A 247,644-nucleotide genomic window follows, 5' to 3' on the forward strand; every position below is an offset into this window, starting at 1 on the left:
ATTTTATGACCTTTAAATTAACTTTCATCTCTTCATCCAGGGATGGGGAATCTGCATCCTTGAGACCACATGTGGTCCTCTAGGTCCTTAAGTGTGGCCCTTTGACTTTAGCTTCAAAGCCACAGGTTCCCCATCCTGGTCTTAATCCATGATCCTATGAATTCTCTTTCCCTCATAGAGTAAGGGTGACTTTCTCATACACTGCTACAGGGAGACTCATGCCACTGTGGCTGGATTTATTCTCTACTTTTATGAATCCCACCCTCCTAGGCATCACCATCTTTTCTGCAGTTGACTGTCTTTGGTCTCCCCCACTTAGTTGTGAAAGGGTCAGAAGAGGGTCTCTTAGGGCAAAATGCAATCTCTCACTGCTGCAGGTAGATATTTAAGACTCTGAGTTGCTGAGGAGGTTCTAATTTGCATTCACAAAGTGTATATTTGGGGTATTTTCTATCAGAATTCCCAGTATAAAAGATCTGATCCTAAAAAACAAAATTCTTCTTGCCATTCAGAAGGGATTCCTAAGAGTCAAGAGTCACTCCCTGGGCATGATTCCTGTTATCCCTCTGGTCTTCCACTGATCGTGGCATAAGATGGAGCTGGGAATCTAGAGAAGGACTGATAAAATACCAAGGGAATCTGGGGACCTGCTCATTGAACCACCTGACTTTTCTCTTTATAGCTCCTTTGGAAAAGATGGGAATGCTGTTCAGAACCTCCTTGCATTCTCAAGACTGTGTCCTACTGGCTTAGATGGGGGTGGGGGAAGAGAGAGAGTGAAGAGAAAGAGACAGAAAGAAAGAGAAAGAGAGAAGAGAGAAAAGAGGAAGAGACAGAGAGAGAAGAGAAAGAAAGAGGGAGAGAAAAGAGAAAGAGACAGAAAGAAAGAAAGAGAAAAGAGACAGAAAGAAAAAGAAAGAAGAGAATTAGAGGAGAGAGAGAGAGAGAGAGAGAGAGAGAGAGAGAGAGAGAGAGAGAGAGAGAGAGAGAGAGAGAGAGAGAGATGGAGGATGGGAGATTAAAAGACATGCCACCCGTTTAATGCCCAAGGATCAGCTCCTGGGAGAAGTTCCCTTAGGATAATCATCTGCATTGTGCAGAGATCCATTTTGGGAATCACCGTTTTACACAATCTTATCCAAAACTCCGTCTTTATCCATTAAAATCAATGGCAGACAGAGGAGGCCGACTAGGTTGCTGTAGTCTTCCAGGCACTACAGTTGCTTCTGGGAATCAGGAACAGAAGAATAATGCGTTTCAATAAACAGCCTATCGACCAAATAGGAGTTAAGTGAACCTTTGGTGTTCTTCTGTAGTCTTTCTCCTTCCTCGCATTATTATTTGCTCCCCCTTCCTCAGCTGCTTTCAGAATCAATAGCTAGCAATGATTTCCTCAGACCAGTGTAAATTATCAACCGGGCAGAATGGAAGGGGAGCCCAGTGGTGATTGGTCAGCCAGTTCCCAGGCAATCTGTCCCTTAGGCACTTTCATTACTTGAACCCTCTTGGGGGCTGATAGGCTGGATTACCTGACCCCCAGAGCCTGGAAAATGGCAGCATTTGTGCTGGTTAACAGTGAGCCCAAGATGTTTTTCTTCAGTGTGATCTAAAGAATTCGGGTTACAACCATGAGGAAAAAAAAAGCCCGAGTTTATCAGCTGGCATACTCCCTAATGTATGGGAGAAGTCTAGAATTAGGGTTCCTTATTTGAAATTATCTTTATTTCCCTGATACACTCATGAGCTTTTCTTGATCATTTCCTTTTTATCTTTGGATGTCTGCTTTCTCTCTCATTTCTATCTTAAAAATATTTTATTAATGTTCATCGTCTTTACATCACAGTCTTTTCCTAATCTTCTAGATTAAATGTTCTCTTGTGCTCAAGGAAAAACAATTAAACAAAACCAATGAAACAAAAAAAAATCCTCGATACATAAACTTGTCTACTAATGTATCCAATATTCCATCCTAGTCTCTCCCCACCTTTCAGCTATGAGGGAAGAAGTGTTTCATTGGTTTTTCAATTTCTCAGAGTCCAGATTCCTTCGTGTGATCATTTAGCTACACTGTTGTTGTCATTACAAATATTTTCCTCTTGGTTCTGCTTAATTCATTATGCATTAGAGCATACTAATTTATGAAAGGCCAACTTGACATAGCAGATAAAGTGATGAATTGGAGTCTAAAAGATCTGAGTTCAAATCCTGCCTCAGACATTTACTATTTGTATGACCTTGGGCAAGTCACTTAACCTCTCTCAGCCTTAGTTTCCTTAGTTGTAAAATGGAAATAGGGTCATTGTGAAGAATCAAATGAAATAAAAATGAAAAGAACTTGGAAAGCTACGAAGGATCATATAAATATCAGCTATTGTTTCTTCCCATACTTGTCTTACGTCTTCATGTTCTTCATTTCTCATTGGGCAATAATATTCCACTGTGCAGTCATAGAACATAATTGTTTCAGCCATCAGCTCCATCAATGAGCATTTACTTTATTTCCAGTTCTCTGGCACCACAAAGAGTGCTATAATGATAATAATAGCTACCAGAGATAATTGTGGGTGAAATTCTTATTTTACCTTCTAATCACGGCTCAGCATTCTTTTTACCTTGTTTTTTTTCTGATGAAATTATCTATTTTCTATGATTTTTTTTGACCAAGATATTCTGTTGGATTACATTATTCAGTTCCCATTTAAGTTTGAATCCTTTCCTCAAATGCCTCTTTTGGACTATAATTTTTATTGTGTTGTGGTCATTAAAGAATATGTTTAATATTTTTACATTTGTCTATGAAGTTTTAGTGCCTTAGCACATCAGTTTTGTAATGGTGTAATATGTATAATTATTATAATTCCCTTTCAGTAATCATCAAAGTTCTCTCAACTTTTCTCTAATTCTTTTTAAAATTTTAAAATTTAAAATTTTAAAATTATTTCATTTGTTTTCAGTTTTCTACACTCACTTCCATATATCTTAGATTCTTCCCACCTTCTACTTCCCCTCCCTTGCCCTCCCTGCTCCCTGAGATGGCATGCAATCTTATATAGGTTCTACATATACTCTCTTATTCAATTCGTTTGCACCTTAGTCATGCTGCACAGAAGAATTAAAATGAATGAGAGAAACCATAAAACAAAGCAAAACATAACACAAGAGAAAATCGTCTGCTTCATTCTGCGATCCAATTCCATAGTTCTTTTTCTCCATGTGGAAGGCGTTTTGTCTCAAGAGTCCATTGGGAATTTTTTTTAGGTCCTTGCATTTCTGTGAAGGACTAAGTCTACCAGAAAAAATTCCTCACACACTGTGGTTGTTGCTGTGTACAAAGTTCTCCTGGTTCTGCTCCTTTCACTCAGCACCAGTTCATGTAAGTCCTTGCAGTCCTCTCTGTAGTCTTCCTATTCATCATTTTTTATAGCACAATAGTATTCCATCACATTCATATATCATAATTTACTCAGCCATTCCCCAACTGATGGACATCCCCTTGATTTCCAGTTTTTGGCCACCACAAAAAGAGCTGCTATAAATATTTTTGAACATGTGGGACCCTTTCCTATTTTTATGATCTCTTTGACATATGGTTCCAGAAGCAATATTGCTGGGTCAAAAGGTATGCATATTTTTGTAACCCTTTGGGCATAGTTCCAAATTACTCTACAGAATAATTGAATCATCTCACAGCTCCACCAACGAGTTAGTGTTCCAACTCTCCCACATCTTCTCCAACATTTATCATCTTTCTGTTTTGTCATGTTAGCCAATCTGATAGGTGTGATGTGGTACCTCAGAGTTGTTTTGATTTGCACCTCTCCAATTAATAGTAATTTAGAGCACTTTTTCATATGACTATAGAGAGCTTTAATTTCTTCCTCTGAAAGCTGCCTGTTCATATCCTTTGACCATTTGTCAATTGGGTAATGACTTGTATTCTTGTAAGTTTGATGCAGTTCTCTCTATATTTCAGAAATGAGGCATTTATCACAGACACTAGTTGCAAAAATTCTTTCCCAGTTATCTACTTCCCTCCTAATCTTGATTGTATGGGGTTTGTTTGTGCAAAAACTTTTCAATTTAATGTAATTGAAATTATCCATTTTGCACTTCATAATGTTCTCTGTCTCTTGTTTGGTCAAAAATTTCTCCATTCTCCATAAATCTGAAAAATACACTATTCCTTGCTACCCTAATTTGTTTATAGAATCAGTCTTTATACCTACATCATGTACCCATTTGGACTTTATTCTTGCGTATGGTGTCAGGCATTGGGCTATGCCTAGTTTCTGCCACACTGTTATCCAGTTTTCCCAGCAATTTTGGTCAAACCTTTTTTCTAATTCTTTACAAGTCCTTAACTCCTTTTTTTTTGTTTACCTTTAAGAAAAAACCCACCACATCATTTGTCTAGGTCAGAAAGGGATAATTGAGTATCCCAAGCAATTGTAGTTTTGTAGTCTATTTCTCTTATAATTTAATTAGATTTATTTTTAAGTAGTTAAATGCTATGCTGTGTATACTAAATAATGATGTTATTTCTTCATTTATAATGCTTCCCTTGGCTTGGATGCTGCTAGTTTTGGCATGGACTTTTATCACTGAATCTCTTTTGCTTTTTCAAGCACACAGATTTATTGCTGTCTCTAGGACTTATTCACCTAAGACCCTCTATGGTAGTCTTTTGTATGCCTTCTCATTTCTGGCTCAATGGTAAATGGCAGCTTTTATTCCCCCCAGACAAAGGATAGAGAGCAGTGAATACTGGTACACTCTAAAATTGACATGTGGGATTCCATGCATCAGGTGGATCACTCTGGACATGCTCCCAAGGTCTGAGCTCCCATTAGTTTATCATCTGTCACACCATATCTATGTATATGCTATATCTTTGAAGACTATAAGCTTCTTGAAAACAGGACCTGTCTCATTTCTGTCTTTATAGTCTTAGAACTGAGCATATATGTGCTTCACAAATGTTTGCTGAAGTGAATATAATTGAGTCTTGAGACAACAGAGCTGATGCCTGAGGGAATTAGTCTAGGTGTGTGAGAAGGCTGACCTCATAGAAGCAAAAATGTAGTAACTAGGGATAGTAAGAAAGGAAAGATGGGCTGAAAACTGAAGGTTTACCTTTATATTGCAATCCTCACAGGTCTTGGGCCATTTCAAAAGGAAGAGGAAGGCTAAAGGTCCAGGTGTTAGCTGGCCTAGTCCTTTTTCTCCCCACCTTCCCAATTCAATAACCTGGGTGATTTCTGCTCCCGTCTGTCCCACTGCTTGGGATTAAGGTCTTTGCCTATGATTATGTATTAGCTTTGGATGACACAGAAAAAGATGCTTCTACTGATGAGCAAACCACACAGGTTCTCCTACAAGGGCCCAGAAGCCCCTTGTGCATTTTCAAATCATAGCAAAGTGTTATTTGCACTCAAGCAAATGAGCATGTTAATTGACAGAGAGAGAGAGAGAGAGAGAGAGAGAGAGAGAGAGAGAGAGAGAGAGAGAGAGAGAGAGAGAGAGAGATGAAGTCTTCTTCTTTGATTTCTGCTGAACTGGGAAGCAGAGGCTGCACTTAACTAGCAGAATTCCCAAGGGGAGCTCTGGGAGAGTTTCGAGGGCGTGTAATTACTACCTGCTCTCCCCAGGCTCATCCCCAGGTTATCTGCACGTTCACCCTCCTCCCTGTTCTTCTGGATGGTTCATTTGGGAGTGGTGCCCTTGTCTTTGGCGAGATGACAGGCTAACAGAGCCTTGAACTTGGAGGTTAAGAGATCTGGGCTCTGCCCTCTGCTCTGCCAGTAAAGGGATTGTCTGATCTTGGACAAAGTCACTGTACCTCTCTAGGGGTCTTCCTCTGCAAAAGGAGGGGGCTGGGTTCATTCTATTGAGTACCTCCACATAGGTTCGTCATGGATTGCTAAAACGAGGGACTGTGTAATCCAGAGGTGTTAAACATGGAGCTTGCAGCTGCATGCAGCCCATGGAGTATAGCCGTAACCAGATTAAAATGTAACTGGGAACTTCTTAACAAAATAAATAAAAATACAGCATAGATGATGTTAATTTGTGGGTGACCTGCAGAAATCTATTTCCATTTGAGTTTGACGCCACGGGTGAAGTTCAACCCTTCCATTTTACTTCAGAAGAACAAACTGAGGCTGGGAGAACTGCAGTGATTTATCCAAGATCCCACATGGGATCATAGATCTAGAGGTCACCTAGTCCAGCCTCCCCATTTTACAGTCCGAGGCCCAGGGAAATGAAGGTACTTATCCAAGATCACAATAGGATCATAAATAATTATGCAGTCAGTTCTTGCTTAACATAAATGGACCATTCCATGGACCTTTCCCTCTCCTCTCTGGTCTCTGAGAGGTCCCACCCCTCAGCTGTTGTGTGCTGTCCTCTATCCTCCTACCTCCAGTTGGAGTGACTTCAGTGCCTAGAACCCCCAGCAGCTGAAACAGCCTTAGTGCTTAGAACCAGTGACCCCTGGCATGTGGCTCAATCAGCACTAGTGCCCGGGCATATGTGCCCCTGCAGACACCCACCAAGGAGAGTCAGTTTGCATTATGCAAAAAGCAAGAACAGTGTGTAATAGGCAGAATTTATAAGGTTTACATGGTGCTTTACGAATATCATTTCATTAATCCTCATGACAACCCTGTGAGGTAGGTGATATAATTATTCCCATTTTACAGATGAAGAAATGCCTGCTAAGAGAGGTTACGATTTTTCCACCATCTGCACAGCGAATGAATATTTGAATCAAGATTTGAATTTAAGTCTTCCTGACTCCAAATCCACCATTCTATCCACTGGACCACCTAGCTTCCCCTTGATCTAGAGTCAGAAGGGCCCTCTGACATCCAACCCCATGCCCCACTTTATTTTACAGACAAAGAAACTGAGGTCCAGAGTGACAAAGTGATTTACCCAAACTCACATGGGTAATAAACATGGGGAGGGGTGCATGAGGTTTGAACCTAGGCCTTCTAAATCCAGAGTCACTGCTCTATCCCCTGTACCACACTGTCTTCCTTGTTCCCTTCACTTTCGATTGTTTTATTCACTGATAGAATGTCACTATGAACTCTGCCCCTCCCTAGAGCCTAGCCTGATTTAATCTTTTCTTTCTCTGGTTTGGCAATCACGCTCACATCCCTCCTCTCATAGTTTTGTTTAGCTGGAAACAGGAGTATGTGTGTTTCTAGGGTGCATCAATGTGTGCACATATGAATTTTTAATGTGCTTGTGTCTGATCTCCTCTATTAAACCAAAGGCAGGAATCATTCCTCTTTCCATCAGTCTCTTTCAGCCCTCCTCCAGTGCTTCTGAATTTCTTGAAGCTCTCTCCAAATGCCTACAGCTCTGTACATAGGGGCTATTTAGAGCTAGGAGCAATGGAGAGGGATTAAAAGAGGAAAATCTTGGCTTGATGTCAAGGGAATATTTCCTAATAATTAGAGCTGTTCAAAGGTGCAATGGGCTGCCTTAAGAGGCAGTGGTCTCCTTGATAGGGTCATAGTTGTAATAGATCAAGACCTGAAAGTGTCCTCAAGGCTCGACATCTAACATGGAGCCCTTGCCCCTCATTGGAAGACTTTGAGCAGAGGATGGCTTTCAACCTTGTTGATGATATCATTGGTGGGACATCCTTGTCTAGGGACATGTCCCTTCCCACTCTGAGATTCTGTGATCTTATGCCTGAGTGGACTCTGAAGCTCCTTCCACTTCTAATTTTCTGTGACTCTATGACTGCCAGTTCTGTGTTCCATCACACTCGGCTGCCGGCATGTGCTGTGCATGTTCTGGTTTTATTAAAATAAAATCTGAACTGTTAAAATGAAAGGGAGGAAGAGAAGGATGAAGAGAAGGAAGAAGAAAAAGAAAAAGGAGGAGGAGGAGAAGAGAAGGAGAAGGAGAAGAAGAAGGAAAAGAAGCAGAAGGAGAAGAAGAGGCAGTGGGTGCTGGTAAATGTTTAACAATAAGCTTTTTGAATGGCAGACTTTTAAGTTTTACCTGCATTGTTAACATTTACATTATAAACATCATTAATATTCATTTTCTTTCTTAAGTCTAGACAATCAACAAAACCAGAACTCAAGCTCCGATTTATAGAGTTTGCTGATTTCTGAGATGTAAAGGCTCACCCTGAAAATTTAACAATTGTTTCTACTGCAATTTGGAGCTGGCTCTAGCACACCCCTGAGAAGAGGCCACTTAGGCATCCCAGAGAAGTCCTAGAGCCCCAAGTCTTTTGCTTGAGATGTGATTCTGATTATTTTCTTCATGGCTTATCCTTGTCTCTTTTTGATTCAATCCAATTCAATTCAAGACCATTTATTAAGCAGATGAACAAAGAGGTAGATACAAGAAAATCAGGGGAGGTAGAAGATACTCATCCATTGGGCAAGCTCTATGTAACCAAGTCCCATAACCTTCTTGGACCTCAGTTTCCTCATCTGTAAAATGAGGTGGTTGACCTAAGCAGCCTGTGGTATTCCTTCCACCTCTAGATTTGTGGTCCTAATTAGAATGTCATCAGCTATCTGTAACAGCAGAACTGATGCTAGATGTCATTGAACCTTTCTCTGTTGACTCAGAAGGTCTATCAGGACCCTTCTCAGGCACATCAGTTCTCATTGTGCCTTAAATATTGAAATGAGCTGTTTGGTAAACTTTGATTTAATGGAAAAATACCGTGGCAGAGAGGATGTGATTCAAGGGCATTGCCTCCTTTGCTTGAAAAATGTCCACCGTGTGTGTCTAACATATATGCAAATAAATGTAACACAAGAAGGAGGGAGCACGCGGTAATGATTTGGAGAAACAGGGAAGACTTCATGGAGAAAGTTGGCATTTGGACTGAGTTCTGAAGGAAGACAAAGACATTGAGAAGAAGAAAGCCATTCTTGGCATGAGGAACGACTTGCAATGACGATGTTAATAATAATTAATATTTCTACAGTATATTAAGATTTGCAAAACACTTTACATATGTTGTTTCATTAGACCCTCACAACTCTGGAAGGTAGGTACTATTATTCCCCCCATTTTACAGATGAGGAAACTGAGACTGATGGAGATCAAGTGACTTGCCAGAGGTCATATAACTATTAGGTATTTAAGTCAGGATGTGAACTCAGGTCTTCCTGAGTCCAGCACTCTATCCACTGTACCATCTAGCTGGCTAATGTATGGTGGAGAAAGATGGGATGTGTATACTTTAGGTGCTGAAGTAGGGAATACAGTGTTGCTCTCTCTGCAGAATCCCTGGACCCAGCTTATGGTGAGCTGGGAGGGGGTAGGGAATCAAAGGGAAGAATCAATCTATTCTGCCTAGGAGATGGACTCTTGTTTCAATGAGATGATATCCATTCTTGGAAAAGAAGTACCTCTGTGATGAAAACTTTTGCAAAGGAGCCATTAATTATGTGGTTGGCAGAGAGAAAGGGAGAGAGGCAATAGTAAATAACTCTGCTAAGTGCTCCATCACTCAATAGCTTTCCATGTCCTCTGCCTTACCTTCTTCTCTGCACAGAGGATCCCCTCTGAGCCAAGTCCTCTTCCCTTTGGGAAGCCTATTTATCCTCAGCCCCCCAGCTGGGGTAAGCAGATCCCTCTTGTGCTATCTACTTAACCTAAAATGGAACAAGAAGGACCCCATTTTCGGTCTGCAACACTGGACACTTTCCAAATGCAGTGTGTATAATCTCTTTGGTTCTGCCGCTCCTGCCAAGGGAGGGAATAATCATCGTTGCCTACTATTTGCTCCATAGCCTGTGCCCAGAGGAGAAATGAACAGTGTGGTTAGAATGTGTGGGGACCTGATTTCTCCCTTCTTTGTGGATTATTTCTTCTTCCCCACCCCACCCCCCACCTCCTGAGAAGCTGATTGAGTCAGAAAAGTAGGAATGATTCCATGAGTGGGAAAAATCAGCTAACCATTTAGATGCTTCTCTGACCTTAATTCCTCTGGCAGATCCCTTGGAAATTTATTAGACTAAAAATTGGCTCAATTTTACCAAGTGAAGAGCAGGAGGGTCAGTTTGATTTAATTCAATTGGATCAATAAGTATTTATTAAGCAACTCCTATTTGCCAGCCACTATTCTTGGAGCCAGGGTGTATAAGGATAAAACAAAAAACAAACTCCTCAGATCCTAGACCCTGCCTTCAATGAGTTTACATTTAAAAAAAATTTAAAAGATCATAGAGTTAGAAAAGACCTCCAGGACCATTTAATCTAACAACCTTTTTTCTTTTACAAACGATTAAACTGAATCTCCAAGAGGGTAAATAATAGAGCTAGAGCCACGAGGGACCTCAGAGACTGTCTAGTCTCGTCTTTTTTTTCATAATTGAAGAATCTGAGATAGAAGGAAATTCAGTGACTTGTCCAAGGTCACACAATGAGTAAGTGACCTAGTTTGGATGGGAAATCAATTTCTGTGACTCCATGTTCAATGCTACAAACCCCCTTGATGATGCCAGGTTTTGGAGAGAAGATCATGAGTTAAGTTTTGGACATACAGAGAATGTTGAATCAGAAGGGATTGTAGAGCTCACTCACTCTTGTTTAGTGACAGGACATCCAAGTAATCATAAGCTGTAAGCAGTTGGAAATATTGGATTAGCACCCATGGGAAAGCTTGGCTAGACATACTGATTTGGGGATCAGTTGCATGGAGGTGATAATTGAAACCATGAGAATAAGGGACATTGCCAGGGCACAGTTCTGGAAGAAGAAAGCCATGAGTGTCATCGTGGGGGACGCATAGGTTCTTTTTGCCAGTAACTTGGAGTTACCCTATTTAACTGTCCCATATTTCTGGTTCCTGGTTATCTTTGACTTGATTTGTTTAGCTGTTGACCCCGTCACAAAGACTAACTTTGTGACTTTGGGCAAGGACTGCACAAGGTTAAGGGTTCTCTCCCCTGGGCAACTTTTCTGAACTGCAATTTCCCAGCTACTGGCACCTTCCCTTCTGTATTTATCTTGTCAGTCAGTCAGTTGGTCAGTCAGTCAGTGGACAAGGATTTAGTAAGTGCCTCCTCTGTGCCAGGACATGGACTCAGCACTGATCAAACAAAGCAAAGTGAAGGTCTTGGCTCTTAAAGAGCTCACAGTCTAATGGAGGAGACTACATATAACCTATCATATACAAACATGTTATAGATAGAATAGATGACAGATGATCAACAAAGGGAATCCAGCACTAGGATTCAGAGGGATTGGCAAAGCCTTCCTAGACAAGGTGGGATTTTAGCTGGGATTTGAAAGAAGACAGGGAAGCTGGGGGTGGAGATGGGGAGAAAAATAAGGTGCAGAAGATGGCTAGTGAAAGTACCCCAAAGTCTAGAGAGCAACAACTTGTGTTTTTGTTCAGCACAGGGTCTGGTACATAGTAAGTGGTTAATAAATGCTCATTGATTATAGACTGATTGTAAACTGAAGAGTCCAGATCTGATATGGTGCAAGGGAAAGAGTTCTGGATTTGGAGTCAGAGAGTCTGGGTTCCAAGTCAAGCTCTACAGTTTAGAACCCATGTGGCCTGTCTTATAAGTCTCTAGGTCTCAATTTCCCTGAATGTAAAATGAGGAGGTTGGGCTGTATGACCTTTCATATGGCAATACCTGACGATGTACTTCGAGGCACACCCCATTTCACCTCTGTCTGCTTCTGTGCAAACTCAGCTGTTTCTAATACAGGAAGCCTTGGCAGTGGCTGGGAGCTGTCAGCAGCCCAACCTCAGGCCAAAGATCATTGGAGGAGGGGGTAGCCCTTTCAGAAGGACTTTCAAGAGGAGTTTCGTGGTCCCTGAGAGAAAAAAGTCAAATTGGGATGGATACCTTTGGGATGAGATCAGCTTAGTCTGATTTCTTCCGATGTTTTGCCTAAAATCCTTCTGTTGGATCCCAGTGCTCCTATGTGGTCAAACCTTGCCCTGGCCCCTTGCCTCTGCTCATTGTCCTTAGCTTTGGGTCACCCTGTCTGTGATTATGTCCTCCTCTTGCCTTTGAACCTCTCTCAGCGGCAGCACAACCACCCCCAACATTAAGAGGACTTAAGGATGCCACGAGATGCATCCGTCAAAACTCAACGTTACAAAGGCCACTTTATTCCTTAAAGACACCATTACAATAGGCAGCTTTATCCCTGAATGGTTCAGATTCAGAGCATAAATATTGAAATATTTTTTTTTCCTTGAGAGTCTATAGATTATATAATCTTTATCCTGGCAATACCAAGACACAGTTTTTCCTGCCTTAGCCCCAGAGGCCCAGGACTCTCTCACTTAGCAGATAGTGAGAGTGTTGAGTCTTTGAACATATTTTGTATTTATTTATCTGTGTACAAACATATAGAATCTCAGTAGAGTCAATCCATCAACAAACATGTGTTAAATATCTGCTGTGTGCCAGGCTCTGAGCTGGGTGCTGAGAGTATAACCATAAAGAACGAAACAAAGAAGGAAGCTCCTTGAGGACAGGGACACCTCTCTTTCTCTTCCTTCCTTCCTTTCTTTTTCTTCTTTCTCTTTCCTTCATTCCCCAGCACAATGCCTGGCACACAATAGGAACCTAATAAATGCTTGTTGAATTGAATTGAACCACGGAGAGGTGCCCTGCACAGAATCACAGAATTTGAGTATTGAACCAGACCTCAGCGTCCATCCAGCTCAACCCATCCCCGAATGAAATCCCACTGCAATGGAGCCAATACTTTCATAAAGCCTCTGCTTGAAGATCTCCAGGGAAAGGAAGCCACCCTCCTCACCCCCGCCCACTTCTCAGGCAGCCCATTATCCCATTCTAATTTTGGATGACTCTTATTGTTAGGACGTTTTTTCCCTACATTATATTTCCATTTGACAACTTCTACCCAGTGCTTCTGTTTCTGCCCTTTGGGGCTAAAGAGAATAGACCTGATCCCTCCTTATGACTGCTATTCACATACTAGAAGAGAGGATTCCCATCTCCCCAGAATCTTCTTTCCTCCAGGCTAATCAGGCACAGTCCCTTCACCAGTTTTCATGACATGGATTCAAGGCACTTCATCCTTTTTGCTTTCTGGACACTCCATACCTTATCAGGCAATAAACATTTATTAAGCACCTGTTATTTGCCAAGCTTTGTGCTAAGTCCTGGAGAAAAAAAGAAGGCAAAAGACGAGCCCTGCTTTCAAGTAACTTACAATCTCATGGGGGAGACAACATGCAAACAAATATCTAAAAGGCAAACTATACACAGGATAAATAGGAGATCATTAACAGAGGAAAGGCAATTGGGGAAGACTTTCAGTAAAAGATGGAGTTTTAGTTGAGACCTACAGGAAGTCACGGAGGTTGGTACTTAGAACAAAGGAGAGAGAGCTTTTCAGGTATGGAGGGAGCATCCTTCTTAAACTGTGGTAACAACTGAACCCAGTATCCAAATAAGGTCTGACCAGGATAGAAGTCAGTGGGACCATCACCTATCTATTTCTGGAAGCTTTTCCACTTAATACAGCCTGTGTTCACATCAGCTCTCCCCATCACTGTTCAGACCTACTGAGCTTACACGAAAACCATCTTAAAGTTTTCTAGAATAATTGCTGTCTGACCACCCCACCCCATTTTGGTCTTTGGAAGTTGACTTTTTGTACCCAAGTGTAAGATTTTACATCTGTCTCTATTTATTTCCTCTTATCCATTCCAAGCTCCAGCTTATCACATGCTCTTCTCTGTCCGTAATGAGATTGGGAGGCATGGGGCTGGAGACAGGGGGGCTATTCGTGGTGCAGGAAAAGCCTTAGACCCTCTCCTGTTCATACACTCCTTAGGTTCTCTCCAGAGAGCCCCTGGGAGGAGAGGGCAGCCACTGGCAGTTTCCCCCATATCCTGCTCTCCCCAGCACTGGTTTCTATGGAAACTGAAAGAGACAAGGGCTGGTCCTGGCAGAGTCAGCCAATCAAGCCGTGAGAGAGATGGACAGGCTCATGGTCATCACATCAGGTGGACACTCCCTGTTTCTGCCAAGACCAGCCCAGGCTAAAGTCCTAGGCTCTGAGTTCCAAACCCTGTTCTGTCACATACTACCGGTGTGACTTTGGATTAATCAGTTGCCCGCTTTGGCCCAAAGCTTCTTCCTCTATAAAAGAAAAATACTGAGTGAGGTGACCAAGAAGGTCCTGAGCTATAAATCTCTTATCCTTGGGTCTTATTTTTTGAATGGCCAGATAAATTAAAGACTCAGATGTTTCTTTTCTCCACAATTCAGCCGGCAAAAAGGATTCTCATGAAACAAATAATATAAAATTCCCTCTATAAATGATTTGTCTCCTCTCAGCTCTCCTAAAATGCATTAATCCTGAACTAAAATATAACATACCACCATTTATGAAATAGCACAGTACCAGATGTCAGGAGGCCTGGGTTCTAGCACTTCCGTAACTGTGGGCTCTGGGGCAAATCACTTGCCTTTTCTCTATTTCTCTCTTTATCTCTAAAATGAGGATAATAATGCTTGTCTTAATAATAGTGAATGTTTATATAGTGCCAGGTACTTTAAAATTATTATCTCATGTGATCCTCACAATATCCCTGGGAAATAGGTGCTATTATTACTGCCATTTTACAGAGGAGGAAACTGAGGCTGACAGCAGTTAATTGACAAGTTCAGGATCACAAACCTTCTAAGTATCTGAGGCTGGATTTGAATTTAGGTCTCCCTGAGTCCAGGCACAGCACTCTATCCACTGTTGTGCCACCTAGCTCCCCCTAACTACTGCCTTAACTACCTCACAGCTTGTCATAAGGATCAAACATTTGAAAAAGTCCTAGATGGCCGTCCCCCCAGCTAATGCTATTAACCAGTTTTGTGAAAATCCATTTCTAGGAACAAGCAGTTCCTTAGGATCAGTGTTAGGAAGGGGTGATAGACCATGCATGGTAGGCCAGTGGAGATTAATGACTTTATTGTAGATTTTGACTTTGTTCATTAATTACATTTTTTCAGAGTTTGGGACTTAAGGTCAAGTCAAGCCGGGAGCATGAGACCCAGCAGCTGAGTTCAAATTCTTAGTGGGGTGGACATGGTCAGAAAGTAAGGTCCTGGTGAAGTGCCATGAAGACAAAATAAGGCCAAAAACTTACCTAAAAGCCAGGTAACCTAGAAGTAAGGCATGTGTTGTCCTTGAGGGGGCAGCTAGGTGGTGCAGTGGATTGAATGCTGGGTCTGGAGTCAGGAAGACTCATCTTCCTGAATTCAAAACTGACTTCAGACACTTACTAGCTGGGTGACCCTGGAAAAATCACTTCATCCGGTTTGCCTCAGTTTCCTCATCTGTCAAATGACCTGGGGAAGGAAATGGCAAATGCCTCCAGTATCTTTGCCAAGAAAAATCCAAATGGGATCATGAAGTCAGACCCAACAGAAAAACAACTGAACAACAACGCAACATATGAGCCTTGAGAGGCAGCGTGATGCAGCAGTTAGGCCGACATGCCAGAAAGATGTACATTTGAATCCCTACCTTAGACACTCACTAGCTATGTGACCCTAAACCATTGCTGAGCTTTAGTTTCCTCATCTGTAAAATGGGGATAATAATGACACCTGTCTCCCAGGATTTGCTGTGAGATAACGCATTTAACTTGCCATGGAAATGTCAGCCACTTTGATTCTCTGGTCCATAATGCCAGCTACCACCATCATCTTCTTCTTCTTCATCATCATCATCATCATCATCATCATCATCATCATCATCATCATCATCATCATCTTCATCATCTTCATCATCATCATCATCATCATCATCATCATCTTCTTCTTCATCATCATCATCATCTTCATCATCATCTTCATCATCACCATCATCACTTAGTCCCTATGTTACCATCTTAGGGGGCTGGCAAAGACACCCCCAGGAAGAAGGGGGAGGCAGGGGGCCTGGGTGTTGTTCTCGGCTCCTTTGTTTCATCCCGACAGGTTTAAAGGGGGAAGCCTCCCCATCTCATCTTAGGAGGCACCTTTGGTAGAAATACAATTGGTATCTTAGTGTGTTTACCCCATTAGTATTCAATTATATTTCCCAGATAAACAGCTGGAGGCCATCTCTTTGGTGACAAATGCGTTTGATTTGACAATCACCACCACCAGGCACATCATTTACTAATGTTTGCTGCGGTTCTGTTGTACAATTTTAACAAGTGGGGTGACTCACCCTGGGATTGCTTGGAGGAGGACTGTGGGTCCTGAGAGGAGGGAGAGGGACTGTAAAGAGGCTGAGAGAGAAATGGGGAGAAAGGAGGAGGAGACAGGTAGGGAGCACTGAGCTGGGACACCTGCTCCATCCCGGAACGTCACAGTCAACACTCGCCCTAGACCCTGCCTAGTCTGTCTCCTTCATGTCTGCAGGAAGACACTGAGGCTCCCTAGACGGAGTAGTGGGTTTGCCCCGTGCCACGTGCAGAGTCGTGGCAAAAGGGGAATTTGAACCCAGGCCTTCTATCATTCTGACCCACTTTATATCACAAACTACTGTATGCCACAAACTTCCAGCACATAGCAACCAATGATCTAACATTTATCAAGTCCTTGCTATAGGCTTAACATTGTTCCAGGCCCTAGGGATGCAGATGAAATTGAAGTAACCCTGACCTCAGAAAGATTACTCTCTACTGGGGGAGCCTCCATGTACATACATGGTATATTCAGAATGGATGCAATAGATATTATATGCAACATGTATGCAGTATATGCAATTATATAGATTAATATAATTTGTTACATTTATGTATGATAAAATATATTTTGTGTAAATATAGATGCCTATACATATTTATGATTTATGATATATAATGAATATACTTTTATGCAAATATGTATATATGCACATACACACATATTTATACAATTATGTAGATTATAAATATACATTTATGTAAATATAGATGTATACACATATGTATATAATTTATAAATTATATGTAGATAACATACACTTATGTAAATATAGATGTGCACACGGATTTATATAATTGATAGATTATACATAGATTATAACATACATTTATATAAATATGGATGTATATATATATTTATAGATTATAATATGCATTCATGTAAATATAGATGTATATACAACACATGTATGTGTATTGTGTGTGTACATATGTGTGCAAATATACATATGTGTGTACCTACACATATATATGGGGGGAGAGAGTCATTCTGGGGTAGGGTTATTAACTAGCTGCCAGAGGGATCAGGAAGGTTCCATTAGGCATTTAGGTGGCATAGTGGGACTAAAGTTACAATCAGGAAGACCTGGTTTCAAAATCTGACTCAGACCCATAGTAACTGTGAGACCTTGGACAAGTTACTTAATCTCTAACAGCCTCAGTTTCCTCGCCTGTATAATGGGGGTAATAATAGCTAGTAGCTCATGGTATTGTTTTGAGCATCACACAAGACGGCGTATTCAAATGCTTTGCAAACCTTAAAGTGATACATAAATACTAGTTGGTGTTATTTACTATTTTTTGGAAAGTTGTCCTGGAGCTGAGCCTTGAAAGATAGTAGAGATTCTCAGAGGTTCTAGCAAACACCTTGTGCTTCTGAGCTCTCCACTGGCAATTCGTGAGCAAAGGTGGGAAGGGAAGAAAGAGAGTGGGAGGACATGGAGGAGTAGGATGTGTGTGCCTGTGGAGGGGTGTGTGTGTAGAAATCTTCTTAGGAGAGGGATGTGATGAACAGATGGCTGGCTAGGCAGACGGTGGGATGTGAGGAGGTAGGTGGTGGGGGGAGAGGAACTGGGGAGATGTATCCCTGTTGCTCAGGGCAGTTTGGTAGAAAGAGGACTGGATTTGGAGTCAGAAGACTGTTCAAGTGACCTTGGGAAAGCGGGCTCACTGTGTTGGGTCTCATTTTTCTGATCTGTAGATTTGAGGTTTGAACAGGTTGATTTCTAGGGTCTCTTTGTAAATTTTTATCCCAGGTCTATGATCTTGGCATGAGACTGGGTATGGGAAGTAGGTGAAATCACCTCAGTTGGGGTTCTTCCAGGAACAGGGCTGCAAAGCACTCAAGTAGAGCTTGGAGGAAACACTAACCACAAAAAAAGATTATGGGAAACAAACATTTGAAAGGCTTTCCATATTGAAGACTGGAACTCTGAGGATTTTCTTTTTCTCCACTCCCCTCCCCTCCCTTCCCCTCCCCTCGCCTCTTCTTCTCCCTTCCCTTCCCTTCCCTTGCCTTCCCTTCCCTTGCCTTCCCTTGCCTTCCCTTCCCTTGCCTTCCCTTCCCTTCCTTTCCCTTGCCTTCCCTTCCCTTCCCTTCCCTTCCCTTCCCTTCCCTTCCCTTGCCTTCCCTTGCCTTCCCTTCCCTTGCCTTGCCTTCCCTTCCCTTCCCTTCCCTTCCCTTCCCTTCCCTTCCCTTCCCTTCCCTTCCCTTCCCTTCCTTTCCCTTCCCTTCTCTTCCCTTCCCTTCCTTACCATAAACTGAAAATAGCTCAGCAAAAGGAGTCCTGGGGTTTGTAGTTCAGTTCAAGTCCTGGCAAGTCAGTTAGCTTTCCTGGATCTCAGTTTCCTCATCTGTGACATGAGAGGGTTGGACTATATGCGCTTTAAAGTCTTTTCCATTTCTAAATTGATAATCCCATGTCGTTAGCTCTTCCTGACTACCTGTCACATTTATTGTTGGTGAGGGAAGGGGAAGAGAATAAGTATTAATATACTGCCTAGTATATACCAGGAACTGTGCTAAGTGCTTTACAAATGTCTGATTTGATCTTCCCAACAACCCTGGGAGGGAGGTCATGTTATTATTCCCATTTTAGAGTTGAGGAAACTGAGGCAGAGAGAGGTTGAGTGACTTGACCAGGGTCACACAGCTAGAACTTGTCTGAGGCTGGATTTGAACTCAGATCTTCCTAACTCCAGGCCCAGAGCTTTATTCACTGCACCATCTAACTGCCTCCAAATTGTTTTAGCTGTTGTTTTTTACTCATTTTTTCAGTCATGCCCAACTCTTTGTGACCCTTTTGGGGTTTCTTGGCAGAGATACTAAAGTGGACAGATGAAGAAACTGAGGCAAATAGAGTGAAGTGACTTATCCAAGGTCGCACAACTAGTAAGTGTCTGAGGCCAGATTTGAACTCAAGTATTCCTAACTCCAGGCCTAGTGCTCTGTGTACTATGGTGCTCCTAAGCAGCCCAAATTGGGAGCATCAATCAATCATTTAACAAACATTTTATTAATCACTGCTCCTTGGGTACCAGATTTCTGGGAATACAAAGATATAAATGAAATAGTCCCTGTCCTCAAGAAATGTATAGAACATGTTACAAGAAGAAACAGAATGCCATCTAGGATAGAAGGCCCTACTGGGAGGCAGGAAGGCCTGGGTTCAAATCCTGCCTCCAACACTTCCTAGATCTGTGACCAGAGGTAAATCATTTCACTTCTGAGCCTCTTGGGCATCTTATAAGTCAGAGAAGGGTTGAGATCTGCCCCGGGTAGTTGTCGTCTTCATCATCATCATCATCATCGCCGCTGCTGCCATCATCATCGTCATCATCATCATCATCGTAGTCATCATCATAATTATCATCATAATTATTTTGATTAATGTGTTCAACATGTCATCAGATATTAGTTTAATTCCTTCTCCTGTGTGATGGTGGAGATTTGACCAGATCTCCTAAGATTTTCTTCACTTTATTCCTGACTCCATGACTCTGTGAGACAGGCCTCCCCCAGGGCTCCAGCCCCTATTCCTCTCTTCCTTCTGTGAACTCCTAAAACACTTAGTGTGTCTACTACTTACTGGACACTCAACTACAGACCATTTTCAACTTAGTTCAACAAATGTTCATTAAATCACCTACTATGGGCAAAATAACTTATTTGTTTCCATGGTTACAAAAGTAGCCAAGAGAAACAGTTCCCTAAGACTATGGCCCATCCCATATTTCAAGATCAGGTTTGATTGGAGTAATTTTACACCATTAAAGAAAGGTACATTTCCTGATGGGATGACCAGAGAATCATGGTTGCTAAGCTTAGCCTTTAAGGAAGAGAAATAGGGAGCCGCTGAAGATTTTAGGATATCTAGGTGGCACAGTAGATAGAATACAGTGCCTAGAGTCAGGAAGACCTGAATTCAAAACTGTCCTCAGATGCTTACTAGCTGTGTGACCCTGGGCATGTCACTTAATCCTGTTTGCTTCAGTTTCCTCATCTGCAAAATGAGTTGGAGAAGACAATGACAAACTCCTCCAGCATCTTTGCCAAGAAAACCCCAAATGGGGGCCACAAAGATTTGGGCACACCTGAAAATGACTGAACAAAAAACAAGGCTTTAAAGTAGGACAGTGCTATGGTCAGATCTGTGACTTAGAAAAATGATTTTCGTAGTTGATGATGTCAACATCCTCTCTCCAGAACAATCCGGTTGTCACAGGAACCCTATTTTTTCAGGCTGTTACCCTATGGATAGGTAATAAGTCGCACACTTTTCCCTCCCCATCTCCCAAGTGCTTTTGGAAAAGACAGATATATTTGCTAGCCAAACTGGATTCCTTGGAGAGTCTGGTCTGCTGGTTGCATATGGGGGCGAGCGATTGCCATTTCTTCCCTGGCCAGGAAGATAATATTTGTAAAATGCTTGACACAGTACCAGACACACAGTAGGTGTTTAATAAATGTTTGTTCTCTTACCTTCTCTCTTTGCATGGCTTGTTTTCTGGGGATTGTATCTCTTTTGGGCCCTACAATTCACCTCCACAATTTCTCAAGACTTAATTACTTGTCCTTTGTTACAACTCTCTTCTCACATCTTTCCTACTGGAGACAGCTCTGGGTTTTTGTAGTGTATACCCCTGGAGTATAGATTCTAGTAGGACCAATGAATCATCGATTTATAGCTAGAATGGCCCTTAGAGACCACTGAGTCACTCATTTTATTTATGAAGGACCTGAAGTCCAGAGTGATGAAGGAATATGTCAAAAGGTAAGTATCTAAAGTAGGATCTGAACTCATTTCTTTCTGATTTCAAATCCATCTCCCTATCCGACACACACACACACACACACACACACACACACACACACACACACTCCATGCTGCAATATTGAGATGGGACAATAGCGATTCTTTTTTAGTGCTTGAGAACTTGCCAGGCAAACTAACAGAGACACTCATAAGAAGCCATGTTGGCTTGATGAGAAAGAAAATCTTCAGTATTTTGTTTTCTTAAAGATTAAAACTTCTCCTAGAGGAATAGACTTGTCCACGACCCCTTTGCTTGTTATCTTTGCTCTCCTGAGTAATTCGTTTTGAGCTAAGGCCTGTAGAATTGAATTTGTCAGGCCATTTTGCAAGAGGAAAATCATGCTTTGAGGGAAATGTACCAACACAGGTATCTGTGTAGATGAGGTTGACATGAAGTCCTTGGATCCTGGACAGTATGTATTAGGCTCATCTATGCAGACCTGGAAGGGTCACTAGAGATTCACTTTCCAGAACTGATTGTTCAATTGTCACTGTGAGTTTATACCTTTGAAAAGAGCAAACGTTACAAATTAGGGCTAGAATAATTATTTTGTTGATTGTCTAAATGTGAGAAAGTGATGGAAAAACCATCAATTATGAAGATTAATTTAAAAATGTGTCTATCTTTTTTTCTTGGAGAGTGTTTAGTTAAATACTCACCAACAAGCTAAAAGCTTTGTAACTGGAAGGGACCTCAGAGGGCTCATGGTCCAGCTTCATCACTTTAGAGATGAGGAGACTGAAGCCTATGAAGTTGAGTGACTTGCCCAAGGTCACACAGGTGCTAAGTGAAATTCTTTAGGGGTTTTCTGGTTCATTTTGTAGGTGAAGGAATTAAATCTTGCTAAGGTCTCATAGGTAGTAAATAGGAGAATTGGTTTTGACTGAGTCTAGTATCTTCCTAGGATGCTAAGTGGCATTAAAAGCAGCCTGGATAAAAAGCATGGTAAAATAAGCAGGTTTGTTACTGGCAACATGATTTTGACTTCTTGAGATAAATCACAAAAGCATTGAACTGACATTTAGATAATGATTTTAAGTCCTCAAAATATTTTGCATAAGTAGTTTGTTATAAGCCTCATAACTAACTCATGAAGTAGGTACTAGAGATGTGATTAGTCCCATTTTACAGATGAGGAAACTGAAGCAGAGAGAAGTTAAGGTCCTGTAGCCACGTAGCTTACAAGGGTCAGCGACAGGGTTTGATCTAAGGTCTTCCTGAAGTTGAATCCAGCATTCCATCTACTCTGTGCTGTTCAAGGTTCCTTTTGATAAGGAAAGGGAGTATGGAAGTCCTCATATCTGACCCTCTTAAAGGAGGCTCAATTTGGCTCTGGATATCTGTAGTAGAGAAGAATAATAAACTATTATCCTTCTGTTAATGTTTCACTCCCCAAAGCTAATTGTTAGATTGGTAAGATCATGGTTCCCATTAGTAACACAAGGGAGTAGTGTTGATTAAGCCTGGGTCTCAGTTACAAAACACAAGATTTATGAAATCCAAGCATTCTTGTGAAATCCAAATGCTAAAGGGCTTAGAGTCAAGGTATAGATTCTTAACTAAACAAACAACTCTGAGTCAATAGGGGATCATGCATTATTTTCTTAACTGTTCTTAGCACTTACTTGCTAAATGCATAGAGTGCTGGACCTGGAATCAGGATGATCTGGTTTTAAAGTTTGCCTCAGACACTGTCTGTGAGACCTTGGCTAAATCTGTCCCCCCACTCCTCCAATATTTATTATTTATTTATTTAAGATGCTTTTTATTAAAAATTTTGAGTTCCAAATCCTCTCCCTTCCTCTAGTCCCTCCTGCATCCATTGAGAAGGCAAGCAATATATATTATAGAATATAATATCAATTATTATATAATATATATGAATATTATGTAATATGATATTTGCGTATTTGCATATTAGATGTGCCACAAAAAAACGAGAAAAATAAAAAGAGAAAAATTGTACTCTAATTTGCACTCAGAGCTCATCTGTTCTCTCTTTAGACATGGATAGAATTTTTCATCATGTATCCTTTCAAATTGTCTTGGATCATTGTATTGGTCAGAGAAGCTAAGTCTTTCACAGCAGATCATCATTACAGTACTGCTGTCACTGTGTACAGTGTTGTTCTGGTTCTGTTCACTTCACTTTGCATCAGCTCATGTTGGTCTTCTCAAGTTTTTCTGATACTATTCCCTTTGTATTTCATCAATCATGTACAACAACTTTTTCAGCCATTCCCCAATTAATGAACATTCCCTCAATTTCTAATTTTTTTGCCATGATAAATAGAACTGCTACAAATATTTTTGTACATATAGGTCCTTTTTCTTTTTCTTTGATCTCTTTGGGATATAGATCAAATAGTGATATCACTGGGTCAAAGGGTATGCAGTTTTAAAGCCCTTTGAGCATGATTCCAAATTGTCCTTCAAAATAGTTGAATCACTTCACAATTCCACCAATAGGTTATTAATGCACCTCTTTTTCCACATTCATTCTAGCATTTGTCGTAGAATTCTGTTAGGTATGAGGTGGTACTTCAAAGTTATTTTAATTTACATTTTTCTAATCAACAGAGATTTGGAGTATTTTTTTTCCATAGGACTATGGATAACTTTGCTTTTTTCTTCTGAAAACTGCTCTTTCATATCCTTTGACCATTTTATTAATAGGGGAATGGCTCTTATACACATAAACTTGATTCAATTCTCTATATGTTTGAGAAATGAGGCATTTTATCAGAGAGGCTTGTTATAAAATTTTTTTGATATTACTTGATTGTCTATGTTGCCTTTTAGCAAAATCTAGTTTTTCTGATCATCTTTTAAAATTAAATCTATTTTTGTTTTTGCTTTGTCTGAGATCATGATTCCTACCCTTGCTTTTTGTTTTCACTTCAACTGAAGAATATTAGATTCTGCTCTAGACCCTTATTTTAACCCCATATGTGTCTTTTTGTTTCAAATGTCTTCTGATAAGCAATCAATTCTTGAATTCTGGTTTCTAATCCATTCTGCTATCGGTTTCCATTTTACGGGTAAGTTCATCCCATTCACATACATGATTATGATTACTAACTGTTTTTCCTCTATTCTATTTTCTTCTGCTTCTCCTTCTCTCTCTCTCTTCTCTCTCTCTCTCTCTCTCTCTCTCTCTCTCTCTCTCTCTCTCTCTCTCTCTCTCTCTCTGTCTCCCTCCCATGTCTATTATTAAAAGTATCTTTTGTTTTTAACTACTGCCTCCCTTGATCAACCCTCCCTTTTATCACTGCCCCTACTGCTTTTCTCCCCTTCCCCTTCCTCTTCTACTTCCGTGTTGTGTAAGATAGATTTCTATACACAAGTAATGTGTGTATATATTTTGCCTTTTAAAAATCCTCTAATTTATTTATTTTTAGTTTTCAATATTCATTTTCACAAAATTTTGTGTTTCAGATTTTCTCCCCATCTCTCCCCTCTCCCCATGGCATGCATTCTGATTACTCCTTCCCCGAGTCTGTCCTCTATTTTGTCACCCCTTTCTCTTATCCCCTTCTCCCTTACTTTCTTGTAAGGCAATATAGATTTTTATACCTTATTTCCCAGTTGCGTATAAAAACAATTTTTAACATTTGATTTTAAAACTTTCAGTTTTACATTCTCTTCCTTCTTCCCCCATCCTCATTGAGAAGGCAAGCCATTCAACATAGATTATACATGTATGGTTATGCAAAACACTTCCATAATAGTCATGTTGTGAAAAACTAACTATATCTCCCTCCATCCTATCCCACTCCCCACTTATTCTATTTTCAACTTTGACATTGTCCCATTTCAAAAGTGTTTGCTTCTGACTACCCTTTCTTGAATCTGCCCTCCCTTCTATCATCCCCCTCCCCCATTTATCTCCTTCCTCCCTACTTTCCAATAGGGTAAGATACCTAATTGAGGGAGCCAAGGTGGTAGAGTAGAAGGGTGGACCTGTAGAAGCTTTTCCCATATAGTCCATAAAATACCTGTTTAAAAAATGACTCTAAACAAATTCTAGAGCAGCAGAAGCCACAAAATGTCAGAGTGAAAGAGATTTCCAGCCCAAGACAGCCTGAAAGGCTGACAGGAAAGGTCTATCACACCAGGCTCAGAGTGGGGCACAGCACAGCCTTGGCTGTGCTGCACAGCTTGGACAGGACTGGAGCAGGCTTCAGGGTGCAGAATTACAGGTAGCAGCTGCAGTTCTCAGATTTCTCAACCCACAAATGCCAAAGGCAGCTTCAAAAGTCAGTAAGAAAGTTTTCACTTGGGTGAGAGGGGAGCGTGATACCAGCCCAGCCCTGATGCCAGGGTGGCAGCAACCGCTCTTGCAGCAGCATCCATGTTTGGAGCCCTGGCCCTAAAGACTCTGGGGGTAATTGAGCAGCTGAACTGAGTCTCAGTTCTGAGTGGTGGCACTGGGGTGAGGAAGAGCGCTGGTTTGGTGGAGCTGGTGGTGACTGTGGAGAGAGAATCCTACTCACAGATCCTGGGCAAATAAGAATGCTTGTGGTTGCTCACAGAACAGAGCACAGGCCAGGACAGGAGTAAACTTCTCTTCCTTAATTGTGCCACCTCAGAGGAACTGAGAACTTACAGGTCCCTAGAATATACTCTCTACTTGACAAAGGACTCAAAAGTCAAGTAACTGGCTAGGAAAATGCCCCCCCAAAGGGAAAAAAAAACACGACTAGAGAATGTTACTTTCTTGGTGAACAGGTATTTTCTTCCATCCTCTCAGATGAGGAAGAACAAAGTATACCATCAGGGGAAGACATAAAACTCAAGGCTTCTACATCCAAAACCTCCAAAAAATATGCAATGATCACAGGCCATGGAAGAGCTCAAAAAGGATTTTGAAAATCATGTAAGAGAGGTGGAGGAAAAATTGGAAAGAAAAATAAGAGCAATGCAAGAAAATCATGAAAAGCAAGTCAACAGATTGCTAAAGGAGACCCAAAAAATGCTGAAGAAAATAACACCTTCAAAAATAGACTAATCCAAATGGCAAAAGAGGTCCAAAAAGCCAATGAGGAGAAGAATGATTCAAAAAGCAGCACTGGATACATGGAAAAGTAAGTTCAAAAGCTCACTGAAGAAAATAGCTCTTTAAAAATTAGAATGCAGCAGATGGAAGCTAATAACTTTATGAGAAACCAAGAAATTACAAAATAAAACCAAAATAATGAAAAAACAGAAGGCAATGTGAAATATCTCATTTGAAAAACAACTGACCTGGAAAATAGATCCAGGAGAGATAATTTAAAAATTATTAGTCTACCTGAAAACCATGATCAAAAAAAGATCCTAGACATCATCTTCCAAGAAATTATCCAAGAAAACTGCCTTAATATTGTAGTCCCAGAGGATATAATAGAAATGGAAAGAATTCACTGATCACCTCTTGAAAGAGATCCCAAAAGGAAAACTCTGAGGAATATTGTAGCCAAATTCCAGAATTTCCAAGTCAAGGAGAAAATATTACAAGCATCCAGAAAGAAACAATTCAAGTATTGTGGAAATACAATCAGGATAAAATAGGATTTGGCAACTTCTACACTAAGGGCTCAAAGGGCTTGGAATATGATATTCCAGAAGTCAAAAGAACTAGGACTAAAACCAAGAATCACCTACCCAGAAAAACTGAGTATAATACTTCAGGGGAAAAATGGAATTTCAATGAATAGAGGACTTCCAAACATTCTTGATGAAAAGACAAGAGCTGAATAGAAAATTTGCTTTTCAAATATAAGAATCAAGAGAAACATGCAAAGGTAAACAGGGAAGAGAAGTCTTAAGGAACTCATTAAAGTTGAACTGTTTACATTCCTACAGGAAAACTTGTAACTCATGAGACCTTTTTCAGTATTAGGGTACTTAGAGGGAATATATATATATATATATATATATATATATATATATATATATATATATATATATATACATACATATTTATAAGTGTGTATGGTTATGTATGTATGTGTATATGTAGATATGTGTGTGTGTGTATACATACACACACAGAAGGCACAGGGTGAGCTGAATATGAAGGGAGAATACTTAAAAAAATAAAATTTACTGTGGAATGGAATGTATTAGAAATAAGAGGAAGAATGTAGAATGTAGCAAATCATCTCAGAGGGAAAAAAGAATTTTTGCAATGGAGGGGAAGAGGGGGGAGATGAAAGGAAATAATTGAGCCTTACTCTCATGGAATTTGGATTAAGGAGGGAGTAACACACACTCAATTGGATATGGAAATCTACTTTACCCTACAAGAAGGCAAGGGGAAAGGGAATAGGAGAGGGAAGATAGTAGAAGGGATAGCAAATTGGAGGAAAGGGATAATCAGAAGCAAACACTATTGTGGGTGGACAGGTCAAGGGAGAGAATGAAGGGTAGGATAGGATAGAGGGAAATGTGGTTAGTCTTTTACAGCATAATTATTATGGAAGTGCTTTGAATTGTATGTCATTTATTGAATTATTTGTTTTCTCAATGAGGTGGGTGGGAGGGGAGGCAGGGAGAAAATATGGAACTCAAAGCTTTAAGAATGAATGTTAAAAATTGTGTTTACCATGTAACTGGAAATTAAGCTATACAGGCAATGGAGTATAGAAATCTATTTTGCTGTACAGGAAAATAGAGGGGAAGAAGGGTGGAAGAAGGATGAGTAATAGAAGGGAAGACAAACTGGAGGAATGGGTGAATGAGGTGCATACTGTCCTGGGGTGGGGGATGGGAAGAGACAGAGAAAATTTTGAATTCAAGTTCTTGTGGAAGTGAATGTTAAGAACTGATAAATAAATAAATTATATATTAACAAACAAAGATACCCAGTTGAGTGTGTATATTATTCCTTCCTTAAGCCAAATCTGATGAGAGTAAGGTTCACTCATTCCCTCTCACCTTTGTCCTCCATTGTGAAATCTTTTTCTTGCCTTTTTATGTGACATAATTTACCCCATTCTATCTCTCCCTTTCTCCTCCCAATATATTCCTCTCTCACCTCTTAATTTTGTTTTTTAGATATCATGCCTTCATATCCAATTCACTCTGTGCCGTCTATCTATCTATCTACCTATCTACCTACCTACCTACCTACCTATCTATCTATCTATCTATCTATCTATCTATCTATCTATCTATCTATCTATCTATCTATCTACCTACCTATCTATCATCTATCTATCTATCTATCTATCTATCTATCTATCTATCTATCTATCTATCTATCTATCTTTCCTCCAACTACTCCAATACTAACAAAAGTCTCATGAGTTAAAAATATCAACTTTCCATGTAGGAATGTAAGCAGTTCAGCTTTAAGAAGTCCCTTATGATTTCTCTTTCCTGTTTACTTTTTCATACTTCTCCTGATTCTTGTATCTGAAAGTCAAATTTTCTATTCAACTCTGGTCTTTTCAGCAAGAATGCTTGAAAGTCCTCTATTTCACTGAAATTCCATTTTTCCCCTGAAGTATTATACTCAGTTTTGCTGGGTGGGTGATTCTTGGTTTTAATCCCAGCTCCTCTGACCTCCAGAATATCATATTCCAAGTTCTCTGATCCCTGAATGTTTAAGCTGCTAAGATCTTGTGTTATCCTGATTGTATATCCACAATACTCCAATTGTTTCTTTCTGGCTCCTTGAAATATTTTCTCCTTAACTTGGGAACTCTGGAATTTGGCTGCAATATTCCTAGGAGATTTCCTTCTGGGATATCTTTCCAGAGGTGATCAGTGGATTCTTTCAATATTTATTTTACCCTCTGGTCCTACAATATCAGGACAGTTTTCCCTGATATTTTCCTGAAAGATGATATCCAGGTTCTTTTTCTGATCATGGCTTTCAGGTAGTTCAATAATTTTAAAGTAATCTCTCCTGGATTTTTTCCAGGTCTAGTGGTTTTTCGAATGATATATTTCATATTGTCTTCTATTTTTTCATCCTTTTGGAATTTCTTGATTTCTCCTAAAGTCATTAGCTTCCATTTGCTCCATTGTAATTTTGAAGGAATCATTTTCTTCAGTGACCTTTCAGAACTTCTTTTCCATTTGACCAATCCTGCTTTTTAAGGCATTCTTCTCCTCGTTAGGTTTTTGGACTTCTTTTGCCATTTGGGTTAGTTTATTTTTTAAGGTTTAATTTTCTTCAATATTTTTAGGGTCTCCTTTCGCAAGCTGTTGCCTTGTTTTTCATGATTTTCTTGCATCACTTTCATTTCTCTTCCCATTTTTTCCTTTACTTCTCTTACTTGATTTTCAAAATCCTTTTTGAATTCTTCCATGGTCTGTGACCAGTTCATTTTTTGGAGGCTTTTAATATAAGTGCTTTGACTTTATTGTCTTTTTTTCTGATTTGTGTTTGTGATCTTCTTTGTCAGCAAAGTAAGATTCTATAGTCTCAGATCTTTTTTACACTGTTTGTTTGTGTTCCCAGTCAGATACAAACCTCTTTGTCAAAGTAGGATTCTGTTTCCAGTGGGGGTGGGTGGTACTCTCTCAGGCTTCAGGGGTTTCTTATCAACTTCTTGTTCCCCTACAGTCTGTGGGCTCAGAGCTCCTGATGCATCACTGCTGCTGCTGCTGCTGCTGCTTCCACCCCTGTTGGCCCCCATTTTTTTCTCCATTCCAGGGCTAGGGCTAGACCAAGTCCCACAGAGTTTTCCCACTGACCTATACTGTCTTTGGCATTTGTGGGCTAAGATGTCTGAAAACTGCCACAACTGCCAGGGATTCAGTCCCCCGAATCCTGCTCCAATCCTATCTATGCTGGCATGGCCCACATTGGGCTGCATTCAATTCTGCTCCCAGACCAGTGCAATAGATGCTTCCTGTTGATCTACCAGGCTGTCTTGGGCCAGAGATTTGTTTCACTCTGTCATTTTGTGGGTTTTGCAGGTCTAGAATTTGTTTAGAGTCATTTTTTACAGGTATTTGGAGGGATTTGTGGGGAGAGCTCAAGGAAGTCCCTGCTTTTATTATGCCATCTTAGCTCCATCCACTATATTCTGCCTCTTTAAACCAATTCCAATGAACATGAAGGTCAAGCATGGACTTCCACCCCTTCCCTGTTTTCCCCTACACTGTAAAATCTTTTTCTTGTGTGCCACTTTGATGTGAGAGAATTTCCTCCATACTTCGTTCATCCTTCTCCCAGTGTATCTTGCTTTCTCACCCCTTTACTTTTATTTGAGATCATCCCAACATGACCTGTTAAAACACATGCCCTTGTCTATGTAGACTCCTTTTAACTACCTGAATAATGATAACATTCTTAAGAATTACATGTATCATCTTACTATATAGGAATATAAATAGTTTAATCTTATTGAGTCCATTATGATTTCTCTTTCATGTTTATCTTCTTGTGCTTGTCTTGAATCTTGTGTTTGAATATAAGATTTTCTATTCAACTCTGGTCTTTTCATCTGAATTGCTTGAAAGTACTCTATTTCACTTAATATCCATCTTCCCCCAAAGGATTATCCTCAGTTTTGCTGGGTAGATTATTCTTGATTGTAATCCTAGGTACTTTGCCTTCCAGAATATCATTCCAAGCTCTCCACTCCTTTAAGGTGGAAGCTGCTAAATTTTATGTGATCTTGACTGTGGCGCCATGATTTTTGAATTGTTTCTTTCTGGCAGCTTGCAATATTTTCTCTTCAACTTTGGAACCCTGGAATTTGCCTATACTATTCTGAGAAGTTTTCATTTTGGGATCTCTTTCAGGAGATGATTGGTAGATAGTCTCAATTTCTATTTTACTCTTTGGATCTAAGATCTTAAGGCAGTTTTCCTTGAATTTCTTGAAATATGATGTCTAAGATCTTTCTTTGATGATGAAATCATTATCCCAATCATTAACCCAATCATTCTTAAATTATCTCCTCATGATTTACTTTCCAGGTCAGTTGTTTTTCTAATGAGATAATTCACATTTTCTTCTATTTTTAATTCTTTAGACTTTGTTTTATTGTTTCTTGATATCCCATGGAATCCTTAGCTTCCACTTTCCCAATTCTAATTTGTAAGGAATTATTTTCTTCAATGAGCTTTTAAGTATCTTTTTCCATTTCACCATTTCTGCTTTTGAAAGACTTTTTCTTCAATGAATTTTTTTGCCTCTTTTACCATTTGGCCAATTTTGTTTTTGAAGGTATTATTTCCTTTTGTGTCTCTTTAACTTTTAATTATTGTTTCATAATTTTCTTGCATCACTTTCATTTCTTTCCCAATTTTTCCTCTACCACTCTTATCTCTTTCTTTAACTTTTCCATGAATTCTTGTTGGGCTTACATCCAATCAGCACTTATCTTTGAGGCTTTGCCTGTAGCTCTTTTCATACTGTTGTCTTCTTCTGAGTTTGTATTCTGATCTCCCCTCTCACAATTGTAGCCTTTTATGTTCAATGTTTTTTTTTTTGTTTGTTTGCTTACCTTCCAAATTTGACTTTAACCTTAAAGTTGGGCTCTGCTCACCTGGGAATGAGGAAGCATCATTCCAAACTTCAGGCTATTTTGTGCCATTGTTTTCAGAACTTGTTCTGAGGGTCTATAAGTTTTTGTGCTACCAAGGGGTGTGGCCACTGCTCTCCTGGCCTGCTCTCTGGTCTTTACCCAGGAAGAACCACTGCCCTCCTGCAGCTATAACCGTTAGAGCTCCTCTCAGCCATGGGACTATGACTAGGTCCCCTGTTCTTCTGCAGCTACAAGCACTAGAGATCCTCTGTGCTCTGGAATGTGACCCAGAAATGTGTATAGGCAATAGAGGGGCCAGCAAAAGTTCCTTCTCTGACTGAGAGCTCCTGAAACTACTGCTTTTGTCCATGGACTTCAATCCCTGGTGCTTTGGGTTGGGCTTTGGGCAAGTCTAGTCTTCTTCTTCCTCATTTCCCCGACTTCCTTTTCCTCATATATAAAATGAATGGGTTGGGCTTGAAAACCCCTAATATCCCTTCCATCTTTAGGTCTATCATCTTTTGGGCCTCAGTTTCCTCATCTGTGAAAGGCAGGTTGCATAAGATGGCCTCTGGGGTTCTTTTTAGATCTAAATCTATCATACTGTGACTGCTCCTGCTTTGGATAGTAACCATAATTTAATCTTCACCCAGGACACCTTTACCATATGTCTCTGTGGTTGTTGTGAAGACAGCTTACTTCAGAGCTGTATTTCTTTTAAACCACAATCCTCTTGATGTAGCTTTCTACACAGATTGCTAATTTGTAATGCCCCATATAAGGCAATATTCTTTTGATTCATATCAGCCTGGAGGCTTTGAAAGAAACTTGTAAGAATTGTTTTCTTTGGTCTTTTGCAGTTAATTCTTAGTGGAAAAGCAATGTTCTGGATTCAGTTTTTTCTCCTCTGTTAAAAGACACACATACAAGGCACATACATACAATCCTAGAATCAATAATGCCCCAACTCCCAAGAAGTGAAAATGACTGCTTTGTGTTTTTCTCTTTTTTTACATTTGGGGTTTCCCCCACCTTTGAGTAGCAACCCACAAATGGGGAGGAGGAGGAAGTTGGCATCAGATAATAGGGGAACTAGAATTTCAACAATAATGAGAAAAAACATTCCCGGCTACTTTAAAGGCAAAATGGAGCCGGCTCTCTGCTGGGGTGGGGGTCTCTTGCCTACAGGGAGCACCACGGGAGCACAATCTTCAAGTTGCTCAAGAGACACAGCCTCCCGAGCACTGCTGGCTCTAATGGGCCCCCCACAGGGAAGACCTCATGCTCTCAGCTTGAGAAAAATTAAGCAGGAACACTTTGCTGCAATTCAGAAGTGGAAATGTGTGGAGATGCCCATCTCTATCTCTCCATCTGTATTTGTATCTTTCTCATCCTCCTCTCTCTTCCCCTCCCCTTCCCCCTCCTTTCTCCTACCTCTTCCCTTTCCCCTCCTTTTCTTCTTCCCCTTCCTTTTCTCTTCTCCCTCCCTTTCTCCTTCCCCTCTTTCTCCCCCCTCCCTCTTCCCCTTTTTTGTCCCCTTCCCTTCCTTTCCCTCTCCACATATAGAGATAGCTAGGCTGCACCACGGAATGTTAGACTTGGGGTCAGTAAGCTCTGAGTCCAAATTCTGCCTCAGATACTTCCTAATTGTGTGGCTCTGGACAAGTCACTTCAAGCCAGAACTGTGCTAAGCATTTTATAAATATTATCTGATTTCATCCTCACAACAAACCTGGGAGGTAGGTGTTATTATTGTCCCCATTTTGTAGAGGAGGAAACTGAAGCAAACAGAGGAGAAGTAACTTGCCTAGGGTCACATGTCTGGTAAGTGTCTGAAGCTAGATTTGAACTCAGGTCTTCCTAACTCCAGGCCCGATGTTTTATTCTCTGCACCACCTAGCTGCCTGATAAAGCAACTCACAAGCTTAAAATGCTATATAAATGCTAATTATTGGTATTGCTGTTTTAACTATTATTATATAGCTAGGTGGGCATATATATGTGCATGCCTGCCTTAGGTATTTGAAAGGTTGTCACATGTCAGAAGCCTCAGCAGATTTGTGCTTGGCTTGAGGACAGGGTTGGGAAAAATGGAGAGACATTACAGAGGGTCTGATGGAAGTTTGACATCAAGGGTAGTTTCCTGACAATTAACATATGTTCGGAAGACTCCTGGCACTAGATTGGGAAGAGATCTTACCTAGAGGCTGTTGAGTCCTGTCCCTCTATTTTACAGATGAGGAAACTGAGTCCCAAGGAGGTTAACTGATTGGTGGAAGAATGAATGGAAATTCACCCAGGCAGCCCTGGACCATGAATCCTATGCCATGTAGCCATGCCAGGACATCATGGCATCTTGTTGTTTGTTCTATCTCTGCTCGAGTATCTTCCCCTTCCCATACCGCTCTCCTCTCAGCTCCTACAACTGTGTAATGTACTCAGACAGATGTGTACATACATGTATGTATATATACACTCACTCACATGTATATGACATACTGTATATGCTGTATGTAAGGCACATGTATATGTACATGCAGATGTATGTGCAGATGTTCACATAAAATATACACATAACTTAATTTTTCCATGATGGATTTCCTAACTTCCTCCTCTCCTGTCCAGATGACCCTCATTAGGTCTGATTCAAACAGTAAATAATCGTGGTCTGGATCAGTTCCACATTTATTGGCCTGGAGCTTGAGAGAGGGCTGGGCATGAATCAGTACTGTAGGGAAGACAAAGTAAAGAGACTCACACACCTTGGGGTACAATCAAGAGACCTTTTTTTACACTACTTTTAAAAAATAAATGCACATCCATCTTTTTTTAATGCCTGAACGTTTTGCCTTCTCTGGCCAGTGGGTATTTATTTTATGATGAGTCGAGTCACATATGTTGTGGTGGAGGCTTAAAGCCTCTTGTAGACAGCAGCCCACAGGGGTCATACTTACTTTTCAAATACAGGGGGATACAGCACTCACAGTTAGCCTAGGGCACATGAATGCCTTGGGCTGAGCTGTGCTCATTCTTAACACTTCCCCTCAGGTCTGTGATTCTGCTGTCTGCCTGGAGCTCTCGGCTCCAATATCTGGGACCAGAACATTTGGGGGACCTCCATCTATGAGGAGGCAAAGAGAAGATCCTTGGGGAAATTGTATGGTTTGGAGGTTACAGAGGCAGTTGGGTTTAGCAAAAACTCTTACATCTATCTGCCTCTTAGCAATTTTTATCTATATTACTGGGGGCAGCTAGGTGGTGCAGTGGATAGAGCACCAGTGCAGGAGTCAGGAGGACCTGAGTTCAAATCTCACCTCAGACACTTGACACTCACTAGCTGTGTGACCTTGGGCAAGTCACTTAACCCCAATTGCCTCATCCTGGGCCATCTCCAGTCATCCTGATGAATATCTGGTCACTAGATTTAGATGGCTCTGGAGGAGAAGTGAGGCTAGGGACCTGCACAGACCTTCTTCACTCAAAACAAAGTCAAGTACAAGTCATGTCATCATGTCTCTGATGGTGTGGTGTTCTTTGGTAATGAAGGACGAACACACACACCTGTATTACTGACCCTTCCTTCTTCCATCCACACCTAAGATGCCTGCCTTAAATCCTCAACCTTCAAACTCCATGTTCTCAGCTCCTTCACTACAGACTCAACTGGCATACTCTTGAGTTCCCTCCTCATCCTCACTGTCCTTTTCTGGAAGCCTTTCAACTTGGGACTCTCCTTCCTAAAGTAGAGCACCCAGAATTGATCACTGCACTCCAAGCACAGTCTGATCAGGGCAGAGGGCTATAAGATCATTACTTCTCATTGTGGACTCCATCCATGCTTCTAGGAGAGTGGTCTACTATGGTTTTATCTATGTTGGCCACCATATCACACTGTAGACTCATAGTGAGTCTGTAGTCCGACAAAACCCCGGGATATTTTTCTCATAAAGGCTATATCTCCCTCCCTTGTGTTGTGCTTGGGAAACTGACTTCTTGATTCCAAAATTGGAACTTGATCACATTTTATTTGAACCATTGGTCCAGTTCATCCCAGTTCTTTCTGAGTCTTGACTCTTATCCAAGGTGTTAACTTTTCTTCCCACTTTCATGCCATCATCAAACTTGCTACGCACATCATTTGTGCCTTTAATAAAATCATTGATTTTCAAGTGAAATGGTATTCAGCCAAGTACAAATGCCAGAGGTACTCCCCTAGAATCTTTTCTCCAGTTTGACTTCCCTGAACATTAAAATTCTCTCTGCTGAAAACATCAGGGCATTTGACATAGGCATGAATAGGGCACAGACCTGAGCACACCTAGCCTTGCAGCAGGGACTCTTTTTGACTTTGTATCCTTGGTTCTTATCAAAGATCCTGGCACATAGTTGGTGTTTAATACAGACTTATGGCTAACTGAGCGATGGCCCCTCGCGACCCTAGAATTCTAGAAGTCTGTACTTTATATATATCATGTACATTCATAATATATATATACATATGTGTATACACATGTATATACACACATACATATGTATATATATATATATATATATATATATATATATATATATATATACATATATTTCTATGAGCCTATAGTATTCTATACTTAGTTCAGATTCTGTATTGGCATACCTGACCATTGCCTTTACAAATAACTACCTGAGTTTGCCCCACATATATTCAGCTCTTCACCAATGATGTAAGAAGCATTAACCAGAGGAAAACATAAGTGGTCCAAGGGTTGTCAAGGAGATGACCTTAAAGAGCCTTCTGAGTTCTAAATTTGTGGCCCTAGGATCCTATGAACATGATGTGTGTGTATTTCTCTTTCAGTGACCACTGAATCACTAACTTGGCATTTTCTCCTCCCACTCTTCCTTCCAAACTTTCAGGTTTTCTTCGTGTAAGGTCATCTCTATGATGCTTTAGATAGGATGCAATGGAAAAATGAGAAATCCTGTGGCCTCGCATGTTTGAACTGGAAGGGTCTCTAGACTTCATTAGGCTGAAGTCATGTTGAGACATTAGAAAGAATGTGATGTTTCTAACCAGGGGCCAGAGGGTCACAGATTCACAGAGTTCGAGAAATCAAAAAGGGTCTCAGTGACTCACATTAGAAAAATAAATTTCACTACAACAGTTCCCAGTATCGGTCAATCCAGTTCCTTATTAAATAATCAATAAGCATTTACTAAGCGGCTACTATACATCAGGCATTGTGCTAGGCACTGGGGAAATGGAGACATTGAAAGGAATATCCCCAGATCTCAAAAAGCTTACATGTGGGAGACAAGTAAGCACAAATACATACAATAGATACAGAAAATGAATGAAGAGGAATAAATACAAAGTACTTGGTTATTGTCCTTTTTAATGAAAGAGGACCAAAATGACATCATTACATTTGAGAGGGAAGTTGATCTCCTGATGTTGGGGAGATCAGCAAAGACGTCACATAGAAGCTGGTAGGTCTTAAAGGAATCTCTTCTTTAAGAGATTCTATGAATTGGAGATGTGGAAGAAGCGTATTCTAGCAATTACAAAGATGGAGATGGGAGATGGAATGTTAGGATGAAGGTGAGAGAGAAAACTGAAGTGTGCCTAAATTGTAAAGTGTGGAAGGGAGTGGCTATATGATGAGGTTGGAAGGTTATGTTGGTGCTGGGGTCTTAAAGGCTAAATGGAGGCGTTTATGTGTATATCTATATCTATATATCTATATACACACATACACACATATATATGTATACACACACACATATATGTTCATGAGGAGGAAACTGAGGCCCATAGAATTGAAATGCTGCTTCTCAAAGACCTTCCTTGCCCTGAAGTCCTCCACTCCCTCCAGAGGACACCCATTCCACTTGAGGTCAACTCTAATTGTTAGGAATGGTGCCTCTGGGCAACTTTCACCTACTGGTCTTGTTCTGCCCTGTGGGCCCAAACAGAACAAATACAATCTATGTGATATCCTTGTAAATGTTTGAATGCAGAGATTATGAACCCTATGAGTTTTCTTATCTCTGGGATAAGCAGAGGCTTCCATCCTACTATGATACAGACTGAGAGTCCTTTGTCATCCTGAAGACTTTCTTCTGGACATTCTCTGGGTTACCAGTGTCCTTCTTAAAGCCTGGTGCCCAGAACTGCCCATGCCCGTCTGGCTGTGCTCTGACCAGGGCAGAGGGCAGGAGTCCTATCATCTGCCTAGTGCCAGAAGATGAGCTTTCCTTAACGTGCTCTAAGAGAGCACTCACTTTTCTGGCTTTACCTCAACTTGTTGAGTCATGCGCTGCAGCAGCCAAGAGAGTCAATTTGATTTGGGGCTATATTTACATGGTAATCTATGTATATCTCTGTGTTTAAAGTCATACACATGTATGCACAAACATGTTATCTATATAAATATAGAACATAAATCATGGGTATATGTGCATACATAAAATTAGACACACACCCACTTCTATGTTCCAGGTCTGCCACTTACTTCCCCTGTGACCTTGTATACACCCATCTGTAATACAAGGAGGCTGGACTGGGTTGTCTCTAAGATTGCCATCAACCTCTAAATTTGTGATCCCATGATCCTCACTGAGAATCAGTTTCCTCAAATGTAAAGTAAGGGATGAGATTAATTGGCCTTTAACCTCCATTCTAGCCATACATCTATGGACCAGTGAAGCCCTTCATTCCACAGAAGCTCCAAATGGTTCTCTGACTTGCCCAAGGTCACAGAAAATTCATGGCTCTAGAACCCAGTTCTGGGTTCAGCCAGACTGACCGCCACTCCTCTTTCTACTACATCACAATGCCTGAGTGCTCTTATCCTTCCCCAAATATGTCATTTACGTTGGATGAGGGCTTACAAATACTTCCGTGAAATAATTCCATGGAGGTGGGATCTCCAGGTTTGGGCTCTCCACCAGTGCATTACAGATTGCGACTCATCATGTATATGTGCTCCCATGACTCCTCCATATGGCCTAGAGTTAGAAGGGATCTGAGAGGCCAGCTGGTCTGACTCTTCATTTTACAGATAAAGAAACTGAGGCTCAGAGGGTTAAAATGACTTGCCCAAAGTCATGTGAGTAGCAAGTAGCAGGGGCAAGATTCCAATCCAAGTCCCCTGACCCCACATCCAGTGCTCTTTCACTGCTCCTCAATGACTCACCCAATAGGCTGGAGAACGTCTCCATGGTTTTTTAATATTCCCCAGGTGTCCATGCTGCACACAGACCACCCATCTGTTATTTCTCATTCTTGCCATGTGATCAGCTTGTCTCTCCTCTTCATCGTACAGTTCCTCAACGAACTCTTGGAGTGGGCAAGTCTTAAAATATACTGTCATTGTTCTGGCTGTGGGGAAAAAAGCAGCTTATCTCTCTAAATCAAATGGCTCAATTCTCACAGAAGGCTAAGTGTTTACAGCATCTCAGCACTTAAAACAAGTGCATCCTTGGTCAGACCATGAAAACACAATGACTTTGTAAAGCCTCTCAGAAGAAGCATTGGGCTTGAAGATGCATTATTCATATAGCACTTAGCTTATATTTTACTTACAAGTGGATGCATCTCCTGCGGCTGCCAGTGCTTGGGAGTCAGAGACCACATTATGCCTTTTGGATCTCTCTTTTCAAGTGCTTAGAATTGGGGCAGGTGCACACTAGGTGCTTAGTAAGCCTGGGTTGAGTAGACAACACTGTCTGGCTAAGCTGCTTTCTCCATCCAAGGTACCAGCGATCTCTTCATCACAAAGGTCCATGCGTTTTTTCTTTCATTTTCATTCTTTTTGATCTGATCCTGGTGGTGACTCTTCTCTCCTGGTATTTTCTTTTTTCTTGGGTTGCTGTGACACTATTCTCTCCAGTTTCTTCTCCTTCCCTCCTGGCTAATCCTCTTCCACCTTTTTTTCAGGGTGATCGCTCATGACCTACCCACTAAGTGCTCATGTGCTCCCGGGTGTCTATCCTGGGTCCTTTTCTTTGTATTCTGGTTTTTGGCAGCTACCATCCCACTTTCGTACTTTTAACCCAGTCCCAGTGTCTAGCAGAGTGCCTCGCACCTAGTAGGTACTTCATAAATGCTTATGGATTGCTTGGTGATTTCATCCAATTAACATCTCTATGCAGAGGACATATGTATTTATACCTGTATCTATACATGCAGCCCTTACCTCTCTGTGGAGCTGTACTTTGTCATTTCCACTTGCCTGTTGTATATTTCCATCTAAATGTCCCATAGGCATTTCAAATTCAACATGTCTAGGATGGAGTTAATTTTTCTTATTGTTGTTCATTCATTCCATCATATCAGACTCTTTATGACCCCATATGGGGTTTACTTGACAAAGATCCTAGAGTGGTTCTCTATTTCTTCTCCAGGAAATTAAGGCAAAGGGAGGTTAAGTGACTTGCCCAGGGTCACACAGCTAATAAGTATCTGAGGCTCGATTTGAACTCAGGTATTCCTGACTCCAGGCTCAGTGCTCTATCCATTCTCCTCCTAACTCTATATCTGCAAAGGGCATTCTATTTTTCTAGTTTCTCCGATCTGCAACCTCAACTTTTCACCCCCATTCATCCCCTATATCTGACCAGCTGCCAAATCTTGTCCAATAGACCTCTATGAAATCTGACCTCCTAATTGCCAAATTTCAAAGCCTTTTCTTAATTCTCATCTTTCTTGACCTTCTGGCAGATTTTTGACATTGTCAGTCACCTACTTTTTCCTGGTACACTTCTCTCTGGGTTATCATGACTCTGCTTTCTTTCCCTGTGCCTCTGGTGTGTGTGCATCCCCCAAGGCTATGTCCTGGGTCCTCTTCTTCCTCTATCCAGAGGAGTCAAACTCACAGCTCTCAGACCACCAACCTGTGACAAAACTCTCAAATGTGGCCTGAGCCAGATTGACACATAACTGTTAAATGTTTAATAAAATGAAAATGCAATACAGCATAGAGAATGTTCATTTGTGATTTTCTATATGTCTCAATTAGGAATCCCTTTTTATTTGAGTTTGATACCACTGTTTTATACAATTTCCTTTTGTGATCTCTTCAGCTTCCATGGATTCACTTATCACCTCTATGCAGATGATGTTGACTTCCATGGTGGCATCTCTAACTGCCTATTGAATATCTTGAACTGTATGTTTGTAGGGGGAAAGTAGGTGGTACAGTAGATAGAACACTGGGCTTGGAACCAGGAAGACTCATCTTCTAATCTGACCCCAGACATTCACTAGCTGTATGACCCTGGACAAGTCACTTTACCCTGTTTGCCTCAGTTTCCTCATCTGTAAAGTGAGCTGGAGAATGAAATGGCAAATCATTCCAGTATCTTTGCCAAGGAAATTCCAAATGAAGTCATGGAGAATCAGACATGACTGAACCAACTCAACAACAACAAAACATTTCTCCTGACCTTCATGATGGTATTTCCAAATATCTCCAGATGTCTATTGCATATCTTGAACTGTAGATTTTATAGATGTCTTAATTTCAACGTGTCCAAAACTAAGTTAATTATCTTCTCCTTTAAATCTTAACCTCTGTATTACTGTTGAGGATACCACCATCTTCTCAGTCTCCCAGGCTCACAATTAGTTTCCATCCTTGTCTCTTCACACTTTTTCGTCACCCCCTCCTCTATATCTAATTTGTTGCTAAGTCCTGTTGACTTTGCCTTCCCATCTCTCCTACGTGTCTCCTTTTCTCCTCTGACACTATAGCTCCCTCGGTGCAGGCTCTCCTCACCTGGATCCTGGAGCTGTCGTGGCTAGTTGATTGGTTTTCATTCCTTAAGCCTTCCAACTTCAGTTCATCCTTCATTCACCTGTCAAAGTGATTTTCCTGAAGCATGAGTCTGACCATGTCACTTGCCTATTTAATAAATGCCAGTGGTTCTCTATTGCCTGCAGGATCAAATATAAAATCCTGTCTTTCAAAGTCCTTCATAATTTGGATCCCCCCTACCCAGTCTTCTTACACCCTGCTCCTGGCTCCATGATACCATATGTGATAATAATCTCTAATCTGTTTCTCCAACAAGACAATCTCTGTGCATTTTCACTGGCTGTACCTCATGCTTGGAAATCTCTCTCTCTCTCTCTCTCTCTCTCTCTCTCTCTCTCTCTCTCTCTCTCTCTCTCTCTCTCTCCTTGTATCTGCCTCCTCCTTTTTTTGGCTTCCCTGAAATCTCAGCTCAAGTCCAGCACTTTGCAAGCTGTTATTTTCTCCTCCCTTTAATTCTAATGCCTCCTCTCTGAGATCACCTCTGATTTATCCTGTATATAGCTTGTTTTATGTGGTTTGAATGTTAACTAGATTGTAAGCTCCCTGAGAGTAGAGATTGTTCTTGCCTTTCTTCTTACTCTAAGCATTTAGCACAGTGCCTAGCACCTTCCAGACTCCTGGAAACTTAACTTTATAAATGCTTGTTGAATTTATATAACATCATTTCTCTGCTCTCTCCTTACAATAGAGTCACCCTAATTCAATTCCTTATCATTTTCCCTTGGACACTTGCTTTCTAATCGACCTTCCTTCCTCAAACCTCTCCACTCTCCAAATCATCCTTTAAGTAGCTGCTAAATTGTCATTCCTAAAGTACAAATCTGACCTGTCATTTCCTCCCTTGGGAGCCTTCAGTAGCCCCCTATTGCCTCTGATACTTACTGCTTGTATGACCTTGGGTAAGTCACTTAACTTTGCTGGGTCTCAGTTTCCTCATCTGTAGAAGACAACTTTACAGCTGTGATGCTCTAATTTATGGTACTTTACATTTGTACCTTTTCATGGCTGTCTGCTTGTGCCTGCAATGCCATCTATTCTCAGTTCTGTGTTGTACTTCCTCCTTGCCTCAATTTCCCCAATTCTTCAACCCCCCGAAATCACTTTGCATTTATTTTGAATTTACTTATCTGTGTATATATTGTTTTCCTCCAATAGAAGGCAAGCCCCTTTAGGGCAGAGGCAGTTTCATTTTTATTTTCCCATTGCCCAGCATGGTGCTTGACACATAATTGGGGTTTAGTAAATGATTCTTGAATTTAATATAATTGAACTGATGAATAAATGAATGAATGAATAGATGTGTCAGCATTGGTTGTTTTAGGGAGAGACTTGGAAAAAATGCTGAAGCTAAGACCCAAGGCAAAATGGAGTTGTAAACCTTTGAAAATTGGGGTTTATGATGGAGATGGAAACTGGTCATTAACTCTCCTGGCACTGCCTGGCTCCACTGTCATTCCTAGAACAGTGTCCTTATATGCTGGTGAGGTTTTATAAGGCTGTAAAATGCAATCTTTGCTCTTTTCCTTGAACTTTAGCATCTCACTGAAAGCTAATAACAACATCCTTGCTGATTTGAGGGCACAAAGTTCTTACCTCCCTGTATTTGTCCCTTCATTAGATACTCATGCAACAATTGGGAGTACAGAGCAGAGAACATAGGGCTAGAAGAGGTGCTGAGAAATTACCTGATTCATTTGTGGACAACCACCAACCCACTCCCAAATATGTACCGGAAGCAGCAAGGAGGCTAACTTTCATTGTCAGGAATGGAGCCATATAACTAGGGTGGAGCCACTGTGGCTTTGTCCCCGTGTGCTGACATCTGGAGTAGTGCATTTCCTCCCACTGGGTAGTCACTTTCCATCCCTGGTGGCCTTCCACGATCCTGGCATCAGGGTTGTTTTTTGTCTTCCTGCCCTCTCTCTGGTCCTTCCCAGAGCTGCTGCCATGCTCACTGTTTGACTATTGCCCCAATATTCTTTTACCACCCTCCTTATAAAAGGGTAGTATGACTCCCTAACCCAGACACACAGAAGGAAAAGGGTTGGAGCCATGTTTTAAAGATTCCTGACACCTCATCTAGCCCACTTTATCCCTGGAGCCCTTCCAGCTGCAAGGAAGCCAGTCATGTTTCTAAAGACCTCCATCGAAGGAGAATCCACATTGTCCTTTGGGAAAACCTTCTGTTCTTAACTACCTTCCTGAAGTCGATGGCTGTATCTGCACACAGAAAGCAAGCTGAGCAAACAAAGCAGTTAAATTCAATTAAATAGTGGATTATTTTCAAAATAAACCCCTCTGCAATCTGGCTTCCAGTCTACTGCTCACTTCGGTTATACTGAATGTTCCACACAATCTTGAAGCGGTTGAATTTCTTGACCCATCTTCAGTCCTCATTTTCCTTGACCTCTCTGAAGCTGTTTTCCTCACTGACCACCTCTTCTTTTTGAGTACTCTCTTCTCTGTTGATTTTTTACAACCCTGTGGTCTCCTGGATCTGCTTTTAAAACACTGATGGCTCTTCCTAATCCACCTGGGTGCAGATAACATAGAGGCTTGACAACAAAGGGCAGGACCCATGTGGATGGGTCTGGAATGCCCCGCTCCAGGCCTCACAAAAAATGGATCTCCACTTTTGTGGGGATTAGGATGACCAGGGCTGGGGGATCACATGCTTGTTCTATCATCAAGGGGAGTGTGGGGCTTGGCATCATCTCTATCACGTGTCATCTAGAGGTACAATTCTTTATTGTAGTTCAGGATAAAAGTCACTTGGCTCTAGGGAGGGAGTGGTTCTGTCTCAGTAACAGTTGGTTTAACTTCCTCTCCTCTCCCTTTGCCCCCATTCCCCATCTCTCCTTCCTTCTCTACATCTCTGTCCTACAAGTCTGTCAGCCACTCAGTGGTCATGTCTCTCTGTATGTCAAAGCTGTCCTTTTGCAGAGTGCCCAGCCTCCCTGTGGGTAGGCTATGTATAACATCACCCACATCTCACTTCCTGAGCATGAGTGTTTCTCAGATCTTTTGTTTGGAGCCTAGTTCCCTTTTTTCTACCATTCTATCCATTGTTGATCTCATTTATTCCCATGGGTTTGAAGATAAGCCCTACTACCAAATCTTCACCCCTAGCCCAGTTTCTCTCTGGAATTCCAGCTGGATAATGGACCAGTCTTGTATGTGAAATCAGCATCTCAGACTCAATATGTCCCAAATGGCATTCCGTCTTTTCCCCTAAGCCCATCCTTCTTCCAACTTTCCCCATTCCTATTGGCACCACAACTATATTGATGCCATTTTTATTAACACACAAGCTTTGTCAACTTGGAGTCATCTTTTACTCTTCCTCCTCCCTCATCACCCCATATTCCAACTGCCAAATCCTTTAATTCATCTTCCACAATTTTTCTGAAACCCGTCCCCCTTTCTCTACTTCCATGGCAACCACCTTAGATCAGTCCTTTGTCATATAAGAAGCAGCCCAGCATAGTTCATAGGGCACTGGACCTAAATTTAGGAAGACCTCGGTTCAAGTCCTTCCTCTGATACTTACTTGCTGTATAACCCTGGGCAAGCCACTTAACTTCTTTTTGCCTTCATTTCCTCATCTGTAAAATAAAGTGTTTGGAGTCAATGGTCTTTAGCTCCAAGCTTATGAATTTTTTGCTAGTTGTTGTTGTTTAGAAGTTTCAATCATGTCTGACTTTTGGCAACTTCATTTGGGGTTTTCTTGATAAAGATACTGGAGTGGTTTTCCATTGCCTTCTTCATTTCATTTCATAGATGAGGAAACTGAGGCAAACAAGGTTAAGTGACTTGCCCAGTGTCACACAGCCATTTAGTATCTGAGACGGGATTTGAACTTGGATTTGAAGGTAAGTCTTCCTGACTTCAGGCCCATCACACTATTCACTGCACCCCTAGCTGCCATATTTTGGTTAACCTAAAGTCTCTTAGCTTCCCTTCCCTCCCCTTTTCAGTCCATCCCCTATACAGCAGTCAAGACAATCTTCTTAAGGCACAGGAAGGACCAGATCTTGCTCAAAAACCATCAGTACTTCCTTGTTGCCTCAGCACATCTTTGAAGGCCCTTACAATACAGCTTCAAATGCCTTCCTAGTTCTCCTTCCTATTACTCCCCTTTAGCTACTCTGGGTTCCAGCCAAAATGACCTCTAGGTTGGTTCCCAAATTTCAGGTCTCCCTCCTTAGAAATTTCCCTTCTACCAAGAATACAAGGAGGAGAGAGGGGGAAAAATCATCAACCATTGCCTACCAGGTCCAAGCCCCATCAGGTGTACCAGAGAAGGTGTCATTGGCTTTCCTGTTTCTCTCCCCAACCATACTGCTGAAGTTGATGCAGTTTGATTGGTGGATCTATGGAGTGCATATCAGTAAAAGAAACTGGGGAAAAATTGGCTTAAATACCTGCTCCTTTCCTATGAGCTTTGGATGGAGCCCCCGGTCCATATGCTGCTCTGTCCCACCCTCAAGCCTGTTGTTAATTCATGCTGCGTCTGGAGTACAGAATGGGGGACCTGGGCCAAATTCCCTTCAATATTCCTTCCAGCTCTCACACTGGATGATTCGGTACTTCTATCACAGGGCTTGTTTGGTGAGGGTTTACACAAAGATAACACAGCTTTGGTAGGAAAACATATTTCACAGTTTGGAGAGCTGATTTCACAAGAGGTAGATTACTGAAGAATCTCCCCTCCTCCTACCTCCATAATACCTTCCCCTTTAAAGCCCAGGAGAGAAATCAAGGGGGAAAGAGGAATTCTAATGAGTCCCACTCCCACCATCCCTTTCTCCCCATTCATCCACATCCTACCTATTCTTGTTAATAACCTCTCTTTATTTATTTTAGGGCTTTTGCCATTAACATAACAAAAGTAAACATCAAAATAAGACCTGAAATCCCAGCTGCTTTGCATGACTTAGGGATACCAGCAGTTAGCATGCAACAATACCTGTGCCAGAATTCTCAGGAAGAGCTCCCTATCTCCCTTATCACCTTGTTTACACAATCTGTCAGGACATTGCCCTCTACTGGGAAGGGGCCAGTGGATCATGAAAGGGGACAATTAACTGGCCTCCAGTGAAAGCATCCAGCAGAGGAGGACAAGACAGGGCATCTTCCAGGAATTGAGTTGGAAAGCTAAACAGTGCTTTTGCTAGGTCAGACCCCCAGGGTGAGTCAGGGCTATAGGCTTCACCACACTGCCAGGACACAAGCAGCGTGCAGACCTCTTGGACTTTGATGATCTTACATCTCTAAAATTCGATTAATCTGAATGATTTCTGAAGAATGTTTGGGAAAGCAGGCAAACTCCTCAATGACACATGTATAATAGGTCACTATTTATTCTTCCTCCAAACATCTGTCTTAGAAATTGGATAAGGCTTTAAAAAACAGAGTCTTGTAGGTGTGTGTGAATTTAATAAGTCTCACAAAGTAGACTAGGAAAGACTAAAAAACTGACAAATTCATGAATGTTGCCTCCTGTTATGGAATTAAATTCAGATATAGTCCAGTTGACGAATGTCATTAGAACTGTATGCACTATCTTTAATAAATGACCTTAGAAGCTGTCTTGTCTAAAGCTTTCATTTTGCTATAAATTCTCAGAGTTAGAAGGGATCTTAGAAGCTGTCTTTTCCAATGACACCTGGGAACAGGAGTCCCCTCTACAATGTCATTGACAAGTGGGCATCCAACTTCCCCTCCAAGATCTCCAACAATGGGGAGCTCTTTGCCTCCTGGCATAGCTAACTCTATTTGGGGACAGCTTTAGTTTTTCCCAATATTAAGCCTAACCTGTTCTTTTGTCACTTTGTCCCTCTGCCCCTTGCTCTGCCCTCTGGGGCTAAGCCCTGAGCAAGGCTAATTCTCTCACCACAGAACAGCCCCACAAACCTAATTCTCTTGAATGTCAGAATCTCAAGCATGAATAGGGCATGTGTTAACCTTGACACAGACTATGGGTTCGAAGATATGCAATAGACACGTTCCTAGAAAACTGTGTAAGTCAATTTCAGACCACGCAGTGTGTAAATCAAGGACTTGTGTGGAATGAAATATCAGTTCATTTCAGGTTCATTTCAAAGACTATTTGGATCTGGTTTTTCTGTGGTTCGATAGTTTTTGAAAACATATAGATTTATTAGTTCCAGTTCGAACTGGCTCACTGGGTTGTTTTTTTTTCTTTTCTAAAACCTTTGTGGTTCAGTACAAGATAAAAAAATCATACCGGGTCTGGTTCAGTTTGGGTTGCAGCAAATTACCATGATTCATGCTGGTTTATGGTTCACTTGGTTTCAATTCTGGTAGAAACAGAGTCATATTTTAAATGGGAGATCTTGCTGTTTAAAGTAACCTTGTAGTGCAAAGATTTTGTTTTTTCAAAAGCAAAAAACTCAACCTGAAACATATATGTGCATACACATGCACATATATGTGTGTATATATTGTATGTATGTGGGTGTATACATACTATATTATTATGTATTATATATTGTATATATATATAATATGTATGTATATGGATACGTAGAATATATTCTATGTATGTGTATATATATGTGGGTATCATATGCATTATATAGCATATATTCTATGTATGTACGTACATATGTAAGGGGGTATATAAATGATGTGTCCTATGTATTATATATATTATATGTATTGTTATGCATTATATACAATATATTCTATGTATGTATATATATGTATGTTGGTATACATAAAATGTATCATATGTATTATATATAACATATGTATGTATGTGTATATATGTATACCCCCCCCATATATGTATATATTATATTTCTGGATAAGCAGGTTCTGTCCTGTCACCTGAAGTCCTGTTTTTGTGAGGTCAAACTTTCATGCATCAGATATTGTTAAATTGCCCACATACAGCTAGAATTGACTTTTATTACAGTCTAGGTTTCATATTCATCACCAAGTCCAGGACAATTAATTTCATCATATTAGGTGACGTCACAATTCTCCCTAATGGTTGGACATCTTGCATCCCTACATTCCTTCCCTATACTATTTCACAAACTGAGTCCCACCCAGAGTCCTTTCTTAGATAGACGGTCCCAGCATTATTAATGCTGTCTTCTGACTCCCATATTTCAGGCCATTCTGAGATGCCTGGGCTACAGGACTCCTCTCAATGAATCCACAGCTTTCTGTAGCAGGCTCTGGCCTGCTCAGACCCACCTGCTGGGTGCTTTGGGTAAGCCATTATTACATTCAAAGTGATAAATCACAGAGCTTTCCCCCTTCTTCTCCCCACCTTCCACCAAAAGGGGAGCTCATATAAAATCTATTTATGTGGAATGATTATTCAATTAAGTTTTTCATTACACTGGCTGGGGAGAATTGCTGTGGGGTCCAAAGGCGGTCTTGTGCTTTAGCATTCATGATGAGTGGAGAGAAAGACTTTCTGGGAGGAAGTGGGGAGGGGATCGCACCCCATCACAAGCATTTTGGAGGATCTTTCTCATAATTTAGAATTCTCTTCTTTACCTCTACTTCTCCAGATCTCCTTTCAGACTGAGTCTGAGATTATTTGTTGCTGTTGAGTAGTTTTCAGTTGTGTGTGACTCTTTGTGATGCCATTTGGGGTTTTCTTGGCAGAGATACTAGAGCGGTTTGCCATTTCTTTCTCCAGCTCATTTTACAGAGGAGGAAACTGAGGCAAACAGGGTTAAGTGATTTACTATGCTAAAGAAGAGGAATGCAAAAAAAGACATAAAACACAGTCTTTGTCTTCAAGAAGTCTGAAATCCAAAGAGGGGAGCCACATGCAAATGACCAGGTACAGAGAAAGTCTATGTAGAGTAGATGGAAGGTAATCTGAAAGAGGAAGGTACTTGCTGTTGGCGGGTTGGGAAAGGCTTCCTTAACAAGCAGGTGAGACTTGAAGGAAGCTGAGGAAGCTAAGGGGTGGAGCTGAAGTTCTAGGGATGGGGAGAGAGCCAGTGAGAAGAGATGGATGACGGATTGCCAGCCTCCACCTCAGCTTTCTGAAGGAAATCTTTCCCAGAGTTACTAGCTGCTGGTGTCTTCCCTTCTTGGCTCACCTTCCGAGTCCCTGCATGGATCTTGTGTTCACCCATTTACTTGAGGGTTTTCTGCCTCGCTAGAGCGTGCACTTGAGGACGGGGACTGTTTTTGCCTTTTCTTTGTGCACAACCCATAGTTCTGGGCACAGAGTAGGCGCTTAATTTATATTTTATTTCTTTTTTAATATTATTTTTCTTTTATTTTTAATTTATGAAATAAAACAAGCAGAACAAGAAAAGATGATTGCACATGAAACTGCAAATCTATTATGTACAACTTAATTTAAAAAAGGTCAACATCCCCCACTGCATCCAGGGGCATCTCCAGTCTTCCTGAGATGGAAGAGAAAGTGAGGCTGGTGACTTTGCACAGCCCTTCCTCACTTAAATCCAATTCATTTTCAAGTCATGGCGTCACCTCTCTGATGTCATGGTCCTCTTCGAGAAAGAAGGACAAACAGCAATTGAATGCTAGTGAAATTTCATGACCACCACTTTAGGTCAAAAGGGACCTAAAATGGGTAAGACAAATCGTATTCCATTTAAAATTTTATTGGCATCTTTTGTTTTGTATCATCTTTTTTTCTGAATATATTCATTGACTCTCCCTTATACAAGAAACCATTAGGGGTTATGTTGTTTCCGTGTTTGTCCTTCATTCTCAAAGAGGACCATGACATCAAGAGGATGACATGACTTGCAGGTGACTTTGACTTGAGTGAGGGAGGGCTGTGCAAGGACACCAGCCTCACTTTCTTCTCCTGAGCCATCTGGGTCCAGTGACCTGATATTCATCAGGATAGCTGGAGATGACTCAGGATGCACTGGGAGACCCTGGCCCTTTCAGGCCTAGGTCTTACAGAATTATGGCATTCTCACTTTGAGTGAGATGCACCCATTCAGTGAATAGGCTTCTTTAAATAGTTTCTTAAAGGATGGTCCCTTTAATAAAAAAAAAAATCAAACTGGGAGAGAAAGATCCTCAGGGTTCCTAAGTAAAAGAGAAAATAATTACTATTTAGGATTTACAAGAAGAGCCATTGAGTCCAATGTCTTTATTTTACAGATGAGGAAACTGAGTCTGGAGATTGACTTAATAAAAGGATCCCATAGCTGGAGTATGAATTCAGGTTCCCTAACTCCAAACCTAGTACACTTTCCATGGTCTGAGAGTATATGCAATACTCCACACCCATAGTTCTCTACCTTCTCCAGAGACAAGCTTTTTTGTTGTTGTGATTACAAGTAGGCCATTTGCTTTTTCATTTCTGTCTATATGTACTATATACAACTGATAAAATTCATACATAAGAATAAGGCAGCTTGGTATATATTGTGTAAAGATTTCTCAGAGGACTTGGGTCTGAATACTAGTTCTGCTGTTTAGTACCTTGGAAAAGTCTCTGTACTTCTTTGAAACTTAGCTTTCTTCTTTGACACATAAGGATGTTGGATTAGATCATCTTTAAGCCCTCTCTTCCTGTTTCAGTGGATAGAGTGCTGAGCCTGGAAGCAGGAAGACTCATCTTCCTGAGTTCAAATCTGGCCTCGGACATTTACACTGTGTGACCCTGGGCAAGTCATTTCAACCTGTTTGCTTCAGTGTCTTTACCTGTAAAATGATTTGGAAAAGGCAATGACAAACCAAGAAAACTCCAAATGGGGTGATAGAAGAGTGGAACATGACTGAAATGACTGAATAACAAGAGGAGGAAGTCACCATCTTAGTGTGTGGTCTCTGATGGACCCTTCCATTCCCTACCCCACCTCACTGTGGCTCCTAGCTCCTCCTGAGCATAGCCAAGGAGTGAAGGTGGTAGTGAGTTAGTTGTTCTAGGGTTTAGTGTCCAATGTGGGAATCTTATAACTAGAAGGTGGTTTGTGTCTTCTAGTCTCAGAGATGGACTCTCCTACTCACTGATCTCCTCACCAAAATATTCTTCTTGTCTTCCCTTTTTCACCATTTGTATCTCTTTTGTAATCCTTGATAGCATGGCACGTGGTTGAAAATAAAAAACCAACTTGGATTCAAATCCCAGCTCTGATCCATGTTACTTGTGTGATCCTGGACAAGTGATTGCCTTTCTCTCAACCTCAGTTTCTTTTCTATAAAATGAAAGGATTGAACTAGGTTATCTCTAAATCCCCTCCAGTTCTAAATCTATGATCCTGGGAACCTTGCGATCAAATGGAGTTGTCTTGGTGAAAGTTCTTTGCAAATATTCAAAAGCCCAATGGAAGTGTGAGCTATTATTATTGTAACTGATTTGAGTTGAAATTTGAGATTGGGAGCAAATACTGTCACGATCCTTTCTGTTTTATAGATTTATATCAATTAATCAGCAAGCAATTATTAAGCACCTACTACATGCTGGGCACTGGAGATACGAAAACTAAAATGAACCATTAACTCCCTTCAAAGAACTTATATTCTATCAGTCAATTACCCAACAAGCATTTATTTAGCACTTCCTTTTTTTTCTTTTCTTTTCTTCTTCTTTTTTTTGGTATCTTAAGCTGCTTACCCAAACTTCTGGGCACATAGTAAATGCTTAAAATTTGTTGTTGACTGACCTGCTATGTGCCAGATATAGTACTAGATGCTGGGAGGAAAAAGGAAAGGGAACAAGCACTTATTAAGGTCCTACTATGATCCAGTGCTTTACAAATATGATCTCATTTGAATGCCAAGACAAAAATTAAAATGTCCTAGCCCTCAATAAGCTTATGTTTTTTTAAGTCTCTCTTATTTTATTTTTCTCAAATACTAGTAAATTTTTTAAACATTTTATTTTTTAAAAAATTTTGAGTTCCAAATTCTCTGCCTCCTTCCCTTCCCTCATCCCTCCTTGAGAAGACAAGAAATTTGATATAGATTACACATATGAAATGATGTAAAACATGTTTCCATATCAGCCACAGTGCTGATGAAAACACAGACCACAAAACCCCAAGAAAAATAAAATAAAAAAAAAAACCTATGCTTCAATCTGCATTTAGACTTCATCAGTTTTTTCTCGGGGTTGAATAGCATTTTGCATCATAAGTTCTTCAGAATTGTCTTGGATCATCTTATTGCTGAGAAGAGCTAAGCCATTCATAGTTGATCACTGTACAATATTACTGTTACTATGGACAATGTTCTGGTTCTGCTTACTTTACTTTGTATCAGTTCATGTAAGACTTCTCAGGTTTTTCTGAAACTCTCCTGCTTGTTATTTTTTACAGTACATCAATATTCCATCATAATCATACACCACAACTTGTTTAATTATTCTCCAGTTAATGAGCATCCTCTAAATTTCCACTTCTTTGCCACCACAAAAAGAACTGCTCCAAATATTTTTGTACATAGAGATCCTTTCCCTTTTTCTGTGATTTCTTTGGGATATAGACCCAGTAGTGGTATTTCTGGGTTGAAGGGTCTGCTCAGTTTTATAGTCCTTTGGGCAGAGTTCCAAATTGTTCTCCAGAATGGTTGAGTCTGTTCACAACTCCACCAAGAGTGTATTAGTGCCCTAATTTTTCGACATCTCTTCCAACATTTGTCATTTTCCTTTTCTGTCATATTACCTAATCTGATAGATGTGAGGTCATACCTTGGAATTATTTTAGCTTTTCTCTAATCAATAGTGATTTAGAACACTTTAAAAATATGACTATAGATAGTTTTGATTTATTCTGCTGAAAACTACCTGTTCCATATCTCTTTCATCATTCATCATTTGAGAATGGCTCTTATTTTTATAAATTTGACTTATTTCTCTCCATACACTTGAGAAAGAGGCTTTTATCAGAGAAATTTGCTGTTAATTCCTTCCTCCCATTTTCCCTCCCCCCCATTTCCTGCTTTCCTTCTAATCTTGGCTGCATTGGTTTTATTTGTGCAAACATTTTTTCATTTAATCTAATCAAGTTTATCCATTTTATATCCCATAATGCTATCTCTTGCTTGGTCATAAATTCTTCCTTTATCCACAGTATGACAGGTAAAAATTTTCCATGCTCCACTAATTTGCTTATGATATCACCCTTTATGTCTAAATAATATGAAAATTTTGACCTTATCTTGGTATACAGTATAAGATGCTGGTCTACACCTAGATTTTGCCAACTGCTTTTCAGGTTTCCCACCCCTTTTTGTCAAATAGTGACTTGTACCAAAAGCTGCATCTTTGGTTTTATCAAACATTAGATTTATATGTTCATTTATTACTTTGTATTGCATACCTAATCTATTCCACTGATTCGTCACTCTCCTTCTTAGCCAGTATCAGATTGTTCTGATGATTTTCTCTTTGTAATACAATTTGAGATCTGGTACTGCTAGACTGCCTTCTTTTACATTCTTTTTCATAACCTACAAGTTTCTTTTCATAGTCTTGAACTTTTGTTCTTCCAAATGAATTTTGTTACTATTTTTTCCTAGTTCTATAAAAGAATTCTTCAGCAATTTGATTGGTATGGCACTGAATATGCAAATTAACTTCAGTGGAATTGTCATTTTTATTATTGTTTTTTCATCTTTCATTCTGAAAAGGACCAGCGACATCACAGAGTGCTGTCTTGACTTGCATGTGAATTGGATTTAAGTGCGGCAAAATTGTACAAAGTCCTCAACCTCACTTTCTCTTCCAGTCAGCCAAGTCCCCTGACAAGACAAAGGTCAGGATGACTGAGGGTGGCCTGAGTTTCAATGGATGACCTTGGCATCTTCAATGTCTGATCAAACTCTAAGCACTCCACAATACCTGCTTCATCCACTTTTATGATCGTTGGAAGAAATTGTTCTCATTCATCTATTCTGACAGTGGAAGTCTTCACATGCTTTTGGCAAACATCCCTCTAATTCACCAATGGGTTTGAGGCTCGATTACCTTCAGCCTGGTTTAGCCTGTCAAGATAGTTTACTGGCATGTGGCCACTGTGCATACTATAGCTTCTTGCAGCTACAGGTGAGAGTTTGATGAAAAGTGGACCCCCAAAGTGGATGAACAGCCCTGTTTTCCTCACTCTGGATGCTAGGTTTCCTCTTATAAATATATTTTCTTTTTTTAATTAATTATATTTATTTTCAATGTTCTACAATCATCACCATATAACTTAGATTTTTCCCCCTCCCTCCCCCTCCCCTCCCTGAGACGGGGTATAGTTTTACATAGGTTCTACACATACATTCCTATTAAATACATTTTCACTATAGTTATGCTGTGTAGAAGTTAAAATGAATGGGAGCAATCATATAACAAACCAAAACATAATACACACACAAAAATGATATGCTACATTCCGCGATTGAATTCCATAGCTCTTTCTCTGGATGTGGAAGGCATTTTGCCTTAAAAGACCACTGGGAATTAATATATTTTCTTAATACAAAAAAGCTACTCTGACTCTCCTTGTGAATGACCTCAGACACTTATTAGCTGTGTTACTCTGGGCAAGTGACTTAACTTTTGTCTGCCTCAGTTTCCTCAACTATAAAATGGGGATAAAAACAGCATCTACCTCCCAGTGTTATTGTGAGGATCAAATGAGAGAATAGGTATGAAGTGCTCAGCACAGTGCTTGGCACACAATAGGTGCTTAGTAAATGTTTATTTTCTTCCTTTCAGCTCTGAAAATCGGCATTTCTGTGAATTCAAGGGTTTGCTCTCAGAGAGCATGATGACAGAATTGGAAGGAGAAAAAAGTGTGGGATTCAATGAAAACATCTAAAGATTTAGAATGTTTTATTTTATAAAGTCTTCTCAGTCTTAGGAAGCAGTGTGGCATAGATGGAAAGGAGGAAGGGGCAATGGATAAAGCACTAGTTTTGGAGCCAGAGGACTTGGGTTCAAATCCTGTCTGTGATATATTATCTTGTGACCTTGAGCCTCAGCTGTAAAAAGAGGGTTGGACCAGATGGTCTTTGTGGTCCATTCCAGAGGTGTGTTCTACTCATCCTCTTTCCCACATGCTCCATGAAATGAAGGGTTTATAGTCAGGTAAGGCTATGGGGGTAGAAGAAAATAAAGAGAAGGAAATCCAAGTCCAAGGGTTGCTCACTCAGATTAAGGCAGGCTGATTAAAAGAAATACCTCTTCTCATCCATCACACATTATCAATTCAGGAATTTGCTGTAGCCAGCAGTCAGTGAACTGAATTAAAAGTCTGGGTTTTTTTTTCCTTTTCTTTAAAGGACCTGCAAAACTTTATAGCCAGGAATATGATAACATTTATAGTGCCCCACTAAAGCAAAGTTAAATAAATCTCCTGCCTGGGGACACACAATGATCAGCTGGCACTTTTATATGACTGGAAAGAAATTGTCTGCTCTCAGGTCCAGCTCCCTTATGAGCCTGGCTCACTTTAAACTAAGCATATGAGAACCAAGAGTCTGGGTCCCAGAGTTGACTCATCTCAACCTCCCCATGTAAAAGGTTGGATTTGGCCCCCCCAAACTCCCCCTTCCCTCTTGAAGATGAGGGAAAAAAAGAGCAGAGCTGGCCCTAGCAACACTGGGTGCTTACTTCCTCAATCTACTCAGCCCTCCAACTTCTAAAGCCTCAGATCTTGATGATGATCATTTATACTTCTAGACTTTCTTAAGGTTCACAAGGTTGTGAGAGAAATTTTGTCATGCCAATTTTCCCATTTTTCCACTTAATACTATTTATTTTTTCCAATTACATGCAAAGGTAGTTTTCAACATTTACTTTTACAAGATTTTGAGTTCCAAATTTTTTTCTCCCTCCCCTCCCCCCCCTCCCCAAAATGGCATGCAATCTGATAGAGGGTATACATGTACAATCAAATTAAACATATTTCCACGTTAGTCATGTTTTGAAAGAAGAATCATAACAGAAGGTAAAACCACGAGAAAGAAAAAAACAAAACAAACAAACAAAAAGAGAAAACAGTATGCTTCCATCTGCATTCGGACTCCATAGGTTTCTCTCTGGACATGGATAGCATTTTCCATCATGACTCTTTTGGAATTGTCTGAGATCATTGCATTGCTGAGAACTAAGTCTATTGAAGAATGTTGCTGTTACTATGTACGGTGTTCTCCTGGTTCTGCTTGCTTCACTCAGCATCAGTTCATGTAATTCTTTCCAGGCTTTTCTGAAATCCTCCTGCTCATCATTTCTTATAGAACAATAGTATTCCATTACATTCATATACCACAACTTGTTCAGTTAGTCCCCAGTTGATGGGCATCCCCTCAATTTCTATTTGTTTGCACCACAAAAAGAGCTGCTATAAATATCTTTGTACATATAGATCCTTTTCCCTTTTTAATGATCTCTTTGGGGTATAGACCTAGCAGTGGTATTGCTGGTTCTAAGGTTATACACAGTTTTATACTCCTTTGGGCATAGTTCCAAAATTCTCTCCAGAATGGTTGGATCAGTTTATAACTTCATCAACAATGCATCAGTGCTCCAATTTCTTCAGCATTTTTGTCTAACTCCTCCCTGGACAAAATTTGCCTTTATTACCATACTGTACAAGGAGCCATCCATGCAGCCTTTTTTGAGGTTCACCAGGAGGGGAAAATCCAGTATCCTCTGAGGCATACTTGTTTTTATAATTAGATAATTAATTGTTATGGCAGCTAGGTGGTGAAGTGGATAGAAAGTTGGGCATGTAGTTAGGAATTCTTCTCTTCCTGAGTTCTAACTCAGCCTCAGATCCTGTGTGACCCTGAGCAATTCACTTAACTCTATTTGCCTCAGTTTCCTCATCTGTCAAATGAGTAGGAGAAGGAAATGACAAACCACTCCAGTATCTTTCAAAGAAAACCCCAAAAGGATCACATAGAGTTGTCTATGACTAAAATGATTGAACAAAAACCACAAAAAATTTCCAATGAGATGTTTCACATTATCTTCTATTTTTTCAAACTTTTGGTTTTGTTTTCTAACTGCTTGGTTTATCTCATAGTCATTCATTTCCCTGAACTCCATTCTCTCTTTCAAAGAACTATTTTGTTCAGTGAGCTTTTGAACCTTCTCCTCCATTTGGCTAATTTCTCTTTTTAATGCCTCCTTCTCCTCATTGGCTTTTTGGCTTCCTTTTTCAAATTGAGTTAGCCTCTTTTTAAAGGTGTTATTTTCCTCAGCATTTTTGTGGTTCTCCTTTAGCAAGCTGCTAACTGCATTTCAAGCTCTTCTATTGCCTGACACTGGTTTAAGTTCACTTTCGAGGCCCTGGAGGCAGGGCTCTTAACTTCCTGTGACAATAAGCCTTGTTCTTCCTTATCCAAAAGGATGGGAGGAAACCCCTGTTCACCAAGAAAGTAACCTTCTATGGTCTTATTTTTTTCCTTTTTTGGGGGCATTTTCCCAGCCAGTTACTTGACTTCTGAATCCTTTGTCAATAGATTAGACTCAGCTACTCTGTTCCCCTGAGTGGGGGCGGGGCCATCACTCGGGGCTGGGGTTTAGATCAGCTGTTCCCTAATGCCAGAGGCTTTAAGCTGTGTTGCCTGAACAACATATCTAGGTTGCTTCCTGGCCTCTGTAGCTGCCTATAGTCTGCTGTGGTGGCCTCTGCCATCGCCTGGGGCTATTGCTGGAGAAACCTGTTCCCTCTCACCCAGCTGGGAAAGCCCTTTCCCACTGACCTTTGGAGCTTTCTTTGTCACTTGTGGGTTGAGGTATTTGAGACCTTCCCTGCTAGGAACTCTGCCCAGAGGTCTGTTCAGGTCCTGTTCCAGCCAGTGCTGCATGGCCAGGGCTGTGCTCTGCTCTGCTCAGCATCCTGTGAGATAGACCTTTCCTGTCAGCCTTCCGAGTTACCTTTAGCTGGAAACCTCTTTCGCTCTGTTGTTCTGTGACTTCTGCTGCTCGAGACTTTGTTGAGAGTCATTTTTTACAGGTATTTTGTGGGCTGTAGGGGAAACCCTAGAGTATATGTGTCTTTCTACTCTGCCATCTTGGCTCTGCCCCTATCAACCACAAAAAATTAATTGTTAGAAAATTCTTCCTAACATAAAGTTTAAATCTGCCTTTTTTCTTTTTTTCTGTCAACTGCAAACAAACAAACAAACAAAACCAACTCAGGTCATTTCCATAACTCCTATCTAGCCATAGCTCCCTCATCTTCTAACTGTGAAGTTTTTTTTTTAATCCTAGAGTATGACTTTATATTTATTTTTATTACAATTCCTCTTATTGGAGCCAGATGACAATTTTGGCCCACCCATATCTTTTTGGATCTGTAATCTATCACCCACTGGGTTGCCCATCCCTCTTAGTTTGGGTCATCTTCAGAGTCAACAGGCATGCCACCTAAGCTTTCACCAAGATGACTCTGGAGAAGAAAGTGAGGCTGGTGACTTTGCAGAGCCCTCCCTCACTTACATCCAATTTGCTCTCATTTCATGGCATCACCTTCCTGATGTCATGGTTCTCTTCAAGATGGAAGGACAGATAGAACTGTCAAATAGCACAGTGCCAAGCCCAGATACCTGGGGCATTTCTGTTGAAAACTCTTAAGTTTAAATAAACAACAGCCATAGCCGACATGTTTATTATGTGCACCTCCTTTTAGGTATGAATTAAACAGAAGGTCTTTAGAGAAAAAGACAAAAACTTTGAAATTAAAGAGGAAACCGTTCCAGATATAACAAACATATTCTACACTTTAGAAAAGGTGAATAGGACTAAGGCTTGAATGGCTCAATTACATATGAAGGTCCAGTAAAGACAATGAACTTGTATCAGGATACAGATTGCCTCCATACTTTTGTTTCCAGCTATGGGGATCCCAATGGAAATCTGGGAAGTGGAAATGGTAGATAATCATAAACAAGTTTGGGTGCATTGCTGAGCTAACTAGATATGAACCAAGAAGAAAATAGGAGAGACCAGATCTCTTCTGTTGCTCACCCGAAGGTGAGAGAGTTCAGAGTTGAGGCCCTGAGGGATTCAAAGAGGAGAGGCCAATGTCTTTGCTGAAAAGACAACCTGGACCAGTCTAGCTGAAATGAACACAGTAACCTAGAAGAAGCCAGAGGTGGTGGGCACTGATGCTGCTGTTGAAGAGGGATCCCAGAGAGTGCAGAAGAATGACTCATGTTGCAGAGATGCCACACATCTTGAGGAGTCCAGTGACTGAGAGGATCTCCATCAATTGAAGAATGTCTGAACAAGTTGTGGTATATAAATGTAATGGAATACTATTGTGCTATTAAAAAATGCAGAGCAGGAGGACTTCAGAAAAACCTGGAAAGAATTAAACCAACTGATGCTGAGTGAGGGGAGCAGAACCAGGAGAACATTGTACATAGTTACAGCCACATTGTGTGATGACCAACTTTGATAAACTTGACTCTTCTTAGCAATGCAAGGTTCTAAGACAACTCAAAAAGGCTCATGATAGAAAATGCATACATAGAATTACAGAGTCTGAATGCAGATCAAAGCCTGCTATTTGCTCTCTCTCCTTTTTGTTTTGTTTCTTCTTCCTTGTTATTCATTCCATTGGTTATAAGTCTTCTTTACAACATAATTAATGTGCTAATATGTTTGATATGAATGTATATGTAGAGCCTATATCAGATTGCACACTGTCTTGGGGAGGGGGCAGGCAAGTGAGTATGGGAAAATTTAAAACTCAAAAGCTTGTGGAACTGAATGTTCTAAACTAAAAATAAATTAATTTTAAAAAAATGTAAACTATTTCTACATGTAATTGGACAATATAAATACTATTTACAAAATAAAATAAAATAGTTGTATCTCACTCCAGGCTTTTTGAAGATTTGTTCTCACTTTCACTGATTGCTTTTTTTTTTTTTTATTTAGCTTTTAACATTCATTTTCACAAAATTTTGGGTTACAAATTTTCTCCCCTTTTCTCCCCTCCCCCCCCAAACGCCAAGCATTCTAATTGCCCCTCTGACCAATCTGCTCTCTCTTCTATCATCCCTCTCTGCCCTTGTCTCTGTCTTCTCTTTTGTCCTGTAGGGCCAGATAGCTTTCTATACCCCTTTACCTGTATTTCTTATTTCCTAGTGGTAAGAACATTACAGTTGATCCTAACACTTTGAGTTCCAACTTCTTTACCTCCCTCCCTCTCCACCCCTTCCCTTTGGAAGGCAAGCAATTCAATATAGGCCAAATCTGTGTAGTTTTGCAAATGACTTCCATAATAGTTGTGTTGTATAGGACTAACTATATTTCCCTCCATCCTATCCTGTCCCCCATTACTTCTATTCTCTTTTGATCCTATCCCTCCCCATGAGTGTTGACCTCAAATTGCACTCTCCTCCCCATGCCCTCGCTTCTATCATCCCCCCCCACTCTGCTTATCCCCTTATCCTCCACTTTCCTGTATTGTAAGATAGGTTTTCATACCAAAATGAGTAGGCATTTTATTCTTTCCTTTAGTGGAATGTGATGAGAGTAGACTTCATGTTTTTCTCTCACCTCCCCTCTTTATTCCTCCACTAAAAAGTCTTTTGCCTGCCTCTTTTATGAGAGATAATTTGCCCCATTCAATTCTCCCTTTCTCCTCCCAATATCTTTCTCTCTCACTGCTTGATTTCATTTTTTTTTAAGATATGATCCCATCCTCTTCAATTCACTCTGTGCACTCTGTCTCTATGTGTGTGTGCGTGTGTGCATGTGTGTGTGTGTAATCCCACCCAGTACCCAGATACTGAAATGTTTCAAGAGTTACAAATATTGTCTTTCCATGTAGGAATATAAACAGTTCAACTTTAGTAAGTCCCTTATGACTTCTCTTTGCTGTTCACCTTTTCATGGTTCTCTTCATTCTTGTGTTTGGAAGTCAAATTTTCTTTTCAGCTCTGGTCTTTTCATCAAGAATGCTTGAAAATCCTCTATTTCATTGAAAGACCAATTTTTCCCCTGAAGTATTATACTCAGTTTTGCTGGGTAGGTGATTCTTGGTTTTAGTCCTAGTTCCTTTGACTTCTGGAATATCCTATTCCATGCCCTTCGATCCCTTAATGTAGAAGCTGCTAGATCTTGTGTTATCCTGATTGTATTTCCACAATACTTGAATTGTTTCTTTCTAGCTGCTTGCAATATTTTCTCTTTCACCTGGGAGTTCTGGAATTTGGCCACAATGTTCCTAGGAGTTTCTCTTTTTGGATCTCTTTCATGCGGTGTTCTGTGGATTCCTTGAATATTTATTTTGCCCTCTGGTTCTAGAATCTCAGGGCAGTTTTCCGTGATAATTTCATGAAAGATGATGTCTAGGCTCTTTTTTTGATCCTGGCTTTCAGGTAGGCCCATAATTTTTAAATTGTCTCTCCTGGATCTATTTTCCAGGTCAGTTGTTTTTCCAATGAGATATTTCACATTATCTTCCATTTTTCTATTCTTCTCTCTTTGTTCTGTGATTTCTTGGCTTCTCATAAAGTCATTAGCCTCCATCTGTGCCATTCTAATTTTGAAAGAACTATTTTCTTCAGTGAGCTTTTGAATCTCCTTTTCCATTTGGCTAATTCTGCTTTTGAAAGCATTCTTCTCCTCATTGGCTTTTTGAACCTCTTTTGCCAATTGAGTTAGGCTAATTTTCAAGGTGTTATTTTCTTCAACATTTTTTTGGGTCTCCTTTAGCAGGGAGCTGATTTGCTGTTCATGCTTTGACTTCATGTCTCTCATTTCTCTTCTCAGCTTTTCCTCCACCTCTCTAACTTGATTTTCAAAATTCTTTTTGAGCTCTTCCATGGCCTGAGCCCATTGAGTGGGCTGAGACACAGAAGCCTTGATTTCTGTGTCTTTGCCTGATGGTAAGCATTGTTCTTACTCATCAGAAAGAAAGGGAGGAAATGCCTGTTCACCAAGAAAGTAACCTTCTATAGTCTTATTTCTTTTCCCTTTTCTGGGCATTTTCCCAGCCAGTGACTTGACCTCTGAATATTTTCCTCACACCCACCTCACCTCCTGATCCTCCCAGCCAGTGTTTGGGGTCTGAGATTCAAATGCTGCTTCCAGCCTCAGGGCTTTGGGCGGGGGCAGGGCTGCTATTCAGTGTGAGATTAATTCAGATGCTCAGGTGAGGGCAGGGCTGCCTCTCAGGCTCAGTTCCCTCAGGGAGTTTATGCACAGACCTTCAACAATGGATCCAGGCTCCTGCCTGCTTGGGGAGCCCTGGTCTGCTGCTGCCCCTCAGCTTCTGTCTCCCGAGGGGGCCCGAGCCATGGGGGCACCCCACTCCCTCCTCGACCCGCCAAAGGGACTCTCTCACCGACCCCCGTCACCTGTGGGTGGAGGTACTTGTGCAGCCGCTGGAGATCCCGTCCCTGAAGCCCGCTCGGATCTGTTCCTCTCGGTGCCGCGGCCACGGCAGGGCTGTACTCAGCTCCCAGTCCTGGCGCCCAGTCTGCAGCACGAAGGACCTTTTACGAGAGGTTTGCAGGTCTCTCCGGAACAGAAATCTCCCTCGCTCCAATGTTCTGTGGCCTCTGGGTGCAGAATTCGCCGTGAGTTACTTCTTTGTAGTTGTTCTATGGGTTGTGGGTTCGGAGCTATGTGTATGTGCGTCTTTCTACTACGCCATCTTGGCTCCGCCCCCCCCCAGTGACTGAGTGACTTGTCTGATTCAGGATGGCAGCAGCAGCATCTCAGTTGTGCAGTCTAATCTGGCAGCTTCCTTGCCACAGCAGAGCAGCAAACTGACCTGAGGCAGAAGGCCCTGGGAGGAGCAAGTCCCATTGAGTCACTTTTGCAGTGGAGAAACCACACTTGTAGGGAGCCAACCCAGGTCATCAGGGGGTGAGTCACACATCATGAACACTGATTTTCTACCCCATATGAACTTCATGAAGACTTTTTAAATGGGAAAAAAAATATCAAGATCCTTCTGTCTGAGAATTTTGAATTGCCTATATGTATAGCTCAATATAATTTCACTTTCAGATTGTGCTCATTCTTTCTAGACTATGATATGGATACAAACAATACCTTAAAGGTTAAAAACAATATTAAGGGTTGCTTTCCCAGTACTTTGAGAAGACCCTTCTGAGGATCTTGTAACTTGAGGGCATCTTAAGTTTCTTTCTCCCTTATCTTAAAATGCCATAAAACTTCTCCTTATCTTGTAAGGTCAAAAGAATATTTTTTTCTTCCTTATCCTGTGTCTCCCTGTTCTTATCCTGTCAACTACTTTCCTCATCCTATGTCATAAGATTCCTTATATTGTAAGCAACCTTCATCCTGTTTGGCCTTTCCTAATCTCCAACCCCCATAAGAAACCCTAAAATTATATCATCATTCTGAAACCTCTACATAAGCCTAGTTTCCCAAGTATTAGCCCTATGGTTTGTAAAAGGTTTGCATGTGTGCTTTTCAAGAAAACAAAAGCAACTCTTGACGGCTACAGAATAGTCTAAGTGAATTCTTTCACACCTGAACTGCTCTCCCAAATCTGACTTCAACCTCTGATCTCTGTGTCTTTGTGGAAGAAGGTGGCCCCAGTTTCTGAAGGAAATCCTTTGCTAAGTGGAATTGTAGATAGAGTTCTGGAGTCTGAAAGACTGGAATTCAGATTCTACCTCAAGATACCTACTAACTGTATGAACTTAAACAAAGCTTCAGTTTTCTCATCAGTAAAGTGGAGATAATAAAAATATCCACTCTACAGAGTTGTTTTGGGGATCAAATAAGATTACATATGTTGAATGTTTGTAAAACTTAAAGTAATATATCTATTAGGTATTAATGTTATTGTTGCTACTGCTACTGTTAATAATAATAATGATAACAATAAAATTCCATTTCCTCAGTTGACTTTTTTACTGATTGTTAAAGGGAATCACACTGGTGGGGGCTCATGAGTTATACTACTAGCAGCAGTTGCTCACAGGGTTGTCTCTGCTCTGGGAACACAGTCTCCCCATTCAGATTCAGTGTAAGCCTGGGAAATGAGCCCAGAAGGAGTGCTACATTATCATAGGTCATAGATTTAGAGCTAGAATGAAACTTAAAAATAATTGAGTGCTTTACATATGGAGAAACAGAGTCCCAGTCAGGTGAAATGAAAAGGATCATAAAATGATAATTGAGTGAGAGCTAGAAGGCAATGGAGATACAAAGAGTTGCAGTGATTTAAAAGCCACAAGAACATGTATTTAAAACCGGAAGGCACCTCAGAGGCCACCTAGTTCAACCCCCTCATTTTATAGATATGGAAACTGAGGCCCAGCGTATCGCAGAGATTTGCTGAAGGTCACATAGTAAATGGCAGAAAGAGGGCTTAAATTTCAGGTCCTGAGCTCACTGACTCCGTCATATTCTCATCTGAAAATGTAGAGAATGAGTGTTAAACCACTCACTGTAGAGTAACATCATCTGAGCTTTTTGAGAAAAAAATTGTAACCTGGATCCATGTAAATGGGAACCATTATCGTTACTCTTGGTAATGACTTCTTTCTGGTGCTAGTAGTGAATTCTATGAATTCTACCAGCTTCCTGTTTACAGGGGACTGAGTGAACAATGAATATTACTGGACCTTAAGCCACTGCGGGGCCTTTGGTTCCCTGATGGCTGTCTGAATAATGGAAGGGATATAGCTCAAGTCACTCTCCATGTTCTGTGCTTCAAGCATTCTGGTGAGGTGGTTGTGGTATAAAGAGTTCAGTGCATTCCATTTAATTTAATTTAGTTTCGTTTTTGTTCAGTCATTTCTGTTGTGTCCAACTCTTCATGATCCCATTTTCTTGGCAGAGATACTGGACTGGTTTTCTATTTCCTTCTCCAACTCATTTGACAGATGAAGAAACTGAGGCAAACAGGGTGAAGGGACTTACCCAGGGTCGCACAGATAGCAAGTGTCCAAGGTCACATTTGAGCTCAGGTCTTCTTGATTCCAGGTCCTAGAACCTTGATCCTTTGTACCACTTAGGTGCCCTAATTTAATTTACTTAGTTCAATTCAACTAACATTTCTTAATATTTACTATGTGCCAGGTCCTGTATCAGTAGGGATTACAAAGACAAAGGTGAAATAGTTCTTGTCCTCAAGGAACTTATGACCTATTGGGGGAATGGGGTGAATAGGACATATATTCACATAAATAAATGTAAAACAGTTCATGAATGGGAAAAAGTGCTCACTGCTGTACTGGGAAATAAGAGAAAGCTTCTCCTAGGAGGTGAGCTCTGTGCTGAGCCTTACAAGAAGCTAAGACTGCTGAGGTATGGTAAGGAAGGAGACCACGCTAGGTGGGGAGGATGGTGGGTTCAAATGCAGAGAAGAAAGAGATGAGATGTAGGGTTTGGGGAGCAGCTAGTTGGCCAGTTTGACTGGAATTGAGACCGGACAAAAGAGAGTTGGGAAAAAGAGGTTGGGAAGTTGGGTTGGAGACAGAGTGCAGCACCACAAATGCTAGGCTGCTGATATTTTATTTTGTTCTTGAGGTCATAAGGAACCCTAGCATGTTTTTGAGCAAGGGAGTGACAGGATCAGACTGGTGCCTTAAGAATATTATTTTGGCAGCCTTGTCTCTATGCAGGGCTTCTTAAACTTTTTTCCACTCATATCCCCTTCAGCATTTCTTAAACTGTGAGTGGGGATCCCATGGGGGTCCTTTGATGGGTGGGAAAAGGGAGAGACTGCAAATAGGAAAAGCAGTTGTGGGAGTGGGGTGAGAGGTGATAAGAGTCTGAACTAGGCTATTGGCTATGTGAGGGGAGAGAAGGAAGAAGAAATAAACTTGGAGGAAATAAGATGAATCTAAAGCAAGGCCCTTTACCTTTTTGATGTCATGGACCCCTTTGACATTCTAGAGAAGTCTTTTGCCTTTCTTCTCAGAATAGTACTTTTCGATCCATAAAACAAAATGCACAGATTGCAAAAGAACCCAATTATATTCAATTACAGTTATAAAAATATTTAAAAAAAATAAGTTCATGGATACTACATTAAGAAATTCTGATTTAAAGACACTAGCACACATTTAGGGCTGGAAGATAACTTAGAAATCATATAGTTCAATCTCATTTTACAGATGGAGAAACTGAGGCCCATGAGCTTAAATAATTTATCCAGAGGTATAAAGGGAATAAGTGACAGAGAGAGAATTTGAACCCAGGTCCAGTGTTTATTCTACTGCACCATACCACTTCCCCTTGCCTTTTGTAGGTAGGCCAGTGTTTTTTATACTTGTTAGGCTTTGGAACTTCCAAGCCGCTGTTCTTAATCATCATTCTTCACATTAATTACTTGCCCTGTGTGGTATTCACATTTGCTTCCAAGGATTTGTGTGTTTGTGTCTGTTCTCCTAACAGGCCCATGAGGCTGAACAAAAAATATGTCAATGGGTCTATGCAAATTGTGGAGAAGCCCTCTGTGTTTCTCTCTCAAACCCAATGTTTAATGATTTCTCTATGGGAAGATAGAAATGTGAGTCAAGGAAAGGAAAACAGAAGTCCAAAGCCCCTTTTGTTTTGACCCTGGGTTCTAACCACCCTTTGACCTGGGAGCTCAGTTTCCTCCAAGTTGAAATAGGGTGTGAAATTACTGACTTTGCCTTAATTTCCTAGTCAATTTCAATTCAGAAAATATGAGAAAGAGATTTAAAAAAGAAAAAAGAAAAAGAAGCCTTAACCGATGGTAGGTGATAGGGCCTGTGATGTTTTTGCAGAATCTTACAATATTATTTTTTTATGGATGGAATTCAGGGAAAGCTCAACAGATTGTATAAGTTTAAGGAGGATTGTTTTTTAGCGAGTGAAATGGCATGTTTGCATTATGGATTGGTATGCTAGTAATGGGCTCCGTCGCTTCAGAGTCAATGGAAAAGAAGAGGCCAGAATGAGAGGAATGGAAAATCAATTTATCTACTTTTCCAACCTAACATTTGTATGATAACACCAAGTGCAGATAGTTATCAGAGTCAAGTATCAGATGTACTTAGATACTGCAGCCAGCTCGACAGGAAGCCAACATTCCAATGCTCATTCCAACAGACTATTTTAAATCCCCATAGATGGCCATGTCTCCCCTCTGCTGCCCCACTCTGACTTTCTTTTTGATAGATGCCTTTTGTTTTCGTAGCACACTCATTTCTAACTACATTCTTCTGCCCATCCTACCCAGGAAGCTATCTCTTGTAAACAATTAAAAAAGAAAGAGGAAAAAAACTCAGTTTAACAATGAATTAAAATGATGGGTTGAGACTAGAAAGATGGCCCCTGAGGTTCCTTCCAACTCTTGATCTATGATAGTAACCACACACATCGTCCCCATTTATGCACCAAGGGGGCACCATGTGCATTTTCTCAACTCTCCTCTGGAGCCAAGCTTAGTCATTTTAATTAATTTGAATTCAATATTGCTTTGTTGTTCTTTGAGCTTTCATTGTTGTAGTCAATGTGTGTGTTGTTTTACTAATCAATTGACAACTACTTTGTTTCTAGTTCTTTGTTATCAGGAGAAGTGCTGCTATCAATATTTTGGTTGTATCTGGAACTTGTCTTCCCACTTACAATATCGGTCCTCTTTGTTCAAGAGTTTTCTACCAGAAATCAGTTCAAGAATTCTTATTAAGTTGCTAACACACAAGGACACTGAGGGCTGGGGTGAAAAGATGTGCAAAACTCAGTTCTCATCATCCTCTCAAGGAAAGAAGGAAACAAGTGTTTATTAAATGCCTACTAGGGACCAAGTACTGGGCTAAGCACTTAACAAATACAATCTCATTTGATACTTACCGTTATTCTGAGAGGTAAGTGAATGTTACGACCTCCATTTTATAATTGAAGAAATGGATGCAAATGGAGGTTAGGTGTGTTGCCTATGGTAACACAACTAGTTCAGAATGGATTTGAATTCACTTCTTTCAGACTCCAGACCCAGCATTTTATCTTTGGGGAAGGAAGCCTGTCTTTTAGTCATGTCTGATCTTTGTGACCCCATTTGGAGTTTTCTTGTCAAAGATACTGGAGTGGTTAGCCATTCCTTTTCCAACTCATTTTAGAGATGAGGAAACTGAAGTAAATGAGGTGAAGTGATTTGGTCAGAGTCACACAGCTAGCAAGTGTCTGAGACCAGATTTAAATTCAGAATGAATGCCTAAGAGAATCCTAGATGCCTAGGAGATAAGGAGAGGAGCTAAAGTAGCCCTCAAGGCAGAGATATAAGTGGATAGGGCACTGAATTTAGAATTATGAAGCTTTGGGTTCAAGTCTTATTTCAGATACCTACCAGCTGTGAGAGCTTAGGAAAATCACCCTCTAGGTCTCAGTTTTCCCTCTTGCTAAAATGAGGTGTAAGGGTTGGACTCAATGGCCTCTATGTTCCTTCCAGCCCTCAATCTATGCCCCTGTTCATCTGTGAATGCTTAAAGGAAAAGAAAGCCACCTAAAGCCGGCTCAGAAGGATGCTTAGGCCCAGCAGTGACTCACTTCTGCCAGTGAAGGTTATCTAACCCTTGTATAATCATAGCTTTCAGACAGAAGAGGCTGCTTTGGGCTGGGAGCAGTCAATCTCCCCACTTTCCGCTGAGGACCTTGATCATTTCCTGGGAAGAGAGGCTCAGGCAGCTGAGTCATCTTTCAAAAGGGCTGATTAACACTGATGAATCTGAATTATCAATTGGCATGCATTTGGACAGGGCCTGGTGGGAGAGAAACAGTGGCTTCCTTCCCCTTTCCCCTTTCATATAGCCATTTTGGCTAATTATACAGGAGATTCAATTTTGTGTTGATATATGTGGATTGAAAATTAAATTGCTGTTCTCTCCTCCCTCTCTTTCCCACCACCCCATCCCCCTGTGACCTACCTGCTTTTTCTAGGTAACAGGTAATTATCATTTTCCAGGAAGGAGCTGAATGCTCTTTAAAGCCTTTCAGAGCCTGTACATAAGTGCAGCAGTTTTATTTAAATGTCCACAATCATCCCTTCTGGTCTTTCCATGAGCTGCTCAGAGGTTAATGTAGTTAAAACTGCCTTTGGCAAAGTCTGCCCTTCATTATCTTTATCTTTAGAAGGCAGGTGCTCCCCCACCCCTCCCAAAAGACTTAATTTGATGAGGCAAATATTTTTATCTACACCCCTGTCTTCCTTTTTCATCCAGCTCCGAGTCTTTGGAACCCCTGTGTCAATCAATCAGTAAACATTTATCAAGCTTCTACTATGTGCCAGGCACTAGTCCCTGCCCTCAAGAAGCTTCCAGTCTCATGGAGGAGACATGATGCAAGCAAATACAGAGCAAGTTGTATGCAGGATAAGCAGGAAATAATAAACAGGAAAAGCCCTGTTTATAATAATAAATAAATAATAAACAGGGAAATTCAGAGGGGCTGGGGAAGTTTCCTGTAGCAGGTGGGATTGGAAACCAGGGAGGTCAGGAGTCAAAGCAGAAGAAGGAGAGCATTTCAGGTAGGCATGAGGGGCAAACAGAGAAAATGCTCAGAGCTGAAAGATGGAGGGTCTTGATCCATCACCACTGGATCAAAGAGTCCATGTTGGAGGAATAAAGTATAAGAAGCCTGGAAAGGTAGGAAGGGACCGGTCATCAAGGGCATTGAATGCCAAACATTTTGTATCTGATCCTGGAGGCAGTAGGGAACCACTGGAGTTTATTGACTAGGAGTGGGGGTGATTTGATCCCACTCTAGGAAAATCACTTTAGTGGCAGAATAGAGAATGGCCTGGAGTAGGGAGGGACATGGGGAGGGTAGACCCACCAACTGCTAATGCAATATAGTTCGGGTGGGAGGGGATAAGGGCCTGTACCAGGGTGGGGCCAGTGTCAGAAGAGAGAATGAGGAATATTCAAGAGATGTTACAAAGATGAGACTACTTCTGTTAAAATGCAATTTACCAAAGAATTAAACCCCCACCCCCCACCACATTCCAGACCCAAATTTAAGAACCTCTGACCCTGCCAAGCCAGCCTGCACACTCTTCCTCACACATCACATCCACTGATCATCTTTTTGCCTTTGTACAGGTTGCTCCTCATGCTGGGAACGTTCTCTCCACCTCCACCTTCCAAGTAGAAAGATGGAAATAAGAATGATTTCAGAAATGATTTCTTACCTTAATTTCTGACTGATTTTTTTTATTAGTAATCATTGTGGAGAAAATACTCAGCAATCCCAATTCTAGAGGTGGGGGAGGACATGGAGCTTTAGTACTTAATTGACTTGCTGATGGTCTCATAGACAGTAAGGGACTGATCCTTTGACTCCAATGGAGCTCATCCAGAGCACTCTTCAGTCTTCTGGACCAGAGAGTGTTGGATTAAGAGAAAGGGGACATGGGTTCCCATCCTGATTCTTCCATTTACCACCAGGGTGACCATGACTAAGTCAGCTGGCCTTTTGGGTCCTCAGTGACCTTATCTATAAAATATGTGCTTTGGACTAGAAAGCCTCTGAGCTCCCTAAATCAAAAATCTACTCGAGCCTATCTCTCAACTTGCATTTTTTTTCTTCTCTCTCCCTACCTACCCCACATAATCCCCCAGAATTTCACCTTTCAAGTTGCTGCTGATTTGTATATAAATGATCACATCCCATTTATGTTTTAAGGGAGATCTCAGTTGTTTTTTTTTTTTTTTAAACCAGAGGTGCATGCACCTGTCTATTCATGCCTAAAGAGTCAAGCATTCCCAAAGACACTATTGATTCCCAAATAAAGAAACCAACACCCAAGGCTCTAGCACCTGAGGAAAAAGCAATACGAAAACTGCTGAGCTCAAAAAGACCAAGGCCAGTTCATTCAATCATCCCCAGGCCTGATGGGAAAGGAGGAATGAGGGGGAAGGAACATGAAAGGATTACTTTCTTCAAAGATTTCAACAGGAGATGGGAACAAGCAACCTGGCATCTGTCACCAGGTTGGATGAAGTACTCATTTCTCATCACCTCCATTTCTATCACATCTTTGCTTTTGAATCTGTCACCACAGATTTAGAATTTGGAGCTACAGCAAGGAGACTAAGAGATAGTAGCTTAGCCTCTCCTTTCCCTCTTCGTTCACCATTTTACAGATGAGGAAACTGAGAACTTGCTCAGGGTCATCCAGATAGTGTCTGAGGCTGGATTTGAGCTCATGAAGATGCCTGTGCACTAGAGTGGCCCTCAAGCACTTGAGATACAAAGGAAGCAAATGGTCCCTGTTCTCAAGGAGTTGATGTTCTTGTAAAGAACTTGGGTTTTAACGGGAGATTAAGAGCCTTGCCAAAGTCACACAGAGGCGGGGTTTGAAATGTTCTTGTAGTTAAGTATTCTTTCTGCATTTTGTATCTAAGTGTCTAAGTTCTCTCCATCTCTCCTGTTAGAATATAGCTGCTTTGAGGTCAAGTTCTATATTGTCTTTGAATTCCCATTGTTTAGAACACAGTAAGTCCTCAAGAAATACTTGCTAATTGTTTGGTTGGTTGATTCAGCTTTGAAGACGGCATCTTTCTACCTTATCCCCGACGCTTTCCATTAGCAGTAGAGGCAGGATTTGAACCCAGGTCTGATGCTACTTAGCTGTGGCAACCTTGGACAGATCTCACCTCTTAGGATGTGAGCTCTCTAAGGGCAGAGACTATGTTTTCACCTTTCTTTGTATCTCATTACTTAGCTCAGCTCTTGGTACATAGTACATAGAAGCACAACTCCAATGAGCTGGCCATGTTGTTCAAATGCCAAAGTATACTTGCCTAAAAGTCTATTTTATGGAGAACTCATACAAGGCAAGGGGGGTCAGAAGGGTGGTCACAAGGTCTTTCTGAACAACACTGGAATTAGATTGCATGACATGGGAGATGCTGGCAAAGGACTGCCCAGCATGGCATGCCCGCATCAAAGAAGGCACTGTACTTTGTGAGCAAAGCAGAATTGAAGTAGCGCAAAAGAAATATGAAGTGTACAAATTTAGAGAATCTACCCCAAATGTTCACATGGACTATCTGTGCACAACCTGTGGTACAACATTCTGAGCTTGTACTAGTCTGAGCAGCCACAGTCGGACACACTGTAACTTGACTCTAACATAGTCATGTCATTTTGATCCTCTTTGAGAATGAAGGACCAACCAACCAATTTGTATGACTTTAGGCAATCACTTAACTCTCCCTAGGACTCAGTTTCTTCTTCTGTAAACTGAAGGTATTGAACCAGATGGTCTCTCATGCTCTTAGTTCTCACTATATGATCCTGAGTACCATACGGTTCAATAGGACAATCTCTTTAATTTTCTTCAAGACTTGAAGCAGTTATGACATACTCGTATAGTCCACTGATACTGCTTTCATATGAAGTTAAATCTCCCTCATCACACACTTGTTCCATTGACTTTTAGGTATCTGTATGCAAAATTTCATCTTTATTTCTATTACATTTCAGATTGATTTTGACCCACCATTCCAGCCTGCTGGCATTTTTATTTTTGAAATCTGGATTCTATCACTTGATATATTAGCTAGCTCTCTTAATTTGTCATCTCTCCTAACAGGTGTCACCACCAATTTGATAAACATCCCTTCTAAGCTTTTGTTCAAATTGTTGATGAAGTGAGATCAATTCATTCATTAGTTATTTTTAAGGCAGCTTGAAAGGCAAAGCCATTGCAAAGGTTCACAAAGGTATCAACATATATTTACAACTTCCCAGAGGAAAGTATACTGAAATACTGAATTAGAAGGAATACTGAATTTGGAGTCAGGAAAACTGGGTTAAGACCTTGATTCTGCCACTCATGGGCAAATTCTTTCCATCTGTGGCCGTGGTCTTCAATGTTTTTTGCTCCTCAAATCTTATTCAACCACCACCACCACAACACTGTGTTGCGTATCCTTCAGGGTAATTAATATAGTATTCTTACAATTATTTATTGCTTAAGATGTCATTAAAGAATTTTTACTTCGGACCTCTTGGACCCTCATTTAGAACCCTTAGGAGATTACAGAACTACTCAGTTAGCTCATCAAACATTTATTAAGCAAAGAGTAAATGCAAGTCATGAATGGATAGATGCAAATGGGTAGAAGGGTGAATGGATGAAAAAGCAACTATTAAGTGCTTACTGTGTGCAAGTACTTGGTGGAAATTCAAATATGAATGAACAGACATGCCCTTTTCTTAACAACCTCAACTTCTAAAAACATGAGATAATAAAAAGGAGTGTTTTGAGCTGGGAAATCACAGGGATACCAAGTAGAGTCACAGGAAATGAAACCCCCATGAGTCTGCAGTTTGTAGTCTGTTTTCCCTAAGAAGCCTTCAATGCCTCCTCTCTCCTTCTTCTCTTGCAATCAGTCTCCTCTTCTTTTTCCCCTTTCCTACCCTTCTTCTGCTGGATTTTTCCTAAGCTTCTTATATCTCAAATCAGTAGTGATCCCTCTTCACCAGTTTAAATAAAACTCAACAAACTCACAGGTATGACCCCTGGGGGCCCTATGTAATCTCCCATAGTCTTTAGTCTAAACAGTTAATCGATTATGATTTTAAAGGTTAGCATTCAACTCTACAAACAGTCACATGCAAAAGAGTCAATGGACCATAAAGACCCTGTAGCCATCATCATCATCACCATCTTAGTCAGTGCTTAGCTTTGAAACAGGTGCTCTCTGTGTATTGATTAGGGTGGAAGTTTCCTTTCAGTTTCTTTAAATGGTCTCTGTCCCCCATTGACATTGTGTGTGTGTATGTGTGTGTGTGTGTGTGTGTGAGTGACAGACAGAAACAGAAAGAGACAGAGACAGAGATTGAGAATGAATCTACATTTCTTCTCAGTCTGATTTTATCAATTTTTCTTACATAAACATTTCTTTTTCTGTCCCTTTTAGGAACCAAAATGTCTGTATGGGAAAGGGCGGTACCTTATGCATAAAATGAGAGATTTGGACCTTATAATCTCAGTAGTCACTTCCAACTCTAAATTTATGTTCTTATGATGTAGAGACAGATCAGCCACCAGGACCATCTAGTCAATCCAATGCTCTCATTTTCTTTATGGGAACACTGAGTCCCAGAGATGTTAAATAACTTTCCCAAAGGCACACAAGTAAGATCTTTGGATCATGGATCTAGAGAAAGAAGGTACCTCTGAGGCCATCTAGTCCAATTGTCTCAAGTGGATTAAGTGATTTACCCAAGGTCACACCACTCTGAGTGACATGGTCCCCTTTCTTTTAAGGTCTCCATAAAAGATGGTGAAAGTACAAATCAACTCACTGAGGCATCAAAAAGAGAAAGAGAATAGTTATGGTCACTGTTCTGATTTTCTCTTTTTCAACCTCCTCATCCAAGGGTTAAATATTTGGAGTGATATTGATTCGATTTATCTAGTGTTGCAATGTACCATTGGTTGCTAGGCAACACTGTTCTTTCTCCTCTGGATTCTGGGTGGCTCATGGGACTTTGACTACCAAAGAGATTACTTTGTGTATATGAAACTAAATGGACCATAGGTACCATTCCTAAGTGGAAGAATACTATTTTACTGGGCAGCCCTAAGACGGCATTTCTATCACATCCCAGTAATGGCAATTCAGCTTTCAGAACAATGGTGCCATTCATATCCGCCTTCCTCTATGAGGTGCCAACAGAGAACAGTTTAACATAAAGTTGTGCAGATGCATTTAAAGCCCATGCAGGGAGGCCGTTATTCCCCTGATGGAAAGTTCGAGACCTGTGGCGGGGAGATGGATGGAGCCATTTTCTCCTACATTAAGAAGAAGAAGAAGAAATGTCCTGCAGAGGACAAAAGGCTGAGTTGTGTTTGGTGGCTTATCTGCCAAGATTTTCTCTTTCCTTCCTTAGATCTAGTCTGATCCCCCTTGCCATATTTCCATTGCTTCCCTTTGTGAATCTCTCTTACAGGGACCCTCCTGGACCAAATCAGTGACTTGCTGTTAATGATGCTGATTTTGGAAGCCATCTCTTAGCCTGACCCATTCGGAGTATTCTTGTTGGAACCATGAACTTTCCTGTGCCCCTCTCTCAATTAAATCTGGAAGCAGCAGAAGGAAGGTGATACCAATAGGAGAAGTATCATGGCAAAGCAGGTAGACTGTCCAGAAGACTTAGGTTTTGGGTTCAAATCCCACTTCTGACATTTTATTAGGTGTATTATCACAGTCATGTACTTTAACCTCCCTCTTTCCCTATGAATTAATGAATAAAAATTATTAAATGTTTACCATGTACAAAGCAGTATGTTAAGGTCTAGGTGGACAAAGAGATATAATCAGTTCTTGTTCTTGAAGAGTTCACATGTTAATGTGGGAGATAATGCATTTGGAAGGTTTTAGCTCTGTCAGATCTTTGGAAAGTCATTCCAAATCTCCAGACCTCAGTTTCCATGCCTATTAATTGAAAGGAATGGATCAAATAATTATGAAACTCACTTGTGATTCTAGAACATGAATTTGAATTCCAGCTCTACCAAAGGTAAAGGTCTTTGTCTTTATGTGTAAAATGAGGAGGTTGATGAGATGATCTTTGATGTCCCTTCTGATGTTAAGCCTATGATCTTATTCCTTTAAGTCACTTCAGCTCTGTAATCCTCAATTTCCTCAGTTATAAAATAGAGGGTTGGAGCAGTGACCTCTATTCTTCACAGCCCTGAATATACAATATTATGATCAAGCCACAAGCATTTATTATTCTCCTATTGTATGCAAGGAACTTTGCTAGTTACTGGGGTGACAAAGACAAAAAAATAAACAGTCCCTGTCCTCAAAAGCTTACTGTCTAATAGGAGAAGCAATATGTACATACATAGGTATTTAGAAAATATATAAAAAGTAGATAAAAGGTAACCTTAGAGAAGACACACATATGGGCATCTGTTTGGAGCCGACAAACTGGGGATCTTAGATCTAGAAATGGAAGGGACTTCAGAGGTCATCTAGTCCACCCCCTTTATTTTCCAGAAGAGGAAACTGAGGCCTAGACAAGTACTTGGCCAAAGTCAGTCCAATTAAAACCACCATCAAGGTGTCTTCTCCATTTTTCAGGGAGAAAGCTGCAGTGACGATGACCACAAGATTCAAGGGGGATTGACTTGAAGACTGTCCACTTCAGCCTAGGTTGGAAGGCCTCCCTCATCAGTAGAGGGATGATTTCAGTTTTCAAGAGAGGAAAGTTTTCTTGAGGAAGGGAAAGGGGGAGGCCAGTGCGGGCGGACAAGTCGCCAGCAGTGCACACTGACTCTAAGTGGAAATGTAAAACAGATGTTGTACAAGACTCTGAACTATTGCCCAGGGAACGCCACCATCAGCCTTCCGAGAATGGGGTTTCTCAAACCCAGCAAAATCACACAGTGATTCATTGAGAACTGTGCACCAGTCATAACGAGCTGTAACTAATGGCTCACGTTGGCTGCCTGGATTGTCTCAGATGGATTTGACTCGTTCCCTGTTTCCACATCTTTTTTTCTCAGTGACTGCAGTAGCCAGCATTCATCTGATTAGATGTTCTTCCTTCTCATTAATGGGGCTCTGGGAATACTTTTTTCTTTCTCTCTCTCTCTTTCTTTTTTCTTCCTTTCTTTCTTTTTTTAAAAGCTGAACTATGTATGCCTTATCTCTTTTTTCTTTTCTTAGCTATGTAAGAGTGGCAAGAATCTTCAGGAAGAAAGACTGGTATAGGTATAGGGGTCCACTTCATTCTCTCCATAAGTATTTAGCATCTATCCTTTGTGAGGTGCACATAGTACTTAGATCAGGTACAGTGTGAGATCTAGAAGAGTAAAGTATGGTGGTGTGGTAGAATGACCACAGAACTGGCAAGGAGGAGACCTGCATTCTAGTCCTAGCCACACTCATTGGGTGTGTGACCTTGGAAAAATCCTTTCCTTTCTGGTCCTTGACTATAAAATGTCTTTGCATATGTTGTTTGCCTGCTGCACCACCCAAGGGCTCAGGATATCTCACTGGTTTGCTGAGGTGGGGCTTGCTGCTGGCTTGCTGGGATGTTTCCTGTCCTGGAATGTGCTCCACCTTTCCCTGAGAGAAATGGAACTTTTTACTGATCCTCCCAATCTCCCAGACTAAAAGACTACTCCACCCCATCTTTCTACTGGCTCTGTTCTTCTAGAATTTTTCCTGGAATTTTCCCTTTGTTTTTTTTTTTTTTTTTCCCAGAGGTTAAAAAAGGAATGACAAAGATTTACTGCTTGCTCCACCATCTTGGCTCCCAGAAGTTCTTTGTCTATGTCTGTGTCTGTGTCTGTGTCTGTGTCTATGTCTATGTCTATGTATGTGTATTTCTCTGCTCCTTGAGAACAGGGACAGTACAGGATGCCCCAAAAATCTTGGGGCAGTTTTAAGCTATTAAAACTTTGGGAGATCCCATATTATTTGATCCCTGTCTTTTCAATGCCATGCACACTATAGTGGACCCTGAAATGCTCACTGAATGAATGAATGAGGGGATGAATTTATTGATCTATGCTGTAATTTCTAGCTTAAAATTTTAAAGAATCTATGAGTTTGCTTAGAAGAAGCATAGTATAGTGGATAGGTCTCTGGGGTCAGCTAGACCTGAGTTAAAATCCCTGCCCTGATACTTGATGCTTTCTAGTTGTGCGACCCTAGGAAAGTCACTTAACATCTAAGTGATTCAGGCACATCTGTGGGATTTATCCACCAAGATGAGTTGTCATCAATACAGGGGAGTCATCTGCTTTGCTGGGAGTTTCCTATACTGACAAATTAAAGATCCATAGCAGTCTGCTCTTTTACCTTCTTAGACTACAAATGATGCGGGCAGTAATCTTCCCATTTAAACTTTATATTTCCTCCAATGCCTTGCCCAGTGGATGGTGGCACATAGTAACTGTTCATCAAGGAATATTTTCCAAATGGAATAGTTTAAAATTGGTCGTGGTGACAGGAGGCATGATGATATAATGGACAAAAGGATGACTTGGAGTCAGAGAAACTGGGTTTGAGAGGTGACCTGTGTCATTTACTATCTTGTGATTTTGGTTTATTCACTTGCATCTTTCAATGACTCAGTTTCCTTGTCTATAAATGAGAAGATTAGATCTCAAAGACCCTTTGCTGCTGGAAAGAGAACTGGCTCAAAGGTTCTAGGTTCAAATCCTGCTTCTGATCCTTACCACCTGTGTGACTTTAGGCAAGTCCGTATAACTCTCTAGGACTCAGTTTCTTCATCTCAAAAATGAGAAGGTTGGATTAGAAGACTATTGAGATATCTTACTGCTTAATTGTTTTTATCTTGAATAAAGTCTGGTAGATTGGCCTGAAAGAACACAAACCCTGATGAAATCCTCCAAAGAAAATGACGATTTCAATCCTGAAGCAGGTAGACTCCCCAGAACAAAGCTCTTCCTGACCTTTCGGAGCCCCCCTTTTGAATTGGATTTGGCAGAAATGCCTCGAAATGTAGGAATACCCTATTTGGAGACTAGAAAGATTTGTAGGAAGGAGGCATACCCAGGGCTTTCAAAAGCAACTTGTCAGACATTATCTTAAGCTGTTAATCTAGCTTCCAAATGCTCAGCAGAGCAAATGTGCCAGAGCATGGCTGGGTATTTTCATTCCCAGGTAACCCCTTTCTCTTCTTAAAAGTTTCTTGCTAGAAACTTTTCTTAAGGCCACTGATTTAAATAATTATAATTAGAATAACAAAAAGGAAGAACATAATTTTTTTTTCATATCCCAGACAGGGAAATGCCACTGCCCTCACAAGTTTGTTTAGCAGGATGTCAGTGTTATGTGGTACATGATGTTGAACTCCTGAAGAGCTTTCAGGAGGAAAAAAACCCAAAAGCCCAACAACTCCACACAACAAAAATAGAAGGAACCAGCTCATTACCAATTATATTTCCACTTCCCAGACAGAGAAGGTCATTGAAATAGCAATTGCTGACTCTTGTGTGATTCTAGGATGCTGAAATCAAACTTACTCTTTTCTTCCTAAATGGAATCAGGTTTTACAGTGGTAGATGATGTTTTAAAATTAATTAAAGCAAATTAATTCTCCTAATGAAACATACCATTAAGCATGGGGAAGCTAAAGGGCAAAGATGGCATTAATGGGCTTATTATGAGGTGTGATTGCAAAGGTATCTGAGCATACTAACTTGGGTTGTGGTACCAGTGCCCAGGCAAGCAGCTGACAAGTAGACAACCATGTTAGTTACCAATCCATTCACTGACTGAATTCAATGGGTCATTTTTACCTTATTTTTTCTTTTTTTTTCCAGTTGCACAGTATTTACTTGTGCGATCAGGAAGTCCTTCATCCCTCTTGACCTTCAAAAAATTTATATTAATATTTTTTATCATTTAATTTTCATTTGTTTTCTTCTTTTTGCAATATTATCACTATTCACTAACACTTCTGCACCTTGAACTTCTCCCACAGAAGTCTTCCCTTGGAATAAGTATAGTAAAACAAAGCAAATTGGCATATTGGTCATCCTTGAAAATTCATGCCTCACTCTGTACCACTTAGCTCCTCATCTCTCTGCCAGGATGTGGGAGCCATGCTTCTTCATCAGTCTTCTGAAGGTAGGGTCGGCCATTGCATTGGTGAGGGGTCTTAAGCCTTAGATAATTGCTTTCCTTTATATTACTGGAGTCAGTGGGTACATTATTCTCCTAGTTCTTTACCCTTTTCTTGGCTGCAGTTCACACATGTCTTCTCAGAATCTGTCCTTTTTGTCATTTCCTGTAGTGTAGTGAAAACTCTTTTCTAACTCTTTTTACCAAAATGGCCTCCATTTCTCAACACTTTCCTCACTCCTCTCCCTTTTTTTATACCAAAGAAGAAAAACAGGTGAGCCAAAATAACCAACACATTGACTGAGTTTGATAGTATGAACAATGTTTCATGAACTCTACTCCACCTACTTTTGGTTGGTGAGGACAGGTTCACTGAAGGTACAGATTCTAGGAGGAGAAGCAATTTTTCTTGATATTCTGTTCAGATCATATGGGAATATGGCCATATTTGAGGAAGATCTTAGGGAAGATAGAAGGGAAGAGAGGAAGGAAATAAGCATTTATTAAACACCTACTATGAATATATGCCAGAGGAGGCTGCTACATGGCTCAATGAATAGAATACTGGATCTGGAATCAGGAAGACCTGAGTTCAAATCCAGCCTCAGACACTTATTAGCTATGTGACCTTGGGCAAGTCATTTAACCTCTCTTTGCTTTAATCCACTGGAAAAGGAAATGGTAAACCACTCCTGTATCTTTGTCAAGAAAACCCTATCATACCCTAGATATGGAATTAAATGCTTTATAAATACCTCACTTAATTGTCACAATGACTGTGGGACTGTGTGCTTCTATTATCCTCATTTCGTAGTTGAAAAAATTGAGGCATGTAGAGTTTAAATGATTTTCCCTTAGTACATGTCTATCTACATCTCGTTGTCTAAGGTGTTCAGATCAGAGCTATCATGATGGTAACAGGTGTTAAGATCATAGAATGTGAGGATTATTTGAAGGAACTTGGCTTATTTAGACCAGAGAAGACATGATATAGAAGATACATGATAATTACCTTCAAGTACTTGAAGGGCTATTATATTAGTCATTCAGTCAATAAACATTTATTAATGTCCCCAAGAGACCATAAAAATGGGAAAGGGTCCCACATGTACAAAAATATTTATAGCAGCACTCTTTGTAGTGGCCAAAAGCTGGAAATCAAGGGGATGCTCATCAATTGGGGAATGGCTGAATAAATTATGGTATATGAATGTAATGGAATACTATTGTGCTATAAGAAGTGATGAACAGGAAGACTTCAGAGAGGTCTGGAAAGACTTATATGATCTGATGCTGAGTGAAAGGAGCAGAACCAGGAGAACTTTGTACACAGCAATGACAACAGTGTGCAAGAGCTTTTTCCGGTAGACTTGGAACTTCATTGCAATGCAAGGACTTAAAAAAATTCCCAATGGTCTTTTAAGGCAAAATGCCTTCCACATCCAGAGAAAGAACTATGGAATTCAATTGCAGAATGTAGCAGATCATTTTCTTTTGTATTAAGTTTTGGTTTGTTATATGATTTCTCCCATTCATTTTAATTCTTCTACACAACATGACTATAGTGAAAATGTATTTAACAGGAATGTATGTGTAGAACCTATGTAAAATTGTATGCTGTCTTGGGGAGGGAGGGGGGAGGTAGGAGAGAAGGGAGTGGAAAAAAATCTAAGTTATGTGGTAGTGATTGTAGAACACTGATAATAAATAAAACTAATTATAAAAAAAACCATTTATTAAGTGCCTACTATGTGCTGAGCACTGGAGATATAATGAAAGGCAAAAGACAGTCCCTTCGCTTAAGGAGCTTAAAGTCCTATGAGGGATATGCTACGTCAGTATCCAGAATTGTTCTACTTGGCTGCAGAAGGAAGATTTAGGAGCCATGGGTGGAAATTCTGAAGAGGCTGATTTGGATTTGACTTTGGAAAGAGCTTTTCTGAGTAATTCATGCTGTCTCAAAGGAGAAAGTCCAGACATGAAAGGGTGGATTTTCCCCCTCCCTGCAGTTCTTCAGAGGAGGCATAGTATAGGGCAGGGGTTGCCAAAATATGACCCATGGGCCAAAATCAGCCCATGACCTGTGTTTAGCATATGCCCGACAAGCTAAGAATAAATTTTACATTTTGAAATAAAGTTTTATGGGACCTAAAAATATAATAGTCATTCTTTACTCTACTGTGCAAAATCAAGCCACTGGACCATAGTTTGTTCGCTCCTGTCATAGTGCATGCATGCTGAACTTGGAATTAGGAAGATCTAGGTTTAAATTCTGCCTCAATCATTTATTAGCTCTGTGACCCTGGATAGGTCACTTAACCTCTCTAACTCTCAGTTTTCCCACTTTTCAATGGGGAAGGGTGGATTCCAGTTCTAGATGTGTGATCTTAAGATCCTAAGGCTAGATTAGCCTTGTTGAGGATGTTAGGTTCTAGGATGGGTTGGACCAACTCTACAGTTCTATGAATTGTATCATTGACCAGCACGCAGTCTTGGAGACAGTGTTACTGGCTGATATTGATCCAAATCTGGGATGACTCAGAATTCTAGCTACCTAGATAAGGGATTTTCTTGAGCTCTCCAAAACTTATAGCTAAACCAGGGTAACATAGTCTCAGGAGTGTCTCCTCAATCAAGAGTTTTAACCTCTTTTTTGCCATGGATCTCTTCGACAATCTGGTGAAGCCCATGGTCTCTTCACTAGAATAATGCTTTCAAATGCATATAAATACAAAGGTTTACAAAGGAAACCAATTATATGGAATTTCAGCTATCAAAATAAACAAAAAGTTCTCAGATCCCAGTTTAAGAAGCCTGTAGAACTCTGCTGTGAGCCAAAACTGGTGTACGGTACTTACTGCATAGAATGCTTATGCAAAGGGAAGAAACAAACATTATTAAGCACCTACTGTGACTTGACAAAATGTTTGATCCTCACAACAACCATAGGTAGTAGCTGACATTATTATTTCTGTTTTTAAGTTAAGTAGAGGAAACTGAGGTAGACAATCCTTGTGGTTTGCTCAGGGTTACATTGTTAGTAACTGTGAGAATCTGGATTTGAACTCAGGTCTTCCTGGCCCTAGGATCCAATGCTCTGCCATTCACTGAGTTACCTAGCTGCTTGGATGAGTGAGAAGGGGATGTATTTGTTTAGCTGGTTTATACAGTTCTGGGTGACTGGATCTGCTAATACTGTGGTTGGGTGCTTTTGAACATTTCCAAATGTGTTGGAATAGCTGGGTTCCATAAAATAGTATGGCTAGTGTCTGTCCTTTGTATAGAGCTATTTGATTGGTGGGGGACCTGGTGAACTTGGAAATGAAGATGACTGAAGAAGAGGCCCCAGATGGCCTCTCACATAGGTTTTATTGAAGATGATCTAGGGTACCATTGGCATATATGGCGAGCATGGTGCTTAGATCTCTCCAGCCTAGGTTTGTTTTCACTAACTGCCTTTATTAAAATTACTGCCTTCTCCCAAATCATGCAGTTATACTCTTGAAGGAAGAGGGGAATGGAGTGGGAGAGAGAAAGTGGTCTGGAGGGTAGCATGGGAGGCATCTTGCTTCCCCTATAGTTCAGTTTAATTTATCATAGTGGTAAATTTGGATTCAATGTCAGGAGAAAATTAATTAATTATTAGAGATATCCCAAAGTGGGATGGCTTGCCTTGAGGGGTGGTGAGTTCCTCTCCCTTGGAGAGAATGTTATGAATCATCACTGTGATGAGACAGCTGAAAAAGGTTATTCAACCGTAGACTACATTATGAAAATCATAGTTTCCAAGAGAAAGGAGGTGACAGTCCTAGTCAAGTGATACTGGGAGTTCTGTGTTCAGCTATGGTGTCATGGTTTAGGAAGGACTGGATGAGCTGGTGACTCTTCAGAGGAGAGCAACTGAGATGGTGTAGAGCTTCAGGTTCATCAATCAATCAATATTTATTAAGCACCCACTATGTGCCAGGATTGTGGGTTGATTGAAAGGACTGGGGATATTTCTCTTTCAAAGAGAAAGCTCAGGTGGGACATGAAAACTGTCTTCAAGTATGTGGTATTCAAGCATGGTCAGCAAGTAGAAGAATGATTAGATTTGTTCTGCTTGGTTCGAGAAGGCAGAACTCAGGAGTAATTGATTGAAGTTGCAAAGAGGTAAAATGAGGTTGATTTCAAACTTTCCAACAATTAGGGCTACTCAAAAGTGCAATGACTATGCATTCCTCTTCCTTGGAGGTCTCCAAGCAGAGACTAGATGTTGACTTATTGTGGGGTACATTAGAGGGAATACTTTTCTTTTTCCAGAAAGAATTAGACTATCTGGCCTCCAAAGTTCCTTCTAACTCACACATTCTGTGTTTCTGTGATTCCTCATGCTTGTCACTTCCATTGACCAAACTCCAGAATGCCTTTCTATCTCATCTCTCTTTTCTCCTTGCATTATCTTTAGTGATTTCAAAATTCATAGTAATGATTCTTCTAATGCCCCCATTTTCTCAGTTGTTTAGCCTCTGTGACTTTCCTTCAAATTTCAGAGTTCTGGAATTCGCCAAGTTTGGGATTCTAGTTTGGTAGGTGATAAGGGTGATCATTCCACAGGGGATCATACCTAAGGATCATAGATTCAGAGCTGGAGGAGACCTCAGAGGCCAAGCACTTCATCTAACAGAAGAAGGATCATTTGTACCTTGCTCTGTATCCTCATTGCTGGGCATAGTGCCTAGTATAAAGTAAATGTTTAAGACTGAGTAAACTGAGGACCAGAGTCACACATCAGAGGAGGGATCTGAACTCAGGTCCTCCTAGTCCAAGTGTGGGAGAACTGATGAGTAAAGGATTTAGAATTGAAGTCAAATGATCTGAGTTCAAATCTTGCCTCTCAAGATATCTGTGATATCTTGGCCTGGTCACTTAACCTACTCAGTTTCCTTATCCATAAATCAAGGGGGCCAGTAGAGAGGTCCCTTCTAGCTTTACATCTAGGAGTCTATGATTAAATCCATGAGCTTATAATTGATTTTTGAATTTAAACAAATTATTCCCTCTCTGTATTCCATAGTCAGTCAAGTATTTGTTAAGCACCTTGTGAGCACAAATTGCTTAATTCATTGCACTGGTATCTCTAATGCCTAGCACAGTGTTTGGCACATAGGAGGCACATAAAAATGCATGTTGGTTGATTGATGTGTCCCAGGTACTCTGCTAGGAGCTCTTTAGCATCATCATCCTAACAATGGATCAACTGGGAGAGGTGATGTCTATGTTGCTTTCTAGGTCTAAAGTTTAATCTTTGAACAATTGACCAGGGGAGAATTAGAATACCTCAGTGTCACTGAGTAGGAAATGGAAGTTCTTGGCATTCCGAGTGCTAAGATTTCACTACATTATCATCAAGCAGGTTTTCATTCTCATACTCTCTCCAAGGATCTTAGGATTATAGATAAAGGTGATCTCAAAGGCCAACTAACGAAACCTCCTTAATTTGCAAAGGAGAAAACTGAGGCTCAAGGAGGCTAAGTCTTTACTGCAGGTCACAGAAACATGGCATCATAGCTCTAAAACTAGAAGAGAGCTCAGAAGCCATTTAGTCTAACTCTTTCATTTTACAAATGAGTAAACCGTAGCAAAGGGAGGTTAATATAAGCTGAGGTTGATGTATGTGAGTACAACTTGATTTCTATAAGCTCCAGTTCAGGAGCCTTGGCCCTTTCCATGACTCTTCTACTGTTATGCTTCTTTGGGGAAAGGTTGTGTTCATACATCTTTTGAGAACTTCTCTATCTTTTCTTAAGGCAGTCAGAGAAGACATTGTTTTAATCCCCCTGGAGTTCTCTGCCAAATAAAAACCCCTTGTCAAATGCACAAGCCAGCCACTGAACTCCAATAAAGCACCCTGGATGGGTTGGATAGATGGGTCATGGTGCACTATAAATCTCTCCCCATGTTTCCTTTGACAGGCTGCTCCTGTGATTTAGGGCACCATCGATGGCCCTAGGTTAATTCATAGCTTGGTGATCCATCTTTTCCAACAAGTCACTGTCCTAGTTATAAGGCATTTCCTCTCTTCCTCCTCAATGGAAGGGCGTTGTCTTGATTGGGAAGTAAAGATGAAAGCAGAGATAGGAGCTCATTTGAGCTTCTCTTAGCTAGAAAGAGGATGAGGAGTAAGAGAAGGAAAGAATAGACCACAGAAACTGACTTTGGGCTTTTAAAAAAAACTTTTGACCTGAACTTGTGATATTACCTTTATGAAAGAACTTTCTCTTTCCATGGTGACTGGCAACTTGGCTGTTTAATTTTTCACATCTATATCCCTAGTACCTAGCACATAGTAGGCACTTAACAAAGACAATTCCTTTACTGCCTCCTCATCAGGTCATCATTTCTTTGATGGCATGGTCTTCTTTGCAATGAAGGATGAACATGATCAGCCACTTTATCATCCCTGCCAGAAAGCCAAATTGATGCTGCCTCTTTGGGAACATCATTTTAGGAAATCCCTAACCTGTTTCACCCAATTCCCTCTTCTCCTAGCCATTTCCTCCAGGGCAGCTAGGTGCTGCAGTGGATAGAGCAGGAGTCAGGAGGACCTGAGTTCAAATCTTGCCTCAGATACTTGACATTCACTAGTTGTGTGACCTTGGGCAAGTCACTTAACCCCAATTGCCTCATCCTGATGAATATCTGGTCACTGGATTCAGATGGCTCTGGAGGAGAAGTGAGGCTGGTGACTTGAACAGCTCTCCTTCACTCAAAACAAAGTCAAGTGCAAGTCATGTCATTATTTCTCTGATGGCATCGTCTTCTTCAGAAACGAAGGACAAACATGCATACATATATACATACATGCATATATACATTTCCTCCACAGCCTCCTAGAAAAATGGCTAGTACCATTGTCTCCTCCCTTCAGTTGTGGAACCACAAACCCCAATAAAATCAACTCTGTCATGATGGCCCTACACTTTATTTTTTTTAATTAATTAATTAATTTTTTATTTAACTTTTAACATTCATTTTCACAAAATTTTGGGTTACAAATTTTCTCCCCTTTTGTCCCCTCCCCCCAACCCAAAACACCTAGCATTCTAATTGCCCCTATCACCAATCTTCCCTCTCTTCTATCATCCCTCTCTGCCCTTGTCTCCATCTTCTCTTTTGTCCTGTAGGGCCAAATAACTTTCTATACCCCTTTACCTGTATTTCTTGTTTCCTAGTAGCAAGAACAGTACTCGACAGTTGTTCCTAAAACTTTGAGTTCCAACTTCTCTTCCTCCCTCCCTCCCCACCCTTTCCCTTTGGAAGGCAAGCAATTCAATATAGCCCATATCTGTGTAGTTTTGCAAATGACTTCCATAACAGTCATGTTGTATAAGACTAACTATATTTCCCTCCATCCTATCTTGTTCCCCATTACTTCTATTTTCTCTTTTGATCCTGTCCCTCCCCATGAGTGCTGACCTTAAATTGCTCCCTCCTCCCCATGCCCTCCCTTCCATCCTCCCCCCCACCCTGCTTATCCCCTTATCCCCCACTTTCCTGTATTGTAAGATAGGTTTTCATACCAAAATGAGTGTGCATTTTATTCCTTCCTTTAGTGGAATGTGATGAGAGTAAACTTCATGTTTTTCTCTCACCTCCCCTCTTTATCCCTCCACTAAAAAGTCTTTTGCCTGCCTCTTTTATGAGAGATAAATTGCCCCATTCCATTTCTCCCTTTCTCCTCCCAATATATTTCTCTCTCACTACTTGATTTCATTTTTTTAAGATATGATCCCATCCTCTTCAATTCACTCTGTGCACTCTGTCTCTATGTGTGTGTACGTGTGTGTGTGTAATCCCACCTAGTACCCAGATACTGAAAAGTTACAAGAGTTACAAATATTGTCTTTCCATGTAGGAATGTAAACAGTTCAACTTTAGTAAGTCCCTTATGACTTCTCTTTACTGTTTACCTTTTCATGCTTCTCTTCATTCTTGTGTTTGAAAGTCAAATTTTCTTTTCAGCTCTGGTCTTTTCATCAAGAATGCTTGAAAGTCCTCTATTTCATTGAAAGACCAATTTTTCCCCTGAAGTATTATACTAAGTTTTGCTGGGCAGGCGATTCTTGGTTTTAGTCCTAGTTCCTTTGACTTCTGGAATATCCTATTCCACGCCCTTCAGTCCCTTAGTGTAGAAGCTGCTAGATCTTGTGTTATCCTGATTGTATTTCCACAATACTTGAATTGTTTCTTTCTAGCTGCTTGCAATATTTTCTCCGTGGGAACTCTGGAATTTGGCCACAATGTTCCTAGGAGTTTCTCTTTTTGGATCTCTTTCAGGCGGTGATCTGTGGATTCCTTGAATACTTATTTTGCCCTCTGGTTCTAAAATCTCAGGGCAGTTTTCCTTGATAATTTCATGAAAGATGATGTCTAGGCTCTTTTTTTTGATCATGGCTTTCAGGTAGGCCCATAACTTTTAAATTGTCTCTCCTGGATCTATTTTCCAGGTCAGTTGTTTTTCCAATGAGATATTTCATATTGTCTTCCATTTTTTCATTCTTTTGGTTTTGTTTTGTGATTTCTTGGTTTCTCATTAAGTCATTGGCCTCCATCTGTTCCATTCTAATTTTGAAAGAACTATTTTCTTCAGTGAGCTTTTGAACCTCCTTTTCCATTTGTCTAATTCTGCTTTTGAAAGCATTCTTCTCCTCATTGGCTTTTTGAATCTCTTCTGCCGGTTGAGTTAGCCTATTTTTCAAGGTGTATTTTCTTCAGCATTTTTTTGGGTCTCCTTTAGCAGGGTGTGGAGCTGCTTTTCATGCTTTTCTTTCATCTCTCTCATTTCTCTTCCCAGTTTTTCCTCCATCTCTCTAACTTGATTTTCAAAATCCTTTTTGAGCTCTTCCATGGCCTGAGCCCATTGGGTGGGCTGGGACACAGAAGCCTTGACTTCTGTGTCTTTCCCTGATGGTAAGCATTGTTCTTCCTCATCAGAAAGGAAGGGAGGAAATACCTATTCACCAAGAAAGTAACCTTCTATAGTCTTATTTTTTTTTCCCTTTTCTGGGCATTTTCCCAGCCAGTGACTTGACTTCTAAGTATTCTCTTCACACCCACTTTGCCTCCAGATCTGCTCAGCCAGAGCTTGGGGTCTGAGATTCAAATGATGCTTCCTAGCCTCAGGGCTTTTGGCGGGGGCAGGGCTGCTATTCAGTGTGAGATTAAGTTTAGGTGCTCAGGTCAGGGCAGGGCTGCCACACTGGGCTCAGTTCCCTCAGGGGGTTTATACAGAGACTTTCAACAATGGATCCAGGGTCCTGCCTGCTTGGCGAGCCCTGGTCTGCTCCCGCCTCCACTGCTGCCTCCCAAGGGAGCCTGAGTTATAGGGGCACCCCACTCCCCTCTCAGCAAGCCGAGAAGACCCTCTCACCAACCTTTGGGGCCCGTGGTTGGAGGGACCTGTGCGGCCACTGGAGATTCCGTCCCTGAAGCCTGCTCAGATCCATTCCTCTCGGTGCCACTCGGCCAAGGCAGGGCTGGGCTTGGCTCCTGGTCCAGGGCGTGACAGACCTTTTGTGAGAGTTTTCAGGGCTCCCTGGAACAGAAATCTCCTCTGCTCTGTTGTTCTGTGGCTTCTACTGTTCCAGAATTTGTTGGGAGTTCTTCTTTACAGATATTTTATGGGCTGTGGGTTTGGAGCTAGCATATGTGTGTCTTTCTAGTCTGCCATCTTGGCTCCGCCCCTGGCCCCACTCTTTATTCTAGGAACTCTACAGCCCAAAGCTGTGCTCTCTGGGGAACCATATTCTCATGTTTCCTGCTTGTCAGCTAGTTTCCTTCATCAGTTTATGAAGATAGTTGAAGTCATTTTAGGCATGCCTGACTCTGTGACCCCATTTGGCATTTTCTTGGCAAATATACTGAAATGGTTTGCCATTTCCTTCTCCAGCTCATTTTACAATTGAGGCAACTGAGGCAAACAAGGTTAAGTGACTTCCCCAGGGTCACACAGCTAGGAAGTATTGAAAGAAGCCTGGTAGTAGACCCAGCACTCTATTCATTGTGCCACCTGGCTGCCCCCATTGAAAATAGTAACTGTCTCTATTTTTCTACTTGTATCCTTGGAATTCATCACAGTACTTGGCACATAGGCACTTAGTAAATGATACTTTTCATTCGTTGGCATATACTACACGTATTAACCCCAGCTCCACTTTGTATCTGCTGCCCAGACTGGTTTCAACCCCATGGAACAAGATTTTCCTCCCAGGTTAAGTTCATCACCTGTAATGTCATCACCAAGCTGCTAACTAAAGCCTTGCTGGACACTCCTCCCACAGCCTCCTCTCCCTTCTGATTGGTTGGAGAGCAGAGTACCAAACTCCTCCCAGTGGCTTGCTTTACAGAAGGCAGAAAGTGGATTCTCTCCACTCACTCCACTTGGCATCTGCTGCCCTGCCTGGTTTCAGCTTCACAGAAGAAGATCCCCTTTGGTGTCCTCAAACCTCTCCCATCCTCACTTTTTTTTGCCTCTGTGTTTTTCCTTCTTTAGAACTGTGAACTTCTTGAGGGAACTGGTGATTTTTTTTTATTACCTATATCCCCAGCACCTACATGGTACCTGTCACATAGCAGGTGCTTAATAAATATTTTTTGGACTGGGTTAATCCATTTTACAGATGAGAAAACTGAGGCTCAAAAAATTTTAAGTGACGTGCCATGCAGCTAGAAGTAGAATTCAAACCCAGATCTCTCCTGATAGCAAGTCCCAACATTCTTGTTTCTCTAAAACGGAAAAAAAAAGATAATAGTAGCTAACATGTATATAACGCTTTGGATTTGGTAAAATGCCTTTTTGGGGTTCAGAGGAGGTCTGAATCCAAACTTCACAGGACAAATCCCCTTAATAAAAGGATTTGTTCTGCAAAACTTGGACTCAGTCAAAAGGCCACACCCAAGAACCTAGAAGGCTACATGCGGCCTCGAGACCGTAAGTTCCTCCTCCCTGTCCTAGCTGCTTGACTAGAATCTGAGGACATGAATTCAAATCCCACTGCTGGCACTTGCTACCTTAAACACGTGATGAATTGTTTAACTTTCCATACTCTCAGTTTACTCATTTGTAAAATGAAGAGGATGGAGATAAGACTGTTGAGGTTCCTTCCATCTCTACTGCTTCTATAGATTGCCACAAACCTGCTCTGCAATTTATAGTCACTTGAGGCACTAGGAAGGAGGGGCTTCCTAAGAATCACTTAGCCAGGATCTATCTCTAGCTGGATTTAAACTTGTGTCTTTCTGGATCCGTGCCCGATTCTCTATCTACTATAGATACGCCATGTGCTCTCTCCTCAGAGTGGGAGGATGTATTTATCAACAAAAAGTCTGACTTTCGAGTGCCCTTCTACTTGAGGTATTGGAGTGACAGGCGACATCAATAACCCCACCAGGGTCAGAACAATGGGGCGTATTTTATCAGAAGAACTTGGGAGCTGTTTAAAGTTTAATGCTTGGTCTTTGCCAAAGACAACTCCTTTCATAGATTTATGGAGATGCAGGCTTCATGCGCCTCCTGTATTTTATGTTCCTCACCATAGAAGTAGTTAATATTACTGGCATTTTGATTTTTGCTTGGCTGCATTTTTCATTTCAGAAAACATAAGTTACTCCACTTTTAATATCGGGACCATCATTTTAATATTCAGAAATATTTCCTTGCTTCTGAGACAACAGAGTTAGCAAGTGTTTGGACTTCGGTCGGGCTTGGAAGACAAGTTTCATGAATTTTTAACTCTAGTTTTTAGAGGTCCAGAATGACAATAATTATATCAAGTTATATTTATATGAAGCTTTGCAGTTTATGTGATGGTTTCACCTTGATATTCCCATGAAGTAGGATCCTGGGATATAGCCATAGAAAGAACCTTATTTGAGTTTGACCTTCTCTCTGTTGCTAGCCATTTTTCAGTCACGTCTGACTCTTTGTGACCCCATTTGAGGTTCTTTTGGCAGAGACACTGGTTTGGTTTGTCATTTCTTTCTCTAGCTCATTTTACAGATGAAGAAACTGAGGTAGAAAGGGTGAAGTGACTTGCCCAGGGTCACACAGCTAATAAGTGTCTGAAACCAGATTTGAAATCAGATCTTCTTGCCTCCAGACCAGGTGCTCTATCCACTGAGGCACGTGGCACTAGCCACCCTTGAAGGACTTACTCTGTGCCAGGCCCTGTACTCTGGGCTGTGAAGACAAAACGATGAAAATCTCTGTCCTCAAAGAGCTTAGATTTTATAGGGTGAGACAGTCTATCATTTAAAGGCACTTTTTAAAAATAAAACCAGAAAATCCCCAACTTTGAGCCAGTAATGTTGGTGGGGTTAGGCCTTGTCCTAGATGTCACTCACATTAGGACCCTCAGTTCCAAGGTTTGGGAAATGGGTAGATTAACTGACAAGGTTACCCCAAGTGCTGGAGTGGGCATGGCATCAGGGAGTGGGGAGGGGCATGTGAACTTCCTCCTAGTTCTCCAGCTTCAAAGACATTCTTCAGGCCCCCCACTGGGTGATCAGTAGCAAGTGTCCCATAATGCCCACAGAAGGGTTGGTGTGTCAGAAGTAGACTTAGACTGGGCCAGGATGCTGTATTGAGACAGAGGTAACCTCAGTTCATGAGGGTGGATTCTTTTCTAGGCAGGAGATTCTATGCAAAGAAGCAGAGGGGGATGATGAACGCTGAGCCTGGAGAATACAAAATGGACTGCTTTTGCTGAAATTCAGATTGAGGGAAAAGAAATAATAGGAAATCCCTGGGAAAGTATGTGGGATTCAGATTGTGGAAGGTATTAAAAGCCAAATATCAACCAGAAGAGGGTATATATCTTCTCTGAGGAAATTGGGAACCTCTGAAGATTTTGAGTAGGGATGTGATATGGATTAATGTGTAAAACGGGAAGGTTATTTTAGCAGCTGTTTGGAGGGTAGATGGTAGAGGAGAGAGACTGGAGACTGGGAGACCAATTACATGGTTATTTTTATAACCTAGAGAAGGGATGATGAGTATACAAGTTTAAGTGGTGGCTATGGGAGGGGAGAGAAGGGAGTGGGATTGAGAGATATGAGAGTAGAATCAACTAGACATGGCCACTGATTAGCTACAGGGCTGGGGTGAGGGAGAGACAACAGGCATGGACTTGAGGTTGTAAACTTGTATGACTGGATGAATGAATGAAAAGAAAGTTTGAGGAAAGGACAGGCTTTTTTGTTTTTGGGGAGAGTGGGGTGAGGGGCAAGTCGTATATTCTGTTTGGACTTAGGGAGTTTGAGAGTGAACATCCAGATGGAGATTTTTAATAGGCATCCAGCTATACATGATTGGGGGCAGCTAGTTCATAAAGTGTTAGGAGTCAGGAAGACCTGAGTTCAAATTTAGCCTCAGACACTTAGTAGCTGTGTAACTAAGGGCAAGTCACTTCACCCTGTTTGCCTCAGTTTCCTCATTTGTCAAATGAGCAGCAGGAGGAAAGAGTGAACCACTCCAGAATCTTTGCCAAGAAAAATCCCAAAATGGGACCACAAAGAGTCAAGCATAATTGAACGACACTCGTGATTGGATTCTGGAAGTTCAGGAATGGCGATTTTTATGGAAAGTCTTTCCATTAATAGTTGGACAGTGATTGAGGATAAGGAATCGACCTGTGATTTCCTTGGAATAAAGATGAGAAATGTTCTTCTACCAATGTAGGTCAGTGCCTTCTTTTCAATTCATAGTGATAGAGAATCATCCAGAATATCCACGGAGATATGAAGTGATTTGCCCAAGACCCCACAACCAATGTGTGTCAGAAATGAGACTGGAACCTAAGACCTGGCTGTGAGGCCATTTTTCTACCCACTGTACTACCATACTTCTATCCTCATCAATGAGCTAAAGCATTTATTAAATGCCTATGAAGTGGAAGAAACTGCACTAGGTGTGGGGGATACAAAAGCAGTTAAGGGGGCTGACAATCAAGTTATGGGCATAAGAGAGATGCACAAATACCTATAACATGATTACATTTTGTAAGGACATCATAAGATGTGAGTAGCATGGTGTGAGAGGTCTGCGTAGAGCTGCAAAGATTCAGAACTATAGGAGTTGGTCCTTAAGGTCTCTTCAACCTCAAAAGCCATGATCTCTTCATAAGATGCTTTGACTTCTGGTAACCAAACCTTGTCCCATGAATTTGTAAGGGCTGCTCATACATGATGGTGTAGTGGATGGAACTCTGGGCCTGGAGTTCAGGAGACCTGAGTTCAAATCTGACTTCAGACACTAATTAGCTGGTGTGACCCTTGGCAAATCACTTCATCCTGTTGGCCTCAGTTTCCTCATTTGTCACATGAGCTGGGGAAGGAAATGGCAAATCATTCCAGTATCCTTGCCAAGAAAACCTCAAATGGGATCACGAAGAGTCGGATACAACTAATTGATTAAACAGCATCAGCAGCTCAGGCATGACGAGTAGAGTGAAGTCAAAGGGCAGTGATGAGTAATCGTATAGCAAGGGACTCAGTGCGTTAATTACTTATAAAGGGATGTGGGTTGGGAGAAAACTGAAGAAGCTAATGACTGAGCAAGCTGTGTAATCTTTAAGTAATATCTTCAAGTTTGTAGTGGAGTGTGAATTGAGGTGGGCTTAATTAAGCTCTATGGAGGATGGAATGGTGGTGGTAATAACCATTTTCAAAGTGTGGATGGTCAGGAGAATAAATTTTAGGAGGAATCTATCACTACATGGAATTTTCTTTCCTCTTCTCTGCCTTGACCCATTCTTTTTATTTGGTGTTGGGGGGTATAGACCTGGAGGCAGTGGGAGACAGTGGAAAGTGACTTTGAATCAGAGGTTCTGGGTTCAAATCCTGGTCCCACTACTTACTAGCTGTATGAATTTGATCAAGTCCCTAAATCTCCCTGGGGCTGTTTTCTCATCTATACAATGATGTCTAAGGCCTCTTCTAGCTTTAAATCTGTGTTCAAGGGGAAGAAGTGTATTTCAGTTGGCAGAGCATTCAGTTTAGAGCACTAAATTGTTTAGTAGTTTTTCAGTCACATCTGATTCTGCATGAGCCCATTTGGGATTTTCTTGGCAAAGATACTGGAGTGGTTTGCCATTTCCTTCTCCAACTCACTTTATAGATGAGGGAACTGAGGCAAACAGGGTCAAGTGACTTGCCCAGAGTTACATAGCTAGTAATTGTCTGAGGGTGGATTTGAACTCAGGCCTTCCTGATTCCAGAGACCAGCAGAGGCTAACTGGATGGGAACTTGTCCATGACTAGAGGAGAGAAATAAGGAAGCATCAGATAGAAGATTTCAAACATAGGAGACTAGGAGAATACTAGTACCTCTTGGAGATCACTGAATCTAGTTCTCTAATTTTACAGATGAATGAGTGAAAATTAATGGAAAATCGCTTATAAAATGTTTACATAGTACCAGCTAGGTGGCACCATGGTACACAAAGTGCCATGCCTGGAGTCAGGAAGACTCATCTTCCTAAGTTCAAATCTGGCCTCAGATACTTACTAATTGTGTGACCCTGGTTTGCCTCAGTTTCCTCATTTGTAAAATGAGCTGGAGAAGGAAATGGCAAAGCACTCCAGTATCTCTGCCAAGAAAACCCCGATGAGGTCATGAAGAGCTGGATACAACTGAAAATGACTGAACAACGTACAAAGAGTACGTTAAGTACTAGGACTACATAGAGAAAACAAGACACTCCCTCTCAAGAAACTTATTCTCTAATTCAGGGTGACCAAAGATCAAAGAAAGTTCAATCTCAGGGTGGATGGAAAGTCTGACAAACAGAAGAAGGCAGGCACTTGTTTGGATCCCTACATTCAAGCTTGGCTCAAGGCTGTAGTGGAAGGGGGAGGGCAAGGCCTTTTTATCTTAAGCCATGTCAGTGGTTTCAACGAAAGTACCAGAGGTCTGCAGGGCATGTCATTAGGCCTGGTTGTCCTCTATCTCCCTGGAAGGAGTAGAATTGGTGATTTCTATCTCCTCCATGCTTGGTGAGCATCATGTATGGCTCCCTGACAGGTTAGGAAATGAAAGGAGGGGGAAAGCAAACAAGCCAGTCTGGATGGGCTCTGAAATGAGGAAGCCAAGACCCACAGTGGTGAAATGACTTGCCAGTGTCACAGTGGGAAAGGTACGATTTGAATCCAGGTCATCTGAAACCAAAGCCATTTCTATTGTGCCATGATTCTTCTCTGAATGATAAGGGTCCCCAACGTCATAGTGGAGTGGAATAGATGATGGATAAATTAGTCTGGAATGGGATGTGAGAGACCTTTAGGAGATAGGATGAGGGGAAGAGTGGAGGTCATATGGACATTCCACTTGAACTTTCACATAGGTATCCTCTGGTGTCACAAATATCAGGCTTGTGTCCCAATAAGGGGATCCCCCAAATTCCATTGAAAGTGTCCCCTTGGGTGTTCAGAGAGTCGTCTTTCTCTTCTGTATTACAAAGACACTCAGAAGAGACATTGGGAGACTTTACAATGAGTATCTATTCTTCCTCGCCTAGACCTCTCCACTCCCCCTGGAGGCTGGTTCTCCCTCTGCTCCAAAGCTGCACATTGGTTTTTCCAGAGGCACTTGAGAGGAAGTTCTCTATATTTCCTAGGAAAAGGGAGACTGGCTGAATGGTAGGAGTAGAACAAGGAAACAAGAGCTCTCCCAGACAACCCTGGGAAACATCCCCTAGGAAATAGAACCCACCTACTGTTTGCTAGGTTCTCTGCTGGTGCTAAAAATATAAATACAAAGAATGAGCCAATCTCTGCTATCAAGGAGCCAAAATTCCAGTGGAGGAGACAATAAGTACTTAACTGGCCTTCTGATTTCATTAGGATAAAGAATTTTCAATTGAGGAAACACTTCTTATCAATGCAAGTCTAAGTACTTTCTTTTCAACTTAGGAGTTCAGTTTCTTCATCTGTAAAATGAGAAGGTTGGACCACATGGTCTCTAATATCTATTCCATGATAAAACAGCTAAATCTGTGATCCTCTGGGGCTCTGTTTCTTTGTCTGTAAAATAGGAGGGTTGGTCTCCAATGTCCTTTCCAGGAAAAAAAAATCTCTATCTCTAATCTTCTGGGTCTTGGCTTCATCATCAATAAACAACGGGTGGACTAGATGGCCTTTAAAGTCTTTTGCAGTTCTGCATCATTGTATGAGCCTGTGTTTCTGGGAAGGCAGAAGCTTGTCAGGTCTATATTTATCTTTCATTTTGGTTCTGTTATATATGTCACACCATAGCAATAAGCTAGGTTAGAATTCCGGAGCACCACGCCCCCACTGACATGCCAAACAATCAATGCCAGTCAGCAGGGAAAAAACAACACTGACCATAAGGCAGAAATAAAAGCAGAGTTGGAGAAATTCAATAGTTGATCTAATTCTAGTGGGGAGTCCCCAAGTGGCTGTGCAAGAGGAGTTCGCTTGCCATTTGTACTGCTGCTCAGGGCAGAGAAAGGGCTAATGGGAACTATAGGGAGGCTGATCTGAGCTTGACATCAAGAAGTACTTCCTAGCAATTGGAGACCTCCCAAAACAGAAAGAGGCGGTCACCTGAGGTAGGAGTTTAGTAAATGTGGGATGCGTAATATCTACACTTAGAGGGCCAGACAGTTTGTTGGCATCTTAATGACCATCTAATCCCAAACCCTACAAAGAAAACTGAAGCCCAGAAAGACGAAATTACTCACTCAACATCATGTAAGCAAGTGGCAGAGATAGGATTTGAACTGAGGGTCTTGATCCCTTATCTATCAGTCTTGCACTTTGCTGTTAAGGAAACAGAGGCACAGAGAAACAAAATAAATTGTCCAAAGTCACCTAAATAGAAATAACAGAGATGAGATTTGAACTCCTCTCTCATCTGATTTTAATTCCTGTTCCTTTTCTACTCCACAATTGGTTTGTCAGAAAGAGCCAGTCTGTGTTAGTAACCCATCTAAATTGTGAATTTTTTTAGGGTAATTTGGATGCTAAGGGACACCATAGTGTATAGGTGGCTATTCAGCCTTGAAGGAGAAGGCTGGATGTGGGTTCAAGTCCTGTCTCTGACCTATATTAGCCATGTGGCCCTGGGCAAGTTACTTGATCTCTTGGTGTACCAGATAGCTCTCTAAACTTAGAAGTTACAAAACAGTTACTGATTTGGGTTAATAGAGGGAATGTCCTCACCAAGAGTTCTACATACCAATGAAATCATGATTCTGGCCCAAAATTTGGATATTGCTTTCTCATAAGTAGAATGATGTCGTTCTACTCTTAAATGTTGCCAAGTGTATATGCTACTGGGTTACTTTTTTTTTTTTTTATAAATTAATTTATTTGTTTTTGGTTTTCAACAATCACTTCTATAAGTCTTAAAATTTTCCTGCCTCTCTCCTCTCCTTCCTGAGATGGCAAGCAACCTTATATGAGTTCTACACATACATTTTTATTAAACACATTTTCACATTAGTCATATTGCCTAGAAGAATTAAAAAGAATTCGGGAAATCATGAGAGAAACCAAACGAAAGCAAAACATAACACAAGAGAAAATAGTTTGCTTCATTCTGTGTTCCAGTTCTGTAGTTTTTTCTCTGAATGTGGATGGCATTTTGCCTCAAGAGTTCTTTGGGAATGTTTTAGGTCCTTGCTTTGCTGTGAAGGGTTAAGTCCATCAGAAACAGTCCTCGCACACTGTGGCTGTTATTTGTACAATGTTCTCCTGGTTCTGCTCATTTCCCTCAGCATCAGTTCACGTAAGTCCTTCAAGATCTCTCTGAAGTCCTCATCATTTCTTATAGCACAATAGTACATTCATATACCACAATTTGTTCAGCTGTTCTTGAATTGATGGGCATCCCCACGATTCCCAGTTCTTGGCCACCACAAAGAGGGCTGCTATAAATATTTTTGTACATGTGGGACCTTTTCCAATTTTTATGATCTCTTGGGGATACAGTCCTACAAATAATATTGCTGGGTCAAAGAGTATGCACATTTTTGTTCCAAATTCCTCTCCAGAATGGTTGGATCAGCTCACAGCTTCACCAACAATGAATTAGTGTTCCAACTCTCCCACATCTTCTCCAACATTTAGCATCTTCCTGTTTTGTCATGTTTGCCAATCTTATAGGTGTGATGTGGTACCTCAGAGTTGTTTTGATTTGCACCTCTCTAATCAATAGTAATTTAGAGCATTTTTTCATAAGACTATAGAGAACTTTAATTTCTTCCTCTGAAAGTTGCCTGTTTATATCCTTTGATCATTTATCAGTTGGGGAATGACTTGTATTCTTGTACATTTCACTCAGTTCTCTGTATATTTTAGAAATGAGGCCTTTATCACAGACACTAATTGCAAAAATTCTTTCCCAGTTTTCTACTTCCCTCTGAATCTTGGTTGCAATGGATTTGTTTGTGGAAAAACTTTTCAATTTAATGCAATCAAAATTATCCATTTTGCACTTCATGATGTTTTCTATCTCTTTGGTCATAAATTTCTCCATTTTCCATAAATCTGACAAATACATTATTCCTTGCTCTTCTAATTTGCCTATAGTATCAGCCTTTATACCTAGATCATGGATCCATTTGGACTTCATTCTTGTGTGTGGTGTCAGGGATTGATCTATGCCCAGTTTCTGCCACATTATTTTCCAGTTTTCCCAGCAGTTTTTGTCAAGTAGTTCTTATCCCCAGAAACTGGGGTCCTTGGGTTTATCAAACAGTAGACTGCTATCTTCATTGACTACTGTGACTTGAGTACCTAACCTATTCCACTGATCTACCCTTGTATTTCTTACTACTGGATTACTTTCAAAAGGATCAGAAAATTAGAGTTGGAAGAGACTTTAGAGATCAATTGGTTTTCTTCCTCCCCTCCACCCCCATTTTACAGATAAAGAAACTGAAATCAAAAAGAATTGGTTTGCCCAAGAGAATGCGAGTATTAAGTGGCAAATCAGAAGTTGAACCCAGATCCTAGGACACCAGATCCAGTCCTCTTTCTCAATAAACAGAAAAGGCATGCTGGTTGATCAATGGTATGTGAATAGTGCTTCTGAAGTGTTTCAAGGACTTGGCCTTTTGAGCAGTTTAAAAACACCACTCTGTAATCTTTTTCACTGTGTTCATTTTCTTAGCAAAGTTTACAGATAGGATGTGTCAGTTTGGCTGTGGATGAATTATCACAAATTAGTGTCATCTGAATGAACGCCTCTTCTCTGTTTCTGGAACCTGTGTCCCCATTCACAGTGTGAGAGGATAGATACAAAGAACCCAAGGGGAATAGTGTGACCAGGGGGCATTGACAATATGAGTGTTAGGGGCAGGGAGTCAGCTAGCCTGGGGAGTGATGACATAGATGAGTGGGGGCTCTTCTGAAGGGAAGAAGTATATGGGAAATTCTATCCTGAAGGGGCAGAGAAGGAAGGCGCTAGGCTTAAGTTTAATTAGGAGAGAGTAGAAAGGCCACAAGCCAGGAACTACTAGGGAGGTGATCTAGAAACAAACAAGTTTATCCCAATGGGAATCAGTGATAGAATTCTGAGAACTGGAATCTAGATACCAAGATCAAACATTAAACATAGGGGGCCACAAGGTCATAGATTTAAGACATCTTTGAGGTTCTCTTGGCTACAGCTGTGAAACATGTAGCCCACTGCATTCCTGAGTGCAGCCTGAACCATATTAAAGTGTAATTGGGAAATATTTGATAAACTAGAAAAAATACAATAAAACACAGATAATATTAACATGTGGTTTCCTAAGTCAATATATGGCCCACAGGGATACTTACATACAGTTTAGCATCCCCTATTTCTGCTGGAGTTTGACATCACAAACCCAGGCCACCCTTCCCATTTTACAGAAAATGAAACTGAGGTCTGCAAAAATGAAGTGACTAAATTCCTCATGAGTAGGGATTATGTAATTTATTTTCATCGTATCCCCATCACCTAACATAGGGCCTGGCAGATAGCAGGTGCTTAAGGGCATGTGGAGAGTAAGTGACAGAGAACATATTCAAGCTCAAGTCTTCTTACTTTAATCAGTGGGTTTTTTTCCGCAATCAGGACTAATATTTAGCACAAGATTCAATATTTAGGATAGGATAATGTCAGTGATGGCATATTAGTATACTAACATTAGGTACCACCCTCATGTGCTGGCTTATCTAAAATCTATTGCTTGTTAATGGCAGACTGTGGACCAAATGCAAATGATTATGGTGGTGCCATATCTTGACCTTCAAAGCCTTCCTTCTACAATCCTGCCTCAAGTGGACTTCTTCTGCTACAGATATTCTTCTCATATCTACTTCCCATGTCAGGTCTGTCTCCTCACTGTCCTATTGCTTTTTTGTACTTCCCAATCCAGAGCCCTCCTGGATGAATTCTGATTATGCAGGAAATGTTGGAAGATTTCTAGAGCATAGAAGGGGAAATTTCAGGATTCAACATCAGTAATGAGCTTCCTTTTCTACACCCATTATGAGTAGGTAGTCCATGGCAGAAAGATGTCCAGATTAGGTCCTAGGCTGTTGGATGGTTTGACTTGGTTAAATTAATAAGCATTTATTAAATGAAATATTGTTACATTTTACTAGGAAAATATATGTCACAAATAATTAAATGCAAAGCAAATGCTAAGAAAAAACAAATTCAGGAAGGGAGAGAGTACTAATAATTTGAGGGAAGGGAAGGCTTCATATAGGAGGGAGAACCCAAGTTGTACTTAGAGGAAGCACCCACGTCATGCATGTTCCCAACTTATAAAAAAATTTGGAGGCTGGAGATGATATAATATCTATCAGAAAGTAGCTAGTCAGCCAGTTTGATTGGATGGGAAAATTCAAGAACAATCAGAACACAGGATAATAGATTTAGAACTGGAATGGACTTTGGAGGCCATAACATCTAATCTCTTCCATTTTACATATGAGAAAACTGAAACACAGAGAGCTGAAATGATTTGCCCAGGATCACACAACTAGTAAGCCTCTGAGGCAGGATTTGAACTCAGATTTTCCTCAGACTATCTTGTAGTCCACTTAGGGACATCAATCAATTAACAAACATTAATTAAAGTTCTTGTATTGTGCACAGTCCTCTACCAGGAAAGATTTTGGGTATAAGGTGTTGCTTAAATCAGAATTGGAAGGAAACAAGGAATTCTATGAAGTAAAGTTGAGGAATGAGGGCTTGATGGGAGACAATGAGTGCAAGGATCCAAAGGGTGATGGAGCATTGTATATGAAGAACAAAGACCAGTTGGTCAAGACCATGGAGTATAGGAAAGGTAGCAACAGCTAATAAAGTTGGAAAAATAGATTAGGGCCAGGTTGTGGAGGGCTACCAAAGCTAAACAGGAGAATTTATTTTGATCCTAGAGGCAACAGAGAGACGTTAGTGTTTACTGAATAAGATAACAACATGATGAGATTAGCTAAATCACTTTGACCACTGTGTAGAGGCTACATTGGAGTGGGCAGAAACTTGAGGCAGGGAGATCATTTAGAAGACTACTGCTGTATTCCAGACAAAATATGATGGAGACCTGAACCAAGATAGCTGCCATGGAAATAACAATGTCTATCACTGATTGGGTAAGGGACAGTGAGGAATCAGGGATAGCACACCAAACCTGTGAACCTGGCTGATTGAAGGATGGGGGAACCTTTGACAGAAACAGGAGTTAATGAATCCTGTTTTGGACACATTGAGTTTGAAGTGCCTACAAGAATGCCTAGTTTAAAATATCTAATATAGTCAGATAGAAGGGAGAAAAGAACTATGCCTCAGAAGCCAAGGGAGGAGAGGTCCAGTGAGGTCAGAGGGTAGATTACAACTTAGGATCTCTGACTCCAAATGAATGCTCTGCCTGTTCTGCCACTTTATTTGTTCCTAAGTTGGTAATTTGGAACTCAGATCCCATAATAATGTGGAAATGAGGCCAAATCCTCAAACACAAAACCCCATTTCTAATTTATTTGTTTTTGTTTTCCTTTTTTTCAATAGACAGTATTGCAACAATATTATTTTTCTAGCCTTTTCATGGCAATTATCTAGAAATCAGCCACATGACAGAGTAAATAGGGTTTGTGGACAGCTTGAGAACCTAACCTCTATTTATTACATTGAAAAAATGCTTTGTGAGTTCCAAACCACCAACTTGCAAATAGACCTGGGCTACAGAAGGGTCTTTGTACATTGGGCATAACCTACTTGCCTGCAAATTGTTCTGTATGAACCTTCCCATGAACCCCAAGAGATGCCATTGATTGTCTCACTGACTCATCCTTGCTTTATTTTCAGATCTGATGGTGTCACCAGCAACTCTTTCCTTCACTCCTACTTAAAAAAAAAAATTCAAAAGAAAAAAAACTCTAGTGGTTCCCTATACCTTACAAGGTGAGAACACCTCAGTCTAGAATTTAAAATCCATAATATGTCTACCTTTTTAATCTTATTTCAGATGATTTCTTGTTCCTTATTCTTTATTCTAGTCAAGTGGGCCTGGTGTACTGTATCCAGGATTCCATCTGTTATTTCTATTTCTTTTTTATGAAGCCCACAATGCCTAGCATGTCTCCTCCCCTCCTTCACCTCTTAGCTTCCTTGAAATCACAGTCAGGTACCACCTACCTACGCTAGGCCTTTTTTTCTCCAGTTGTCAGTGGTCTGTTTCTCTTAACAATTTTTCTTACTTTGTTGAATTTTTGTATTAATTTGCTTTTGTGTGTTTTATCTTCTTAGTAGAATATAAATTTCCTGAAGGAAGGGATTGTTAATAGATGAAAAGTCATCATTGTTTTGTCTTGTGATCCCATATTTCCTTTTATCTAATAAACAATTATTTTCAACAACAAATTATGTTTGTCTTAAAATTTTTAAAACTTTTTTATTGGTATTTTCTTTTACAACACTTGGATTTTGCAATGTGCTCCTCCCCCTTTCCTCCCCAGAGCCATCCCTTATGACCAAGAATAAATTTTTTAGAAAATGTAGTTCTGCAAAATTAACCAACACATCAGGCAAGTCCCATAGCATATGTGGCATTCCATAGTCATCCACAAGTGCCTCACTTGTACAAAGAAGGGAGGGCAGAGCATTCTTTTCTCTTATTTCAGATTGCCCTACATTTTGGAAGAAAGTACGCTCAGGACCTTCACCGTATTCATATGGCAAAGTTTCTGCTCCTGATCATGAATTCCATTCACCCATCAGTGGCAAGTTAACATTTTTTTAAGCCTTGCTGACTCTTTTTCTTACTCTACTTATGAATCAGACCAGTGAGAAATATGCTTCCGTAATGAAAAAAAATCTGAACCCACTGCAGAATAATGAGGAAATGCTTAAGACATTCAGACACAACTGGATACGTCATTGCCTAATCAGTCTAACAATTCCCAGATCCAAATTTATTTCTGGTTAAGAAGGCACGTGCTTCAAATCTCACCAGTCTTCATCAATGGAAAGATCATGAATTGAGATGATGGAAATCAGCCCAAGACCCTTGCCTGACTGAGATTTAAGGACATCTGGCTTAGACTTCCCTTGTCCATTGAAGTACCAAGTTTGGAAGGCAAGTTAGTGTAAGGGGAAAGCATCACTGGACTGGGTTCATGGTCAGTAGAGTTGGGTCCTTATTCTGAACGTGCCAACAACTAGCTGAGGGACCTTGGGCCAACAGCTTCACCTCACAGTGGTAAGAGGTCTTGTTGGCATTGGAAATATAATCAAACTCCCAGTGCCTCAATGTATCTGTCTTTCTATCCTCCTCTAGCAGTTGACATTTTCTTCTTTTGTCATCTTTGGCAGTCTGATGGGAATGAGGTGGAAGCCCAGAGTTTCAATTTGTGTTTCTCTTAATGATTTGGAACATTATATCATGCAGCCTTTGACAGATTTCAATTCCCCTTTTGAAACTTGACAGCTGGAAAAATATCATGGTTTATGAATGTAATGGAATACTCTCATGCCTTAAGAAATGATGAAAGGGATGGTTTAATAGAAACCTGGAAAGACTTATATGAACTGATAAAGAGTGAAGGGAGAGGAACCAGGAAAACAATTTTGTAATAGCAACAGCTCTCTAAAGACAAACAGCTTTGAAATTCTGAAAAACATTTTATCATTTTTTATCCAGTTGTGACCTTGAGGACACATGTGGCTTTCTAAATCCTTAAGTGTGACCTTAACTGGATTCAGTCAAAAGGCCACTCTTAAGGATGTAGAAGACTTCAAGACAAAAGGATCCCTACCCCTGCCTTAGAATGTGAGGGTTGAGTATATTTTGGTTTTGTCTTTGGGTCTCTAGCACCTAACATGGTATCTTGCCCAATATATACTTGCTGAATTGAATTGAAGGAGTTTTTAAATCAATTGAGAGAATTCTGCTTCCTTTCTAGGAATTGCCTCTACTGCCAGACACAACTGGACATCTCAGGTTGTCTGAAATGAATATTCATCAGAAACAGTCAAACCAAAGTAACTGCACCATCTCATAGCCTGATCCCTTCTGCTCCACACGGATGCACTATCAAGCAACTCCTCCCCCCCACCAAAAAAAATCTACTCTTCTAGGGACACAAAAGATAGGAAACAGACATATATAACAGAGAAAAGAAAAGGGATTTGATTATAGTTAACTGCAGCAATCCAGTGATTTAGGAGAATGAGTCCAAGCTCACCTCCCTAATAGTCTCTTATTCACATGTGAATCTTTAAATACCTCTTTGGCAGACTTAGACAACACACTTTTGCTTAGAAAGAAGCAAAGTCTCCCAAATTACCTAAGACCAGGTTGAATAACAGGTATAGAAAGACTTAAATGCCTGGTCTTGTACCTTCGAAGGCAAAGCCCCTTTTGAATGAGATAAATGGCTTCTTGGGGGCCCAGCTCCAGTTATCAGCCTGGCTGGGCATCCATAGGTGCTGGAACTGCTCTCATGACATGTGAGTCACTTCTGTGACTAAAAAGAAAGATCAGTAATGGAAGGTATAACTTTGAATTGCCATCAATGGTTGAGGAGAGATGATACTCTTGGGACCAGAACAGAACACATAATTTCTTGTTTCTGTTCTGGACTATTTCCATTTTTTTAAATTCAAGACTCTTCAGCATTTCAGCACTAGGTAGAAAGCCAAAGTGACTTTCTCAAAGCATAATTCTGACCTTGTCATCCCCCTACTCCAATGTCACCTTATTGCTTTCAGATCAAATATAAAATTCTCTGTTAAACCTTCAAGGTTCATCACAACCAGATCTCAGTATACTTTCCAGAATACTTTTCAGTATTCTTACACATTATGCCCTTCCATAGACTCTGTGGTCTAGTCATACAGAATTATTTGCTCTTTCTTGAACAGGACATTCTACCTCCCACCTCTGTATCTTTGCCCTGGCTGTACCCCTTGCCTGAAATGCACTCTGCCTTTACCTCTGCTTCTTAGAATCCTTGGCTTCCTTCAAGTCTCAGCTCAAGTTCTACCTTCTTCAGAAGGCCTGAGCATTCCTGATAAATGTTGTTTATTGGGGTACCTCCTTTGCTTCCCCCTTTGGGGACTGGGATAAGATGGAGAGGGTAGTCCCTGCCTGGAGCCAAAGGGGGATCTAAAATTGGGATAGGATGAAATACTGAGGAGGCTAATTCCTTTATTAAGAAATCAGGCAACCCCAGGGTAATGAATCCAGGGCAAAATGAGAGTGCTGGCAAAGGACATGGATTGGTGAAGGCCATCAGTCCCCCTGGACTCAAGCCAGCTCACTAGGCAGATTTCATTTGCTGCATACAGGTAATTTGAAGGCTAGAGATGTTTAGCAAAATGAGGCCACTAATTTTTCTCTCTGAGCCTCAGTGTTTATACAATCACAGAGCCAGAGCTAGGAGAGACTTTAGAGACTACTGAGTCCATTTTATAGATTAGGAAACTGAGGTCCAGTGAAGTTAGATCATATAGATTGTAAGTGATAGGGGCAGGATTAGAACCGAGGTTCTCTAACTCTGAACCATGCTGAAGTCTTACCTGCAAAATGAGGGAACTGGGATAGAGGTTTTCAAAGAACCATGTCCAAAAGCCTACAAATCCAAACAATTGGGGTGCAGCATGAAGCAAACAGGGAAAATGTGCTCCTTGGTGACTTTCCTCTTCTCTTCCAAACAGTTTGGATTCAGCCAAACCCCAGACACATTTTTCCAGCTTTTTCTCCCTCTTGCTTTTCAGATCTCTGTGTATTTTGAGAGAAATTTAATCCATATGTTTTTGATTAATTTACACTTAACTCAACAAAATGTTATTTTCTAAGAGCTTTTGGATGTCCCGGAAATCTTCTCTGCCTTATTTAGAAAGCCTTTTCCTTTTAAATGCACAGGCAGTTGTACTTTGCTTGAATAAACATTTTTGAGTGCACTCCTCCTCTGCCTCCAACACACCAAATTAAAAAAAAATAATTCTTGGATTAAATTTCCAACTCTGAACCCCGGTTGTTGGACTAGATCTCAAATCAGAAAACACTTTCTCTCTTTGCTCTTCAGGGTTTTTGGCCCTTCTAACTAGAGGGAAGGAGGGAGCTAATAGGAAACTTTCCATCACCACGGAAACTTGCTAGCTGAGGAAAGTTGCATAAATATGGTCTAATGCTGAGTGGGTAGGAAAGTAAGGAAGGGGAAGGGTTGATCCTTCTCAATTAAGCAGCATGAGAGAAGGAGAAGAACCTTAGATTTAGATTCAAATTCCACTGTTTCTACTTACCACTTGTGCCTTTAGGGAAGTAATTTAATTTCTCCCAGCCTCAGTTTCCCTATCTGTAAAATGATATTATTGGACCATAAGACTCTTTTAGTCAAAGGCTCCATTTCTGTAAAACTGGCACGCCAGCTGAATATATAGGATATTCCATTTCCTATTGTGTTCCTTTGCATAAGTGATGTTCACTGTTCTCCTTTACCTAGTAGAATCCCTCTTTTCCTACAAAGCACAACTCAGGAGCAACATAAAAGCTTTCCTAATTCCTTCCAGTTAATAGAACTTCTCACCATTCAAATTACTTTATACATTATGTCTACTTATGTACATCTTGCACCCTCCCAGAGAACATAGTATGTACCTTAAGGGCAGGGACCGGTTTAAAAAAAAAATTGTATCACTAGCACCTAACACATGCCTTGCACATTTCCTGAAATTATCAAAAAGGGATCAGTATCCCTCTTCAGCTTATGGACTTGGAGAGTGTCCTGGGCACTAATCGGTTAAGTGGCTTGCCTAGGGTCACACTATCAGAATGCGTCAGAGATAGTACTTGAAGCCAGGTTCATCCTTCCTGTGAAGTCACTTTTCTATCCACTGAATGATGCTGTCTGGTACATAGTAGACAGTTAATAAATGCTTTTAGATGGATAGCAGGTAATTAAATATTTAGTTGAAATGAGTTCTAGTTTTAAATTACTCTACCTCTGCTACTTACTATTTGTGTGACCTTGAGAAAGTAACTTCATCTTCTGGGCCTCAGTTTCCTGATCTGTAAAATAAGGGGTTTGGTAAATTGCCTTGGAGATCGTATTTTTAAATCTATAATTTCTTATGGCATCTGTTTTAGGCTTACTCACTACCCACTGGTAGGTTGGGTACTCTTAGGGGAGTTGACTTCTTCTCTCTGGGAGTTTGAGAGGTAACCCTGAGGGGCTAGACCAAGGAATAAGTGTGAATTGAGCCCTGTGAATCAACGTTGTTTCTTTCTTTATAGTTAAATCTTTCGTGGCTAACAAAGAACCTGGTACATAGTAGGTGCATGATAAAAAGATAATTGATTGATTGAGGAATCATTCTCTTGCTTAGCTAGGCTGAAGGTTCATTATACTTCTGGGCAGCAACTAATTAAAAAAACACCTTGTCACCACAATTTCTGACCCTTCAATCACTCATGGCTTGCCAGCTTTCCATATGATAGATTAGCAGCAGGCAGAAAATACCATACGTGCTCTGTATAATCTATCAGGAAGGGTATATCTGTGTATATGCTAAGGACTCAGCTCTCATTGATCAGTCCCCACTTACACCTCTGAACTGGGTGACCATGGACAAATCATTTCACTCTCCCTAGTCCTTGGTTTCTTAATTCATGAAATAAGAGGGTTGGACTAGCTGGACTCTAAGGTCACTGGTCAGTCACCTAGAATTTATTAAGCACCTACTCTGTGCCAAGTGTGGAGAAGCAAATAGAGGTAAAAAATAAGTTCCTCATATCCAAGTGCTATAAAAATGTGCATACCCTTTGATCCAGCAATATCGCTTCTAGGGCTGTATCCCAAAGAGATCGTAAAAATGGGAAAAGGACACAGATGTACAGAAATATTTATAGCAGCTCTTTTTGTGGTGGCCAAGAACTAGGAATCAAGTGGATGCCCATCCACCAGGGAATGGCTGAACAAGTTGTGGTATATGAATGTAATGGAATACTACTGTGCTGTAAGAAATGACGAACAGACAAACTTCAGAAAAACATGGAAAGACTTATACGAAGGACTCCTGATGCAAAATACCATCCACATCCAAAGAAAGAACCATAGAATCAGAATGCAGAATGAAGTAGACTATTTTCTCTTTTGTTATGTTTAGTTTTACTCTTGGTTTCTCCCACACATTTTAATTCTTTTATGTAACATGACTAATATAAAAATATGTTTAATAAGAATGTATGTGTAGAACCCATATAAAATTGCATGCCATTTTGGGGGAGAAAATTTAAAACATATGGAAGTGATTGTTGAAAACTGAAAACAAATAAATTAATAATTAAAAAAAAGTTCCTCTTAAGGTACTTACATGGGAGAGGGGAGACTTCAGGCAAACAACTACATCGAAATACAAAAAATGTACAGGATAAATTGAGGGTAATCTCAGAGGGAAGGCGCTAAGAGTAAGGGGAATGGGAATGGCCTCTTGCAGAAGGTGGGGTGTTAGTGGAGACTTGAAGGAAGCCAGGGAAACCTTGAAGGAGGAAATGGAGAGGGTATGTGGAACCATCAGTGGAAATTCTCAGGGTCAAGAAACGTTGTGTGTGAGGAACATAAAGGTTAATGTCCCTGAATTGAAGATTATATGGAGGAGTGTAAAGGCTAAAAAGATTGGAAAGATAGGAAGGATCCATGTTAGGAAGGTCTCTGGATGTGTTAATTTATGCTCCTAAATCACTCACTCTCTTTAGCTTTTTGTTTCCCCTTATGTAAAATGAAGGGCAGCCTCTGAGGTTCCTTCCAGTGTTAATGCTATCATCTTTAGTAGCTAAATCATCCAGGTCTCAGTTTCTCTATCTTAAAATGAGAGTGTTGGAGTAAATGGCCTCTTAAGTCTTTTCCAGCTCTACCTCTATGATGTTATAAAATCCCAGAAATCTGGAAGAAGATTCCAATATTTCTCATGGTTTCACCTTGTCTTCTAAAGGCTGTGTAAACTTTAGGCTACTTTTTGAGTCTTTCCCTTACTCTGTTGCTGAAGATCATTTTAAGAGCTTTGTGTCAATACTCAATTTAAAAGAAAACAAACTAAATATCCCCTCCTCCCCACCCTGGCTCCCTCCACCCAGACAGTTTGGACTCTTGCTTTTCACGTTTTCAAGGTACAAAGTGCCTGGCTCTTAGTCCCTCCTTTCCCTTTGGAATTTCCCTTTGGCTGACTGGCTGGGAGATGTTAGAAGGGAGTCAGCCATTGAGTGGCCTCCCTGCCATTTAAATGACCACATCTTGCACAGCTCAGGGAAGGAAGAACAGTCATGCTAATAAAGAATTACAATTTACATGAGAATGACAAGGAGAAATGTGAAGAGACTGATAGGTCTACCCACCGCCAAATCCTTTCTGCCTGAGTAAATTCGATTTGAATTCTTCTTGAAACACCAGCTCAACAGAGCTTGGACAATATTGGAAAGGTCAGAGGAGGCAATGTCAAACATAATCTCCAGCTGACTACAAGGGCTCTAGTCGAGATTCATAACAATATCTTCCTGGAGCTGGGGCTCCGCACTGGCTCTCCAAGGGACACTCTATATTTATCTAGGAGCAGCAGACTTTGCTTCCCACCTCTTCTTGAATATCTGCAGAGCACCAGCTAATAAGTTTTTTTTTTCCTTCCGAGACACAGTAGAGGATAAATGTTTTGATCTGGCTGCAATGAGCAGCCCTTTCCGCAGGACATTTGCACATTAACTACAGAAAGCAGGGACATTCCAGAGATGAGATGCAATGAGGTAGAGCTAACCTAGGGCTGATTTTAGGGTAAAAGGGGATCTTGTATCCCTTTGCTCTGATCGTCATGGATGCATTTGGGCACTGGTAGCCCTCTGGCCTGTGGGTTTGATTCTACCTCTGGATCATAGGCTTTTGATTTTACAAGAAGAGGAAACTGAGACCTTGGAAATTAAGTGACATAACTTTGCAGAAGCACAGGGAATAGAAGGAACCATAGAGGAAATTCAGCCTGACTCCTTTTACAGAATGGGAAATTGAGGACCAAGGACATTGCTTTTATTTGTCCTTTATTTTTGAAGAGGATGTTGGTCCATGAATGAATGATGTCTTGACTTGTTCATGTATTTAAGTGAGGCAGAGTTACACAAAATCACCTGCCTCACTCTGTCTTCCAGTCATTGAAGTTCAGTGGCAGAACAAAAGTTAAGATGACTGGCAATGACCCAAGCTCTAAGTTCTCCACAGCTGCTGCTTCAGCTGCCTTCAAGGCTATTGGAACAAGCTATTCCCATCTGCCTATTTTACCAGGGAAATCTTCACATGATTGGAGTAGGAGACGCTCCCTTAACTCACCAAGAGGTTTAAGGTTCATTGGTTACCCCATCTGGTTTAGACTGTCTTCTGAGACAGATTAACAAGGTGTGGCTGCTGAGCATGCTATAGCTTCTTGGAGCCACAGGTGAGTGTTGAGTGCCAAGCAGACACCAAAGGTGGGTGAGCACCTCATACCAGAGGTGTTAGTCTTTCTGGACACCCTATACTTAGATTTAGAGTTAGAAGGAATCTAAAAGGTCATCTCATCCAATCTCCCATTTTAGAGAAAAGAAAACTGAGGTACAAGAAGATTAAATGACTTGAAGGACCCTAGGTGGTAGAAAGAACTTTAGGGACTGTATAGCTTGATCCTCTCATTGGATGAGGGGACTAGGCTACACACACACACACACACACACACACACACACACACACACACACACACACAGCAGGAAGATGGCACTTGGTGTAGTGGATTGTAGGATAGGTCTGAAATCAGGCAAGCCTGATCTCACATCTTACAAAAAATGCTTCTTATCTGTGAGCCTCTGGCACATTCCCTAATTTCTCTGAGCCTAACTTTCATCATCTATAACAAGATAATAATACCTCACAGAATTTATCTCAAAGAGTGATTATGAGGATCAAATGAGATAATATCTACATTACTTTGTACAAGGTAAATGCAGGTTATTATTAGGCAAGTCTTGTTAGGGACACTCTCCTTCTGACTTTCCCTTCTTAGTCCACCAGCCCCATTTCAGGTCTCATCTTCCATCTGCTTAAAGATGTCCAGGGTCAGGAAAAACTTTGCAACCAATGGAGCTGTCCAAAAGTCAAAGTTCTACCTTCACTTAGAGGTATACAAGGAAAGGGTGGCTGGCCATTTGCTGTGGGGGCAGGAGAGGAGGGCTTATGGAGGCAGTCCTTTTTGAGGTATAGATTGGGTTAGATGGCTTTAGAGGTCTCTTTCAACTTTGGGATTCCAATGTCCAATACCACAGTGGTGGTTTTTAAGTGCTATTTCCTCTAGGGAAAAGAAACGTGAGAGGAAAAAGAGACAAAAACCATAAAATTTGAATTGGAAGAGATTGCTGCTGTCTTTTAGTCCTTACCCTCCCAATTTCCTAGGAAGAAACTGAAGTTCACAGAGGTTAAGTGATTTGTTCAAGTCCTATCTACTTCTCTATTTTTATTTTTATTTATTTTTATTTTATTTTTATTTTTTTTTTATTTAACTTTTAACATTCATTTTCACAAAATTTTGGGTTACAAATTTTCTCCCCTTTTCTCCCCTCCCCCCCCAAACACCAAGCATTCTAATTGCCCCCGTGACCAATCTACTCTCTCTTCTATCATCCCTCTCTGCCCTTGTCTCCATCTTCTCTTTTGTCCTGTAGGGCCAGATAGCTTTCTATACCCCTTTACCTGTATTTCTTATTTCCTAGTGGTAAGAACATTACAGTTGATCCTAACACTTTGAGTTCCAACTTCTTTACCTCCCTCCCTCTCCACCCCTTCCCTTTGGAAGGCAAGCAATTCAATATAGGCCAAATCTGTGTAGTTTTGCAAATGACTTCCATAATAGTTGTGTTGTATAGGACTAACTATATTTCCCTCCATCCTATCCTGTCCCCCATTACTTCTATTCTCTTTTGATCCTATCCCTCCCCATGAGTGTCGACCTTGAATTGCATTCTCCTCCCCATGCCCTCCCTTCTGTCATCCCCCCCACCCTGCTTGTGCCCTTGTCCCCCACTTTCCTGTATTGTGAGATAGGTTTTCCTACCAAAATGAGTGTGCATTTTATTCTTTCCTTTAGTGGAATGTGATGAGAGTAGACTTCATGTTTTTCTCTCACCTCCCCTCTTTATCCCTCCACTAATGAGTCTTTTGCTTGCCTCTTTTATGAGAGATAATTTGCCCCATTCAATTTCTCCCTTTCTCCTCCCAATATATTTCTCTCTCACTGCTTGATTTCATTTTTTTTTAAAGATATGATCCCATCCTCTTCAATTCACTCTGTGCACTCTGCCTCTATGTATGTGTGCGTGTGTGCATGTGTGTATGTGTACTCCCACCCAGTACCCAGATACTGAAATGTTTCAAGAGTTACAAATGTTGTCTTTCCATGTAGGAATGTAAACAGTTCAACTTTAGTAAGTCCCTTATGACTTCTCTTTGCTGTTCACCTTTTCATGGTTCTCTTCATTCTTGTGTTTGAAAGTCAAATTTTCTTTTCAGCTCTGGTCTTTTCATCAAGAAAATTTGAAAATCCTCTATTTCATTGAAAGACCATTTTTTCTCCTGAAGTATTATACTCAGTTTTGCTGGGTAGGTGATTCTTGGTTTTAGTCCTAGTTCCTTTGACTTCTGGAATATCCTATTCCATTCCCTTCGATCCCTTAATGTAGAAGCTGCTAGATCTTGTGTTATCCTGATTGTATTTCCACAATACTTGAATTGTTTCTTTCTAGCTGCTTGCAATATTTTCTCCTTGACCTGGGAACTCTGGAATTTGGCCACAATGTTCCTAGGAGTTTCTCTTTTTGGATCTCTTTCAGGCGGTGTTCTGTGGATTCCTTGAATATTTATTTTGCCCTCTGGTTCTAGAATCTCAGGGCAGTTTTCCTTGATAATTTCATGGAAGATGATGTCTAGGCTCTTCTTTTGATCATGGCTTTCAGATAGTCCCAAAATTTTTAAATTGTCTCTCCTGAATCTATTTTCCAGGTCAGTTGTTTTTCCAATGAGATATTTCACAATATCTTCCATTTTTCCATTCTTCTCTCTTTGTTCTGTGATATCATGCCTTCTCGCAAAGTCCTTAGCTTCCATCCGTGCCATTCTAGTTTTGAAAGAACTATTTTCTTCAGTAAGCTTTTGAATCTCCTTTTCCATTTGGCTAATTCTGCTTTTGAAAGCATTCTTCTCCTCATTGGCTTTTTGAGCCTCTTTTGCCAATTGAGTTAGCCTATTTTTCAAGGTGTTAATTTCTTCAACATTTTTTTGGTTCTCCTTTAGCAGGGAGCTGATCTGCTTTTCATGCTTTTCTTTCATCTCTCTCATTTCTCTACCCAGTTTTTCCTCCACCTCTCTAACTTGATTTTCAAAATTCTTTTTGAGCTCTTCCATGGCCTGAGCCCATTGGGTGGGCTGGGACACAGAAGCCTTGATTTCTGTGTCTTTGCCTGATGGTAAGCATTGTTCTTCCTCATCAGAAAGGAAGGGAGGAAATGCCTATTCTCCAAGAAAGTAGCCTTCAATAGTCTTATTTCTTTTCCCTTTTCTGGGCATTTTCCCAGCCAGTGACTTGACCTCTGAATATTCTCCTCACACCCACCTCGCCTCCTGATCCTCCCAGCCAGTGTTTGGGGTCTGAGATTCAAATGCTGCTTCCCGCCTTAGGGCTTTTGGCGGGGTCAGGGCTGCTATTCAGTATGAGATTATGTTCAGGTGGTCAGGTCGGGGCAGGGCTGCCTCTCAGGCTCAGTTCCCTCAGGGGGTTTATGCACAGACCTTCCACAATGGATTCAGGCTCCTGCCCGCTTGGGGAGCCCCTCTCTGCAACCGCCTCTCAGCTTCTATCTCCTGGGGGGGGTCCTGAGCCATGGGGGCACCCCACTCCCCTCTCGACCCGCCAAAGAGACTCTCTCACCGACCCCCGTCACCTGTGGGTGGAGGGACTTGTGCGGCCGCTGGAGATCCCGTCCCTGAAGCCTGCTCAGGTCTGTTTCTCTTGGTGCTGTGGCCGCAGCAGGTCTGGGCTGGGCTGGGCTCCGAGTCTGCAGAGCGACGGACCTTTTGCGAGAGGTTTGCAGGTCCCTCTGTGGGTGGAGAGACCCGCGTGGCTGCTGGAGATCCTGTCCCCGAAGCCTGCTAGGATCTTTTCCTCTCGGTGCCGCGGCCTTGGCAGGGCTGCCCTAAGCTCCCAGTCCCGGTGCCCAGTCCGCAGAACAAAGGACCCCCAGTGAGAGGTTTGCAGGTCCCTCCGGAACAGAAATCTCCCTCGCTCCAATATTCCGTGGCCTCTGGGTGCAGAATTCTCTGTGAGTTACTCCCCTGTAGCCGTTCTGTGGGTTGTGGGTTCGGAGCTATGTGTATGTGCATCTTTCTACTCCGCCCCTTCTCTATTTTTATTCAGTCATGTTCAACTCTTTGTAACCCCATGGACCACAGCATGTCAGACCCTTCTGTCTTTCACTATCTCCCAAAGTCTGTCCAAGCTCATATTTATTGTTTCCATGACACTATCTATCTACTTCATCCTCTGCCACCTCTTTTTCCTTTGATCTTCAATCTTGTCCAACATTAGGGTATTTTCCAATGATTCCTGTCTTCACTACATGCCCAAAGTATTTAAGCTTTAACTTCAGTATCTGACCTTCCAGTGAAGAGTCTGAATTAATTTAACTATTGACAGATTTGACCTTCTAGTTGTCCAAGGGACTCTCAAAAGTCTTCTCCAGCACCACTATTTGAAAGCATTGATTCTGTGGTGCTCAACTTTCCTTAAAATCCAGTTCTCATAGCCATATATTGCTGCTGGAAAAAAAGTCGCTTTGACTATATGGACCTTAGTTGTTGAAGTGAAGTCTTTGTTTTTTAATATGCTATCCAGATTTTTCATAGCTTTTTCCCCCCCAGGGAGTAAGCATCTTTTAATTTCATGGTGGCAGTTGCTTTCTGCAGTGATCTTTGAGCCCAAGAATATAAAATCTGACACTGCTTCCATTTCTTTTCTCTCTGTTTGCCAGGAATTGATGGGACCAGTTGCCAAGATCTTGGATTTTTTTTGTGTTAAGCTTCATTCTCCTCTTTTTTTCCTCATCAAGAGGCTTCTTCATTCCTCTTCACTTTCTGAAATCAGAGCCCTTTAAATACTTGAAGAGGTATGCCCTGTTCCACCTGTCTTTTTGTCTCTTTTTGTCTTATTTCCCAGTTCCATCAACAGATCTTTGCATGTCATAACTTAGTTGATTCTAAGACTTCTCTAGTTCTGTACTAAATTCAGTTATCCTAAATTCTGCTTCTCAGTGGGATCATAGGTTCAGAGCTGAAAGGGACCTCAGAGACCATCACTAGTCTCCCCTCTCATTTTAAGTGGAAGAGACTGAAGTCCACAGTGGTGAAGGGTCTTGCTCAACCTCACACAATTTCATGGATCCTATGAAATCTATCCATAGACCCCTAGGTTAAGAATCTCTGCTTTCAGACAATAAAATTGCTGAGCAGGTGCAGTCTTTACTGGTTGAAGAAGATTCTTCTTAGGAAATTCCTTACACCAATGAAATCACAAATCTGAGGAGAAAAGTGTCTGTTTCTAGGCTCTTCTTAGAAAAGAAATATTGGAAGCCACCAATCTCTGTTGCTATCCCTACCTCCACTCCCCAAGGACAGGGTTGTTTGCATATACACCTCCAAAAATTTTTCTCTTAAGAAAATTCCCAGGCAGTTAAAAAAAAAAATCTTCTGAGTCCACGCTATACATGGGCAAGGTTTAGATTTGTTGCATTTTGCTGACTATCTTTACCATCACCGTGCTCAAAATGTGTATGAAGACCCGCCCTTCTTGCCCCTGTTTTAATTCTAGGCCCTTCTATGTGCAGTAATGCCCCAGGAGTAGAAATGTTATAATTTGTCTGATTGTAGTCAGAGCTCAGGAGCAGAAAGGAGAAAGGTCTTTCAGACATTGTTGTCACTTATCTGCATGTGGGCGGCAGTATCAGGCCAATTTTCAGCTGGTTGGTGCAGATGATGGGAAATAATTTTCTTCTGAGTCCTCCTGGCTTGTCAAAGAGTGGTTGTGTGGCTGCTGATGGAACTGTCCTCACCTTGGGTGGCTTAGCCTGGGGAGCTGATGGGACAGTTCTTCATGAGTAAGTTAATAGTGGAGGTGTCATCTATTTCCACACTGATCACAGTTCTCTGCCACTGGCCCTGGATTTGAGCAATGTGTTTCTGATTCAAGTCGCTGCATCCACCTCATTACAAGAACTACAGACCCAGTATTCAATTTGTCAGCCCAGACATTACAGCCTCTGAACTTGTTTAGAAAACACTCTACAAAAATTAAATTACACTTTTGCCATCTTCCTCCCAGTCCCTAGGAAGAGGGAGGGGGGAAAAAGAACAGCTTAAAATTCTTTGTGTGTTCATTTTTGGTTGTGATGCTAGAAACTGAAACGGTTTCCAGCTGGGAAGCCACATTCATTCAATGAGAATTTATTGTTTATTTCATTTTTTTTCTTCCCCGTCTCTGTTATTGTATGGTAAACATCCTTCTTTCCAAGCCTTTCTCTGAGTCTAGAGAATGCTTAATTCAAGTTTCAGAGTTACACCTGTTTACTATTAGTTGTTGTCCATTATTTTAATTCTCCGCCTATTGTGTGCGCTCTGGAAATGTACGTAAATCAATGTCTTCATTCAGAGATGAGACCCTGAGTGGCATTTCATAAGTGAAATCGGTATTATCCACAGAAAGCGTAATGAAGGCTCCCAATGAATAACCCTTGATTATCAGGTGCACACATCCTAGGCATGGGAGAAGTGGGATAATTACGAGGGAAGCTTAGGTTGACAAACGGCAGATTTCACACAGGGTCCGTGCTGAGTGATTGGATTGGAGAAAGAGGATGCTTCAAAAAGTGCTCTCTGCAGATTGAATAGGAATGAGACATTTGGTGGAAAAAATATTTTTAAGAACTTGCGTTTAGCTAGAAAAAGAAAAAAAAAGATGATAGATTAGAAGAGAGTATCTTAGAAGAGCCAGCAGCCGTGTTTCATTTCTGCCTTTCCCTGGTGCCTGAGGAAAGCTACTTTCCCGTTCTGGGCTTCAGTTTCCTCATCTAGAAAATGGAGACATTAGACAAAATGGGAAGTTTTGAATGCTGTGGATAAGGTCACTTATCTTGGCAGTGTACTTTCCAGGGTTGTGCACATTGTCAGAGCTAGCTCAGTGTTGGGAGGCTCTGAAGGAAAGTATACGAGAGAAGAGACATTAGACTGACTACCAAAATGAAGGTCTACAGAGCCGTTGTTCTGATCTCGTTGTATGCCCGAGAAATCTGGATAGTATGCCAACGCCATGCCAGGAAACTGAATTGATTCCATTTGAATTGTCTTTAGAAGATTCTGAGGATCAGCTGGCAGGATAAGGTACCAAGATACTGAGGTCCTTCTTCAAACTAAACTCCCAAGCATTCAAACTCTGCTTCAGAGAGCGCAACTCTCTGTTGATTGAATGCAAAAGGTACGCTTGCCAAAAAGGCTATTTTATGTTGAACTCACACAGAGCAAGCATTCACATGGTGGTCAGAAGAACGGATACGAGGACACTCTCAAGGTTTCTCTTAAAAAACTGTGGAACTGATTGTGTGACAAGGGAGTCACTGGCACAGAACAGCTCAACATGGTGTGCCTGTGAGTTAAGCAGAATTGAAATAGCTCAATGGAAATGTGAGATGCACAAATTTAGAGAATCCACTCAAAATGTTCACATGGACTATTTGTGTTGAACCTATGGTAGAACATTCTGAGCTTATATTGGTCTAATCAGCCACAGTCAGACACACTGAAACTTGACTAACATAGTGATGCCATTTTGGTGCTCTTGGAGAATGAAGGACAACAACCAACCAATTTAAATCAGCACTGTGGTACAATGAAAAATACAATGGAAAGGCTGCAGAATCAGAAGGTGCAATTCCACATTCTGCTTCTAATGTTTACCACCTGTGTGTCCTCAAGCAAGTCATTGATATTAAAAATAACAGCGAGTATTTATAGAGCACTTGGTGTTTTGCAGGAAGCTTTACATAGGTCATTTCTATCTATTTGCTTGTCAACCCTGGGAGGTAGCTGCTATTATTACTCCCATTTTATAGATGGACAAACTGAATCTGAGAGAAGCTAAATGTCTTGCCTGGGGTCACACAACTAATATCTGTCTGGTGTGGAATTTGAACTTAGGTTATTCTAAGTTCAGTGTTTTAGCTACTATGCAACTTTGCTGCTTAACTAAACTATTCTGGTCTTCTGTTTTCTCATCTGTAAAATGATGAGGTTGAATTACATGATCTCTGATGAGATCCAGCCCCAGATTTTCTGTGTGACCCTGGACAAATCATATCTCTGATTTTCAGTTTCCTCATCTTTAAAATGGGGGTATTGGACAAAGTGATCTCTAGGTCCTAGCTCTAAGGATCTACAAACCTTCTCCAAATAACTGTACTCTGATGTGTTGTCATGGTATGAAGAAATAACCCTGTGTTCTTAAAGTTGTTGTTGGAGCTGGTCTAATCTATCATGTTGGAAAGACTAGGAGAAAAGTCCCAGCTTCACCCTGAGTCTATTTTCCAAGGACTAGCCTAGCCAACAGGAAGAGCCCAACCACCAGTAGGCTAGCCCCTGGGTGAGGAATGCTTCGTCTATGATGACTCAAAGAAAAATATAAAATGGTCCTAGGTCCTGTGTGGTCCCCTCCTACATCTGCAGTTTTGGTAGCATTGTACCAAAAAGGGGGCTACAGTATTTTGAGAAGAATCGCACAGTATTTTGGCCCCTTGTCAATATGATCTCAATTCTTAATTAATGGTATTCTAAGTATAAGATCTTTGACAGAGATGGACAGGTGATGTATTGTTGGAGAGACTAAATATTGATTTTGACATTTTGAAAAGAGACAAAAAAAGCTGAATTACCTGAAGTTGTTCCTTCTTTCTTTCTTTCCTTCCTTCCTTCCTATGTATTTTTATGTTTGAGGGAGTTTCCTAATCAAGATGACTATTTAAGTCACATACAGTTTTAAAAAAAGAAATTTGAACTGAGATTCACAGAGAGTCAAGAGTTTCAGAGTAGTTGGTTGACTTGATTCAACTGAATGACAAATAACCAGCTGTTTGACTGTATGAATAGAATTATCTTTGTACCATCTTAAGTGTATGGGCATAGCCTGAGGTAGTGCATATCAGGACAGAGTATCTGGGCTGGCCATTGTGAGAACAGCTGAAGGATATATTCCTAGAATCCTGTTTAGTGTGATGTGTGGCATCTGACACTCATGGGTGGGTGGTGCACACCCAGAATGCCATCCCCATTGCTTCTGTGCAAGATGGTCTGGACCGAATCAGTTAGGATGAATGTTGGATTGAAAAAGTCATTTGTGAACATTGACTTTCCTTCTGATTCTCTAAGACAGCTTACACCTGGGTGTCTGGAGAAGATGTGTGTTCTTTGTTGCCTTTTGGGGGTTCACATTGTTTTTCGTCATGTCATCTCAGCTTGTGTGTATATCTATGTATGTATTATAGATGCACAATATAGTCTTATATCCATATATATGTATATATATATATACATATATATATATATATAATTATGTATGTGATAGAACCAATTACATATCCATGAAGAGTATGGCTTTGGTATCCTTTATTAGCCAATCCCCAGCCTTAATCATGACCTGTATGTATAACTCAAAGCTTACTAAGTCTTATAATCTTTGTACCTTTCACATAAAAAAAAAATCCTTTGAATTCTGTTGATACCTTTTGTTTTCCACATCACAATCATTCCTGGGTATACATTCCCTCTCTCTCTCCTAAAATTATCCTTTTCACATTATGGGAGTTAGGAGCACAGTGTCCCTATGATCTGGCAAATTTGTGTAATTTTTTTTTTGTCCTCTCTTTGTGTCAGAGAAGAAGTCTGAATTCTTCTGGTATTAAAAGATAAACCATGTTGACATCATACAATAGTATACAGATATGTTATGTATTTCTGTGTTTCTAATCTTTTTCAATGTTATCTGCTCCTTTGTGTATCATTTGTGGCTTCTGCAATACTTACAAGAATTCCCACTTACTTTCTTATGACAACCTGCTGTATACTGAAAACATGATGGGAAAAGTTGGGATATGGACGGGATAACTGTACTTCCCTTGCCTAAGTCAGAATTGAACCCTCTCTTGCCATAAAATATAATAGGTAATTTAAATAAAAATGTGGGGTCCAAGTACTTTGTCTGTTAATATAGGTCACATGCTGTCCTAGGAGTCCCTGGTCTCTATTGAGGGAGGGTGTGGTTCATTTTGCCTTCTCTGGTACCATAACTGGTTTTGTTTTTAAAATTTACTCGGAACTGAGCATTCTTTTTGGGATCTTTTCAGTTGGATTGTGAGGACAACATGAGATAACACATTGGGATCTTTTCAGTTGGATTGTGAGGACAACATGAGATAACACATTGGGATCTTTTCAGTTGGATTGTGAGGACAACATGAGATAACACATTGGGATCTTTTCAGTTGGATTGTGAGGACAACATGAGATAACACATGGAAACCTTAAAACTCCACATCAATGTTAGCTACTATTATTTGGCACGTTGTTTTGTGTATTTAACTTCAATTATTTTGTACAAATCTTCAAATACATCTTGAACTTTTTCACACTGTTATTTCTTACTACATAACAACATTCTCTCACATTTATCATTATCATCACCACAGCTAAGAGTTAGGTGGTGCTCTGAGGTCCACAAAGCATTTTCTCTGTATCATCCGACTTGATATGGTGTCCTTCAAAGACCAGCTACCTCCCAATCTAGACACACCCTCTTTGCTTCTAGTTTGTTGCTGTCACAAATATCCACCCTTCCATATGAAGCTCAAAGGTGCTGAAAGCTTTGGTCTTAGCAGAAATTGAATTCAGGTCTTCCTGACTCCAGGCTCAGTGCTCCATCTGTCCCAGTGCCACCTCGCTGCATAATTGGTATGATGGATGGATCAATGGATGGAAAGGCATTTGTTAACAACAACAAATATTGTATGCACAACAGGAGTTTCTTTAACAGATGAGGTAACTGAGTCATTAGATGGTGGATATGACTTGACTGAGCAAATATAACCCATAAGACCAGCCTACTACATTGTCTTAAACTTAGTTTTGTGCCTGGTGTATTTATCCCCCTGAGCAGAATAGAAACATCAGTGGCATTTGTGTGTGTGTGTGCGTGTGTGTGTATGCGTGTATGTGTGCATGTGTGATCACAGCAGTCAATTCTTTTGTGTTGTGAGTATGGAAGGAAGGCACAAGAGAGACTCTTTGACATAGATCAAAATATTGTCTATCCTTTTGCTCCCAAACCTGGTTTATCTCGTATTTGATGTTTGCTGAATACTTTCTTTCAACGTGACATGAAACATTATTTTGGATTTTCAGTGGAGTATAATATTTCATTCTTACAAGTGTTTTCTTTTATCTGTGCTTGGCTTAAAGACAAGCTACATGCCTGTTCTTATGTCCCTTGATTAGAGAGAGGAGCTGGGTCTCAGACAGAACCTTCTAGAAAGCACCTTGAAGTAGATGGTCTTCCCAGGTGTGTGTTTCGTCATTTGCTTTCTCAAACTTGTCCCTCTTCCTAACATCTCTATTTCTTTTTGTGTTAGCACTTGCATCATTTTTTCAGGCACACAGGCTCAGGATCTGGGAATCATCTTTGACTCATTCCCTTGGGAGCATGTGTGGGGAAGAAAACATTCCTGTTTCCATCTCCAGTTTTCCATACTCTCACTCATTGTAGGAGAGCCTATTGGAACAAAAACTTAAGGATACCCTTCTTCTCCAATCTTTTTTTCACATTCTCTCTTATATTTCTTCTGGTCTGGAAAATACCCGTTTCTCTTGCTGCAGGAGGGAAGCCAGAAACCAATGGTCCCTTCAGGTGTGCTTTCCCTTACCAAGGTGATGGGCCAAAACCCTCAAAGACCCCAGCTCTTCAGAGTGGACATGATTACTATTCTAACTGGATGATTAGGTATTATTAACATAATCTTTAAGTAAGGTGGAGGACCACCATGCCTTGTCATCTGCACTGTATCCACACTCTTCAGGCACCTACGCACTGCTGTCCTACTAGTTGATGCACCCTGAAGAACCGTGAGCCTTGTTGTACACCCTTTTGTGGAACCTTTAGAAATCTCGGGCCTTGCCTATCTGTCCTGGAGCTGAATTCTTTAGGTCTCCTCTTCTCCAGTTACAGTGTGAACTTTCTTGAGAGCAAGTAATATCTTTTTTATTCATATCCCCAGATCTTAGCAAAGTGCTTGGCACATTTGTTGTTATTAATACATGCCTTTTTGTTCATCCATCCATTCATCCAACCTTCAAACATGCCAATTAAGTAGCTAGGTGGCACAGTGGACAGAACCCTGGGCCTGGAGTCAGGAAGACCTGAATTCAAATCTGACCTCAGATACTTATTAGCTGAGTGACTCTAAGCAAGTCACTTAACCTCTGTTTGCCTTAGTTTCTTCAGCTAGAAAATGTGGATAATAATATTGCCTATTTTGTAAGTTTATTGTGAGGATTAAATAAGATAATAGTTGCAAAGTGCCTAGGGCAGTGCCTGTCTCATAGTAAACATTATATATACTTATTCCCTTCTCCCCAATCAATGGTCATTTCTCTTAATTCTTTCTCCACAACATCTCCTTGAAACTCACATGGTGCTTTAGTTCTACCTACCTTGTTGTACTTACAACCTTCTATTTGTGGTTGTGGTTATTTGTTTTCTGGATTTTCCTCAACCGTTCTAGACTAGTAAGCTCCAAGAAGGAAAGGAGGCCATTCTGTTGACCTTTGTACCTCTAGAGATAGATAGAATACAGGGTCATGTGTTTTTTTTTGGCCACAGAAGCATTCCAAAGTTATCTAAAAAGTTATGGAGGAAGGTTCCATCTCTACTGCTGCTTAGCCTTGCCTTTGAATACCCTTCCCCATGTTGGGATGGGTCCTTTCCTCACTTTGACTCTTAGAATATCTTGGTTCCTTCAAATCTTAGTGTATTCACATAAAGCCTTTCCCAAACCTCCTTGCCTGATAACACCAGAACCTACAGTTTTCTCAACCCAAATCACCTTGTATTCATTCTTTCCATATCCTTTAAATGCTTTTTTAAAGCTCTATTTATTTTCCCTCCAATTATATTTATTTATTTGTTTTCAATTTTCAACAATCACTTTCATAAGTTTAAAATTTTCTCCCTCTCTCTCTACTCTCCCTCCCCAAGATGGCATGCAATCTTGTATGGATTCTATACATACATTCTTATTAAACACATTTTCACATTAGTCATGTTGTGTAGAAGAATTTAAAAGAATGGGAGAAGCCATGAGCAAAACTAAACAAAACCAAACCTAACAAAAGAGAAAATAGTCACTTTTTTCTGCATTCCAACTCCATAACTGTTTCTCTGGATGTGGATGGCATTTTGCATCATGAGTCCTTTGGAAACGTTTTAGGTCCTTGCATTGCTGTGAAAGGCTAAGTCTATCAAAAACAGTCCTGGCATACCGTGGCTTTTATTGTGTATGATGTTCTCCTGGTTCTGCTCATTTGACTCAGCATCCGTTCATATAAGTTCATATAACGTTCCACGTTTTTCTAAAGTCTGCCTATTCATCATTTCTTATAGCACAATAGTATTCCATTACATTCATATACCACAAATTGTTCAGCCACTCCCCAATTGATGGACATCCCTTCTATTTCCAGTTCTTAGTCACCAAAAAAGAACTGCTATAAATATTTTTGTGCATATGGCTCCTTTTCCCACCACAAATGCTTTTTAATGTATATATTGTATCCCTAGACACAACATAAACTCCATGAGTGTTCTTCTTTGTATAACCCAGAGGAGACACTTCATAAAATGCCTGTTCATTCAAAGCTTGCTTGATTGCAGGGAGTATCCACCCAACAAAGTTCCAGAAGCCTAGAGTACTGAAATATGGTGACCTTGGTCTTCATTCTCCTCTATTCTGCCTTTGAGGATTCGAACTGAAACAGTAATAACTCAACAGATAAAAACAGCTAACATCCACGGATGTGGGTTGAGGAGGACATTCCTTCAAGGTTAATTTCCTGGTTTTCATCATTCCTCCAACTGTTAGTCTCCCTTTCACTCTCCCAATCACTGCCATATTTATTATGAATACATCCCGTACTCACTTCTCTGTGAGCATGCTGCATTCCTGTAGTAGAACAGGAATTCTTGGCAGGAAGACACTGTGTATTTGTACCTCTCATGTCCAACACAGTGCCTTCTCCATGGTTCCTATTTGTTGATGAGCAACTGACTGGAACCTTAACCCAACTATTCTCAAAGGGTGTGTATGGCTAGTGAACTGAAAACACCCCACTGCACACACACGACTCTTCCATAGAGAATCTTTCACTGCAAAGAATAAAACTGTACTGTGAGAAATGCAAGTTTAAGAACCAACATCTTAATCCTATCCAACAGTCCTGAAATATGTAATCTTTTTGGTCAAAGAGGGCCTGGTTGGGAGATTATTCGTCACCACATCAGGGAAAGCTATTCAAAATTCATTTAATTATAATAACAGGGACCTCCTCCCCTGCCCCCCATCATTTCTATTACTAGGTATTCATTTATTCAATCCCTTACCCTAAAACTTGAAAATTCAGGGAATCTAAGGCCATGATTTCTGAGTTTTAAAATCTGCTTTTATCTAAGGCAGGATACTGCCACATTCACCTTATTCTATGTGTATTTATAAAAACACTCTGAACAGTGCCCAGTCCAGGAATTGCTCAGTAATTACCCTTTTAATGGGATACATAGTAGAGTCTAGAGAGTGTTGGATCTGCCATCAAGGATCTGGGTTCAAATCCCGACTTTGCTACCTGCTACTTGTGTTACATTGGTTAATTCAGTTCCCTCTCTGGACCTGATTCCTCATTTACAAAAGGAGTCACAAGATGACCTCTATTGACCCTTCCAGTGCTAAACCCATGATGCTTTGTTCTGATGTTGTATGATTTAGAAGCACAGAGAAACTGGTTAGGGATCTAGAATTTAGAAAGTAGATCATAAGCCCATTGAGGACAAGGACTGTATCACTTCTGAATTTCTAACCTATAAACCTGACGCAGAGCCTGGACCATAGTTGGTGCCCAAGAAGTAACCTGGTGTAGGTATCAGATAGAGCGTTGGACTTCGTTTGAATGCTGCTTCAAACATATACTAGCTGGGTGCCCTGGGCTACATGAAACCTTTCTGAGTCTCATTTTCCCTTATCTGTAAAATGAGGACGGCAAGGTGGTGCAGTGAATAGAGCACTGGTTCTGGATTCAGGAAGATTTGAGTTCTAATCTAGCGTCAGACACTTCCTAGCTGTGTGACCTGAATAAGTCACTTCACCCAATTTGCCTCAATTTCCTCATATGTCAAATGAACTGGAGAAGGAAATGGCAAATTGCTCCAGTATCTCTGCCCAGAAAACCTCAAATGGGGTCATGGAGAATTGGGAATGACTGAACAACCGAAAAATGATAGGGTTGGTTTCAATAACCTCTATGATCTCTTCCAGATCAAAATCTATGAACTTCTGCTTTTAATAAATGTTTATTGATTCATTGATGATGAGTGTGATACAGAAATGTCTGATATTACTGCTTCAGAACAACATATAACACATTTTATTTTGTGCACTATTTAACTACATGTGTGATGTTTCATATGCCGTGTGGAGGGGGAAAGGAAGGTGACATTCCCACCTGCATCCTCTGGAGTGTCCAAATTTGTAGAACAGTGCATCGACTATACTTCTGAAGTCTGGCAAGTCGGCTTTGCCAACTTTTCAATCTTCTAATTTCATTTAAGTGCAGGTAACACTTACAAAAAATCAAATAATATGAAGTTGCCTAAGATGGAGGGGGCTGCAGATCCTGGAAATGCTGGGCAGTTGGTGGATGTGGATCTCCTTTGAGATTCTAGATGTCAAACTCTGTTACTTGGTTTATTGCTTTACTGTATTTCAAATTGTATTACATTAGATCACGCCATTCCAGAATATGCAGTGAGCCTAAACATGTCAGGTAATGGGCAAGCACAAGGCCTGGCTGCCAAGATGAATTAGCTTTGAACAGTTTGGCATAAAGTAATCCCAGGTGTTGAGGAATGGGGGTGGGGGACAGCAGTGTGGGTGTATATGGGAGAGAAGGGTGCTCCGTTCAGAGCACAGACCAAAGAAGGATTGGAAAATTGACGCATCTAGTTTACAAAGACCTTTCCATGGTTTGTCGTTAATAGAGCTGTCAAGAATTCAATAAGAGAAAGTAGTGATAGGTGGAAATGACCATTTCATTTATCTGGGAGGGCTGCATCGTTAGAACAAGCTGGTCATGGCCAGATTTATTGGCTTTGCCAAATAAACACAGTGAGGGTAAAACGATCTGGGAATGGAATAGATTTGCTTCTCTATCCTATGTGGCTTTTTGGCTAACGGGGGAAAAAGACATTTACCTTAATGATTTTCTATGCTCTACACATCATGCTACATGCAGAAACATCCTTAAGCTTTTTCAGAGTGCTTTTTCCCCTATTCAGATTTACATCTATATTAAAAGCTGCAAATAACATGCATTTTAAACATGTAGCTGTGATAATGGTCGTTGAAATGCTTGTGGTGTCAGCAGAAGTGAACATGTCTAATGAAAACTACAGACATCAGTTGTCGCTAACAATGTTCTCTTGAAGCTTTCTGTTCCAGAATCAGTCTACCTCATCTCCCTAATGGCCTGACCAGGGGCCTTGGCTACACATCTTCAGAGTCTTGTTCTTGAACTTGTTTCCTTTCATCTGGTTGGTTGGGAGTGTTGAGGCTTGGGTTTGCCCTTCCTCTCTCTCTCTTACTCTGTTTCTGTCTTTCTCTTCCTCTCTATCTACCTCTCCCTTCCCATCTCTCTTTGTCTCTCTCCCTCAGTTTCTCTCTTTCCTATTTTTAATATAATTTATTTAATTTCAGTTTTCAACACTCACTTCCACAAGATTTTGAATTCCAAATTTCTCCCCATTTCTCCTCTCCCCCTACTCCAGGACTGCATGCACCCCAACCATCCCTTTCCCCAATCTACCCTCCCTTCTATCATGCCCCCCTTTCTCCAATTTCCTCTCCTCTTTCTTCCTGTACCGCAAGATAGATTTCTATACCCTATTGCCTGTACAACTTATTTCCCAAGTGCATGCAAAAACAATTTTTTACATTACTTTTTTAAAGCTTTTAGTTCCACATTCTCTCCCTTCCTCCCTCCACACCTACCCTCATTGAGAAAGCAAGCGATTTGATATAGGTCACACATGTAGTCATGCAAAACATTTCCTTAGCAGTTATGCTGCTAAAGATTAACAACATTTTCCTCTGTCCTGTCCTGACCTCCATTTACTCCCTTCTCTCCCTTGACTTGTCCTCTCACAATAGTGTTTTCTTCTGATGACTCCTTTCCCCAATTTACTGTCCCTTCTATTATCTTCTTTTTCCTATCTCCTTCCATCTTGCCTTCCTGCAGGGTAAAATAGATTTCCATACCCAATTGAGTGTGTGTTATTTCCTCCTTAAGCCAAATTGTAAAATCTTTCTTGCCTCTTTTATGTGAGATGCTTCACTCCATTCTACCTCTCACTTTCTCGTTCTCTCAGTACATTCCTCTCAACACTTAATTTTATTTTTTAGATATCCTCCCTTCATAGTTCACTCTGTGCCCTTTCTCTCTCTGTACACACACACATACATGTATGTACACATAGATATGCTTACACATATATAATACACACATATACATATATGTACATATAGATATACCTACACATATATAATACACACATATACAGATACATACATATGCACGTGTGTGCCCATGCATGTGCACACATACACATATGTATGTATATTCCCTTTAACTACCCAAATATGGAGAAAGGTCTCATAAGTTATAAATATCATCTTTCCATGTAGGAATGTAAGAGTTCAACTTTAATGAATCCCTTTTAGATTCTTTTTCCTGTTTACCTTTTCATGTTTCTCTTGATTCTTGTACCTGAAAGTCAAATTTTCTATTCACCTCTGGTCTTTTCAACAAGAATGCTTAGAAGTTCTCTATTTCATTGAAATTCCATTTTTTCCCTGAAGTATTATACTCACTTTTGCTGGATAAGTGGTTCTTGGTTTTAATCCTAGATCCTTTGATATGTGGAATATCATACTCTAAGCCTTTTGATACCTTAGTGTAGAAGCTGCTAAATCCTGTTTTATCCTGATTATGATTCTTTAATACTTGAATTCTTTCTTTCTGACTACTTGAAATATTTTCTTCTTGACCTAGGTACTCTGAAATTTGGCTACAATATTCCTAGGAGTTTTCCTTTTGGCATTTCTTTCATGAGGTGATAGGTGGATTCTTTCCATTTCTATTTTACCCTCTGATTCTAGACTATCAGGGCAGTTTTCCTTGATAATTTCTTGAAAGATGATGTCTAAGATCTTTTTTTGATCATGGTTCTCAGGTAGACCAATAATTTTTAAATTGTTTCTCCTGGATCTATTTTTCAGGTCAGTTGTTTTTCCAATGAGATATTTCACATTGTCCTCCATTTTTTCATTCTTTTAATTTTGTTTTATAATTTCTTGATTTCTCATAAAGTCAATAGCTTCCATTTTCTTCATTCTAATTTTGATGTAGCTATTTTCTTCAGTGAGCTTTTGGATCTCCTTTTCTATTTGGCTAATGCTGCTTTTTGAGGCATTCTTTCCCTCATTGGCCTTTGGACCTCTTTTGCCATTTGGGCTAGTTTATTTTTAATGATGTTAATTTCTTCAGTATGTTTAAGTCTCCTTTAGCAAGCTATTGATTTGTTTTTCATGTTTTTCTTGCATGGCTCTCATTTTTCTTCCTAATTTTTCCTCTAATTTTCCTACTTGATTTTCAAAATCCTTTTTGAGCTCTTCCATGGCCTGAGACTATTTCGTATTTTTCTTGGAAGTTTTGGATGTAGGACCCTTGACCTTGATGTGTTCCTTTGATTGTATGCTTTGATCTTCCTCTGGTTGAATGCTTTGATCTGCCCATCAGAAAGTAACCTTCTATAGTCTTATTTCCACTCCCCTTTAGGTGATTTCCCCAGCCAATTATTTGACCTCTGATCTCCTTGTTAAGTAGAGGATGCACTACCCCAAATTTCAGTGGGTTTGTGCAGCTGCTTTCAGAGATATCTCCAGAGACCTGTAAATTCTCAGCTTCTCCAAAGTCGTATGATTAAAGGAGAGGTATTCACTCCCCTTCTGACCTGCACTCTGATCTGCAAGCAAGCACAAACACTTTTTTATTCCCTGGATCTGCTAGTAGTTTTCCTTCTACACAGGAACCACCAGTTCTGCCATGCCAGTACTCCTCATTGTCCCAGGGCTGCCACCCAGGACTGTGACTCAGATCAGCCACTGTATTCCCCCACTGTCTATAAGCCAAGAGCTCCAAAAGTAGCAGGTTGCTGCAGCAGTGGTTACTGCCCTGGGGCAGGAGCTGGGACTACGGTCAGATCTATTCCTCTCTCACCCAGGTGAGAGAGCTTTCCCACTAACCTTTGAAGCTGTGTTTGGCATTTGTGAGTTGAGAAATCTGGAAACCACAGTTCAGTGATTCAGTGACCTGAGGCTTGCTTCAGTCCAGTCTGTGCGGTATACTGCCCACACTGGGCTGTGCTCCTCTCTGAGCCTAGTGTAATAGACCCCTCCTGTCAGCCTTCCACATTGTTTTGAGCTGGAAATCTGTTTCACTCTGTCATTTTGTATCTTCTGCTGCTCCAGAATTTGTTTAGAGTGATTTTTCATGGGTATTTTGAGGGGTTTGGGTGGAGGGCTCAGTCAAGTCCCTGCTTTTACTCCACCATCTTGACTTTGCCCCCAAGTTTCTCTCTTTTTCTTTCACTATCTCTCTCTAACTTTCTCTCTCTTCCTATCTACCACCCCCGCTTTCCACCTCTGTCTCATTGTATCTTTCCAAGTCTCTGTTTTTGTCTCTGTCTCTCTCTCTGTGCCTTTCTATCTCTCTCCCCTTCCTTCCTTCTTTCTTTCCTTCCTTCCTCCCTTCCTTCCTTTTTTCCTTGTTGGTCATGACAGCTGTGTCCTCTTGGCTCTATTCCCAATCTCTTCTCTACCTGAAACCAGGAGAACAAAAATCTTTTCTTCAAAATCCAAACTCTTCCATTCCTCCCTAATGATGGCATAGTAAGTCCTTCTGGGCTGAGGGCAGTTGCTGACTGTTAAATCATTACTTTTTTCTTTTAAAAAATAACTTTGTGTCTTATATTTTTACTATTCAGAATTCTATATTCATTATATAGGAGCTAGACATTTCTCCCAATTGTCTAATCAGTGAGTCAAATAAGTGGCATAATTGAAAGATTGATAAGCCTGGAACTGGAAAGATCTCAAAACCTGACCTCAGACATTTATGAAGTATGCGGCCCTGGACAAATCACTTAATCTCTTTCTGTCTCAGTTTCTTCTTCTGTAAAATGGAAATAACTATAGTGTCTTCCTCCCAGGATTGTTGTGGGAATCATATGAGATGATGCCCATATGGTACTTTGCAAATCTTTAAATGCTAGGCAAATGTTAGTGATTATTATCAACGTACTGGGTCTCAACAGATTTGAAGTTTGGAAAGGTTTGTATAATATGATGGAAGATATGGCCATAGGGTTCAGGGAACATCTCCTTTTTTTTTTTTTTTTGATATTGTTGCAGATCACAGTCCCTCTAAACCTTATTAGTGGGTTACAAGGAGTGCTAAGTTAGAAAGATCCATCACCCTGAGAATCATCTGATACTTTTCTTGTCACAGTAAATGTAGCCTGAGAGTGAGGCCAAGTATGGCCCAAGACTGGTGCACCACAGTGATCTGGCTGATGGCAGATGTGAGAGAACTCATGCCTTCCTGCCCTGTATACTAGAGTAGAAGGGTACTAAACCATGAGGCCAACTCCTGGGGATCCATTTACTATACATCAATCAATGAGCATTCATTAAGTGCCTACTATGCACTCACAGATTGTTTTTTGTCCTTCATCCTTGAAGAGGACCAATGACATCAAGAAGAAAATGTTATGACCTGCAAGAGAATTGTATCTAAGTGAGGCATGGCTGGGCAAAGTCACCAGCCTCACTTTCTCCTCCAGAGCCATCTGGGTCCAGTGGTCAGATATAGATCAGGATAACTGGAGATGGTTCTGGATGCAGTGGGAGACTTTGACTGAGAGTTTGACTGAGGCAATGCCCATCCTGTGATTAAGCCTAAGTAAAAATGAGGCAAAGAATGGTATCTTTTACCTAGTAAAAAAATAAAAATAAAATCAATCTGGGAAGGGAAGACTCTCAGGGTTTCTGGTCAAAACAGAAACAATTACTCTGAAGAGAGGAAGCCCAAAAGGAAATAGTTTGAGCTTTTCTTTCCATCACAGGAGACTATGTATACATATCAAAATGATGATAATTAGCATTTAAATAGTTCTTTAAATTTTGCAGACTGCATTACATATCAAATTCTATCCAGGTACTTCTTAGTCACATGATCTCGGACAAGTTACTTAATATTTTTCAGCCTTAGTTTCTTCATCTATAAAATGAGAGCTATAAGAGCACCTACTTCACAGGCTTGTTGTGAGAGGCATGGATGAATAGCTTGGGTAAGGGAGCTTCCCGTCCCCTTAATCCATGGTTTTGTGACTTGGATCCATGAAAAAGACCCTTTCACACACACATACACATATACACACATATGTGTATGTATATATAGATATATCATATACTCATTTGTATATCTACAAATGTATATTTATACACACATACATATACATATATACACAGATATGCACATATGCTATATAAAGGCTAGCTATAATTATTATCTATGATTTTCACAGTAACTATATAAGGTAGATATTGTTATTTTCCCCATTATACAGTTGAATAAACTAGGGAGGTCTTAGGAAGATTTCAAAGATCATCTGACAGGTTAAGATATCAAACACTGAGGTCCTTTCTGTAGCTGAACTGCCAAGCATTCAAATTCTGTTTCAGAAAGTGCAGTTCCAATGGGCTGGCCATGCAGCCTGAATGCCAAACATATATTTGACTGCCTACCATGGCATCTCCACATCAAAGAAGGCACTGTGCTCCACGAGCAAAGCAGAATCGCAGTAGTACTAAGGGAATGTGAGATGTGCAGATCTAGAGAGATCTCCACCCCAAATGTTCAAATGAACTATTTGTGCCTGACCTGTGGCAGAACCTTCCAAGCTCCTTTTGGTCTGATTAGTCACAGCTGGACACACTGTACCTTGACCCCAACATCGTGATGTCATGGGTCTTCTTTCGATAAAGAATGAACAACAGCTCCTCCTCCTCAGCGTCTATCTTCCTCCCTCCCTTGACCTGTCTCTTCTGTGTCCTTGGGAACCTTCATCATAATCTCTTTTTAGCTCTTGCAGCTCAGGAAAACAACCCAGACTTTCTCTGGAAGAAACCTCTTCACCCCTCCCCAGAGCAGAAGGTTCTCACACATGGGGTAAGGATGAGGAATAAGACAATTCTTTGTCCTCCTTGATACTCTGAGATCCTTGGCAAGCAAGTTGCTTAATCTCTGTTTGCCTCAGTTTTATCAACTGTAAAATGGGGAGGATAATAGCAAATTGTTTCCAGTGTTATTGTGAGGATCAAATGAGTTATTATTTGTAAAGTGCCTAGAACTGTGCCTGGATCCTGGTAGGTGCTTAATAAATGCTTGTTTCCTTCCTTCCTCCCTCCCTCCCTCCCTCCCTCCCTCCCTCCCTCCCTCCACCTTCTTTTGTGAAGATCAATTGAGATGTTTGCAAAGCATTTTCCAGATCATAAAGTAGTCAATCTGTTGGAATGTGGCAATCTACTTTGTATATTTGTTACAAAGATTTGGTTTTCTTCTTTTTTAAAGTGAGGAGGGTAGGAAGGAGAGAAAATAAATGCTTTTTAATGGAAAAAATCTAATTTTGAAGGAGTAAAAGGAAATAGGAGTGTTGGGAGGGGGCAAAGTAGAGTTCAATTCCAAGCACAAGAAATCCTGAAGCAAAGGAGCTGAGGTCTACTTAGGGAGCAAGGGTGAAATCCAGTTTGTCTAGAATGCAGAGAATGTGGAAGGGAGAAAAGTGAGAGCAGACTGAGAGGGAAAAGGTGATCTCAGTGGCAGAGGGTCTTGAATATTGAGCAAAGGACTTTGAATTTTAGTTCACAGGCAGTTGGGAGCCCAGCACTTGACCAGACTGATGCATAAGGGACATGTATAGCAACAATGAAAAGGATGGAATGGAAAGGCATCACTGGAACAAAGACTCATGGACTCAGAAGTTATCTAGTCTAACATCTTCTATTACAGAAGAGGAAACTGAAGCCAAGGGAAAGTAAATTGCTAGTTTAGGGTCACCTAGATAGTCAGTGTCTGAGACAAGACTTTGAACTCAAGTCTTCCTGACTTTGAATCTGGCACTCTATCTAATAAGTGGAGGGGGAAAGTCCAATCAGGAGGCTTTAACAGTAGTTCAGGAAATAGACAAAAAAGGATAAATACATGTGAGAGATACTGCAGAAGTTGGCTTCATCCAATTTTTACCACTGAATAGCTGTATGACCTTGGGCAAGTCACGCAACCTCCTGATCCTAAGTTTTCTCCTTTGTTAGATGGGTGGATTGAACTAAGTGCCTTCAGAGGTCCCTTCTGGTGAAAATCCATGATCTGAAACATTGAATGTGTGTATATATTATTATTGTTGTTTTTATATGTGGGAAGGCATAGGGCATATAGTTGTATCCTTTTAGTCTGGGCTTTGAGACCATGCACACAAAATCAGGGAAAGGCTGCCAATGTTACCATTGCAAAAAATTGGTTAGGAAGGATGTAATAAGCTCCCCCTCTGGCCACTGAGTCTCAGTGGTTTCACACAAATCAGATTTGCAAATGAACTGGACTGTTGTTTATTTAGGGCTAAGTGAAAAGAGCCCTGGCATTTCAGCTCTTGTCACATTGGTCGGCAGCGTCCAATTTTCGAGGTTTAGGATGTGTCTGGAATGGTTTGGTTGAAGCTTGTCTAAGGCAGGGGCATGGATGACTAGTTCAGTTAAGGGGGCTTCCAGTCCCCTTAATCCATGTTTTTGTGACTTGGATCCATGAAAAGGACCCTTTCACTTTGAGGACTCTCAACTCCCTTTCCACTGGGTTTATCCTGGCAAGTATTTCACCTTCTCTCACCTCTACTTTTTCTTCTTCCATATAAACTTTTAGTGCAGTTGTTTATGTCATGAGATCCTAGATTTAGAGGTGAAAAGGACCATGGAGGTTTTGGAATATGATTCCACCATTTTACAGATGAAGAAACTGAAGCAAATAGAGGCTGAGTGACTTGCCCAGGCTCACACTGCTAGAAAGTATCGAAGGTGGGATTTGAGTTAGGTCTTCCTGACTCAAAGTCCAGTCTTTATCCACTATACCATAATAGTATCTAGCTGTTATATAGCGTGCTAAAGTTTGCAAAACATTACAAACAAGCAACTCTGGGAGGTAGGTGCTATCATGACCCTTATTTTACAGATGAGGAAACTGAGGCAGACTGAGGCTGATGGGTGTCTAAGGCAGGATTTAAAGTTGGATCTCCTTGACTCCACTGCACCACCCAGCTGCCTGTACCATGATGCTTTGATTATATCTTTCATAAGGAAACCAGTATGATACTGTGGAGTCAAAGGACTTGCGTTCAAATTCTGCCTCTTTCACTGTTTGATCTTGGGCAACTCACTTTACTTCCTCTTACATGTTGCATCCCTTCCAAAGACTGTAAGATCCTTGGGGAAAGGGAATGCAGCCCAGACCCTGGTATATAGCAGGTTTTTCATAAATGCTTGTTGACTGAGTCACCCCTCCACACCTCTGGACTGAGTGGGTTGGACAAGATGACCTCTGAAGTCCCTTTCTCCTCTAAATCAATGAGCCTCGGGTGGCCATTGTACATGGTTATTCTGAATTCAGTGTCTTGGTGCTTTAATTGTAACTAAGCATATGCTATCAAAGTAGAACTCTCCTTCCCTTTACCTTCTTAGAGGAAGGTAATGATGATAATAATATTCTTTCTTCTTCCATTTCCTTCTCCCCCTCATTTCTCTCCTTTCTCTCTTCCCCTCCCTCCCTTTCTCTTCCCCTCTCCTCCCCTCCTCTTTCCTGTCCTCTTCTTTCCTCTCCTGCCTTCTTCTTCCCTCCCCAGTCTTTCCCTGTCCTCTCCCAGCATTCAGTTTTTTCTCTTGTCCTCTCTCCCTTCCCCAGCTTCCTCTTCTCCTCTTCACCCTCTTCTCTTCCCTTATCCCCTTCTTTCCCCTTTCCTCCTCTGAACTGTCTCTTTTCCCTTCTCTTCCCTCTCCTTCCCTTTTCTCCTCCTCTTCCCCCTTTCTCTTCCCCCCCTGCTCTCTTCTTTTCCTCTACCCTGCCCTCTCCTTTTCTCTCTCCTTCCCTCTCCTTTCTTTTTGTCTCTCTTTCAAATAAGAAAATTTCCTTTTAAATTACGCAGATTGCCCCAGTGAAAGCATACATGGAGACCCAAAGGGAAACAGCTTCTTGTCCTTGGAGTGATGGCGTTGTAACTTCCTCAGAGGTATCTGCATCTCTTGTCTCACAAGCCTGGGGCTTTCTTTTCCCTAAACCCTAACACTCAGATGACATGACAAGCTACTCCTGGACTTCCCTGTTCACTGGCTATTGCCTTCACCTTGACAAAGTCTGAGTGCAGTATTTGGTGTTCGATAAACATACCAGCATTTTTTGGAGTAATGACGCTATCTGGATAAGCCTCAATTCTCTTTCTCTGTGTGTTTTCGCACAGATTCAATGGATCCAAATTGACCCTGTGCTTCCAAGTTCTCCTCCCAGGAAGCAGTGACGTGCTCAGGGATACTGCCAGGCTTTGCTCAGAGCAGCTTGGGATCTGGTTGCCCTTTGGAGTCTGCTCCAACTCAGTTTTATTACTACTGGGAAGCCCCCTTTTTTAAAAAGGGGGAAATGAAAAAAAGGAAAGGATGTTAACAATCATTGAGTTTATTCCAATTTTACAGATGAGGTCACTAATGTCCTTGAATACTGAATGATTTGGCCAAGATCATACAGGTCAGAGGTGAGAATGAGAATCCAGATCTCATTGGCTCATGAAACTTGAGCTTGAAGGGGCCTTAGAGGTCACTTCATCCACCCAATTTATTTTATAGATGAGGAAACTGAGGCACAGGGAAATAAAGTGACTTATCCATGGTCTCACAAATAGTAAACATCAGAGCTGGAATGGGAAACATAGGTGGTATGAATCAGAGATGAGATCTGAACCTGTGTCCTTTACCTCTAAAGCTAATGCTCTACACCCATTCAATATTGTATCAGGGATACTCTTTTCCAGCCTAAAGAATTATTCTTACTTGGGTCAGGATGAAGAAATGCATGTTGAAGATTAAATACCTTCTGTCTGAGGAATCCAGTGAAAATGGCCCCGAGTCCCTGTTTCTAAGACATAGTTCTCCCCACTAATGACTTTTCAGAATGGAGAGTTGGTCATTGGTGAGTCTTCACATACCCTTTTACCCACTCTCTCAAGATACAGAGAAATGGAACTGTAGCCATTTGAATCTTGTATTCGTGGGCATACATCTTTTTTTAAAATGGAGGAAGCAAGAAAATGCATTTCATTTGTCACTGGTCATGCTGTAATGGCAGGTAATTAGAAACTTTAATCAATGTGTATTGCACAGCATGACTCTCATGTAAAAAAGGAGTATTGCTGAAAAAAAGTTACAAATAAAAATGAAAATTAGGGCTGTGAAGCATCGATAATGAAGTGTATTACTGATCTCTGGTATTCCTTTCACCAACTTCTTGTGTGTATCAAATTCTTTTCCTCCACACCTCTCTGAATTTCCATCTTCACATCATTTTCATTTACTTGTTTGCCCTTCATATCTCAAAAGTCACTGATCCAAGTTTTATGGGCGAATAAAGGGCCAGAATACAAGGTGCTCATTTTCTGGCCACTTAGTGTCTTCTCCCTGACCCCACTGTCTTCCCTGGCAGGTGAGAAAGTCTGAAGCCTTCTTTCTAGAGAAATACATTCTCCTCCATTCAGGGACAATCTGTGTTCCAGAGACACCTGAAAAGAGTGAAAAATTCCATCACAAAATACTTTGGACAGTGGTCCAGATTTCTCTCCCAAACTTCATTTATCAACATTCCTTCAAACCTTTCAATCATTTCAGAGGGAAAGACTCTTTTAGAGGTGAATCTGCCTTTATAGAATCTACTTTTCTCTTTCAGCAAGGAAGCTGTTCCCTAATCTGTCTACAGGAATCAGAAGCCAGGTGACTCCCGGGATGGAATTTGGAGGAGATGTTGATTTCAAACATACATTCTGTCCTCATGTATGACCCTGTGTAGTTCACTCTACATTTCTGGACCTCAGTTTTCCCATCTTTAGTATGAGGGGTGTTGGACTAGATATCCCTGAAGTCTTAGCTACAGATCTGTGGTCTGTGATCTTCCTGTGTCTCAGTTTACTTATTCTAAAGTTGTATTATCTATCCTTGAATTTAGTTAAGGTTTGTGAACTTTTTTAAAAAAATATTCTACTGACGGAATTTCCCAATAATTGAATTTCTTTATAATTGTATATATTTTACTTGTGCCTTAAAAAATTGCGTTCTTAGAAGGGATCCATAGACTTCGTCAGACTGCCATGATACAGTAAAAGACGAGAACCCTTGCTCGAAAGTCTCATCCACCTCCCAATTGGAGTCTATAGGTTATTTTGATACAGAAACTATCCCCAGAATTGACAAACCATAGAACTTTAGAACACAAAGGGACCTTAGAGGTTATCTAGCTGAATCCCTACACATCACAGGGGAGAAAACGGGCTCAGAAGTGAAGTGACTTGTTTAAGGTCACAAAACTAGTTATTGATGGAATTGAAACCAGAGACCTAGTCTCTTGACCCCAAGTCCAAGGCTTTCCCCTTCTGCCCATCACACCATTGTGCTGAAAATGAGAATACTAAATACTGGGAACTGTGCAATCTTAGCGTTATTGCCTCTCTTTCTGAGGTCATCAAGCATTTATTAATCACCTATTATATACCAGGCTTTCATTGTGCACTTTGGCAATTAAAAAAAATAAACCCAAAACACCCTCACCAGAAGGAAGGACAGAGAAAATTGTTTTACTTTCCAGAGGAAGCCAAATGATTGATTTAAGAGACAACCTTGAGATAGCTATCAGTAAAAGAAGGTGCCTGTTTGTGGATGCTGAAGGTCAATGAGCTTAGCAAGCTGAGGCTTAGCTGGACGTTAGCAGCAGGTGGGGAAGGAAATTTTTTATTCTGATACTACTAAGGCCATATGTGTTTCAGGAAGGGGACCCTGAATGAGTGGCTCCCGTGGATAGTGGTGAGATTTCATTTTCTGGAGTCTTGCCGAAGTTTGAGACTTTCTTTCCTACTTTGTATCTAAGTGGCAGAGTGACTAGTGTTGCTCTTGAAATCAGGAAGACGTGGGCTTGAATCTGACCTTAGACATTCACTGTGTGACTCTGGGAAAGTCATTTCATCTCTTCAGCCTTAATTTCCTCATGTGTAAAATGGGGATAATGATAACAGCTACTCCCTTGGTTACTCTAAGGATCACATGAAGTAATATGCATACAATTCTTTGCAACTGCTCAAGGGCTAAATGAGTGTTAGCTATAATTATATAAACTGCTGACTCCTGCCTCTGTTCCCTTCATTATGTAGGGGGTTCATCATAGGGACTTACTCAATAAACTTAACTGTGACTTTCGAAAGCATCTCCCTCTGGATGATGTGGCCATGGCCATTGGTACCTTGTTGAAAGCATATGAGACTTCTCCAAATTGTTCCTTATAAAAAAATCAATCTTGTTCCTATTGAAAACTTTTTTTAAAAGATGATATTCATTTCCAAACATATCACTTCCCCTACCCAGTGAGCCATTTCTTTTAAAAAAATCAATAAACAGAATTTCATTATTATATTTTACTTTTATAACACTTTTATTTCCAATGAATCTTTCTTCTTATCCCTTCCCCCAAATCCATTTCTTAACCAAGATTTAAAAAAAAGAGACAAAACAGTTGGCAAAACTGATGAAAACATTGTACCTAATGGTGTATGCAACGTTCACTATCCATAACCTCACAACTCTACAAGGAAGGGCATTTTTTTTATTCTTTGGAGCTAAGACTGAACATTACAATGAGAGAGCTCTCAGTTTCTCTTTGTTGTTGTTTTTTTTTTACTTCATTATAGTCCTTGTGTGTAGTTTTGCTTACTTCACTCTGAATCAGTTAATATGTCTGCAAATGCCTCTATGTATTCTTCATATCTGTCACTTTTTAAAGTGCAGTGAACTTCTCTGCTAGCTCTGTACCCCAGGTATATCAAAGACATAAAGTTCTCCAATACACGAAAATATTCATAGCAGGATTTCATGTGATAGTAAAGAATTAGAAGTAAAATAAGTGCCCCCTGTTTGTGAAATGGCTGGATAAATTGAGAGTAGACATGGATGCAATGGAATATTGCTAATAAGACCCCGCAGAAGTCAGAGCCTCTGTGAACCTCAGTTTCTTCATCTGTAAAATGAAGCGTGATTAGATGATGCCAAACATCCCTCTGAAATTCTAAATCTATGATCATATGATTGATTTATTTTGAAAATATTAATTGATTTCTTTTTTCTTCTCCTCCTCCTCTTCCCATTTCTTTCTTTCTTTCTTTTTCTTTCTCTTTCTTTCTTTCTTTCTTTCTTTCTTTCCTTCCTTCCTCTCTCCCTTCCTCTCTCTCTCTTTCTTTGTCTCTCTCTTCCTTCTTCTTCTTCTTCTTCTTCTTCTTCTTCTTCTTCTTCTTCTTCTTCTTCTTCTTCTTCTTCTTCTTCTTCTTCTACTTTTTACATTTCCTTCACTGCTTATTTACCCACTCCTGGTTCCTAAGTTTATAACAAAAGATTGAAAAAGAAAGAAAAAAAGAAAAAGCACTGTTTAGCAAAACTAACATGACAACAGACAGTATACACCGTGTTACACACTCATACTCCCCTACTTCTGTAAAGAAGGGGCAGAAGGTGCATCTCATAATCAGTTAAACTTCAATGACTTGGATCTTCCCCAAAGTGAAGGGGAAGTTGGCACACAGGGTCCAAAAATAAGAATCTGTCCTCCAAAGAGTATGAGTCAAACATTTCATCTTAGTCAATCATTATTATTGAAACCCATTCTTTCTTAAGGGGCCTAGGGTGGTACCAAACTACTCAGTTCACTTTGGGGGAATTCTAGTCACAGAGACTTAATAAAGCAGTGCCTCTCAGTAAGATCACACTTGGTGTGTCCAAACTCTCCAAAGGGAGATGCTTTCAAAAGTTCAGAGCAAAGGCTTAGCCCTCTGTTATCTCATCAAGATGACTGAAAATCAGCACCATTGTTACCATTAGCCTTCTTACCCTGAGAAAAATTCCTGCACCTAGAATCAAGACAACAGGACAATGAGGTAAAATGTAAAATATGTAAATGGGTTCGTGTCTACCCATGCTTCAGACTTACTTATGTGACCTTAAGCAAGTCACAACTTCTATGGGTTCCAGTTTCCTCATGTGTAAAAATGAGGATATTGGAGTAGGTAATAGTCCTAAAAATCTGTCATTCAAGGAATACCTTCCCTTCCACCTACCCACATTTTACAGTTTTTAATCCTGTTGAGTGGGGTAAGAAGAAGTTGAGTAGATGGAGTGACAGCAGCATATGAGTCAAAAAGCATTTTAAACACCCACCATGTACAAGGACATCAAGCAAACGACAAACATTTATTACTGTTTGTCAGGAGCTATGTTAGGCATTGGAGACACAAAGTTGAGAATGAAATCATTGCTGCCATTAAGGAGCTTCCTTTCTGATAAGTGATTAAGAGAAAATGAACTCTTTAAGGTCTATTTTGTGTGTGTGTGTGCGTGTTTGTGTGTGTGTGCCCACAAAGAGAAAGATCTTCAGATTAGGAAAGATTGGTTAGCAAGGGATTGAAACCTAAGGTAAGTAGAAAGATGCTAAGAGAGGATCTTAGCTGCTTTTAGTGAATCTAAATCACCAGGCCTGGAGGAATGACATCCAACCCAGTGCATGAAAGAACCTCCTTAGTACGACTCCTGAGCTATTTATTGTTCATGTTCTTTGAAAAAAAATCTTGGAAAATAGGAAACTCAACAGGAGACCTGGAAAAGAGCCAATATTATTCCAATTTTTATGCACTAGGTGGATTCTATGTGTTAATTATGAATACGTTGTCTCCCCATTAGTAAGCCCCATCAGTAGCTATTTTTTTTTTTTTTGCATGTGTGGCCTTAGCATTTAGCACAATGCCTGGCCTATGGTAAGTTCTTAATAAATACTTGTTAACTGTCAAAATATGGCTGATGAGCTTGCCTTTGATTCCTGGCAACATGCAGGTACACAATAAAAGAAATGGTTCAAAATCTGGGGGATAGGGAAGTCATCCCATGTACATATCAGGAAGGGCTCATTGAGAATAGGTCATGCCAGACTAACCTCATTTTCTTTTTGGATAGGGTTACTAGCCTGGCAAATCAGGGGAATATCACTGACATAATATGCTTGGACTTTAGCCAGTCATTTGACAGACTCTCTCCTACCTTCTTCTTTGGGACAAGATGGAGAGCTAGTCTAGGGCCTTGCTCATCAGAATCTCTTAATTTTTTGGATTGGAGTCGATTGGATTGAGAACAGGCTGATTGACTAGACCCAAAGAACAGTGATTTAATGGAGGGACACCACCCTGGAGGGGAGTTTTTAGTACTTCACAATAGGGATCTGTGCTTGCCTCTGCCCTGTTTAATGCTTTTATCCACCAATTGTGTACTTATCAAGTTTGCAGAAGATTCCAAGCTGAGAAGGACAGCTAAGGCTTGGCATGACAGAACTGAGATATACAAGAATCTTGATGGGAAGGAATAATGGACAGGATCTAATAGATGACCCTTAATAGTGAGAAATGTTGAAGTCAAAGACTTGACTGCCCAAGGACAGAGTTGGGGAGACAATGAAGGGACACAGCGAAAAGACCGAGGGGAGTTTGAATGTTCAATATGAGTTTGTAGCATGATGTGTCAGCCTCCCAAGGCTAGTCTCTGCCCTCTTTCCTTGCAAAAATGGAGGGCTAAGGATATGGATTGTTACATATAATATCACAATTGATTGAGGGGTTATTTTTTTCTTCTTTCAAAATCTTTGTTACAAGGCCTAGCTCAAAGGTTGGGCAAGAGGAAGGTACGTATTTGGGAGATGTGATGCGAAGATAAAAGATATTGATAAAAATTCGACTGAATTAAACCACAGCAAAAAAAGCTTAGTCACATCTTGAATATTGTTTTCAATCTGAAGAACCATGTTTTAAAAGGACATTGCATCATGGACAGAGTTCTGGGATTGGAGTCAGGAAAACTTGACTTCAAATATTGCCTTAACTATCTGCTAGCTGTGTGACCCTGGGAAAGTCACTTAACCTCTCTCCACCTTGGTTTCCTTCTTTTTTTTTTTTTTTTTGTAAAATGGATTTGATGAGCTCTAGAGTCCTTTCATGCTCTAAATCTCAATCCTATTATCCTATAAGTGGGAACATATTTAAGAGATAGTGAGGTCCTTGGAAACAATATGACATGAAGTTCTGTTAAAATTATTGGGCATATTTATTCTGCAACAGAAAAAACTTAGGGGAACATGACACATATGTTTTCATATTTGATGAATTGTCATGTGGAAATGGGATTTGACTCATTTTTAATAACAGCAAAGAGAAGAATTAAGAACAATGGGTAGAAGTAAGATTTTAGGGGAGGAAAAACTAACAATTACTGTAGATCCAGGTAAAGGGGAAATTAGCTGCCTCAGGTCATAAATCTGGAAATTGAGGGGATCTTGGAGATCATCTAGTCTAGTCCTCTAATTTTAGGTTTAAGGCCCAGACAGCTGAAGTAATTTGCCTTAAATTATACAGGTAGTTAAATATCAGAGCCAGAATTTTAATTCCATAGCTTTTGACCCCAAATTCAACATTCTTGCCACTATACCACATTGTATCCCTTTGGAGGTTGGGCTAGATGGCCTCTGAGGACCCTTCTACCTATAGACCCAGGAGACTGTGATTGATTTTTTCATCTTGTGGGAATCTTGTCTTCATCTTCTGATAAACCTTTCATAGAGGCATCTATGTTGGAGTAAGTTGGAGATCTGAGCCAAACAGCATCTTCCTTCAACTAGAATACTTGGATCATACATCTCTTACTCCTCATTCTATTGTTTGTTCATTAGAAATATCCTCTATGGCTTTCATGACTCTTCTCCTGGATAAGTCACCAGTTGGCGATATGCTACAATCTAACTACATCCAGCTTTGGAGTTTTTCCTTTGTCCTTTGGGCACTCACAAGTTTGGGTCTTCAGAAATTCCATGGTGTGTAACCTGATGACATTACAGGGAGATTACCAGGGTTGGGCTTTGGCAGCAGCTAGGAAGTGGTCTTCCAAATGCAGAATTTGGAAGAATAATGCCTTAGTTCTTCTGAGATTATCATGTACCATGATTCATTACCCTCATAGCATCACCAGAACACTGATATTCTAGAAGCCTTAGTGACTCCCTATTGCCTTTAAAAGCAAATAAAAATCCGTCTATTTGTCATTTAAAAACCCTTTACAATTTGATTAAATTTATCTTTCTAGGCTTCTCAACATTTATGCAATCTTTGTTTCAGCAAAACCTTCTTGCTATTGTTCATATATAAAATTCTATCTCCTACCCATGGAGATACTTTTTCTTGGTATTCATGAGGTGTTTGATAAATGCTTGTTGAATGAATGAATAATTAACTTAGAACAGAATCCTAAGAAGCTCTAGATTCAACAGTTTGGAAATCTGTAAGGCAATCCTTCAGTTCTTTAGGGAGAATTTAACAAACATTTATTTGGTATCTGTTACTGAAGGAGTGGGAAAAGAAAATGGAGAAAACTCCAAGGGTTTACAATCCAGTAAGAGGGATAAGAAAGGCACTAAGGTAATTTTAGTACCATTTAGAAGATGATACATGGATGAGAGAGGTACAAAGTTCCAGAAGCAGTCCAAACACCCCAGGAAAGACTTCATGGAGGAAATCATATCTGAGTTGGTCCTTCAAAGATGGGAGGATAGTTATTCAATCAATTAACAGGCATTTATTAGGTACCTACTGTGTTCCAGGCCCTGGAGATACAAATAAAAAGAATGGTACAATCCCTACTCTGAAGGATTTTACATTCCATCATAACAGAATTATAGGATTATAATCTGTTTTGCGGAAGGAATACTCATGCTAATAAAATTATAGACCTTTGAAGTATCTGATTGTAAGGTAGAAAATTTCTTGAGATAATTGTAAAAAATTAAACAAAAGGTAATTAGTTACTTGGGTAATAAAATAAGAGTTTGTATAAAATAGGGTTCTCAACATATCCATGTGAAGGTCTAATATTATCTGTTATATAGGTGATTAATTCTATCTATCATTTCTGAGCTTAACAGTGTTTGGTGAAAGCTTTGGAGAGCAAGAACATGCCAGGGACACATCAGTAAAGGGCTGATATAGATACAGGAGCCACATATAGGCAGATACATTTCCATTATTTTGGGTAACAGTCAGCCAAAGATTCTTGATGTATTTCCACGGATCCCCCCACTAAACCCTCTTTGCATTTGCTCAAACTCATCTTTATTATATAGTGATAATAAGAGTAGCATTCCAGCGTGATGGAGCACAAACCACAGAGAAAGGGTAGCTTCGAGGAATTACAAGGAGCAATACCTCTGGGACCAAGGCTCCTCCAGAAGCATCCTTCCTAATTAGTAACATAGGCTGGTGATCAATCTTTGGGAAACGATGGAAGGCCATTAACATTAAAGGACCTTCTTGTTGTTGGGTTGGTCTTGCCCTCCAGTGCTCCCAGGGCAGCAACTTGCTTCACTGTTTTCACTGGTCAGCCAGTTTTGGCTGAGTGACACAGAGGAGACCTGATGATGACAATGATGCCTTTGAATGTGGATCTGTGGAGTCTTGAAGACAAGTGCATTGATGCTGAAAGAGATGTTTGCTAACAGAACTGAAATCCAAGGCTTTGTGTACATAAGCTATTTGAGCTTTCAGATAATCCTTAGCTTCCTTCAGAGCATAGCTTGGATACCACCTACTGTATGAAGTCTTTTCTGATTACCCAGAAAATCTTTTGAAGTGTTTATGCAACTTTGCATATATGTGTAGTTACTTGTGCACATTGGGAGATGACTGAGTTTATAGTTAAAGGATCTGAGTTCAAATCCCTCTTTTGCCCATTACTCCCTCCTGTATGACCTTGGGTGAGTCAATTCATTTCTCTGGGTCTTACTCGTATCCTCTGTAAAATGAGGGAATTGTACTCAATGTCATCTTTTAAAAAATTAAATCAACTCCTCCTCCCTCCCAGAGGCCCCTGTCCCCTTCCTCCTAGAGTCCTTCCCTCTCATGTCCACACGATAATTTTTTAAAGAGAAAAAAGAAAGGAAAAAAGAGAAAAAAGTCAGCAGAACTAGTTAATATATCTAAGACATATCTGAAAATAAATGAAATGTTCCATAAGCAAAAACCTCTCACATCTGCAAAAGGATGGGGGATAGTATTTTCTCATATCTTCTTTCAAGCCTTACTTTGTAATTTTGTGACATTCATTTTTGATTGCTTTGTTTCTGGTTTTTTTCTTTCCATTTACATTATTATAGTTACTGTTCATTTTGTTTTCTTGGCTCTTCTTCATTTTTGCATCAGTTCATATAAGTCTTCCCATGCTTCTCTGTATGCTTTATATTTGTCATTTCCTGCAGCACAGTAGTATTCCATGACAATCTTGTGCAATGATTTGTTTAGTCATTTCCCAATCAATGGGTATCTTTGCTACCACAAAAAGTGCTACTACAAATATTGTGGTGTATAAAGGGATTTTCTTTCTTTAATCCATGACCTATAGACCAGATAACTTCTAGTCAGCCTCCGACTCTAGATTCAGGATTTTATGTTGTATCCTTCTAGTTGAATGTAAATTGATTGAAGTCAAGAACTGTTTTATCTCATCTCTGTGTCCCTGGCACTATGCTATGGTGCTTAGCTTAGAATAGCTAAGGCATTTAGAGAAGAGAGGAGAAGAAAAGAGAAGAGGAGAGAAGAAAAAATGAGGGGAGGAAAGAAAAGGAGAGATAAAGGAAGAGGAGAGGAGAGAGAAGGGCAGGACAATGTAGGGAAGGGAAGGGAAGGGAAGAGAGAAGAGGAAGGGTGAGGAAATAGAGGAGAGAAGAAAAGAGGAGAAGAAAAGGGAAGGGAAGAAGAGAGGAGAGGAAAGAAGAAAAGAGGAGGGGAGAGATGGGAAGAGAATAAAAAGGAAGGAAAGGAAAGGGAAGGGAAAGGAGGAGAGCAGAATGCAACCACCCTGTGAGGTGTTACAATTATTATTAAATGTGTTTTTAAAGATGAGGGAACTAAGGTTGAGTTTTTTTTTTATCAAAGTCACACAATTATTAAATGTCAGAGGCAAGATTCTAACCTGAAGTCTTCCTGACTCTGTCCAGCATTATATTCTTTCCCTTACACTGTCTTTCAGAGATCATCTAGTTCAATTTTCTCATTTTACTGAGTAAGAAGTTGAGGTCCAGAGATTATGTGATTTGCTCAAAGTTACACAGATTAGTAGAACCAAGGCTGGGTCCCTCATTTCCTGCCATCCCCCCATACTATTTTCACTATATTAAACTACATGTCTCTCATTACATTAATGGGAGGTGTGCTTAGCAAAGTACTTGGAATATAGTAGGTACTTAATAAATGTTGATTAATTAATAGGTGAAAAGAGCATTAAAGATTGTCTTTAGTGCCCCATTTTTTATTAATATATTTTGTTTGATTAGAACAGATGCTTCTTCAAAATACCCAATGTCCCTCCCATACAAAATGCATTCAAGACATTTCAGTAAAACTGCCAAATAGCTGTGATTGTGTCTGAGAATACTAAACTTGACAGGGGAGGAGTATAGTTTGTAGGTGCCCCGCCCAGGAGATGAATGCTACCATTCTTCTGGTGTTGTATGGTAGTGAGTCATGCAGCCCTATAGTTTCAGAAGAATTGAAATTGATGATCACCCAAAGGGGCAATAGAGAGATGCATGAGAGATGTAAGCTGGTACCATCCAAGGAATCATGAAGGGGAAGCAGTGTAAAAGATACCAAGCAAGAAATGTATACATGGTCTACATTCAGATGCCATCAGCTCTTTCTCTGGAGGTGGGCAGCAGTTTTCATCATGAGTCCTTTGGAATTGTTTTGGATCATTGTATTGCTGAGAAGAGCTAAGTCATTCAGAGTTGATCATCACACAACATTGTGTTACTGTGTACAATGTTCTGGTTCTACTTTCTTCACTCTATATGTATATCTCTATTATTATCAATGATACCTTACTTTTGTTTAGCACATTACAATTTATTAGGTAAATACTTCCTCTGTTAACAGAGGGTGAGACTAGGTGACCTGCAGATCTAAGTTTTGGTTACATATTTTCACCTTCCAGATAACCATGTTCCAATTCCACCTCTACCTGTGTGACCTAGGGCATATCCTTCTGCTTTCCTTTTAGCCCTAGATCTAAAATCTAAACTTACTGCCTTGGTGACCTTGAGCACTTCTCCTCCTGAGCCTCACTTTTCTCATCCATAAAAAGGAAGGCTTGGATTAAACAGCCTCTGAGGTGCCTTCCTGCTTGAGATCTCTAAGCCTGACTGACTAAAGCAGAGTATTGGACTTGAGGGACTAAGCAGGAGTGAAAACCAAGCTGGCTGTTGCTTTCTTCAGTTTTCAATTAAGTTAAAGAGAATGAAGACAGGATTGTTTTTCTGCTTTGCATTATTCAGTGAACCTGTGAATCAATCAGAACCTCTCCACACCCAAAGTGGCTGGATAAAAAGAGAGCACCATTGTGGAAGGTTGATTCCTCTTGTTCTCCCTTGCTTCTGCCTTGTTCAAATAGTCATTGACGAGGATGTGTGGGCTGCAACCTCTGCCTTTATATTCAGTCAATTCTCCTTGTCAATAGCCATTGACACATACCCCAGGAAAGCAGGGCTTTGGGAATAGATCTTATGAATTCCTGCTGCTCAATACTCAAATCTTTCTTTGCTAATTCAGAAAGGACAGGGGCCAATTCTCTACTACCCTTCTTACCTGACTTGGTTTGAGACCATCAGACCTGACACAATTAGAGGGTGAAAACTGAAGTATTTGCTGGAAGAGACTCTATTCTTAGAACTGCATGTACAGAAAAACTCTACTAATAGTGTCTTCTTGTGGTTCTTTAAAAGAAGTGATAGCTCACTTTGACCCTTTAATCCCACCATTGGGCATTTACCGTCATCTTTGAACATATGGTCAGAAGATCATGGCTTCTATGATTATAGGACTATAGCTCCAGAGCTAGAAGGGACCTCAGAAATCATCTAGTCCATTTTGACACATGAGGATAACTGAACAGTGACAGAAGTAGGATTTGAACCTAGGACCTCTGAGAAGGTCAAAGATAGAAAGAAAGACACCATATATGCCAAATTATTCATAGTAAGATTTTATGTTACCAAAGAAATGGGAACAATGTGGTACCCATTGACTGGGGAAGTAGATGTACAAGTTGAATTTTATGAATGAGATAGAATATTTTTGCTCCATTAGAAATGATCAATGTAAAATTTCAGAGCCACATGGTACTTGTGTGAAATGATGCATAGTAAAGATTCAGTCTGTTAATAAGCATTTATTAAGCATCTACTATATGCCAGGCACTGAGTACTAGAGATTCAAAAGAAGGCCAAAAGCACAAAAGAAAATAATCGAAGCCAACTACTGAAGAGTTATAATGGCCAGACTTGACTGTGTAGAAGAGATGAAAAAGTTGCTATCTTTCTGTTTTGTAGAGAGGTGAGAGATTAAAGGTGAAAAGAATCATGGGATCAAAAATGTCTTCATTTACTTTATCATATAAAAAATAATAGTACTAACTGCACTTATGTAATGCCTTTAAGGTTTGCAAAGAGCTTTTTACAAATATGATCTCATTTTGTATCTACATATAGGCAGATATTGTCTCTCCCACCAGAATATAAACTCCTTGAGGGCAGCCAGTTTTCATTTCTGTCACCATATCCCCAATGCCCACTAAAGTGCCTGGCTCATAATAAGTGCTTAATTAATAAATGCATAATTATTAGTTATTATTAGTTGATTAATAGATTAATTCTTTGGAAGGAACCTCAGAGGTTAAGTCCAACCTTCCTCACTGTATAGGTTAAGGAAGTTAAAACTCAGAGAAATTAAGTGATTTGTTCAAGGTCACACAGGCAGTGGCAGCACAGTTGAAAAACCACATATTTCAATGCCCAGTTGAAATTTTTCCACTGCCAAACAGGAGCTAGGGTGGGAGATTCAATGCCATACTAATGATTTACACTGATTCCTTAGAGTTGAATTCCAGTCTGGAGCAGATATCAGAGTCAACACCTCTTCTCTCAGTTGGAGAGTTCCCTCTAATTAAAATGCCACAAATGGGTAGTAGGTTGAAGAGGAGTGCTGGCTGGCCTTGGAGGATGGCGTGTTCCTGAGGTCCATCTGCAGTGCCTATATCTTTGTGAAAATAATTGCTCTATATATCTGTGTTTAACCCCTGTAGTTTCCTGCTCCTCTTTATGATGGTAAAATGCCCAAACCTCTCCAAGGGACTGATCTTGCCTTCTAGGTACTCACCTGAAATTCCTGTTGACATCACTGGGAATTGTCTGCCATATGGCCTAAGGCAGAGTCTAGCCTTGTGTTGGCTAGATATTTATCTCAGTAATGATTTCTTGTTCCTGGGTGAATTTAATTGCAAAACAGGAACTAATTCCTGATGTTGAAAGCAGATGAAGGTTTTTAGGGGCTAGTCAGAGTGTTTAGCTAATTAAGTACTGTTAATATATGGGGATGGGAGATTATGTTCCTTTTATTTCCAGATGTACTCAGGCTGATGCTCTGGGTCCTACAATGGGTGGGGATATGGAGAGATTCCATCAGTTTCCACACAGCTGAAGAAAGAGGTAGGATAGAAATTAAATCTTTTGAAGCTAGAACATTAGGCCCAGTCAGATGAGATGCAATTGAATAAGGATAAATGCAAAGTTTTATATGGTTCAAAAAATCAATCTCACAAGTACAAGATGGGTGAGACCAGAAAAAAATTTGGTGTTTTAGTGGACTCCAAGCTCAGTCTGCCAGTGTTATGTTATGGCAACCAGAAAACGCAACAAGATTTTAGGCCTGGTACCTACCTACCCAGCTGGTACCTTCTCTAGAGAAGGGAATGGCAAACTGCTCCAATATCTCTGCCAGGAAAACCCCAAATGGGGTCATGGAGTCAGACAGGATTGAAATAATGGAACAAGAAAATAACACTATTCTGCTCTGATTAGATCATATTTGGGGAATTGCAGTTGGTTATGAGTGCTGCATTTTAGAAAGACTATGAGTAAATTAGGCAGCACAGAGAAGGGCAATAAGGCTAATTTCATGTAACATGAGGGTGAAAGTAGGGAGTCAGTTAAGGCAATCAATTACTTCAATGCTCTTAGCCTTGATACTTTTGTCAGGTGAGACCATGTCTAGATTGAGTAGAGGTAGACAGATTTGTGGCTAGGTGGCTGGTTGGAAGATGGCTGATGATTAAAATTAAGAACACCATGAGAAAGGAGGGAAAATGACCTGGAGGCCACTAGACAGCAAAGAGGGTCAGGAAGGGTAGATGGAATGAACCTCTAAGAATCGCATGAGTGATAGTTGCAGAGGGAGGGGAAGAAAAGAGTAATGAGAAGGAAGAAAGATACTGACTCTTTATACTTCAGATAGGGATACTGAGTCATCTTGGGGGAGCCAAGATTTCTGCTTCATCTGAAGATAGAAAGATCATGAGATCAAAAGTTCTGGAGTGAATGGGAGTTTGTTTAGAGGGAAAGGAGTTAGCAGAGAACATGGTGGAAGGAGAGAGTAGAGGCTGGAACTGAGGGGAGGCATGCCTGTTGAGGTGGATAGGGAGGAGGGAACAGATAGCAGAAAGAGGAGGTTTTTACCTTAGTACCAGATGACTCCATGATAGTGTGGAGCTGTAGAAAGAGTGATGCTCTTTAAATAAATTCCTTCCTGTTCTTAATCTATAATCTGATATTTCAATGTAGTCACTCCACTCTTCAAATATCAATCATCATTTGTTTTTATTTTATTCTTAAAATTATTCTTTCTAGATGTCTTTTGGTTTAAAATCACTTTTCCCAAATTATTTCCTAAAATTGCATTTCCCAAGTCATCCTTCTCACCTCTACTTCCCAGAGCCATCACTAATAATTTAAAAATAAAAAAGGAAAAACAAAAGTTCAGCATCATCATCCAATCTTTATTAGCCAGCTTTTACATTATTGGCAATGTTTCATACCAGCAGTCCCCTACTTTTGTTAGGAACCTTCTCATATCTCTTTCTTGGGGCCAAACTTAGTTGTGATATTTGCACATCATTCAGTTTTGATTACTTTGTCATTGTTCTGTTCATTTATATTGTATTAGTCATTGTGCATTTCTTTTCTTTCTGTTTACTGCCCTTTTACATCAGTTGACATGTCTTCCCATGCTTTTCTGTATTCATCCTCTCTGATGATCATTTATGAAGTGCCTACACCAGAGCCAGCATGGCACCGTGGATAGAGAGCCACCCTTTAAGTCATGGAGACTTGTCTCTTGATGCATGGTGTCTGGGTGACCACTGCCTTAGGAAATTCTCTAAAAGCATAAATTGTTGAGCTCATACTGATCTGTGTTAATAGAGAGAGTTCTCTAGATCAAAGACATTATGGTTGCAGCCCTATCCCAAAGTGCCTTGTGTTTTTGAAAAAAACTGCTAATCAGTAGAAAGTTTTCCCTGTGGATGAGATCTGTCTCTCTGCATCTATTACTTCTCACTCAACTAAAGAGACCAGGAATGGTGCAGCAGCGGCTCCTGGCATGGTTCCTTTCTGAATAATAAGGTGATCTCTTGAGAACCCTGGGCAGCAGTTTAACGTGCCATGGGAGGCTTTAGACAAGAGCATAAATGGGAACTCTGGGGAGGCATCAAGTCCAGCTGATAGCTCTGCAAGGGAGCTCTTTATGCATTGAAGTCAATAACAAGACAGTTCTGTAGCAGAGTTTATTGGAAGCTTCCCTTGGTTTCTGACTAAGCTGAACTGGAGGGGGACGTGATAAGGCAGGATAAGTGGGATCTACTCCTCTTTGATGACATAGATGCTGAGGATTAATAGAAGCCCCACGGTGAGGAAGGGAGGAAGGCATGAAGAAGCTTTAGAAAGGATCATAGTTAGGGCTGAAAGGTACAGTATTGTGAAAGGGAAAGAGAATCTGATGTCAGAAGATCTGGGTTCTAATCTTACCTTCTTTATGACCTTAAGCAAGTCATTTAAATGCTGGGGTCTCAGTTTCCTCATCTGTAAAATGGGTAAATTAACTAGGTGGCCTCTGAGGTCCTTTCTAGCTCCAGATCTATAAGCTATGTTCCTAATAATGTAACCTCCGTGGGCTTCAGTTTACTCCTTTGTAAAATGAAGGGGTTGCACTGAATGACTTCAGAGGTCCCCTCCAACTCTAGATTTGTGATGCTAAGTGGACAAGTGTATGCAAAGGGCTGCTCTGTCCAGGTACTTTCCAGTTCAAGTTTACAACTTGGATTGTCTCTCACTTATTTACTTTTCTCTGATATCTCTCTAGAAGTATGCCAGCATGAATGGCTCAGAGGTCTCTCAACCACTCAGGTGTCACATTACATTCTGCATATATAGCACACAGAGCTATAGAGGTGCCTTTTAGGGAACCACCTAGCCTCTCCTGGGAAGGGAGTTTACAGTAGGAAATATGAAGGTTACAAGCTTCAATTTACAGATGAAGAAAATGAGGACCAGAGAGATGACGTGATTTTTCCACAGTCATACAGCTGGTTGAATGTCAGAGCCAGGGTTGAAATCCAGTTCTCCAGTTTTTACCTCCAAAGTTCTTTACTTCGTGGTCTCTCAGTTAAATAGCAAAACCCAGATCACAAGTCAGGTCTTTTTTTTTTTTTGTTACTGTCACTTGCCTCCCACCATCACATGGTTCCTGCCACTAAAATTTATGAAATCAGCACCTATGAAACCTCCCTCAGTCACAACAACTCAGACTGCCATTGAGGAGAGACAGCAGCCCTGACACTGTGGCTGCTGCTATTGGTCTTTTAGTCATTGACTTACTGAGATAGAACTGGAAGTATCCTCATGTTCATAGATGTGATTACCATCTCTTGAAAGTGCACCAGACCCTCCTAAAGGTTATGATGAAGAAGAAAGAAGGAAAAAAGACTGAAATGGTCTCCCTGGACACATAGGGAAGGAATTTGTGTTCTCCTTGAGCACAAAACCTTCCCATCTTTCATCATTATTCACCATTCTTGTCTCTGTTCCAGTGAAATAAGTGCTCTGTTCAGCTTGTAATTTCTCTAGTCCATGACAAGGAATCTCCCACTTAGCTAGAAATCAGCATTATTTAATCCATCAGGTACAGAATGATTTTAAAAATATCGATTTTATTTTAGTTTTAGTTTTGAATTCTCTCCTTCCCTTCCCTTCCCCTCCCCACTGAGTAGTTGAAAAAAGCAAAAACTCATTACAAATACGTATAAACACGAAAAAAAAAAAGATTTTCTCTATCTATATCCCCCCTTCCCTCCCAAAAAGAAAATATGCTTCAGTCTGTATTCCCAAATCCATCAGCTCTCCATATGGAAATGGATAATATATTTCATCATTAGACCTTTGGAGTTGTGGTTGGCCATTGTGTCGTTCAGAGTTCCTAATTTTTTCAAAACTATCTTCATAATATTGTTATTGTGTAAGTCATTCTCATGGGTTCTACACACACTACCTTGTATCAGTTCATAAAAGTCTTCCAAAGTTTTTCTGAAACTATGTTTCTTCCTTCCTTTTTTCCTCCTCTTTCTTCCTTCCTCTTTCTCTTTTTCTTCCTTCCTTCCTTTCTTTCTTTCTTTCTTTCTTTCTTTCTTTCTTTCTTTCTTTCTTTCTTTCTTTCTTTCTTTCTTTCTTTCTTTCTTTCTTTCTTTCTTTCTTTCTTTCTTTCTTTCTTTCTTTCTTTTCCTTCCTTCCTTCCTTCCTTCCTTCCTTCCTTCCTTCCTTCCTTCCTTCCTTCCTTCCTTCCTTCCTTCCTTCCTTCCTTCCTTTCTTCCTTCTTTCCTTTCTCTTCCTCTCTTTCTTTTTTCTTCCTTCCTTCCTTCCTTTTTTCCTTTGTTTCTTCCTTCCTTTCTTTGTTTCTTTCTGCCAGATTGTGAGGGGACTAAATTTTTAATAATATTTTATTTTTTCCCAATTACATGTCAAGACAATTTTTAAATTTTTTTAAATTTAAAAATACTTTATTGCTGAAAAATGCTAACCATCACCTGAGCCTCCAGCAAGTCACAATCTTTTTGCTGGTAGAGAGTCTTGCCTCAATGTTGATGGCTGCCAACTGATCAGGGTACTGGTTGCTGAAGGTTAGAATGACTATGACAGTTTCTTTATTTATTTTCCTCAATTTTTAAACATTTTTATTTAATGTATTGAATTCCAAATTCCAGCTCTCTCATCTCCCTTAGACAGTAAGCAATCAGATGTAGGTCACACAGGTGCAATTATATAAAATATTTTTGTATTAGTCATTTTGTACAAGAAGATTTGAATAGAAGAAAAAGAAGAAAGAAAAAGTGAAGAGAAAATGAAAAATAGAATGCTTCGGTCTGTATTCAGAGATTATCAATTCTTTCTCTGGAGGTGGATAGTATGTTTCATCATCAGTACCTTGGAATTGTCTTGGATCATTGTATTGATGAGAATAGCTAAATCACTCACAGTTCTTCATCAAACAATATTGCTGTTCTTTTGGTTCTGATGCCTTAACTATGCATCAGTTTAATTCTTTCCAGGATTTTCTGAAATCATCCTGCTTGTAATTTCTTATAGCACAATAATATTCCATTACAACTATACACCACAGCTTGTTTAGCTATTCCTCAATTGATGAGCATCTCTTTGATTTTTAATTCTTAGCCACCACAAAAGAGGTGCTGTAAATATTTTTGTATAAATAGGTCCCTTTTCCATTTTTTGGAAGTCTTTGAGATATAGACCTACTAGTGGTATTTCTGGATCAAAGGATTTGCATAGCTTTATAGCCCTTTGGGCATAGTTCCAAATTGCTTTCCAGAATGATTGTTATCAGTTCACAGCTCCATCAACCATATATTAGTGTCCTGGTTTTCCCACATTCCCTCCAACCTTAACCGTTTCCCTTTTTTGTCATATTAGCCAATCTGAAAGGTGTGAGATGGTACCTCAGAGTTGTTTTATTTTGCATTTCTCTGATCAATAGTGATTTAGAGCATATTTTTCATATGACTATAGAAAGCATTGATTTCTTTATCTGAAAACTGCCTGTTCATATCCTTTGACCATTTGTCAGTTGGGGAATGACTCGTATTTTTTATAAATTTGATGCAGTTCTCTATATATTTGAGAAATGAGGCTTTTATCAGAGATATTAGTTATAAAATTTCCCCCCCAGTTTTATGCTTTCCTCATAATTTTTGTTGTATTATGAAACCATGCAACTTTGTTACATTTTGCTGCATTGTGCAAACATTTTTTAATTTTATATAATTAAAATGATCTATTTTGCATTTTGTTATACTTTCTATATCTTCTTTGGTCAAAATTCTTCCCTTATCCATAAATTTGACAGATAAACTATTCTATGCTCTCTTAATTTTCTTATGGTATCACCTCTTATGTGTAAATCATGTACCCATTTTGACCTTATCTTAGTATAGGGTGTGATATGTTGATCTATGTATAGACCACATATGGGCCATTTTGTTTTCCAGTTTTTCCAGAAGGTTTTGTCAGATAATGACTTTTTGTTCCAAAAGCTTGGATCTTTGGATGTATCATATGCTAGATTACTATGGCTTTTTGTCATAATTCAATTTGTACCTAATCTATTCCACTAGTCCATCACTCTATTTCTTAGCCAGCACCAGAATTTTTTGATAATGTCTGCTTTATAATACAGTTTAAGATCTGGTACAGCTAGACCACCTTCTTCACATTTTTTTCATTGTTTCCCTTAATATTTTTGAGTTTTTGTTCTTCCACATGAATTTTATCGTTATTTTTTCTAGCTTTATAAAATATTTTTGATATGTTGATTGGAATAAATAGATTAATTGGAATAAACAGTTTAATTTAGGTAGAATTAATTAGGTAGAATCGTCATTTTTATTATATTGGCTTGACTTGTCCATGAACAATTAATATTTTTCTAATTGTTTAGATATGATTTTATTTGTGTCAGAAGTGTTTAATAATTGTGTCCACATAGTTCCTGAGTTTGTCTTGGCAGGTAGACTCCCAAGTATTTTGTATTATCTACAGTTATTTTAAATGGAATTTCACTTTCTGTCTCTTGCTGCTGGACTTTGTTGGCAATATGTAGAAGTGCAGATGATTTATGTGGATTTATTTTGTATCCTGAAACTTTGCTAAAATTGCTAATTATTTCAAGTAATTTTTAGCTGATTTTCTAAGATTTTCTGTAACATCATATCATTTGCAAAGAGAGATAGTTTTGTTCCTCATTGCTTATTCTAATTCCTTTTCATTTCTTTTTCTTCTCTTATTGCTATAGCTAATATTTCTAGCACAATATTAAGTAATAGTGGTGATGATGGGCATCCTTGCTTCACCCTGACTGTACTGGGAAGGCTTCTAGCTTATTCTCATTATAGATAAGGCTTGCTGATCATTTTAGATAAATATTGAACTGAGGTCCTCCTGACTCCTGCACTGGTGCTCTATCCATCTCACCTCAGACACTTGACACTCACCAGCTGTGTGAACTTGAGCAAGTCACTTAACCCCACTTGCCTCATCCTGTGTCATCTCCAGTTATCCTGATGAATATCTGGTCACTGGATTCAGATGACTGGAGGAAAAGTGAGGTTGGTGACCTGCACAGCCCTCTCTCACTCAAAACAAAGTAAGTGAAAGTCATGTCATCATTTCGTTGATGGCTTGGTCTTCTTCAGCAACAAAGGACAAACACACACACATAAATATGACTTATCATTTTAAGAAAAGTTCCATTTATTCCTATGCTCACTAATGTTTTTAATAGGAATAGGGTCTGTATTTTGTCCAAAGCTTTTTCTGCATCTATTGAGAGAATCATAATCATTCCTGTTGTCTTTGTTATTGACATGGTCAATTACATTGATAGTTTTCCTAATATTGAGCCAAACTTATATTCTTGGTATAAATCCTACCTGGTGATATTGTATGAGCCTTATGATGTATTTCTGTAATCTCTTTACCATTATTTTATTTAATTTTTTTGTATCAATATTCATTAGAGAAATTGGTTTATCTTCCTATTATGGGTATCAGAACCATATTTGTGTCATGAAAGAAATTTAATGGGATTCCTTCTTTGCCTATTTTTCCAAATAGTTTGTATAGTACAAGGATTAATTATTCTTTCAATGTTTGGTAGAATTTTCTTGTGAATTCATGTGGTCCAGGGAATTTTTTCTTAGGAAGTTCATTGATGGCATGTTCAATTTCCTTTTCTAAGACTGGGCTATTTAAGTATTTTGTTTCTTCTTTTGTAAATCTGGGTGATTTCTATATTTGTAGGTATTTATCCATCTCATTTAAATTGTCAGATTTATTGGCATGTAATTGGGCAAAATTGCACCTAATAATTGTCTTAATTTCCTCTTCATTGGTGGTGAATTCACCCCTTTAATTTTTGATAATTGTAATTTTTTTCCTTTTTAAAAAAAATCATATTATCCAAAAGTTGTTTATTTTATTGATTTTTTTCATAAAACCACTTTCTAGTTTTATTTATTATTCATTATCCATTCATTATTTATTTATGTGTGTTATTTTATTTATTTATTCTTTCACTCATTATTTATTTATTTATCATTTCTAGTTTTATTATTTATTATTATTTTCTAGTTATATTTATTCATTTATAATTTATAATTTATTAATTAATTTGCTTATTAATTAATTAATTAACTGATTTATTAGTGGTTTTCTTTCAATTTTATTACTCTCTCCTTTAATTTTTAAGATTTTCAGTTTGGTGTTTAATTTGGGATTCAAAATTTTGTTCTTTTTCTAGTTTTTTTTACTTGCATGCCCTATTCATTGATTTGTTTTCCCTCTATTTAATTGATGTAAGTCAGGGTTAGGAAACCTGTGGCCTCAAGGCCACATATGGCCCTCCAGGTCCTCCAAGTGTGGCCCTTTGACTGAATAGAAACTTCACAGAACAAATCCCATTAGTAAAAAGATTTGTAAAACTTGGACTCAGTGAAAAGGCCATACACAGGATCTAGAAGGCCACATGTGGCCTCCAAGCTGCAGCTTCCCCACTTGGATATCTATTTAAAGATAGAAAATTTCACATAAGTACTGCTTTGGCTGCATTCCATAAGTTTTGGTATATTGTTTCACTGCTATCATTTTCTTTAATGAAATTATCAGTGGTTTCAATGGTTTGTTCTTTGATCCACTTGTTTTCTAGAATTAGATTATTTAATTTCCCACTAATTTTAATCTCTTTGTATTGTCCATTATTGAATATAATTTTTATTGCATTATGATCTGAAAAGGATGTATTTACTATTTCTGCTTTTCTGCATTTGATTGTGAGGATTTTATGTCCAAATTCATGGTAAATTTTTTGTGTAGGTGCCATGTGCTACTGAGAAAAAAAAGAGATATTCCTTTCTATTCCCATTCACTTTTCTCCAGAGATCTATCATATCTAACTTTTCCAGAATTTTATTCATATCCTTCTTTCTTTTTTTTAATTTTTGGTTAGATTTATCTACTTCTGAGAGGGGAAAGTTGAGGTTCTCCCACTAATATGGTTTTATTGTCTATTTCCTCCTGTAACTCACTCAATTTCTTCAAAAATTTAGATGCTATATCATTTGGTGTATATATTTTTAGAATTGATATGACTTACTTTTCAGTAAGATACAGTTTCCTGTTTTATCTTTTTAATTCAATATATTTTTGCTTTTGCTTTGTCTGAGATTATGATTACTACCTTCACTTTCTTTGTTTCAGTTAAAGTATAATGGATTATGCTCCAGTCCCTTATCTTTACTCTGTGTGTATCTCTCTGCTTCAAAGAGTTTCTCAGAAACAACATATTGTAGGATTGTGGTTTTTAATCCATTCTACTATCAACTTTCATTTAAGAGTGAGTTCATCCCATTCACATTTATAGTTATGATAACTGTGTATTTTCCCCCATGTTATATTTTTGATTATTTATTTCCTCCCCCTTACCCCTTATCCTTGCCTTCTTCATAAATGTTTTACTCCTGATCACTGTCTTCCCCAGTCTACCCTCCCTTTTATCTGTTCTCCTTCCTTTTCTATTATCTGTCTCTCTTTTTACTTCTTTAGAGGGTAAGATAGATTTCTATATCCAAATGGGCATGTATGTTGTTCCCTCTTTGAGCCAATTTTGATAAGGGTAAAGTTTAAGTTTTGCCCCTTCCCTCCATTCTCCCATCCATTATAATAGCTCTTTCCTGCCTCTTTCATGTGGGATAATTTGCCCCATTCGAGCTTCCTTTTCTTCCTTCAGTGAAATTTTGTTTCTTACTCCTTTATTTCTTTGGGGGGGGAGGGATGTGTATCATCCCATCAAAATCACTTTGTATCCATACCACCTATTGGCATATACTCCTTCTAATTGCTCTTATCATCATAATGTTGTTAAGAGTTATAAATATTATCTTGCTATATGGAAACACGAACAGTTTGATGTTTATGTTGAACTTCTTATGTTTTCTCTTGTTTCTTTTTTACCTTTTTATGTTTCCTTTATGTCTTGTATTTGGAATTCAAAATTTTTTTTCTACTCTGATCTTTTAATTAGAAATGCTTGAAGGTCCTCAGTTTCATTAAATGTTCATTTCCCACCCTGAAAGATCTATTAAGTTTACCTAGGTGGGTGCTTCTTGGTTGTAATCCTACCTTCTTTGTCTTCTGGTATGTCGTATTCCAAGCCCTCCCAATATTTAATGTGTAAGCTGACAAATTCTCTGTAATCCTGATCATAGCTCTATGATATTTAAATTGTTTCTTTTTGACTCCTTGAAATACTTTCTCCTTGATCTCTGAGCTCTGGAATTTGGCCGTGATGTTCCTTGGAGTTTTTATTTTGGGATCTTTTTCAGGTGATGATCAGTCAATTCTTTCAATTTCTATTTTGTCCTCTGGTTCTAATTATCAAGACAGTTTTCTTTGATACTTTCTTCAGTTGGCTTCTTTGTTTGTCTGTTTCTGATAATGACTTTCAGTCAGTCCAATTACTCTTATATCATCTCTTCCTGGATCTATTTTCTGAGTTAGTAGTTTTTTCAATGAGAAATTTCACAATTTCTTCTATTTTTTAAAAGTTTTTAAAAATTTTGTTTTATCGTTATGTCTCATAGAGTCATTAGTTTCCACATGTTCAATTCTAATTTTTAAGGAATTATTTTCTTTAATGAGCTTTTGTACTTCCTTTTCATTTGGCCAATTCTTTTTTAGGGAGTTATTTTCCTTGTTATTTTTTATTTCCCAACCCCATGCTATCGAATTTTTTCATGATTCTCTGCATTCTTCTCATTTCTTTTCCCAATTTTTCTTCTACTTCTCTAATTTGCTTTTAAAAATTCTTCTTAAGCTCTTCCAAGAATTCTTTATGAGGCTGAGAACAAATTACATTTTTCTTTGAGGCTTCACATGTAGCCATTTTAACACTATTGTCCTCTTCTTAGTTTATGCCTTTATCCTCCCTATCACCATAGTAACTTTCTATGGTTAAGCTCTTTTCATAGTTTTTTTGTTCATTTTTTCCCTGCCTTTTTTTGTTACTTGGTGTTTTTGTGACTTGGTGTGATAATTGGATTCTGGTCCTATACTGTCCAAAGCTTTTTGTGCTGTGGCTCTAGGTTTTACTGTTGACTTTCACTGGGACTAAGGACTTAGCTGCTTGCATTCTGTGGAGGGTACGCTTGTCTTCTGGTTTGTATTGGAGGGGTGGGGGAAGTTTGGGGGAGCCTCCTTGTTGGCCTCCCCTGAGTGTGGGGTTTAGCTCCTGGCCTGCTCTAGGGGTGGAGGTGGGAGTTTGCTTCTGGGTTTCTATGGTAGCAAAGTCTTTCTGCTGGCTGACTCTCCAGGAAGCATCTCTTTGTGGTTCTACCCCAGGGGTGGGGCCCTGGTGCTGGATTTCTATGGAAACAGGACCTCTCTGCTAGTAGACCCGGGAGGAATAATTTTGTTGCTGATTTACTGGAGAGGTGGGGCTTTGCTGCTGTGTTGCTAGGGTGGGATCAGCGGGGTGGGGCACAGACAGCTAACTTGCCAAGGGGGCTGCTGGTTTGCAGGAGGACAGGGCTGCAGTCCCCCTGCTGTGAAGCTGGCAGCAGCTGCTGTTACTCTTGGACTTTGCTCCCCTCCCACACCAGTTAGACAGACTTTTAGTACCAGGCTAGCAAGCTGCTTCTCTTCTCCTACTTCAGTTCTGGGGCAATTCTCTAGTTGTTTGGAACGCAGTTTGGGATGATTGCAGAAGGTTCCTGCCTCATATCACCGTCTTTGCATCCAAAGTCTCTTAGATTTTGAGTTCCAAAATTTTCTCCTTGTTATCCCTTTTCCTAAAATGGCTCCCTTTATCATTTCTTAATAGCACAATAGTTTTAATCATAACCCTTGATACAGAATTCCCCAATTGATAGGTATCCACTCAATTATAAATATTTCTGTATATATTAGTCCTTTGTCTCTCTTGCTCTCTTTTTTCTTAATCTCTTTGGGATATAGACCTCTCAGTGGTATCTCTGGGTCTAAGGGCATATACAATTTAACAGCTTTTTGGACATTGTTCCAAATTTATTTCCAGACTGGTTGGACCATCAGTAGATTGATTCTAGGTTCAGGGTGATTCTAATGGTGGTATTCTCCGCTGAAAATCAAAAATCTTTTGCTTGGCTGGTGCCCGAAGCCCCAAATTCAGAAACTCTTGACTCTGAAGCTGGAAGTATACATATTTGTAGTTCACCAATTGCTGATACATTATCAGAATAGGAAATGAAATGTTGTCTCAGTTTTCTACATTTTACAGGTCTCTGATTCCAGAGAGATGCCTGGGCTTTTTGATGATTGTCAAACAGAAAACATCTCACTAGTTTATAGATTTAAATTGTTCTCCTTCTACTCTATTGCTGCAGTAAAAATAAAAACCTAAGGAAATAGTTTTTCTTTATTCTCACACAGATGAAAAGCTTCTAAACACTCTCAGATGGGGAAAATCATTTGAGTTTTCATTGACTCATTACCCCAAGAATGATGAATATGTTTTCATATAAGCTCAGTTTTTCTTTTTTCAGATGCTTCTTGCTGTCAGATATATCAAAGGATAAAAGGAAAAAAATAATCTAATTGCATTTATTGCCAGGAAGGGACTAGACATGGTATCAGAAAGATGTGAGTCCAAAGCCCACCTTGGTATGCTAGGAGTTGTCTGACCCCAGGCAAGCCATTGACATCCAGGTTTTTTCATCAGTTTTCTCATCTGCAAAGTGAAGGGTTGTTGTCTGATCTCTCAGAATCCTTCCAGCTCTCATCTACAGTGCTATATTCTGTGTGCAAATCATGTTAACCCTCTTGGTCTCAGGTTCTTCCTCTGTCAATGGTGTTTCCTAGACTAAATGAGAAAACATAACATAGGAGAATCATTGCTGGTCAGAACTGGAAGGGACCTTCAATCTCCTTCTCCTCAACCCAGGCCATAGGGAAAAAATTTGTAAAGACCCTCTAAGCTTTTCAAGAAAAGGCAGTTAACAACTGGGCAAGTTACTCATTCCCTCTGGATTTCAGTTTCCTCATCAGTAAAATGAGAGACTTGTATTATAGGACCTATAACAACTCTTTCAACTCTAACTCTGTGATCCTGGGGACCTGGGGTGTCATTATGTTTAAGCAAAATGGCAGAGTTTTCATCTTGTATGGTAAAAAATAGAGATTCTGGAGTTTCTAGTGTGAATCCATTGTTTTGAACTCTGAAAAGCAACATCTTTTCCCTCTTATCTTTAAATGTAGTAATATGGGAACTTCTGAAAGTGTGTATGACATCCAAAAATAGGAACCAATAGGACATTTATGCGTCCTTGGACTAGCTCTGGGAACCAGCATGGTACAGTGTAAAGAGTACTAACATTGGAGCCCAAAGATCAGCATTCAAGTCCTGACTCTGCCACTTAACACCTTTGTGAATTTGGGCCTCAGTTTCCTTATGTGTAAAATGAGGAAGGTAGATTATCAGATAACTTCTATGTTTCATTTCAGATGGAGATCTCAGATCCTATGATGGCCTTGGTTTTCTTATCTATGAAATGAAAGGTGAATGAGGTAGCCTCTGGGGTCCCTTCCAGATTGAGCAAACCACCACCCTTTTCTGAGTTTCCCATTGGCAAAATGGGAAGGTTGTACTAGAAGACCTCCAAAGTTTCTTCCAACTTTGGATCTGTGAATGACTTTAGTTCTGAGACTCGCCTTCATAGCACTCTAGCTCTGGGTCTGGCTGCCACGGAATCATCCATTTCTTTTTATCACATTTGTCAACATGTTCCTGGCCAACAGGATATTCAGGATGTCATGCCTAGGTATTTCCCTTCGAGAGCTGAAATCAGTTTATTTTGATAGTCTAAGATACTTTACTTGGGTGGACTGACAGCTGTCTTCTAGAGATGATGCACTGATATATCATTTCTCCTCTTTGCCTCTTCCCTCTCCTCCTCTCAGTGTCCTTCCATTTTTTGCAGTCTGATGATAATTAAATATTCTGAAAGAGCAAAGTGTAATATGGTTGCTTTGATCTCAGATTGCGTGAAGAGATATATAGCATGTAGATCATGGGGAGTAAGTAAGTGACCCGTTGAGTTCTCTGCTGCTTAGATGTCACCTAGACTTGTGTGTTGATTTTCAGAATTGAGGCCAAGATATCTTTAAACAAAGGTCAAACATCATAAAATATGTCCCAGGGCAAGGAACAAAAAAAATCACATGCCTTCAAATCAACTTTTTAAAGAGATTCATTTGAGAGGGAAAAGACAGAGACTCTGGGGGGTAATTAATCCTGACTTTTGGAAATCAGTAAGAATGTTCACTGCTTGCTTTAACTCATTATTTATCTTGCCTTCTCATTTGCCTAATACCTTTTTCTTTAGTAAAATGTCACATGATTTTGTCTGGTTTGGTTGAGGGAAATTTAATGGAGATGCAGCTCATTAACTGTAGACTGAGATAGGTGGTTACTCACTGAATACGATGGTCCTAGAAGTAGCAAAAGGGGTCACTTAGGGGCTCCAGGTGTTAAACTACTCTGGCTCTCAGCAGTTGGGAAGAAGAAAGATCACAAGCAATGTAATGAATCCAACTCACTTCTAGAGCTCTGAAGAGTTGGTGGGTAAATGTGATGGTAACCTTACCCAATAAGCAAATTATATTTCTTGTGATGTTTCAAGGAACCATGATTCTATTCATATGCATACTCAGGACACCCATGCAGACTAAAATCTCCATATACCTTAGAAGATTTTTTTTAATAAATGAATTTTTATGATTTGAAGAATCATCTGCTGGCCACCTAAAGCCTCTCTGAAATTAGCTAGGATGGACCTTAGATGACAGCCATGCAGTTTGTTAATGGGTCTGTACTCAAATCTTTCCATGAGACAGAATGGCATGGTTGATCGAGCACTGGACTTGGAGTCAGTAAATCCTGCATCTGATACTTGCTCACTGTGTGGCCCTGGGAATGTTACTAGTTCTTTGTTTGTCAATTTACTCCTCAATCTATTATTAAAATGAGGAGGTTGGACTCTATGACCTCCAATTCACCTTCACCTCTGAACTGCTGATTCAATGATCCTTTCCCATTTGATCAGACATGTCAGAATTCATGTTTCATTGATAGAACTTTTGAGAACCCAAGGTCATCTCTAGGATGTGATGAGCATTGGAGAAGTTTATAGAGGAAATAATGAATTACAAATAACAAGTTATCCTGAACTTTTACCTACCAGTTCCCTTGACTAGGGCAGATATTGTTAGAAGAGTGGGGGGAAAATCAGTCAATAAGCATTAATCAAATGCATACTATGTGCCAGCCACTATGCCAGACTTGTTAAATGAAGATAGAGTTGTCTTAATTTTCAGCCTAGAACCATTCATCTGATTATCTCAACAGAGTTTAGTCTTCTCTTTCCCAACCCATAGATTGCTGTCATTAGGAACTGGGACCTTGACATTCAGGGGCAATTCAACTCAGCATAGGCTTGGACCCTGTGATAGACAAAAGTCTTCTTGTTTTCCCTGTTGGACACTCAATAACACTGATGACTGGTGATATTTGCTTATGAAAGGTTGACAGACTTGGATCAAAGCAGATAGAAGGCAGTGTGGTACAATAGAAAGAGAACTGACTTTGGAATCATGGCAACTGTGTAAAAATCCTTAGTCTGGCCACCTTAGACTGTCTGCCCTTGGACAAACTGATCAAACTTCCTGGTCCTCAGATTCCTTATCCCTGAAGAGAGGGGGTGGGACTAGATGCTTCTAAGTTGGGATGGGCTTTTAAATGGGGAACAGCAATCTCTTGGGGGAAAATAATGAATGCAGGACATACTTAAGCTTCATCAGTGTTACTAACATTTTCTTCATCGCTTTCTTAAGTCTGGACAATAAACTAAAAAAATAAGCCAAGCCTTGTTTTTTAGTACTTACTGATTCCTGAGGTGTCAATGCTCAAACTGAAAGTTGTGCTCCTGGCGCTGACCAAGGTTCCGTACCATGTCTCCATTTCATTAGGAACCCAGACTTTTCCCAAAATTTATTAATTTATTTGCTTTCAGTTTTCAATAATCATTTCCATAAATTCCAAATTTTCTCCCCCTCCTTCCTCCCTCAGCAAGATGGCATGCAATCTTATATGGGCTCTACACATACATTCACATTAAACACATTTTCACATTGGTCATGTTGAATAGAAAAATTATAATGGATGGGAGAAACCATAAGAAAAACGAAACATAATATAACAAAAGAGAAAATAATCTGCTTCATTTTGCATTCTTACTCCATAGTTCTTTCTCTGGGTGTGGATGGCGTTTTGCATCATGAGTCCTTTGAGAACGTTTCAGGTCCTTGCATTGCTAAGAAAGTCTAAGACTAACAAAATCAGTCCTTGCATACTGTAACTTTTACTGTGTATAATGTTGTTCTGGTCTTCTCCCTTCACTCAGCAGCAGATCATATAAGTCTTCACAGATTTTCCTGAAGTTTACCTGCTCATCATTTCTTATAGCACATTAGTATGCCATTACATTCATATACCACAACATGTTCAGCCATTCCCAAATTGATGGCCATCCCCTCAATTTCCAGTTCTTGGCCACCACAAAAAGAGCTCCTAGAAATATTTTTGTACATGCGAGTCCTTTTCCCTTTTTTATGATCTCTTTGGGATACAGCCCTAGAAGTCATATTGCTGGGTCAAAGGGTATGCACATTTTTATAACCCCTTGGGCATAGAGGAACCCAGACTTTTCTTGTTCACTTCTGGACCAGGACTGCCCCAGCTCTCCACCAGACATTTACCCTTTCCTTCTGTCCCACTCACTTCAGCTCCTTTTGGGTGTTATGTTCTCTAATTAGACAGTAACCTCCTTGAGGGCAAAAACTATGTTTTGGAGGAGGGGGAGTTTGTACTCCCAGTACTTGATACAGTTCTTATCATATAGTGTGTACTTCATAGGTACACTCTTCCTCGTTCTCCTCTACTTATCTATCCATCATCTATCTATCTATCTATCTATCTATCTATCTATCTATCTATCTATCTATCTATCTATCTGTCTGTCTGTCTGTCTGTCTGTCTGTCTGTCTGTCTGTCTGTCTGTCTGTCTGTCTGTCTGCCTGCGTGCCTGTCTACCTACCTGTTTGTATGTCTGTCTGCCTGTCCATCCATCCATCCATCCATCCATCCATCCACCATCCCATCCATCCATCCATCCATCCATCCATTCATCCATCCATCCATCCATCCATCCATCCATCCATCCATCCATCCACCCATCCATCCATCCATCCATCCATCCATCCATCCATCCATCCATCCATCCATTTCTCTGTCTGTCTGTCTATCTATCTATCTATCTATCTATCTATCTATCTATCCATCCGTTCATCTATCCATCTATTTATGTATCATAATCTTGATTTGATTATTTCCCCCGAACATGGAGTAGAAAGAAGGTGGGGGCAAGTTAGGTAAGTGGAAGGGCAGGTGAGATGACAAGATATCCATGTTTTGACGCCCTGATATTCTGGTGACTGGCTGGCTAAAATAAAGCATCTGACATGATACATCCTGGCCCTAAAACTTGCTGTATTTCTGTGAATTGTCATTGTACTGTGCAGACCTTGACTGCATAAACAGACCCACATAGATTTATGAAATTATCTTGAAGTCAGGCTGCAAATTCCTTAATTATCAGTATTCTTTTCATGTGCACCAAGAGTTTGCATAATTTCCCTGTGGTAGAATGCAGTGAAATCAAAACAATAAACTAAGAGATCTACCAATTCATTGGAGCACAAAATTTAAATCCTTGTTTGCTAACAATATTTCAGTTTCTGGGAAAATCTAACATGGGGAGACTGAATAATTATGTCTCCATCTTAACTTTAGGAGGAATCTGTTTATTTTTTTCGATGAAGAATGATAATCTGGGTTTCTACACTCAGATATTTACCATCATCAAATATATTTATTACTTAAATTTGTATTGATTTTGCCTTACAAATATAAAATGCCTACACAGGGAGTGTCAGCTCTAAATCTGAGCATGATTGGCATTGAAAATTCAACTGGGACTCCTCAGATGGAACAGAAACTTCAGTTTTTGAAAGTGACAAGCCAAGTTGAAGCACATGAAGAATGTTTTTGCAAAAATCCCCCACCCCCACCTTTTCAGTTGAATTTTTACTTTTGAGAAAGCAGGTCTTATTCGTGGCTTTTTCTTTGCACTTGCCATTTCTTTTTATTCTTCCATTCAATTCTTCCTTTTCACAAATCAATCAATCAATGAGCATTTAGTAAATGCTTACTGTGTGTCTGGTCTTAGGTATACAAATCAATCAATCTACAAGCATATATTAATCACCTATGTATACCAGACACTGCGCTAAGTACTAGGGGATGGAGATAGAAATGAAAGCCTCTTGTCTCAAAGAGCTTACATTCTCCTGGGACTGGTGGAAATACAGCATTGTCACAGATAAGCAAATATAGGTTATAAACAAAATAAATACAAAGTGTTAGGAAAGATCTCTTGAAGGAGAGATGCAGAGGGTGAACAGTCTGTCTTTTGAAGTGCTTTATCCCTACTTCCTTCCTCACTGGGAGAGACAGAAAGAAAACTCAAGAGCTCAGCATTCAGTTGCAATTTGAGGTTTCTATGTCTAAGATTGTCCTGTATTGTATGTCACACATAAGCTCCCTGCATTTGGATTCTGCAAAGAAAAAACATCAGCGATACTTTGAAGTCTGACTCAGGAGCCACATGGCTCAGGGTGCCATGTTCTCCAGGGCATAAGAGGAGATGAGTGTACGATCAGGAAGCCAGAGGACACCTTTCTGCTCCCATCATGGATACTGTAGCAAACATTCCTGGGTGTACACCAGATGCCGAGGAACCCAGATCTGTCTGGGTTTTCCCATGGATCTCAGTGAGTCAGGAAAAAATAGCCTTCACTGATGGTATATCATTTGGTATCAGGAATAAGAACTTTGTGTTCTGATATCCCAACAATTGGGTTTTCCTTCTATGATATAACCACCTGAAAGTCTGATGTTAGGAGGACTACAAATGCGATGAGATTTTTAGAGAAGAAAAAATCACCTGACACAGTGGCTGAGTCTGGTAGGGTATGAACCATTTTGGATCAGTAAGTCCCACCATGAACTAGAAGTGAGTTTCAGCATTAAGAGAGGTCATTGCCAGTTCTATGGGTTTGGTTTTTTTTTACAGTTGTTTATTTACATTATTATAACCATCTTTGGCATTGATCTCTTGGTTCTGCCTTCTTCATCAGGGAGAACATTTTGGTATCAAAGTGATACCTTGTCTAGATCTGTGGGTGGTGCTTTATGCTCTGCTGCAAATGATAGATGGGTGAAAATACTGAAATGAGGCAGTGCTTTGTATTAAGCATAGTTCCTCATGACCTTCCAGGGGTTAATTAATACCCTTGGGGTGCCAATAGCTCCTGTGACAATTCCCTGAGATCTGAGGAGCTTCCTGAAAGGCAGACAGGGAAGGCTCTCCCCAGGGACATGTCTTCATTCCTACCTACTCCAGGTCCTCTCTTCACCCTTATATCTATGTTGGTAGGTACTTTTAATCTGCCATCCCCCTTTGTTGAAGCTATCCTTCAAAAACTGACTGTGAGGTGGGGGTGGCCCTTGGTTCTTGAGAAGGAATGAGGCACAATTCAAAGAGCTGGGTTTGGAATCTGAGGACAAAGTTTCTAGTCCCAGTTGTCTAGTATCACTTATTCCACTATGTTATAACTAGTCATCTGCTCTTGCCATTTGTCATGCTAAGGTTCTATTTTTCTCCTAACCTGGAGCAGAACCCTCTGGATTAGACCTCTAGAAGCCAAGTCTCCTCTCCTTGGATAAGTTTATTCAGGTAGCTTAGGTGCCTTTACCTTAGAGTAGAGCTGTCCAGACTGATGGGTGAGTGAAATTCACCTACTGGTCAGCGGAGTCTGACTCTTCATGCCCCCATTCTGGATTTTCTTGGCAAAGATACTGAAGTAGTTTGCCATTTCCTTCTCCAGTTCATTTTATAGATGAGGAAACTGAGGCAAATAGGGTTCAATGACTTGCCCAGGGTCACAGAGTTCGTAAATGCCTGAGGATGAATTTAAACTCAGATTTTTCTGACTCCTGGCGCTGTATTTACTGCACCATCTAGCTGCCCTATGAAACTCACCTAACCCACTCTATCTAGTTATCCATTCTTGGAATCTTACCCCATCTTGATATCTTCTTGACTTTTGCCTCTGGGGTTGGGAACAATAAATGTAACATAAGCATTGAACTGGATGAGGTCTAGGGTCACCTTGGGCTCTAAATCTAGTGTCCTATGCTCTAATAGGACCATTGCTTTTGGAAAGGGCACTGATGTCAGCAGTCTTATGTTTCTATTTACCAGCCTCCTGATGTGAACTGAAGTTGAACTTTTACCTTTACAGAAGAACCTCTATGGACCCACCCTTCATCTCACCAAAATCCTCCATTGGCAAGACTGTTTTCATTTTCCCAATCTCTTCTTCAAAGTAGAAATAGAGAAATGAAGAAAAACAGGCGACTTGTGGAGTCTTAGTCAACAACAGATTGCTAATGAATTTGGAGGTCATTCCCAGATTCCTTCCTTCTACCTCCCTTCTCTCCCACATGGAAATGACATCCCTATCCCTTGTTCTCAGGGAATATGCCTCTTAAACACTTATCCCTTTCCATTTTGTATTATATTTATGTAAATATCTTGAGGAAGAACACCTTTTACTTTTATCAATAGCAAATCATCCATCCATCAGTCAGTGGTAGAATCAGAATTCAAATCTTCCTGACTTTAAACCAAGTGCGCTGTTCATTACTACAGGATATATTTAGCAGGTTGCAGTTCTAGGCATAGATTTCTTTCCCCCAACTAGATCATAAACTCTTTGAAGGCAGGGACTGTCTTATCCCTATATTTTCCTTAGTGTCTACCACAGTTCACTTAGTGAACTTCTCAATAAAAGTTTGTGGAATTGAATCATTTCTTCAAACTTCCCTATTTTGGAACTGATGGAATCAGAGGCAAGATCTGAATCCACATTTCCTGGCTTCAAGTTTACCATTCTACTCCTGCCCATAATGCCCCATCTAGTTATGTTTCCTACTCTCCCAATTGATTATAAGCTCCTTGAAGGTAAAGACTGTCTTCTTTTTGTATCTCTCTTAACCTGGAGAACATTGCCTTGCACATAGTAGGATCTTTAATAAATCTGGTCTAAATTTCTCATTGTGTAGGTGAGGAAACAAACCCAGAGTGCAGAAGTAATTTGCCTGAGGTCATGTAGCTAAGACAAAGTCAGGATTAGAAACCAGGTCTCTGGACTTTCATTTAAGCACACTCCATAGTCCAGAACATAACCTTGTGAGTCATTTTAATTGTTTATTAAAGTTCAGATTCTGAAGCCCTGAAGGATCTTGAGTCATGAGACCAACACTCTTAAAGGGGTATTGACCCCAAGAAATCCTTGTCCTTTGCTCAGTTTCAGGAAACTGGCTGAAAGAACATTGCACTGGCGCTCTGGACAAATTGTTTCCTTTTTGTGTGCCTCAGTTTCCTCTTCTGGAAAGTAAAGAGGCTATTCCAGTTCTTAGAGCTTCAACCCATTGCCTCCTTCCTTAAATGAGCATAAGCATGATTTGAGCCCTTTAGAATAACCACTCTGGGGCAAATTCCAGGAGTGCCACCTTGGTTTTGGCTCTGAGATGATGTACTGATGCCATGACTTGTTAGCGGAGGAGAGGCATGAAGTCACTTAACCCATGTTGGGTCCCAGCTTTCTCCTCCGTAAGGAAAATCTTTGTAAACTTGAATGTGCTGTAAAATTTGAACAGTTATTATTACTTGTGAGTTCACTGTCTGGTGATGGAAAATATAACCAGAGTATGCATGTATGATGAATGTTTAAGTTAATTAGGTTTGTGGGCTATGGGGAAGGGGGAGGGAAGCAAGGGTGATGAGCATATTAAGTCATTCTTGAAATGCGATGGTTTCCCAAACTGTAAATAGCTGATAAATAAAAAGGAAATCCTTTCTTTTTAAGTCTTAAAAGAAATCCATAATAGGTTTTCTTCATAAACTGCAATTATTTTTAAACAGCACTAATGAATAATTTAAAAACCCACTGGGTTAGGCAAATTAGTTTTAAGTGTGGATTAATTGCTTTCTTTATAATATTCCATATTCATATTTCTACAGAATGTGGACAGATATTTTATCTTCTTTAAAAATATTTTATGGTTTCTAAAATTCCCCTGATAAGTAAGAATTGCAGATGTTCTTCTAACCTGAAATGGGAGAAAGCCATATTCTCTTACAATCTCTTCCATAAGCTATAGAACTAGGAGATGCTCCAAAGCCTATGACTGGGGCATTTTTCCCCATTGGATTAAACCAAGGAGTCATGGTGTTGTGGGATCTGTAGTGTTCTTACTAAGCTATGATGTCAAATTCAACTAAAGGAAATTTTCGAATATGGTGACCAGGGCTGCCATTCCATACAACATCTCCCTTCCCTCTTTCTGGTGACCACATGGAAGCTTTAAGAGGTCTACTTCTGGTCACATGTTCCCACACTGAGGTGACAAGGAGTCAGTCGCCTTATGGCCTGAGGAGCCAGAAGAGCTGATGACTGGTCAAATGGCAGCTTGGCACCAGGGTGTATAAAATGCTAGACTTGAAAACAAGAAGACTTGAGTTTGAATCTCAAACCCTTTCTCTGGGAAAATCACTTAACTTATCTGTACCTCAGTTTCCTCATCTTAAAAACCACTTTAAAATCAATGAGGAGATTGAGCCTTATCTCCTCATTGATTTTTAAGGTCCTAAAAGGTTTTGAAGATTGAGTCCAATCTCCTTACTGATTTTGAAGGTGGTTTTTAAGGTCCTTTCCAGTTCTAAATCTGTGATCCTCTGTTCAAAAGGGAACAGCTCACCCTTTCACTCTCTCTTCCTTTGTGGCTTTGAATTGAGCAATAGTGTTTTGATCTGTTTGCCTTGAGTCAAACGGGAGTAGGGTGAGCTTCCTTCTACAGTGCAACATGCTCATGGTGGTTAAAAGACATATCCTGCATGGTCAAGCCTAAACCTGGGCTTGGGTTTCCTCTTTCTTATTTGACATTTCCTGATCCTAGATGCATGAAATTTTATCCCAAGATGGATGTGTCCAAGCTTGGAGGTGACCTAGGAGATCAAGGAAGCCCCAGACCTCTTTCAATGGGCAACATCTGGTGGGAATTAAGCTGAGATAGAGATCCCAGACTCTGATACTTATGTGTCTGTGATCTAGAGACCACCATGTTTCCCAATCTGTTTGGAGTATCTCTCTAGCCCTTGGCATTATACATACCAATTGATCAACTAAGCAATCAGCATCAAGGGGATAGAGGTCAATTTGATTCTCACCTAGCTTTGCTTTAAGTGGTGACTCACAGTGGTTGGAAATATGTTATTCTAAAAGTATTCCTCCCTTATAGGTTCTCTCCCCAGTTCTGTTAAATTGCTTGTGACCATATTTTGCATACCCAAAATGGTGCTATGTCCTTCTGATGAAGGATTTTTCCTTCTCTTTTGTAAATATATTGGAATATTTTCAATGGTCTGCTAGTAAATATTTAACAATTGGCTCTTCAAAAAAAGTGTTCAAGTCACAATTTTAGGTTTAATTTTCTTTGTTAACATTTTCTCCACTTTCTTAAGTCTAGGCAATCAATAAAACAATATATCAAGGCATGGTTTATAATATTTGTCTATTTCCAAGATGAAAATTCTCACACTGAAAAAAATTAATGATCAGTTCTCCTGAGCTGGTTCAAATTGGCCCCAGGATCCTGCTGAATATTTGAAGTTGGAACAGTTTGTAGAGTTGTTGGACTACTGGAAGTAGCAGAGAAAGAAATAGAAAAGGAAATAAATAGAGAAAGTATTGAATCATGGTGGGAATTGGAGATAAAGATTTCAAGGTGTACTAGGGGGCCTTTTCCTGGGATGTTTGGAAAGCTGTGACTTACTTCATGAGTTGAGATGCTACTGATATATGAATTTCTGCTTGTAGGAGTAAGGCTAAATGAGGGATCAAGCTCTTGCATTTTATTGTTTATTATAATATATGGAAATTGCAAGTGTAGACCCCATTCTAGGAGACCCTTTTTCTAAGCAGGAGAAATATTTGTGTTGTGCGATTTATTGTTATCTTTTTTATTTGCATGTTAATAGCTTTCTTTGAATTAGAGCTGTTTGTATCTCATTGTATGTTAAAAGTTAAACAGCTGATTTTTTTCTCTTCTTTGTAGCATTAAAAAAAAGCAGAGTGGACTTTGCTCTCTCCCCACTGCTTCCCAGTTTAAGATAAAGATGACCATAGCCTTGTCCAAGGTCATTTTCAGAATAATTACTAGAACCTGAACTGGGAAGATTACTCACCCTAAGATAATAGCTGCCTCTCAAGGTCACCACATGTGTGTCATCCTTAGGCTAATTATGAGAAACTGCCTATTATAGGCCTCACCCCGGATAATAGCCACCTGCATGGGAGACAGCTGAGTGTTTTGAAAGTGAGCCAAGGCTGAGTTGCTCGAAAGATAAATCATGAGTTCAACAGAGACTGCCCATGAACTCAATCATATATATTCCAGCTATTTAGTACTCTTAAATATTCAAGGCTGATTGAAAAGCAAAACTCCTGATAAGAAATGAGATAAGATGTGGGTTTTTTTTATATGTAAGTAGGAAAAGATGCCCTTTAATCTTCTGGCAAAGAGAAATACTATAAGAGCTGATAAGACATGGAGATCCATCACTTTCCTGGCAAGACCATTGGAGGCAATCACCACCCAGTATTCTTTCCCGCTGTTCCAAGAGGTGCCAGCAATATTCTACTTAACTCGCATCTCCACTCTCTAGACTTCTTTTCCTCATGTCTTCCCTATGAATACCCTTTCTTCCCTCCCCATCCTCTCCTGCCTACTCCCTTTTGTGTTGTCCATTTTTCCTAGCACTTATCCTAGGGCTTGGTACACAGTAAGCACTTAATAAATGCTTGTTGACTTTGCCTTTTGACTTTAGCATTCCCAAATTTCCTCTGACAAATAAAGTTCCACTTTTAATTCCAGCAATCTATTGATATTGTACTATAGCTGGGAATCATGGAACATAATAGTCATTAAATGATTTAAAATAAGTCTCAAATAGAGGGTAATGGAAAGGCTTGTCATGGGTATAAACAAGCCACACATAGCACATAATAAAGAACTGTGAAGAAGAATTGGAGCAAAGAGTATTGCCAATAAAATATATACTTAGATAAAAAGATGGGCAGATCATGTAGTGAGAGTAAGAGATAATCACTGGGCAATCTGTTCCACTGATTGTCTCAAAATATCAGCAGAAAATGAGGATGGTCCTCAATACGTTAGACAGACGTGCTTTGGGAAGAACATGGGAGAATACTGATGAAAGTCACACAGGATGGGCAAGCAAAAATAAGCTGTGATCTGTATCCTTAGAGAGACCGCCCACATCTCAGAGATCCCAGACTCACTGAAATGTTTAAGTCCAACTCCAATGGAACCATCTACAATCCTTCCTAAAGTCTTGTCTGAATTTCATATAAACACAGACTGTTGAGGGTTGAAAAGACAGTAGAGGTTGCCTGGTCCAGCATTTCCCAAGCTATGTTCTTCAGGAGTGTGTGATTCTGAAAAGTAATCCATAGGAGTTCCATGAAGAACCAGAGACTTAATCAGATTGGGATAATAGTGTCTTTGCCTAATGACACCAGTAGTACTTGCAAGCCCTCAGCAACTAGAAACAACTGAGCACTTCACAAGAAAAATTAGTTAAAATAGGAAGCTTCTTCTCCTCATCCACAAGGCCACACCCCAGATGAGATTTCACCTGGTTTCCCCATTCCTCTTCCCCATGAGTCTTTCCCAGCAGCAATAACATCTCTATGCTTGCTGTAACTCTGTGTAGAATTAAACTAATGAGGGCAAACATAGAGCAAATCCATCTGTGTTTATTTCTATCTGACAAGTGTTTTGGGAGCTTCAGTCCTATCTGGGGAGCATATGCCCCATGACATATGGTGTCCAGGAACCCACTGTCTCGTACTTTCAATGCCTATTTTAATTTTTGACAGTGGATTCAAGACTAGAGGGGAGGGACTGAGATGAATCAAACCACCGACCTCATGGCTTCTAGTACGTGGAGCATCATGGAAAGATCAATGCTGAAGCCATACCCACCACTTAATTTCCCCTTTCCCTCATCAGATCTTCACTCTGACCCAAAACTTTGACCAACACAACTCTGAAACTTAAGGTAAATTAGGTAAGGAGTAAGAATTAGAAAAAGAGCTGAGGTCATTTGTAGTTTTGAACTTTAGACGTAAATAAGCCTAGATCAGAAGCCCATGAGTTTCCAAACAACTTTCCTGTGACTCTGAATCTTTTACCCTTTACTCATTCTTTGTGTACTGTGGCAACTCCTGAATCTCTTCTCTTGCCTGAGTTGGATTACTACTGCTCTACTTTTAATCTGATTATTCTTTATGTCCATTCATATAATCTCACATTGTTTCTTAGGTTTAATGGGGACAATTTCAGAAGCTGAAGAAGTGAGTAATCTTTCCTATTGTTTTGCCCATATTTAGTAGGAAATGCTCTCAAAATGGATGGCTTTTTAGTAAGCAATGTCACCAAATCACTAAAAAGTGAAGGAAAATCCACATGTATAACACATAAATTCCAGTGAGGTTCATTGAAGGTTATAGCTTTTCAAGTCTCAAGATAATATATAGTTGTATAGACAGACAGAGATAGCTAGATTGGTAAGGAGGGAGAGCTCTTTCTGTCTATCAATCTATCTTCTATCTCCATCTGTCTATCTGTCTATCTATCATCTATGTATCTATGTATCTATCTATCTATCTTCTGTCTATATGTCCATCCATCTATTTATTGATGGTGCGTACCATGCACCAGGCAGTAGACTAAATGCTTGGGATACAAATAAAGGCAGTTCCTTCCCCCAAGGGACTCATAGTCTTAATGGGGGTTGATGGCACATAAAACTGAAAAACCAAGGAATGAGGGACAGGGCAAGGAGTGAGATAAGGAATGTGTTTGAGGGCATGGTGGAGAAAGAAGTCCAGATAGTCAGGAGTGGAGCCCAGAGAGGAATTAAGGAGTGAACATGATTGACCTAATCCCTTGTTTAAAATGGAGGTTCTAGGAAGAACCAATCAATCAGAATAAAGGGTCACAGGTTAAGAAGGAGACCTGGGCATAGTAGCTACTCTCTTTGGACAACAAAGGCATTCACACTCCAGGATGACCACAGTGGAGGGTAAGGCCTCTCAGCCATTCAATAGCATGTCTGACTGCTAGTAGAAGGATCAAAGACTCCCACGGACCTTGTCCTGGTTCACTGATGAGCAACAGAAAAAAATCTACTCTTCCAAGGATGAGTCACTCAAAATGCCATTTCTTCCCTGATGGATTTTGAGGTCATCCTGTTTGTAGGCTGCATTACGTCATGGGAGTGCCCATCCTTTGTGTTGTATGTCATTCAGAAGGTGACACTTTGCTTTTGTGTTCTAAAGTACCAGTGATACATTACAGATAATGCCAGCTTATTCCAGAAAGCAGAAGACCTTCTCTCTCTAAGAGGACTGTCTGGCTAAATGGGGAAAAAAGCAGAGGGTTCATTGATTTTCTTTTCCTTCCTTCCTTCCTTCCTTCCTTCCTTCCTTCCTTCCTTCCTTCCTTCCTTCCTTCCTTCCTTCCTTCCTTCCTTCTTTCCTTCCTTTTCTTTCTTTCCTTCCTCCTTCTTCCCTTTCCTTCCCTTCTTCCTTCTTCTCTTCCCTTCCCTTCCCTTCTTTCATCCTCTCCATATTTGTCTAGGATTTAGCTATACAGAACTAGCCCCCAAAGGTGGCTTTTAATTACCTTTGACCCTTAATACTTCCCCCCATAGGGAACTGGGTAGACTATAAGTTTCTCAAGGGCAGAGCATGTTTTGAACTTTTATATTTTCATGTGCTTAGCATAGTCCCTGGCATGGAACAGATGGTTAATGAATGATATTTTGAGTGATTCAGGGGAATTATTGTGTTTCATGTAAGTGCTAAGAGGGACCAGAGAGATTTAGTCTGAGCAGATATTGTGCAAAAGAGGAAACAGGTTTAGAGAGAAATGGGACTTGACCAAGGTCATTCAGTCAGTGGCAAATTGTGGAACTGTGAACTAGAACTAGGGATTTGCATAATAATAATGGAAATGATAATAATACTTCTTATGATAACTAGCATTTGCATAGCTTCTTAAGGTATGCAAAGCATATAACCTGCTCATGATCACACAACTAGTCAGTGGCAAATTACAAGCTAGAATTAGGGATTTATCAATAATAATTATAACCATAATAACAGTAGTAGTTAATGCTTATAATACTTCAAGGTTTACAAAGCAGTTCATATATGTATTTCATTTGATCCAGTGTTATGACACTGCTATGAAGCAGGTGTTATTATAATCTCATTTTACAGCTCAGGAAATGGAGACAAACAGAAGTTAAATGACTTGCCCAGGGTTACCCAGTTAGTAAGTGTCTGAGGCTGGATTTGAACTCAGGTTTTCCTAACTCCACGTCCATGATAATATATAATATCTGTATCTAACCCGAATTCTGTGTCTATGTATATAATTTTGGGCAGATCACCCAACCTTCCTGTGCCTCAGTTTCCTTATATGTAAAACGAGAGGGTAGACCAGATTTCTGATTCTGTGGGTTTCTAAGCCTATTCTCTGATCTCTGGCTTTAATGAAATATGCATATCTTTAAAAGTTAGTGTCTTTCGATGTCCATAGGAAAACCAGCTATTCCTCACACAGAGAGATTGCCTTGAACATAACAAAGCAGATTGAGGTTGTTTAATTTTAAATTTGATTTATATCATTCTCTTGTGAGTTTTTGAAAAAAATACACCGAGGTCAGTCGACATCATCTGTCCACATTAAAAGACACTTAACGCTAAAGATTTCCCAAAGACTAGATTCCCCTTAAATGTGCAAGAGGCCTCCCATCCAGTGAGATTGCATTTTATCTTGAAGGGTGTGAATATTCATTTTTCCCAATTGTTACCAAGAGTCCAATTTTAATTTGTTTGATCTTTCTGCTAATATGGAGGCCTGCTTAGAGTATCCATTGAGAAGTCCTCGAGAATATTAACAGGGAATCCTCCAAGAATTGCTGCTGAGGTTTTAAATGTTTGTGAATTGCCATGACAAGCTTTTAGTTTTTAACTCACATTAAGCAGATTTCATTATTATCAAGAATATGTGCAAATTAAAATGGAACCATTAAGAGCTAAAATACACAGGCTTTCTGCTTTTTCCCCCCTTTAAAAGAAGTGTGCTTTAAGAGGTAAGGAGGAAATTTATTCCTTTTTTATGAAGAGGCATAAGAAAGGAGCCTAGTTCTTTTTTACATAAGCAGAAAGTAGAGAGTTTCTGTGCCTTGGGAGAAAGGACACTGGGCAGGGAGAAGGAGCTTTTAATGATTATGAAATGAAACAGGGTCATTGATGACACTGAGATCATAGATATAGAGATGGAAGGGACCTCGGAGGTCATCATCCAATCCAATCTGCTCATTTTTCAGATGAGGAAACTGAGGTGCATGGAAGTTGAGTGGCTTGCCCAAGGAGTCAGAGCTTCTAGGAATCAGAGTTGAGATTTAAGAACCCAGATGCTGATGAATGATCCTTGTACTGCATCACTTTACATAGCAGAGTCATAGACATGGAACAGGGTTCTTAATCTTTTCCATGTCATGGATCCAGGAGTACATGGGTAAATGTTTAACAACCAGCCCTGCAGAAAAAAAGTGTACATGACATACCTTTAACGTTACGTTTCCTTATTGTTAACATTTTCCCTGTCACTTTCTTAAGTTTTGATAATCAACAAGACAATAAATCAGCATTGGATTTGTAGTGTTTACCAATTTTTAAAATGTAAATATCTGCATGGAAAATTAAAAAAATTTCTCTCCTGAGCTTGTTCCACCTTGCTCCATCATACCCCTGCATGGAATCTGGTGAAGATGAGGCCTTCAGAACACTCTCACTTTGACAGATTAAATCAAGGTCAAGTTTCACCAGTGGTTACCAACCCATGGTGAATTAACCAGCTCAAAATCTGCCTTCACATCTCCCACAGATACATATGGACAAATGGAGATTGTCAAGAAGGGCTATTCTCCTGGGAACTCACCAGACTTGTCTCTCCTACATCACTACCTATTGTGCAGGCACAGGAAAAATATCCCAAAAGGGAAAGAGCCAGTAGGGGGAATATTAAGGGAGAGGATGCTAGGGGTTGGGAACCAGCTTTGAGACACTTCAGGGTAGAATTCTGCTGTAGGATTCAAATGTGAGACTCCCTTGTTTCAGAGTCTCATCTCTATGAATACTTTCTTGAAGACTAGAGAGGAGCTAGGTTCTTTAAAACCAGTAATAATGGATCTTTCCTGGTTTAACTAATTACTTTTCCACTTTCAGTTTTTGATGGGAATAATGTCTTTCCTGTAGCTTTAGGTGTAGCCATTGCCTTGGTCCCTATGGGAACCTCTGGTGGTCATCCCCAATGTCCAGGACTGCTCCCAGGAAGATGAACCTCTTCTGGGTAGGGATTGGCTGGAGATGTGATAATTCTGCCTGTCAGGGTCACCTGAGACTCTTCTACCTTGCCTAGTTGAGGTTCACTCCCAAGAGTTCTCAGACAAGAAAAGAGCAGACTGTGGCTCTCTCTTTTCCAACCTTCACCTCCTTCTGCTCCCTTACTTGATCCAGGACGGTGCATTTGGCCTGACCTTCTCACTACTGAATGCATCTTGCTCATCTCCACCTCCACATTCTTGCCAATCCCACTCCCTATTCTGCTTCTGTCCATTTAAATCCTTTTGATCTCCTATGAAGCCTTCCCAGGTCACACTCATGTGACTTGTCAGAATCTCTTCTGGCTGCTATCAAGTAGAAGATCCTGTGGGCATCAGAAGTACAGATCCATAGTTGTATCTGGTCAGGACTTCAAATTCTGGGCTTGGGACTCTTAAACACCAATAAGCTTCAGTCAAGAAAGCCATATGGACACAGAACCCCAGGGCATGATGGGACAAAAGTGGGGCAATCCAACGGTAACCTTGCTTTCCTTATCATTTGCTGCTCTGGTAGAAGTAGTGAACCTGACATTATAAGCACCAGCAGGAGGAACTTGTCCAGAGCTGGTGATCTGATTTCCAGACTATGGAAAGTTTTTGGGTTTTTTTGAATAGAAACTTGAAGTAACATGATAGCACATGATCTGATTTCATACCCCAGGGAATATTCAGTTATGGTGGTTGAGATTTCTGCCTCAACTGCTATTATAGTTAAATGCATGTTCCTCTTTCTGAATCTGTACCAGTACAAACGAACCATAGGGCAATCTGTGCTTGTGTCTTTGAGAAAGTGGGACCCTAGGAACCAAGAGATTAATCTATGTCTCTATTTTAAAGAAAAGAGTCATAAGTGCTGGCCTGAGGCTAGCTTCCTGTATCTTGCCTGGGAGAATGACTCGGAGCCTCTGCTTACCTTTTACTAAGGGGAAGAACTCTATGCCCCGTAAACACACTTATTGCGTAGCCCTATAGTTCCCAACCTTGTGAGGAATCCCTTTATAATGTGAAAAAAAGATAAACCAGGGACTCCCATGAGATAGTAGCTGATTGAGAAAGCACATAAGGACAAAATCTCAGTGATGCTTTTAGGTGAATTTGTGGTTGTTTAAACACAGCAGCGTCTGCCTATACTTGAAGAATATGAGACATACATATGTGGTATATGTATATATTTATATAGTGCGTAGAGGTGTGTAATACAATGAAAAGAATGGATTCAGAATGGGAAGACATGGATTTGAATCCTGCCTTTACCACAGTGTGACCTCGAGCAAGATGCTTAACCTTTCTCTGCCTCAGTTTCGTCACCTGTAAAATGAGGAACTTGGTTTAGAAGATCTCTAGGATCCTCCCCAACTCTTAATCTAGGATGGAGTTGGTTTATTTATGGATTCATAGATCCCTTGTCATGATTTCCCTTCTCCAAAGTCTATAGGTTCAAAACCATTGACATGTACCACTCAATTGGTATTTGCTAGCAGTTGAAAGGGCATTGGGTCTACAGTCATAGACCCCAGATTTACATTCTACTCTGACACTGGGTAAATCACTTACCCTTTCTGGGACTCATTTTCCCCTACTGTAAAGTAAGGGGATTTGGGTTTGATGCTTAGCATAGTGACTGATATCTAAGAGGTGCTTAACAAATTCTTGCTGTCAGTCTGCCTGCCTTGCCTCTAAGGTTCCTTCTAGATGTACATCTCTGGTGCTCATATTAGTGGCTAACTTTATATGTATTTTTTTGTCTTTATGCATATGCACTATTTATTTTTAATAATATTTTATTTTTTTCAATTATGCATAGTCAAATTTTAACATTTATTTTTTACAAAATTTTGAGTTCCAAGTTTTTCTCCCTCCCTCCATCCTTCCCTCCATCCCTTCCCCTCTTCCTAAAATGGTAAGCAATTTGATACAGGCTATGTGCGGTGCAGACATAGAAGTCTTATCATCTCAACCAGAGCGTAAGGTCTTTGAGGGATGGTATTGGGTTTTCTACTTTGTTTCTCTCCTGATATAGTCCTAGTACAAGATCCTACCCAAAGGAAGCACTCAGGAAAGCCTGAATGAATGAAGGAACGAATGAATGCTTTTTTGGCCCACTGCTCATTTTTCAGGTTGCCACAGTAGGTGTGTCTGAGTTTCCAACCTTCATTAAGTGATGGCTTTTGGTTGGTTTTCATAGATTGCCTTGGATTTACACTGTTCCTTATCCATAAACATCTTTGTTTGATGACCCTCACTTTGTTTGTCGGGAGAGAAGCACTTAGTTTGACTGAATCTTTCCCAAAAGAGGGGAGGGTTTTCACTTAAAATGTCACCAGTCAGTGTGAGGCTTCCCAGAACTTCATGTGGATTACTTCCTTAAGTGAGGAGCCAGGAATTATCTAATCCCAGACCATCTAAGGTATGTTTTCTCACCTCTTTGTCTCATAAATCCTTCAAGTATCCATTAACAAGAGCTAAGCATCTCCTGCATCTGCTGAGACGGAGGCTTTCTTTTGGAACACTCTTCTTTCATCCCCAGATTGAAGAAGGGGCATCTGAGTTCAGACCTTGATTCCATGACCTCAGTCAACATGCTAGCAGCCTCAGGAACTGGGTGGGGGATGTTGGTGATGGGTTATTTTTGGTCTCAAGAATGACATCTATATGTATTCACTGCAGTGTAGGTGGGTATGCTAGTGGGGGAAGAGTGTACTTCTGGAAAGAGAGGTGATGAAGAAGGCACACAATTTTTTTCTTTCTCCTTCTCCATCTACTTCACTCAACCTCTCTCCTTGGCCCGCTTTGACCCCAAACATGCTTATCACAAATGACCTAGTCTTTGTCGTCTCTGAGGATGCTGAAACCCGAGTCCTCATGTGTATGAGATGGAGGACATGGCGGCTGCTCCTTCTTTTACCTCTTCAGTTCTGTGATTTTTATTCTTTCATCTACATTCCTTAAATGAGGAGTGGGTGATCCTTCTTTCTTAAGGTGGTGTTAAGGATACAGCTTCTCCACCACTGCTTCAACCTTCATTCAGTGGTCTTTGATAAATACTTGTAGAACACATATGTATTATGGTAGAAATAGCATTGACGTTGGAGTCAGAGGAGTTAGAGGCAACTAGGTTTTGTTATAGAATGAATAAATAAATGAAAAATATTATTCAGAGTTTGTTATGTGCAAAGTGCTGGGGATGCAAATGGAAGTATTTGTATGGGGTGCTGTACTTGGGAGTCAGATAGGAATGAACTAGAATCTGACAGCAGCTGTGTGACTCTCACCAAGTTACTTACTTCCTTAGCCTCAATTTTCTCATATGTAAAAGGGGGATAATACTATTACCTACTTCAGTGGGTTTTGGTAAGGCTCAGATTTGCTTTGCAAACTTCTGAGCGATATATAAATTCTAGCTATCTATTATTTCCATGGATACTTTGGATACTTACTAGTTGTTTGACTCGAGCCAAGTCACTGAAACTCTCACAGCCTCAGTTTTTCCAGTTGTAAAACGGGGTAATAATATTGTCTATCTCTCAAGGATCAAATTAAATGAGATAATATGTTAATTGATCATTCAACAAGGGGAGCAGGGCCAGAGAGGAGGGAACTGTTACCAAAGAGGGACACTGCCACACAGGGCTGGTTGTTAGAGCAAGATGACAAATGCCAATGGGGAAGGGCAGAGTGGTCTGGCCTCCAGTTCCATGGGCAGGTTGGTGGCTCAGATGTGCTCAAAAGCACCCTGGGCTCTGTTTTGGACAAAGAGCAGGCATAGCTCTGTTAGGACATTCTCCTTTGCCTCTCCCCTGCCTGTAACCCATCAGTCACCCAGGAGGCAAAGAAGGGGCCATTCTGGACCCATGATGTCAAACTCAACTAGATATGGAGTCCACTAAACCATATATAAAAATCCCTGCAGTCTGTGTATTGACTTTGAAAACCAGACACTAATGTTATCTGTATTCTCTTATGGCTCAGTGTATAGAGTGCTGGGCCTGGAGTCATGAAGATCTGAATTCAAATCCAGCTTCAGATACTTAGTAGCTGTGTGACCCTGGGAAAGTTCCTTAACTCTGTTTGCCTCAGTTTCTTCTTTTATAAAATGAGTTGGAGAAGGAAATGGCAAACCACTCTAGTGTCTTTGCCAAGAAAATCCCCCAGAAGAGTCAGGAAGTCAGATATGTCTGGGAAAAAGGAAGAAATGACAATAATATTTTATTGTATTTTTATGTATTTTGTTAAATTGGAGTTTTTGCTGAATTGCCTGAAGAGGTGTAAGGAATGAAGGTCAGGGACTCAAGAAACTTAACTCTAATTGTACAACAGCAAATGAATGGCTCAGGACAGAGTGATCATCTGCTATTGGGGTAAATATAGTCTTAGAGTATTGGCATTGTGGAGGCTGAGCCATGCCCCTAAAGTGGACTTTCAGCAGCTTTCAAACAAACATTTATTAAGTGCCTACTATGTGCCAAGGACTTTGCCTGTGCAAACCTATAAATCTATATAAATGTTAAATTTTAAAATATTTTATTCCAGTCTCAACTTTGGGCTCTGCTGATTAGCCCGTGTATGGGACCTCTCTGGGCTTCAATTTTCTCCTTTGTAAAATGAGGAGGGTGGGCTCTGTGGCCTCTTAGCTTGGAGCTAGCTCGAAATCTATGATTCTGTGGGAAATGAACTATCATCTAAATCCCTGTTTATGTTCAGAAAGAATGGTTAATCTGTTTGTGATTACACATGTATTTGAACAGAGGGGTAAAGGCCTCCTCTGGGGCTGCAAGAGGCCTCTTGGCATTCAAGGTCAGAGGTAGGGGGTTATAGATCCCTAAATTGGATAATCTACCTCCAAGGTCAGCCAGGTCTGAGAGCCTAGCATCCTAACAATGAAATTAAAATCTGAGTCTGTCTGTGCACCAGCTTCCACCCCTTCTGTCTCTCTGTCTCTATTTCTCTCTGTCTTTTTCTGTCTCTCTGTCTCTGTCTGTCTCTCTTTCTGTGTCTCTCTCTGTCTCTGTCTCTCTCTGTCTGTCTCTCTCTGTCTCTATTTCTCTTTGTCTTTTTCTGTCTCTCTGTCTGTCTCTCTTTCTGTGTCTCTCTCTGTCTCTGTCTGTCTCTCTCTGTCTCTATTTCTCTCTGTCTTTTTCTGTCTCTCTGTCTCTGTCTGTCTCTCTTTCTCTGTCTCTCTCTTTCTCTGTCTCTCTGTCTCTCTCTGTCTCTGTCTCTCTTTCTTTCTCTCTCTGTCTCTGTCTCTCTGTCTCTCTTTCTCTCTGTCTCTGTCTCTCTCTGTCTTTCTCTGTCTCTCTCTCTGTCTCTCTCTCTTTCTCCTTCACCAGGTGCAGCCACTTAAGTAGTTACATCTGCAAAGCACAGATTCATTGAGTTTCATCAATTCTGAGGGGGAAGATATCAACTTGTTTAATTGATTTTATACAGATTAACAAAAAAGAACCCTTCCCAGATAGTAGGACTAACTTTCCCCCTTTGCTCATGTGAATGGTGGAGGGACTGCACTATAATTCTGGTTTGGTTGAACAAAATGATGTTCTGGTCACTAAGGCTTTGTGTCTTGAGCTCAGAGGAGAAAAGCCATTTCCTGTCTAAATGAAGCTTGAAAAAGTTATAATGGGTGTGATTGTTAAGGTAAGCTGCCAGGCCTGTTTCTAAGGAATCCATTGGTTTAAAATTGAGAATAATATAAGTTCCAGCTGCAAAGACTCCAACTCTGAAGGTGAGGTATAGGGGACAGGGGTGGGTGGGGATGTGGGAAGTGGGGGTGAATGAGAAGTGGTGGGGGAGGTGGAAGGCAGGGAAGTAGCAAGTAGCAAGAGATGGGAAAAGTCCTGCCTTGTACTGGATTGGGGGCATGCTCAAGCCCACCTGTGACCAGCATAGTCCAGCTGCCCCAAGGTCTTTTTCCTTCTTCCCATGAATCAATAGACAAGATGAGCTAGGAGAGCAGAAATGAAGGGGCTTTAGGAAGGATAAGCTACTATAAGCCATACATATATGTGTACGCACATATATGTATCCAACCATGTGTATATTTATATATATACACATATATATGTGTATGCATGTGTATAATCTGTGTGTATACACACACCTATATATTCACATACATATATCTACATATTTTCCCAAGAAATCAAAGAGAGAGGAATAGATCCAATGTGTACAAGGATATTAATAGCATCTCTTTTTGTAGTGACAAAGAATTGGAAACTAAAGAGATGCCCACCTGTTGAAGAATAGAAAATGGTGGTGTATGAATATGGTAGAATATTAGCGGGCCATTAGAAATGCTGAAATGGACAATTTCAGTGGAAAATGGAAAGTCTACGCACTGATGCTGAGGGAAATGAGTGGAAATAGGAGAAGTATTTACATAACAATAATATCATAAGGGTGGGAGGGTCTTTGAAGAGCTTTAGAACTCTGACCTCTGACTATGTTCCTAGAAGACCAGTTATGAAGCATGCTATGGACTTTGGGGGAGAATGACACAAGGCCAATGTAGGGAATGTGTTTTGTTGAACTATTCATACTCGCTATGGAACTTTTCTCTTTATTTTTTCCTTTTTTATTGTTTAATTGAGGGAGATGTTGGGAAGAGAAAATAAATGCTTTTTAGTAAAAAAAAAAAAATAGAATTAAATTTGGGGGAGAAATTTAAACAAATTAAAAGGAGAAAAATGTCAATCAGAAAAATAAAAAAAATAATTTTGAGTAATGGAAATAAAGGAGAATTAGACAGTGATATTTTTCTAGCATGGGACATTGTTGAGAACATTTTCTCTAGAGTCAGAATATCTGGATTCAAATTTTGCCCCAACGCTTAATTTTCTCTGTGACATTGGGCAAGTGACTTCCCCACCATGGGACCTCAGTCTTCATATCTGTAAAATGGGATTGGACTAGATGGCTTCTGAGAGTGAGCTGTGAGTCTGTGGTTCTAATTGGAATGAGGTTTTCCTCTAGGATACATCTATCTGGAGGTGAAGCAGTAGAGGAGCACAGTGGGAAGGATAATTTCTTGATCGCACCTGGCCCAGGATCACAGTTTATTCCTGCAGGGGATGCTATTTGGATCAAGGTCTTTCCAGTGATCCTTTGGCCCCACCATGTTGTCTGATCCTTTGGCCCCACCATATTGTCTCATCTAAATATGATGCTCTTAGGACAGTCAGTGATAACAACCAACCAGACTAGCCAACTGGCTTTATTTTCCCATCTCTGTCCATGATCATTCTACCTTTTCACAAGTTTATGTCCAAGTCTGAAAGGTTCTCCTTCCTCACCTGGACCTTTTACAGTGCCCAAGTCTTGGCTCATGCACCATCTCCTACAGGGAGCCTTTTTTGATCCCTCCTCTGGTGGTTGGTTTGTTTTCTTTCTTTCCTCAAATTAATTTACACAATATGGAAAACATATAGATCACATAGACATTATGTATGTATTGTTGATTAGTCATTTCAGCAGCATCCAACTCTTCATGAGCCCATTTGGGGTTCTCTTGGCAGAGACACTGGAGTGGTTTGGCATTTCCTTCTACAGCTCATTTTATAGATGAGGAAACTGAGGCAAAGAGGGTGAAGTGACTTGCCCAGGATCACACAACTAGTAAGTATCTGAGACTGGATTTGAACTCAGGTCTTCCCCAGGCCTGGCACTCTATCCACTGTGTCACCTAGCTGCTCTTACATATGCATTACAAATGTTAAATATAGATAACATATATGCAGAGGAATAGATACATATTAGATAATCTATCTTTACTGTTATAATATACTACGCATAATGTTAATATAACATTTGTGCTACATGTTACATATATGTTATATATGCATAATATATAAATAGAATGTTTAATATATATTTTCCCTCTGAATTGTCAGAATAGAAAAGATAGGAAGTATATGTTTATGTACATAACTATCCTAATACATAATATAATAATTATATATGCCATATGCTACATAAAATAATATTTATATACACACATAGGCTCCTCTGTGGACATGTGATTTCACCCTCTCTTCAAGGAGAGGGTGAAACAGGATAGGCCCTGTTCTTTTTTGTTTTTTTGTCCTTAGGAACGAGCACAGTGCCAGGCACACAGAAGGGGTTTAATTGTTCAGTTGCATTGCGTTGACGAATGAATGAAAGAATGAAGTTAAATCAGTTGGGATTGTCTTAATTTAATTCGTGTGAGTGTGCTCTCTGTAGTCAGGGAACAAAGAAGGGTTTTTTTGAATATGTCAATGCTTTATTTAAAAAAAAAAATATTTGGCACCTCACACCTAGATATCATTTCCCCTTCCCCAAAGCCCTCAGAACCCTTTGTCCGCACCTCTCCTAGGACACTTACCTCATATATTTATTTATTTTAAAATTTATTCTGTACTTAGCAACCACCACCAACAACAAAAAAAAACCAAACATCCAAGAGACTCCAAGGAATACATGGGAAACCATAGACCCTGTTATTTAAAGTTTGTTTAAAAACATGTGTATGTTAACCTAAACAACCCAGTCACAAACATATGTGTTTGTTTCCGTACTCCCTTCTCAACTCTTCCTTTTGTATTTTTTCTGTTTTTTGTTACTGCTGTTATTATCCCAGGGGGAAGCACATCGGAGTCAACATAGTGCTGGGCTTTGAGTCAAGAAAACCTGAGTTTGGTTTTTGCGTCTGGCAAACATTAGCTGTGTGACTGAAGTAGGGTCACCATCATACCTCGTACAGCTCTCCAGAACTCAGTTACTAAATTATAGGTTGCTATATCTCTTGGTGGAGGGCCTTCCCATACTGAGGATTCTCTACACATCTACAAATATTTATTTTACGCACAGGGCAAGGCCCTGGGAAGCACAGACAAAATATCACAGTCCTTGTTGGTGGTCATGATTGACCAGGCTGTACCTGCCCGAACTGGTGATCCATCTCTACTTGATCCCCAGACAAAAGCACTCTGGTCATCATTTTTTTATATCATTTTTCTAGATACTCTACTAGAACACAAGTGTCTTGAGGGCAAGAGCCTTCTTGCATTTGTATTTTTATCCCCAATCAAATGTGAAAAACTTCCTCACTCAATGAACTTATATTCTACTAATGGATATGACGTGTACACAAGTGAGTTAATGAGATCATTTGGGGCAGGGAGAGGACTCTGGTTGTGTGTGTGTGTGTGTGTGTGTGTGTGTGTGTGTGTGTGTGTATGTTTGTGAGTGTGTATATGTGTTTGTGGGGAAAGGAACCCAAGTAGGTTTCCAGGAAGAGCTTGCATCTCAACTGAATTTTGAACGATAATAAGGTTTCTAAGATGTAGAGAAGGGGTAGGAGGGCTTTCTGGTCCAGAGAATGGGATGATGGATTGCAGGTACATGGGGGACATTTTCCTCATTCTTCTGTCCCCCAAGAACCAGTGTTATACCCAGAAACTCAGCATTAATGAGTCATAGACTTCAGGGTTCAAATGAACCCAGTGACCATCTAATTCAACTCAGAAATGGAAAAGAATCCTTACTATAATATACCCAACCTGTAGCACAATAGAAAGACCTTGAATTTGGAGACAGAAGATTTGGTTCCAAAACCTGGTCCTGATACTTACTACTTGTGCGACCTTGGGCAAATTATTTCACGAATACAGGTCTTGCCTCATCTGTAAGGTGAGAGGAGGAAGCTAAGTGACTCTGTGGATAGAGTGCTGAGTATGGAGTCAGGAAGATTCTTCTTAATGACCTCAAATCTGACCTCAGACACTTGCCAGCTGTGTGCCCCTGGGTAAGTCACTTAATCCTCTTTGCCTCAGTTTCCCCACCTGCAAGGTGAGAGGGTTGACCTAGATGCCTTCTGCCATCCCTTCTAGTTCTTGTACTACAATTCCATAACCTATATTTAAATTTCCTCTCTATTAACTCTGTGTTTTTAGACAAATTGCTTGACCATGCTAGGTCTCAGTTTCCTTATCTGTAAAATGAAGGAATTGAACTGGATGGATTCTAAATCTGTGACCCTTTGATCCTAGGTGGTCAAATAGCATTTTCTTGATGATTCCCAGTAAGGGGAAACCAGCCCCTCCCAGGGCTTACTATTTTGCTTTTGGACAGCTCTCATTGTTTGGAGGCATAGAAATAATGAAAGGCTTCCAAATCAGAGGGCCAAGAGACTCAGGTTTTGGTCCTGTTCCTGCCACTGACAAACTCCACAAACCTCAAATGAAGTGGTTGGCTTGGTTCTTGAAAGCCTCTTCCAACCCGAGAATTCTGCCATTCGGAGTCAGAGCCTGAGCTTCCCTTGGCTGTGTCTATGTCTGTTCCCACCTGTAATATGTCAAGAAAGAATCACAATCCCTAGAGTGGGGAGGGCTTTTCTTTTTCTTGCAGTCAAAGGACAACGCTTCTAGGAGAGTTCTAGCCTCTTTCATTTTAATTCGTATTCCCATTTCTTCTAGTCATGTCAGGGGAGAGATCATCTATCACTCCAGTTGAAAAGGTTTTTGTGGCAGGCCAGGCTGCTGGCTGGCAAGAGAACTTGTCTTGAGAGAACCTTGGCTCCTCTTTGGCCAGATCAAAAGGCTAAATGCCCAGCATTGACAGCTTCCTTAATGGGGCAGAAGGCTAATGAAAAGAGGGGTTTCCATGGCCTGAGGATACAGGAAGTTCACTTTGCTTCTGCCGATTGGATTCAGGAAGAAATGTTGCTACTAGCTCAGAGAGGGAAAGAGGTTGTGGAATCTTCCTTGAATTTTTTCCAGGAATAGGACAGATACATATGTGCACATGGATGTGAGTGTATGTGTATACTTATGTTTGTAAGTGCAGAAAATGACTTAGAAAGATCTTTTTGGGTTCTAGGAGTCTGAGAAATAAAACTTCCTGGAATTTCTATAAATAGCACAAAGTAAAGAATAAAAAAAAAAATTAAGGAGCTATGAAGAAAGACTTCTCAGGATGGCAGCCCTTCAAGACCAAAGGAGTTTAAAGGACACCCAAACCTGGCAGGTGATCTGTCCCTGGTGCTCACAATTCAGCTAAAATATGGTTAGTTGAGAAGCAGTGTGTCTGATAGCTACTGCTATGGACCAGGAGCTACAGGTTCAAATTCTACCTCAGACACTTAATAATTATTTTTTCCACAGAGATAATAATATGTGCCTGCCCTTTCTTCCTCCTTCCTTTCCTCCCTCCCTCATTTCTTTCCTTCTTTCTTTCCTTCCTCTCTTCCTTCCTTCCTTCTGTCCTCCCTCTCTTCTTTCCTTCCTCCCTCCCTTCTTTCTTTTCTCCCTTCTTTCTTCCTTTTCTCCCTCCCTCCTTCCCTCCCTCCCTCCCTCCCTTCCTTCCTTCCTTCCTTCCTTCCTTCCTTCCTTCCTTCCTTTCCTCTCTCTTCTCCCAACATTTTTTCTCTCTCCCTGAAATAATCTCTAAGAAATTCTAAGAAATAATATTCTTGAGGCTTTTGAGATGTGCTATCCAATTCAGTCCAATTTTATCCAATCCAATCCAATCAACAAAGATAAATTGGCTCATTACTATTGGCAAGGCACTGTGCCTTTCAATGTGCTATCAAGAAAACTCTTACACACGTGACCTCCAGGATTTCCTAATTCTAAAGTGATGCTTCCCCTCAGATGCCTTTGCCCCTTCTTTCTTGCCCCCAGCTCTCAGATTGGTGATACCCATGGATTTTCCGGACTTCACCCTAACTCTGGGCCAGACTATTTCAATACCATTGTCCAAGTCTTGAAGAATTCCATGGCATCCTCCACGGTGGCTGTATGTGGGAAGGGAAAGCTGTCCACACTCAATACAAATCACACCCATTCTATGGAATGCACATTAATGGCAGCCCTTGGGTGAGCTTGGATGCTATAGCCTCAGGTGTTTTAAGCTTTAGATACCCTTAACATCCAGCTGCTTGGGAGAGAATGAGAGCAAGCGTCAATGGAGAGAGAGGTCCTGGGACAGGTTGGGGGCAGGAATAGAAGGCAGATAAATGGAGGTGTGGAAGGGCCAAAGGTAGGAGATGGTGATGGGATTGGGAAGAGTCAAAGCCAGGAATCACAGTAAGGGTGCCAACAAAAGGCCTGGATCCATCCTGTGAAGGTTTGGGGTCAGGCAGATAATTGTAGGCTGATAATATGAGTTCAAGGTATCATTGGTTCATAGATCAGAGGTCAGCTAGTGAAATCCCTTTATTTTACATAAAACAATTGAGGCCCAGGGTGGTAAAGTGATTTACCCAAAGTCACAAAGGTGGTAAGCAAGAGGGGATGGCTTTGAACTCAGGACCTCTTACTCCAAAGCCAGGGCTCTTTCTACTATATCAAACGGTCTCCAAAACATGAGATCATGGGTTTAGGGTTTGAAGGGAACTTTGAAGTTAGTTCAGCCTTCTCATTTTACAGGAAAGGAAATTGAGGCCTCTGTGACTTGCCCATGGTCATATAACTGCTGAGTATCATAAGAAACCTCGGAATCTAGATCTCTACTGACTCAGCCCTATGCCACTTTCCACCATACCAGCCTGCCTCTCTATTTAAAAAAGAACAACAAAAAAGCATTCACTTGAAAACAAAAATGTGGTTTCCAAGGCTTCAGAGCAGCCAGCCAGAAATATTGGGGAATAGAGAAGGGACAGCAAGGGATGAAATACAGCCACTTCCTGAACAGCGTGCATCAAAGCAGGATCAGAATGACTTGTGTTTATTGAACCCCTACTGGGCTAGGCAATGGAATCAAGAGCTTTTAATTGTCTTCTGTCGAATTCTGTCCAGCTGAGGAGAGGCTGTGTAAATTAGGTTGGCTGGGGCCTGGAGAGGGTCTTCTGTATTCATGCTGCAGAGGCTTTCCTTATACAAAATTAACTTATTTTTCATTAACTACCAGGATCCAGAGCCCTATTCTGCCTCAACCTTTCCTGGATTGTAAAGCAAATATAGTCCCACTTAGCACATCAAGGACACCACACACAGGGAAACTATGATGCAGTGACTTTCTGCTGACTTAATCCATGATTTTATCCCCGAGGATTGATTGGTGGTAGTATAGAGAAAGTACTTGATGCCTTCATCATAGGGCACCTACACCTAGAACTAGTAGCAATGTCATAATTTATCTTTTCCAACCTCCTTCTTTTACAGATGGGGAAATTGAGGCTTGAGGAGTAAAGTGACTTGGCTCAAGATCTCCTCTGTAGTAAGAGACAGAGCTAGGACTGAACTCAAGTTATGTTAGTTCAAGATCAGCCTTCTTTCTACTAGATTATTCTGCCACTCCCCTCCTCTCCTGGAGGCAAGAGACCTGGATTCTAGTCCTGCCTTTTCTACCAGATCACTATTGACCTTGGCTAAGTCCTGTGCTCTCTCTCTCTGTACAAGAAGGATGGACTAGATGACCTCTAAGGCACCTCCCAGAGTCAGGGTGGTGCAATGGAAAGAATACTGAGTCACAGGATAACTGCAGCTTGGATATCCCATTAGCCCTTTCCTACCCTGTTTTCCTTCCACTCCCAGCTTAACTCACTCTTTGGACTTGCCCACCTCTTTGACAGCAGCCTTCCCACGATGGAGCAGCATCTACTCTGAAGCATTCTCCCAGAATTGATGAGCCCTCAGCCTGGACTGCCGGGGGTCCAGGGGTCCCAGACATGTTCATTTTACTCCCATTCCTGGCTGTGCTCTTTCTGTCATTCTCCTCCTCCTTACCAGCAATCTTTCCCCCTCCCCTTTTCAAGTTCCCTTTATATGAAATTTCCCCTATTAGAATACCAGCTGCTTGAGGGCAAGAATGGGCTTGTTTGCTTGTATTTTTCCCTAGCAGTAAATACAATAAACATGTCTGGCATACAGTAAGTGTTAATGAGTGCATATTTCTCTCTCTCTCTCTCTCTCTCTCTCTCTCTCTCTCTCTCTCTCTCTCTCTCTCTCTCCACCTAATCTATTTCTATATGTATCTTTTACCTATTATCTATCTACCTATCCATTTTTTCATTTGCCTACCCATCAGTCTATTCCTTCCTTCCTTCCTTCCTTCCTTCCTTCCTTCCTTCCTTCCTTCCTTCCTTCCTTCCTTCCTTCCTTCCTTCCTTTCTTTCCCCCTGAACTAAAACATACCAAACCTTTTTTTATAGGACTACACTGAAAATTTCACTTTCTAGCTGACTGACTTGAACCACATGACTCTTGCCTGGGACCATGCATATAATCCAATGGACTCTAAGGGACTAAATAATTTCATCACTTTTACTTTAGGAAATGATTACTTAGGAAAAGTAACTTGGGTCCCCATAATTGAAATAGTACTGTAAAGTGTGGGGGTTGGAGATCTAAGACAAAAAACTGGACACCAGTTTTTAGACTCGGGCTCCTTGTTGTTTGTCAGTCAGTCAGTAAGTCATGTTTGACTCTTTGTGACCCTATTTTCTTGGCAAAGATATTGGAGTTGTTTGCCATTTCCTTCCCAGTGAATTAAGGCAGAGTTTAAGTGACTTGCTCAGAGTCTTACAGTTAATAAAATGTTTGAGGCTGAATTCAAACTCTGGTCTTCCTGACTCGAGGGCCAGCATTTTATTCACTGAACAGTGTAGATGTCTCAGTGACTTGAAGGAATGTGACACTCTGGGCTTTAGTTTTTCCTTCCGTGTGTGTTTGTCCTTTATTGCTGAAGAAGACCATGCCATCAGAGAAATGGTGACATGACTTGCACTTGACTTTGTTTTTGAGTGAGGAAGGGCTGTGCAGGTCACCAGAGCCATCTGAATCCAGTGACCAGATATTCATCAGGATGACTGGATATGACCCAGGATGAGGCAATTGGGGTTAAGTGACTTCCCAAGGTCACCCAGCTAGTGAGTGTCAAGTTTATGAGGTGAGATTTGAACTCAGATCATCCTGACTCCTGCACTGGTGCTCTATCCACTGTACTACCTATGGACAAGACAGTACCTACTCTTCCACCTCAACTCAGGTGCAGAGACTTGGCTGATGAGTCAAGACCTATCTAGGATTATTTTCCTCTTTCTGTCTCTCTCACTCTGTTTCCTTTTTCCCCTCTTATACTCCCACTCCTCTCTCTGTAGACAGGAACGCAGACTGGAAAGAACAATGAAGACAACTTGTTGGATTACAGTCAAAGAAAGTAGCACTGGAGTCAGAGTTGCAGGATGGTTTTATGGAAGTGAGCTTTGGGGAAATTCAAATTTCAAGAACAATTTGACAGATGAAACCTGAAAGAAAAGGCCTTTTGTCTTCTAAATCAGCATTTCTCCTTCAGTTCTGTCTTTCTTCCCCCTTCCTTCCTGCCCTCTCCTCTCTCCCCCTTTAGTGGCCATGCCAGCACCATGGGCTTGGACAGCTCCTTGGACACCAGAGTAAAAACAACTAGCCATCCCATTATCAGGCTACCAGGTGGACTCTTCTGAGCTCTTATCGGCTTAGAATCAGTAGTACTTTCTGATAGCCTCCTGTAAGGATTTCTGATTGGTGATGGCGTTCTGGAGTGGAGGGCCTGCTGAGGCTACTTTAATAGAGTTGGATAAGAGGACACTTGAAATTAGCAGCCGCCCATTTGTTATACCAACAGTTAATGGGCTCTCTGGTTCTTCCAAATAGTTTATTCTCCTTGGAGGACTAAAGCTCCTTTCCAGACTCATGGAGCCCAATATCAAGGCAAAACTGGGCTGCTCAGCTAGGGCACAGCTCTTTTTCATAAGAAGATTAGAGTGACTCAGAGGTCATAGGCTCATAGGTTAGAAATGGAAAGGACATTGGAGGCCATTGAGTCCAATTCCTTATTTTAGAGATAAGGCAACTGAAGCACAGAGAAGTAATTAAGCATAAGCTCCCTAAAGGCAGGGCCTATCATTGTATCTTTGTGTTGGGTATTTGAATTCTCCCTCAGTGTTTAGTATAGAGACAACAAGGCAGCAGACACAAACATTGTCCTCAAAACAGGATGGCACTGGGTTTGAGTCCTTCCTGTGACACATTCTCTCTTTCTGACCCTAGTTAAATCAGTCGTTTAACTTCTCAGTGTTTTAGAAAACACTTTAAGACTATAAGTATCAGAGAAGTTGCTGACCTGCATTGTTAAAGGGAGTTTCCTCATATGGCAATTCCCTGTACCAGTAAAATCAGAAGTTTAGATATTATCCTCAGTTGTTACTTAGTTCAATGCTTGGCAAGTATTAAGCATTTAATAAATCCCATTCATTCATTCATCCATAAATTCATTCATCCATTCCTCCATTTCTCCTAGTGACAGAATTGGAACCTGAGAAAGTTTCTCAGAAATAAAGGAACTTCAGAAGCTACCTAGTGTAGCCACAGTGAACGGACTGCTCAGCCTGGAGTCAAGGAGACCTGAGTTCAAATCCAAGTTCAGACACAAACTGACTGTGTGACCCTGGACAAGTCACTTAACTTGTTTCAGTTTCCTTATCTTTAAAATGGGGATAATGATAGAACCTACCCTAGGGTGGATGTCAGGATCAAATGAAATAATACATACAAAGTGCTTAGCCCAGTGTCTATCACAAAGTAGGAACCTTTCCTCTAGTCCAAACTTCTCATTTTGCAGACCAGGAAACTGAGGTTCACAAAGATAAGGTGACTTATCCAAGGTCATGGGATCATGGAATACAAAAGAAGAAAAGACCCAAGAGGCTACCTAGTTTAGCCCTGTAATTTTTACAGATGAAGAAAACTGAGGGTCAGGGAGGTTGCCCACAGGTGGTAAATATTCATGGTGGCATTTGAAGCCAGATTTTCACACCCCTCAACCACTATTCTTTCTATGATATCATAATAACCTCACTACCCATTTGGGGTCAACAGAGGCCATGACTTTCTCTTTCCTCATTCCAGGGAAACTCTGCCATCTCCTTCCACAAAACTACTCAGATATCAATTCTTCCCCATTCTGTTTCCAATTCTGCCTATGCCAGCCAGGCCACCAGGCCCTTATGTGATAATCTTTTTATCCCATGGCTGCTGCTGTCAATCAATGACCAGGGGCCCCCATGTACAGCTCCATCTAAATGCAAATGTAGATCCCCTGTCAAACAACGAGGTGAAGGTTTTCCTATTAGCAGGCAGGAGATAGGCGAGTTAATCTAATGCTAAAAAATTCCCATGCATAGAGAGCAATTTCCCCCGCTCGGGCCTGGCATCATTTTCTCTTCATGACCACTGTGCCCATAATAGGATAATTTTTACCTTCTTAAACTTTGCAGAAGGAAACAGGACAGTCATCTGTCTTTGGAAATGGCTCCTTCTGTATTCATTTTATCTACAAGAATGCAGATATTTGTGAATGGATGCCACAGAAAGAGATAAAAGATGAGATGGTTGAAGCTTAGAGATGTGTTGGGATTCAAAGACTGTGCTTGACTCCCTGAACTCACCACTGGCAGTCTCGTTGGAGAATGATATTCACCTGTCCTTGACTAATCAGCTCCTTCCCTTATTTTTTCCTTCCCTTTCTCTCCCAGCATCTAGTTGTATTTCATTTGGTGTAGCCAGACCGCTGAATAAGATGGTGCTTATAACGGTTAATTTACCTTAATTATTACCTCTTAGACACTAAGCTAAAACCCAGATTTTCTCCAGCTGAATGGTTCACAAATTTGCTACTCAGGCTTTCCAGAAGGACTTGAGGTAAGCAGAGCACAAGGGAAATGAGGCTCTTTCTCAGGGTGCAAATATTAGGGGAAGCCTGTTTCCTCACTGAAGTGCACAGCATCCTGTAGCTGGGTAATATCACAGATAATATGTGTAAAGGTACCCCACTGTCAGCTGACTTAATCAGCAGGCTCCCCAGCCTACACATTTAGAGAATACCTTTTTATTGATAGCTTTTATTTTTACAAAATAAAATATTAAAAGAGATAATATTTGTAAAGCATTTAGCACAGTGCCTGGCATATAATTAGGCACTTAAGAAATACTTGCTCCCTCTTTCCCTTTTTACATTACCTACATTTCCCAGCAAATCCTTCCCACCACATCCTCCCAGAGAGTAATCTCTTGTACTAAGAGAATTATTGAAAAGGAAAAAAGTCCAGCAAATGAAGCTAATATATTGAAAAAGTATGTTGTTGCATGTAGCATGGTACCCCACTTCTTCAAAGAAATGGGAAGATGTCTTCTCTGAGCCCAAATATTTTAAGTGTCAATCAAGAGTTAATTTTCTTTTTGGCATCTTTCTTTTGGTCATTCCTAAGTGTGGTGGAGCAGTGGATAGAGTGGTGGGCCTGAAGTCAGAAACACTCCTCTTTCTCAGTTCAAATCTGGCCTCTGACACTTATTAGCTGTATGACCCTGAGCAAGTCACTTAACACTGTGCCTCAGTTTCCTCATCTGTCAAATGAGCTGGAGAAGGAAAAAGGAAACCACTACAATATCTTTGCTAACAAAACTCCAAATGGAGACACGAAGAGTCAGATATGACTTACAAACAACCAACTGGACAAATCTGAATAAGTGTCAAGGTCTTCAGAGAGCCCTCTTGCTTTGTCAACCTCAGGCTATGGGTAGCAAACAAGACATAGTTTTAAAAGGAACTAAGATTATCCAATGCCTGCCAATGACTCTCTGCCTTCCTTTCCAAACTTATTCCGTGAAACAAGGGAGTTGGACTTAATGACTTCTCAACAGCACCTAGGTTTTTGACCAATCAGTCAATCGGTAGTCAATAACTTTTGGTTAAGATGGCATTGTTGACTAACATAGCTCTCATGCAAGTTAAAGTTGGCCCCAGAAAGATGAAAGACCAAGAAATCCCAAAGGAAGCATAACTGCACAGAAAGACAGCCAGAACCTCACAGAGGGAGTTGAAAGGACTAGACTAGGGAAGCCAGTGGTAGCTTAGGTAAATGTGGAAGCCACGGAGGGGAGAGGCTTGTTCTAGGGAAACCAGCCTGATCTTTCAGGCAGGAGGCTATCAGTTCCAGGGAGTGAAAGGGAGACAGTGGGAACTCCCATGAATGAACCAGAAGTCAGCCAGCATTTGGTTGCAAGCCAGTGCCAATGTAGGTAAATGGGGAAGAGGAAGAGTCCAGGGAACTCTAGTAACAGAGCCAGAAGCTTACAGAATCAGGGAAAGGAGATAAGCTGATACGAGTTCCTGCAAACAGCCCTGAAGTCAGTCCATACTCTGTACAGATGTATTGTAAGTCAGAATCAGTTCCCATCAGGTTCCTGAAGCCAGATTCTGGTCATAGTCTTTCAGGACAAAATCAGGGCCAATAGGTCACTGTGCAGGATGAGAGGACTTGACTTCTGAGCACTAGGATCTATACTGGAAGATAAGGACTAGTCAGCACTTGGACATTACTACTAGGAGTGCTATTTAGGAGACCTGAGACCACTTCAATCTCCAAAACTCCAGTGGGACTTGTTAAGGATTTAGCAGAAAACAGAACCATCTCCTGATTGAGAATTGTGGAAGGGAAAAGAGAAAGAGACTGATCCTGAACCCGGAATGGGTCACTAGAATTCTGAGATAAAAGTCATGGTTTGAAGCGGAAATGGGGCGTAATAGCAGCCACCCCCTTCAGAACAATGGTAGTAGCATCCAGACTACAGAGGAGACAGGTCCAAATGAGGCCTACCCAGCTTTTTCAGGAGCTGTGAAATAATTCACCCAAGCATAAGATCCTGAACCCAGAACTGTAGCTGGAAAATATGAGTAAACAGAAGAAAACAGCAAACATAATTAAGAAATAGTATGGGTTAGAAGCCCAAAAGGTCAATCCATAAAAGAATACCTATTTCACAACTATTACAATTGGGCTCTTGAAAAAACAAAAAAATTACAAGAATTGACAGAAAAAAAGCAACACAATAGCACTGAAGATAGAGATAAAAAATGTAACAAGAGTTTGGGAGTAAAGAAATGGAAAAGAAAATAAGTAGATCAGACTAGAAAACTTAGTGTGTCAAAAATGGAATGTATAAAACAGAATTCAGGGATTCCCTAAGATAATAATAAAAAGTAGAACCAAGTCAAAACATTGAAAAACTAGCAGGAAATTCCAGATATCTACTAGCAAAAACAATTGTTCTGAAAAATGAGTCTAGAAGAGACAATAATTTAAGAATTATGGGAACCCCCTCAAGACCATGATCAAACAAAAGAACCCGAAACCTATATTGCAGGAAATCATAAAATAAAAATTTCCAGATCTATAAGAACCAGAAGATAAAGTGAAAATAGAAGGAATTCACCAATCACTTCCTGAAAGAAAACCCAATCCGGGAACTCTCAGGAATATCTTGGTCAAAATCCAGAGATTTTAAGTCAAAGAAAAAAAATGGTAGCAGTTTGTAGACTTTGCTCTCCTCCATTAAAAACAACAGTAATAAAAGAACACTGGTCCATATTCAGTCTTGTGGCACCTCTCCCATTCTCTACACTTTTTCAGTTATTGTTGACAGTGGTTCATCAGTCCTGTCTGCCAGTTCTTTCAGGACCCAAGGTTGTGGCTCATCTGGGCTAGGTGATATGAATTCAATAAGAACAGATGCCATTCCTCTTATTATCTCCTTCCTTATTCCTCTGGTAAAGTCATTTTGTTTCTTTCATTTCCAGTGTGAAGGTTTTTCCCCTTTGCAGAGAAAACAGAAACAAATATTGATCATCTCTCATTGTCAGTTACCATTGTCCCATCTTCCCCAAGTGAAACAAATCCCTTCTTTGTTCCTCTTTTCTTACCCAATGTAGATGAAACAACAAATTTAATAACAAAAACTCTATGTGCACCTACATGGTGCAGTGGATGGAGAACTGGGCCTAGATCAAGGGTGGGGGCCCTATGACATGTGGCCTTCTAGGTCCTTGGGTGCAGCCTTTTGACTGAATCCAAGCTTTATAGAACAAATCCTGTTCTTAAGGGGATTTGTTGTGTGAAGTTTGGATTCAGTCAAAGGACCACACTTGAGGACCTAGAGGGCCACATGTGACTTTGAAGCTGCAGGTTCCCCAACACTGGCCTAGAGTCAGAAAGATCTGAGTTCAAATCCACCCTCAAACCCTACTAGCTGTGTGACCCTGGGCAAGTCACTTCACTCTATTTGCCTCAGTTTCCTCATCTGTAAAATGAGTTGGAGAAGGAAATAGCCAAGCGCTCCAGTGTCTTTGCCAAGAAAACCCCAAATCTGGTCACACAGAGTCAGAAACAACTGATCTGTTCTATTGAGAATCTGTTTGGTTTCCTGTAGGATCCTACTCCATTTTGCACTGTAAGTCAATCTTCATTTTCTCCTTTTTAGACTAATACACTCTCTCCTTTACAGGGATCACACTGCCTCTTGTCTCATCTTTTTCCAATGGCTCTTCCTCAGTTGTTAAATTATCATTTCTAAAGCAAGAGCTCAATCATGTTCTTCTCTTGTTTAAAAGGGTCAGTGGCTCCCTACCCCTTCTAGCATCAAATACAGGCTCTTCTGTTTGGCATTTCAAGCCCTGCACAGTTTGACCCCAGCCACCTTTACAGGCTGATTAAAATTAAGCAGTTCCATCATAGTTAGCATTTATACCTCAGTTTAAGGTTTGCAAAGCACTTAACAGATATCATCTCATTTTATTCTCATATGAACTCTGTAGCTGCTATTTCTATCCTTGTTGGTCAGATGAGGAAGCTCAGGTTTCATTAGGGTCACACAGCTCATAAATGTCAGAGGTGAGATTTGAACTTTGGCTCATCCTGACTCTAAGCTCCCTGCTTTATCCCCAGGGCCACCTAACTGCATTCTGCAATGCGCTCAACCTGTTTTCTTTTATAGAACATTTCATTTGAATGAGATGTCCTCTGTATTGAGTCTGTCTCTTCAGTCTAAATGGCCCACCAAACTGTTGGGAGCCAAGGACTTGACCTGTTTGACTGGATTTAGTCATTTCAGAGTTTAAGCAACAGGTGAATTCTAGTAGTGCCTTTCAGGCAGATTTATTTGTATCCTCACAGGCAGAGCTGTGGAGACCAGTAAAATATGAAAAAAGGATTGATTCTGTAAGGTTGTAAAGTGCTGAGGAGACCTGTGCATGTGTGTGTGCATGCGTGCGTGCGTGCGTGCGTGTGTGTGTGTGTGTGTGTGTGTGTGTGTGAAAGAGAGAAATTCAGACAGACAGACATAAAGAAAGACAGCAACAGAGGTCAGAGAGAGACTGAGACAGAGAAGGGAGAGAGACAGAAACAGAGAAACTTAGTAGGAAGGGAGAGAGACAGAGACAGAGAGACACACAAAGAGAAAGTCAGAGTAGGGAAGAGGGAGAAAGAGACATGCACGGAGAGATAGAAAGATACAGAGAGAGAGGGAGAGGGAGAAAGAGAAAGAAACAGAGAGAGAGATAAAAAGGGGAGAAGAGAGAAGGAGATAAAGAGAGGGTAGAAACACACACAGAGAGAAGTAGAGAGAGGTGGAGAGAAAGGGCATTTTGGACATACCCACTTCCCATAAAAAGAGTGTCTTGCAGACAGCATGGGTCATTGTAACCAATCCAGTCATTAAGGGCCACCTATGGGAACCTTGTGAAATCTTGGATTGTTGATTTTTTTATACAGTCGCCATTTTGATGAGTCCAATGGAAAAGACTAACTTTGGCTTGATTTTCTCAGGAAGACTGACCTCCCAGTCCTTGTCCCACCTGTAATCTTGGAGAATTGTTTGTGTGCCTGATGTAGGTGTCTCGTGGAGGCGGTATGGTGTCATGGAAAGAAGTAGGTTTGGAATCAGAAGGTTTAGGATAACTCCCAGCTCTTTCATTAATTGGTTCCCTGTGTGACTTTGAAAATGTCCCTCCAAGCTTCTTGGTCTCACTTTCCCCACCAATCAGTGAGAGACCTGGATGAGACGAGGCCCCAGGGTCCTTTCATCTCTCCTTCTGGGAATCTACCTCTGCTCTTGCATCTGCGTGGGAACCTCCTAGTGTGTAAATTCCCTCCATCATGGTGCAATATAAATGTAACATAAGAGGGAAAGGAGCACAGCTCGGTGGAAAGAACCATGAATTTGGAGTCAGAGGGCATGGATTCTAGTCATGGCGCAGCCACTTTTTGATATCAGACACGGTGGCACAGTAGAAAATCCACTAAATTTGAAATTTCAGAGGCCCGAGTTCAGATCCTGTTCTGCTTGTGCAACCTTGAGGGATCACTTCACGTCTGGCCTCAGTTCCTTCATCAAGATGACGGGGCTACCTTAGATGGTCTCTGCAGTCCCTTCCAGCTACAGGTCTATGCTCTTAAGTCACATCACCACTTTGGAACTTAACTTCCTCATCTGTAAAATGATGGGGTTGGACCAAATGGTCCGTGAGGGCTCTTCCAGCTCTACATCTCTGATCTCATAGAGTTGGCTGGGTTTAAGTGACAGGCTCATGGTCACCCACCCAGGGTCTTGGCAACCTAGACAAATGGCAGCTCTCATTCCCAGACCACAGTTGGATGAATTCTCTTTGCTTTCCTGGGGTTCGATGGAAGCAGTGGCCTCTTGTTTCCTATGGGACTGTGGTGTCTAGGCCAAGGATTATGACTTCACGTGAAAAACAAAGGGAAAGAAATGTTTGCCTTTAAGCTGACACTTTAGAAAAAGATTTTTAACATTGACAATCTTGCTACAGAAAAATAAGATGGAAAGAAAAGTCATCCTCGACACTAAATGTACAAACTAGCATTTCACTGGAATATTTTCTGGAGAGTTCTTGATGTGTCTAGAAAAGTAATCTGTGCCCAGTTCTCAGAGTTTGGTTTGGGGCATGCAGATCCTGCATAATCAGGCTGAAGACCAGGGAAGCGTGAGGGGTCTCAAGACCACCCCCTACGAGACTCCAAGGATCTGGGGCATTCCCTCCTAGAGGAGAGAAGAATGGGGGGGAGAATAGCTCCCTTCCAATATCGGAAAGGCCATCCTGTATAAAAGGCATGGACTTTCTGCATGGCTTGTGGGAGCAGAACTACGGACAAACGACAAGACGAATTAATAAACAGTTAATGTTTCTATAGACCTGATTATTTGTGAAGCACTAGGCTAAGGACTTTACAATTATTATCTCATTCTGTCCTTATAACTATCCTGGGGGGTAGGTGATATTATTATTATTCACATTTTAGAGGTGGAAAAACGGAGACAGGCAGGGTTAAGTGACTTGCCTAGGGTCACACAGCCAGGAAGTGTCTGAGACAGGATTTGAACTCAGGACCTGACTCCAAGTCTAGCACTCTGTCCATGTGTGTATACATGTGAGTGTGCATGAGAGAGAGAAAGAGAGAGAGAGAGAGAGAGAGAGAGAGAGAGAGAGAGACAGACAGACAGACAGACAGAAACACAGAGACAGAGACAGAGTGAGACTAAGCATTTATATAACAGCTACCAAGTGCCAGACTCTGTGCTTAGTGATTTTTACAAATACCTCATTGTTATCCTCATGTTACAGATGAGGAGACTGAGGCAAACAGAGGTTAAGTGACTTACTCAGCATCACAGAACCAGTAACTGTCTAAGGCTGGATTTGAACTCTGATCTTTCTGACTATAGGTCCAGTGCTGTGTCCATTATGTCCCCAACTGCCTGAGCCTGTATTATTTGTGAACCTGGCATCTCCCTCGTTAGAATGGACGTTATCTGAGAAAGGACACTGTATCTATGTCTTTCTATCTCCAGGGTCTAGAACCCAGTGTCATGGCCCCAAAAGGCCCTTTTGAAACATTTTTAAGACACTAAATTGCTGTAGAGAAGGAGACTTTAGGGTGTCTGAGGGGAAATGAGGGCTCACAATAAGATATGTCGAAATGGAGAATGAGATGTCACTGCATCAATCAATCAATCAATCAAGAAGCCTTTACTAAGCCTTGCATAGAGCACGCCAGCAGGATTACAAAGGTCTGCATGAAAGCGCCTTTCCTCTCAAGGAACTTGCATTTGATTGGGAGAAACTGCAAACATATATATACGTGTGCACACAATGCACATGGGTGTATGCACACACCTAACACACAATCCACATAAACATGTATATATTTGAACACGTGTACAAATACACAACTGTATATGTAGTATCTATTTCATGTACACGTAGATATATAGACAATCAGGGTACATTTATCCATTCTGTATATGTATACACACATGTGTGCATATGGAATTAATTTCATGTACACATAGACATTCAGGGTGTGCATACTGCATTCTGTATAGACATACACACGTGTGTTTATAATATTTAATGTACAGACACATCCAAACTTATGTGTGTATACCTATTTAATTATTCAGGGTGTGTAAATAAATTAATTCTATACATATGTACACACATACGCATGTATGTATACCATAGTTATTCCATGTATAAGTAAGTTTATAGTAACTTAAGGTGTGCATATTTTCATTCTGTGTATATGCACATGCCTATACACATATACACATAATATATAGTATTTATTTCATATAAAAATAGGTATATAGTGATTCAGGGAGTATATATATACGCATATATATTCATTCTGTGTATTTATTCACACATATACATATAAGTATATGACTATATATGTGTTTGTATGTGTGTATGTGTATACATATCTACACACACACACACACACACACACACATCTATGACTATAAAGACTGAAGCTTTTATTTCATGGGAGAGGGAACTCCCAGAAGGGAAGACTGTCTCCCACTGCAGGTCTGTGTCTCCTCTGTCATTCTACATTTTTTAGGGCTGCCCAAAACTCTGAGAGTAATTGAGGAGTGACTTGCTCTCTAGCAGAATTTGAACCCAGATCTTCCTGGTTTGGAGGCTGACTTTCTTCCCTACTGCCACCAGCCTGTTTGTATGTATTAAAACATAGGTAGTTCAGAAGAGGGGCAGTGTGAGTTGGGGGATCAGAAAAAGCTTCTTGTTGAACCAGGATTCTCAACCTAGACTCCACAGACTTCCCCAAGGGATCCACAGATTTCAGGTGCAGTCTGTTAACCTGGATGGAAAAAATCTTTTGCCCCACTAACTTCTAAATGAAATTTAGCTTTGTCTTGGGTTATGAATGTGAGTGACAAAGAGAGCAGTGTTGGGTTTCACCAGATGGCTAAAGAGGTCCATGGGACACACAAAAAGCTTAAGAACTTTAGGTGGAGAAAGAAGGTAAAGTTTGAGCTGCTTCCTGAAGAAAGTGAGGAATTCTACAAGGTAGAAGGGAGGAGAGGACAGCATTCTAGTCATGGGAGACAGCCAAGGCAAAGGTTTGGAGGTGACAGATGGAGAGCTAGGTTAAAAGAATATCAAGAAAGCCATTTTGGCATAGGAGCTTTGCTGTGTGCAAAAGGACTGGAAAGGACTGGAAATGTTTAACTCAGAGAAGAAAAGAATTCAAGAGAAAGAAGAGTTCCCCATTATGGAAAGTATTCAAGAAGGGGTTACCTGTTGGAGAGGCACTTTCTGATTGAGCTTCTGCAGTTTTTGGAGAAGGGATTTCCTTCCCCTTCAAGGCAGACTTACACAAATGTCTCCATCCTCCCTGGATTTTTTTCCTGTTTCTTTTAAGGATCATCTGCAGCCTAGGGCTGGAAAGGAGTCCAAAGCTTTACTAATTCATTCTGTCTAGGTTCCAATCTCTCTTTCCCTCTTCTCCTCCTCCAGGCTGCCTCAAATCAGTTGAGACAATGTGAATGGAGTCTAGATCTTTCCCTGAAGGAGAGGCTGAGGGTACAGGAAGACCCCATGCCATCCAGCATTGCAATGGCAGTCTTTGAGTTGGGCTGCTTTGGATGAGCCTTTGCACCAGTTAATCCACTCTCTAGCCTGAAGATAAGATTAGAAAGTGGGTAATGAGATCTCTTAAATCCTTCTATTTTAGAACAAGTCCTCATTGTCAATTCCCTTGACTGATGCTTTCTGGTGGTTTAAAAGAAAAGCCAAAATGTAGTTTCAGAAATGTAGGGCTTCTCTCCCTTTTAGCCTAGAATAAAACTAGCAATAATTGATTCTCCCATGTCTGAAGGTCTTCAGGGTAGGTAATGAACGCTAAAGAGCCTGAGGTTCATTGGTTAGGAACGTGTCCTTTGGAAGAAAGAAACCTCCAGGTTAGGAATCATAGACAGATCAGCTTCTTAGAATTTAGCTTCTTAGTCTGAGGAAGGAGGGGCGAATTGGTGTGATTCATGGGAAAGTTTGCTGATGTGGTTGTCACAGGACCTGGATTCACGTTCTGTTCTGGACTTTTAATATTAAGCTGAGGTTCCAACTTTGGACATCAAACTACTCATTTGATAGAAGAGGAAACGAAAACTTAGGCAGGAAATAGAGCTTTGAGGAGTTGTTCTTCAGTCACTTTTTAGTTGTTTGTGACTTTCCATGACCCTATTTGTGGTTTTCTTGGCAAAGATACTGGTTTGTCATTTCCTTCTCTAACTTATTTTACAGATGAGGAAACTGAGGCAAACAGGATAAAGCAACTTGTCCTGGGTCACACAGCTAGGAAGTGTTTGAGGCTGGATTTGAATTCATGAAGAGGAGAATTCCTGACTTCAAGTCCAGTGCTCTGTCCAATGTACCACCTGTTCTTAAGCAGAAAAGCAGTGATTAACCCCCTTTTTTGAGGGAGGAGGGAGATTGTATTCAAACAGCTTGTTATATATGGGGAGAAAAAGTTTACTAAGAACTTCCAAGGGTGGGGAACCTGCTGTCCATTAGAGCTTATAGTCCAGTAGGGGGGAACGACATATAAAGAACGAGGTATATATGACAAAGTAGGTGAATGGTGACATGGGAGGGAATTGGATTTAAATCCCAATTTCTGACCTGTGTGACCTCGGGCAAATCATTTAGTCACTCCCTAGGCCTTTCAGTTTTCTCATCTATAAAATAATAGGGGTTTGATTAGGTGACCTTCCTTCTAGCCCTCAATCTATGGTTCTATTTGATCTGTGTTCATACTGAATCTATCCCCCCAGAGGAATATAAGCAGTAACATTAAGTATAAATGTTAACTACTAAGTCTCAAAAAAAATGTGGTGATGATCTACTTTAAAATTTAATGTGCATTATTAGCATTTTCTCTATCTCAAGTGTAGACAGTAAATAAAACAATAATCAAGTTGTGTACTGATTTCCAAGGCATCAATGCTCACACTGAAAATTTAACAACAGGCTTTCTGGTCTGAGCAAACTCAATCACCTACCTCTTTGAGGCAAGCTCGTTGCGGGCAGGTCCTATTTTTCATTTTGTCTTTATATCTCCAGTGTTAGCAAACAGTAAGCACTAAATTGATGCCTATTGATCAAATTGATCTGGTTCATGAAGTATAGTATAGATCAGAACTGTGGACTCTATGGTGCCCAGTGAGGTCCCTGACCCAACCTGGACTGGCCATCTTGTCTCCCTGAGATACCTTGGGTGTCTTGTTGCCTTTTCAAACCCAGCCAGTCCTTGAGATTAACCACAGCCTGATTACATTTTAATTGAGGCCAGATTAGCGCTGGGACATCCTTTTAACTCAGGAGGCCTCAATTCCACAGAACCATAATGAACTAATAATGAATGTGCTCAAGTCATTAAATCAAAATTCATAAAAGGGTGAATATTGCTTTCCTTTATAATAAAGCAATTAACACCCCATGTGCGGAAGTCAATACTAGTGAGCGAGGTGTGTAGAGAGCGCTCTGAATGGAGAGGTTAGTGTTGTGAAGGCCACGTCACATGGAGCTGGGAATTTTGCAAAATAGACCTGGGTAGTTTTTTAATACATACTCAAATCTCCTTTCATATACCTTCTAGTCACTGGTTTTCAAGAGGCTTTGAATGGGTTGAGTGATAAAGTGGTAGGCACAGTATAAGCCCTTGGCTGCCATTTTGGAATTTTCTTCAGGTGTTGTGAACACCTTCTGGAACACTATGTGACCCAGAGATGGCAACTGACATGAGTCAATTGGGTTATCCTTGAGTCTTTCTTCCTTTTTCTCTTCATCTCTCTTGGAATTCTTAGTGATGTATGCAAGGCAGAGCTCAAAGATCATTTCTAACATGAAGTCTTTCTTGATCTACCCCACATCCCACCAAGTGCCAGGGCCTTAATAACCCTAAAAATTACCATGTGTTTATTTGATGGATGCTTGGTGGATACTTATGTATTTACATGTTGATTCCCCTGCTAGCTTGTAAGCTCCTAGAAAGCAGGGATGACAATTTTTATCTTTGCATTTCCAGCATAGTACTTGGCACACAGTAGGTGCTTTCTAGCTATAAACACTATAATCCTAGGATTAATGGAATGACTAGTCTCCCAACTTGTTAATGCCTTCAGAAATTATATATATATATGTATATATATATATATATATATACATACACACGTATACATATATATAACCCTACATGAACTCACTGTTTCTTCTAGCAGAATGTAAGATCCTAGAAGGCAGGGAATATTTCATTTTTGCCTTGTTGTTCCAGCTCCAAGAGCAGTCACTGGTATATAGTAAGTGCTGAATAAATGCTTATAGATGAATTTATTAGTGATTCCTCATCTTTGTATATGTTTTCTTTTCACTTACCTGTGTGTATTGTCCCTTCAGGGCAGCTAAATGAAGCAATGGATAGAACTCTAGACTTGGAATCAGGAGGAATCTGAGTTCAAATCCAGCCTCACATTTTACTAGCTGGGTGATCCTGGATAAGTCACTTCACCCTGTTTGCCTTAGTTTCCTCATTTGTAAAATGAGAAGAAGATGGTGAACCACTTCAGTGTCTTTGTTTAGAAAACTCCAAATGGGGTCATGTAAAGTCAGAAGTTACTGAAATGACTGAACAGGAGCAACAAAATCAATCTTGGTCAGAGCTGGACCCAGAGGTGGGTAACGTGGGACATGGTCTGGGGTGCACCATTCCATGCAGAGTTGAGTATTATTTGTAGTATTTTAGCATTGTAGTAATTTTTGGTTTCAAAGTAAAATTTGTTTTTGATGACCACAATATTCTGCTCTCCGTGTTATGGATATGTGTCTTCTGTGTAATGGGAGATGGATAAATGTGCAGAATTCATTAGCATGCTCAGCAGATGCAAATTCCCAAATAGGAGAGTCTAGAGAATCTATTTGCAAAAGAATTGCGGATCTTGTGTAGAGGAAATACCTTGGAGAGATTGTGGAACATGTGTAGGCATCCTGTAACTGGTTCTGGTTGGCTAATGATGGTGAATAGGAAGTTCTTCGATTGGCTGCAAAAGAATTAATAGATGCCTGAGTCAGCTACGGCCATATTTTTTTCTCATTTACTGTTTCTCTCTTGGTTTGACTCCTCTCACAATGTTCAGTGAGGGTCAATGTTCTAAGGAGGAAATACCCTTCTGAAACCATGTAGGTATAGACCTGGGTCCTTTCCCTGCCTTGACATTTGTTCATTAAGTTCCAATATCCCAGAATCCTGGTTTTATAGCCAGCTTTGGGGATGACCTGAGGATCTAGGAGTGACCTTCAGGAGCAGTCCATTCCCGCACAGCAGAGAGAAAGACTCACTTGGTAGTAATACTATGTTGAGATACGAATTGGGAGAATCAATTCTTTGTAGAAATTGAGCTAACTTTGAATGCACTTTATCCAGAAGCCAAAGTGGGACAGGGGAAAATGTGCCCCCTTCAGAGATGTTGTGGGGAATTATTCATGTTTTTGTTATGGTTACATCTTTGAAGCAAATATCCCTTTGTAAAAGCTAATTAATATTAAATAGTCAAATGGAACTGGGATATTAGTCGCTGGTGGGTAACAGTGGGGAAACGTAGCTAGTGGGGGTTGAGCCATTGGAAGAAAAAAATAAACATTCTTAATCCTCAGAGTATCTGAGACCCCTGAGGGGAAGACATTGATTCTGGAAGACTAGACCAGAGGGCCTTTGTTTAGTTCCTTGCTAAATCTCAAATAATAATTGGACTCCAATGATCTTGTCCTAGCTATTGGGATAAGAGCACCTTGGTTAACCCTGTTGTTCCTTCCCCTTCCCCGTAGGAAAGGGACATTGAGGGAGTCTGCTAAGTCTCAAAGGTAAAAGAGACAACCAACTACAGCTCCTCTCCAGCCAAAGCTGGAAGGCTCTGGATCCAGTGGTTGGAGGCCATGGACCTGGGCACACTTTCCAAAGCCCTATCTGGAAGGCTTGGTGTCTCCTAGACTGTGCTGTTCACCTGCAATAAGGATACCTGTTCTACACTCTCCTCATCTCCTGGACTCTGCTTCAGTCTCATTTTACTGTCCTTCCTACCCCACCTCAGGCAGGGACAGTACCTTTGTCCCTCACAAAAGCATTTGAGTGGATGGTGAGGCAGACAAAGAAGCAAGCAGGAGGCAGGATATAGGGCTTGACTAGCCAGAAAAGCCCTTCAACTTGGGGACTTCCCTGTGTGCTTTCTAGCTATGCTGTGTTCTGGACCCCACGTGGATCACTTCGATTTCTAGCTCATTGATTCTTGATTCCCACCCTGTACCAAGGGTTCAACCTTAACTCAAATAGAGAACTCTGTGGAATGGGCAGAGTACGTGATTGCTAGGGATACTACCTTACTACTCATAGTTCTCCCCCTATATTCCCTGAAGGTCCTACATGGAATTTTTCCTTTGAGCACTCCAAAGATATTACAGGCAGTTTCTTGGATGTGAGACATCCACTCTAGCTTGATATCTCCTCCTGGGGGTCGTGGTTTCTCTCCCTTCTTTCCCCTCATTGTGACCCCGTTATTTGTCATTTTGCTCACTCTCATACTTAGTTTGTGCTTGTTTAACCTTCTGTTTAACCTTTATGTCTTCTCACCCACAGCAACTTTTAGGATTGCCTGAACCTGCCCTTGATGTCACCAAGTGGCTTGGCTCTTTCTACCCTGGACTCAGTTGGCACTGCATTCTGTACCCCACACTGATCACCTCCCCCCTAACCTCTTCTGGCCCCGGAAATGGATTCTCTGTCCCTGTTCCACAGGAAGCAGCTACTGAAGACAATGACCTTCACCCCTTTTCTCCCGAAAGCACTCTCCTACCAAGTGGTTGAGTGGGGAAATGATGTGGATAGAAACAGTGCCCTGAGAGTTAAAATAATATTGATTGACTTTGTGAAGACCTTGGTGCCCTGAAGTCTCCCCTTACCACAACTTCTTCTTATCCTGGACCATAAGATTCCCTCTCCCTACCTCTCATTCATCCTGGGGAATGGGATTTCTTTATCACGTGTCACTCATAGTCCTCACTCTGTGCCTTTATCTTGTAAGACTTACTGTAGATCTCCAACTCCCATAACAAAACCCTAAAATCATCCTATATAAGCCTGATCTTTTTCCTATATCATTGCCTTTATTTAGCTCCTTGCTAAATCCCAGACCCATTGCTTTTGCATCTATAAAGCTCCCAATGGCTACAGAAAAAAAAACAAACACAACTAGACCAGAGCAAACTAGATAGCTCTGTGATAATCAACAGCAGAAGTGTCAAACTCACAACCCATGGGCTATATATACCCCTCAAAACTCCCAAGCTTGGCCCAAACTAGATCAAAATGAAATTGGGAAATAGTTCACAAAATAAATAAAAAATACAACCAAACATAGATGATGTTAAATTGTAGCTTTCTAAATCAACATGCAGCCCATAGTGATCCGTATTTATGGTTTAATGGCCTCCATTTCTAATTGATAATGCTGGTCTGCACCAAGTCGAGAGGAGAAGGTATTGATGGAGAGAGAGCTAGAAGACCTGAGATCAATCAGCTACTTCTTAGCTCTGTAACTCTAGACAAGTCAATAAACTTCCTTGTAAACCTCATCTATAAAATGATTGTTGATTTGTACTTGATGTATTCTAAGATCTCTTTCAACTCCAAATCTTTGATCCTATAAATCTCATATTTAATGTGAGTGTTCAACACTTCCCAAAAGCAGTATGTAGGGAGGGTGGGTGGGTGTGACCAACCCAATTTATAAATGCAAAGAATTCAAATGTCAGACTTTGCTAAGCTCACACAACTGCCTCATCCCACCAGTTCTTTTGGTATTAGTGAAAATCTTCAGTCTCAGTTTTACACTTTGATTTTGAGAAACACTCAGATACTATTTTCTGCAAGAGGCCTGTCCTTACCTCCTCAGGTGATAAGGCTCTGCTTCCTTCTCCAATTGTGTTGATCTACTCTGTATGTATTTACTGTATAATTATCTCTATATTATTACTCTCAATAGAGAAAAAAAAAATTTAAGGGAAAGGACTGCACCAATCTCCTTTTCAAATCTCCAACACCTCAACTGTAGTAGATTTATGTAGGAGATTAAAAGGCTATTAAATTTGAAAAGTACTTAGAAATCTCACCTAAGAGAAACAGCTTGGTGTAGACTTCTTTGTTAGACCTGTAATCAGAATGACCTGTCTCTGATATTTACTTATTGCATAAGCCTAGACAAGTTTTCTTTTTAACCTCTCTTGACTTATCACCTTCTCATCTATAAAATTAGGTGGTTGGACTGTATTATCTCAAAAGTCCCCTTGATGGGTTCCTCAGCTTTAAGATGTAGTCTAGGATTTGACATGACAACCTCTTGTAGTTGGAAAATTGTTGTTTGTCCTTCATTCTGGAAAAGGACCATGACATCAGGAAGGTGATGCCATGGCTTGTGAATGAATTGGATTTAAGGGAGGGAGGTCTGTGCAAAGTCACCAGCTTCACTGTCTCCTCTGGAGTCATTTGGGTCCAGTGACCAGATATAGATCAAGATGACTGAAGATGGCTCCAGATACAGTTGGAGTCCTCAGCCTTAGTACTACAGTATGATAGGTTTGAATGGTGGCATTTGAAATTTATAATCCAGGGAATACTAAGGAAATACAAATGATCAATTTCAGACCAAGTCTATCATGTTTTTTCTCTCCTAGTGTGTTCAGAACCCCACCTCCTGAATTCTGTAATTCTATAGCAAGACCACTAAGCAAAATTAGCCTCTTGTTTCCTTTCCTCTGGCTTGGTTCCCAGAATTATTGTCTGGTTGGCTTGTAGTGAGATGGGCAAATGGAATGCAAATGTATCATCTCGATCTGTTACGAGGGTCTCTGGGCATGCTTGAGTAGTGCTACAACTATAAACTTCCGCACCAGGCTTCCCAAGGATTCAGGAGGACCACTGACTGTATCGACCATCTGGAGAAGGTTGGATGTTCCCCCAGTGAAACACTCAGAATTGTAGAAGAGTGTTTCAGGACTGAGATAACTTGTACTCTCCCCAGCATTCTAGTCTGAAGAGATTTTGTTAGAGTGTATGTGTGCATGTGGGGGCGGGGGGAGATTCTAACTCTCATCATCCATGCTAACAATCCCTATCATTTGTTTCTTCTGGAAATGAGACAAACTTGTAAACTAAGCCATGGTCCAAGTCACTGATAAAAAAATTTAACATAGCACAGGCCCATAACTAGTCTTGTAGTACTCCATCAGAAACCTCCATCCAGACTGGCATCAACTTTTTAATAGCTAAAGTATGTGTGTCCCTTGTATTAGACATGCAATAGGCGCTTTATAAATGCTTATTGATTGCTTGATTAAGAATGAAATAGCCAAACCAGTATTTGAACCCACACTGTCTCACCCAGCCCATTTTCCACTACACATTCTCCTTGGAATGGTTATCCCTATACCACGAAGGTGACTGAATCTGGCTGTGTTCAATTAGTTTTTTCTCAGAAGTTAATTTATGAGCTTATATGTCTCCTGTTATATATCTAAAGATTTATTGAAATTTGGTCCCAGATAATGAGGCACTATTTATAATCTTTGTAGGAAGCAATTCTCCAGTTTTAAATAGCTTTTTAAAAATAACTGGTTTGTAGGGAACAAAATATGGGATTTTTTTCTTTAATAAAATCCACAACAACTCACGTAACAGTCCTAGTAGGGGAAAGGTAGAAGGATTATATGGAATGGCTGTGTGTACTGTTGAAGGGATTATCCAACACAGGAGAGGGAGGAGATTAGCAGAGACATGATATAGGAACAAGCAGATTAGAAGAATACTAAATATGTATTACAGGCTCTTTCCTATGACATACGATAATACATAGCTCCCATTGAATAATTCAAGACTGGAATTCAGCTGATAGCTCACCTAGAAAGGTTTATGAATGGGATAAAATAGAATTAGAGGCTTTGATCCCAAGAGGGACTGGGTATTCTCATTCACAATCATCAGAATTGTTCTTTCTGTTCAGAACAAGAAGGGGAAAGGAAAGGAAGAAAGACGAGTACAAGAATGGAAGCATTGTTCCTCAGGCCTTGTCAATGAACGTGAGCAGATACAAGTTAATTAGAATGGGCTCCAAGGCTCAGACCCACGCACCCGCCAACACAGCCATCCTTCTGCCTTGTCTTGTCCTCTTTTTCTCCCTTTCCCCCAGCCCAGTGCTGGTGAATTAGACTGGAAAAGCATCAAACTACTCTGAGCCCCCCAGGACAAAGAGGAAGGTAGTAAATACAACGTCTTTCTTCTGTTAAGTACTTGTTTTTCTTTTCTCTTCTCTTCTCTTCTCTTCTCTTCTCTTCTCTTCTCTTCTCTTCTCTTCTCTTCTCTTTTCTCCTTTTCTTTCCTTTTTTCTTTCCTTCCTTCTTTCTTTCTTCTTTCTTTCTTTCTTTCTCTCTTTCTTTCTCCCTTCCTTCCTTCCTTCCTTCTTTTCTTCCTTCCTTCCTTCCTTCCTTCCTTCCTTCCTTCCTTCCTTCCTTCCTTCCTTCCTTCCCTCCTTCCTTCCTTTCTTCCTCCCTTTCTTCCTTTCTCTTTCTTTCTTTTTCTCCCTCCCTTCCTTAATCAGGGAAGATGATGCACAGGACAGGGCTAGAGGCATGTTTTTGAAGTTGAAAAAGACAGAAGAAAAGCCAAGAGGATAATGGAGATAGGTTGTCCTTGGTCCTTCCCTCACAAAGAGGGACAGTGTGGAACAGGGATGGTCGAGGAGATCCCAAACAATGAGGGAAGTTCCAGTGTAAGATAGTGGCTAAGACATGGTGGCAAAGTTCAGAAAGTCTAAATCTAGGATTCAACTTGAAAGAACCTTAGTGATCATGGAGTCTGACCTCCATATTTTACGTATGACAAAAGCCAGCACAGAGATACAGAATGATTTTTCCTAGGCCACACAGCTTTTAGAGGACGGAAAAAAGCCCGGAGTTCTTATCGCTCAATGGCCCCATGTATGATGTTGAGCTACTGGACCTTCCATTGTTGTTGGTAGTGGTCCTTTGTTTTCAAAAAAGACCAATGACTTGTGCATGAATTGTATTTAAGTCATCAGTGCAAAATTATCAGCCTCATTGTCATCTCCTCAAAAGTGGGAAGAAAGACCTGAAATGTGGGAACAAAATACAAACCCTTCAGCGAGGAGGATTCAAGGATCCCTTCCCCTTCTCCATTCTGAGTGAGCCTTTCCAACTTTGGGGTTAAGGGGAAGAGTGATCCCTATCATTGAGGATCTCAGGACAAGGATTCAACTTGGCCTAGTGACCAGACCCCTAGACTTGGAGCCAGGAACACCTGGATTCCAAAACTGCCACAGATTCTTACTAGTTGAATGATCCTGGAAAGTCTCCTTAACTCTGAGTCTCAGTTTTCTCATCTGTGAAATGGGAATCATCTTAACCCCTACCTCAGAGAACATAGATAAGATACTTTGCAAACCTTAAGCCAATATAAAGGTGAGTTACTGTTATTATCCAGACAATCACTTGGAATACAGGAGCTAGAGGCAAATATTTGGCTTGCGATGGGTCTAGGGATCTATGGATCTATTGCTTCCCTTATTATTAGGGAGAAAGGTAAAACTAAAGCTGGGTCTCTGGTACTAAGAGCTTAATTCAAAGCTGCAGTCAGGTTTTATATGAGCCAGATTTGGGATGGGGATGTGGGGAGGAAGTGCAGCCTATATTTGGACAAATATATTAATTGTTACTTCATGGCAGAATTGTAGAGTGGTGAATCTCTCAATTTCTGAGTAAATTCCTTTGTGTTGTAGAAGGGGGAGGAAGAGAGAACATTTTCTCCTCAAAGACACAAAAAAATACATAGAATGGGACCAGAATGATGTTACTGCAGGGAATTCAGTGCTGAAGAGTATTTGTTTGACGCACAGTAGACATTTAATCAATGCTGCTGCTTTTTTCTCTTTCCTTTCTTTCTTACTTATTTCCTCCTTTTCTTTTTTCCTCCTCTCACCCTTTCTCCCTCCCTCCTTTTATTCCTCTCTCCCTTCCTTCCTTTCTTTTCTGTTTTCCTTCCTTCCTTCCTTCCTTCCTTCCTTCCTTCCTTCCTTCCTTCCTTCCTTCCTTCCTTCCTTCCTTCCTTCCTTCCTTCCTTCCCTCTTCACGTAAGCTAGGAGACCCTGGGTAAGTCACTTCATATCCATCGATTTTAACTTCACCATCTGTAAAATGGGGTGGAGGATTTGGACTTCGTGATCTCTAAGCTGTACTAAGCAGTCCCTGAACCCCTTCCAGCTGTATTAGTGATTTAACTTTTCTTGTCCTCAGTTTTCCTATCTGTCAAATGAGAGGTTCTCTGAGGTTCGCTCTAGCTCTAGATTTATGACCTGATGATAAGGCCTGGCACATTGATTTGGTCTTCTTGTATGACTCTCATGCATCAACATCGAGGGCTCAGGAAATGCTCCCTGGATTGTTCTCCTTCTCTCTCCAGGTGGTTCTATAGAGATAGAAACACATGCTTGGAGAAAGGGAGAAATCGTCTCCCTGGCTTCTCGGGACAAGGTCAGTCACCTCTAGAGATGCCCAATGAGGGAGGTGGACTGAATAGGAACAGGTCACATCCATCTAATGACTCAAGGGCTGCTGAACACTTTTCCCACAAACAAACCTGTTTGGAAGGGAGCATGGAAATAGTGTCATCCTCCTTATTTCAGGAACAGGGAAACTGAGGCTCATAAGGAGACAGGATTTGCCAAAGACCGCATAGCTAGTCATTGTCCAGACCAAGATCATGCCAGTATAGGACTCATCCAGAGGCTCTCTGATCCAGCCTCCTTGTATATAAGTACAGATGAGGAAACAGAGGCCAGAACACTGATTCGATTACCCAAGATCACATAGATGGTGAGGACCAAAGGCAGATTCATCCCAAGGTCTCCCAACTTAAGGTTTGATGCTCTTTCCCCAGTACATTGTAATGACCAGATGAGGCAATGTGGGCTAGTAGGTAGAAAGGATAACCTGGAGCCAAGAACATCTGGATTTCAGGCTCTACTCTGAGACTCAGTGACCTTGGGACTCTCAGGGAGGATCACACAGGTTCTTTCAGTCTCAATTTTCTCATTTCTAGAAAGAGGGAATTGGACAAGGTGGCATCTGAGGGCATCAAAATCTTTCATCTTATGATTTCTAAGACTCCATCCAGTTTGGGAAGGAGACATACAGACACACACCTAGACAGAGAAAAAGACAGAGATGGAAAGATACAGTGATAGAGACAGAGAGACCTGCAGAGAGACAAAGAGGTAGAAAAAGACAGAGAGAAAGAGATAGAGAGAAACAGAGAAAGAGACAACACAGAGAGAGGGGTGGAGAGAGAGAGAGAGAGAGAGAGAGAGAGAGAGAGAGAGAGAGAGAGAGACAGACAGACAGACAGACAGACAGAGACAGACAGAGACAGAGACAAAGAGAGACAAAAAGACAGAGAGAGACAGAGACAGAGAGAAAAAGACAGAGATGGAAAGAAACAATGATAGGAATGAAGATAGACGAAGACAGAGAGAGAACTTGGAATAGCCTGTTGCAGGCAGCCCAGGTGCTAAATTCAGCTCACAAGCTGTGAAAGAACACAGCAGATGTTTCACTATCTTTTCTTGCAAACAATTGAGAACTGCTCAGGTGTTCAAGTCAGGCAGGTTTAATTGTCAGGGGTGGGAGGCAATGATGAATTGGGACTTAGGTGTTGATGTCTGCAGGTCAGCATGTCAGGTGACTCTTGCAGTCAAAGGAAGCAGCACATACAAGCCAGCTGAAATATTTTTTTTTCCAATGGGAGGCTTTCAAACTAATGTTACACAGAAGCATACAGGATATTAAAACAAACAAAACTTAAGAAAAATACAAAGATGTATACAGAATAAAATTGGTTTCTATCCTAAGAAACAGCAATTCATACCCAGTAGAACATGAATGTTTCCAGCAATACTAAAAGCTTATGGTTTTATGGTGCTCTAAAGATTACAAAGAACTTTCCCCAGCACATTTCTGTAAGGTAGTATGAATTATATTATTTTTGTTTTAGAGGAGGAAAATGAAGTTCAAAAACTTGAAGTGACTTCTCCTTCACATGACCAGTAAGTGGCTGGACTCCAATTTGTATGATCGTTGATTCAGAGCGGGAAGGGAACTTAGAAGAATACACAGTCCACCCCTCCCCCATTTTACAGATGAAGAAACTGAGGCTGGATGTAGAGAAGTTAAATGACTGGTCCAAAGTCTCCCATATTTCCATGGGAACTTATGCTTTATACTGCCTTAATCTCTATACCATGAAAGCATGGAATCATGGATTTAGATCTAAAAGGGACCTCCAAAACATCTATTCCAATACCTTAATTTTACAGGTGAGGAAACTGGGGTCCAGGCAAGTTAAGAGACTTGCCCAAGGTCACACAGACAATAAGCATTAGAGTTGGCATAGGTTCTCCAAAGTTGATATTCTTTCTGCTACACCATTGGAAGACTCTTATGTTGGGGGTCAGGTGACCTGGTTGTTTTTTTTTTTCCAGTGCCAACCAATTCTGCGACCTTGTGCAAGGACCTTCAGATCTCCAGTCTCTAAAGATAGTTAAGGCTTGAGAGAGATGCTAAGAACCACAGAAAAAGTCTTCATTTCCTTTTAGGCACGACTGTGACAAGTAGAACAACAAAGAATGAAAAGGTGAGTGGAACCAGAAAGGGTGGTGGGCGATCGAGAGGGCAGAACTACTCAATTCCTAGGCAGGCAATTAAGAGGGAAAAACAACTCACTATATTATTTTTCTTCTTCACCAAAGAGAACAGTCTTTAGAATGGGAAGGTTAGAGGGAAAAAATGATTAACAGGAAAGTATAACTCAAGGTAATTGGAAAGATTATATCATTCTTCTAGTATATTTCCTGTTTCTCAAATTAAATATTACCTTTGCTGCCTCTGATTTTGTGCAAGTTTTCCCTCATGCTGGGAACACCTTACCTTCTCTCTTTTGCCTCCTAGAATCCCTAGCTTTATTCAAGGCTTGGTTTAAATCCCATTTCCTGAAGGAGGGTTTTTGCAGGCTTTACTCTTGCTAAGTCTTTGTCTTCTAAGGTCACCTTCCATTTTCACTGAATGTATCTTGTATGTACATAGTACTAGGAACATTCATATGTCTTCATTTTCAAATGTGCTCCAGGATTTTGAGCATTTAGAAGGGATTAGATGAGAATGTCAGCATCCAAAAGAGTAGTGACAATAGTGAACTAAATCCACTAAGACAAAATTTAATAGGTATAAATCACAAGTTCTATGCCTGCGCTTACATAAATCTACTGTCGAAATACAGTAGGGGAGAGGGATAGCGAGAGAGCAGTACATGTGTAAAAGACTTTGGTGGAAAGGCAATATAAGTCAACAGAACGATGTGGCAGTTGACAAAATTCATTTAAATCTTAAACTGCATTAAGAGATGTCAGCCCATATCTAGGCTGTTGTTTTGGATTCTCAAAAGTCACATATTAGGATAGACATCATCCTCAATCTCATGCTATCTAATGACCTCTCTCCTTTAGTCTACAAACAAAGGTGAGTTTCTCCCATTCTTACAACCATGACAACAGCAGCAACAGCATTCACAACTACATTTCACAAGACTCTACCAATCCCTCAAGCTATTATTCAATATCCATTCTCTTTTTCACAGACTCCTAGAAAAAAAACTATCTGTATCATTTTTATCTCCTGTAACTCCTCATCTCTTTAAATCTGGCTTCTGACCTGATCACTCTCCTGAAATGCTCTCTTCAAAGGTACTGAAGATCTCTCAACTGTCAAATATGACTTTCTTTTCTTATTCTTTAGGACTAAAGGATGGAAGGTCCTAGGAGGCAAATTCAGGCTTGATATCAGGAAAAAACATCTTAACATTTAGACCTGTCCTCAAGAGAGACAGGTTGTCCTAGTTGGTAGTGAGTTCCTCATCACTAGAGGTCTCCCAGAGGAGGATGAATGGTCACTTGTCAGAGATGCTGCTAAGAGGGTTCATTTTTCAGGTCAAGTTGGGCAAGATGACTTCAGGAAGAGTTCTCCCTTCCAGCTCTAAGGTTCTGTGAGTTTCTGAACTTCAAAATAAAGGCTATGAACTTGATCTCTAAGCTATTGTCCAGCCTTGGCCAAAAGTCCTCTGGAGAAGCAGAAGTTTCACTGTTGTATAAGCAGGAACAGCTGGCTCTGCCAGAGGAGAAGAGGAAGTCATTAATTCTGGGAGATCACTCCAGTGACTTACCATCCCCACAGGTGACTCTAGGGGCTGCCTGCTCGAGTGCCAGAGTCATAAGGTCTCTTGCTCTGACAGGAATGGCTGACCACCTGGGCCACTGGACTTACCTCTTGTAATTGGGCAATGTGGCCCTTCTGGCTGCCTCTCTTTTCCTGTTGTAAAACAGGTAATTGGTTTGTCAGACATACATTCACATTTTCCCACTCTGGTAGATTCATTCTCCTTGTAAGCTACATATCATTCTTTCAAAGTTATGCACTAAATCCTGCTACTGGCAACACAGAGAGGTCTCGTTTCTGTTATTACTATTTCTTACATATCCAAAATGTCAGAAATGAGTAAGCAGCTGTTTTTTATTTATTTATAATAACTATTCTCTCCCCTAATCTCTCTCTCTCTCTTTCTCTGCCCCCCCACCTCAGTAAAATGAGTAAGTATACAATGGAACTCAACACTAACAAATGAGTGTGTAATTTAACCTCTTGAATATCTTTTCCTATTTACTTTAGGAGAAAATTCCTTTAAAGAAGAGAAGACGGAGAAGGATGACTAGCTGATATTTATAAAGCATTTTAAAATCTGCAAAGTACTTGACTTCCATGATTTCATTCACAATGAGAACTTTTGAGGCAACTGCCTCATTTTACAGAGAAGGAAACTGAGACTCAGGGGTGTAGTGGGTGGTCCAGTCACACTATTATCAAGTGTCTGAAGTGAAGTGTGGGCTCAGGTCTTTCTGAATTCAAGTTCAGCATTCTTAATATTAACCACAAGAAAGAAAATAAAGAGGGAAAGGGAAGGAAGGAGAAGGGGGCAGCAGGAGGAACAGAAGCAGCAGCAGCAGTGGAAGAAGAAGAAGAAGAAGGAGAAGAAGAAGATGATGATGAAGAAGAAGAAGAAGGAGAAGAAGAAGGAGGAGGAGGAGGAGGAGGAGGAGAAGGAGAAGAAAGGAGAGAGAAAAAGGAGGATGGGGAGATGGAGAAGGAGTGGAAGGGAGAAGTATTGTCTCTGAAGTCATTTCTAGGAGATAGCATTATATAGTGAAAAGAGCATTGGTTTATCTGAAGATCCAGGCTCAGAGGATATAAAGAAAGCAAGAAAGTTTGAGTGGGTGCTTGGATGCTTGAGATAGGTGGGGAAAGAGATCATAGATTTTAGAACTGAAAGGGACAACAGAGGTCATTACATCCAGACACCTCATTTTACAGATGAGGAAACTGAGGCACAGATCAAGGTCTCATAGCTAGTAAGTGTCTGAAGTGGGATTTGAACCATGATATTCCTGACTTTGAGCCCAATTCTCTATCCACTAAGGCTATTAGAGGCCACCTTGCTCTAAACTCTCAAAGAGTGCAAAGCAAGGCAGTCAAGGACAGCAGACAAATTCAGATAGCTTCAGAACTTTGCCTATGGGAAAGAATTACCCTGAATTATTTCTGTCATGCAGCTTTTGACACAATCAGTTCTGCTTCACAAAATTTCTGAAGGGGTAATAAAAATGATCCCTTATATTTCCTGTATATCTGTTTTCTCATTTGATCCTCACAACAACCCTGTGGGCTAGATAGTGCAGGTATTATTATCTCCCGTGTACAGAGTAGAAGTCAAAGCTCAGACAGGTAAATGTGACTTGTCCCAAGTAATTCAGTTAGTAAATATCATAGCTAGCATTCAAATGCAAGTCTTTTCATTTCTTGCCGTGTACTTTACATCAGACCTGAAGCACTTCTGAGGCTTTGTCACTTTTGTTAAGGATAGAATAGTTATGAGACATACTGAGAGGAATTATTGTCAAACATAAACAAATATTGAATTTTAATTAAAAAGCACTCACTCAGTATTTACTATGTGCTAGGGACCCTTCTAGGTGCAGGAGATACAAAGACGAAAATGAGACTCTCCATGTCCTCAAGGATGTTATATTGTAATATAGAAAGGCAAGGGGAGCTGGAAAGAAGTTGAAGGTATGCATGTAATGGAAGGGAGAAAGCATAAGATAATAGAAGGGAGGGAAGTACGAAATGAACTGTGAATGTGAATGGGATGAACTCACCCATAAAATGGAAAATAATAGCAGAATGTATCAGAAAGTAAAATCTATTGATGTTCCTTAGGACAAGGAGGTGAAGTTGTTGGGGATGGATCTGACAAGGTGTATGACAAGATGATAAGGTGGAATTTGAAGCATGATATAATGATCAGCATTGGGTCTCAGGGTTGTCTAGATAGAGTGAGTTAGTTGAGTTTGAGATGACTCACCTTCCAAGACAGCTTGGCCCCAGATTGGAAATTTCAAAGCTCAGTATATTCATTTGCCTAGGGATTAGAACACGTATGTGTGTCATTTTTGGTCGATATTACCTAGAAGTGAGATTCCAGGTACAATTGGTATAAAAATAAAAATTGATATTTATATATGGTACTTTAAAGTTCCCAAAGAGTTTTATATGCATCATCTCATTTTTGCATGCATGCAAAAGTTTTGAGTTTGATTTTCACAACAACCATGTGATGATACTATGTTTATTTTTTCAAATTCTCATTTTAGTGATAAAGAAGAAACTGAAACTCAGAGTTTAAGTGCTTTGTCTATAAACATGCATTAATTAAGGAAAAAAAATAGATGTCACATAAGCCAATCTCTTCAGTTTACATGGAAGAACTTGAGCCTCGGGAATGCTTTAGTGACTTGCCCAAGTTTACACAGCTAATTGATATTAAAGGTGGGATCTGAACCAATGACTTCTTGGCTCCAACTCTAGCCAACACATTTAGTGTGTCAAACAAGAAATTGGTGTGTGTGGGATAGTGGGAGAGGAGGAGCTAGGATTTCCTCTGGTTAAGATCTAAGCTGGGTTTTGAAAAAGGTGACAGACATGGACAAATGGAGAGGAGGGCACAAGGCACAGATCCTTTACCCCCACCCCTCTCAGGCAGGACTCTCAGGCATGACCTTCAGCTTGCTATTCTTATTCTACTTTCCTTCTCTGAGACAGCCTTAGATGTTCATTTTTTATTTAATTTTACGTAGTGTCAGGGTCTGTGCAGGGGACTAATTCTCAGGAAAATTTGTTATGACAGTCAGTAATAAAAGCTCTAGGTTCTTTGGCTTGACAGTTTTAAGGGAAAGGCCCCTAAAGGAAGGCCACTGTGACTTCAGTTGAGATACCTAAGCAAATGAAGGGCAGGGGAACTAAGCGAAGGCAGCTTACTGACACCTCCTCCCCAGGCCCTCCTCATTTTGGGGCTGAGAATGATACCCCTAGATTAGGACAACCTTCCAGACTGCCTCAGAACAAACCAAAGCAGGGTAGCCCACTGGTCCCCGTTAGGATGGAGCTGGGCCTGATGCTTCCAAAGCTGAGCTGGGAAGGGATATGCTTGGAAGGTCTTGGATCCTGAAGTCGATGCAAGGGAGATGGAACAACTAGAATATTCTCAGACTCCTGGAAACCTCTAAATTCCTGCCTCAGGGTAGCGTGCTCAGCATGGGATCAGAAGCAGCTCATCCTTTTTGTTTGTTTGTTTAGTTTTTTTTTTTAGGTCATAGGGGAGGAGATACCTGCTCAGATAGGTCCAATTCATTTCCCACCATGAATCCATAGAATACTTATTATAGATGAGGGAAACTGAGGCACAGCATCATAGATTTAGATCAGGAGGCTACTTCATCCAGTTCAATCCCCTCATTTTCTAATATGTGAGGAAACATCTGAGGCCCAGAGAAGCTAGAAGACTTGTCTAAGGTCACTCATCCATCAAGAAGCAGAATCAGGAATTAAACTCAGACCTTCTAGTGCCAATAAACTGGAAAATTGGAAGTTTCTAGCCTGAAATAGAAGATTCCAGGTAAAGAGAGGGAGTGTCTGGAAACGTATCAGAACAGGAATAAAAGGGGACTAGGTAGAAGGAGGGGAAATGTAGAGAACACACAGACCATAGGATGAAGAAATGCTAGATCAGAAACTTAGATATAAAGAAGAAATATGAGAAGGTATCTCCCTCCCTTCTTTGCAGAGGGGACAATAGGTATGGAATATTCTCATTTTCTATCTGTACGACCTTGGGCAAGTCACTTAACCTTTCTGGGCCTCAGTTTCCCCATCTATAAAATAGTGTGTGTATGTGTATGTGTGAAATTAAAGAGTCTCTGAAATCCTTCCTACTCAAGATTTATGAACGTATAATAAAATATCAGACTTTTAAAACAGAATGGGAATTCACTACCCTTTTTAGTAATTAAGGTGGCAAATTTTAATCTGAGGTTCATGCTTGCTTTAAAAAAAATGTATATATATATACACACACACATACACATAGGTATAATAGATATAGATTGATATTTGATTTTAATATAATTGCTTTTATCATCTTATGCATTTTATTTATTTAAAAACATGGTTAATAGGCTTCACTCCATGGTCAGAGGTGTCCAGGACACAAAAAGGGGAAGAACCCCTAAATGAGGGATTTTTCTCCCACGGGGGAGGGATGTATTTGATGTTAAAATAGCTATGTTAAAAATAAATATTAATAAATATTTTAAGCCTATTGAAGAAGAATTTTTTTTAAAAAAAAGGAAGAAAGGCTGTGTCAGAAAAATGTCCTTTTTTTGGACTCTGAAATCCACAAACAGAAGTTGGCTTAGAATATAGAGAGACTGAGCACTGGAGCTGGCAGTGCAAGCTTTCTATGTGTTAGGAAGGTCTTGACCTTGAGGAAAGTCAGAATGGACTGAAATGTTTAACCCTGAGCTTATCACTGGTGTACAGACACCGACCATCAGGGCATGCTCCCTGTATAGGACCTGGCTGGGGAGCTTGAAATCATCCAGACATCTGTTCAGATCCTTTCCCTCTTTTCCTGCCCCCTCCCCTTCTGTATAATTCCTTTGGCCAGCAGGAGTCATGACCCCACTAATGCTTTAGCAACAAGCCTCTGGGGACATGAAGGACTAGCAACTGCTGTCTATTACAGAAGAGACAGACAAGGCTATCTGTCAATGTCCAATGGTAAATATGCAAATCCTGCCTACTTCTAGGACCAGTCCTTGGTCAGCAACCTTAAGGTCCTGGTTACTGATCAGAGGAGGATACCGAGAGCTGATCCTTCATACCCCTTCTTATCCTTTCACAAAATGCATGACCCCTTCTTTGCTCAAGAAGACACTAAAAGCAGCTCCTACTCTCCAAAGAGGCCTGGGATTTCTCTCCTCTTTCAATCCCATAGCATCCTATGCTTCCAAACTCAATGTACATATGAAGGGTTGGAGTTAGAGGACTTGAGTTTGATGCTTGGTTGTTACTTCTTTTCTGCATTCGCCTAAGAGCATCTCCTCCCCTAAACCCAGCACAGTGCGGTTATTTAATCTGCCCTCAAGCAGTTACTAGCTGTGTGATCCTGGACAGCTCACTTACCTTTGTTTGCCACAATTTCCTCTTCTGTCAAATGTGCTGGAAAAAGAAATGGCAAACCACTCCAGTGTCTTTGCAAAGAAAACCTCAAATGGAGTCATGAAGGGTCAGGTATGACTGAAACAACTGAAAAACAAAAATGTGTTCTTTAAAGAAAGGAAGAAGGAAGGAAAGAAAAAAGGAAGAGAGAAAGAAAGGAAGGAAGGAAGAGAAAGAAAGTAGAGAGGAAGGAAAAAGACAAAGGAAGTTGGAAGAATGAGGAGGGAGGAAAGTTAGAGAAAAGAAAGAAAGGAGGGAAGAATGGAGAGAAGAAAGGAAGAAATGTTAAGGTGTTTTTTGAGTCCCCCTTTCTTAGGGACTGACCATTCCCTATCCCAGGAAAACTTTTCTAGGACAACTCTGAGTCTACTACATGCTTCCATACTGGCCCCCAGAATGATTACTCAGAGGAAGGGAAGCTATGCTGGGACATTCTCCCTTTCCCAGTTGCAATCTCCATTTCAGGGCTTACTTATACTCTCGTCTCTCTTTTTCTACACTCAGGCAAAGATCAATTACCTCCTCTCTCTGCACTTTGTGCCCGTTTAATCTCTCCTATTTTGTTTCTGACATCTCCAATAATCCATCCCTGACACCCTTCATAGATACAGCAATTACAACCCACAAGGACAGCTCCTGACAGGATGAAGACTATTTGCCCACCATCATCTGAGCTCTCAAGATATTGGACACGACTTCAGGAAATAGAACTGGAAAAAAAAGAGACACTGATAATGGTTCCTATCTACATTCTCCTTCTCTCTTCTTCACCAATACAATGTCTGGAAGGAGAAATGAGAAACTAGAGTGTACTCTGTAACATTTAGATGGTGGTAGAATTGACCTATTTCAAACTTGATTACTGTCTATAGCTAGACCTCAAACAGGACTGCACTGGTTCTTGTATGAGCCAGTCTTAAGGGTCAGTGCCATAGAAGACCTAGAAGTATTTATTTTCCTAATAACTCAGTTTTGTTACTTCTTAGCATTTGATGCCCACTTTTCTCTTAGGAAATTCATGGGAGTCATTTCTGAGGATGGGGATGACTGGTGAGATTGACACTGACAGCTCAAAATAATTATCTTAACATCCAGAATATATCATCTTCTTAAACCTGCCTGAGAGGACAGGTGTGTTAGAATGGAAGTTACTTAAAATGACTATTTCAATCCCTTTTCTTTCTCATAAAATCTTTCTGTGTTGATATATTCGTTAGTTTTACTGAATTATTTGCTTTCTCTTTTTTATTCTTTGTTATAAAGGACAGCTCTCTGAGATGTAGAGTGGGGAGGAATATATTTAGAAATAAGGTGATATAAAAGCAAAGGATATCAATAAAAATTTTACAAAGATATTTTCATGAAAATAACTTTAAAAATTGCACAAGCATCCAGGAAGATGGGAGTTATGCTAAGACTCAGTGGTATCAACACCTTTTATCTTCTCTATAGGTTGCACTGAGTTTCTTTAAACTGAAGAGTCAATGCCTTTTTTTGCTTTCGAGATGTTCCGTGTCACCCACCAGGTGCACCCTCCTGTGTCAAATATCTATGTCAAATGGCACAGAGAGAGCTAGAGTGTCATATGTAAGTAATAGTAAGACCCCATCTGGCTGGACCACAGAGTGTAGGAAGAGGAGAAACATCTTACAAGGGTGAAATAGTTAATTAAGGCCAGATTGTGAACAGGTCTGAGCTCTAAGAGCTGAGACTATTGCAGTTCATTGAGCACAGGAGCAACCTGGTCATTCCTATACTTTAGGAATATCTATGGCAGCTTAGGTCAGATGCCACCATAAGGACTCAGAATTTGGGTCAGAGGTAGGGTAAAAGACCTCTGGGTTCCTTTCTGATTGGACAATTCTGGAATTTCATGATTTCAGGAAGAAGGCAGTAAGAATTAAGATAGAGAGAAGCAAGAAAGATTGTGTTCACCAAATGAGTAAAATAATATTAGGCCAATCATTTGTTTGGCTTTGTCTTACTCTGCCCCATCCCTGGCATCCTATCAATTCCTGCAAAATTATTATGGTTGGATTTTTTTGCTTTTCAAAGAGTTATACTGGTACCTAGTAGGTGTGGGACCAAGAGTAAAGCCGTATCAGCAAGTGTTTATTGAGCACCAACTACGTGTCAGGCACTCTGCTAAGGACTGGGGATGCCAACAAAGACAAAAACAGTCTCTGCTCTCAAGGCATTTGCCACAGCATGCAAATGACTTTGTACCAATGAACTATATATGGGATAAACTGGAGTTCATTAAGGGGGACTGGGAAAGACTTTTTTTGCAAAAGGTAAGATTTTAGCTGAGACTTTAAAGAAGCCAAGAGGTAGAGAGGCATGGGGAACAATCAGTGGAAATGCCCTGAGTCAGCTGGATTATCTAGTCTGAGGACTGGTAAGGAGGCTAGTGTCATTGGATGTTAGAGGAATATAAGGTATAAAAAGGCCAGAAAGGTAAGAAAAAGTCAAGTTATGAAAGGCTTTAAAAGTCAAACAGAGGATTATATATTTGTTCCTGGAGGTAATAGGAAGTGAATGAAGTGTATTGATTGGATGGGTGGTGGGTGACATAAACCTGCACTTTAGGAAGATTACTTTCATATATATGAGTGGAAGATGGACTGGAGTAAGGACAGACTTGAGGCAGGCAGATTCACCATCAGGCTGTTGTAATAATCCATGGATGAGGGGATGAGAGCCTGGACCAGGATGATGCAAATGTCAGAGGAGAAAAGGGGGCTTATAGGAGACATGCAGTAGAATTGGTAGTATGTAGCAAAATACTGGGTGAAGAGGAGTTGTTAAAGAGGGGACATTTAATCTGTGAGCCTGGGTAACTGGAAAGATGATGGAACTGACAGTAACAGGGCAGTTAGAAGAGGGGAGGGTTTGGGGAGCAGTATAATAAGTTCAGTTTTGGACTTAGTGAGTTTTAGATGCCTAGGAGACAGATATCTAGTGAATGAACCAACAGGTCCACCAAACATTATAGTGGGTGTGTTTGTTGCCATGCAGACATTCAGACACAGGTGTTTTCCATGGGAGAAACTACTACCAGGTGTTGGGAGCTGTTCCTGATGAACCAGGAGGGTTGTCTAGCATAAATCAGGGCTTAAAAGTCTGATTCTGACACTTCTTTGTTGTGTGAGCACAGACCAGTCCTATAACCTCCCGAAGCCTCAGCTCCCCCTCTGTAAAATGGGGCTGATAAAAATTGGTAGGTACTTATGTGTGTGTGTGTGTTGTACTCCCCAACAGAATGAGATTAAGAACTGCTTTATGTATTTGTGGCACATAGCTTATATCAATTCATCAATTAGATGTTCCAGGAATTTTACTAAGCACTCAGGATACAAAGAAAACTCAAAGCCATACTTGTCCTCAAGCAGCTTGCATTCTCATGGGGAGGGGACATTGTGCATCAATCAGTATACACGTGAGACATGGGAATAGATAGAATCACATCATGAATGATTGATAAATGTTTGGTGGTTGATTGATTGCATGTATACAATTAGTGCTTGAAGGCTGTCCATTGTTTATTTCTTGTTTTTGATGAGCAACTTGCCTTGCTTTCTGACAACACATCTTTCTAATGATAACCTTTATACTGGTTCTCTAGCTGGTTAAATGTTGCAGCCTGCTCATGCCTATGATCTACCCTTTGGTGACCCACAAATTAAATCCTTGGTTGATTGTGGCATTCCATCACATAATTGGCAGTCTAGTCTCAATACACTTACCCTGTTGATACCAGGCAAATGGGTACATGATTCATTTTGAGGAAGATGATCTCTGCCAGGATACTTGCTAGGGTTCACAGCTATAATGTATCTGATCATCCAAATTCCATGATATTCTCTATCTTAAATTTTATTATGTGTTTCTAGCATCTCCAGAAATACATTGCACAAATTACCTACCTACGCTTTCTGCAGCACAGTCTATGATCAATTTTCATTCCAAGCTACAGGTTGGAGCTTCACTTGCTCCCTGAAATGACACATCTGGAAGAGAATAATTGCTCCCTTGGCAGCATGGCCCCACAGAAAGGAAGGGCTGGCTCAGAGATTCTCCTCCAAATTTTTAAAGTGACTTTCATATGTTTAAAAGAAAAAAAAGTCAGTTATATCTTAGGGAAAATGATAGAAAGGCAGCTAGAGGGATCAGACATTTTTTTTGGCCTCTACCCAGAGGGAAGAACTAGAAGAAATGAGGAGAAATAGTGCAGGGCAGTGAAAAGAGGGACAAATTTGGAGTCTGGAGACTAGTGTTTGCTTCCAGGCTATGACACTTCCTGCTAGAATGAGAACTTATCCAGTCTTTTCTTAGAATCCTCTATTAAGGAGAAACTATTTCCTGAGCAGCACATTGGACAGCTCACATCAATCAGTCAGTTGCAAGCACTTATTAAGTCCCTACTATGCATCAACTTCTGTGCTAAATGCTAAGGTTATGGAGATAAAAAAGAAAGTCATCCCTGTCCTCAAGTAGCTTTCAATCTTTTGGAAGAAACAATGAGTACATATGTAAGTATAATGGGGGTGGGAGTGGTAGGACAATCTATCAATCAGAAGTCCATACACAACTGATTTTTCCCAATCCCAATTGATTTCCAATTTCCAATTCCAATTTCCTAACCCCAGTGGATTAAATCACAAAAAATTAAGGAGCAAGAGTATTCTGAACACTATCCAGTATCCCACTCCTCTTGCCAATAGTTTAGTTTTTCCTTTAAAGGTATGAAAATATAGGTGGTGTTTCAGCTGAGTCAGAAAGGACACCAAGGATTGATTATAAGAGGTAGAGGTGAGGGGGAAGTGTAGTCCAGGAAAAGGAGATAGATAACCAGTAAAAATGCACAGAGAAAAAGCAGTTGGATGGATCCTGGGTGATGGGAAGGGGAGTACAGTTTAATAATTCTGGAAAGGTAAGTTGAGGACAGGTTGTGATAAGCTTCACCCATCAAACAGAGGAATTGAGGTTTAATTCCAGAAGTAAAAGAGAGCCACTGGAGTTCCTTGAGTAGGGGAATGACATAGAAAAACATGGACTTTGAGAGTCCATGGCAGCTGAGTGGAGGATCAATTGGTATTCAGAGTCTTGAGGCCAGGAGTTCCATTGGGAGGCTATTATAATTCTCAAGGGGAGGTTAGGAGGACTTGATTGGGGTATGGGATTTTCCTTATTTGGAAATTTTAAAAAGTTGGAATTGGTTGGCACAGACACAAAATTTTTCAAGCTTGTTCAAACTGATTTGAACTGGTAAAAATCAGTTGGAAATGGATGAATATATTGATTTTGTGGTATTCCTCCTCCCTCCTCCACCACTTTCCCAACAAATAAGCATCTGAAATCACACTTGGGTTGACTCAGTTCTATCCTATGTCTCTGATGGTAATATTCAAGGATAATCTGAGTGAGAGGGTGAAGTAGTTGCTTTTGTAGATTATAGATAAATCCCAGACATTCCTAAATTCCCCTTAATGATATGCTGTGACAGTCTGTCTCATGATTGATTTTATCTGTCCCTCCTTCTTGGAGCTATGTACCTGAATGAAGCCTGGTCAACGTCAGTCAGGCTGATGGTTATTTCATATTGATAACTGAATTCTAAAGTAATTTTAAGGTACTTAGCAATGATGACCAAATTTTATACCCTCCTAAAGGGCAGCAAGATAGATCTTGAGTTCAATTTATGTTTCATTCTGACATGTTGCAGTAAATTGGTGGTTAATCACATTTAGTAGTCTTTAATGATTTGATGGCAATTTGGAAGGAGGCTACTCATGGAATACCTCAGGTATCTGTGCTATTTTTCATTCTTTTTAAAAAAATTCAATTCATTGAATAAAGGAATAAGTGGCATTGTTGGAAGGGTAAATTTGTAGAGGGCAAAAAATGAAGTGGATAATGCCAATGCATTGCATGACCCGGGCAGGATCCAAATTGGTCTCAAATGGGAAAAATGTTGGATGAAATAAAGTAAGGTGAAATTTGATGGGGTCAGATATAAAGTCTTCTACTGAGGTTCAAAAAATCAACTTCACAAGTATAAGTTGGGGGAAGTGTGGCTAGACAGTGGCTCTTGGGTAAAGGACCTAGGAATTTTCATGGATTTAATATGTTCCAGTAGTGTGTCATGTTACATCAGTGGAGACAGAATAGGTAGGATGAGGGAAATGGCAATCTGAGTACCATATTTTAGTAGGAATATTGATGTATTAGAGAGCATCCAGAACAGGAGGACCAGAATGGTAGGTAATCTTGCCATATGAGAATTGACTAAAGTCAACGGGATGTTTAACCTGGAGAAGGAAATACTCAGTGGGTGGAATCAGAACATCTACATGAATTAGAAGAGATTTTGCATGGAGGAAGGATTAGATTTATTGGGTTTGTTTCCAAAGGATAGAACAAAGAACAATGAGCAAAAATTGCAGAAATAAATTTGAGGTTGATACATCACAACGAGAAGCAGTGTTGTATGGTGGATAGAAAGACAGCTTTGGAGCTAGAAGACCCAAATTCAAGTCCCACCTCTGATTCATATTGGTTGTGTGACTGTAGACAAGTCATTAACCTTTCAGTGATCTAGGCTGTTCTCTAAGACTGTAAGTTGCAAAGAAGGCATTGACCTGCCTTGATAGAGAGAGTTTCCTCATCTAGGGATTTACCTACATCTATGAGATCACAGAACCAGTCCCTACTTCTATGTCACACAAGGACCTCAGCAGCCATTTAGTTTAGCCCATACCTGGAAGAAAGCCTCACTGTAGCATTCCTGGCAGATGATATTCTAGCCTCTGCTTGAAGATTTCCAAGGAAAAAGCATCCACCCCCTCTTAAAGAAGATCATCCACTTCCACATTTGGACAGCTCTCATCATCAGGAAGTTTTGCTTAAATCTCTTTCTTTGTGATAGGCACCCATTACTCCCAATCCTGTCTCTGGGGTCATGCTGAAGAAGTTCAATATGATATTGCTAATTAAACAGAAGTTATCATATCTCCTCTGCTTTTTTCTTTATGTAGATCCTTTTCTCCTTCAAACTGTACTCATATTTCATAGACTCAAGGTCCTTCACAACACTGATAGCATATGCAGCATCTGACACTCGTAGTCCCCCACCTCTCCAAAAAAGTAGTAGGTGCTTTTTCTTCCCATTTCTCTCCTTTTGGGCCAACATTGGTCCTTATGACTTGGCAGAGTTCAATTTTGACTGCTTTTTTTCCCATGTATGCTGTAGTGGTCACTGCAATGCGATCCCTATACTGTATATATTATTTTCCTTGTCCTGATTATTTCCCTCTATCAGTTCATATGTTTTATGTTTCTCTGTATTCATCAGTTCTTATAGCACAATGATATTCACTTACATTTCTGTCCCACAGTTTATTTAGACATTGAACATTTTAGTTATTTTCTTAACAGAATTCCAAATTATGTTTCAGAACTGTTTGAACATTAAAAAGATTAACTTGGTTGGCAGATTTCCTCTATTTCCTTTGTCTCTTCAGACAACTCCCATTTTTACTTCTCAGTTTAATTGTTTTCTTTGATATCTTTAGAATTTCTTTTTTAAGAGTTTCTTATCAGTCCTTGACTGCCTTCTCCTCTATAATTTTTTAATTTATTTTTTTCATCAAACACAGATTTATTTTCTTTCATTCTCACTCTCTTCCTCCCACCACTCCTCACTCAGAAAAAAAGAGAGAAGCAAAATCCTATGCATATTCAAAACAAGTTTTCAAATTGGCTATAAATCCATGGCATCCTATTATCTTTACTCAGGACTCTGAAATCTGTTTTCCTTGAATCTAGGGTGTACGTCAGACTACGGCCAATTTTCCTCTCCTCCATCAGTAATTCGAGGAGACAGTGATCATTCCCACCCCATCCCCTGAAATGTTGACATCATTCCTGCCTCAGAAACCAGTTCCTCCTTGTTAGTGAGAATTGAGTCCATTATAGATTTTCCACTAGTTGGTTTCTCCATCTTTTGAAAGATGACTTTATCATTAAAATTTGATCACTAAAGATGTTGTTAGGAGGGGCGGACCCAAGATGGCGGAGTGAAAGCAACAACTCACCTAAGCTCCTGGACAAACTCCTCTGGATATCTCTGAAAGGAGAATCTGACCAAACTTTGGAGGTGTGGAATCCAGTGGGTGACAGACTTTGACAGATTCAGAGCCCAGGTTAGACTGGAAGGTCCATGGGAAGGATCTGTTCCGCGGGGGTAAGCCCCCAGCGCACAGCGCAGCACGGTCAGCGCAGCAGGGTGGAAGGGACCTGAGAAGGCCGAGAGTGGCGGGCGAAACCAGTGGAGCAGGAGACAAGCCAAACCAAGCCGGTGAGAGCCGCTGAGCGCCAGATATCAGCACAGCAGCCCTTGAAACTTTCAGCCTGAAGACTAAACTTCGGTAAGTCACTTACTTGAACTTCCGGGAGCCAGGATGGCGGAGTGATCAGTAAATGCTCTCTCCTCCCCGCTGATGACCGTGAAAGAACCATAAAATATTTCCCCAGATAAATCCTGGATCAGCGGGAACAGCAGAAGGGGGCAAATAGTCTCATAACACCAGAGGCTAGAAAAATAGCAAAGGGGGATTCTTCCTACTGTGGCAGAGGCGATCTGGAAGGACAGACGACCCAGGGCAGAGAAAATTCGCACTGAGACCCAGGCAAGCCTCAGCGCCGGGAGACGAGCCCCAGGAGGGGCGGGAACACGCATTAGCATGTAGGCGTGCCCCAGCCCTTCAGGGGAAAAGGGAAGACCATAGGGAAGCTGGGATCACCATCCCCTGACCTTACCTTTGCCTCAGGTCAGCTGAGGAGCTCTCCTGAGACCAGACCACCCCTCCCACACACCTAACAAGCTAACCCCAGGGTTGATCTGGGAAACAAAAAACAAAAACCTGCTTTTAGCCTCGACACACATCAGCTCAACACAAAGATCTGTACCTTCTGACTGAAAGAACCAGAAGCTACAACACTCAGCCAACATCATGAATCGGAAAAAGCAGATGAAAAGTGAAAAAACCATAGAATCTTTTTATGGGGATAAGGACCAAAACACAAACACCAAAGAGGTCAGAGCTGAGACTGTACTTCCATCTGAAACCTCAGAAGGGACTATGAATTTCTCGCAAGGTCAACTAGATTACCTGGAACAGCTGAAGAAGGAAATAAAAGAAAAACTGGCCAATTATTTTAAAATTATAAAAAAAGAATTCACTGATGAGAACATCACTCTGAAAAGGAAAATTGAACAAATGGAAAAGGAAGTTCAAAAATTAACTGGAGAGAATAATTCCCTAAAAGGAAGAGTTAATCAAACGGAAAAGGAAACCCAAAACCTAATTGGGAAAATTGATCAGATGGAAAAGGAAACACAAAACCTAACTGGGAAAATTGGTCAAATGGAAAAAGAAGTACAAAAATTAAATGGAGAAAATAGCTCCTTAAAGGGAAAAATTGGTCAGATGGAAAAGGAGATGCAAAAGTTAACTGAAGAAAACAATACGATGAAGATTAGAATTGGGCAAGTAGAAACTAATGACTCAATGAGGCAACAAGAATCAGTCAAACAAAATCTAAAGAATGAAAAGATAGAAGAAAATGTAAAATATTTAATTGGAAAAACAACTGACCTGGAAAATAGATCCAGGAGAGAAAATCTAAGAATTATTGGCCTGCCAGAAACCCATGATGAAGAAAAGAGTCTGGACAATATCTTCCAGGAAATCATCAAGGAAAACTGCCCAGAAGTACTAGACCCAGAGGGCAAAATAGTCATCGAAAGAATCCACCGTTCCCCTCCCAAAAGGGATCCCAAACTCAAAACCCCAAGAAATATCGTTGCCAAATTCCAGAGCTATCAAGTGAAGGAGAAAATACTACAAGCAGCCAGAAAGAAACAATTCAAATATCAAGGACATACAGTCAGGATCACACAGGACCTTGCAGCTTCTACATTAAAAGATCGAAAGAATTGGAACCCAATATTCCGTAAGGCAAAGGAGTTGGGACTTCAACCAAGGATCAACTACCCAGCAAAGTTCAGCATAACATTTCAGGCAAGGAGAAAGTCATTCAACGAAATAAAGGATTTCCAGAGCTTCCTGACCAAAACACCAGAACTCAATAGACAATTCGATCTTCAAATGCAGGTCTCCAGAGAATCATAAAAAGGTAAACAGAGGGGAAAAAACAAAAACAAAAACTTGCTACTCAATTAGGGCAAACTGTTTGCCTCCCTATAAGGGAAGATGATACCTGTTAATCTTGAGAACTGTGCAGCTATTATGATAAAAGGGATATATGTAGAGGGAACGAGTATAAAGTAAATAATGTCATGTCAAAAATATGATTTAAGTATGAGAAGGGATTGTAATAGGAGGTGTGAAAAGGGGGAAGCAGAAAATGGCAAATTATATCACAGGAAGAAGTACAAAACTATAGTAGAGGGAAGGAGGGGAGGGAGATGAGCATTGTTTGAGAGGTACTCTTATCTGATTTGTTTAAAGGAGGGAACAATAATCTTAAGGAGATAATCCTAACTAGCTCTATAGGTAGTAGGAGGGGAAGGGGGAAGAAAGGGGAGGGTGGCTAAAAGGGAGGAAAGAAGCAATAAGAGTAAAGGGGAGTAAAAGGGAGGGGGGCTAAAAGAAGGAGGGGAAGGCTGCAGGAGGAGGGGGAGAAAAGTGAATACTATTGAGGAGGGGAAGGGAGATGGGAGAGCTAAAAGCACAAATGGTGGGAAAGAGGTTGGAGGGAAATACACAGATTGTAATCATAACTGTGAATGTGAATGGAATGAACTCTCCCATAAAACGGAGACGGATAGCAGAATGGATTAAAAGCCATAATCCAACAATATGCTGCTTACAAGAAACACATTTGAAACGGGGGGATACACATAGGATAAAGGTCAAAGGATGGAGGAGAATATATTGTGCTTCAGCTCATGTAAGAAAGGCAGGAGTAGCAATCCCAATCTCAGACAAAGCAAAAGCAGAAATAGATCTAATCAAAAGGGATAAGGATGGAAACTACATCCTGCTAAAAGGCACCACAGACAATGAAGCGATATCATTACTAAACATGTATGCTCCAAGTGGTATAGCATCCAAATTCTTAGAGGAGAGGTTGGGGGAGTTGAAGGAAGAAATTGATAGCAAAACTATACTAGTGGGGGACCTCAACCTCCCCCTCTCTGAACTCGATAAATCTAACCTCAGAATAAACAAGAAAGAGGTTAAGGAGGTAAATAAAACTCTGGATAAGGTAGATATGATAGATCTTTGGAGAAAAGATGTTGTTAGCTGTTCTTCTAGAGAGAGAGAGAGAGAGAGAAGAAAGAGGAGAATGTTTCAGAAAATGTCAGTATAGTTGAAGTCTTTCATCACTAAGTCATATCTTTGTCTCAGAAATGACTCTTTCCCAAATTCCTCTTTCTTTCCACATGATCTGTAATATATTTCAAAGACTGAATGTTTCTTGTTTCTCTACTGCTCTCCCACACTGATCTTTCCCCAAATACTCTCAACTGTGCATTCCCTTCTCTGGTTCCCTGACCAGTCTCTAGTGCCAGCTTCATAGCATAACAGATTCCACATCTTCTTTCTTGTATCAAAGGAGAGAGGCCCTTTTTAGAAGACTAGCAATAGACTAAGGGTTACCGTGGGCATTCCTGAGCAGTTGGTACTCAGGTTAGAGCCAGTGACACTGCCTGCTCCAGTAGAGTTAGTTATCATTCACTATTTGGTGGTTTTGTTTCTGTTTTCTGGGTTTTGTGCTATGATTACTGACTGCTTGGTGCTGCTGGCAAAAGACTAGGGCATTACTGCCCTTCTTATTGCTTTTTTTTGTTCCCTATGGATCAGGGAGAACTGACAGTTTACAGTCTCCACCCCACTTCTCCATTTTCCTGAACCAAAACTTTTGTTGACCCCACCAATTTGTGCTTTATCTGGTGCAGTAAATGACTTGGAGTCTGAGAGTTTGGGTGAACCATTTCTTTCCTCAACAGAGGCACAAGAGAAGGTGTACACCTTGACCTCCTATCAAAGTGTGATCAGAGACTCAATAAAAGAAGCTTGCATGGAAATTCCGACCAGTCTGAGAAACTCCCAAACCCACTATGTTGAGTGCTTCTTAAAAATGCCTTGCCTCTAAAGACCAAATCTCGGTTTCAGATCAATCCACCTGAGGGATGTGGAGTGTTAACTCAAGCTTCCCTAGATCTACATCATAGCCTCTTGGCTTTCAACCTCCATCCCAAGACATAGTACAGATATGACTTTCATCTGGCCAAATGTCAGAGATCCTTGTGAGGTGAGATTTGCTCATTTTCTACTGTGATCACTACAGTGACCTTACTTTTGCTCACACTTTGTGCACTTGTGAATAGATATTTGAGTCTACAAACTTTACTTCTGGTTCTTTTCATTACTCTGTCTCCTGTGATCTAGATGTCTCAATCGTCATCTTTCTTCCTTCACTGTATCTACATGATAGCTTAGTGCACATATCTTTCATACCTCTCCCCTCTCCATTTTTGTTAGTTAATAACCCTTGTGATTAGATTTGAGAGAAATCAGGCAAATTCATTCTTGTAAGCCTTTAGGATGTTCTCCATCCCTGGTCAGGAGTCTACTGTCCCTATATTTAAAGTAGGGGTGAGGAACTGGTGGTCTTGAAGCCATATGTGCTCCTCTAGGTCTTTAAGTGTGGCCCTTTGATTGAATCCAAACAAATCCTGATTTGTTCCATGAAATTTGGATTCAGTCAAAGGTCTACACTTGAGGATCTAGAGGGCCACATGTGGCCTCAAGGTTCCAGGTTCCCCACCCCTGGTTTAAGCTATGGTCCAGAATTCTAAGTTTCATTACCAAAGATCAAATTCTTAACCACCTGTTTATTCCCCAAATTACATTTTCTCATCTATATCCCTTGTCTTCAAAGGATAGCAGAGGGAAAAAAATAAAACCTGTGCACCTATGGTCCCCATTTTGTTGCCTAAAATTTTGTAATATCTGACAACACATTTAATGTAGCTTCTTAACAGTCTCATTTGTGCCCATATGAATTGTGAGAAGTGGGTAGTAACTATCATTTTGAGCAGCCTTAGGAAGTTGTCTGTTATGTCTTGTAGACATATTACCAAAGATGCTAGACCTTTCTATCGGATTGACAAGAACTGTCTTGGTCCTCTTGATCAGGGATTCACCAGCTTCTGACTTTGCTTGCTGCTTCTTCAGGCTTTTACCGAATGAACTCTTCTGTGGCTCGAATATATCATTGCTTGGAGGATAAAAAGCTTCTTTCTTGTTAGAAAGTCCTTCAATGTATGTTTTTAAGGCCAAGTATAAAATTGTCCTTATCCTTCTTTTCCTTTTCAGATGATGCTTTTCCACTCTCCAATCTCCTGAAGGGATTACACTCTCTTTCCTGTACTTCTAATCTTGTCTTCCTCTAATGAAGCCATACATCTATGGAACTGAGTTTTTCTTAAAGTCATACTTGATTATCCCTTAATTGTCCTGGAGTGTGATGGGTTGCTACTTGAATTCCTCAACTGCAGGAAGCAGATCATCCTGTACCTGGAACATAGACAACAGCTACAGAAATGTAATTATTCCAAACTCAATGTAAGTCATTAAAGAATTCTATATGTTCTCCATATTAGTTGAGACTTTCAGCCTTGGTTAGTTTTAACTACTTGTAAATGTGCACATCTCAACCCTAAGAGTTTTATTAAGACCTTCATATACTAATGCCTCTTGTTAGCTGGACAGCCACATTCAAATTCCTTTCCTAAAGGACAACAACTCCTCATATCACACTTCGTCTCCTCCCCTCTGCCTCCCAGTTACTTTTTCTTACTTCCCTTGACTTGGCATTTCCTTTTTTGCATGAATCATTTTCTTTACGTCTTTTTTTCCCCTTAATCCTCCTGAATCTTGCTCCTTCTCTTTTAACATTTAACATCCCTTCACAGAAACTAAAAGGATCTGGACCTAGAGACTGTTCTTTAAATTTTCCTCAGTTTCTCAAAATGTCTTTTCTCTTGTTCTTATAAGTTCAATCCCATTCAAATAATGTCTTTCACCTGATTCTATTTCAGCTGCTTTCTCTTCCTCTCCCCTTCCCCCAATCTTCTCCCAAATACGCATGTATGTATTCATCCTTCATTGAAGTGAATCAAAGAAGAGGTAAGTTGAAAACTGAGGCAAGCGTGATGCAGTAGAAAGTCTATTGCATTTGAAATCTAACAACCGAATACTGTGTGCGTATGTTTTGTCCTTTGTTGTCGAAGAAGACCATGCCATCAGAGAAATGATGACATGACTTGCACTTGACTTTGCTTTGAGTGAGGGAGGGCTGTGCAGGTCGCCAGCCTCACTTCTCCTCCAGAGCCATCTGAATCCAGTGACCAGATATTCATCAGGATGACTGGAGATGACCAAGGATGAGGCAATTGGGGTTAAGTGACTTGCCCCAGGTCACACAGCTAGTGAGTGTCAAGTGTCTGAGGTGAGATTTGAACTCAGGTCCTCCTGACTCCTGCACTGGTGCTCTATCCACTGCACCACCTAGCTGCCCACTCCCAAAGAAGCAGGAATTAGATGTAAGGAGAAACTCTCTAACAATTAGAGCTATTCCAAAGTGGAATAGACTACCTTTGGAGGGAAGTAGTAAGTTTCCTGGAGCCTTTAGGGGAAAAAAAAAACCTGAATGGTGATTTATTGGGGCTACTATAGAAAACATTCATGTGTATGCATTGGGTGAGGTGGATTCTAAGGTCCCTTCCAACTCTGAGAATCAATGATTCTGTGATTTTCAAAATTACCTCCTGTAATTTTCATCTCATTTTAATTAGTTTGTTGTTAAAGGTCAGGGAGTATAATTTTATACATCCCTCTCTCTTCTCTTTCCCCACAGAATTATTTAGGAAAATGAGATTTAAGAAAACAATAATATGGGATTTGGGTGAAGTAAATGAGAACAATATTGTTGTGCTCTGGTTGTAGCACTATAGAAGAGCCAGGAAAACCATATTTTAGTCTGGACTCTGACGCCAATTAGTTATATATTCTTAGCAATTTTATTTACCTCTTGAGGTCTCAGTTTTCCAATTTCTAAAATTAGGAGTTGGAAAAAAAGAAAAAAGGAAAAAAACAAAATTAGGAGTCACACGAGCTGATTATGACTGTTTCCGTGCCAGGAATTCCCTCCCTCCTTCCATTTATCTCTTAGAATCTCTAGTTTCCTTCAAAGTTCAGTTTAAGCATCACATTTTCTATGAAGCTTTTTGGAGACTTCTCCCACTCCACTCCCAACTTAGCATCCCCCCCTCTAATTATCTCATATTTATTTTCATGTCATTATCTGTGTATATGTTGTTTTCCCCAATAAAATGTAAACTTATTGAGGTCAAGATCTGTTTCATTTTTCTTTGTATCTTCATCATTTCATAAAAAGAAATTGGCACTGAAAAATGCTTCCTTATTGATTAATTGATCTCTCAAGTGTATTCTGGTACCCTATAAATTATTAATAACAAATGGCTAATCTACTATTTACATCCATTTAGGGCCTTCAAATCTCCCAGGGGTGAGAAATAAGTGTACTTGGGTGGTGTGGTATTATATAGCTATGATTTCATGAAGAAATATATAATATTTTCATACAGACAGGGATTTTTATCTTAAGGTTTAGTGTGGGAATGTTACCTAATTTTGACTCATTTATGGAAGAGCTGACTAAAAGTATGTTACTTTGGGAAATGAGACCTTTTATAGGCTCAAGAGATCATTTATCTATCATTCTAAATGTGAGCATTCTAGATAATTTAATATTGTGTGCCTCGACAAAGATATATGCACTGTACTGAGAGGGAGAAAAAGAGAAGGATCTTGGAGTTGACAGATATTTGAGGGAGGAGAGACTCCAGAAGAGGTGCTGGAAGGATCCGCTAAAATGCAAATGTGGTCACGTTAGCCGATAGGCAGGAATGGACATGTTAGGAGGGTCAAACACTGCCTTCTCACCTACTTTAAGAATGGTACCCTCTTTTTATCAGGGAGAGATGACAAGTAATTAGGAATTTAGCAAAAATACTAAAAAAAATTCATGATTCTGAGAAAAAGATGGTGAGAAATCCTGTGTTGTCTGTCAATCAATCAGCAAAACATTTATTAAGCTCTTACTATTTGTCTCTTTTTGTATCCCTAAGTGCTTAGCACAGAGCCTGGCACATAGTAGGAACTTAATACATCTTTATTGGTCAAATGATTGCCTGGCACAAGGTACTGTATTACAAAGAAAGACCTATACAATCCCAGACTTTAAAGAACTCACACTTTAATGAGGGGAGATAGCATGCAAATTATTATTTATATACAAGATATAAGCCATGTAAACAGAAGGTAATCTCTGAAGAAAGGCACTGGGGTGGGTGATTCTACCAATGAGAAATCTAAGATGATCACCTCAAATTCCCAGCTACTTCAGTCTTGGAAGCAGATATATGGAGAGAGGACATTCCAGGCATAAGCAAAGAGAGGGAAGATTCTGGAGATATTTGGAAGCTGATGAGTAGCCCCATTTGGTTGGAATATAGAGTAGGAAATGAGGAATAATGTGAAATGGAGTTTGAAAGAAAATTGGGAGTAGGATTTAAGAAAATGTGGAATGTTGTCCTATGAACTGGACTTTTATTGAATGGACAGTGGAGCATTATTGGAAATACTGAGCAAGGGACTAATTTGATTAGCTAGGAACATGACAGATGGATTCAGTGGGGAGAAAAGAGAATAATGGCAAGTTAGAACATCCTTTCAGTAGTTTAGATGAGAGAGGTAATGAGAGCCTGCCTTAGCAAAGTTGGTATTATGAATGTGAAGAGGGGGAATGGATAAAATACATATTGTGGTAACAGAATTGTCATGGGTAGTTTGCAAAGGAGAGGAGAGATTGTTTGAACTGAACCAGCCAAGAAGCTTGAGATTAATGTATTTGAATAGTCATTGATGAATGTATCAGTGATGTCAGAAATGATGGTGGAAGAGGAAGAGAAAAATGAAAAGGAAGACTGAGCCAAGAATTAAAATACTTGAATAAAGAGGAGGAGGACCTTAAAAATTGGTAGATGTCAGAGACAAAGATGGAGAAAGCATGACACACTCCAGTGGCAAAAGCTTCAATGAAGCTGAATTTGTTGGGAGATTATCATAGAACTGTGGAGTAAAAGTGGTTGTGCCATAGGTTAACCCCTCCAGGGCACTCCTAGAGGTGAGAACAGAGGAAAGTCTGACCATCATCAAACTGCATAATCACGAATATTGATATCTATAGTGGATCCTAAGGTTTTAGTTAGTGATAGTAGTTACATAGAGAGATTGAGGAAAAGGTCAAAAAATGTGAAGGATTTAGTTTATAAGGAAATGGGGCTTCAAAAGATAGAAGAAAATGCTTAGAAGGAGGTAAGTAGGTTAGATAGGACTTTGGTGGGGGAGAGGTCAGTGGGATAGGGACACAAGCCCCAGAAGTACTCCCAATCTGTTGGGGACCAATATGCCTGAGACATTTTAACTATTGAATATAAAGCATCTAGAAGGTTGAACCCCAGAAAATAAAAACATCAAGAAGAGAGAGATTTAATAGGAACAATTAGTACAAAGACTACAGGGGAAATTATCACATCAGTAATGAATATACAAATCCCGTGTAAGTTGAACCACTAAGCACATGAGCTATTAGGGGAACTATTAGCTTAGTAATGAGCATGAGAAGCTATTAAAATGACTCTTATATAATGAAAGTAGAATTCTTAACAATACTCCTAAACATAGAAGATGTATAATTAGTCAATCAAAAGCCCATTGAGAGGCTTTCCTGGTCACAAAGCCACATGGACTAAACAGCTCCAAGAAGGGGGAAGAGACAGAGAGACAAAGAGACAGGGAAAGGAAGATACAGAGATGAAAAGTAGAAATACAGACAGAGACACAGAGATGAAAAAGGGACTAGATAGAGATAGAGATGGAGAGGAAGAGAGTCAAAGACACAGATTTTTATCTAATCACCAACCAGAAGAGAAGTCGTCTTTCCATCTCTTCCTTTGGAAAAGCTAGAGGTCCTCC

The 247,644-nt window shown here is 40.4% G+C and overlaps 1 long non-coding RNA gene across 1 annotated transcript; it reads left to right on the plus strand.

Annotated features, from left to right (window-relative positions):
* The first annotated feature begins 133,967 nt into the window (after positions 1-133,967).
* Positions 133,968-224,982, plus strand: LOC140525085 (uncharacterized). Its single transcript, XR_011973924.1, has 3 exons — positions 133,968-134,090; positions 222,307-222,458; positions 224,543-224,982. It is a non-coding gene; the product is annotated as an uncharacterized lncRNA (long non-coding RNA).
* The last annotated feature ends 22,662 nt before the right edge of the window (positions 224,983-247,644 follow it).

Source organism: Notamacropus eugenii, chromosome 2, assembly GCF_028372415.1.
Source record: "Notamacropus eugenii isolate mMacEug1 chromosome 2, mMacEug1.pri_v2, whole genome shotgun sequence".
In the NCBI taxonomy this organism is placed as follows: domain Eukaryota; kingdom Metazoa; phylum Chordata; class Mammalia; order Diprotodontia; family Macropodidae; genus Notamacropus; species Notamacropus eugenii.